At 39.9% G+C, this 288,358-nt stretch overlaps 15 protein-coding genes and 1 long non-coding RNA gene across 27 annotated transcripts in view; 8 read left to right on the top strand and 8 right to left on the bottom strand.

Moving 5' to 3' along the window:
* Nucleotides 1–42, top strand: part of d2hgdh (D-2-hydroxyglutarate dehydrogenase) — a 20,554-nt gene extending 20,512 nt beyond the window's left edge. The window contains exon 10 of the mRNA XM_003218321.3: nucleotides 1–42. This exon is cut by the window's left edge and continues 2,055 nt beyond it. The gene's annotated coding sequence lies outside the window, so the exon portion shown is untranslated.
* Nucleotides 43–8,354: 8,312 nt separating this feature from the next.
* Nucleotides 8,355–34,826, top strand: gal3st2 (galactose-3-O-sulfotransferase 2). Its single transcript, XM_003218322.4, has 4 exons — nucleotides 8,355–10,605; nucleotides 25,566–25,655; nucleotides 29,327–29,588; nucleotides 31,094–34,826. The coding sequence occupies exons 1-4, from the start codon at nucleotides 10,589–10,591 to the stop codon at nucleotides 31,904–31,906; spliced, it is 1,182 nt and encodes a 393-aa protein (XP_003218370.1). The 5' UTR covers nucleotides 8,355–10,588; the 3' UTR covers nucleotides 31,907–34,826.
* Nucleotides 34,827–48,619: 13,793 nt separating this feature from the next.
* On the top strand, nucleotides 48,620–56,111 carry neu4 (neuraminidase 4). Its single transcript, NM_001293132.1, is given in 3 exon segments — nucleotides 48,620–48,820; nucleotides 53,897–54,152; nucleotides 55,039–56,111. Coding segments are annotated over 3 exon segments (1,530 nt in total).
* A 3,890-nt stretch (nucleotides 56,112–60,001) lies between these two features.
* tm4sf19 (transmembrane 4 L six family member 19) lies at nucleotides 60,002–68,900 on the bottom strand. The gene is made up of 6 exons (XM_008106341.3): nucleotides 66,864–68,900; nucleotides 64,691–64,882; nucleotides 64,220–64,297; nucleotides 62,217–62,377; nucleotides 60,891–61,080; nucleotides 60,002–60,247 (listed from the first exon to the last, which is right to left on the bottom strand). Exons 2-5 carry the CDS (start codon nucleotides 64,865–64,867, stop codon nucleotides 60,891–60,893), a joined length of 606 nt encoding a protein of 201 aa, XP_008104548.1. The 5' UTR covers nucleotides 64,868–64,882; nucleotides 66,864–68,900; the 3' UTR covers nucleotides 60,002–60,247.
* A 3,762-nt stretch (nucleotides 68,901–72,662) lies between these two features.
* On the bottom strand, nucleotides 72,663–104,100 carry ubxn7 (UBX domain protein 7). Of its 3 annotated transcripts, none has more exons than XM_003218323.4 (11): nucleotides 103,913–104,100; nucleotides 97,259–97,406; nucleotides 94,657–94,724; nucleotides 91,820–91,885; nucleotides 90,260–90,372; nucleotides 85,771–85,917; nucleotides 85,496–85,586; nucleotides 84,348–84,475; nucleotides 83,752–84,142; nucleotides 78,730–78,809; nucleotides 72,663–77,563 (listed from the first exon to the last, which is right to left on the bottom strand). In XM_003218323.4, the coding sequence occupies exons 1-11, from the start codon at nucleotides 103,983–103,985 to the stop codon at nucleotides 77,402–77,404; spliced, it is 1,467 nt and encodes a 488-aa protein (XP_003218371.2). In that variant the 5' UTR covers nucleotides 103,986–104,100; the 3' UTR covers nucleotides 72,663–77,401. The 3 variants fall into 3 exon arrangements, with proteins under 3 accessions (XP_003218371.2, XP_062832585.1, XP_062832583.1); XM_062976515.1 differs by lacking the exon at nucleotides 103,913–104,100 and adding an exon at nucleotides 102,812–102,957; XM_062976513.1 differs by lacking the exon at nucleotides 103,913–104,100 and adding an exon at nucleotides 99,513–100,116.
* Nucleotides 104,101–107,722: 3,622 nt separating this feature from the next.
* rnf168 (ring finger protein 168) lies at nucleotides 107,723–118,015 on the bottom strand. Its single transcript, XM_062976512.1, has 7 exons — nucleotides 117,858–118,015; nucleotides 113,681–113,983; nucleotides 113,374–113,450; nucleotides 112,963–113,139; nucleotides 111,909–112,015; nucleotides 109,970–110,054; nucleotides 107,723–109,590 (listed from the first exon to the last, which is right to left on the bottom strand). The coding sequence occupies exons 2-7, from the start codon at nucleotides 113,973–113,975 to the stop codon at nucleotides 108,598–108,600; spliced, it is 1,734 nt and encodes a 577-aa protein (XP_062832582.1). The 5' UTR covers nucleotides 113,976–113,983; nucleotides 117,858–118,015; the 3' UTR covers nucleotides 107,723–108,597.
* A 2,255-nt stretch (nucleotides 118,016–120,270) lies between these two features.
* On the bottom strand, nucleotides 120,271–126,320 carry smco1 (single-pass membrane protein with coiled-coil domains 1). The gene is made up of 3 exons (XM_003218326.4): nucleotides 123,712–126,320; nucleotides 122,853–123,002; nucleotides 120,271–121,216 (listed from the first exon to the last, which is right to left on the bottom strand). The coding sequence occupies exons 1-3, from the start codon at nucleotides 123,831–123,833 to the stop codon at nucleotides 120,832–120,834; spliced, it is 657 nt and encodes a 218-aa protein (XP_003218374.2). The 5' UTR covers nucleotides 123,834–126,320; the 3' UTR covers nucleotides 120,271–120,831.
* Nucleotides 126,321–127,838: 1,518 nt separating this feature from the next.
* wdr53 (WD repeat domain 53) lies at nucleotides 127,839–133,624 on the bottom strand. Of its 3 annotated transcripts, none has more exons than XM_003218324.4 (3): nucleotides 133,291–133,624; nucleotides 129,918–130,411; nucleotides 127,839–128,884 (listed from the first exon to the last, which is right to left on the bottom strand). In XM_003218324.4, the coding sequence occupies exons 2-3, from the start codon at nucleotides 130,395–130,397 to the stop codon at nucleotides 128,312–128,314; spliced, it is 1,053 nt and encodes a 350-aa protein (XP_003218372.2). In that variant the 5' UTR covers nucleotides 130,398–130,411; nucleotides 133,291–133,624; the 3' UTR covers nucleotides 127,839–128,311. The 3 variants fall into 3 exon arrangements, with proteins under 3 accessions (XP_003218372.2, XP_008104551.2, XP_003218373.2); XM_008106344.3 differs by having other exon boundaries at nucleotides 133,330–133,624; XM_003218325.4 differs by having other exon boundaries at nucleotides 133,335–133,624.
* Nucleotides 133,625–133,706: 82 nt separating this feature from the next.
* On the top strand, nucleotides 133,707–142,920 carry fbxo45 (F-box protein 45). The gene is made up of 3 exons (XM_062976510.1): nucleotides 133,707–134,157; nucleotides 137,598–137,954; nucleotides 139,381–142,920. The coding sequence occupies exons 1-3, from the start codon at nucleotides 133,780–133,782 to the stop codon at nucleotides 139,564–139,566; spliced, it is 921 nt and encodes a 306-aa protein (XP_062832580.1). The 5' UTR covers nucleotides 133,707–133,779; the 3' UTR covers nucleotides 139,567–142,920.
* Nucleotides 142,921–155,872: 12,952 nt separating this feature from the next.
* On the top strand, nucleotides 155,873–162,538 carry nrros (negative regulator of reactive oxygen species). The gene is made up of 3 exons (XM_008106345.3): nucleotides 155,873–156,186; nucleotides 158,296–158,407; nucleotides 159,769–162,538. Exons 2-3 carry the CDS (start codon nucleotides 158,312–158,314, stop codon nucleotides 161,722–161,724), a joined length of 2,052 nt encoding a protein of 683 aa, XP_008104552.2. The 5' UTR covers nucleotides 155,873–156,186; nucleotides 158,296–158,311; the 3' UTR covers nucleotides 161,725–162,538.
* A 15,672-nt stretch (nucleotides 162,539–178,210) lies between these two features.
* cep19 (centrosomal protein 19) lies at nucleotides 178,211–181,415 on the bottom strand. The gene is made up of 2 exons (XM_003218327.3): nucleotides 181,283–181,415; nucleotides 178,211–178,758 (listed from the first exon to the last, which is right to left on the bottom strand). The coding sequence occupies exons 1-2, from the start codon at nucleotides 181,410–181,412 to the stop codon at nucleotides 178,397–178,399; spliced, it is 492 nt and encodes a 163-aa protein (XP_003218375.1). The 5' UTR covers nucleotides 181,413–181,415; the 3' UTR covers nucleotides 178,211–178,396.
* A 39-nt stretch (nucleotides 181,416–181,454) lies between these two features.
* Nucleotides 181,455–191,221, top strand: pigx (phosphatidylinositol glycan anchor biosynthesis class X). Of its 5 annotated transcripts, none has more exons than XM_008106347.3 (7): nucleotides 181,455–181,713; nucleotides 183,561–183,660; nucleotides 185,953–186,010; nucleotides 186,433–186,574; nucleotides 187,126–187,339; nucleotides 188,990–189,090; nucleotides 189,452–191,221. In XM_008106347.3, the coding sequence occupies exons 2-7, from the start codon at nucleotides 183,606–183,608 to the stop codon at nucleotides 189,605–189,607; spliced, it is 726 nt and encodes a 241-aa protein (XP_008104554.1). In that variant the 5' UTR covers nucleotides 181,455–181,713; nucleotides 183,561–183,605; the 3' UTR covers nucleotides 189,608–191,221. The 5 variants fall into 5 exon arrangements, with proteins under 5 accessions (XP_008104554.1, XP_008104556.1, XP_003218376.1 ...); XM_008106349.3 differs by lacking the exon at nucleotides 181,455–181,713 and adding an exon at nucleotides 181,715–181,815; XM_003218328.4 differs by lacking the exon at nucleotides 181,455–181,713 and adding an exon at nucleotides 181,759–181,802.
* A 5,598-nt stretch (nucleotides 191,222–196,819) lies between these two features.
* Nucleotides 196,820–245,393, top strand: pak2 (p21 (RAC1) activated kinase 2). 2 transcript variants are annotated; one of them, XM_062976509.1, is made up of 15 exons: nucleotides 196,820–196,999; nucleotides 225,275–225,486; nucleotides 227,757–227,857; nucleotides 229,213–229,363; nucleotides 229,750–229,781; nucleotides 230,905–231,006; nucleotides 231,562–231,691; nucleotides 233,730–233,793; nucleotides 234,317–234,365; nucleotides 235,680–235,792; nucleotides 237,140–237,257; nucleotides 237,764–237,863; nucleotides 238,545–238,741; nucleotides 240,578–240,715; nucleotides 241,766–245,393. In XM_062976509.1, the coding sequence occupies exons 2-15, from the start codon at nucleotides 225,300–225,302 to the stop codon at nucleotides 241,850–241,852; spliced, it is 1,569 nt and encodes a 522-aa protein (XP_062832579.1). In that variant the 5' UTR covers nucleotides 196,820–196,999; nucleotides 225,275–225,299; the 3' UTR covers nucleotides 241,853–245,393. The 2 variants fall into 2 exon arrangements, with proteins under 2 accessions (XP_062832579.1, XP_062832578.1); XM_062976508.1 differs by lacking the exon at nucleotides 196,820–196,999 and adding an exon at nucleotides 212,184–212,408.
* Nucleotides 202,642–212,099, bottom strand: LOC103278209 (uncharacterized). 3 transcript variants are annotated; one of them, XR_010004698.1, is made up of 4 exons: nucleotides 212,034–212,099; nucleotides 210,716–210,785; nucleotides 207,655–207,727; nucleotides 202,642–203,477 (listed from the first exon to the last, which is right to left on the bottom strand). It is a non-coding gene; the product is annotated as an uncharacterized LOC103278209 (long non-coding RNA). The 3 variants fall into 3 exon arrangements; XR_010004697.1 differs by lacking the exon at nucleotides 212,034–212,099 and adding an exon at nucleotides 211,652–211,902; XR_505886.2 differs by lacking the exon at nucleotides 212,034–212,099 and having other exon boundaries at nucleotides 210,716–210,871.
* A 1,667-nt stretch (nucleotides 245,394–247,060) lies between the features above and the next one.
* Nucleotides 247,061–252,950, top strand: LOC100561817 (aquaporin-12). The gene is made up of 3 exons (XM_003218359.4): nucleotides 247,061–248,716; nucleotides 250,606–250,722; nucleotides 252,400–252,950. The coding sequence occupies exons 1-3, from the start codon at nucleotides 248,110–248,112 to the stop codon at nucleotides 252,582–252,584; spliced, it is 909 nt and encodes a 302-aa protein (XP_003218407.1). The 5' UTR covers nucleotides 247,061–248,109; the 3' UTR covers nucleotides 252,585–252,950.
* Nucleotides 252,951–254,301: 1,351 nt separating this feature from the next.
* LOC103278210 (galactose-3-O-sulfotransferase 2) lies at nucleotides 254,302–283,856 on the bottom strand. Its single transcript, XM_008106353.3, has 4 exons — nucleotides 283,667–283,856; nucleotides 269,248–269,355; nucleotides 266,748–267,672; nucleotides 254,302–259,445 (listed from the first exon to the last, which is right to left on the bottom strand). Exons 2-4 carry the CDS (start codon nucleotides 269,280–269,282, stop codon nucleotides 258,606–258,608), a joined length of 1,800 nt encoding a protein of 599 aa, XP_008104560.1. The 5' UTR covers nucleotides 269,283–269,355; nucleotides 283,667–283,856; the 3' UTR covers nucleotides 254,302–258,605.
* Nucleotides 283,857–288,358: the final 4,502 nt, after the last annotated feature.

The raw sequence follows: 288,358 nt of genomic DNA, 5'->3' as shown, positions 1-288,358 counted from the left end.
TTTGTTGACAATAATAAAGGCATACATACAGTCCTGCTACAATCACAATCTCAATCTACACTGCTATATATGTTCTAAGATTGGATAAACCTTGTCACATAATTCCATTTGGGATTGCATTTTATGGTCAGTGCTGATTCATATAATGCTGCTCAATACAGTTAAACTGCATTATGTGGATCTGCATTGACCATGGGCCCCTTGTGGCAAAGTGTGTTAAAGCACTGAGCTGCTGATCTTGCGGACCAAAAGGTCCCAGGTTCAAATCCAGGAGCGGAATGAGTGCCCGCTGTTAGCCCCAGCTCCTGCCAACCTAGCAGTTCGAAAACATGCAAATGTGAGTAGATCAATAGGTACTGCTCCGGCAGGAAGGTAACGGCGCTCCATGCAGTCATGCTGGCCACATGACCTGGAGAAGTCTATGGACAACACCGACTCTTCAGCTTAGAAATGGAGATGAGCACCAACCCCCAGAGTCGGTCACGACTGGACTTAACGTCAGGGGAAACCTTTACCTTTACCTTTTTAAACTACAGAAGGCCAGTGGAAAAGGATTAAACGTCATAATGATAAAACTGAGAACAGGATCATAACTGTTTAAGATTACTTAAAGCCAACCACAAATAAAGCAGGATTTTTACAAATGCTAAGCATTTTTTCCTTTTCCTTTTCTATTTATTCAAATACACATACATTTTTAAGTGTTTGTTGCATGCAGTGCAATATTTTCTAGATATTAGTGTTCCATAATCATAAGACTGTAGACATGGAGGAAATTGATATTAATTTAGAGCCTATGATACCTTTATATTCACTATTTAAATAGAAGACTGTGATCCCTTAAAGAAAATATATTATCTGAGAAATGATTATGGAAAAATGCTAAGCAATTTTGCTGGAGTAACACATGCCATGTTATGGTTATTTTCCAAAGTATGGTTACTTTCATGCTACCACAATTATAGTATTTAATTTATTAATTTATGTTTCTAGGATATTTTTACCCTGCCTTTCACCATGACGCAGACCTAAGGCGGCTTACAATAACATTATACCCATCAATAAAATCCTTCAATCAGATATACATAAAAGGTAGAACCATAATAAAACATCAATCGATAAAATCCAAAACCTCCAATAAAACCATAGCCTCCTCCCCCATGCCTGCTTCCACCTTTTTGTTTCACTTTAACTTCCATATGCTATGAAATTCTGGGATTTATAGTTCAGGGAGTTGAGAGAGAGAGACACTAAAGTGGGTCCATAGCACTATGATTGTATCCTGTGAAAGGAAATGGGACAGAAGATGTAAAATTCTTAAACAGACCATTTTTGGGGGGAGAAGTACTTCAGTCTCTTTTTTTAACCTATTTGTCTTTCTCTCATAAAGACTGTATTATGCAGCAGTAACTTATTAACTTGTATTGGAATTCCTGCACACTTTTATAGATTTTTGAAATGAAACCTGGAAGTCTTCACTGTCCAAGCTGGCCGTGACAGTGTTAGGCGTGCAAATGCTCTGTCAATGTCAGAACAGGGCACCCACAATGATAGGAAGAGGGAGCAGGATCGTCTCCTCCCTTTATATTGTTCATATGAGCACCTGCATCAATCTGTTGTCAGCTAGTGGAAGCACTCCACAGCTATGTGAAAAACAGCCTGAATGTGCCAGGTCTGAGGCTGCCCTGGGGCATGTCTATGCCATGCTAAACTGCCTGGGGTAGATGAGGTCAATATCACCCTAAAGGCACCTTTTCCAGGCTCTTATCCTCACCTAAACAATGCTGGTAGAGATTATTTTCCTGGTGCTGGTAGAAGTTACAGTTTTTTCCCTATTTCCCACTTCTTGACTGATGGTAGGAGAAAGAGAGCCTGTTGGTCTGAGTTTTGCCCAGTGACGTTTGTAGTTCCAAAGGATCATTCTTTATTGAAAGGGAGTTTCTTCTGAGTAAATAAACTGCATCTTGTGTGCCTAAAAGAGTGCAAACAGATTGAATAGGATGAGATATGACTCAGATACAACCCAAGCTATGTGTACAAGATACAGCTTACATATTTAACTGGAACAGATATACTGATACAGTGTGTGCCTAAGATGTTACAAACATATGTAGTTAACTGGAGATGAACAGAAAGACTGGAAGCAAAGCAGTTTATTGTGTGAATTCGCAGTTGTTGAAGGCTTTTCTTAATATAATACAGTAGAGTCTCACTTATCCAACACTCACTTATCCAATGTTCTGGATTATCCAACACGTTTTTGTAGTCAATGTTTTCAATATATCATGATATTTTGGTGCGAAATTCGTAAACACAGTAATTACTACATAGCATTACTGCGTATTGAACTACTTTTTCTGCCAGATTTGTTGTATAACATGATGTTTTGATGCTTAATTTGTAAAATCATAACTTAATTTGATGTTTAATAGGCTTCTCCTTAATCTCTCCTTATTATCCAACATATTCGCTTATCCAACATTCTGCCGGCCCGTTTATGTTGGATAAGTGAGACTCTACTGTAATACTTTATTTGTGTGCTGTCCTATCTCCCCGAGGGGACTCAGAGAGGAGTTATACTCATGAGCTGGATCGAGATGCCATTCAGAATAATAGATGTTGGCTGGCTCAGTCGACTCAAGAGTAGAAATATTTCCTAGCTTGATATTGCTTAGGTGTAGACCCACTTTTTCAAATCTCAGGACAATGTTAGAGAGTGTAAATGATTTGCTTTTGAATCCCCACCTCGAAATAAAGAGGCCAGACACAAGATGTAGAAAAATAAATTTGCCATTATTGACCTAATTAGAAATTGGGAATTGAGCTAATTGACTAGTTGTGTGGGAATCACTGCGACATGGGTAATGGTGTGAGGCGAGGTATCCTGGGACTACCTGCCAAGCCAACCACTGGGCAAAACACCTGACCCGGGGGCAAACCACATTGATAGTTTGCTATCCTGGCCAGTCATTACTGCAAGGCCATCCATGGGCACCTCCCCTTCTCCAGACCACAAAGCCCCATAGGAGAGAGGCAGACCTCCCAAGGAAAGCCCTAAGGGAAATATTTTGGGGAACCCCCTAGGCCATAGAGCCTACTGAGATAAACCCAAAATTCCCTCTTCGACCCAGAATGGAAAGATGTCAAAGTACACACCGATCCAAACTCTCCCCCTACTTCCTGCTAGTGACACCTATCTGTAACAGTCCCCACCCATTTAAATTCCTTAGTCCCGGAAACTTTGAGGAGGGAAAAAATTCCTATCCGGCCCTAGTACAACCAGTATAACCCATATTGAACTGAGGGCAGGAGAGTGGGTTGCGCTGTAGGGAAGCCGAATGTAGAGGGGAGGGGGCTACTTGCAAGAAGGCCCCTTAGGCCTCTCCCCTCTGCCGACTGGGGGGAATGCCAGCCAAAACCTACTGGTCATTTGAGGGGGATTCAAGTCTTCGCCTCTGACCATCCAGTTGGCCCCTTCTGTCCAGAGGTGCATGTTTTTTTTTTTTTTAATTTCCAGCAATAGTAAACAGGACAATCTCCATTTTATCAATCACATAATCAGTCTGAAAATAGACACAATATATCTTGATTTTTTTTCCCTAAGGAAGATAAAGTTGAGACATCTTCCCTCTCCCCGATCATCTTCAGAATGGTTTTTCCTCCCCGCATGGAGCTGATGGCCAGGATATGCTGGAGTATTTAAGCTCATGGTAATAGTGTCAAAATTGTAGTGATCATGAATTCAAATCAGTTGCCTAATTCTTTCATACTCATATTGTTGCATAGTCACAATTTAATTTAGTTATGCAATTAGCTTAAGTGTAAACTGATATGGAATTCCAGCCATTTTTGCAATGTATTTAATAAAAGCGAAACATGGGCTTAGAGGCAAGAAAGAAAGTTACCGTAATAAGCCAAAAAGAAATCTAATTCAATTACAGTTGTGTTAGCACTGGGGCAATCAATGATTCTGTCAATGCTATCTAAATACTGTATAAAGTAAATGCTTGATCTAAAAACATAATCAGGATGGGGTTGTGAAATATCTCCCATAATTTCATTGCCATCATCCAGATCCTGTTTTGAACTTTGTAGAGAAGGAAACAATTGCATGAATTTGTGAACAACGCATTTGTCATCCAGCCAAACAAAACCTCTCTTGCCTTCCATTTCTCCTTCCCTAATGTCATATCCTTAACACCTTAACTTTCTTTAGCATAATGAGGTGAATTCGAACAAAAGTTTTTGTTTGAGAACACTTTTCTTGTAGACAGTATTTGAATCTGGTGCAGAATAATTGGGATATAAAGAAGCTCTTAGTAGTGTTGTGGATAACTAGGACCACAGGTAAAAGGATTCGTGCCTGGCAAGTGCAAGCTAAACCGAACGGGCCAGAACAAAGAAACAACTCACCAGGTTTATTCAGTTCAGCTGAACAAGATGAGAGCACAAGCGGATACTTCAAAATATACAAGCATAAAACATACAGGGAAAGCAAGACATTTTATACAATCTTAGTATAAAATACTTTGTATACATTTTATACAAAGTATTCAAAACTCCAGCTCCCCTCCCTGATTGGCCGAGAGAGAGGCCAGTCTGGATCTGTGCCCTAATTGGCTGAGGGTGCCAGGTAGGGATTCCCTTCTGCGGGGAAATGTCAGTCAGGGATTTGCCAGCCAGGGAACCAATCAGCTAATGGGATGTCCCCTGGGGAGTGGCATCTTTTATGAAGACAAATTTAAAGAAATGATAATGAGCCTTTGATTAGCTCAACGGTCCAGTTCCGTATAAACAATGATGCAATGCTCCTGAGACAAAAGATGATGAGCTCCGTAATCAAGAGTTGGGCTATCAATACAGTGTTCCCTCACTACTTCAAGGTTCACTTTTCGCGGATTCGCTGTTCCACGCTTTTTCAATAAACTCTAAAATAATATTATAAATCATAAAAATTTACAATTTACAGCCTAAGGAAGGGAGGAAGGAGAAGCCAATGGAAGAGAAAAGGAGCCCAAGTGGCAACAGGAAAAGGAGGCGATTTATTAACACGATTGGTTGATAAAGATTTCAAATAGTGTATAACTATTAAAATAATGTATAAATATGAAAATAAATATAGTGTCCCTACTTTGCGGATTTTCACTTATTGCGGGTGGTCCTGGAACGTACCCCAGTGATAAGTGAGGGAACACTGTAAAGGCATTGAAGAAATGTACATAGTTCGAACCTCTTTTTCCATGGTCAGTAATCTTTCAGCCTTAAGTAGGCCATTTCACTAGACAAATATTTTCTGACTTATCTGACCCAACACGGGGTCCTTCCACACAGCCATATATTCCAGAATATCACGGCAGATAATCCACAATATCTGCTTTGAACTGCATTATCCGAGTCCACACTGCCATATAATCTAAGTCAATGTATATTTTATACAGCTGTGTGGAAGGGACACAAACTATGTTGAATTGGATGAGATTCAATGAGATATGCATTGAAAAGCTATAGCAAAATGTGCTGCAGGATGTCCCACAAAATTATTATTTTTTTGCAGTTTAATAAACTTTTTTCATGTTTTTATGATAGAACCAATTAGGAAATAACATTTATAATCCAGGAACAAAAAACATGTTACATAGTGTTATATGGCAATTTAAACCTAGAATCATAGAGATGGAAACAACAGAGAATCAAAGCTCTCCCAACAGATGGCCATTCAAATTATATCTCATCAATACATTCTACCAATCCCATACTAGAGAAATTGTGGGGTTTTTTTCATGTCAGGAGCAACTTGAGAAACTGCAAGTCGCTTCCGGTGTGAGACAATTGGCCGTCTGCAAGGACGTTGCCCAGGGGACATCCAGGGGATGCCTGGATGTTCGATATTTTTACCATGCTTGTGAGAGGCTTCTCTCACATCCCCACATGGGGAGCTGGAACTAACAGAGGGAGCTCACCCATGTTCTCCCTGGATTTGAACCGGCAACCTTCAGGTCAGCAACCCAACCTTCAGGTCAGCAGTCCAGCTGGCACAAGGGTTTAACCCATTGCGCCACCATATGTGACTACATAAAAGCACTTTGGAAAGAAATCTGAATTTAATAGCCAATATCACCAGGCAAGTAATACTTTCCTAAAATTAAACTAAATGCTGTTAGCTATTTTCAGGCATGATGATGAAAATCACAAATGTGTCAAATTCTGGTTACTGACAGTGGCGACATGTGAAAACATAGCTGAATGGATAACAACATTAGAATTATCTTTAAGAAGAGGAATGAATGTAGTGTAGAAAACTGCATTTCAGATTTAGCATCTCTTTTCTGAAATTTCAAAATTGTTCTCAAGAGTGGCTGAAATAATAACGTTTTGCCTTTTGATGGGCACAAATTAAAATTATTTTGCATAATATTACTTTCAGGCTATATGTATAAAGCGTATAGGAAATGTAAATGAAATTTACATTCAGGTTTGTGTCTCACTTACACGAGGCCTCATTATGTACATATTGTATATGCAAATACAGTACAGAATTTTTTTCTTCAGAAGTCCAAATTCCCAAGCATTTCAAACAAGGGATATTCAGCTGGAGCTGGGGAAACTAACGTATCAGCTGAAAATTGCAAAACGTGCAGACATCTAGTTTTCATTCATCATTTTCATTTGTAAGAAGTCATCAACATTTCAGCACATCTTAACTAAACTTTAGTACTGTAAAACTGCATTTCAATATCATTTTGTATAGCAGACATGCTGACCAAAAGGCCGCAGGTTCGAATCCAGGGAGCGGAATGAGCGCCTACTGTTAGCCCCAGCTTCTGCCAACCTAGCAGTTGAAAACATAAAAATGTGAGTAGATCAATAGTTACCGCTAATGTGGTAAGGGAACAGTGCTCCATTCAGTCATGACAGCCACATGACCTTGGAGGTGTCTATGGACAATGCCGGCTCTTCGGCTTAAAAATTGAGATGAGCACCAACCTCCAGAGTTGGACACAACTAGATTTAATGTCTGGGGAAAACCTTTATCTTTACCTATTCCACCAGAATTTCATATCTCATCTGTTCGTCCACATATCCTTGTTTTTATTACAATTTTTAAAAATATTATTTAATTAAACATATATTTAAACAGAAAGAAGAGATATTTAGGCATGTCTGGAACGTTCTTCCCTGTCTGTGGTCTCCAAGGAGATTCAGAAAATATTTAACCATTATCAAGGAGGCCTGAGTCATTCTCGAGAAAGGAGAAATGGCCTTTGTATGGGCATGCAGGTCTGTAGTAATAAAAGTAAGACAGAAACTCTGGTTAGGGCAATAAACACAGAGGACATTGTGTATCAAAGCCCCCCCCCCCCCCCCCAAGAAAAAAAAGGATAGTCATAAAAATAGAGCAAAAAATTTCTGCCAGGCTGTTTTCAAAACAGGGAAATGTGCAGGCAATTTTCTACGTTTTTCCAGATGTCCTGAAGGTTTTTAATTTCCTTAGAAGAATAAAAGCCATCTGATCGTTCGTAATGGATTTTTTTTTTATTTGAAAAAACTGAAATCATGATGAGTATGGATCTTATTCCTTGTTTTTACAAGTATACTTTTTATTAAGGTGCTATTGCAGCTATACCAGTACATCTAAATCTGGCAGATTACAATGCATTTATATAAAAACCAATGGGCAGAATTATTTTGTTGGTCTACACAGCCATAAGTTGCACTATGCACTCAGAGTGACTTTTTTGGATAATGCAAAGTTGATCTTGGTGGGAAAATAACTCTGCATGTGTATCTGTTTCAGATGCACATTGATGCACCTGGATTAGTGTATCGTATTATGCAATGAGGTCACAACAGAGAGCATTAACTAGTCCTCACTGGTTGTGCTACTGTGCTATTCAGTTTAGAGATTGCATAGTATTTGTATAAGACAACTCTCCCAGTGGCTATTATGTTGAAACAATGTAGGATCTTGGCCGACATAAGCTATGCAAAATGGAAATCTTTAGGAACTATAATCTCCCCTAACCCAGTCTGAACCCACATAAAGACTGATCCAGAGAGGAATTTTGTTGTTTTCCTGGTATTTGGAAGACTAGTCTGGCATTTAAAAATCAAGATATAGCTTACCTGTTCTTCCACTAAAGAGCTTTGTTCTCTGGCACAGGTGATTTTCAACTTCTCACCTTCAGGTTTTTCTGCCTCTCTTGGAGTTGCTAAAGTTTCACCAAGTTCTACAGCTTGTGCTCTGGTATTATTGTCACATACCCGCCTTTGTTAATGATTATTACTCTAAATAGAAAACCATAATTGATAGCAGATTTCTGTTGCAGTTAGACATTCAATGAATGGGCAGAGATCTTTACACTTGTTAAGGCTTCAAGGCTAGGTCTTGATATATTGGAACTTTCTGGTTTTATATTCAGGATTTTTAATGTTACTGAATGCTTGAATTACTTGAAGAGTGGAGGAAAATACCTCCTAAACTGTATTACGGTTTCTGATGTTTAAATATAATTAATGGTCTTTGAGCTCTTTCAATGTAATTTTCATAATGCTGTAGTCTGTGCAGATAACATTAAATCAGCATACCAGAAATGCAATTCTTTTTCCTCCCTTATACCTTCAGGCTTCATATGCATGAATTCATCCTTTGGTTTCCAATATTCTTGCAGTTTTCAGGATCCTACAGGTTGTTTTGTAGAACTCGTGGTGTTTTGGGTCGTTTATGATAATGCTCTGATAATTCTCATGCATCTCCTACAGTGGAACAGCTGTAATTTTATATACTTTTGCTTTGTGTGTTTTCTACTCCTTCCATAGGAAAAATGAAATCCCCAAAATCACTGGGGCACGTGGCATGGGGAAAAGGAGGAAAGGTGCTATCCCTTGGCAAATGTGACCAAATCATCATATCATCAAAGGCAATCATTTGTGGCCGGAATGATTGTCTTTCAAGGGCAGAGTCTTGGTGGTGGCTCCAGAAGTGATTGTGAAGGCCTATTCTGGATCCACATTTTCTTTCACAATGAGAACATAGATTTCCAGGTGGAAGGCGATCATGACAAGGGTTTGCTTGAGGTGCCTTTCTCTTGCTCTTGCTTTTGCCCTGTATTTGTACCAATTCAAAGTACATAGCACCATTGGTAACAGCTGACTTCCACTTAGAACGCTCAAGGGCCAGGGATTCCCAGTTCTTGGTGTTTATGTTACATTTTAAAAGTTAGCTTTAAGACTGTCTTTAAATCTCTTTTGTTGTCCACTGACATTCCGTTTTCCATTCTTAAGTTGTGAGTAAAGTAACTGCTTTAGGAAATGGTGATCAGACATTCAGACAATGTGACCAGTCCAGCAAAGCTGATGTTGGGGAATCTCCACTTCAGTGCTTCTTCCAGAATGCTGATGTTTGTCCGTTTGTCTTCCCAAGAGATTTGCAGGATTTTTCAGAGGCAACGCTGATAAAATCATTCCAGAAGTTGAGAGTGATGTTTGTAGATGGTCCATGTTTCACAGGCATGCAGTAGAGTTAGGAGGACAATAGCTTTGTAAACAAGCATTTGGGTTCCCTATGAATGTTCTGATTGTCAAACTCTCTGCTTCATTCGAAGAAATGCTGCACTCGTAGAGCTCAGGTGGTGTGGTATTTTGGTATCAATGTTGACTTTTGTGGATAGGTGGTTGTCTAGGTAGCAGAAACGGTCAATATTTTCTAGCATTATACTATTAAGCTGTTTTGCTGGCGTTGCAGAGAAATTGGTGTGTACCTACTGGTAGAGCACTTTGTGTTTTTTTATATTAAAGTGAGAGGCCAAGCTTTTCATATGGTTCAGCAAAGGTATCTAAAATGTTTTATAGGTCTTCCTCTGAATGAGCACAGACTATGTTGTCATCGGCATACGGGAGTTCTATAACAGAAGCTATTACTTTATTTTTGGCTTTCAGTCTGCTTGCCATATGTCTGATATGTGATTTCCAAACCATTGGGAAGCTTCCTGTCAACAAGGTATAGAGATCAAATATTGTTCCGTTTGAAGGCCACAGGCTTAGTCATTTTCTCCTCTGTCAGTTTTATAGCTGCCTTCTAGTCTTCTTAAAATTTGGATCTCATTTTTTTAACACAAAGGCTTTAATATTATCTTCATTAAGCACATCTTCGACACATTTTGTCCTTTAGGTTGTTTTGGAATTTTAGACCTCATTTTACTGTTCAAAGATATTGAACCAATCTGCTGAATGTCAAAGCGTTATTTATAAGGAAACTATCTGAAGATTTCATTGCTGATGTACCATGAGAGCTAACCAAACCGAACTAACTTCTTTCTTTAGATATTGATGCCATGTGTTTCTTGTTACAAAAAGGAGTTGGTGCGTTGCTTCTTAAGGGGAAAAAGATCCTCTAACTCTTAAGTCCTGTATAAACACTTTTTATTGTGGCAAATGCCATCTGTCCCTTTCAAATTTATGTCTCAGCCCTGTACTTAGGAATCAAGACACTCCCTTTTTCCCCTGTTGAGAATGAGTCTCTGAACAGGAACAGCTGCCAGTCCAGTGGACTAGCAAGGGACCCACATGTCTGCGGCAAAACAGGGACAAGATGAAAAACACTTGGAGGTAAGTAAGAAGTACCAGCAATTAAGCTATAGAATGCTTTGTTGAGCACACCCTCTCACTGCCTCAGGGATTAATATTTCTATGGACTGAATAACAGCACATTCTTGGGATGTAGGTTTAATTCAGGGTAGTTTTGGCTAGCCTTGGATCTTTAGGCTGAAAGGAAGCACCTGAGGAATGCCTCAAGTTCGATGGAATGTGTGTTTTTCCAGAATTCCCATATAATCATACGGCAATCAATGATGACTTTTGCTCATAATTCCTTACAATTTTGCTTTTATTCCCTACCTGTCTGTTTAGCATCTGACATTGATTTTTCATCCTCAAAATTGCTCATAATGCTTCCCCCCCCCCTTCCCATAAAAATGTGGACTCTCTTAAGTATAAATTGAGAGGATTAAAACAAAAGAATATAAGAATTTTGGCATTGTAGAAGAAGAGCTCCAACTTTAGGACGCATAGCAAGGCAGTCTCTTTAAGAAACACTTGGTCTCCAAGGAAGCAGATACCCTCTGAATGAACTCTAGATCCCTTTGAGGTCCTGAAATGTAAGACCTCCGGAGTTATTGTTTCCTGGATCATAGTTTTCCAGCACCTCACACAAAACCTGCTTGTTCCAATTTTCACTCCATTCCCCGCTGGACAGGTCTGCAAATTATGTAAGGGGAGCTCTGTCTGTGTGTTTGTGTAAGACAGAGAAAGAGAGAGAAAATGCTGTGAATTTTTTGTTTAAGATCTCTGTGACCACTAAGTAATATGATTTTCAGATATAAGATAACAATACCGATCTAAACCAAAAGTACCGTACATGTTTGCAAATTAATACATTAGAAAATAAAAACACTGTGTAAACCATTCCAGCGTAATTAATAAAGATCTGTATGGTGGTTTAGGTGTTATGTCATTCGAACTTTAATTCCCATATGAACCGCATATAAAGGGCATTTGTCTCCTGCAACTTTCAGGGCAGATATCTATTACGGAAGAGGTAGTTCATTGAATAATCCATTGATTCTCAGCTAGTGTTGCCTGGTTTTGAAATAGCAATTAGGACAGTCAGAATTCATAGCATGCAGCAGACAATCAGAAAGTAGTTATTACATTTGTGTAGCTCCTAAATATCATATGAAAGTATTGATTTCTATTAATTTAGCCATATGTTTGTGAATATTGTCCACATTCATTAGTGAGCCACACATTTCTGCCAAGCATTAAAAAAAATTGTTTTTGCTTTTTTGCATCTCATTTTGTCTATATTAGGGGAAAGTTTAGGGGAGATATCTTGAAATTCACAGGTTTAAATCCGGGGAGTGGAGTAAGCACCCGCTGTTAGCCCCAGCTTCTGCCAACCTAGCAGTTCAAAAACATGGAAATGTAAGTAGATCACTAGGTACCACCGGCGGGAAGGCAACGGCACTCCATGTGGTCATATCGGCCACATGACCTTGGAGGTGTCTACGGACAACGTTGGCTCTTCGGCTTGGAAATGGGGATGAGCACCAACCCCCAGAGTCGGATACAACTGGACTTTATGTCAAGGGAAAACCTTTAACTTTACCTATCTTGAAATGAGGGACACTTGCCAGTCCTATGAGGGGCAACCTTTTTGACTGTCAAATAAAGGGCACTCCTTATGATAAGGCTCCCTTGGCTACCCTAAAAGTTGTGTTTTCTTATGTTGATGAAACACAGAAATAGTCAAGAGGACCAGGATGCAGGGCTTTGGTAACATTAGAATTCCTTCTCCTTTAACCCACACATTCCTTGCAAGTGTAAAGTGATATATCCCATTGATCCTACCTGCCGTGGATTATCTACCTTCGCCTTTTTGGTCTTTGAACAGTTAGTGTTTCTCCTAATCCCTTGTTCCTCCTGCCAACAAATTTGGCCAACCAAATGCCTATAAATACATGAAGATCCTTCTCGGAACAAAAAAGTAGCATCTCTATTCCCACACTATAATGGCTGGACCCTTCTTCTTTGATAGAGTAGTGGAATGTAAGATTTGGAAGGTTGAACACCAGTGAGCTAGTCTATTTCATAACATGTTTATTATTATCCTCCGACTTGCCCCTAGCTACACCTTTGGCATAACTGAATGCCTCCAGAGTTTTAATAGTCTGTTTAACTTTATGACTCATATACATAACACTTGGTATCCTTTTATGCAGTTATGACGTTGTAAGACATATGTATAACGTATGAATGAATGAATGAATTGTTTATTGTACTAGCCATAGGCCATGACATCAGTAATATACAACCTTTATAAACACTTTCCAATATGAGCATTAAAACTTATTCAAAAATTAAAACTAGCTCTTTAAAATTATGATAGCAGAAACCTAACAATGACAGTGTCTGATTTGTATCATCCCAAACTATCTCCATTTCCATTTCTGACCTCAAGCATGGATTTTGCTACTTTAGCTCTGATCTTTTGGGCTGCAATTGCAAATGTAGCAACTTTTAGTGTTATATTTTTGGAATAATCTGCTAGCAAGTCACAGATCACAGCAGATTGTTGCCATGGTGCCCTTTCTTCCAAGAGTACAATGTCGTAACTATTTCCAATGTATATTTATGGTCGTGGCACCATGGACATCACTGCAAAAGTGGGCATTAAAAATCCAACTAGGCAGCAAAGTAGCTCTTTTGTGCTGGAGAGTGGAGTGCTATTGGATGAAGTATCCATCTCCCTCCCAGGAAGCCATAGTATGACAAGGAATTGCAGTAAGACTCTATACTTCTGCATGCCATACAGAAATTGGGAGTTTCGTGAAAGGAGTTTCTGGTGAAAGGGGGTTGTCAGCATCATAGCTCCTTTACTTCGGTTAACTGCCTGGCTCAGGGGGTCAGATCAGGAAATGGAACATGGCTCCAATATCACAGCTACTTGTCCTGTGCCAAAACCCAGCCATTGTTTATTGGAAACATTACATTTGAGCAGCATTTCTCAACCTGGGGGTCAAGACCCTTGCAGGGGTCACGAGGAGGCCTCAAGGGTGTCGCCAAAGACCACCAGAAAACACATATTTCTAATCGTCTTAGGCAACCCCTTTGGCAGAAAGGGCTGAAGATCTCTCCACTTGTCCTTTCGTCCCATTCTATAATTGGTGGGGTTCAAGGGGCTCTTTGATTGTAGGTGAACTGTAAATCCCAGCACCTCCACTCCCAAATGTCAAAGTCTATTTTCCTCAAACTCTACCAGTGTTCACATTTGGGCATATTGAGAATTCGTGCCAAGTTTTGTCCAGATCCATCATTGTTTGAGTCCACAGTGCTCTCTGGATGTTGGTGAACTACAACTCCCAAACTCAAGGTCAATGCCCATGAAACCCTACCAGTATTTTCTGTTAGTCAAAGTTTGGTTCAATTCCATCGTTGGTGGATTTCAGAATGCTCTTTGATTTTAGGTGAGCTATAAAACCCAACAACTACAACTCCCAAATAGCAAAATCAACCCCTCCCAATCCCACCAGTATTTAAATTTGATTGTATTGGGTATTTATGCCAAATTTGGCCCAGTGAATGAAAATGCATCCTGCATACCAGATATTCACGTTATGATTCATAACAGTAGCAAAATTACAGTTTATTTATTTATTTATTACAATACTTATATCCCACCCTTCTCACCCATAGGGGACTCAGTTATGAAGTAGCAATGAAAATAATTTTATGGTTCGGGATCACCACAACATGAGGAACTGCATTAAAAAGATTGAGAACCACTGCATTAGAGGGTTCTTTTTAACTTAGAAAATAAAAAAGACAAATTACCATAAAGTGATTATAATTTTAACTTTAAAATGTAGTTCATTTTTAAATACCCATTTTTTCTAGTTAATATAACAATTCAGTGCCATTTTTAGAAACAATATTATAATAATAAAACTTTACTTATACCCTGCCACCATCTCCCAAAAAGGACTCAGGCGGCTTACAGAAGCACATACAAGTGCCATAAACACATAAAATACAGGTAAAATAACATCAACATATTAGAAAATGACAATATCAGTTCACATAAAAACAGCACATTACAAAAATAAAAGACTGATCCTAAAATCAATAAAACATATTACTAATTGGCATTAAAATGATTAGTTCAACATCCCAGCCACAGTCCAAATTTGACAATTAAGGTGCCAGTGTCAATATTATATTTGTGTTGTCGAAGGTTTTCATGGCTGGGATCACAGGGTTGTTATATGTCTTTCGGGCTGTGTGACCATGTTCCAGAAGTATTCTCTCTTGACGTTTCGCCCACATCTATGGCAGGCATCCTCAGAGGTTGTGAGGCATGGATAAACTAGGCAAGGGAGGTAAATATATATCTGTGGGGAGTCCAGGGTGTGACAAGAGTCCTTTGTCAGCTGGAAGCCAGTGTTAATGTTGCAATTAATAATTAATTCATCCATGCCTCACAACCTCTGAGGATGCCTGCCATAGATGTGGGCGAAACGTCAGGAGAGAATACTTCTGGAACATGGCCACACAGCCCGAAAGACATACAACAACTCAATATTATATTGTTTGGTCCTTAGATTAACAAATATCTTAATCATTTCTGAAGGTCTGAAGGGGGAAAAGGAAAGAGCCCGAGGCTGTTAGGAATGGTGGGAGTTCAAGTCCAAAACACCTGGAGGGCCAAAGTTTGCCCATGCATGGGATAGAGGCAGTGTTGAAAAGGTCCTTTCATATGTGACCACCTGGGTTATCAGCTATCACCTCATTGTTCATTGTTCTTCATGCCCAGTTTTAAGTTGTTCGTCATAAGACTTTGTTTCCAGACCTTTGGCTGTTTTGGTCACCCTTTTCTGGACACTTTCCAGTTGTCAATATCCTTCCTAAATTGTTGTGTCCGGAATTGGTCACTGCTTTCCAGGTGAGACCTGGCCAAAGCAGAATAGAGTGGCAATAATAGTTCCCTTCATTGGGACATTATCCTTTTGTTGATGCAACCCAAAACTGTGTTGACCTTTTTGGTCACATGTGTGTCTGTAAAACAGAGACAGACAACAGAAGGCATGAATGTAACTATTGCTTTATTTCATTATTTTCAAGTACAAGTTTAAGAGATTTTAAACTAGACTGAAAGTAAATAGATGCTGAGAATTGTATGCTGTTTGATACTTGATCTGGACCTTGAGATCCCTGACTCCAGCATGCGAGCGGTGCGCTCTGTCCCTGATAATTTCAGATCAAAGTCCTCAAACCTTTTAAGCCGAGGGCCAATTCATGGTTTTTCAGACTGTTGAGGGGCCAGACTATAGTTTGAACAAGATATGAACAAATTCCTATGCAGACTGCACATATCTCATTTGTAGTACAAAACTTCCATGAATTACTTGTTTAAAAAATAGTTCCTTATCTCTTCTGGCTAACTTCTGGAATAGTGCATTTAGTTGGGCATATCTTGCCCATCACACTTTCCTTTTCCTTCCTTCCTTCCTTCCTTCCTTCCTTCCTTCCTTCCTTCCTTCCTTCCTTCCTTCCTTCCTTCCTTTCGCTACTTCCAGTGTCTCAGCAAATAACCATCTTGCCTTCCTGGTTTTCTTTTTCTTTGGCACGTACAATAAAAAGAACAATACAATATTTAAAATGAAGACCAATCTTAACCAATATAAACTTACCAGTATTTCAATGGGAAGTGTGGGCCTGCTTTTGGCTGATGAGAAAGTCAAGTCATTTAGGACTGTTTTTGTTGTGTGCCTTCAAGTCATTTCAGACTTAGGGTGACCCTAAGTCTAAAGTTTAGGGTGGGGACTGGGTCAATGACCTTGGAGGACCACATCTGGCCCACAGGCCTTACTTTGGGGACCCCTGGTGTAGACCACACTTTGTGTTTGGGAATGGGGAGGCAGACAGAATGCAGTGTTCAGAAATGTGGCCTGCATATGTTCAGAGGTACTTATTTATTATTTATTTATTTATTTGCGACATTTATATACCGCCCTTCTCACCCCGAAGGGGACTCAGGGCGGTTTACAAGTATATATACATACAATCTATTATATTATACAACTATATTGCAATATTATTAGTAATATTGCATGTAATATAAATATACAATTATAATAGTGAATTATAATAATTATTACATTGTATTACATCATAATATTATTATTAATATTACATGTATATACAATGTATTATAATATTAGTATAGTATAATATTATTATATATCATTATATCATTAAATTAATACAGGAGACATGGTGGAAAGATGTCTTCCCGGCCGCGCCTTCTTCATTATGCTCCAGATATAAAACTAGCATAGCATGTTATTGCGGATAGGGGCCTCTAGCTGATGTAAAGAGACAAGATGGAACTGTCCTCATGGCTCCCTCTTAGCTCTGGCACCCGAGCATCAGTTGGAGATGGTGGGAGGGGCCTCTAGCTGATGTAAAAAGACAAGATGGAAGTGTCTTCATGGCTCCCTCTTAGCTCTGGCACCCGAGCGTCAGTTGGAGATGGTGGGAGGGGCCTCTAGCTGATGTAAAGAGACAAGATGGAACTGTCCTCATGGCTCCCTCTTAGCTCTGGCACCCGAGCGTCAGTTGGAGATGGTGGGAGGGGCCTCAGCTGATGTTAAAAGACAAGATGGAACTGTCCTCATGGCTCCCTCTTAGCTCTGGCACCCGAGCGTCAGTTGGAGATGGTGGGAGGGGCCTCAGCTGATGTAAAAAGACAAGATGGAACTGTCCTCATGGCTCCCTCTTAGCTCTGGCACCCGAGCGTCAGTTGGAGATGGTGGGAGGGGCCTCAGCTGATGTAAAAAGACAAGATGGAACTGTCCTCATGGCTCCCTCTTACCTCTGGCACCCGAGCGTCAGTTGGAGATGGTGGGGGGGCCTCCCCTCCCTTGCATCTTCTTGTAGCCAGCTACATAATAACTATAATAACTTTATTTTTGTATCCCGCCTCCATCTCCCCGAATGGACTTGGGGCAGCTCACATGGGGACAAACCCAACAACACAAATTAAAACACAGAACAATCAATTAAAAACGTTGTAAATACATAAAACAATAAAACAGATCAACAGAATTAAAACCAGGACAATAATAATAACTAAACTCTCAGGGGATAAAATTGTGTAGAACTCTGAGTAGGGCTTCTAAGAGGTATAAGGACGATCAAAAATAGGGGCAGAGGAGCAATATCAGTAAACACTAAAACCATAAAGGGTAAGGAACAGTAATAAAGTCCAATAACTGATAATGTGTTGTAAGCGGGCTGAGTATCTGGTAGGACTGCTTACTCACATATTGCTGTACTTCCATCAATCATTATCTGAGATGAAAAGTAATGCCTTCACTTTCGTTACTTCGGTTTGGATGGGAATATTTTAATAAATCAAACACAGAAATAATCCTTAGAATGTGCTCTTTAACTACCAATATTCACTTTTCCATATAATCACCAGACAATTGGATACATTTCTGCCAACGATGAACAAGTTTTCTGAAGCAGTCACGGAAGAAGTTGTCACTCTGTTTCTGCAACCAGCATCTCACAGTACCCACCGTGCACAGATCTTCCGATAGCCAAGCAAAGCAATAATGTGACCCACACGTTTTTGTGAAATGCCGATTATGCTTGAAATTTCTCTCTAAGTGATACGACAATCGTCCTGAATCAATCTGTCAACCTTTTGCTTGTGAAACTCGGTGATTGCTGTCACAGGACGTCCAACTCTTTGTTTGTCATGCAAGTCCGATGTTCCCACCTCAACATCTTTAAACTTACTCGCCCAACGATGCCCAGTACTCATATCAACACAATCACCATAAACAGCTTGCATTCTCTGATGAATCTCCTTTGGGGTGACACCTTCTGCTGTCAAGAATTCAATGACTACACATTGCTTAAGTTGCATTGACTGACCGCCTGCACAGGGTTCCATACTTCACAGTTTAACAACACAACTGTTCAATGTTAAGGCTTCCTGCCAAATGGAACTGTAGAGGAGTGTCTGCTGAACAAGCCAGTACCTGCTGCATACCAGTACTTCCATCAGTTGAGGAGTTATGAAGGTGGAGGCATTACTTTTCATTCAACCCTTGTAGATGCCTCTTTATTAAATGATGACATCACTACACAATAACTTTAACTGGCAAAGTGTTTAAAAGATTAATGTATACTGTATCTGGGAACATGAAAAGAAAAAAGAAATGTGAATGGGTGATATAAAACTTAACTAAACAATTATTGACTTTGCAATCAATCTGGGAAAACATTCCCAATGGGAGAAGGCAACTAGTGAATCAATATTGACAGACCCTGTACCACGCTTTGTAAATGTCATAGTTTGTTCTGAAAAAGACAACTCCTTAAGCAACAACGAAGAGGGAGAAAGCTTGTTTTCTGCTGCCTTGGAGACTAGGATTTGGAGCAATGGGTTCAAATTACAGGAAAGGAGATTCCACCTGAACATTAGGAAGAACTTCCTGACTGTAAGAGCTGTTCAGCAGTGGAATTCTCTGCCTCAGTGTGTGGTGGAAGCCCCTTCCTTGGAGGCTTATAAACTGAGGTTGGATTGACATCTGTTGGGGGGATTTTGATTGTACTTTTCCTGCATGGCAAGGGGTTAGACTAGAGGGCTCATGCGGTCTCTTCCAACTCTATAATTCTATGAACGAATTTAATATTCCCAGTTTAACCTTCTAAACTCTAGCTCAGAATATGTGGTTTATCTGTTCTATGTCCAGTGGTTAAACTGATGGAGTTATGCTTGGAAAATCCTTGTTCCCTGTGCAATTAAGCCCATGAGAGTGATTTATGCCATTCTGAGTTACCTGGAAGGAAAGTGATATATTAATCAGATGGTATATCTTAAGGTTTCAGTGGAAAATTAAAGTAGATAATGCAGATACATTTACACAGCCATTTCCCAAATGCAGGGGCCCTTTCAACGTCTGGATGTATTTTTGTGAAAGGCTCTTTGCTGAAAAGGTTGACACATCAATATATTATAAACAAACCAAAATATGTTGTCGAAGGCTTTCACGGCCAAAATCCTTTGAGGATGCCTGCCATAGATGTCGGTGAAACGTCAGAAAAGACTGCTTCTGGAACATGGCCATTCAGCCTGGAAAACTCACAACAACCCAAACCAAAATATGTTGTCCTCCCAATGCTAAGAGTGATTTCATTCCAAAGCAGCTGACCTTTCATTTCTTCGTGTTTGTTTTGATTGTAAAAGTAAGAGCTCGATTATGCCAAATACTTTAAATGGTTAACTTATATTTGAAACAGTTATGCCAGTGCACTACTGTTTGCCAGGGGTAAAGGTTTCCTCAAGCAAATAGTAGTGTACTCGCATAACAGATGTTTTAGAAATATCTATATCTATATGTATATATAAAGCGACAACTTCAGGCGACTGTGTGGTTCAGGGTGGCAGGCTGCTCTTTCAAACATGTTAGTGTAAATGCCCTTTGGACCTGTGGTCTTCAACACGATAAATAATAAATGCTGTTAACATATGCCTATAAACCCTGTTTCTAGGCTGTAAAAGACCCACACAAAAAAAAACACTAGCAGTTCTTATGTAAGCTCTTTAAGATGACTCTTTCATATAAAATAGGAGATGACGATAGGAGCCAGAGGTGACCCCCCTCCTTGCAAGACTGTGTGAGATCTGGCCATTTATCTTTCTGAAAACACAAGAAAAATATGCAATAATTGCCAAAGGCTTTCATGTCCAGAATCACTTGGTTACTTGAGTTTTCTGGGCTGTATGGCCATTTCCCAGAAGCATTCTCTCTTGATGTTTCACCCACATTTATGGCAGGTATACTCAGAGGTTGTGAGGTCTTACAACTCCTGAGGATGCCTGCCATAGATGTGGGTGAAATGTCAGGAGAGAATGCTTCTAGAATATGGCCATACATCCCAGAAAACTCACAGCAATAGTAGTAGTAGTAGTAGTAGTAATAATAATAATAAATAAATAAATAAATAAATAATCTTATATCCCACCCCATCTCCCCAAAGGGACTCGGGATGGCTTACATGGGACCCAAGAACTAAAAGCAACAATGATTCACAGCATAAAATTACATTCCAAAATTAAAACATAAAATATATAAAAACATCAAAATTCATAATTAAATAATCCAACAACTGACCAGTGCCGTTGGCATATGCAATAATTATTTTGTCCAATAATAATAATAAACACCTCAGGAGTTTAGAAGAGCAAAATGGATCCATGGAAGCAGTATGAGGAAAGCCGTCCCTTAGGATGCTTATGGGTGTAATGTTTTGTGGCAACTGGCTTTATAATTCATAATAGCTGGCCCTCCAAACGCACTGACAGGATCGTATTAATCTTCCTGTGGTGCCAATTATTACTAAGACCAACTGACAGGGGAGAAAAGGCCTACCTATAATATCAAATTCCTGTGCTCTAGTACTGGAAGAACAACTCTTTAAATGTTTTATTGGGGCAATTCCAAAGAATTCCACTGTGGGTATATTATGAGTAACGGTTGTTTTCTAAATGTTTTATTTAGCTTATGTCTTAGTCTATGTATTGTTCTCCAAGGCGCCACAGGATTGTCATTTTATGTAATTATCCTGTAACATTTCTATTTATTCCTTAAATTGTGCCTGGCGACATCTGTGGAACAATGAATCTACTCTGGCTTCAGGCTGATTTTTTAATGAGACATCCAAAGTGATGAAGTGATTTCAGCACTTTGAATAGCTCCTTTGCCATTGAGACCAACTCAGAGCCGATTCAACTGCCTATTGACGTGGAAGCTACCTGCAGTCTCTGAGAAAGTACTTACTTCACAATGACTATTCACAATTTCCCTTGTTCCTAATTTAAGGATGAATCAAAAGTTGAAGGAAAGGCAGGTGTATCCGACTATTTATTTCTAGCCATGACCATAACAATATTAGAACCTGGGCATAGCTGGATGAAATAGATGCATGTTGATGCATTTTTTGGTGTCATAAAATACCTCCCCACTTTTTAGTGGTACCTACTTTCTCTGCTTAGAGCTCTAAGCTGTTTTTGAACTGCTAAGGTAAACAGTGAGCTGGGCTGACAGTCGGGTACTCACTCCGACCCAATCTTTGATCTGGCAACCTTTCAGTCAGTAGATCTTATTGCTGCTGGTGATTTACCAGCTGTACTAAAGCCCGGCTCTGAAAGAATGCATGTCTAAAAAGCCTGTCACCAACATGAAAAGTTTGGAAAGCTCTGATGTGCATCATTTGAGAAACCTTTCTAATGGGGACACACATACATAAGTGAGCATCTTAAAACTCTATGTGAATGTGGATTGTCAGTGCCAAAAAGCAAATCCAAGAATCCTGGAACACCAGCAGAAGGAGAAAAAAAAAGAATGCAATGTAGGCACAGAAAGCTCTTATTACCTACACCTGGCAGAGGCAACACTCATTCAGAAACCTTGCCTTTACCCCAAATTCTCCATCCCAATTGACTTTAATTTCACTCACCCTGAAAGTAAAATCTTTGGAATTTGCTTAATTTCTGGTTTTCATTCTAATCTCCCCCCTTAAGTTAACAAAACCCTTTCTTAAAGATTTCTTTGCACATTTAGAACAAGTCCTGACATTGTGCTCAGGTTTCACAGTGTTACAGAGGTTCAGAGATAGCAAAAGACTCCTTTATACTTCTCAGAGATATCTAACGAAGCATTTCAAAGATCACAGAATATATCCTTTGCTGCTACAAAGCTGAGTGAAATGGATAATTGCTGCATCAGCAATATGCATAGTTCAACTCCAGAGTAAGGACAGGAACTTGCAGGCTCGTAAGTGATAGCCACAAAACATTATTTGGAGTGGACGTTGGCATTGGGTGCTAGCCTTGTAAACACAGAGCAAAAATAATTTGGTCAAAAGTAGACTAAACAAAACTTTCTTAGAATTTATTCTAGAACTCACAGTATTTGTCTCTCATGCTAGACCACCCTGGATGTTTTAAGTGTTTTAATTACTTGATGACCACACTGAACAGAAGGCTTCACTAATGCAAATATAACTGTAAAATTTTAACTGAAAACAAAACAGCTCGGGAGTATGGTAGTGAGGAAAGGGGAGTAAGGGTGAAAGAAGGAGAGCCCTACTATTTGATATCTTTTTACTGTTGGGATGCCAGCACAGAAATGTTACAAACTGGATTGTTGTGCATTTTCCGTGCTGTATGGCCATGTTCCAGAAGCGTCTTCTCTTGACGTTTCGCCCACATCTATGGCAGGCATCCTCAGAAGTTGTGAGGTATCACATCTCACAACCTCTGAGGATGCCTGCCATAGATGTGGGTGAAACGTCAAGAAAGAATGCTCTGGAACATGGCCATCCAGCACGGAAAATGCACAACAACCTAGTGATTCCGGCCATGAAAGCCTTTGACAATGCATGGTATTAACTCATTGTAGGAGCCGCAGTGGCGCAATGGGATAAACCCTTGTGCCGGCTAGACTGCTGACCTAAAGGTTGGGCTGCTGGGCTGAAGGTTGCTGGTTCAAATCTACAAGATGGGGTGAGCTCCAGTCTGTCAGCTCCAGCTTGCAGGGACATGACAGAAGCCTCCCAGCAGGATGGTAACATATCCGGGCATCCTCTGGTCAACGTCTCTGTAGATGGCAAATTCTCTCACACCAGAAACGACTTGCAGTATGTTCTCAAGTTGCCTCTGACACAATAAAAAAAAACATAATACAGGTAATGGGAATGTTGTAGGCTTGTGAGCTATTGACGGATTTTTCCCATCAATAGGGAGGAGGCAGACTAGTAGTAAGATGCAAATAACATTGTGCAATAGGGCCCATCACCAAAATTATCAGTCCAGTTTCAGTACTTGTTTGCCTGCCTCGTGTAAGTTTTATTTTTGTTTTACTTTGTGAAATACATTAATCAGCCACTAACGATGAAACACACAGAGTCTGGAAATGTCACATTTTGGGCTACAACTTTTGTTCATATCACTTAGCACATACAAAGGCTAATCATTCAGCTCATAGAAATGCAAGCCCACTTTAGAAGTCTCTGTATTGATGCTACTAGGGTTGTAGTCCTACTTGTTTGGGAATAAGCACAATTGAACTACACATACACATGACTGTACTGTGTACTATGTGGTGCTAAAGCCACACCAGAAGGGAATAATTTACCTTGATCATAGAGAAAAAAAGAAAAAAGGTTTGCATGACAATCTCTAATCTGCATTACTTTAACATTTGATTCGGTATTGGATTCTTCACATGTTTTAATGAGACTGTCACCATCTTTTGTCTTATAAATAAATGCTTACTAGGAAAATTAGAGTGAAAATTAGTGACACCCCATAACCTTTAATGGGTGAATAGAAGAGGGGATTTCAGCAGGTTTTTTGTTACCTGGCAGTTTGACAAGTGACACTGCTGGATCTACACTGCCCTATATCCCAGGATTTGATCCCAGATTATCTGCTTTGAACTAGATTATGAGTCCATGTTGCCTGATAATCTGGGATAAGCAGATAATTTGTGATCATATCCTGGGATATAGGACAGTGTAGATCCAGCCTGAGATTTTCTCTTCTACACAGCCATTAATTTTTTTGGACTGCTCTCCAATTTTTAACTCAATTTCCCATTCTCCACCTTCCAGTTCAGAATTTATGACCTCATTTAGTTGTTTGGTGAATAACAGTTGCCACATTACAAGCAGTGCTCTAATAAATAATATTTAGCCCCGACTGTGAGTTCTATATTGTTGTAAAGTAAAGTTAAAGGTTTCCCCTGACATTAAGTCTAGTTTTGTCTGACTCTGTGGGTTGGTGCTCATCTACCTTCCCGCCAGAGTGATACTTATTGATCTACTCACATTTGCATGTTTTCAAACTGCTAGGTTGGCAGAAGCTGGGGCTAACATCAGGAGCTCACCCCGCTCCCTGGATTCGAACTGCCAGCCTTTTGGTCAGGAAGTTCAGCAGCTCAGTCATTTAACTTGCTGCACCACATTAAGCCAAATGCGTGGTACTGTAGTTCCTTAATCATGCTTCATTTTCTATCCCCACCTTCCTGTATATGGTACCTTTTGAATACAGGCTACATAGTCTTAATCTTTCCGTTTTTATTGATTTTTTAAATTTTGGAACATTGTAGAGAATGTAATTTACATTGTAAATTAAATGTTAAAACCCCATTTTGGCATTACAGATACTTCTTTCTCTTTCTCTTTAAAAAGAAGGAAGGAAGGAGGAGAAAAAAGGTTACAATGACAAAGATCTTTTAGATCTTTATAGTAGTCAATGTTGATATGTGAAAGCAATAAATTTGCTTACCAAATGTTAGTTCCGCAGGTTTCAAAACTCTTCTGAGAAGATTCATTTTGTGATATGTGACATAGCAAGGACTGTTGTATTAATGTAAATAGTGTGGCATGAAGCCATTGTCTTTGTTTAGACCTCTGCAAATGGATGGAAATCAAATTTACTGATAATATCTGACCCACCACTGTCACGATGGAGTCTTTCTTGGAAGTTCCTTGAACTTCTTTGAAGAATTGTGACTTCTCATTTCCTGGGAAACTGAAATATGCTTCTATTAGTTTTTTATTATGTTATTATTGGCATTAGGTTAGTGTCCACATTTCTTTATATGTTCATGTATTTCTTTATTTTCAAATAAGAAAATGATTTGATTGTCCTCTGTGGATATTAGATAGCGGGAGAGCATTGTAGCTCAGTAACAATATAGAATTAGTTTAAAATATAATTTTGTCTTTCACTCAGAATTTTAACTGCCTTACTTTGACCACTAAAGCAGGATGATTTATAAATAAACAAGCAGCAAACAAACAAGCTACGGGACAAGGGGGTGAAGGAGTTACAATTTGCAGGATTCTAGGGGAAGCCATGACAATCTGTGGTACATTAAAGCCTTATTAATTGCACACATACTATTGCATTGGTTCTTTTGCAGGTATTTTCATCAATATGCATGGTTCATCCTTTGGCTGGGAGTTGTTGCCATGATAGGATTTGTTCAGCATCATGTATTAAAGGCTACCAAGTAAGTTAATTTTATAAAATGATTATGTCATTGATTGATGCCTTGTGAGAGGCAATTTGTGACAGGATCACGAGTCTCTCTATCTACCTGTTCTCAGTATACTCTATGACCAGCCCCGAAGACATTTCCCAGTGTCCCTGTTGCTGTGAATTTTTTAATCAAAAAACCTTCCAAATATAGGGAATCCATCAGTCTTTAATTTTGGCATTCTGGAGAATGGACAAAAAACCCTGGAAAATAATTTCTTAAAGTTCAGTTTTTTGCTAAACCTGAACAGGAATTTATAATCTTTTGTATTTACATAAAACCCTTATGATTGGATGTGAAAACAGGTTTCCTTAGGTTGGGATGCTACCAAGTTGAAAAGGTATGGTATTTTGGGGGGAAAGTGGCAAATGGCGTCATGAGCTCGGCCATGTTATCAGGAGCAAACAACAGGAAGAGATGCAAAATCAACAGTCCACTATTAGAGAAGCCTACACTTGGTAGTCCTTGAAAGTCAAGCTAGAAAACAGAAATACAATCCACAAACAGATAGGGTGAGTCAATGCTGAGTTTCACAGTCCAAGTAGCTGTAGTCAAGCTGATGAAGCTATAGAGTCAAGGCAGGAACAAACAAGACCCAAGGTCACAGTCCAGGGTGAGAAATGCTGGTAGTCTGAGTCAGGTCTCAAGACAAGAAACAACAATGTTGTCTGCCCCAACAAGACTCAACACTGAGAGCCTATTTATCCTACCATCTCAGCTGTAATGCTCATTTCTTGGCTGATTACTTAGACCCGTCAAACCCTGCTCACCCTCTCCTATGCAACAAAAGTGGGGGAATGTTTAACCTTTCACTAGCTTGTTCCGATGTGCTTGCCTCAGCTTGCTCAGACTGCTGGGGAGTGAATGCTACTGCTGAAAGCAGACTGAAGTTGTTGACCTCCATCTCCTCTGCTGATCTTTCCAGCAACTCTGTGCCTTCACTATCAGAGCTGGCCATGACAGGTGCCATTGTAAGATATATCTATGGTGATGGCAATCCACTGTGGAGCCCTCGGTGGCACAATGGGTTAAACTCTTGTCCTGGCAGACTGCTGACTTGAAGGTTGGGTTGCTGACCTGAAGCTTGCCCGTTTGAATCCAACCCAGTAGAGCGCAGATGAGCTCTCTCTATCAACTCCAGCTTCATGTGGGGACATGAGAGAAGCCTCCCACAAGGATAGTAAAACATAAAAAAAAAACATCTGGGCGTCCCCTGGCAACATCCTTGCAGACAGCCAATTCTCTCACACCAGAAGCAACTTGCAATTTCTCAAATAGCTCCTGACACACACACAAAAAATCCATTGTTATGTCTTATGATGGCCACAAGTTCTTTTTGTGGCAAATATGAAAGGATACATCACTTGGAATGTATAATGGCTAAAGGGAAATGAAGGAAGAAGTGATGAAAAAGGAGCTGAGGGTTATGAAGGAAGGAGAGGAATCTGTAAAATTCTGGGGATGAAAGCATTTAATAGTGTGAAAGCTTTATTTGGAACTGTTTATGGAGACTATGGATTCCTAAATCATTCCAGTATCAATGTCAGAATTCCCCAGGACAAACTCTGGCTGGTGGGGTGGGGAAGGAGGCTTCAGCACTCTCCATGTTGCCATCCCATCAAGCTCAGGAGGGAATGTGTTGTGCACAAAGTAGATGGAACAACAGCAGAATCCCAAGTGTGTCTCAAGTGCCCATCCATTACTTGAGAGTCGAGCACTTGCAGCAGGAACCAAATGCCACCCTTGTATCCTTTTAGTGGATATTAGTGTCTGCAAATGAACGGTAAGTTACTTTGGTTTTGTATTTTAGCTTATGGGTAAATCAACTAGTCCTGGAGCCTTATTTGGCAGTTCTGACTTTTTGGGGGGGCTATAGTCGGTTTTGGAGGCTCAGAAAATGATTGGGAGTCTAAAAAGAAGTGGGGGCTACATACCTGTTGCCCACACTTTCCTGGCTCTTGGTTTAAATATACACTCAGCATAAAGGAAAGCCTACAGAATGAGATACTTGATGCGAGGAATAGGACCTCCATTTTACCTCTATTTCCCTGCACTTCTCACCCACCTAGTATTCCCAGGTCAGAAGTGTCCGAGGTCGTTGGTGCTTTCAATAAGTATGATCTATGAACACACTGGAGCCCCCACTGGTGCAGTGGGTTAAACCACTGAGCTGCAGAACTTGCTGACTGAAAGGTCACTGGTCCGAGTCCGGGGAGCAGGGTGAGCTCCCACTATCAGCCCCAGCTTCTGCCAACCTAACAGTTCGAAAACATGTAAACGTGAGTAGATCAGTAAGTACCACTCCGGCAGGAACGTAATGGTGCTCCATGCAGTCATGGCAGCCACATGACCTTGGAGATGTTTACAGACAACGCCGGCTCTTCAGCTTAGAAATGAAGATGAGCACCAACCCTCAGAGTTGGACACGGCTGGACTTAACGTCAGGGAAAAACCTTTATCTTTACCTATAAACACACACATTTTCCCAAGCTCTCTTTTAACACTTTTGCAAGTTCTGCTTTTCAAAATACATGAGAGGTGCAATCTAGCCAAAACTATCTACCAAAATTTGTAAGCCACCCTGAGTCCCTGCGGGGAGATAGAGGCGGGGTACAAGAATAGAATTATTATTATTATTATTATTATTATTATTATTATTATTATTATTATTATTATTATTAAAATTAGGCTCATGATACCACTATATAGAGTAGGCGTCTTGAATCAGTTGTTGAATAGTGGGTCAATACATAGTTAATTCCATTGGTTTAGTGAATTTAGTGAACTATCATCACAATTCAGATAAAAATCTTTCTCTCTGTGAGTATCAGTCTATATCTTTCAAAGCGATGCTCTCGTTCTGATATGGAGAAGAAGGTTCAGACCTATAGGACCTCAGGGCCTATATTGTCGCCTAGGTTTCACTTGCTGCTGTACAAAGAATCCAGGTGAGCAATGCTTGGGAGATATATGCAGTTACAAGATATATGAGTTATAAACATCCAATTTACAAATGACATCTAGTTAAGAAGGGGGGGGGGGGGGTAAGAAAACAGGAAGTGAGAGAAATCTATCTTTGGGAAGAGACATTCACTCCTGAAAGAGTTATCATGAGGAAGAGATGGCTCAAATGAAGCCTTATCTCCGATCCTTGTTTCCAGAACAAGCCAAATTTTTCAAAATCCAATTATCTCAGGGACAGAAAGTGAGGTGAAATCTTCTGAACAGGGGCTCAGACAGCAAAACAAACATTACAGCCCTACCACCCTGAACACGGTTGACCTTGTTTGATCTTGGAAGCTAAACAGAATTAGATCTGGTTAGTACTTGGATGGGAGAACATTACAGGGTGCTAATGCTTTCCTATGCTGTCCAAAGCTATTATTTATATATCTTTGGGTGGAGTTGCATTTAAAAATGTACCTGTTGTGACTTACATACAAATTTAACCTAAGAATAAACCCACAGAACCTGTCTTGTTCATTGCTTGGGTACTGCCTGTACTGCCTGTGCCTGTTCTTTCACTCACCATACAAAGTGGCTCTACTGAATGACATAGCAGTGGTGGGAACTATATTTCCATCAGATGGGAAAACTGTTTTCTAAATAGCACCTGTCTTCTGTTTTTCATTCATGTTATATAGGCAGCAACAGCCTGTTTTCAAAGCCTGTCAACCTACTACAAACGTCATGTTCCTCAAGACACACAAAACGGCTAGCAGCACTATCCTCAATATCCTCTTCCGTTTCTCGGAGAAGCACAACCTCACAGCGGCTCTTCCAAATGGGAATGGCTTCCACCTGGGCTACCCTCAGCTCTTCAGGGCAACATTTGTTGAGGAGTTCAAAAGTATTGGACGAAACTTCAATGTCATGTGCAACCACTTGAGGTTTAATGCCCAAGAGGTGAGAACAAACCAGGAAAGCCTGCACAACTTTAGTCTTTGCTTACTGCTTCGAAGGTGTCCACTTTTTTGTCTGTAAAGTTAAATAATGCTAACATTTAGGATACATTTCTCCAAAGACTTCAAGAAAAGAGTGGTGAACCTCAGGCCCTGGATATTTAATTCTGTTTTAATGTTTGTATATGTGTAAATTTTAAATGGTATGGAAATGCTTTTAGTGTAAGCTTCTCTGAGTCTCCTGGTGGAGAGAAAAAGTTGGGTATAAATAATAATAATAATAATAATAATAATAATAATAATAATAATAATAATATCACACAGTCCTAGACACTTGGGAAGTGTTCGACTTGTGATTTTGTGATACGAAATCCAGCATATCTATCTTGTTTGCTGTGTCGTAATAATAATAATAATGACAATGTGTTGTCGAAGGCTTTCATGGCTGGGATCACAGGGTTGTTGTATGTATTCTGGGCTGTATGGCCATGTTCTAGAAGTATTCTCTCCTGACATTTCGCCCACATCTATGGCAGGCATCCTGAGAGGTTGTGAAGCATGGAGAAACTAGGCAAGGAAGGTTAATATATATCTGTGGAGAGTCCAGGGTGTGAGAAGAGTTCTTTGTCAGTTGGAAGTCAACGTGAATGTTGCAGTTAATCACCTTAATTAGCATTGGAAAGGTTTGTCTCTTGCCTGGAGGGCATCCATTTCCCGTCTCCTCCTTCGCCTGGTGCGTGCCTTCCAAAACTTTGGTATTTTAATTATTATTTAATTAATAATTAATTATTAAGGGATGATTTTCTAGTACTTTTGGAGCACAAAGGCAGAAGGAGATTGGACTAAATGGCCCAAGGGGTCTCTTCCAACCGTCTTTATTATTTCTATTATGATTATGATTAACACTGAGGCTGCATTTATCCCTGTTTTGTTTTTTTACTTCAAAATAAGATATGCAGTGTGCACTGCATAGGAATTTGTTCATAGTTTTTTTTTAAACTATATAGTCCAGCCCTCCAATGGTCAGCGGGACCGTGAACTGGCTCCCTGTTTAAAAAGTTTGGGGGCCCCTGGGTTAACCTGGGAGGGGGGCAGGACTCCTGATCACAATAAACTGTGGTTTGACAATGCGACTAATAACACGGTATAACAAAATTTGTGTAACAAAATTCGAAGCATTTTCTGTTCCTGGTTTGAAAGTGTTATTTCCTATATAATTTTGCAGTACTTACTTTGAATATAGTTTTATATTCCAGAAACTTCATTTTTGTGGCTGCTGCAAACTATGTTGAATTGGTTAAGACTCTATGAAACATTCATTGAAAAACTATAGCAAAATGTGCAGTGAAGTATAGACAGCACACCAAATTGCATTACATATAGGAAAGTCTTGCAGGGACCTGCAATAGACATGTTATGTCAGTTGTCTTAATTTTAGGAACTCTTTCCCAATCATTCAACAAGGATTATGCTTACTGTATTTTGTTTTTGCTTTTTTTAATTTAAAAGGTAAGAAGAGTAATGCCAAATGACACCTTCTATTTTTCTATCCTGAGAGACCCAGCTACCTGGTTGGAATCTTCCTACGTTTATTACAAAGATGTTACACCAGCTTTTAGAAACTCCAAGAATGTGAATGATTTTCTTGCATCTCCGTGGTCTTACTACAATCTCACTGAAAAGAACTGGAACATTTATGCCAAAAACCAAATGTGGTTTGACTTGGGCTATGACAACAATGCAGTGTATGATGAGTACTATGTGCAGTCGGTAATACAGGATGTTGAGCAGAATTTCCATTTGATGCTAATTGCCGACTACTTTGATGAGTCCATGATCCTTTTGAAGGATACTTTATGCTGGGATTTGGATGATGTAGTCTATTTCAAGCTGAACGCCAGGAGCCAAAGCACTGTTCAGACAATGAGTCCAGAAAGTAAAGAAAAGACAAAGGAGTGGTGTACTTTGGACTGGGAACTTTACAAGCACTTCAACAACACCTTCTGGATTAAGATTCAGGAAAGGATGGACCTTAAGACTTTGTACAAAGAAGTTGAGCGTCTACAGAAAAGACAGAAGGAGCTGATGGAAATGTGCCTTTCAGAGGAAACTGCAGTTGAGGGAAACAAAGTCAAAGACAAGCGCCTAAAGCCTTTCCAGTCAGGGACTGCTAAAATATTGGGCTATAACCTCAAACCAGATTTGGTCAATGAAACCCTCACAAGCTGTAAAAAGATGATTGTACCTGAGCTTCAGTATATGGCATACATGTACAGTCGCCAGTTCCCAGACAAAAACAAAAAACCCATAGATTTTAAATAAGATCTAATCATAAGGATGTGCCATTCTATCAAAACAGGTTAGGGAGTAGCTACGTATTGTTTATGACATGCAAGTCTTTGTTTCTGACCAGATTCAAAAATCTGGTGTCTCTTTCTCTCTGTGCCATTCTTTCTATGTGTATGTGCCACTGTCACTATATGACACCCCGATCAGATGTTGCTGACATTCCCAGAATAATTAGTAACCAAATAATGATCCATATAAATGACAATGATCTAACAAAGAGGGGGTGACTACAGTGGTCCAGGACCCAGTTTCCTGCACCTGGTGTCCTCCAGGCGCTGTATATAGTTGGCAAAATATAGTGGGCAACCACTAAGGTTTGGTTCCAAAACAGACACAAACACACCCATGCGTATGTGTATGGATGCTCAATTATATAAAATAATGTGGTAAAATAATGTTCCTTATATACAGTGGGAAATTTATAATTTGTCTTTTGGACTGAAAAAAAAAATCCCGCCCCCTCTTTAAAGGTACATTTCTTTTTTAATTAAAAAAAATAACAGAAAAAAGACACAAATAAATACAGACAGTTCCCAAGTTACAAACAAGATTTGTTCTGAAGTTGAATTTGTTTGTAAGTCAAAATAGGTTCTATCTATCTATCTATCTATCTATCTATCTATCTATCTATCTATCTATCTATCTATCTATCTATTTATCTATCTATTTTCGAATAGCATAAAGAAGGGTTAACCCCTGTGGTGCTTGTTTTGCTGTCTGTGCCCCTGTTCAGAAGATTTCATTTTACTTTCTATTCCTATAATAATTGGATTTTGAAAAATTTGACTTGTGGAAACAAGGATTGGTGATAAATCTCCAGTGGTGACACCTTTTCCCCATGATAACTCTTTCAGGAATGAATTTCCCTTCCGAGGGGTAGATTTCTCTCACTTCCTGTTGTCTCACCCCTGTTCTTAACTATGAGTCATTTGTAAGTCAGATGTTTGTAACGTGGAGACTGCCCAAATGCAACAATAATACTTATGCATACATAAACATAGACATACCTACAACAACTACAGACGTGCAGGCTTAAAAAAGTGCTCATGCCTGCCTGCAGCCGAGTGCCTCCTCTAGAGTAAGAAGCAGAACTTGTCTCCTTGCCTTGGAGAGCGTGTGTGTGGCGTGCAGGCCCAAAAAGCACTCACACCTGCCTGCAGACATGCACCTCCTCTAGAGTAAGAAACAGAACTTGTCTCCTTGCCTTGGAGAGCGTGTGTGTGGCATGCAGGCCCAAAAAGCACTCACACCTGCCTGCAGACATGCACCTCCTCTAGAGTAAGAAACAGAACTTGTCACCTTGCCTTGGAGAGCGTGTGTGTGGCGTGCAGGCCCAAAAAGCACTCACACCTGCCTGCAGACATGTACCTCCTCTAGAGTAAGAAACAAAACTTGTCTCCTTGCCTAGGAGAGTGCTTGTGTGGCGTGCCGGCCCAGAAAGCGCTTGTGCTTGCCTGCAGCAATGTGTCTCTCCTCTAGAGTAGAGAAACAGGTAAGAAGCCTCTTTAAATGCATGCCTGCCTGCAGATGAGTTCTTTTCCTCTAGAGTAAAACAGTTTCAATGCCTAAAATGATATGAAGGGGAGCCTGGGAAGTCCCCCCCCCCCCATGGACCAATAGAAAATGAATCTTTCGGCACCCCAGAGCAAAAACAGATATCTGCCCTCCTGATTTCGGGAGGCACCCAAAAATGGATTGGGCCCCCCACTGAAAGCTGGGACATGAAATGGGTCAAGGTTTACCCTGAAAGCACAACCCTAATAACAAATGGCTTGTTGCAGGCCAGCACCAAGACTGTAGGTGCTGCCACTTTGAGCAGCTCTGCCTTAAGCTTAGCTTAGGTATTTGCTCAGTATTTACAGGTGGTATTAATATTTTGAACCTTTGGTTACACAATTCTGCTGCACTTGCAATTTGGTGACATTTTTCCATGCTGGGATTTATTTCTTTTAACAGTCTTTCCTTCAAGGCAGAGTTTTGTGCACCACGACCTTGTCAGATGGCTGGCGGAGGTGCTCCGCTTTGTCAAGGGGTGTGGGGAACCCAGTGCCTTATGTCTTGCATCACTCGGTTCCCACCAAGGAAGATCAGATGGGGGATGTGTGAGCATGCGGCTTTCCCTCATGCATTCCAATGGCAACATGGGAGCATGCACTGGCTCCGCACTCCTTCACCCATGGAGTCACACTGGTGTCATCTGATGAGAGCCAACTGGCTCAGTGGGTGACTATGGCTAAATTGCCACATGACGCCAAATTTATCCCCGTGTGAAATTTCCCTGAAGAATTGTAATTCATGAGAACATATATTTTAGTTTCAGCATTAATTGGGGGAATCTGAAAGATGAGGTGAACAACTAACATAATAACTTAATTCCAAGTTGTACATTAGGAGGAGTGAATGAGGGAGGCGATAGATGTGGAGGACAGTAGAAGTGAGATTTTAGAGGAAAGAGCTTTCTAGCCTGCCCTGTGTTCCCTAAGCTAGTTTGTTCTCAAGTTAGTGTAAGATACTGCTGAGTTGCCACTATTAAAATAAAATTCAGCTGTCACTCTGTTCAACAACTTTTTGTGGCACAAAAAACTTATTCATCACCACAGGCAGCAAAATGGGTTGTGCCGGCACGGGTTACAGGATAACCATTATGGCTCAGGACCAAAATGCAAGATCCCCCGGCAACTATGTGCTGTTACAGACTGGGAACTCGTTCTGGGATTTCATTCCACCTTCTAGACTGGGTCTTTAGTTGCCACGACCCACTTGTCCTCAATTTGCTGCTGCTTGTTTTGTTTGTTTCTTAATGGGAACATTTGGAATCAGTTCACTGAACCGCAAATGACTCTGTCAGCATGGATCCTAATCCAGTAGCATGGCAATAGCAAAATGAATAAAATTAAAAGAAAAGAAATCATAGTCTATTAATAATTGTTGTAATACAGGAGAGTGGGAATGAAGTGCCTGGCTATATGACAGCATAGGCTTTCTGACAGCAAAATGGGTATCATAGTAGAAGTAAAGACTATAGCTGCAGTATGTTTCTAGCTTGACATCTTATACACTCTTAGAGTACATCTAATGCCAGAGCCTTGAAAATATTATTTTTGGACTGTAGCTGCAAACCCAACTCAACCAAGAAAGTAGCTATGCTAGTTGGAAATTTTACGAGTAGTAGTTCGTAGTTTTTTTGTTTTTGTTTTTAAATACCCTATTCCTAGACCTTTATTTCATTTGCTCTTTAGGGCGTCACCAACCAGAGAGAGGTGAAGTATGTTTGCATTTGATAAAGGCAGCGATAGTGCCATATGCACAAAGATAAGACAGAGGTTTGTCATAGTTTGACATTATTCCTATTGATGATATGTACATAAACTATGGCATGGCATTAGCCTGAATGTTATATCATCTACCTTTTCCCTATCGCTAGCACTTCATTCGTCTTTTGAGGATATCATTGTGAAGGAAACTTGCTATGAGGAGTCATCTAGTAGCCAGGAATTGTTCAAGATCAAAGACAGTGAAAGGGAGCATTTTAATTAATGGTTTTATATAGAATGACAGAACCATAGGGTGGGAATGGGGCACAAGGGTAATCTAGTCTAAAGCTCTCTCTTATTCACTACAGTACAGTAGAGCCCTGGTCAACCGAGCTCCTGTCTAGGCAGGAGCAATGGTGAGAGGCTTCCCAAGGGGCGAAGTCTTGCGGAGGGACATCCCTCCGTGAGACTTCACCCTATCCGAGCCATTTAGTTATCTGAGATGGGGCCCGCCCCTTAATCTTGGATAACGGGCTCTATTGTACTTAGAATCATACAGTCATAGAGTTGGAAGAGATCTTGTGGGCTATTCAGTCCAACTCCCTTCCAAGAAGCAGGAAAATCACATTCAAAGAACCCCCGACAGATGGCCATCCAGCCTCTGCTTAAAAGCTTCCAAAGAAGGAGCCTCCACCACACTCAGGGGCAGAGAATTCCGCTGCTGAACAGGTCTCACAGTTAGGAAATTCTTCCTAATGTTCAGGTGGAATCTCCTTTCCTGTAGTTTGAAGCTGTTATTCCACATCCTAGTCTCCAGGGCAGCAGAAAACAAGCTTGCTCCATCCTCCTTATGACTTCCCCTCACTTATTTACACATGGTTATAATGTCTCCTCTCAGCCTTCTCTTTTGCATGCTAAACATGCCCAGCTCTTTAAGCTGCTCCTCATAGGGCTTGTTCTCCAGACCCTTGATCATTTTAGTTGCCCTCCTCTGGACACAATCCAGCTTAGAGTCAACATCTCCCTTCAATTATGGTGCCCAGAATTGGACACAGTATTCCAGGTGTGGTCTGACCAAGGCAGAATAAAGGGGTAGCATGACTTCCCTGGATCTAGACACTGTACTCCTATCAGAACTAGCCCAAGGTAATTTTCAAGTTTAAGTGAACAGAATTTTGCCCTCCCCCCACAAATCCCCCTCCACAATCACTGAAAATTTTAAAAAAACCACTTGCTGTGGCAGCGGTGGTTCTGCGGGAAGGCTGCGGCAGCGGCAGGAAGGCCACAGGCACCAAGCCTAGGAAGACCCAGATGGGCGGGGCACCCTCTCCACCCACTGCGCATGCGCTGTGCACCTGCTTGGCGCAAGCGCAGTGGGCGGAGAGGGTGCCCCGCCCATCTCAGTCTTCCTAGGTTCGGCGCCTGCGGCCTTCCTGCCACCAACATGGCCTTCCCCAGGAAGGCTGCATCAGTGGCAGGAAAGCCACAGGCACCAAGCCTAGGAAGACTGAGATGGGCGAAGAGGGCGCCCCACCCATCTTGGCCTTCCTAGGCTAGGCGAGATGGGCGGGGCGCCCAGTCTACCCACTGCACATGTGCCGTGTGGCCGCTTTGCACATGCGCAGTGGGCGCAGCGCCAGAGGCCCCAGTGGCAGGTAAGAGGCCTTCCTGCCTCCACGGCCACGGTCTGGGCGGAGGTGCCTCAACAGCGCCCCGTAGGTGATGGCGCCTTAAGCAGGCGTGTAAATCGCCTTACGGTTGAACCGCCTCTGACTCCTTATTATGCAGGCCAAAATTCTATTGGCTTTTTTTGCCGCCGCATCAGATTGTTGACTCGTGTTTAACTTGTTGTCCACAAGGACGCCAAGACCTTTTTCACGCATACTGCTGTCGAGCCAGGTATCCTCCATTCTGTATCTTTGCATATCATTTTTCTGCCTAAGTGGACTATCTTGCATTTGTCCCTGTTGAACTTCATTTTGTTATCTCTCTAATCTATTAAGATTGTTTTGAATTCTGCTCCTGTCTTCTGCAGAATTCAGATACGCTATATAGCCTACCATACTTTCAAAGAGCAACCCTGTGATTTAGGTTAGGCCAGAACTAATATTTGCCCCAGGATCCTCTTAGCTTCATGGATGAAAATATGGATTTGAATCAGAGTCTTTACAGACCGCCTCTTATTTTCTAGCCATTCCTCATACTATTCCCTGGGCAGAGTTTTGCTTAAACTTAGAACTCTCTAGGCAGTTTGGCCAACAAATAGAAGTCAAAATCTGTTCTCGGTCTTAATGTCTCAATGTTTGTTCCAAATAGATCAGCAGTGAACCTTTACATTTCAGTCCTGTTGTGTTCAAGGCAACTGTGCATAAGATCAGCTGACTAGAACAATTTCCAACTATCAGAAAAAGCTTCAATGAATATAGAAGGTGGAGGGTGAGGAATGATCAAGGTGGAAGGCCATGCAGAGAATTGTGCAAATGACATTTGCCCAAGAATATCATGGATCCATGTTTTAAACAAATGATATAGGTATGTGTGCATTCTGGTAGAAAATTGACATGTTTCTTCAGGTGTTAGTGGATAAAAGCAACACAGTAGACGTCTGATAGAGGTACAATTAGTGACAAGGGCACTTCAGTTCACCAAAAGCTTTAATTTCTATACTTGACCATGTCTGCCCTTCATTCCAGGAAATTATACCTTGTGTTCCACGTAGAAGCAGAAAAAATGGCCTCATACTATAAATGAAAGCACAATATTCATCAGGTTGCCCTTGAGTTTGCATGACGGCAAGGGTGAATGAGGTTAGGAATAGCAAGAATGGAACTAATGGTGTAGAAATAGTTTTCTGCTTCATTGATCAAATCTGGTTGACAAGCAGTCATGGTGGGAATTTCTGCCTGTGGAAAGGAAGTTTATTCGTTTCTCTAACAGTGGAGAAACACTAAATAGAATGACTACATAATGCATCACCAGAAAAAGGTAATGGGAATTCTGGTGTGTTCTCCCAAACACGGAAGAAGTTTTGAGTTTCCCTGAACGGGGTATGTTAGATTTCCCTGTGTAGAACATTTTAGTGACATTAAAGAATGGGCATTCCTGTGCACGGTCTTGAAATGAGACTTAATGCTCCTTTTCTCACCAGTAATCCTCTTGCATGAAAGTTGTATGGTAATTTTAAAAATTATTTATTTTTCAGGAATTACACAATTTTGATCTATCACCACTTCACTGTGACTTTATTTTCCCCCTTTTTAGACCTAGATTTTGGACTTCCGCAATTGCAAAGTTTCCCTTTTTGAAAAAAACAAAAAACAAAAGAATGCGCAATGGGTGGGGACTCCGCTCACCTATGCGATAGCTCAGAATGCGGAGGATTACACTTGTGATAGGGGTGACTATATTATCTGTTTTTATTGTAAACACTGTTGTAAGAAGATTATTTTCCCCCTTCCCCTTCTCATGGGATGAGGTCTTAAAATTAATTTGCTTCATGGCAGAGATCCACCTAACTACACCCTCTCTCATATTCTCTCTTTTGCTGAACAGGTCTTCATTGCCATTATCATTATCTTCATTGTCACATTATTCCCAGGAGTTCGGTTCTGGTTCTGAAAATGTGTAGTTGTGATGTTTGGAATACATGTGTAAGATATAGATATAACCAATACCTCCCACATTATCATTAAGTTGGTATCAAAAGGTGAGGTAATTCTCAACCTTCTGCATGATCCAAATCAGGGGTCCCCAAACTTTTGAAGTGGAGGGCCGATTCATGGCCTCTCAGATTGCTGAGGGGCCGAATTATCATTTGGAAAAAAAAAATGAACAAATTCCTATGCTCACAACACATGTCTTATTTATAGTGCAAAAAACCCCCTCAACATGTATTTATTTATTTACTACATTTATACCCCACCCTCTCTCATCCCGAAGGGGACTCAGAGCAGCTTACAAGATGTATGTACATACAATATATTATATTATTAGCATAGCAGAATATTAGCATTATATATTACTATATTGTACTATACCATTATACCGTAATATTATTAGTAACATTACGTTTAATATATAATAATATTATTATATTATACAATATTATTATATTGTATTATTATTATTATTAGCCGACCTGAGTCCCCTGTTGGGTGAGAAGGGCGGGTAGAAATACTGTAATAAATACATAAATATTATATTGTATTGCATTATAATATTATTATCAATATTATATGTATACACAATATATTATATTATTACCATATCATTCATTTACAATATTTCATTTACAATATTAGTAAATGAAAGAACAATACAATATTTAAAAATAAAAATAAAAATAATTTTAACCAACATACTGTAAACTTATCAGGATTTCAGTGGGAAGTCTGGGCCTGCTTCTGGCCAATGAAATAATCAAGTAGGATTGTTGTTGTTGTGCCTTCAAGTCATTTCAGACTTTGGGCAAGCCTAAGTCTAAAACTGAGGGCGGGGGCCAGGTATATGGCCTTGGAGGGCCGCATCCGGCCCCCGGGCCTTAGTTTGGGGACCCCTGATCCAAATCCTCAGGGATTGCTAAGAAGAGGAGCACATGATACTGCCTGCCACAGAGATGTTAAAGGTGAGAATCCTAACAGGATAACAGGATAAAGAGATAATAATTCATCAGAACGAAAAACATACACAGAGATTCAAAGCCGTGCTTTTAATTGCTCAGTCTCCAGAAGTCTTATTGATTGGTTGATTGGCGAGTTTAGCTTCATTTCTGTTTTTCCCTTCAAATTTATGAAGAGATTTTGAAATTAGAGAAAGTTTATATACACTGTCTAAAATCCTCCACCCTTACTCACTTACAAAGAAATACTAAAAAGACAAGATGGGAGCTTCATGATGAAAACACAAGAAGAATTAAACTCTTTACAGAAAAATATTTCTTGGTTCCAATATATGCAAATGAGAGAATACTATAAGGAAGATAAGGGAGGATTCTTGGAAAAAGAAACTTATTGGGACAAGATAATGAAGACACAAAACAAGTTACAGTAATTACAAAAATATATAAGATATAGAAAGGTTAAGGAATGTATGATGAAATGGGTGACCAATATTGGCCTCAGAAATGGATTTGAAGAATGGAAAAAGATCTGGAACATCAAATTGGGATATACTTATGCATATGATAGCAAAGAAAATTGATATAAAATAATGTACCAACCCAAATAAATTAGCAAAATGTAACAATAATATGAACGCAAAGTGCTGGAACTGTGACAAGGAAATTGGTACCTTTTTCCATATGTGGTGGAACTGCAACAGGGCGAAAAATTACTGGAAAGAAATTCATGGCAAAATTCAGAAGATTTTACAGATAAAATTTCAAATGAAATCTGAATATTTTCTCTTAGGCATTGTCATGCCACAAGGAGGCAGAACATCACCTGCTGGCCTGTCTCTTTAAGATTCTAAAGGGGTGGAGCTTAGACTTGGCTCCTGCCAGCCTGAAATGGCAGTTATTTTTGTCAGTTAGATTTTGTCAGTTGGTGAAGCACTGGAAGGAAGTGTAGGAAGCAAAAGGAGCACAGAAATTCACGTCACGTCGGAATTGTACCCAGATCTATATATATAAAAGAGTGATGGCATCACGGCAATTCACAAAACAACAAAAGTACAGGCCCCCCAACCTCAAAATTTGACAACACAACCCATCATCCACGCCTCAAGGTTGATACAACAAAAAGAAAAGAAAAATAAAGTCCTAATTAGAGGGAGAGCAATATTTTTTTTTATCCAATTGCTGCCAGTTTAGAGGGCTAATCTCTGCCCACTTGGTTGCCTAGCAACCAAGGGACAGCCAGGTTTCAGTTAGGGGACAGGCCGATTTAGGCCTCACTTAGACTTTTTCCACAGATTATCTAATTTGCACTGGATTATATGGCAGTGTAGACTCAAGGCCCTTCCACACAGCTATATAACCCATTTATAATCTTATATTATCTGCTTTGCACTGGATTATCTTGACTCCACACTACCATATAATCCACTTCAGTGTGCATTTTATACAGCTGTGAAGAAGGAGCCTCATATAATCCAGTTCTGAGCAGATAATATAAGATTAGAAATATACAGTAGAGTCTCACTTATCCAATGTAAACAGGCTGGCAGGATAAGTGAATATGTTGGATAATAAGAAGGGATTCAGGAAAAGCCAATTAAACATCAAATTAGGTAATCGTTATACAAATTAAGCACAAAAACATATTATACAACAAATTTGACAGAAAAAGTAGTTCCATGCGCAGTAATGCTATGTAGTATTTACAGTAGAGTCTCACTTATCCAACACTGGCTTATCCAACGTTCTGGATTATCCAACGCATTTTTGTAGTCAATGCTTTCAATATATCGTGATATTTTGGTGCTAAATTCATAAATACAGTAATTACTATATAGCATTACTGTGTACTGAACTACTTTTTCTGACAAATTTGTTGTCTAACATGATGTTTTGGTGCTTAATTTGTAAAATCATAACTTAATTTGATGTTTAATAGGGTTATCCTTAATTCCTCATTATCCAACATATTCGCTTATCCAACGTTCTGCCGGCCCGTTTACGTTGGATAAGTGAGACTCTACTGTACTGTATTTACAAATTTACCACTAAAATATCACAATGAATTTAAAACACTGACTACAAAAACATTGATTATGAAAAGGCAGACTGCGTTGGATAATCCAGAACATTGTATAAGCGAATGTTGGATAAGTGAGATTCTTCTTTAATATGAAATAATTACTGGGATAGAATAATGCAGAACAATATAATCTCTAAAACCAGGACAAATTGGACAAACAAGAATTAAAGATTAGGGCATTTGCCGACGACGTAATTTGCATAATTGAAAACCCAAAAGAAAAGATAAAAGATTGGCTAAAAAAAATAGAGGAATTCGGGAATTCGGCAGGTTTCAAATTAAACAAAAAGAAAACAGTAATTCTCACAAAAAATATGTCTATAAGAAGTCAAAGGGAGCTGAAAGAGTTGTCGGGCTTGGAAATAGTGAAAAAAATGAAATACTTAGGGATCTGGATTGCAAACAAAAATAATCAATTGCTAGATCTCAACTATGGGACAAAATGGAAGGAAATAAAAAAAGATCTAGAGAATTGGATGAACTTAAATATATCACTTATGGGGAGAATTGCGGTTATTAAAATGAATGTCCTGCCAAAATTGTTATATTTGTTCAGGAATATTCCAATTATCAGAGGGGCTAGGATATTTAAAGATTGGAATAAAGAGCTATCAAAATTTATTTGGAAAAATAAAAAACCACGAATAAAATATAGTACGATGATCACTCCACAGATGAGAGGAGGTTTTGGTCTACCTGACCTACAACTCTATCACGATGCGTGTGCATTGGAATGGGTAATTGACTGGGTTAAATTGAAGGATTTAATTGAATTGAAGTCTGCGATGGGGATGGCATGGATATCTATGCTATGATAAAGTGAAAATTGATAAGAATTTTGGAAACCACTTCGTGAGGTCTTCTCTGATCAAAATATGGGCAAAATATAAAAGATATTTATATGCGAAAACACCACTTTGGCTCTCCTCTCTAGAAGCAAACCAACGAAGATTACTTGGTTGGAATAACTGGCCGACATATAAAGAAATCATTAAAAAAACAAACCCAATGTTAGGATATGCAAGCATTAAAGAATTAGAGGAAATCCAAAAAAGCTACAAGAATATATCCTGGTTTCAGTATCATCAAATAAAAGAAAGTTACAATAGAGATAAAGGAACCGGTTTCAATTTGGATAATAATTTTTGGGATAATTTACTCCAGAAAAATAAGAAATTAATAATGATTCTATATAATAAACTAATAGAATGGCATACAGAATCAGAAATAATCAAGGATTCAATGATAAAGTGGTCAAGAAATATAGGCAGATCTATAACTATGGCTGAATGGGAAAATATTTGGAATAAAAAAATAAAATACTGTTACTCAACTGATCTGAAAGAAAACTGGCTAAAAACCATCCACAGATGGTATTTAACCCCCAAAAAATTGGGATTAATGTATGAAAATAGAGACAATAAATGTTGGTGCTGCAAAGAACAAATAGGGTCATATTTCCATATGTGGTGGAATTGTAAAAATATTAAAAGCTACTGGAAATCAATCCATTTAGAATGTAAGAAAATTTTAAAAATCGATTTGGAATATAAACCAGAATACTACCTGTTAGGGTTACTTGAAATGCAAAATCAAGATAAATTAGACTCTTCTAAGGAAAAAGAAAATAAGATAAAGATTTTTACATATGCAGTAACAGCTGCAAGATTAGTCATAGCTAAAAACTGGAAAAACCCCGAGAGCCCCACAGTAACAATGTGGTTGGAAAAATTATTAGACATAAAAAATATGGACAAATTAACTTATTTGATAAAAAGAAATACAGGAAAAGCAATGAAACAAACGGACTGGTCGGACTTGGAAGATTACCTGCAGGAAGAACTGAAAGGAAAATGAAATATAAGAATACGAAAGGAAGAAAGAAGAGTGGAAGTCCATCTCCCCCAACCCCCCTCCCATTTTAGATAGGGATCCAACCCGGGAGCTGATTTTCGACTCCCTTCCCCGTTCCTTTCCCTAGGGTTTCCCTGTTTCCCTACCTTTCCAGAACCATACCCCTGTCCCACTCGAAACATCCCTCACATCCCCAAACCCACGATAGGGCTATTCCCTTATTCCCCCATCCCTCCCATTCCCATCTATCCTGATTTTTCCTACCCCATCCTTCCCTTTAGATAGATAAATGTAATAATGGAAGAAATCTCAATAAAGATTATATTTAAAACCAGGACAGTAAATAAACAGGGGAATTCCACACAGGAAAAAATCAGGGCCAGCTAACACCTCCCAACAAAGTATTCCCATCATCAAAGTCTGGCAAATCCTGTTTTCTCAGGGCCACAGACAGTAGAAGCACATAAAATATCGCAAACAACACCACTCTGAAAACAAGGGAATTCCAAACAGGAAAGAATCAGGGCCAGCTAACACCTCCCAACAAAGTATTCCCATCATCAAAGTCTGGAAAATCCTCTGTTTTCTCAGGGCCACAGACAGTAGAAGCACATAAAATATCGCAAACAACACCACTCTGAAAACAAGGGAATTCCAGACAGGAAACAATCAGGGCCAGCTAACACCTCCCAACAAAGTATTCCCATCATCAAAGTCTGGAAAATCCTCTGTTTTCTCAGGGCCACAGACAGTAGAAGCACATAAAATATCGCAAACAACACCACTCTGAAAACAAGGGAATTCCAGACAGGAAACAATCAGGGCCAGCTAACACCTCCCAACAAAAAATTCACTCAGGGAGGAAACAGCCAGGCTTTAAAGCTGCAAGGCCATTACATCCTAATCATTTTTCCTAATTGCAGTATTCATACTTGCCTCCAAAAAACAAAAAAAAACCAATCAGAAATATTGTATATTCACAACCTTTAGGAAATAATATCCCCTGATGGCGCAGCGTGTTAAAGCGCTGAGCTGCTGAACTTCTGGACCGAAAGGCCACAGGTTTGAATTGGGGGAGCGGAGAGAGCCCCCACTGTTAGCCCCAGCTTCTGCCAACCCAGAAGTTCGAAAACATGCAAATGTGAGTGCATCAATAGGTACTGCTCCGGCGGGAAGGTAACACTGCTCCATGTAGTCATCCCACATGACCTTGGAGGAGTCTACGGACAACGCCGGCTCTTCGGCTTAGAAATGGAGATGAGCACCAACATCCAGAGTAAGACACGACTGGACTTAATCTCTGGGGAAAACCTTTACCCTTGCCCTTAACTACCACCAATTCCTCAATACTTTATTTCCCATACCACCAGACTTCGCCACAGCAACGCGTGGCCGGGCACAGCTAGTTAGTTATAAAGCCATACACTCCAGCAATAGAGAAAGTCATGACAACATTGTATTAATCACCTCAAAGCTACAAAGAATCCAGTCATGACAAGACTTCATACTGTGTGGCAATATCTATCCAGAAGACTTAAAGATTTCTTTCCTCACAAGTGGCAATAAGAGGAAAAGAGATCCATTTTGTCTACCAATAAAATATTTCGTTTTACCAAACACAGTGTCCGATCTGTCCTTCGTGCTATGGTTCCTTCCAGTTCATTTAGTTCAGCATGGAGGCAGAACAGACATTATTGATATAAAACTGAGAAAGATAAGGACATTCTATTTAACTATTTAACAACTGCAGCAAGAATCATCTATGCAAGGCACTGGAGGACAAAAGAATCATTTCTTCTAAGGACTGGCTGATGAAAATTATAGAAATTATGAGTATTGACAGATTAACACAACAATTAGCTACAGGTTAAAAAACAAAAAGGAAACAGATTGGATCATCTTTTTTAAAGTACTCTTCAATAAAAAACACTTTAAAAAATCCTCCACCCTGGTCTTGCAGTTTGTGATCTCCCAACTAGTTTAATAAATGAATGAACAGATGAATGGGGGAAAGAAAGGGAAAGGAATGGCCATGGGCACCTGCATATGGACATTGCGGCCGGGTCCTCACTGTAGTCTGACAATGAAGTCTTTGTGCTTCCCTTGTTGATTGAGCTCCTGGCTGCTGGCTCAGTGCTTTTCTCCAATCATGAAACATTTAGCAAGCCCACTGGGTTGCAGGGAAAGGGAAGGTGGTGGGGTTTTTAGAGGACAAACAGAATAAGGCATCACAAAAGTGGGGAAAGAAGCTGCTGAGATTGCACCAGTCAGCAAAGTGACATTCGCATCGCATGTGGATACAAACAGCATTCAGATGAAGGCAGACCAACATAGATAACTATAGGGACAAAAGACGGAACACCAGCCAGGAAGGGGGACCAGGTTTGTAGCTTCACACTTTTTCTTTGCTTCCTCAGCCATCCTCTTGATGTCCTTTTCCTTCTTATTCTCTTTGAGGCACCCTTGCGGGGACTGTAATTCACCTTCCCCATTCCTAATGTCATTTGAGAAGGAAGAAGGGAAGATAGTACAGTGCCACATAGGCACTGTACAAAGGATAGATATAAGTCTGAATGCAGGCAATTTATCATATTTTGTCTTGATTGCTTGCACTTGATTGAGAAGCAAGTGATTTTATGAAATAAAAATAACATTAGCAGTGCATTCATTAATTAGTTTGTTCCTGTGATCACTAAAGTTTGTGTGTGCTTGTCTCCTTAGAAGAATATCTAAAAGTCCTTATCCTATATTTTGTCCCCCTAACATGATTGATTTCAATATAACAGACAACAATGCAGGAACTGCATATGGGAGTACAAAATTTTCTGTGGCAAAATCTAAGATCAGAAAATATTCCACTCCATGTCGCTTTTCCCTTGAGCTATCATAGCTAATAGTACAGGGTGAAGAAGTAAGCATCTTGTTTGTTGCCATTGGAAAGCAGTCACAGTACAGTTACTGCAGAGCTGATACCAATTTGTATGATATGCATCTTATTACAGGTACATAGACTGAGCACAGATTGAGCCAGAAGACGAAACATTCCAAAAGCAAATGAAACTAACATCTGACCTTGATAGAAAGTCAGCTCTCTGAAAAAGCACTTTCCAGAACTCAGAACTAAGAAGCTGGAAAGGAAAAAGTATACTTTCGACTTGCAAAGCTTAGTCTAACTTTTCAGATGTGTCTGTTTTCCTAATAAATGTGTTTCTGACTGTTAAGAACATTTCAAATGGTCTTTATTCTGAGCCCTCTTCTGATTACCTGTTCACACAGTGCTAAAACCGGCAGCATGTGCCAGTTTCACCCAGGTCACCCATGGAGCCTGTTGGCAGTGGCTTCATGGGTAAAAAGGCTGGTGGAACTGGCGCATGCTGCCACCAAGGCAAAACAGGAGGGCTCCCATGTTGCCACTGGAATGCATAGGGGGAAGCCACGTGCTCTATGCGTGCTCCACGCTTCCCCTATCCGATTGCGCTCAGCAGGAGCTGGGCAATGCGGGGGTGCCGAGTTCCCCATGCCCCTCAACAAAGTGGAGCACCTCCAGCGGCTGTGTGACAAAGTCGCAATTTCTGTTCATATATTTGAAAATAAGCCAATCTGATTATTTGTCTAAGACAGCAAAATATCTTGGGCTGATGCTGCTGAAATGATTTTATTATATGCTTCTATAACTAAAGCAGTCTTCCAAATTGGCCAAAGGGAATGGGAGTCTGGAAGCCAAAAGGTACTTTAGAGGTCAGTTTGCAGTTAATCCACACAAATGCAACACTCCCTTTTTACAGAGTTCCTAGATTTCATGTAAGAATATTTTGTACATATGCTAGCAGAATATAGCAGGAGCTAAAGTATAAATGAATGGCTAGTCAGTAAGAATAGTGAGAAAAATAAGAAAACTTAAATTTAATGTTTCATGAAATCCATTCAACTATAGGTTATGGCTAAATAAATGTAACTTGGACTGAAGGCTATATTCCAGACTCAGTGGTATCCTGCTCTGTTTTAAGGTCACTCTCACTCCTTTTAATCCAAAGTCAAATTTGTCTTGCAAGTCATACAGACCCCCTCGCTGAAATCACACACTGATGGTATGTGGGTCAATGGTGCAAGGGCAACGGGAAGGGGATTTTGGCAGCTCTCTCCTCATCCTACTCTATCAATTCGTCCTGGAGACCTGTGCACTGTGAATTCTCAAAGAGTTCTCCAAAGGATGCCAAGTGTACAAAGGGAGCCAAAGGGGACTATGTGGTCCTTGTTTGCTTTCAAGTCAGAAATGACTTAAAGCAACAGCAACAATGTTGCTCCAGGATGCATGACTTGACACTCACACCAAATCTCACCCTCCATATGGTGCCTGCCTACCCTTATTATCTGGGAGGAGAAAAATGAAGGTGTAACCTCAGTAAAGGCTATAAGGCTTGTGGTTGTTGTATGCCTTTAGGTCACTTTTGACTTACAGCAACCTTAAGACAAACCTATCATGGGTTTTTCTTGGCATGATTTGTACAGAGGGGTTTTCCCCCTGCCTTCTTCTGAGGCAGACACAGTGTAACATTTCAAGGTCGCCCAGTGGGTTTTCATAGTCCAGCACCAGGTTCAAATCCTGGTCCCCTGAGCCCTACTCCAAAACTTTGATCACTGCACCATGCTGGCTCTCAACATTGCAAATCACACATAGATTTAGAAGAGAAATTAGGGGAAAACATCAGAGTCTATCTGCATATTGTCCAACCCACTGGTTTAGTGTAATTGTTATGGTATTGTTGCTTAATTAGCAATATCATGCCTAGAGAAAATGATTGTTAAACCTATTAGATACATCCAGCATCCAGTCTCTTTTTTATCTGTATCTTTGGGCTTTCTTTCTTGCTGCAGTTGCAATGGGATCTCGCCATTTCCCAGCCCGGACTGTCCTGTTTGAAAGGGAGACAAGCGGAGTGACATACCGAGTGCCAGCGCTACTCCACATCCCATGTGTAGCCAAACTGTTGGCTTTTGCAGAAGAGCGCCTTAGCGTTGATGATGCCCATGCCAACCTACTGGTGCTGCGGAGGGGCTCATTCTATAAAAACTTTGTGGAGGTAAAAAAAACAGAAAAGCACTTTTTTCAGAAGTGTTATTTATGGGTGAAAACCTTAGAGAGGAAATATGGGAAATTCACCTCATCACTATAGTTGTTTCTTTGCCAGTTCCTTTGTTGTTGGAGACAATATGTTTTGTACCACACTTTGTATAGCAAACAGAGTGTTCCAGACTGAGCAGTTGGATTGATAAAGAACGGTCTTCCCACTCACCATACTTAGATCCTGCTGCAACCTGCCTATTTTGGCTTGGGCCACAAATTTGGCTCATTATAGTTTGTGCATGCAATAGAGCACAAGCAAGCAATGTGTGGCCTTGGTTGGGTCAAGGGCTTGATAAGTGAAGGACTTCACAGACAGCCCTTTTTCTGATTTCAAAGAAGGATGAATTGTTGAACTTTTTTTCAAAAAATGTGTTTTGCTCTTCACATTTTTGGCATTTCTGGCAATGTGTGGAGCATCTGGAAGATTCTGGGACTGGTAATAATAATAATAATAATAATAATAATAATAATAATAATAATAATAATTTTTATTATTATTATTTCTTTATTTGACCAGTCATATGACCATTTCAAAGTACAACACAAATAAAACCATGCCAGAAAGGAGTGGAGGACAGCAGCTGTTCTTCTGTTTGCAGTCAAAAATCTTATTTTCCTGATTCTTCTTTCAGGAAATGTGCTCTTCTTTTGATAGCTTTCAGGATAAAAAGGCTTACTCTGATTATGGTGGATCTTTCTTGTCCTTGCAAGAGGAATGTCAGAAGATCATTTCTGTTGGGGGACCTAAAATTAGATAGTAATTGATGTAAATATCTGTATCGGAGTTCAGTATATGATGAGCAGTCAATCAAAAAATGTTTGATATCTTCCACTATTTGTTCTCCCCAAACACAAAATCTCTAATTTCTTGGGATGTTACAATAGCGACCAGTTTGCATCATAATACCGAGTTGTTCAAACCTGCCCCTGGTATATATTCTTCTTAAGGGTAACGGAACTGGAATGGTCTAAATGAATATTCATTTTGTGGGAAGCTAAAAACTTTGTGCCAGAAGACCTACCTATACTTGCTAGGTCCAACTGAGCACAGATATCACGAGTGTGTTGCATGAGCACTTGTTTTGCCCTAGGTCCTAGGTCGTTCAGAAATGGTAAAGGAAGGCCAATTTTAGCCATCTCATTGTTTGGAGCCACTGCCCATGATGACTTGTGGTCACACTGGACTTGCTCCTCTAGACATAGGCGAGGAAGTCTGCTGGAATTCATCTGATTTATTTTTGACCAGTAATTGAATTGCCTCATTAAAATTTGAGATGGCCATCCAGCCTCTGCTTAAAAACCTCCAACAGTCTCTGAGGCAGCATATTGGATCTACATATAATCCAGTTCAAAGCAGATAATCTGGGATCAGAAACTGAATTATATGGCAGTGTAGATACAGCCTGAAATCCCTCTTCTTCATAGTAAGGATTAGAGAAGAAGGTCAAAGCTCTAAGATTTGGGAAGCCTAATTAATATAATAAGCAGGTTTTGTCTTTTCAACCCACTTGTGACCTTCTTGTCACAGGAGCCTATGCATGCTAATACTATATAACCCTTGTATCTGCAGAGGATATGTTCTAAGACCACCATGGATACCTGAAACTCAGGGTAATCATGAATCCTATATTTTGACAATACTTGGGCTGGAACATACCATAGGCTTGCCCTGGAGAACCTAAAGAGGCCCACAAACAATTTGGGAGAGAGGGGTAAGGCGTAAGTGAAACCATGAATACTGAAACCATGGATGAAGGGGTCATATTGTAATGAAATGATGGGTAATCAAGGGATCGGTACTTTAAGAAAGACACACTGCACATATATTTGAATTAGCTCTAATAGTGCAGGAGTGTCATTAAAGACTGTTACTGGTGCAATTAATTTGAACTTCATCCCATCCACCATTCCTACTGCTTACTGTTTAACCTCTTTTCTATCCCAACAAGAGATTGTTGCTAAAATATTGAACCTGGTACTTAACTACTATAATATTGCTAAAGTATCTTATTACATTAGCTCTTGATTGTACTTAAAAAAAAAAACAAGGTTCAATGGTAATGGGCAAAAGTCAATTTCTAATGTGTTACATGAGACTGAATGTGAGATGTGATCAGGGGAAGAGGAAACTGAAACAATACAATGTAGGAAAGGAAGGAGGTAAACCCAACAAGTGAGGACTAGATGCAAACTCATAAACCTGCAGATAAAAGCAAAAGAAAGAATTGGAAAGTGTTTGAGGCAATTTGGTTGCAAGGAGCGTTCTGTTTTAGGGATAACATTTTCATTGTTTTGCTCCGTCTCTGTTGACTTTTGCCTGGAAATGATGGCCAAAATTCTTCATCAGCTAGTAAGCTACCTAACCACAGTAGCCATGTAACAATACAGTAGAGTCTCACTTATCCAACATAAACGGGCCGGCAGAACGCTGGGTAAGCGAAAATGTTGGATAATAAGGAGGGATTAAGGAAAAGCCTATTAAACATCAAATTAGGTTATGATTTTACAAATTAAGCACCAAAACATGTTTTACAAGAAATTAACAGAAAAGCAGTTCAATACATGATAACGTTATGAAGTACAGTAATTACTGTATTTACGAATTTAGCACCAAAACATCACAATGTATTGAAAACAATGGCTACAAAAACATTAACTGCTGAAAGGCAGACTGCGTTAGTTAATACAGAACGTTGGATGAGTGAAGGTCGGATAAGCGAGACTCTACTGTAGTTTCATAGCCATGTTGTCGAGCCTATTTAGGGTTCATCTCTGGAGCAGAGGCGAACTGATGCTCTCTGACCGCAGGATTCGATCCTGGCCAGCGGGGCGCTGCAAATTAAAAGTAATAATCTCACCCAGATCTTGAAGAGTTGCCTTTATTCAGTTCAGCTGAAGAGGATGGCCCCTGCGATCGTTCGTGAGGGAGCCATGTCACATAACACATTACAACACTTTTTATAACATAAAAACAGGGCATCAACTTTGGATTTCCTACGACTGCCCCTTCAGACCAGCCTCATGCTGATTGGTTGTTGCTAACAGCGGGAGGGGGAGGCAGTTTGGCCCCTCGGCCAGTCAGGAGCAGGGAGGCGGGCCGGGCAGGAAACAATGAACCGGAGGTGGTTTTTGAGTGGGTTTAAGTGATTCATGGAGGATAATAATGGCTGGCAAGATCCCCTGGAGTTCTCAAGCCAACCAAATACTGTTCTGCAGAAGTGGGAATATACATCTGTGTCTGGCAGAAACGCCAGAATCCTGTTTCCTAAAGGCTGAATATTGAAACAAACGGGTGAGGCTTTTGACAGTAGAATCAGCTAGTGTGTAGACAAAGGGATGAGACGGCTTTGGGTAATCTCCACTTTCCGAAGGTGGAGGGTTTTACCCCAGTGGAATGTGGTAATCCTGTCCAAAGGCGCTCTACCTTGAATGGCCAAACTCCGATGTTCAAGGGAACAGCCAATCCTTATTGTTCATGCAAAATGCCTTGACTGAGACCTTTTTAAGTGTGTGTGTTTATGTGCCGAAACGCTGGGGTCATGCCAAGGTGACATTTCCTATTTATTTATTTATTTATTTATTTATTTACAGTATTTATATTCTGCCCTTCTCACCCCAAAGGGGACTCCGGGCGGATTACAATGAACACATACATGGCAAACATTCAATGCCAACAGACAAACAACATACATTAGACAGAGGCATTTTTAACATTTTTCCAGCTTCACAATTCCGGCCACAGGGGGAGCTGCTGCTTCACCGTCCAGTAGTGGCTGTACTTCCACATTCCTTTCCTCGTGTTTTGCTGGCAGTTTTATGGTGTTGTAAATTAGCCTCCCGCATAAAGCGTCCCTAAATTTCCCTAATTGACAGATGCAACTGTCTTTTGGGGCTGCATAGGTCAACAGCAAGCCGGGGCTATTAATGGTCGGAGGCTTAACCCGACCCAGGCTTCAAACTCATGACCTCTCGGTCAGTAGTGATTTATAGCAGCTGGTTACTAGCCAGCTGCGCCACAACCTGGCCCCCTATTTCAAAAGTTCATACATGAGGCATTTTGGGAAAAGAGACATATAGAAATACATAGAATAAATACATTCATAGAACCAGAAATCATATTGCCTACTCCCACCCACCCAAAGGTCCAGAATGAGTTCATGAAGTTTCATTTGAATGTCAGCATGGTCAAGCCAGCCAGGGTTCACAGCGAGGTCACTTTGACATGGAGGAAAAGACATTGCACAAGGAAATAATGTTTGTGAGTCAGGAAAGGATTAAGAGACACATTTTGTGCAGGGAATTACAGCAAACAGTAAAATAGTTACTTTCTGTTATAAATATATGAAGCCTTGCTTTTTTTGAACTATCTTTTACAAAGTCCTGGGGGGGGGGGGGGTTCGATCACAGCCACATAGTGTACGGCCCCCTTATTTACAGGACCAGGACCCATGGTTTCACTTACATTCAAAACAAAGGCATTTTCTAAGTCCTCTGGTATGATTCTATGGTACGCTTCCTGTCTGCGGGAAGTCATTCATTTTAATAGGTCTCACTATTATCTTCAGTTTCACATTTCCATGGTAAATCCCGAAATGTGTCCCCTGCAGATATGGGGGCCGTACTGTACTGTTCACTGACTTGACCCCATTTTCCAGGAGTCAGCAAGTATGCTGGTCCACTATGGAAGCAGCTGACAAACATTCCCACTCCTTCTGATGAACAATTTCCAGTGCAACAACCAGAAGTAGGATCCCTGTTGCAATTTGCCCTCATGACAGAGATTGCTCATGCAAAGAGGTAGTGGAACACGATCGCTACCCAATTGACAGGCAAATAGTTTTCGCAAAGCAAAAATATCCAGTTTGCTAGAGATTCTCTGGCTTCAGCTTTGGATTCGGTCTCTAGGTTGGATACGCAACGCTATGTGTTAATGGGTTTTATTTCACAACAAGTTCCATAAACAAGTTCTAAATCAGCAAAAGCAAGAAAGTAAGTGAAGTTCCTATCCTCTTTTACTATCTCTTTTTGCCAGTGGGAAGACATGCGAGCCCTTGAAACTGCAACTCTGCCACACCATCGCTCTATGAACCCTTGCCCCATCTATGATGAGCTGACTGGCATGGTCTTCCTGTTTTTCATTGCTGTCCTGGGCAGGACCCCTGAAGCCTTCCAGATCATCACAGGAGAAAATGCTGCCCGTCTCTGCTACGTGACTAGTTCTGACCAAGGCATCAGCTGGAGCCACGTGACGGACCTCACTCAGCATGTGATTGGCAGGGCCATCGATGGTACAAAAGCTTTGGTAGTAATAGCTGACATAAGAGTTGATGGGATATTTTTCTTCTACACTTCTCTGGGATCTTGTGATATAGATATTGCAAGAAATATAAAACAATGAGGGAAGATTGCGCCTGACACAACATCTGAAGCGATGGGCATAACAGTCTAGTAAAGATAAAGGTTTTCCCCTGACATTAAATCTAGTTGTGTCCGACTCTAAGGGTTGGTGTTTATTTGCATGTCTAAGCTGAAGAGCCACCGTTGTCCATAGACATCTCCAAAGTCATGTGGGTGGCATGACTACATGGGATGCTGTCAACTTCCCGCAGGAACAGTACCTATTTGCATGTTTTCAACTGCTAGGTTGGCAGAAGCTGGGGCTAACAGTGGGAGCTCACTCCGCTCTCCAATTTGAACTGCCAGCCTTTTGGTCAGCAAGTTCAGCAGCTCAACTGTTTAACCCGCTACGCCACCAGGGGCTCTACAACAGTCTACTACAATAAAAATGATGTGATATTTTGGCACTTTAAAGTACAGCGTGATTATTGGATGGTTTAACCAGTTTGATCACATCTATTTGGTCTCTAATCAGTAGTTTACTGGTCTATTACACATGCAAGCCTGGGATTACTGTTTCATTACTACTGTGCAATTTTTAAAAAATGTATTTCAATTATCACTAACTGTCCCTTTGCATTCCTCTGCTATATTACCTCACTTTTTACATTTTTGGGGTGCTATGTATATAATCTGGGGAGACCACTTCATATTTGAGGCGAAGTGGACTGTAATTCACAAACGCTTCTGCCATAATAAATATTTGATCTTTGCTGTTTCTCAAGAGTCTTTATAGCAGTAGCTGTTCCTGACTATCCCTTTTTCTTTTTGACACAGATTGGGCCACTTTTGCACTAGGGCCCGGCCATGGCATTCAGCTCAAATCAGGTCGTCTCCTATTGCCTGCCTATGCTTACCACATCGACTGCCGGGAATGTTTTGGAAAGCTCTGCAAAACAACCCCACATGCTTTCACGTTCTACAGTGATGACCACGGACAGAGTTGGCAATACGGTGAATTCATCCCAAACCTGCAGACGGTTGAGTGTCAGATGGTATCAGTGGACGAGGAAGATGGAACTAATTTGCTATATTGCAATGCCAGAAGCCCGTTGGGTTTCCGGGTGCAAGCGCTCAGCACAGATGATGGAGCAGTGTTTCACGCAGGGCAGCTGGTGCAGAGGCTTGTAGAAACCCCTCATGGCTGCCACGGCAGCATCATTGGGTTCCCAGCTCCACTTTACTATATGCATGGCAATGTCTGCAGATTCCAGAAAACAACATGGTCAGCTAAAGGTACAAGCTTCGTACTGCAGCCTGAAACTGATGAGAGACCTAAACCCTTTTGCAGCCCACCTACCATTTCTCTATGCAGTCAGCCTATAGGTTGCCAGCAGCAACAGGAAATGTTTGCATCGCCCAGAACTTGTAGTCCCAAACACAGCATCATTCCTGGTCACATCACCTCAGATACAGCAGACATCAATCAAAATAATCAAGAAGGCAGAACTATTTCCCAGTCAGGTATTATTTTCCAAATCCCCACATGGGTGCTTTATTCCCACCCAACAAGCTCCAGATCCCGAGTCAACTTAGGAGTTTACCTCAGCACATTTCCCAGGGATGCTGACAGCTGGTCTGAACCATGGATTATTTATGAAGGGCCCAGTGCCTACTCAGACCTGGCTTACATTCAGCTGCCTTACTCGGAGGTCTCCATCACTGGGATCCCAGCCATAGCTTTTGCCTGCCTGTATGAGAACGGGGTGAGGACCCCCTATGAGCAGATCTCTTTCAGCATGTTTACTCTGCATGAAGTTCTTCAAAACATTCCTCTGGCAACGTCTTCGGCCCGACTGAAGAAGCCAGAAGGCAGAAAAAGAAAGAAAAGGAGCTGTGTACTCTTCTAAACAGTGCTCCATGCAGCCATGCCAGCCACATGACCTTGGAGGTGTCTACGGACAACACCGACTCTTCAGCTTAGAAATGGAGATGAGCACCAACCCGGACACAACTAGACTTAATGTCAGGGGAAACCTTTACCTTTACCTTTCTCTTCTAAAGATCAAGTCCCAGACAAATGAGTGCACAAATCCAAAGTGAACATGAGAAAGTAAGTCAAGGATTATTTGCTCCCATTTAATCATTGACATGGAGAAGTTGCAATTTCCATAGGGACTGCAATATGTAGACGTAGACCGAGAGATAATAAAAAGATAAGAGAAAGCAGGAGATAAAAACAATAATGTCAGTGTCATATATATGTTTATTTGGTATGGGTTGTCTTTAGACTCTCCAATTTGATTCATCAGGCTCTCCGTGGTCATGAACTATTTTTCCATTTGAAAACAGAAGACATTCTATTTTAACATTAAACCCATATCTATTCAGGATGATATTTAGGGGCCTGTATGTGGGCCCCTAAATTTCTGCGGGAAGGATGCAGTGGGTTTTTCAGAAAAGCCTATGTGAGAATGGAGATAAATTCAGGTGTTGCATAAAAAGTGGCACACAAATGGAGCTACATGTGGATATCTTTTGCATATCAATACTCATAGGGCAGCTATTGTCTTTTAGATTAAGAAAAATGCAGGGTGAGCAGAGCCTGTGGATTTTTCAAGCTATATGAGACATTGACAGACAGTGTATTTTTGTGTACATTTTGCATGTCAATATTCACATGATGGTTTCATCTCTTCATGAATGTAAATTCTTTTAAAGTACATATGAAAAAGCATATAACAATACATATCTTTTAATGTATGTTCTCACAAAACATGCATGTGTAAACACGTTGTTCTAAAATATACATTTTGAAATAAATGTTGGTACATTCCTTTGAGCAGGAAATAGAATTGCAAAATTCAAAATACAGAAAACTTTATTCAAACTTTTTCTCAGAAATCCACTTATTGTCTTCAGATCCTAGTGTCACTGCTCCAATACATGTTTAAAAGACTGAAATACATCTCTGAAATATGGAAAGTGGCCTATTTCCTGCAGCAGCTTCTAGTTACTGCTTTGTCATATAAATTGCCTACTGGCAACGATGGTAGAGCTTCTCTGAATGCAAATAATGTCATAACTTCAGGAGAAGAATTTTCCACAGGATTGCATCTAAATTCTCCTTGCTACTTAGCTCAATTCCCATGAATAAGGAGCTCATTTCAGCTAATGTAAGTTCCAGTTTTGAAAAAAATATATATCAAAAGACACACTTATTTCTTATTTAATGTGACTTTGAGGGCCAGAGAACGTTGTCTTCAAACTCAGCTTTCAAAGGAAACCTTTTGTGAGCATCCATGGCACTGCTAAATTGGGCCTGCCACCTGTTGGCCAATATCTGGTAATTCAATTTAGCAGAAAATTCCTGCTAAACTAAGCACAAGTTTAGTATCCCTTATCCAAAATGTATGAGGCTAGGAGAGTTTTGGATTTCAATTTTTGGAATAGTTATATGTACTTTTATGGATATCTCTGAGATGGGATGCAAGTCTAAATAGAAAATTCATTTTTGTCATTTATGTTTACATATGAAACCAAGTTTGTGTTAATTGAACCATCAGAGAGCTAAGGTGTCTCTGTTTCAGCTACCCATGTGGACAATTTTGGATTTTGAAGTATTTAATATTTCAGAAATCGAGATTAAGGATGCTCAACTTGCTCAACCTTGGAAAAGTTATTTCTGGACAACTCCCAGAGTCCACTGGAGTTGCTATCAGATTGTGGAAGGTATCACCCACAGAGTATCATTTCCAAGTAAGAGGCTCAGTCTTTCAGATGCCACTCTCAATATTAGTTCTTATTATCTTTCACGAGCTTCCAAACTCAACGTTTTTCCCAGTTTAGTTTCTTCCACAGTCTTTCATTGCTCTTCTCCACATGGAGAAGAGAACTTGTGGTTTTACAGCTGCTACTAGACTACAACTCCCACCAGCCTATTAACAATGATTTATTTATTTATCCCATCCTTTATCATGAAATCTCAGCATGGCATATTCATTTATTAAATATATTTATAATATTTACAATCAAATACAGAGGGAATAATGTGTTAATTAATCTTAAAACTCATGGATTAGAAACTCATTAAATAAAATATAGCTTTTTAAAAAAGAATACATGTACTCCAGAGATGACAGAACTCAGCTCCCGGTGCAGCAGACAATCAGCTGCATACAAAAAGTCTGCTTAAGTGAAATAATACTTTTACCTGCTGTTGGGAGGATAGATAAAGTTGGTACAGTTGGTACAAAGGTCAGCGGCCAGGTTTTTAACTGGAGCGAACTACAGAGAGAAATCAACCCCCCTGTTTAAACAGCTCCATTGGCTGCCAATAGGTTTTGGGTCCCAATTCAAGGTGCAGGTTATCACCTACAAAGCTCTAAACAGTACGGGACCTGCTTATCTTCGTGATTGCATCTTATCCTATGAACCCATGCGAGCTCTAAGATCTGCTGGGGAGGCCCTTCTCCTACTTCCGGCTCCGTCTCAAGGGCACGGTGGGGACGAGGGAAAAGGCCTTCTCAGTGGTGACCCCCTGGCTCTGGAACTCTCTCCCCAGGAAGATTAGAACGGCACCCACCCTGTCCACTTTTCATAAAGACCTTAAAATGTGGATGTTCCGTCGTGCCTTCGATTAAGCAGTTTCACTAGATCCTCGGCCCCCAGCTATAACTCACTATCAGCTACTGCATTTTATCACTGTCCCTTGTCTTACAGATTTAACATTTTAAATGACTGCCCTTCCAGCCCTAATTTATTATTGCCCTTGCACCTTTCAACCAGCCATGCCGGGATGTACTATGCACAAGCTCCTACCCTCTTAATTCCAGTAATTTATTTCATCAACTTTTGATTGTTGATTATTTTGTTTTATGTTGTTTTATGTGGTTATAATGTTGTTAATTTTACTGATTTATGTTTTTAATCTATGTTGATCAGGTTTGTCCCCATGTGAGCTGCTCCGAGTCCTTTTGGAGAGATGGAGGCGGGATACAAAAATAAAATTATTATATTATTATTAAAGCCAGCCCGCTTTTGTAAGGAAGTTCAGTAAGATGTTTGTATATGTGCCTTCCAGTCACCTGAAAACTTATGGCGATGCCACAAATTTCACAGGTTTTCTTGGGCAACAAATAGGCAAGAGGCGACTTTGCTGGTTCCTTCCTCCAAAATATAGCCCACAGCACTTGCTATTTATTGGCAGTCTCCCATCCAACTCTCCCTGAATCCCCCAATCTTAGGATGGAAGATTTTAAAGGAATAGAAGGAGAATCTGTGGCTGTTCATCCTCCATGTCTTCAAGGCATTAAAAAGTGTGGCACTTGGTTGCAGTTTCATTCACTTTGGATGTATCTGCTGATACAGCATATATATATTTGCACTGAATGCAATGAATCTGTTTCCCATTGAAGTACAAAGTGATTCTCTCTCTCTCTCTCTCTGTATATTTTCCTAGAAAATGCCGATATTTCAGATCTATTCTCCTTGGATCTTTTGGCATATTTAGATCACTGACTCATTTTTCCCTTGTAAAGGCTTTGCATAGGCCTATGCACAAATTGCAAAAGCCCAGCAGGTGAGCAAATATCACATTGAAGCCTTATCATTGTAAGGTTCTTCAATGGGCAGAAAGTGGAACCATTAAACCAGACAATCCAATACAATTGGAGCCTGGCTATTCCATTTGTGCCTCCTTTATGTAAGTCTTTCCTCCCAGAAAAATCAAAAACTCTTTCTTCTTGAGTTTTAAACCAACATTTTGGTCAGGAATTAAGGGTTCGAGGTGCTCAGGAAATATAAATAAATAAATATTTCAGAAACATCTTAAGCAGTAACCTCAAGTCAGCTTTTAGCTCTGTGGTACAATAAGAGCTCTTTGAGTGTTTCTGATTTCAGTCTAAATTTCCTGACATTGGCTACCATACAGTCTCATTGACGACAGGAAGACAATGAAATATATATACCTTCTCTTGAAGGGTGGGCTAATTGCTATCTGAGATACAGTGCTTCTTCTTCTTTACAGATAACACAGAAATGAGACCTGCAAAAAAGTGAATGGAGACAACCAATTAGTATATATTTCTACATTAATATAGATGTTTGATATATAGTGCCTATCAGGATAGTCTTAAAGAACTGGAAATACAAAATGAATGAGTGCTTTTGTAGCAAATGCTTTGAATAGTGTCTACATATGGAAAAACATGAGCTTCCCAGAACACTAATCAATTTAACTAAGTCTTCTATGATATTCATATTTCCCAGAACACCTTGAGTTGACCCAGTAGAAAATACTGGAGATGAAGCATCTCATAGAACAGTGTTTCTCAACCTGTGGGTCCCCAGGTGTTTTGGCCTTCAACTCCCAGAAATCCTAACAGCTGGTAAACTGGCTGGGATTTCTGGGAGTTGTAAGCCAAAACACTTGGGGACCCACAGGTTGGGAACCACTGTCATAGAAGTTGAGCCATTAGAAACACTAATATGGGAGTTACTCTGGCTTCTGCCTTCCAAGTAGGTGATCTGGACTGAGTCGGGGAGAACACATTTTAACACTCGCTGCCATTTGTTTTAGATCTTCCCTTGTTGGAATTGAGATGGAGCAAAGAAGACCATTAATCTAACAGATGGGAAGCTGACAGAGGCAGAAAATAAGATGTAAAATGCTGCTGAATCTATGTTACCTATTTCTTCTTAGAAAAACCACAGAAACATCCAAAGCAGCTATTGAGGATAAGGAGGGCAGCCAGGATCATCTCCACAACGCTGATGATAAGGAGGGCAGAGAAGAAATAGACATTCCAGGCCACAATGTTCTGTGGCTCGATGCAAACAGATTTCCAAAGAGAGGGATCGTACAAGTAATTCTTAGCCCTTAAAGAAACAGATTTCAAATGAAAAAGTTGCAGGAGCAGAGAGCCAATGTGTTTTCTAAGAGTTCAAATAAAAAGATGTTCTTTTGTATGCTTCTGAAATGCTAGATATAGTTTTGGTTTTATGAAACCTTTCTTTAATATTTCACCTTTCAGTGGAAGGAATTGGCAAAACCACCTCTGAGTATTCTTTGTATATAGATTCATGGGGTTGCCATAAGTCACCAGGCTACCTGTATGTGTGTATTTGAATGACAAGTTTTTTTTATCATGTCAGTAGCGAATTGAGAAGATACTGCAAGTCACTTATGGTGTGAGAGAATTGGCTGTCTACAAAGATGTTGTCCAAGGTATGGTCGGATGTGTTACCATGCTGCTGGGAGGCTTCTCTCATGTCCCCGCATGGGAAGCTAGGGCTGACAGATGGGAGTTCACCCCATCTCACATATTCAAACCGCCAACCTTCAGATCAGCAGTTCAGCTGGCACAAGGGTTTAACCCATTGTGCCACCGCTTCCACTATGACAAGTTAGGAGCACTGTAGTTGGTACTTAATGCATCATTCTGAGTGACAGCTCAGGTTTTGACCCAGAAACCTTAGGACTTGGGGCAATCCAGAACATGGAATCCAAATTCTAAGGCAGGAAAGGCTATAAACATTTAAAAATACATAATACATATGTGTGCACACACATACATAATGAGCTTGGTATAATGCATTCCTAGCAAAATATCTTCATGATAGTATTTATTCACTTGGAGAGACAACTTCTATGATTTAGGATTTCTTCGACTCTCTCCTTTGTTCAATTCAAGTTCCTCTGATCATCTGCCACCATCAAGTTGCTCTTTGTTCCTGCACTATTCTGTCCTGCTTGTGGTGGCTATTACCACTTGCCTTTCTTCTCTGGAATAGGACAGTAAACAACACACTATGATGTGTTTACAAGTCTTGGGGTGATAATGTTGCAAAAGGCCCTTGTGAGTCTTGTTCTGGGTGAATTCAACAATAAAAGATCATTAGAGAGAACTAAAATATGTTGTCTGCATGGAGGAAGGATAAAACTCTTTTCTGAGCGAGGATCAGAGCAAAATAGGCTTGGCTATAAGTTCGTCATGAATTCCAGGTCCCCTTACCCTGTGTCAATGAATGGGTAACCCCACTCCTTTCTCTTCCCTTGACTGGTGGTGAAAACATAGAGACAGAAAGGTCCCTCTGTCAAGCCCACACCCGATATAATAAAACAAGCAGCTGATCCCAGCAAGGCCAGTCCTGATAACACAATGGAGAGAAACATCTGTGGGCAAAAGAGTCACAGAAATTAATCCTAATTATACAATTGTGAAGAAATCCAATCTACTTGTGAAGCTAGATCCTATATTTCCAAACAGAATGCTGTCACTTCCTATGAGCAAGAGTCTTGTTTAGGCGCCCATTTCAGGTGTGTTACTTGTTGGCTTGGGGCTTAAAAAGCCTTAGTAAAAAGGATGAGCCCTTTTTTGCTTGGGGAGGACGTACACAAACTGCAAAGTGTGGAGACAAAACGGTTCCTCTCCACTGCAAACTACAGGCAGTTCCTGGTTTACAGACATTCAATTTATGTATGACTCATAGCTACCCTGTTTTCCCCAAAATAAGACCTACCCTGAAAATAAGACCTATCATGATTTTCCAGCATTTCTTAGAATGCTCGAAATATAAGCCCCATTTCAAAAATAAGCCCTAGATATAGTTTGTTTAAAAAGTCAATTTGGAAAAATAAGACTGCCCCTGAAAACAAGCCCTAATGCATCTTTTGTGGCAAAAATTAATATAAGACTCTGTTTTATTTTTGGGGAAACAGGGTATATCCCTCGAAAGGGAAATACACTCCTGGAAGAGTTATCATGGGGAAAATGAGTATCCACTGAAGCTTTATCACCAGTCCTTGTTTCCAAAACAAGCCAAATTTTTCAAAATCCAATTATCACAGGGACAGAAAGTGAGGTGAAATTTTCTGAGCAGGAGCACAGACAGCAAAACAAACATTACAGGGATGCTAACTCTTCCCTATGCTATCCAAAGCTAAAAAACAAAATTGGCTGGATTTAGACTTAATACATGTACCTGTTCCAACTTGCATATATTTTCAACTTAACAACAAACCTACAGAGCCTATCTTCTTCGTAACCCAGGGACTGCCTGTACTTTTGCCTTTAAACTCACTTTGCAGCCATTGAGGTAAGCTATCAACAAAATGGGAAAGGGGAAGGGGGAGAAACAGGAACATTTTAAAACATCTAAAAAAGTAGAATGACAGAGAATTAATCAGGTCGGTCCCTGACACATTGTCTTTCCCATTTCTCATCATATCCTTCTTCAATTCATGTTACTTTAAACATAGACATTGTCCTAAGACAGAGTCGTATGTTAGTATGTATACATATAGACTATGGAAGCAAGCAAAGTAGTATCTTCGGCCTGTTTTGTTTCGAGTTCCTGTTTTTCCTTAAGTTCCAACAACTGATCCTAGACATCCTGACTGTTGTAAAGCTGGTTCTACTGTTAGGTAAAGTAACTCATGGACATTCAATTACCAATGAATAACAACAACAACAACAACAACAACAACAACAACAACAACAACAACTTTATTTTTGTATTCCACCTCCATCTTCCTGAAGAGACTTGGGGTGGCTAACACGGCACCAAGCCCAGGCAATTACAATAAAACAAAACAAAATACATTCATGACACGCGTCATCAACAGGTAAAAATACTAGCACAGTATGAAAGAAAGATTCTACTTCCCGTCCAATCATCTGTGCTTTGAATGAGTCAATGGCATTGTTCTGAGTGTAGCCTCAAGCAACAAAATATATTGAGAATACATGCCAACAGAAGTAGGAATGTTACAGCTCTCCAGATGTTGTTGGACTACAACTCTCAGAATTCTTATCATGCTGTTTCCTCTCTCTTGAACCCAAGCCAATCTTTCTTTTGTGTTGGGATGGAGATGTTTCAACTTCCATCAATAATGGCCTGACACTTTTGCCTTCTATGGAAATGCTGAAATATCCACAGCACAGAATGGGGAATTCCTCAGATGACTTTGCAATCAAACCCTTTCTTCAGAGGGAGGAATCATCCACCACCTTACCTTTTGGCAATTTCCAGAGCTGCTACAGCAGCTCCAGTTCCATCCAATGCTTGTGATCTGAATTGCAGCGGGGAAAACCTGTGAGACAGAAGTGATTCAGAGAGTGAACAGCATTCTCCTATGACCGACAGTCTAAACATAAAAAGGATCCTTTTATTATGCCCCTATTTTTCTCTCTCTATTCCCACCAATGGACCCTGAGCATGTTTAACTGTGCATGCTTTATTTAATTGTGCATTCTTAATTCTCTCCATTTTTCATTATATTAGAGCAAGGAATACATTATAAATATTGTTTCATTACAACTGCTATTCTCTTTGACTATTCATGCTGGCTGAGACTGATGGGAGTTTAACAACCTCTGAAGGATCACAGGTAAAGTTAGATAAAATACTTTTTTGAGCCTCAGTTTCTAAGCCAACACTTGGAAAGTGTTCTTGAGAAGGGCAGATTGGAAAAATCTTTACTTACCAACAAGCCTCCTCCCCACAGCCCTGGCATGACCATGGCTCTCTTAGCGATCTGGCCCATGTTTAGGTAATGGCTTTTCCAGCTGGGGAAGAGCAGGAAAAGGTTGGCAATGATGGAGAGAAGGCCCAAAATCAGGAGGACTGGACCCAAGGTCCGCGCACAAGTCCCCACACACATTCCTAGCAAGCAACCCTATGAAGGCAGAGAAAAGAAGCAGAAGAAAATGAATAGCCTGTTTAAATTCAGAAGAGATATACTGCACCTGTGGTGTCCCATCAGCAGAAGTAAATCTAGAAAATCAACTTCTCCAACAGGGACGTCCAGATGTTTTGGACTACCCTTCCCATCGTTCCAATTATTGGCTGTGCTGGCCAAAGCTGATGGCACCTGTAGTCCAAAACATCTGAAGACTTCTGGTTGAGGGTGAATAGTCCTGAACTCATTTTTATCACAATCCATTGTAGATGTTTCTCCCAATGAGAGAACGTTTAACTCAGTTTCCTTGTGCGGTTTCCATCCCACATGTAGGAATCTCTCATTACCACCAGCATATCTCTGTTCAGCAAAACAATTCAACAGATAACTACTATTCACTTTCACCTGACGTTGCTAGTTTTATATAAGCCATATAGAAATTGGGACTATTGGAATAAGTAAGAACCAGAGATACTTGGTAGCTCATTGAATTAATATACAATTGTGTTACAGTTTAAGATGTTACTCTAGAATTGTTTTCTAACTTTGTAAGTTTTGTCAAAGTGTGTGACTGAAAAGGTCTGTACAAAATGGACAAAAAGATCTCAACTGTCTCTTCCTGTTTTATCTTCCTTCCACTATTAGCTATTTTTAAGCTAATATGTATATTGTAACCACGTTTGAGGAAACATTTCAACACATCCTATGAAGAATGTTTACATGAGGACAGTTATGTGATTTTGAATGTTATACCCTCCTATTCTATTTAAACATAGATAAGATAATGTTTGTACTATTCCATTTGTTTGCTATGTTTCAACTAAACATTACAAATTTTGGTAAAATATGTTACAATACACATATTTTTATTAATAACAATTAGGTTTGTTTATAGTAAGTTAGATTTATCACTTTTGATATATTGTACCTTTCCCTATTTACAATATAGTACTGTATGTATAGAGTATTCCTGTATGTACAGAGTGAGAGAAAGAGGATTTCTTCAATTTCTGCTGTTCAGGCCATGGATGCTATTGCTTACGTAGCCAAGAGTGTTGCCACCAACTCTTGTGCAAGACGGCTTGCAGAATTATTAAAAAAATATTTTATAAACAAACTCACTGCTATCGCGCAATGAAAAACTTGATCGTCCTCAGTGGTCTGGACAGGAAAAGCAGAGAAAGGCATGGACTACAGAACCCTAAGTAGGACTCAGGATCACAGGTGGATCTGTTGTGTGGGGAAGCTTTTGGTGCTACGTTTGCTTCTCCTGCATCTGCTCTATGTTATATGACTGTTCTCCTATTCCTACATCTTTTTGCTGGTAAGTCCAGCACTGGGGAAACTCATGTAGAACTCAGAATAGCTGTGTGTGTGGCGTGTGCTTAAAATTAAGAGTGGACGTGTGGGCCCCATGGAAGGACTCAGTGCTGCAATATATTGTTGTAGATTTCATTTGCCCCCTTTGAGCTAAGATGCCTCAAAGGGGGCAAATGAGACTTGGAGAGCGTTTCTTCACAGTTCTTTTCCAATCCTCTCTTTATAAACCCTGTTGTTGACTAGTTTTCTCTTTGCAAGAAGAAGAATTCCTCTCCTGTTGCTGTGAAACACTGTATCCAGTGCAAAGGTTCTCCTTCAGACTATACAACCAGTCACTGACAATATTTATGAAAACTCATCTTCCATCTCTTCATTCATCCACCATCTCTGCTTGCTTTGTTAAACAGGCGATCCAAAAGCATGTGAAAATTTGACTAACAACCATGGCTGACCTCAGGAACAGGATTTTCAACTCCTAGCACTCCTTGTGATTGCCTGTGCTGCTGAGATTTCCAGTGGGAGCGCATCTGGAGCATGGCCAACTCACAGCTCTGGCTTAAATCCAATTGTCAGCCCCAGTAAATCCATTGAATCAATTGTTATATGGCACCATCAGATGGACCCCAGAACATTAATTCTTCCTAACAATTCCACTTACCTTTGAAAAATGCAGAAACAAAATAAATAATACAGAACCAATACAGCAGCGAAGAACTTGTAGTGCAATGTCGTTCTTCCTTGCAAAGCGCAGTTTACACCATCAGCAGCTAGTGCTAGTGTTGCAACAGACAGAGATTGTTCTAACCAGGGCTGCAGAAGCTGACGGCTATTTAAAGTCTTCTGGCTGTGGCAAAGTGTCTATGCATCCACTTCTTTTCCCCCTAAATGGGCATACATCTGACGCCCATCAGTTTTTGCACATCAGTCATATGCCCCATCTTTCCATGACAAGTAACTCAATTTATGGGGGAAAATAGTCCACATCAGGAAATGAGCAATCGAAGAAGATCGCTGCTTCTATAAAGGAAGTAAATGTATGGATTATTACATAAGAGACACAGTTTTGGCAGATCACATGCTCAAACAAAACAAGAGTGCCAATCTAAAATAATAGCTGTGGCATTGGGTTTTAACAAAGACAACAAAAGAATTGGCCTGGATGCCCCTTGTGGTCTCTTCTAACACTGATTCTATGAAAAGGATTAACCTCTGTTGTCTAGATGTCCATTAGATTATGTATAAATGAATGACTCTCAACTTCTGGCTCTTCAGATGGTTTGGATTTTAGCTTCTAGAATCCCTAGTCAATGCCCATGCTGGCTAGGTCTTCTGGGAGTTGCAATCAAAGATACCTGAAGAACCAAATGCTGAGCCTTTTACAATAATAATAACTTTATTCTTATATCCTGCCTCCACCTACCCAAAGGGACTCCGGGCAGCATACATGGGTACCAAGCTCAATATGAACAAAGGTTACAAAGTAACACAATTAAAAACATATTAACAGTAAAATATATTAAAACAGTAAAACCAATGAAATGTAAGACACAATAAAGCATAAACCAAACAATCAAGAGGCAAGAAAAGAGGGCATGTGCAAATTTGAGGCTAATAGGGCAGGACAAGGGCTTGTGTAAATGCAAACTGTAGGGCCAGGCTGGGAATAAAGTGCTGGAGACCTAACCAAAAGATTAGGGCTAGGCAGACTTAATCAGTAGCTGAACCATTATTCAAAGGCACATTGGAACATACAAGTCTTCAATTTTTTCCAGAAGGTGGACAGGGTGAGGGATAACCTAATCTCCCTGGGGAGAGAGTCCCTTGTCCCCACCAACCATGCTTGTGACAATGTCCCATCTTCTACCACTTAATCTAGAAATAAATCCAGTTGAATTTAGTGGGTCCTCTGAGCAGATATGCATTGGATTTGCAATGTCCCTTTGTAAGGGGCCACAGGAATCTTTGCAATTTACATGTCACTGTATAAATGCATCATCAGAGAAAATAATATAAGATGGTAGCCCATTAAATCTGTCTATTTTGTCTTTATGCTTCTTTGGCACAAGGGGAGAAATGGAATTGGGTGTTGTCTTGTTCTACCTATCCTCAGCATCTTTATTTCCCCCATTCACTGTATCTTCAAGTATCTCCTTTGCTCCCACACCCAAATAACAATATAAGCTTTACTGGATTATGATAGATTTTCAACACTGATAGAAGCACAATCATTCACCACCACCCCACTATATATATGTGTGTATACCGTTTTCCCCAAAATAAGATCTATCCTGAAAATAAGACCTATCATGAATTTTCAGCATTTCTGAGGATGCTTGAAATATAAGTTCTATTTCAAAAATAAGCCCTTGATATACTTCATTTAAAAAGTCAATTTGGAAAAATAAGACTGCCCTTGAAAACAAGCTCTAATGCATCTTTTGGAGCAAAATTTAATATTAAGACCCTGTCTTAATTTTGGGGAAACAGTCTGTGTGTGTGTGTGTGTGTACACATACACACACCCACACAGTTGCACAGGAATTTAAACAGTGTTTTTCTGTTTAGTGCAGATAGTTTAAGAGCTACTGTGGTTGGCAACTTCTCATGTGTAATGACATCAGCAGGATCTGTGACCTGCCTTGAGCCACAAGGAGAGGCAGGTAAGAAATAAAAGAATAATAACAATAATAATAATAATAATAATAATAATAATAATAATCTTCCTCCTCCTCCTCCTCCTCCTCCTCATCATCATCCAATCTTGGGTTTTTTTGGGCTCTGAGCCTGGGATACTTCTGACCTTGCAACTCTTCATGTGATAACAGTATCACCATTTTCCATGATGCTTGCTGGGGTGATGTCATCTAGACAGAGTCCATTTTTGTGAAAGATGAATGTGTCAACCATGCTTTACAGTGGCCACTGCATTTGTCTCTGAGAAACACTTCCCCCAAACTTCACAGCTCTCCCAACTATTAAGTCACAGTCTGCTTTCAAAAAGCTTCAGTTTCACTGAGAAGACAATACAGTAGAGTCTCACTTATCCAACATAAGTGGGCCAGCAGAACATTGGATAAGCGAATATGTTGGATAATAAGGAAAGATTAAGGAGAAGCCTATTAAACATCAAATTAAGTTATGATTTTACAAATTAAACACCAAAACATCATGTTATACAACAAATTTGACAGAAAAAGTAGTTCAATATGAAGTAATGCTACGTAGTAATTAATGTATTTACGAATTTAGCACCAAAATATCATGATATATTGAAAACATTGACTACAAAAATGCATTGGATAATCCAGAACATTGGATAAGCGAATTTTGGATAAGTGAGACTCTACTGTATAATTTGTTTTCAATATTTTAAGGGATATACTGTATGAACAATACTGTTTTTCTGAAAGTTCTAATCTTATTTTAATAGCAACAGACAACATGTGTCATGCAACCAAATTAACTTCCAAATTCTTGGGACACCTATTAGAGAACTTCCAGCCGCTGGTGTCCACCTGATATTTATTTATTTATTTATTTATTTATTTATTTATCTATTTACAGCACTTTTACTCCGCCTTTCTCACCCGAGGGGACTCAAGGTGGATTACAATAAATAGGTAAAAATTCAATGCCTGCAAACAATACACTAAACAACAGTTCATATAAAAACGTAACAATACAGAATAAAAACACATTATACAAAATTTAAAACATATCCAAGTTAAAATCAATTCGTTCAAAATCCTCATACGTAAATCTTAGTCCAGACCATGTGAAATCAATGTTCTCATTGATTAAATGCTTGCGTGCACAACCATGTCTTGATAGTTTTCAAAACTCCTATATTACAACTTATATCACATGCCCCATATTCTTGCTGAGCTTCTCTGCTTCTGGAAAAGTGTGTCGGTGTAAACTAATTTTTCTCTTCCAGACTGTTTCTCTTCCAGCAGTTGAGAAAAGCTTTTAAGAGTTGCATAAGAATGGTACACCCAGCGGCCATAATAATTCCTCTCTTGAATTAGCATTTGCTCTCCCCCACCTTTGTCATGGAAACTATGATGATCACATTAGAAAAAAATATAAACTTCCTGGACTGTGAAAAGTATGAACAAGCAGTTTTCACTTTTGAACCAGAACAACTAAACAAAGAAAACACAATAGGCTCCACTCTAAGATTGTGCTGGTTGAGACATAACCCATTCTAGAAGTCTGACATAATGAATTGGTGGGACTTTGTTTCATAACACGACACAGCTCTCATCTTGATATAGTTTATATCCTGATTTTTCCAAGGTAAGTCTGAAGTTATGGGAAGGGAAGTGATGCCCTTTTATTCTGATTAGGTCAGACCTCACCTGGAATACTATGTCCAATTCTGGACACAATTCAAGACAGATATTGACAAGGTGGAATGTGTCCAGAGAAGGGTGGCAAAACGGTCAAAGGTCTGGAGACCGTGGCCTATGAGGAGTGGCTTAAAGAGCTGGATATGGTTAGCAGAAGAGAAGGATGAGAAGAGACATGATAGCAATGTAGAAATATCTGAAAGGACATCTTAAGGAAGAGGGAGGCTTGTTTTCTGCTGCCCTGGAGGCTAGGACTTAATGGAGCAGTGGGTTCAAATTACAGAAAATGAGATTCTACCTGAACTTCCTGACCGTGAGAGCTGTTCAATAGTGGAACTCTCTGCCTTGGAGTGTGGTGGAAGCTCCTTCCTTGAAGGCTTTTCAATAGAGGCTGGATGGCCATTTGTTGGGGGCACACTGATTGTACATGACAGGGGACTGGACTACATGGCCCATGTGATCTCTTCCAACTCTATTACTCTATGATTCTAAGTATGTGATGTTTCTTAAAAGTTGATTTCACATACCAGGGTGCCTTATTTGGACAATGAGTCAAACGTTAGCACAGGACTTTTATTCTACTCTCCCTGCAGAACAGATGGAAATTCTGCGTTGCAGCCCCCAGCATTCATCATCAAAGTTCATGCTAGCTGCAGTTGTTGGGTTTAATGATGCCTGGAAGACCTCATAATTTCCACTGCTGCTCTACAGAATGAATTCATCCATATTGCACTGAAGAACCCCGTGTTTTCTCTGGTCTTGTCATGTAGAGTAACTTCCACATCCAACTGGTATCACTGCAGCAAGTGTATCAGACAAGTCCAATATGTTATGCCCAAGACAGAAAAAAAACAGCACTCACTCATCCTGCCAAAATAAAAATTCACAGTTCATAGGGCTGGACCAAGATACTTAACCATCTGAGGTGAAAGTTCTGGCCTGCTTTCCATTAGCTGATAGGACTAGCAGCTGAATCTTGCCTTAAAAGCTGTTAATATGCAGCATGCTCCTAAGGTAGCCAGGTAGGCCAATGGGCAGAGGAAACAGTGGTATGTTTCACGTAGCTTATCTTCCACAAAACAGAATAGCCAGGAAGCTGAATTTCCTTCACTTCTTGTCTATCAGCTGCTACCGGAGGCATTCCTCATTCAGTTAAACAGAAGGCCAACCCAGTTGAGACATAATCAGTCATTTCAATTGACATTTTCATATATTTTGGATTTTGTCTTTTGCTTTTCATGGAAACTATGCTCACTGTTATATTGTTTAAATTTGTACTCCCTAATTTTTCCCCACAATGTTTGATTTCTTAAGTATGCCAAAATGATAGTCCTTCAACCCATAAACATTCCACAAACATGTTGTTTTAATTTTATAGTAAAAAAGACCTACCTAAAGGGAACTGGCTTAGTGTAATCATACTAGAACAAGTCTTTCATGATATGTGTCCATAACAAGAAGCTGATAAAAAAGAAGGCAAAGACAATATCTTCCAAAAAAAATACTCATACAAGGACTAACAACTACAGTAGAGTCTCACTTATCCAACATAAACGGGCTGGCAGAACGTTGGATAAGCGAATATGTTGGATAATATGGTGGGATTAAGGAAAAGCCTATTAAACATCAAATTAGGTTACGCTTTTACAAATTAAGCATCAAAACATCATGTTATACCACAAATTTGACAGAAAAAGTAGTTCAATACGCAGTAATGCTATGTAGAAATTACTGTATTTATGAACTTGGCACCAAAATATCACGATGTATTGAAAACATTCAGTACAAAAAAGTGTTAGATAATCCAGAACGTTGGATAAGCGAGTGTTGGATAAGTGAGACTCTACTGTACTTTGTAACACAATTAAAAATGAGACAATAATGAACTATGCATGTGGCTGTCACCAAAGCTATATGTTCAGTAATGCTTCACTGTTTCTACACTCCTGCTCAAATTCACTTACAGTGCATTGAGAAACATATTGTACATCATGTCACTAATTTCTTTTACCATAAACTGGAAGACAGGTGAGGTCTATCTACACATGAAATCTATCTACACACATTTCACCTTTTATGTTTCTAAAAATACAAAAAGGCAGCAATTAGTAAAAAGGTCTGCTTTATTTCCAGGATCAAAATATTACAGTAGGAAGGGCATTTACATGTATTTATAAAAATGCAGCACTTGTATACATAGATCAGAGGTTGCCTTGAGTTTGGTCCTTCCCATCACAGCAAGCTGAAATCTTCTCTTCCCCCACCCACCTTAGAATTACTATTATTATAAATGGCTTCTACTGAAAATGTAGCAGATCAGTTTTATACAGCATAAGCTATAAAGCTTTAAAGACAACAACCCAATGTTTAATGTTAACTCGAGGCCCTGAAAAGTACCATAATCTAGATTATAACAATATCTCAAATATATTCCTTTCAATTTAAACTGTAACATAACACCTTAGTCCCCATATGCTCTTGTCTTTCCATTTTCATTCCTAGAAATATTTCTAGAATTTGCCTTTTAATGATTCCTGCAGTTGTGCTAGACACTTACCAAAGAACTTGGTTATTAAAGTTATCTCTACAGTTTTCAACATGGTTATGTACTCTCTAGCCAATAAATGACTGACTAGCTTCATAATTCTTGTTCACATGTGTTGCACCATGCACACCCCCTAAAAAAGTCAAAAGTCAGGAATGGCTCATACATTGGTATCAGAGACGGGGTAAACACGCAGAAGTTTTCTACATAGTTTTTCAAGTCCAGTCCCCAAGTATGAACAGCAAAACCAAAACAGAGCTGGTAAAAGAATTTAGAATCCACACATGATTTACAACACAGAATCTTGCAGAAGCTGCATCTTGATAAATAAATAGTTCATTGGGGAAATTATTATAGGAGCGAATAGTCTGGTTAAAGTCTACTGGCAATTCAAAACCAGACCTTAATTCATAATATCACTTAAATTATGTGAGAGCATATTTCTTTTTAAACATTAATTGCTTAAAGACAAAGTTTATGAAATCCACTATTAATCATGATTTATGTCAGATTCTTTATTTAAAGGGAATATGCTGCTTTTCTCCTCTCAATGCAATTTTTACAGGGATCTTAGGGTCACTACTCCTCCAACTCCTTGGAGGAGTAGTGGAAGTACCTCAGAGCCTTCCAGTATCACTTGGCTGTTGATTAATCTCCTGAACTGTTCTAAGAATAGGATAAAATTAGAAGAGGAAAGAGATGAGGTTTAAATAAATGATTGAAATCCAATTCACCAGAGCAGTTGGGTTGAAAAAGGTGAAGAGAAAACTATCACCCATTTCCAAAAGCAATTGAATTGTCTAGCCCCTAAAATCAAGCAAGAGAAAATCCCCCAGGTTTATTTCTACAAGTGAATATGAACATGCATGTCTGCTCATACATATGAGTGCAAACATAGAGTTTTCTCCTGTATTTTTGCAATTTTGTTCTAGCAGAGCTTTCTAAAACAGTTTTATTGCCTGTCTCCTCTGGTCAGTTTTGTTATCTCTCCAGAAGCATTACTTATTCAAAATCCATCCAAGTCATTTGTGTACTATGGAAGAACCTGAATATGAAATAAGTTGTCAAATGATGACAACTGTTTGAGATGAATACTTTTCCTAATTTCCCAAACCAAATTTCAAAGTATTTGTCAGAAAAAGTGGGATGGATCCAGACCTGCCCTAGTAGAGTTCGCTTATGTTGGAGAAAAGGATTAAGGTAGGCAATAAAACGGCTGCACTGCTCCATCTCTTTTCTTCAGCAGGAAGCTTTGGCTAGATCCTGGTTCGCAGGGCATTTTAATCCAGTGATGGTTTCATCTTAGTGGAAGACCTTCAGTTCATTCAAGCCTGGACACTCAGATCTCCCTTATTTTCTATAGCTCACCATAACATAATGGATGAATAACTAATGAATGCAGTATTGTCTGTCTGTCTGTCTGTCTGTCTGTCTGTCTCTCTCTCTTGGTCTGGAGCGTCCTCAAAAATGCAGTTTGGGACAGAGGTGCCAGGGCTCTCACATCTACAGGGGGCCACTGGTGTAAATCAGAATCCACAACATTCAAGAGAAGACTTTTAAAAACCCTTCAGCAAAATTCCTATTAAATACAACTTGCAATTTTAGTTGCAAGAATTCTAAGGAAATTAGTCCTCTGCTGTTTCCTGCTTGAATAGCTGTAAAAGGACAGTGTGAAAGGCTCAAATTACATACATATGCATGCACCCGTGAATATATATTACTTTAAAAAATGCATTTCCAACAAAGAAGGGTTTTTTATATAAAGGGGAATTTCTTTTCAACAACTGAGGAAGGCAGAAGGCAAAACATTTTGTTATTTTTTAAAATTAAATTCTGATTGATGTGTGTTTACCCCTCTGTATGTGTGTGTGTTTATGTAACTTTTCATGGTTGACTTAGTGGTAGGCTATTAAAATTCCTTTCCCAGAAAATTCTTAGATTTCAAATTCTGAGAAAAAACATACCTTACAGCTAATAATCTATTACTGATATTTAGTTTTATAATCCTGGAAACTACACTGCTAGGGCAGTATAGAACATCTGAAATGAATTTAAAACAAATGAAACAGTGCTGGGCATGAAGTATCAACAGCCTTGCCCTAACAAAGGAATATATAAATAAGCTGAAGTAGAAATAAATTAATGTTAAATATGGGGCATTACTAGAGCTCAGGGACTCTGAAAATGTCTTTGACATTTGCCATGCTCTAAAATGGATTATATATGTTGCAGTTACTATTCCTCACAAAGTACTTGTTCATGAAAAGACAGCTCTCCATGAACTATAACAAATGTAGTACTCTTTCTCATTCACAATTCAATTAGTCTGAAAGCAGCAAACCTCCTCAAAGTAACTTGCAACTTAAAATATGGTCTTCTTGTCCTCCCATAAGAACTAAGGACAGCTGAAGCCAAAACCAATACAGATCCAGAAGATTAAAGGCATTCATAATTCAGGCAATTTTACAGAGCTGAGAACTAAGAAAGTAACTTCAAGAAATTATGCTAGATTCTATTTTCTCTTAAAGATCCTAACAAAAAGCTGAAGTAAGATTATGGTGCAAACAATGGATCAAGAAACAAGGTTCTAAAGAAAATCTGGGTGACGGTCAAGGAAGTTTGAGGATAAGGGCAGAAATAACAGGAAAATGGGTCAAGGAGAGAACCAAGAGTTGAATTTCTGCTACTAACAACCCATTCATTAGGCTGCAAGCTTAGTTTAAACAGACACTGTTGATCTGCATTGCCTCTACCATGGTCTTTAGATAAATGATTTGCTGGCATCAGTTTCCAAGAAAGGAGTCACAGGGTCTTGATATTCACATCAAAAACTAGATGTCTTATACAACACAACAGCCTGTTCCATTAGCCAACTCTAAACATGAATTCACACACTGCAATATACAATTTTAACATAATATCCATGTGTTTAACACCTTCCAACAAAGTATGATCTTCCATATATAAAATATGAGCCCATATTTGTTATTCCCAAAAGGATGTTTCCATTTCAAAATACCATACAAGCTTTTATTCCTCAAGAACTGTATTATCAGAAGCTTGTAATGATGATATCATAATCCCACCACAATTTAGCCCCAAACATAATTTGTTATCAAACTCTTTCATAAATCGTATCTGGCATTCAACTATATCTTTTGTGACCAAATTGGAACACACAATGACAAGCAATTTTTTTTCCTAAACTCTAGCTGCCTAAGCTGAGATTGGGGCCCCAAAACATCTTGCTTTGTTTATGCTGTTACAGTGAGTTGTATAACCAACGAAAAAGCACAAAGGAGTGCTTTAATCTTTAGCACAGTACCTACAAAATACACCACAGACCAACAGAGTTCCACAAATGTTGCAGGGCACAACTAAAACAGCTTTAGTTGTGAGAGAAAAGATTTAATCAGCTTTATATTCATAATGGGTATCTTGCCACATTCCACAGCCTCAAAGCTTTACTTCTGAGCATGAAAAAGGAAACTCTGCCATTCTCAATCAAGCACAGAGGAATTAGAGGAAAAGGGTTAAGTTACATCAGCACTACTGGCTACATGAACTGTTCTAACATTTCTGTGCCCTTTCTTGGAACTGTGCTTGCGATCATTCTCAAATGGCAATAAGGCAATGGATTTGCAGCTATTTTCATTTTCTTGGCATGTAAGCAAGATTTAGGATTTCTCCACATAGCTAATTATGCATGTGCTGTTTGTTTGAAAAAGCCTGTATGCTGGCACCCAGTCACAGCAATCTAGCAGTATGCATCCACACTACACCAGATTCAATTTTCAGCACCTCTTGGCATCATACAGAGGAAACACCATGTGCCCTTGAAAACCAGATGCTACAAAGGCCAGTTGTACAACAAAACCTCCTACTTGCAGCAATACTGTGCTCAGAAGGTTGCCTGACAAAACCCTTACTGTCTAGTCACATGATACTTTGAAAAATAGGATATATTAATGAAAATTGATTTTTGTTGTGAGGGGAAAGAAAAAAGTATTTCTTGCCTTGGCTGTTTACTGTCCCTGCATCTGGACATACAGACAGCCCTTCCTATTTTGAAACAATAATGAGTTGAGGCAGGTGTGCCCTGAACAACTGAAGCACATGTGCCTTCTTCCAACATCAAAGCCAAACCAACTTATCCTGCTGTGGATTGCTTGCCAATGGAACATGTAGGGAAAGAGAGAAGTCAGCAATTGGCTGTCTTATTTCAGCTCTGTGATCTTATGGAGCCAAACTGTGTACTTGATGAGTTAAGTACTGTAGGCAAAGACGACACAGGGAGAACTAATTCCTTTCTTGCACAAAGACAGTTTCTTGAGGACAAAGGCCAGCCTCTTGTAATGTGATATCATAGTCCAGGTGGGAAAGTTTCCTTCGGGGAAAGTTGGTGAGGAGTTCAAAACGTTCATTAGGGTATCCTTTTGACTGCACATGTTTGATGAGAGCCTTTGGAGAAAAGGGGGAAAAAGCAGGGTCAATTGTGAATTACCACTCTGTGTACACTTTTAATGCAATGGATGAAAATGTGTTGAGCAGTTAAGGTTACATCAACAGAAGGACTGTAGTCTCTTCTCTGAGAGCCAGCATGGCATAGTGGTTTTAGTGTTGACTATGACTCTGGAGACCAGGGCATGAATCCCTGCTTAGCTATGGAAATGTAATGGGTAACCTTGGAAAAGCCATGTCCTCTCAGCCTCAGAGGAAGGCAAGGGCAATCATCACCACTCTGAACAAACTTTTCCAAGACAAGGAAACCATGTGATATTTTTGCCTTAGGGTCAACGTGAGTTGGCCCTAAAGCATACAACAACAACTATGTTGTTCTCTTATCTAGATACAAGCCAGGTGGTTTTGCTCAAAATCCTAAAGGCAGCTGCATCACGTGCCCCAGAACACATCCCAAGAAGGACACCTAATTTTAATCTCTGATACAATTATGCCACCTTTTAAGACAATTTATCATTGTCATCATAATATTTTCAGAATCTTTTGGACAACTGAAACCTAGGGAAGGCAGAGCAAAAACTTGAATATTCAAGATTTCAAGAAGGCCCCAAGCACTGCTCAGAAATGGTGATTCCAAAATGTGGCCAGGACTATAGTAGGTATTTAAAATCAACCCATCCGATATCAGCTGTCATATTAATAAGTCACTGGAATTATGCTATGAATATTTTTTCAAAGCACCAGATCATAAAATTTATCTTGCAATATACTATACAGCTCAATTTGTTTAGAACAGGACAAATTAAAGCAGAAAGTATAAACACTCGACTAATGTTTTCTAATGGCATCATTAGATCAGTTTCTCTCAACCTGATACCTTCCAAAATGTGTGAGATTACAATTCCAACAAGCTCCTGCCAAAACCACAACACATCAAATGGGTATCAGGTTGAGGAATACATCATTAGTTATTGCCACAGAAAGAGGAATGACTGTGATGAGCCAAAAGAGCAATTATATATGAAATAAAAAAGAACTATATTTTGACTCTGAAAAGTATATATGAAAAACAAACATCTGAAACACAGTGTGCCTGGAAAAGAGAGGAATACTAAAGGAACTGTGGGTTCCTCCTTTGCTTGGAATTTTTCATTATGTTTACTTACCAGAAGCTTAGCTTGTTCAGGCAATGATATTTGTTCCCTTTTCCCATCTGGATACCTTAGCATTAGCTGTGCCTTTGGTCCTAACAGAAGAAAGTTACACATTAATTACATATTCCCCTGTATTTGCCTTCAGCACTAAATATGATGGTAACTAATAATCATCGCATAGAACTCTAAAATCAGAGGTAATTCCTTGAACACTTTTGAGGTCATGGAAGGGCCCAGTTTTCTGGACCAGCACATGGTTGGCAGGCAGATTGTCCCAGATTCATCTCTCAACATCTTCAGGTAAAGCATTTCAGAATGAGGAAAGCCTTCTGTTCTGCAGTCACTGTCAGCTGCGGTAGACATTACTGAACAAAATGGACCAACAATCTCATACACTATTAGACTCATAATTTTCCAACTGTTTCCTCAATGCCACAATAGAGGGACTGAGTATACTAAACAAATATTAAATTGTTGGATAGTTCATGATTTTTTTGTAATCTTATGTAAACAGGCTTTTGTTTCCATTTCACTAAAACACCCCTCTGCAGATTTGCTTTTGCTAAGTTTCTTCAAATATCATCTGGTCAATAAAACTAGTTTATAAGCCATTTTTTCCTCTCTTCTCCAGATGCACATTAGAATTTTGTTCTTTCCATTGACTATTCGTGTTTTTATACTTGGCAGACTCTTCTATCAATTATAGCTGATATGCTGATGACATCCCAAATCCAGTATTTTAACAGCAATTTAACATTTCCCCCTCATAAGTGTTCTTGTTCTACTTTCATTTCACTCATCTTCATTTCACTCATTAAAGAAGTACCATTTTATTTTTTAACTTAAGACATTTGTATCTTTTCTTACATTCAAGACAACATAACACATTTAAAATCTGTTCATGTTGCCTTTCAGTTCTTCGTCTTGAGTTTTCCCTACTGACTTCTCTTATGAGGACTCCTTTTTTGCTTTTTCTTCCTGCCAGTATCCATCATGCTTTCTCAGTTTCTTCCTACAAGAGGTTTCTTAACATACAATCTTTTCCTTTGTAATGCCATTCTCTTATTCATCTATATTTAGAATTTCAAGAAGAAGGGGACATTTTTTTTGTATTGTATACTTTACAACATGCTATACTTAGCATGTGATGGTATATAATTAAGCATAAACATATTATTATTATTATTATTGTTGTTGCTGTTGTAGTTTATTATGTTTATTTGAACCCCACTTTTTCTCTCTACAAGTAGACTCAAAGCAGTTACATGCTGTGATCTTATTTTCTATAAATGTCTATCTAAGTGAACTTTTTTATTATCTATAATGAACCTGACACTTCTTAGACTCTTACAAAACAATGAAATTACAAAGATAAAACTTTCATCTCCAGAATAAATTTTATGATACACTAAAAGGTGTAACATCTGAAAGCCTTGAATAGTATTATTCCACAGAAACATAGCATGATTATTAGGAATGCATAAGCCTTATCTAATATGAAGATATTAATAGAGAGGACTGCATTGTATATAGTATTTATGATTATCATGTAAAGATTTAAAATGGAAAACAAAAGAAAACAATTAAAGGTGGAAATTGGGACACAGTCTATATATATAAAAGAGTGATGGCATCATGGCGACTCACAAAACAACAAAAGTACAGGCCCCGCAACCTCGAAATTTGACAACACAACCCATCATCCATGCCTCCAGGTTGATACAACAAAAAGAAAAGAAAAACAAAGTCCTAATTAGAGAGAGAGCAATAATTTTTTTTATCCAATTGCTGCCAGTTTAGAGGGCTAATCTTTGCCCACTTCGTCTCCTAGCAACCAACTCCTAGCAAGCCAAGGGACAGCCAGGGTTCAGTTAGGGGACAGGCAGACTTAGGCTATCTAATTTGCACTGGATTATATAGCAGTGTAGACTCAAGGCCCTTCCACACAGCTATATAACCCATTTATAATCTTATATTATCTGCTTTGCACTGGATTATCTTGACTCCACACTGCCATATAATCCACTTCAGTGTTCATTTTATACAGCTGTGAAGAAGGGTCCTCATATAATCCAGTTCTAAGCAGATAATATAAGATTATCAATAAACAGTAGACTCTCACTTATCCAACATAAACAGGCCGGCAGGATAAGTGAATATGTTGGATAATAAGAAGGGATTAAGGAAAAGCCTATTAAACATCAAATTAGGTAATCGTTATACAAATTAAGCACCAAAACATCATATTATTCAACAAATTTGACAGAAAAAGTAGTTCCATGCACAGTAATGCTATGTAGTAATTACAGTAGAGTCTCACTTATCCAACACTCACTTATCCAACGTTCTGGATTATCCAATGCATTTTTGTAGTCAATGTTTTCAATATATCGTGATATTTTGGCGCTGAATTCATAAATACAGTAATTACTACATAGCATTACTGTGTATTGAACTACTTTTTCTGCCAAATTTGTTGTCTAACATGATATTTTGGTGCTTCATTTGTAAAATCATAACCTAATTTGATGTTTAATAGGCTTTTCCTTAATGCCTCCTTATTATCCAACATATTCGCTTATCCAATATTCTGCCAGCCCGTTTATGTTGGATAAGTGAGACTCTACTGTACTGTATTTACAAATTTACCACTAAAATATCACAATGAATTTAAAACACTGACTACAAAAACATTGATTATGAAAAGACAGACTGCGTTGGATAATCCAGAACATTGTATAAGCGAATGTTGGATAAGTGAGATTCTTCTTTAATATGAAATAATTACTGGGATAGAATAATGCAGAACAATATAATCTCTAAAACCAGGACAGTAAATAAACAGGGGAATTCCACACAGGAAACAATCAGGGCCAGCTAACACCTCCCAACAAAGTATTCCCATCATCAAAGTCTGGAAAATCCTCTGTTTTCTCAGGGCCACAGACAGTAGAAGCACATAAAATATCGCAAATAACACCACTCTGAAAACAAGAGAATTCCAAACAGGAAAGAATCAGGGCCAGCTAACACCTCCCAACAAAAAATTCACTCAGGAAGGAAACAGCCAGGCTTTAAAGCTGCAAGGCCATTACATCCTAATCATTTTTCCTAATTGCAGCATTCATACTTGCCTCCAACAGAAAAAAAACCCCAATCAGAAATATTGTATATTCACAACCTTTAGGAAATAATATCCCCTGATGGTTAAAGCGCTGAGTTGCTGAACTTCTGGACCGAAAGGCCGCAGGTTTGAATTGGGGGAGCGGAGAGAGCCCCCACTGTTAGCCCCAGCTTCTGCCAACCCAGAAGTTCAAAAACATGCAAATGTGAGTGCATCAATAAGTACTGCTCCGGCGGGAAGGTAACGCCGCTCCATGCAGTCATCCCACATGACCTTGGAGGAGTCTACGGACAACGCCGGCTCTTCGGCTTAGAAATGGAGATGAGCACCAACCCCCAGAGTCAGACATGACTGGACTTAATGTCAGGGGAAAACCTTTACCTTTACCTTAACTACCACCAATTCCTCAATACTTTATTTCCCATACCACCAGACTTCGCCACAGCAACGCGTGGCCGGGCACAGCTAGTTGCATACAAATTTGGTAGGATCAGCTTTGAACCCTAAATGGCTGATTCACATCAACATGGCTCTCTGGGAAAACACATGTCTTTTGGACAGCTGTTTGTAACCCTGAATATCAGTACACAAGTATCAATTTTAAGACATAATTTAAATTTAGGGAGCAACATAAAAGCAATTATGAAATGTGTAGAATTTTCAGTATTGCAAACTGGATAACTAATTACAAAGTAAGAAATACAACTGTTACTGAAGAGAAGGAATACGGCTGTTTTTATGGATGCATCACTGATCTTTCCAATACTTTCCTCCCTTTACATAGAAGATGCATACACTAAGTAAGTTATTATGAACACTGTCCAGATACTAATCAAAATAGTTACCAAGAGAGATCTTATCAAAACTCAAAAGAGTTTTTTAAAAAACCAAACTTTGCTGACATTTAAATTTACCACACTAGAATAATGGAAAATGGAAGGTAAAAGGAAGAGAGGCCGACCAAGGGCAAGATGGATGGACGGTATCCTTGAAGTGACTGGGTTGACCTTGAAGGAACTGGGGGCAGTGACGGCCGGCAGGGAACTCTGGCGTGGACTGGTCCATGAGGTCACGAAGAGTTGGAGACGACTAAACGCCTGAGCAGCAGCAGAATAATGGTATATAGTGGCTCTGCTACCTGATTTGCCAACCACACTAAATACATTGTGAATTATACAAAGGGCTCAACTGCCCTGCATACATAAAAAGTGTCTAGATCAGTGGTTACCAAATGTTTTTGATCACAGAAGACTTTTTTTCTCTGCGGAATCCTAACTGTAATTGATTTTTCCATGGAACCCAAACTCTGTCCCTAAGCACTATGAGCCCACAGCTTTCTTTCTTCTTTTATAAGAGCGCTGCTTTAATTGAATTTTAAGTTGTTGTTTTATATGTCTATTTGTTTTATTTAATTGCATTTTATATTGCATTTTATTTTTATGTTGTTTTTAGGCACTTTTGTGCTGTGTGTAAGCCGCCCCGAGTCCCTTTGGGGAGATGGTGGAAGGACACAAGAATAAAGTAGCTATTATTATTATTATTATTATTATTATTATTATTATTATTATCGTATTATTATCATCATTACTCCATTGACTCCTATTGCCTAGGTGTCTTGAATAAAGTAGGTTTGGAAATAAAGAGATTCAAATTTCATTTTTTAAAGCAGAGGCAAACTGAATTTCAATATGATCTTAATGAAGCTTTCTGAAAGTTTTAAATAAAGATTTTAAAGATTTTTTTTCACTTAACTCCTATGATGCTTTTGTGCAATCCTAGGGTTCAATAGAACACCATGTGGGAGCTGATAGTATAAATAACCATCCACAAACAATGTTGTGTCTCTAAATCAATTACGACAATTCAATGCCTTAGGAAAGCATCAGGATTCATTCAGCTACCACACTTACCATTAACATTTAACTCCTTCACAGCAGCTTCTGGTTTAGGTTCTGCCTCTGTTAGCACCCCAGAATCCATGCAAGACAGTTCTCGGTGGTTTGTTATCACCTCAGGTTCAGTCCTTGCAGTGGGCTCCGCCTGGGGCCTTCTGCTTTCTTCTTTCCTACATCCCAAGTCCTTGTGCGGAGACTTCCTAGACTTTGAAGAATTGTCTGGCTCATCATCATCAGAACCGCAAACTGAAATAAATTCTTCACTCCCAGAGAAAAGCTCTGATTCAGATTCTTCATCTGATCTGTTCTCCTGCTTGGCTTGGTCAGAGTCAAAATGTGTTTCCTGTAGAGATGCTCTGATGGCAGCTTCCAACTGGCTGTCTTCACTTGCATCAATTAAACTCTCCTAGTGAATACAGCCATGAAGCAAATGGGAGAGAAAAGCTACATTAATACATTGAAAAGTGGAAGGAAACACAAGAGAAATCAAATAGTTTGTCTATGAAATAACATTTTTGACTAAAAGGTAATGTACTGCCTATTTTTTTCTTCTCTGACTAAAAATACGCTCAATTTATCTTTTCAAGCCATCAAATAAAAATTATACTTACAGAGCGAGTACGTTTCTGAGGAGGACTGGTAGAATGTCCATCTAGTTGTCCATGCTCCCCTAGAAACCCAGTCACTTGGTCCAAAAAAGAGGTTACATCTAGCTGATGCCACTCCACTAGCTTCTGCCCTGTTCAAAATAGCAATAATCCATACTTCAGCAACTGGAATTTGAAATTATTACCAAGAAGAAGACATTTAAAAATCCATAAAAATTAACTTTTTAAAGAATTCTCTTTCACATCTCAAAACAATGAATATGTAATGACCGTTTTTTTTAAAAAAAAAATCCTAACGTATTTCTACAATGTTTCTGCAAAGACAGTAGCAACAGAATTGCTAAGTAACCATTGGACTGAAACACTAAGCCTTTTATTTCTAAGGATGAAATAGCCACTGATGATTATGATTATGTTTATTTATACCCTGCTTTTTCTCTCCACAAGGAAGCTCAAAGCGGCTTACATTAAAAGCAATTAAGTACAATTTAAAATCTACAAATATACAAACATTAAAAATCAAATTAAGTATCAGTGATGTTAAAAATTCAAAACTCAAAACACAGGAGCTCCTTTAAGCTCCTTGATCTTAAAAACCTTTTTCTTTAAAAGCCTGCCTGAATAAAAACTTTCTAGCCTGCCATTGGAAGTATAATGGACTTAACATGTGTACCATAGTTATACATCCCATAGATTCCATATAGATATTACAGAAAGGAATTTAAGAGAAATAACTGCAGAGATGGAGGCAGATGGAGTCACAATTGTCTGCTGTTTGTCAATCACCAACTGCATCAAGGTGAAAAGAAAGGTGATAGTGTTTGGGGACTCATAGAACAGAAGCACCTTTGCGCTAGCATGACTAGATACATCAGGAAGTGTGCTCACTTCCTGGTGCATGTAGCTAGAATATTACCGACAACCTACCAAAAATCATCAAGAACACAGATCAATGCCCCCTTCTCCTTATGACATGATCAGTGTTTGAGCTTTACACAGGATTGTATACTGGTAGATAAAAAGTTGATTATAAGATAGTAAGTTTCCAGCCAACAGTAACACACACATTTTAGAATCTAAAGGAAAGCAAAGCTGTTTATTTTACAGTAGCATAGACACACACACACACACACATCCATGTTCCTTCTTACCTGTTCTAGGGTCCAGAATAGACACATAAGGGAAGTCTGCTAATTTGTAGAACTGTATATATCTTTGCCCTTCTTCGCTGTCATGATATACCTATCAAGTAATCAAAATGAGTGTTTTAATGCTAGAGAACATTTCACCATTAAAGGATGCACCAACATTCAAGATTACCATCTACATTTTAATCTAGCATATAAACTACTTCCCCAAGCATGATTTGGGTGAGACTTGATTTTGTTATCAATCTTATATTCTTTCTGAGAAATGATATTCCCACCTGCCAAAAAATGAAGTGTTCCCGGATAATATTTTTCACAGCTTCATTGCTCCAAACGTCACGGTTAAGACACTGACAAGCAAAATCCTGCACATTCTGTATGTTTATCATGAGCCATTTATTTTGCATCTGACCACACTCCTTGGCCTGGAGAGAGAAACAACATTAAGAATATTAGACAGAAATGGAGATCCAGCAAGAAACAATCCCAGCAATGAAGGCTTCTGCTTTTTGTTCCAGGATTCATTACAGTTTCTTTGTACTGGACAAAAACCCTATCAGGTCTAAAAAAGATTATCTGCAAACAATCCTGATAAGCAACTCTGCACGTCACATTATCATACCCTGGTAATCCCAAAGTAATTCTCGTGAACATGCCAAGCACAGGAGAAGTAGTAAAGCAGTGTTTCTTTTTTCCAAAACTGGGAAAAGCTAAAAAAAAAATAGAGTTGACTGTAAAAAGAATAACATGGATCTAACAACAGGACACATTGGTTGATTCAAGAGGTGAAGTTGTGGTGGGTATGATTCATTAATGGATGTTGCAGTTTCCATTTTTACTATTCTTTCTATTTCTCTGTTCATTCTTAAATACTATATTTTGGTATTATTGGAGAACAACTTTGTTTGGATCCTTCAGACTGCAAGTGGGGTGTGTGGGAAAGATTTGAATTTGCAGGAAGAGATCTTACTGGTTTGAGTCTCAAAGCTGGCATTGCCTGATTGGCTGGTTGAAAAGGTGTCTTCACTGAAGCTTTCTCACCAATCCTTTTTTCCACAACAAGCCAATTTTTTTCAAAATCTAATTATCATAGGGACAGAGTGAGGTGAAATCCTCTGAACAGGAGTACAGACAACAAAACAAATGTTACAGGGGTGTTAACTCTTCCCTATGCTATCCAAAGGTTACATATGTGTGGCTGGAGTTACACTTAAAAATGTATCTGTTCCAACTTACATACATATTCAACTTAAGAACAAATCTACAAAATCTGTCTTGTTTGTAACTCGGGAACTGCCTGAACTTCGTTAAACATTAATTTGAACCAATTAATTTGGCCAAGGTGGGAAACTACAAAACCTCATCATAACCCTATTTCTCTTTACAATGAAGGAATGGGAATGGATAATACACACACTCTGTTCAAAGTGTATTTTATACCTGTACCTTGGAATACATAGCCCATTAATGAAAAACAAGGACATTTCAGTTAACCATACAAGGCTTGCATGGGATTCTTTTTATACAATAAGGGGGGCAGGAATTTAGCCATGTACTATAAAGACTTTAAAAAACTACAACAATCCTTTAGGACAATGCATGTCCAGAATCATTTCAATAAGTCAGTCTATTTTCAGATATTGATGCAGATATTAAGCATTTAAATAAACTATATCTCCTATTTAAAGATAACTAATCTGTTAGCAGGTTTGTTTACCAGTTTAAATTTAAAGGTAACATCAGAAGGGAGAGCCCTCAAAGTTGCCTATCAAGAATGTGCCTAACCTGAACAGGTGCTTAGGTCACCTGGTCACAATATTTCTTCATATAATGAAATACACTATATATAAAACACATGAATGGGTCTTACTTCATAGTAGATATATTCAGAACTGGGGATCGAGAAGCCTATGTTTTATAAATGATAACTACAGCAACAATTAAATATGTGCATACAAGAAACAGATTGAATTATTTTAAGAAAGCAGTGTCAAAGTCATCCTGGACTGAATTTCTACCAGAACCTTAAAAGGTCTCACCTTACTTCTTTATAATCCAACTAATTTTCATTGTTATATTACACACAAAAATTCACTTGGTGCAAACTCAATATTCTCTTTAAATTTATGAATTAGGTATTCAAATTGCAGATCTACTAAAATTATGAATCTGATACTTTAAAATTTAAGGTAATGCATTTTGCTTTTAGTGAATGGGAAGTAGATTTTATCTACTTTAATTTTAGCCAAAGTGTTTGTGCAGCAATCCACTGAAAACCTTACAGAGTGCAAATATCCATCAAAGCGTTCTGCTGACTACAGTAGCTTTTGATAAAATGTACTGCCAAAATTCATAGCTTTGGAAGAAGAAAGAAAATTGTAAGCAGCTCTGGTTCATAATTTTTTAATCATTTCAGAAGCGACTTGAGAACATACTGCAAGTCGCTTCTGGTGTGAAAGAAGTGGCTGTCTACAGAGATGTTGCCCAGGGGACACTGGGATGTGTTAATATCCTGCTGGGAAGCTTCTCTCATGTCCCCGCAAACTAGAGCTGATAGACGGGAGCTCACCTTGTCTCACGGATTCAAACTGGTAACCTTCAGGTCAGCAGTCCAGCCAGCACAGGATTTAACCCATTGTGCCAACACATATCTCGGTTCATAATATAGAATCACAAACTTGGAAAGGACAAAAGGTTATCCAATCTCCATCAAGATGCCACTTTCTGTGTAGCAGGCATTCTCACATCAGTCAAAATCATCCAGATTGATCACGTGGACTTTTAAATAACTTTACATGACTGTAGCTCCAGGTTGTTAAACTATTTATAAGTTTACTTAGGATAACAATGGAAACTACAGAATTAAAGGAAATCTCTCCCATTAAAGGGTGTTAGCATTCCTGGAAGCTTTCTGGAAGAACCAATCAATCTAGAAACAAGGTACATGTGCTTTTCTATAGTGATAAAACTTTTCTTCATGCTACTGACATACAATACATCTGCATGGGACAGACATTGCCCACCTCCACTTTAACGTTAGAAAAGGGAATTTCTACAAATACAGGCAGTCCCTGAGTTATCCTCCCTGCAGAAGAGAAGGCTGAGAGGAGACATGATAGCCATATACAAATATGTGAGGGGAAGTCATAGGGAGGAGGGAGCAAGCTTGTTTTCTGCTGCCCTGCAGACTAGGATGCGGGACAATGGCTTCAAACTACAGGAAAGGAGATTCCACCTGAACATCAGGAAGAACTTCCTCACTGTGAGAGCTGTTCAGCAGTGGAACTCTCTGCCCCGGACTATGGTGGAGGCTCCTTCTTTGGAGGCTTTTAAGCAGAGGCTGGATGGCCATCTGTCGGGGGTGCTTTGAATGAGATTTTCCTGCTTCTTGCAGGGGGTTGGACTGGATGGCACATGAGGTATCTTCCAACTCTACGATTCTATGATTATAAACATCCAATTTGCAAAAGACTTACAGGAACTGGGTTGAGAAAACAGTGAGAGAAATCTACTCCTAGGAAGGGAAATTCACTCCTGGAAGAGTTATCATGGGGAAAAGGTGTCTCCGCTGAAGCTTTCTCACCCATCCTTGTTTCCACAATAAGCCACAGTTTTCAAAAGCTAATTATTACAGGAACAGAAAATGAGGTGAAATCTTCTGAATAGGGGGCACAGACAGTAAAACAAACACTGAGAGGTGTTAATCCTTCCCTATGCTACTCAAACCATATGTGTGTCTATGACTGGAGTTACACTTTAAAAATGTGTCTGTTCCAATTTATATACAAATTCAACGTAAGAACAAACCTACAGAATCTATCATGTTTGTAACCTGGGGACTGCCTGTACATGGCTCCTCTTTTGCAATGAGGAAATTATTTTTCCAAACATGGGAGAAGAAGCTTTTATCATAAACAAAGTAACAACATTGGAAAATGACTGCCATTCCTAAAACTAACAAAAGTATTTGACTTTTATTTTGTCTAAAGCTATTTAAGATATTTAAAAGATATAATACAAAAAACACATATGCATCAATACAATTAAGGCAAAACAGATTCCACTTTAAGGAACTATAACAGCAATTAAGGATACAAAATGCAGTAGTATAATATAAATATAGATTTTATTCTTGAAGAACTGAACAGTTTCCTTTTTCTCGACAGCTACAAGAGACAAATTTCTTACAACCAAAGAATGTTCTTTTATTGCAATAAACACTTTCAATTTATAAAATGAATATCAGTATAGAGACAGTGTTCTTCATATATCACAGATTTTCAATGCACACTTATTTGAAAGTAAATTCTGATGAAAACTAATTGATATTGGAATTGGTTTTAAAATTATTAAGATAGTCAATAGAGCTCATTACGGCCCACTGTGATAACAAGCTTTCCATGATCCTCCTCAACTTTGACAGAGTCCTTTTCAACTTACGGTGTCAGGAATTTAAAGTGAGGCAAAAATATGTAATAAGTATGTTCCTATGACCAACTTATTAGAAGGAATTTTCAGTACAGATATAGAGAAATCCTCTGTTTATGTACATAGCTTAATTATGAATGGAACCAGGATTTCTCTTTACTCAGTTCAGTATTATGTACAAATAGTGACAACTATGAAATACTTCTAAGAAAAGTGATGATGACAACAATAGTCAGAGAGCTACCAAGGTGTATAACAAAACACTAAATTGTCATGATACAAAAAAAAATGATGCCCAAGTCAATACTGAACCATTCACAGCAAATGTTAGCAACCTACTGTTTCAAAACTCCCTTTATGCATTAGATCAATTGGAGGCCTGAATAGATCTGCGAGGGTGGTAAGTTTCTTGTCTATTGCTCCTCCATTCCTCAATTCTTGTTCCTGACGTACTGTGGGGGGACAGAAGAAAAAGAGAGATAAGGCAATCTTATTATAAAGGGATCACTTACACAGGGCTTTGAAAACGCCTCTCCTTCTTTCCTTGCTAAGACCCAAAACTCTTTCTAGTGCAAAACTCATAAACCCCTTCGTAGACAGAAAGTAGAAAATGTTAACATTTTTAGGTTGTGGATGGGGGTCAAACATTTTCAAAAGGGGGAATCAAGGTCAGAGAATTGGGCAGAGACAGTTCTGAATTTTCATGTTTTAGGGTCCTTGTATTTTCCATAATGGATAATCAAAGGTTTTGTTTTGTTTGCCCCTCCTGTTCCCAGAAAGCCTAGGGATCAATAAAGTATAATCTGATTAAAATAATTTGGTTAGATATGATCCCCACAGGGAAACCATGAAGGCAAAATATGCTACCATTTCCTTGGCAGAGGTCACATCAGAACAGGGAATAAAGTGTGCCATTTTACTGAACAAGTTTGCCTCTACAAGAATGATTGTGTGACCAGTTAAATAGGGTAAATCTGTAATAAGGTCTGTGGAGATCACCATCCAGTGCCCAGGAGTTGGTAGTGGTTGCAACAGGCTAGTGGGCCTCCCTGGCTAATATCTGGCAGAGGTTGATAAAAATATATAGATAATATATAACAAGGAGGTGACTTCGCTGGCACTGTACTTTTGCTTTATTTTGTGGATTTTACGTGTGTGTGATTAATGGTAGGTGGTTTGTTTGCTATAGTGTGATGTGTTTTTGCTTGGGGAGGAATGTGTGTACAGTATAGGTATGTTGATTAACAGGTATTTTGTGTACATATTTTTAAAAGCATTACCACTGCACCTCATGTGAAATAAGCTGTGATTTACAGTGACAAATAAGTGATTTAACGTTTGAGGCTTAGACTCAACCTCCTCCTTATACTCAGCTTTTGGTCAAGTTACTTATCTCTAAGCATTATCTATTTTTCTCCTATAACATAAAACTTTGCGATCAAAATAATTTTTTTTAAAGTTTGGAAGGTCAGAGACAGATTCTACCTGGTATTCTGGTCTCTGTGCAAGTTGGTGTCCTTTCAGACACACAAGTTTGCCTTCTGGGAAATTGGTGTTTTGTCAACAGTTATGACCAACAAGTACGTGAATATATCCATAGTGGGCACAAACTGCAAGTGTGCCAGCAGCCAAAAGAAATGGGAGATGACAAAGTTTTCAATTGTTTAGTGATTTCACCACCACTAAAACAACGAGTAGGAAGCAGCGCCCCTCCAGATGCTTTTGGACTCTAACTTGCAATATCACGGATCACTCACTATGGACTCTTGAGGCTGCTTAGAGTCTAAGGACATCTGGGAGACAAAATGTTCCTCACACTTACTTTAAAAGGTCCAAGTTAGTAAGCACAGATACAACTACGGAGCAAAAGGAAGGTTTTAATGGTCTACAGATACTTACTAGTTTCTGTTTGGAAATCCCGAAAGCCATCAAATATTGATCGAGCAGGTCTTCGTCTTTTTGGAGCTTCATAAGAAAACAGAATTTAATACACAGGTTAGTTATAAGAAATATTCTGCTATAACTGCACTACTATGTTATTGTTGATATGTCTGAAACTTCATGACCCTTTTCTTTTATCAAGGTGAAAGGCCACTTTAGACTGCACTGTTATTTGTGCACATTCATTAGTACATGATTTTTGTGTTCTATGTCTTTAGACGTCTGTATGTTGATACAAATTTATTTTCTATTTATTGGTTTCTGTTTCACTTTAAGGGTTTTAATGTGACTTCTAGATGAAAAAAGACAATACAACACATTCTTAAAAAAAAGAAAGAAAGAAACCAAGAACAGCAGAACACAGTACAGTAATAACAATAAAAATAATGACCAAGGTTGTAAATAAACACAAAACTGAAGGATTATGTAAAATAAGTCTTCACTGATCTTTGAAAGAACCACAAATGTGGGGGTCACACAAAATTCTACAAGTGTGAAACCCTGAGTCAAGTATAGATATGAACCACAAGACATGCTTGTATTGTCTACATTCCATTCTTCCTATCCCTCCCATCAAGTATTTCTAAAACCTTCCCTTTCTCTTTTCCCAATAAAAGGCTGGAGGAGACATGATTCCTCGAGGTTTTAGGATGCAACTGATCAATTTAATGTAGCAAAACTTCAGGTTGAACAAGTTTTAGTATTAAAACAGGTTACTACCATCAGCTAGCACAGGGATAAAGAAAGTGCAAAATTAACATCAGCAGAGGGCAAAGCTATGGTCATAAAATTTCATGTCACAGTTACTACACAATTAATTGATAAAAGGTACAGGGAAGACAAAGGGTTCAATTCAATTATTTTAGTGCGACAAAATATCAGCATTAAAAAGATAATCTGGGCTGTGGCGCAGGCTGGTTAGCACCCAGCTGCAACAAATCACTCTGACCAAGAGGTTATGAGTTCGAGGCCAGCCCATGCCTGCGTCTGTCTCTGTCTCTGTTCTATGTTATGGCATTGAATGTTTGCCTTATATGTGTGCAATGTGATCTTCCCTGAGTCCCCTTCGGGGTGAGAAGGGCGGAATATAAATACTGTAAATAAAATAAATAAATAAATAAATAATCAATGTGTTCAGCAAGTCTTGGCAAATGCTGATTTATTGTGAACAAATGTTTGATTTTTATACCTATCTTATATACTCAGGTCACATAAAAAATTCTTGAGTAGAAAGGAAGTGCAAGTGGAAAAGGTTTAAGAAATGGTGTCTTAGACCACCATTTTTCTGCCCCCCTCCCCCAAATGTAATTGCTACTCCTGGAAGCATCTGAGGCTGGCAATTATATTTTAAACGAGTTATAGTATCCTTCCCTCTGGTAAAAATTTGTCTGTTTTCAAAATAAGCAATGGACATTTGGACACTTCTGGCTTTTTTAAAATATTAGTTTCACCCCAAGTAAAATAGACTGCATCACAGAAGTCACTGCTCGACTGAAACACTGGCATTTCAGGGAGACTCTACTTCATCTTCCCACTGAAGGTTCTTTTTCCACATCATTCTACTATCCACCCCACTTACCTTGGAGCATAAAAAATAAATGCTGAAGGATGAGTGAAAATTAACATATTTCATTGCATAATAGTCACACTTTCCACCCTTTTTGGCAAAAAGGGGGTGTGACTAGTATGGGGATTCCCTCAATGATCAGCTGTGGGAAAACCCGTAGTTCCAAAGCTTCCCGCCAGCTGAGGGAGGCCCTACAGCTCTCACTGACAGGCTCGTGGGTGTATCAAGGCTCACCTACCTGCCCATCTCTCCCCTCCTAACTAGGGAGGGCTGCCTTGGCCAAGACATTTTATTGTGGTCACAAGCAACCTGCCATTTTTACAATTAATGTAACAGCTTCAGTATATCACACTATTACAAATAAGAAAACACAATGAAATTCATGGATTTGTCATAAGGTAAAATATAACTTGAAGGAGAGAGCACACAAACAGATGGAAACTGTCTTTCTTTCTTTAGTTCTTTCTTTGAAACTTGCCACTGACTGCAGCCAATAACTTGCATTCCAGTATTGGTCGCCACAACTTTGAGTAGCAATACCCTAGCAAACCCTCATCATTACTTCACCCTGTTTTAAGGACAAAACAAAACTACTTTCATTACCTCTCCAGTTAATGATGACCAGTTATGGAAACAAAACATTAGAAACTGTGTGTAGAAGCCAAAATAAAGTCATGGAATTAATTTGCCCATTATTATTATTATTATTATTATTATTATTATTATTATTATTATTAAAAACCGTAGTTTCAAAATACTCACAATATTAACATGTTTAACAGAACAAATTCCATAACTATTACAAAATAATAATAATAATAATAATAATAATAATAATAATAATAATTGTATTTTTACATGCCTCTCCTGGTAGCTCATTACAATACTGTAAGTATTTATGTGTCACAGAGTATTATATATTATATTATACAGGAATTGGCTTTATGGTTAGTACATTCTCACTTCATTTTTAAAAAAATGGAAACGGAAGCAGCATCATAACTCAGAATATATGAAATAACATATTCTCTAGACAGCCAATTAAGCATAAAAGGCTGTATTTTATGCATAATTTACACTACTGGGGAATGAAAGTAGTATAAATACTTCAATAGCGGAAGGCCACATGCTACAACGACTCAGAAGAGCAAGAGAGACCTGGAGGAAATCTGTCAAAGCTCATTCCTAGTTACCACCAGGGAAGGGAAGAACAATGTAGTTTACTTACCTCCAAATAATGGCTCAGGTTCTACCAGAATTTCCTGCTTTTGAGGAATAGGTGCTCTTACTTCATCTCTGTAAAGATAAAAAGCACATGAGTTTGACCGTGACAGTAAGTAATACAATGCATTTCGAAGAAAGAAAAAACTATATCCATCTAGTCAAAATGTATATTTTGTGCCTGCAAAATCTATAATGCACTGTAGTTTCAAACACTAATAATATGGTACAATACTTTAATTCCACTGCTTGAATGAACACATTTTAGGTACATAGCAAAATAGGACTTTGTGTAGCACAGATAAATGACATTCCATAAAAAAAGCAAATTAAAGTTAGTAAAAAAGACTGATAGCACAACTTTATTCCTGAAATTGCACTCTTCATAGCTATTCACTAAGTATGTGTTGTAGTTGAGTCAGCAAGTAATGTTGCAAGCAGTAGTAGCAATACCAGTAGGAGAACAAGGGGTAATCGTGAGCAGCTGTCAGACGAAGAACAGCAAAGGGAACGGATTCAGGATATACTTATGGCGCCTACGGATTTTTGAAGGGTTTTCAAGTGGCGGGGAGTTGATGGACGTGGAAGGAAATGTGGGGGATGGGAATAGAGACACAAAAAGGGTTACTCGGGAGCAGGAATCAGATGAAGAACGGGAGAGGAAGAAACTCCGGGATATATTTACTGCTCCCACAGATGATGAATCGTTTATGGGTTTCTCTGGGGATGATGGGTCTGGGAGTGACGAGAATGGGGAGAATGCAGTGGATTGGACTAGGGTACAAGAGATTGGGAACATATGTGAAGAACCAACTGCTGGCAGCACGCGTGTGGGGTCTGCAGGACGTGAGGATTGGCAAACGGGTGGTACATCCGAATCATGGGGAAACCTAAGTCTTGACAGAAGATGGAGGAACTGGAGAGATGGAAACAGGGGTTTGGGTGTGGAAACAAGGACAGCTGCTGGAGATGATGATGGGGTGGAGGCCAGCTCATCATCGGATAATGATGTGTAAGTTAAAAGTAGGCTCTGAAATGGGAAATCTTTGCAGAAGGCAAAGTGTCGGTTACGTATCGTATGTGTTTTGTCGCTGCCTGTTTTCGTGTTGGGATTTTGGGTCTGGGTTCTGCAGCCTGGAATTCTGTTACCTGGGATTCCTGGACGTCTGGACTGGTTTATAGTGAGTGTGGCTTTCTCCCTTCCTGGACCTTTGGATTGCTTCAACTACGGCTCTGTTTGACTACCTTGGTGGACGTTTGGACTGGATTATCGTGAGTGTAGCTCTCTCCCTTCCTGGATTCTTGGATTACCTCTACTACGGCTCGGTTTGACTACCTGAGAAACGATGCTTCGTTTGGCTTCCTTTTACGGCGACTCTGGGACTGGACTGGCTTTGGCAACGCTTATTTGCAACTAACTCTTTGGGCACAGCGCTATCTAGTGGAACTCTTTTTTATAGCACTGTTTGATTGCTGTTTATTTTGAACTGAGTATTCTGGGTTTTCTTTCCGTTTAATCCAGTTTATCTTTTTGTTTAATCAGGATTATTTTCCTGTTGCTTTTTGAAGCCCAGTTTGGGCAAACCCTTGAGTTTTGGCTAGAGACACTGAAGTTAAGTGTCTCTAAGTGTATTTTTGTTGCTTTATAATATACTTTTTGTTGGACTAAAATAGTGTGTGGCTCTTTAAGGCCTCTGTGTCTCAACAGTATGAGTATAGCAGAACTGTTCAAAGTTATCATACACTATGTAAATGAGCAAACCGAACTCCAATAATATTTATACATTTATACATTAAGGAATTCAGTATATCATATTACAATTTAGTTATTATAAGGAATTAAAAATCCTGGCCCTTTGACAAAATAAGGGTTTCGATGTCAAACATATACCAGCACTCTAGTAACAGCACTGGGGTACTGCCTACAATATATAAACCCAACTAGCATATTTATTTATATCTTATGTTTTCTTTTTGGCATGCTACAATACGAACACGGTAAAACAGCAGGAGACCACCAGGAGATCTGAAGACAATCTGCTAGTCATATTTTAGTCTTTTCCACACTATTCACGCAAATGCCTATGGGAACTAAAATGATCACACTTATCATTACCACCACCTTTATTATCAATATCACAACATCTGGCTAAATAATGGTGGTGGTGATGATTAAATGTGATCATTTTAATTCAGATATGCATTTGTGTGAATAGTTTGCATGATGCTGAAGTCTTTGCCTCCCATTCCAGGATATACCCTTTAATTAACTAAATCAACAAGCAAGTTGCTCAAGAAATTCTGATGTAGTTTCAAACCAGTATTGAAGAAAGTGGTTTCGCTGTGCAGATGATTACATGGGAAATCCTGGAACCAGTTTGAGGTCCGGATGGTGATTACACAAACCAGAGAGACCTGGTGAGCATTAAGAGCTTTTAAGGTGTGCTTCTAGGTGAGTTTGTTGTCTGTTCAATACAGTTTGAAGCTAGCTAGCTCCGAAAGGCATTATAAGATCAGTTCAATGAGAATAACTATGAACTATTATAGTAATCCCTTGATTATCTGTCAAAGCTAATATTCATTATACAGCTCTTTATGAAGTCACATACTCTGTATGTGGCCGGAGGTTTGATACACTTGCAGAACTAGTGCTGGGTTCCTCAGCTATCCCTCCACCATCCAGGAACATAGTGACAGCCATTTCCAGATTATTGTTGCATGCTTCAAGCATATGCTTGCCTATGCTTTCGGTGGCCCCTGTGACACAAAGAAAAAGAGAATGAGTTCTTAAACAAAGTTTTAAAAGACAGCTCAAAGTAAAGTCAACCTTCAGTTTATTGAAAGTAATTTTTATCGTGTCGGAAAGTAATAACACCAGGTGAGATCCTATACATCAAAAACAGTTACTAAACAGATTAATCAGAAGTAACTGGAATGGGAAGTAACAGTTCTTCTACAGTCTTATGCATTCAAAACAAGAAGAAATGGATCAGTAACTATAGCCCCTCTCTTAAATAAAATGCCCCTTTATATGGATGAGATAGCCAGGGGTTACCTATAAAGAAAATATTAGAGACATGAAAATGGCTTTATGCACCTTTTCTCCCATTTCTACGAACCATCATTTTGGAATTATCAGTATAAAATTTAAATTCCAAAAATTATTTACAATTCAACAATGTTTTTGTGTTGCATTTCTTTGCCCCAAATGTACTTTTGGACTCTGGAAGAGAGGTTAGTGATGCAACCAAGTGTACTTTTGTCATTCAACATAATCTCAGCAATATTTTTGATACCCCTAACATAGAGACTATCAGAAAATTAGAATTATAACAAGAACAGCCAATTAAAAATTTGATTTAAAAACAGTATTATTTTAGTACTCATTTAATATTTATTTTATAAAGTAAATACACTGCAATTTCTGTCCCTTGGATTAAGTTAATTCAGCAGTAAGCATTAAATAGCACACCCCTATTAAAATTAGGTGACTCAATTGAGTGTAATAGATTATCAACATATAAACAATACTATGCCTCTTTCAACTGTCTCATATTTGAGTCTTGCCTCCAATGGAGAACCCTTGAGAAGCCAAAGAGAAATCAACATATCTTTTTGAGACAGGAGGAAACTGGATGTACAGAAGAGAAACAACATGGAAATGCGGCTTTGAAAATCTACAACAGCATTTCTAAATGTGTATTTCACACTGCCAAGTTAAACTGCTAATGAAAACTTTATGAATGCAATCTTAAGCATGTCTATTTGCAAGTAGTAGTAGTAGTAGTAGTAGTAATAATAATAATAATAATAATAATAATAATAGTACTTTATTTCTAGAATGCTCTCACCCCCCAGAGGGACTTATGGCAGTTTACATACATATAAAAAGGCAAACATTCAATGCCATAAATAAATCACACAATATCAAAAGATAAGAAATGATCATTAACCAACTTATTGCAATAAGAGAATTCAGATAAAAATAATAAGAGATACAAATATAAGGAAAACATAATTATACCAATAAAACATGTGTGAACAAAAGCGTATACCCTGAATAGTTAAAACACAAACTGCAGAAGATGCCAAGCATTTGCTGTAATTCAAAGTAGACCATATTAGCCATAAAGTGCTAGTCCTCCTCCTTTCTGTACGCTAAGGTACATACTATAGATGTGTTTTCAGAAGTTTCTTGAATGAAAAGAGGCTGGGGGCCATTTTTATTTCTTTAGGGAGGGAGTTCTAGAGGCGGGGAGCAATCACGAAGAAGGCCCCCTCTCTCATTCCCACCAACTGCACTTGTGACAGGGATGAGACCAAGAGAAGGCCTCCTCCTCTGACCAAAGAGTGCAAGATGATCTATATAGGGAGACTGTTGTTTATCACGCCAGAGCTCCCTGTTAACCGTCGCCACCCCCAGCTCCTTCAAGGTCAAGCTAGTCACTTTAAGGATAGGGAGATGCGATTGGACAAATAGCCTGGACCTGAACCATTTAGCGCTTTATAGGTAACAACCAGCACTTTGTATTTAGCTCAGATGCGGATGGGCAGAGAGTGGAGCTGCCGTAACATGGGAGTGGTTCTCCCCCCCATATAGAGCTCCAGTTAGTAACCTGGCAAGGAGATGCAAGGTTACTTTTTTCCTGAATCTAGATATTTCTAGTTTTGAATCGGCGAGAGTGGCTGCATATATTTACACTAGTTGTTTTGAATTAATTAAAGAACTGAAGTCATTCTCACAGATTCAAAACTAGAAATATCTAGAAGTTAAAAAACAACCTAAGCACTGAAATATCACTGCTATAAGGTGTTAGTATTATTGACATCTGCTTGAACGAAAAATATACAGTATTTTCAAACCTCTTCCAGATCTGTTTAGCTGCTTATTCATTTCAACACATATTTTATTCGTATGACGCCATGTTTCATACAAATTCCATCTTCACCCTGTTCAAAAGCATACCTGTTTGAAAAGGCTTGGCTTAGTATTTGGAACTTGCAACACAGAATGGAGAGGGGCAATTAAATCCTAGTTGTCTCAGATTTTATACGATCACTCATGATATCATTTAGCTGAGTTGGGTTTAGAGAAGCACATGTTACAATAGCTGCAATTTCTGACTGGCATCAAAAAGTAGTGTTACAGGACTTTTACTTCATCTTATAAACTTCTGGAGCAATGTAAAGTCCCATCTTGCCCTCCACCTTCTGAAAAATGCTAGTAAGCTAGGTGGAGAGTGGGGGTCCCATATCATCAATATATAGAGAATGTATAGCTCCACTGTTGTTTCCATTCGCTAAAGCCACAGAAAGACTGGGATCTCTGACTTGGTACTTGAAGGAAATTTTAGAATAGGCTGGAATGGATGAGGATGACCAAGTTGTCTGGGACTGGGAATTGTGGAGTTGGCCTTTTATTAAAGTGTAATTCCCAGCAGCCCCAAAGGACGGTGGAGGATGTGATTCAAAAGCATGAGAAAACTCAAACAATCTCCACCTCTGGTGTATCTTATTCTAGAAAAGGCTGCAGTACTATATGTGGGAATATTTTCTGATATGCACAGAGGGACTCAACTTGGATGAAAATGCACTCCGACAGGACTACATTTCTAGCCTGAGTGCACTTCTGGACTGGCAGTGACAGTAACCCACAGTAACCCTTCTTTGGTTTGGTGTGTCAGCTGCAACTTCATCTAAGGAACAAACCTGGGTTCTTATGCATGCCAATTACATTCTAATTGGACTACTATAATTCATATTATATGGGAGGATTTAGTGGACTATTCAAGATCCCCAGTTGATACATAATATATCTGCAAATATCCTTATTTGGGGTAGCAGATCATATCACACCAATACTGAATGATTGTATTGATTGCATTTTTGGTTGCACTGCAAAGTCCACTTGTTAAGATTTTCAAGGACTAACACCTCGTGTCTAAGTATCTGAGGGACTACTTAGACTAACATCTTTTTAGTTTTGGATATCATACCATGGGCAGTACAGTGTTCCCTCACTACTTTGTGGTTCACTTTTCGCGGATTCGCTGTTTTGCGGTTTTTCAATAAACTCTAAAAGACTATTATAAATCATAAAAAATTACAATTTACAGCCTAAGGAAGAGAGGAATGAGAAGCCAAAGGGAGAGAAAAGGAGCCCAAGCGGCAACAGGAGGAGAAGGAGGCGATTTATCAACACACGATCAGTTGATAAAGACTTAAAATAGTGTATAACTACTAAAATAATGTATAAATTTTAAAATAAATATGGTGTCCCTGCTTCACGGATTTTCACTTATTGTGGGTGGTCCTGGAACCTAACCCCTGCGTTAAGTGAGGGAACACTGTATATATAGGTAGTAAAACTTACATATGGAACATGTGACCCTCCAGATATTGTTGGACTCCAATCCCATCAATCACAGCCAGAATAACTAATGACAGTTATTGCAAACTGTGGTCCACATCATCTATAAGATTATTATTCCTCACTCTCTACAAATGATAATTTCCTCTCAGTGCTGCACTGTGGCAGTTCTGAGAGGAATTTAAAAACATCTGATTTCATTGGCTTTTAGGTAAAAAGCTGCTAGAGAGCTTTTTTAGATTTTTCTGGGTCATTTAATGACGTTTTAAACCAGTATTGAAGGAAAAGGTTTCTCTGTGTCTATGATTACAAAGGAAAACCTGGAATCTGTTGGTGGCCCAAATGGTAATGACACAGAACACTGAGGTGCATTAGGAATTTTTTGTGGGCATTTCCTGTCTGGCTGCTGCAGTTTGAAGCTAACTTCAAACTCCATTAAATGGTCAGTGTAGATGGGGCCTTATACAGCAATAACTGACCAATTCAGCATTCAATTTGCATCACACAAAAACGCAGTAAGAAAGCTGGGAGAACAATACACCTGCAATATTTACCTATTCCAAGTTAAAGGTCTCTTAGACCATAAAAATATAAATGAAAGGTTTTCATGAGATAGGTTGTGTCCCTGTACATTTCGTTATTACAATTAAAGTATGTATCCGTTATCTCCCATAAGGGGTTGATTTAACCTCTGGTTTGCTAGTAAAAACTGAATTACTGCACCATGAATTGATGCATGTCTAAACATGTGTCATTAACATGAAATGTTTGGAAAGCTCTGTCTCAGCATCGAGACAGAATTTGTTTTAATGATTTTCAACTGGGAATTTTAAAATACTATTTATATTTAATCCTGTTTTACTCAAGCTGCTTTGAGTCTCCTTCGGGAAGATAAAGCGGGTTATAAATAAATATAATCATCATCATCATCAAAAGGGAGTGAAAGAGAGAGAAAAGTGTAAGAATTGTGTCATGAAAGTTCCCTTACATCCCTTTGAGAGTGCATACATGACTAAATTTATCTGTTTGCAGTTTGTCACCAGTTGAAGTGCCAAGGCTCTATGCTATGAAATCATGGGAGTTGGAGTTTCACAAGGTCTTTAGCTGTCTTCTGCCAAAGAATGCTGGTGCCTCACTAATGTACAACTCCCATGATTCCATAGCATTGAGTCTTGGCAGTTCAAGTGGTGTGCAACTGCATTCATTTATGACACTCTCTGACAGAGAAGCCTAAAGGCCTTATGAAACTACAACTCCCATGACGCCATAGCATGGCATCATGTCCGGTCAAGTGGCGTGAAACTGCATCTGTTACAATACTCTCTGTCAGAGAAGCCTAAAGGCCTTGCGAAACTATAACTCCCATGATTCCATAGCATGGAGCCATGTCAGATCAAGTGGTGTGAAACTGCATTCATTTACAGCACTCTGACAGAGAAGACTAAAGACCTTGTGAAACTACAACACCCACAATGTCACAGCATTGAGCCATGTCAGGTCAAGTGGTGTGAAGCTGCATTCATTTATGGTACTCTTTGATAGAGAAGCCTAAAGGCCTCATGAAACTACAACTCCCATGATTCCATAGAATTGAGCCATTTATTTATTTACTATATTTTTTGCTCTTCTCACCCCAAAGGGGACTCAGAGCAGCTTCCAAGTTGGCAATATTCAATGCCATACAACAACGAATAGATACATATACACAAATATTAAAATCATTGAAAGTTAAAAGATTATAGCATATTAATACATTAAAATCAGCTATTAAAACCACACAAACGTATGTTACTTCAAGTGGTATGAAACGGCATTCATGTACAGCACTCTCTGTCAGAGAAGCCCAAGGGCTTTGTGAAACTACAACTCCCACGACGCCATAGCATGGAGCCATGTCAGTTCAAGTGGTGTGAAACTGCATTCATTTACAGCACTCTCTGACAGAGAAGCCTAAAGGCCTTGTAAAACTACAACTCCCATAATGCCATGGCAAGAGCCACGTCAGTTCAAGGGGTGTGAAACTGCAGTAATTTACAGCACTTTCTGACAGAGAAGCCTAAAGGCCTTGTGAAACTACAACTCCCATGACGCCATAGCATGGAGCCATGTCAGTTCAAGTGGTCTGAAATTGTATTCATTCACAGCACTCTTTGACAGACAAGCCTCAAAGCCTTGTGAAACTACAACTCCCATGATTCCATAGCATGGAGCCATGTCAGTTCAAGGGGTGTGAAATTGTATTCATTCACCGCACTCTTTGACAGAGAAGCCTCAAGGCCTTGTGAAACTACAACTCCCATAATTCCATAGCATGGAGCCATGTCAGTTCAAGTGGTGTGAAATTGTATTCATTCACAGCACTCTTTGACAGACAAGCCTCAAAGCCTTGTGAAACTACAACTCCCATGATTCCATAGCATGGAGCCATGTCAGTTCAAGTGGTGTGAAATTGTATTCATTCACAGCACTCTTTTGACAGACAAGCCTGAAGGCCTTGTGAAACTACAACTCCCATGATTCCATAGCATGGAGCCATGTCCGGTCAAGTGGCGTGAAACTGCATCCATTCTCGATGCTCCCCAACACAGAGCAGCGCTTGAGGGGAGGCTGTCCCACTGCGCTGACCTGTGGCCTGCCTGTGTGGGTTGCGTCTGAGTGCCCATCGTCTTCCTGTCTCACACAACAAACCCGCCTTTCCTCAAAGGAATTTCCCTTCCGCTCCTCCTACGCAACAGACACCTCTAGGCCCGGCGGCGCCTCGGCTCCTTCCACAAGGCCCCATTTGGGGGAGAGCGGGGGAGAGAGAGGGGGGGCACCCTCCCCACCTCTCTCCTTTCCGCCCCCCGCGATCCAAAGGCCTCCCCAGCCCGTTCCGGGGTTCCGCGCGGCTCACCCGTGATGGCGGTGAATTGCTGGAGTAACCCCTTCAGCGCCGAGGCGGCAGCGGAGCCCCCGGGCGCCGCCATCTTGCCGCCGCTCTCCCCCGAACAACACCAACCCGCCACCTGCCGACCCCACTGCGCAGGCGCACACAAACGCCGCGCCCCGATTCGTCCGGCTCGCTTTCAATTTCAACATCCAGCTTTCTTGAGAACCGGAAGAGGAAAGCACGCAAGTACCGCCCCCTCTTTGATGGACTTTAATATCTGGTCCTCCCAGCTCGTGACACTCCCCTAGTGGCCGGCGGAACCCAATCCCCAAACAGAAAAAGGAGGTGTTATATCAGGCATGGGCAAACTTGGACTTCAACTCTATTGGACTATGGTGTTATGACCTGTTAGGATCGCAACCTATTGGGGATTATCACGACCTATTGGGGGATTATGACCTGTTAGGATCACGACCCATTGGGGATTATGACCTGTCAAGATCATGACCTATCGGGGATTATAACCTGTCAGCATCATGACCTATCGGGGATTATGACCTGTCAGCATCACGACCTACTGGGGATTATGACCTGTCAGCATAGCGACCTATTGAGGATTATGACCTGTCAGGGATTATGATCTGTCAGGATGACGATCTATTGGGGATTATGACCTGTCAGGATCACAACCTATCGGGGATTATGACCTGTCAGGATCGTGACCTATTGGGGATTATGACTTGCCAGGATGATGACCTATTGGGGATTATGAGCTGTCAGAATCGTGACCTATTGGGGATTATGACCTGCCAGGATGACGACCTATTGAGGATTATGAGCTGTCAGGATCGCAACCTATCGGGGATTATGACCTGTCAGGATCATAATTTATTGAGTAGCAGAATTTCAAGAGTGTTCCTTTATTTATTTATTTACTTACAGTATTTATATTTCACCCTTCTCACCCCAAAGAGGACTCAGAGCGGATCATAGAACACATACGGCAAACATTCAATGCCGGTTATAGAATGACAAGACAAATAGATAGATTACATAGGCTTTTCTCCATCTTTTCAGCATCTTTGAAGGCTGTGCTCGGTTTCGTCCACAGAGAGGTGTAGTCACTCCATCTCCTTGCTGTAGAACTTGTTCATAAACTTTTCCTCCTTTTTTCTGCCTAAAATATCTCCATACTTTAATGCAGTTCCTATTTATCTACTCATATTGCTGTTTTCAATCTGCTAGGTGGGGTGAAGTTTATTGGTTAATGGATGATCACTGGACACGTAAATATCTTCTTTCTATTCCATGCTCTCAGCAGACAAAGATTCAAATAGGCTTCTTTGAAATAACATGTTTGTTTTACTCACAACTTCATGTATTTAAATATACAGGTACATTTCTTGTCAGGTTAAACTTTAAAACGTTTCAGTTTGTTTCTTTAACTTACAGTCTTTATCAGTCTCTTCACAACTATATTGGCTATACAACTCTCTTTTATAACAGTCTACTTCCAAGGAACTCGAGCCTCAACTGACTGATAACTTCCTACACTGGCTTCTGTACTCAAAACAGACTCATACCTCAAGTGTCATTCTATTTAAAACTGCATTCTAAAGTCACTAAACCAGTTACATGGTCTGCAGCCCCTCCCACTGCCTCAAGTACATAGAGCTAAGAAAACTGCAAACCAAAGAGACATACACTTTAGGAAATAAACCGACACATTATAAACAGGTAAAACATTAGATTGAAGAGGTTTGAGAACGTTGCTATCTCCAACGAACTCTCACAATTCGTAACAGCAGATAGGCTGTTAGGAATTATGGGAGTTGAAGTCCAAAACACCTGGAGGGCTGAAGTTTGCCTATGCCTGCGTTATATACTGTAGAAGTAATGCAGTTTTACACTTTTAAGTGCCATGGTTTATTTATTTATTATTTATTTTATTTATTATTAGACTTGTATACCGCTACTCCCAGTTTGGCTCGGAGCGGTTTACAGAAATAGATTAAAACAATACACTTAGTTTTAAAATAACAATAAAAACAATAAAACAACAATAAAAACAGATATAGCCTCGAGTTTTTCACCCATTGAAAGCTTATTGGTTCAATGCTAAGGAAGAACAGTTGTAATTTTGTAAGATCCTTAGGGTTCATACTGGTGAATGTAGTTTGACACCACTTTAACCATCATGCCTCAATCCTATTGAATCCTGGGAGTTGCAGATTGATGAGGAACAAGCCCTCTTTGGTAGGGAAGGCTCAAGACCTTGTAAAACTACATCTCCTATGATCCTACAGCATTGAGCCATTGTAGTTATAGTGTTGTTAAACTGCATCAATTCTACAGTGTAGATGATTCCAAAAACAGTGATCTGATAATCCAGATAGATATGGAAAGAATCAAATTGAGTTCATGTTACACTGAAAGAGGTTGTTCATATCATTCAGTGACTCCAATTGGGAAAAGGCGCTGATCTGAAGACTAAGGCCCCTTCCACACAGCTGCAAAAACTTCACATTGGACTGCATGTATATGGCAGTGTGGAATCATATAATCCAGTTCAAAGCAGATATTGTGAATTATCTGCCATGATATTATGGGTTATATGGCCTTGTGGAAGGGCCCTAAGGTTCCTTTCACACTAGTTACAGCACTTTGATGCCACTTTCACTCCCCTGGCTCCATTCTATGGAATTGTGACATTTGGAATTTTGAGATGAATTTAGAGTTCTCCTTAAGAGAATTCTAAAGCTATGCCAAACCACAAATGCAAGGATTCTTTGGAAGCAGCCATAACAACTAAAAAGGAACTATAGTGCTATATTTGTAGAGTGTAAAACAAGTACAAGTTCACTTTGCTTGGTGTTTTCAGTGAGGAAGCTTACAACAATCCTGTGAGGGCAATGTTGCCTTCTGATATAGCAGATCTCTAGCTTTACAATTTTTGCATTTACTTGAAAAAGTTAGGTTGGTGGTTACATGTAATAAAGGCGCCCTTGCAACCATGCCAGCAACATGACCAGTAGGCATCTACAGATAACAGGCTCCTTGGTTTGGAAATGGAACAAGAGCACTGCCCACAAAAAGCCAGGGATGAAAGGGGAAGCCTTTACTTTTGTTCTGTGTATTTGTATCTAATTGTTATTACACTGTATTAAAGGCACTGAATGTTTGCCTATCTGTGTATGTTATAATCCACTCTAAGTCCCCTCAAGGAGATAGAACAGAATATAAATAAGTTGTTGTTGTTGTTGTTGTCATTGTTGTTATTATTATTATGTAAAGGATTTTCCCTATGGCAGTGCCCCTACTAGGGAACTCCCTACCTAAGGTTTGGCTGGCTTCAGTTCTTTCGGGTAGACAGTAAACAAAAACTGTGGTTCCACATGTTATTCAGTGTCAAAAAGTCCTAGTTAATCATTTCAAAAATGGATTCCAGAGTTGTTTTTAGCATGCATTTTAAGAGTTGAAAAGCATTTCAGTGCATTTTTATTTTTTAATCTCAGTACTGTCCAATTTTTTTTATTTGTTCATCACTTGGTGGGTTGAGAACCTATGCAGAGATATTTCAATTAATAAATATAATTTGAGCATCCTGTTTCCAGAATTCCAAAATCCCAAATATTCCAGGAACCCAAAGGGCCTACGTGGGTGGCTTATTGTGTGATATCTTTGCTTTCTGATATTTCAGTGTACACAAATTTTGTTTCCTGCATAAAGTATTGTATTTCTTAAATTGTAAGACGCTATTGAGTGTAAGATATGCCTAAATTTCAGTACCAGTACCACCACCAACAAAAATACAACTGCGATTCTAGACACACCCCATTTTTAGAGATGTTTATATAGGAAAAAGTGTATCTTAGAATTGAAGAAATACAGTAATTACAAATATTATACAAAATTACCTTCAGTCTATGGGTATTTGATGTATATGAGACAAACATACATTTTGTGTTTAGACTTGGGTCTCATTTCAAAAAAACCTCATTATGCATATATATCCAAATACAGCTTCTGTCTTTCAGTAATTTCTAAAGATATTTTAAAATTTATTCAGAAGAAGTCCATTGACACTATGTTTATAATCTCAAGAGACTTAAAAGTCAATTTAATAGATAATGTTCTAAACAAATTATAAGATTTATAAGATGATGGATCTGAAAAACTAGTCTACATGGGAAGACCTAAAGGCATCGTTGTAATCTGTTGCAAACATACATTGAGAAAGGCGTGAAAAAAGGCTTCTGGAATATTTAACATACAAATCTTGTAACTTGTAAGCACAACAAACAGCAAGAATAGTAGTATAGTTCTATCTATTTATTAGAAATTATGCTCCAGTCTAAATCAAAGCCATTTGCTCTTTTCTAATACATTTACAATGTAGAGGTGTAACAGGGAGCTCCTTTGCTTACACATTCTGACACAAAACTACCGGCTGTATAGTATATGATGGCTTTAAGCAAATATTCCTTTTGGTATTCAGAACTACCTAACACCATGCATGTACTAGGAAGGAAAAAGAAGTCATACCTAACAGCTACAAAGCAGGCACTACTAGTTTTCAATCAAGAGACACATACATTATAAAAGCGGGAGTAGCTGATCCCTCAGAAATATGAAATCAAATTTTCACGACAATATCCATTGTATAGTCCCTTTCTATGCTATAAATCTTCACATCAGCTGTTGATCTACTAGCTGGTTGCAGGTCTCTTAAACATCTGAACAATAGTTTTTTGTTTGTTTGGCAATAATTCTGAACTCCTGGAGCCAGGGCTATTAAGGACACAGTTCAAAACATTCCCTCCTTTTGGAGACGACTTTGTCTGAAGTTTGTTAGAGGGCTTCCGGTTCTCATTATGAGAGCTTCTTCGTGATTTTTGTTGTTCTCTGTTAGTCTGGCTATTCTTGCAAGGTTTTCTAAGAACTGGAAATTCCCTTTCTGACTGAGATGTTTTAGGGCGTAAGTGGTACTCATCTGGAGAACCTTTTTTGCGGTTTAGTGTTTTCTGTTCTTTGTCCATTTCCCTCTGAAGCTGCAGAGCTAAAAGTCTATCTTCTTCTTCTTGCTTATATCTTTCATAAATTGTTTGCTCCAAATATATTTGCTGCTGTATATTGTCCATATCATCTTCATCATCTATTTGTGTAAAAGTTCTTCTTCTTTTATCGTTCATAACCAAATCCACCACTGTTTTAGAGGGTGATTCTTGAGATTTTCTCTTATGAATCTCTGTAGTAAACAGTTTTAGTGACTCATTTTTATTTTCCATTTTTACTTGGTTGCAGGTTGGAATGCTACTGTCCTGCTGGTTATCAGATGTCACAGAAAAAAGTGTTTCCTGGGGAGCAGCATTTCCTGGATGGTTTGGCCTATCCAGATTTCCTGTAAAATTGTCTTTTTTTACATCATAACCAGCCTCACTGCTCTTTGAAAAAAGACACACAGTTTCACAGTCTTCCCTATCTGTGACACTGACAAGTCCATTCATTTTACAAGTGGAAGGACATGATAGATCTAAGCCAGGAAAACTAGGCTCAGTTGAGTTGCCTATATTGGAGTCAAGCAAAGATGGTTCTATATAAGAATCCACAGTATTTCTAGTTGCACTGATAGTTTGGAGAGATTCTGTGAGCATTTCATCCATTCTTTCTTTCTCTAATGTAAAGCTATTTTTGTTACTAACCTAGAAAAAACAGAGCATAAATAAAAATTGTCAAATAGAGTTCGTTCTTCTTACAGGGTTGCACATGCACTCATTTTAAAAACAGGGACCCTTATAATCATAAACTGCAGCTAACATTGAAAGCTACATGGTACATGCCCATATCTTGATAAACTACAGAGTTCTGCAAGGTTGTTCTACTTCAGAGGTGTCAAACTTATGACCCTCCAGTCATTTGGATCTCCCAGAGATCCCTGCCGGCTTGTCCAATGGGAAGGAATTCTGGGAGCTGAAGTTCAAAACACTTGGAAAGTCACAAATTTGACACAATTGTTCTAATCAGAGGAAGCACCAAATGTATTCCACAAAAATACAATAAATTTATCTTCATTTACATTACCCCAGAACAGCTGGTATTTTCTTCTTCTGATTCTCTGACAAGCAACTTAGGAGCGAAGATCTTGCAGGACTTTTGAGACAAATACCTTAAAGAGGACAAAAATATAGTTTTACAGACTATAAAATGCAGTGCTTTAGGATGTGAATTAGGCAAAGCAATTCCATCAAAGGTCATTAAGAACTATTTGGATTTCTGGACCCCTATTCCATTTATAAAAGGGAAAAGGGGGAAAAGAATGACCCTGCAAATTACAGACCAATCAGTCTCCTCAATACAATCAGTAAACTACCATATGCAAGACATCTTGCATAGAAACTCTAGGTCTGGCTGGAATAGGAAAACATACCAAGGAGCAAGCTGGATTTAGGGAAAGCTGATCCACCATAGATCAATGAGAAGACTGACTGGTCTGTAATTTGCAGGGTCATCCTTTTTCCCTTTTATAAATGGAGAAATGATTGCAAGCCCCCAATCCTTGGGATTTGGCTATAGTTGTCAATGCATGTGAAAAGTGATAACCAATGCAGTTGAAACTGAGAAAGGTGTCAAGATAGCGGCCAGGAGCAGATTGTTGCCACAGGTAGCACTGGCATTTTCTTCTCTCTGCGGAATTACCCTCAACCTATTCATAGGTCATATCAAAAGCTATAATTTTGGCCCCAAAACGTAACCTCAACTTACCTATAAGATTGTTTTACACATAGTTTTATTCTGGTAAATCATAGTTTCATGCAACATGTGATGTAAGCCACTATTTCTAAAACCCAAAGGTAACAGTGTTCTAAATGCAATAGTGATCTTTTGGATTATACTTAACAAGATAAATAGAGGTGCATTATGAAACTATGAAAAATAATTTATAGTCATTTCTGGGGGATGGCCATTCGAATCTGTTACAATAAACATAATGATGAGCAAAATTCAGAAAATTCAGAAAACTCTTTTGCATGCAGTTCCTAGAATCTCCAGTGAAAAATATTTCAGGTAACAAAGAGTAATGCAGCACTTTAAAGACACAATCATTGATCAAACAGGAACTGTTCATTTGATAGTATCCATTCTGTTCCACCTCCGAGGCAGTAAGCCAAAGAGATAGTATATGTGCTGTGTTGTTGTTGTTTTTAAAGCCAATAAAGAGAAAGATGTAATACATCACTAAATTCCAACCAAAAAAATATGTTACTTCCATTTTGTAATTAACATATTTCATACTGTAGAACTTATTTATTTTATCATCACATCAAGCTTTCTATTACAGTAGTCTCACTTATCCAACATAAATGGGCCAGCAGAACGTTGGATAAGCGAATATGTTGGATAATAAGGAGGGATTAAGGAAAAGCCTATTAAATATCAAATTAGGTTATGATTTTACAAATTAAGCACCAAAACATCATGTTATACAATAAATTTGACAGAAAAAGTAGTTCAATATACAGTATGCTAAGTAGTAATTACTGTATTTACGAATTTAGCACCAAAATATCACGATGTATTGAAATCATTGACTACAAAAAAGTGTTGGATAATCCAGAACGTTGGATAAGTGAGACTCTACTGTATCTATAAAAACATATAATCATATGAAAGGATTATATCTGCTAAATTCCGGATAAATTGAGACAATATGCAAAACAATGCCAATATCATTTATTTCTTGGTACGATTGGTTTCAGTTTACAAGTGCAGTTGTCCACTCTGAAGGAAACAAGCCTGCCAAGGTAAAAATGAATTGGGGTGGAAAGACTTCTGCAAAAGCAGTGTCTACACTTTGAGGACTGCTATTTTAATGCTATCCTTCCACATTTTAATGGATAATCAGAGATACTGCAAAGTTATCATCTGACTAGGAAGCCTCTTCCTCTACAGTATATACACTGTATAGCAGTGTATCTCTTGTAACAATCACTACTGGTACTACTCCTAGGATCTGACTTACTTTTTAATGTCTGCAGAATTGCTTGATTTACTTTTTGATGTTTTGCAGGAATCAGGAGATGGACCAGGAGGCAGACCATTGTGCATACGCTCCTCAGTAGAGCTATTCTTTAATGTCAAAAAGACACAAATGAAAATGACTACAATGTATTACAGTAACTCTTACAAGTCAAGACTTACCTAATACACATAAATATTGATGCACAAACATCCCCCCCCCAAAATCATCCTTTCTGGACATTAGTACAAGTGCCTACATGGCCAATCACAGATATGGAGTCAATCAGAGATGCATTAATAACGGGCAGAATCAGTTACAGCAATCACTAACAAATAAGCCCATTTAATTATATCCAAAGTAATTTTTTTTAAAATTGGTAAAAAATATATGAGCTACAGTGTTCCCTCACTACTTCGCAGTTCACTTTTTGCAGATTCGCTGTTTCACGGTTTTTCAATAAACTCTAAAAGACTATTATAAATCATAAAAAATTACAATTTACAGCCTAAGGAAGGGAGGAAGGAGAAGCCAAAGGGAGAGAAAAGGAGCCCAAGCGGCAACGGGAGGAGGCGGCGATTTATCAACATACGATTGGTTGATAAAGACTTAAAAGAGTGTATAACTACTAAAATAATGTATAAATATTAAAATAAATATAGTGTCCCTACTTTGCGGATTTTCACTTATTGCGGGTGGTCCTGGAACCTAACCCCAGCAATAAAGTGAGGGGACACTGTATAGCAATTTCAGAAGTTAAAATTCTCCCAGTATAAACAATTAAGCTATACCTCTTGACATAGCTTTATATTGCTATTACTGTATTTTAAATAAATGATAGGTTACTATGTATACAGGAAGCAGAGGGTTTGAAGGTTAGAAAAATGTTACACAGAAACACTGTGGCTACAGTATAGTACAAAGGCTACATGTTTTCAGTATTTGTCTGCTTTGCATGTCCAGAATTTACCACCTAAGCAACAACAAAAAGGCATGCCATTATATAACTGTGCCAATATATTTAACCAAGTTCAAGGAATTACTGTGTTTGACTTACCAAACTAAAACTGAGCTCACGTGCCAACATTTCATCTTGTAAAAGCTGTTCTTCCATCTGCTTTTTCAATTCTTCTTTTAACTTCTGCTCTTGCTCCTCTTCTGCTAGGAGTCTTAGAATATACTGTTCACTTGCTTTGCTCTCTTCTTCTTCATGAGCACGTCGTTCTGCTTCTGCCTAAACCAAGCATTTCCCCATTATTTCTAACCTGCTCTTGCATTTATATATCATACATTTCACAGATACCTTAATTCTTTAATTCATACAAACTTTGCACATTTAGCTTGATTTATCTGCCAGTATTTTGTGAACTGCTGAAAACCTTTGCTTTCCGTAACCCAGGTTTGTGTGCAGATGCCTGAGATCCCTTATAAAACAATTAGCAGGTGCTATTCTGCTTTTCAAATTTACCTTGGTTATTTCAGCTTCATATTCCTGTCTTAATTCTCCAGGCTTACTTAAGCAGCGTAGTGGTTGAGGTAAGAATGCTATGGTAAAGAAAATGGGGAAAGGAAAACTTATTAGAAACCAATTATGTAAGATTGCTATGAAAAAACATAATGATGCAAATTAATCTCAGTGCACTCAAAACTGTATTGTGATATACTTTATATGGTAAACATTTATTAGCTGTAAGTGCCAGAATAATAGCAAATTTAAACTATTCTCAGATCAAGGTAGATTTTATGTGCATAATATTAAATACAATTTTACTCACTGTCTTCTATGTCTTGTCCACTAATTCTACGCTGGCATTCTTCTGGAAAATGTTTCTGAATCTTTGCCCATAATTCTGAATTAACAAGAGTGTTCCTGCGGGCATTATACCGTGCCCAAGAAGACACTCGCCGACGACAGAAAGGGCAGCACAAGGTGGCCTTTTCCACTGTAAGTTGGAAACAGGATTTGCAGAGTGTGTGTTGGCATGGTAATGTCACTGGTTCCACAAAAATGTCCATGCAAATATTACACTGGCAGTCAGACAAGAGAGGAGCCTCTGAGTCTTTTGACATCTTCAGTCCTGCAAGGGAAAGTGACTTAGTGCATCACCAATATCTTCACAAATTGCATATTGTCTTAGAATCAATAACAATGGAGCCCCCAGATGGCGTAGTGGACTAAGTGACTTGAAGGTTGGGTTGCTGACCTGAAAGCTGCCAGGTTCGAATCCCACCTGGGGAGAGTGTGGATCAGCTCCAGCTCCATGCGGGGACATGAGAGAAGCCTCCCAGAAGGATGGTAAAAACATCAAAACATCTGGGCGTCCCCTGGGCAACGTCCTTGCAGACGGCCAATTCTCTCACTCCAGAAGCAACTCAGGTTGCTCCTGACACGAAAAAAAAAAATGAAAAAAATAACAATGCAATACAAAATAGAACTGTTGTTTAGAGAAAGCAGACAAAAATCAAATACAAATGTTCTATCTGTAACATCTCTTCTGCCTCTTTCCGAAAGCACAGTTCATTTCATGGCTGCTAATCTTTGGACTAGTTGTAGCTTCAAGCTATCTTCAAAGGCAGCCCCACGTAGAGAATGTTGCAGTAATCCAAGCGGGATGTAACTAAGGCGTGGACTACCATGGCCAAATCAGGCGTCTCAAAGGGTATATTTTAAAGTTATTTTTTAACATTGTTTTGCTTTTGAGTCTCTTTTTGGAGAGAAAAGGTGAGATATACCAAAATAATAAAGGGTTTTAGGAATTGTTTTAATACATGTTTTAGTATATGTGATAGGTCTATTCTAATAATTATATTTTGTAACTGTATAGCTTTTAAGGTTATGAGCTGCTTTGGGAGAAAAGCACACTACAAATAACAATTAAACAGTTAAGTTTTCTGCCCAAAAAATATTCCAGGGTTAAGTGATGTATGGTCAAACACAACAGAAACTTTTTAGTAAAACCAAAAATGGTATAGGACTCTTGCACAACTTTCACATTTTTTTAACCAGGGTAAAGGACAGGTGTTGGCATAGCTATAAACAAAGAGATGTGTTTAATCACATGATATGGGAATGTGATAAGAGTACAGGTGTACTGGAGAACAATTGAAGGAGAAATAAATAGAATGCTAACTCTTCAAATAATAATGGGCAATAGAAATGTATTACATGCAAGGATACCAGGAGTGTATAATATGCAAAAGGAAAGAGTGGTTGACAAATTAATAGCATGTGCACAAATTGTTTTAGTGAGAGACTGGAAAAGATAAAGTGAGCTCTGACAAACTGGGGGTAATTTGGAACTCCCTCCCTAAATAAATAAAGCTGCCCCCCCTCCCTTCTCTCCTTCAAAAAACAACTATAAAGACCTTCTTATGCTGACTAGCATATGGAGAGGAAGAGGATTAGATGATGAAAGATCACTACCGGGCCCCTGGTTGAGAACTATTTTGGATTTGGACTCTCCTAACCCACACCAGCCCAATCACCATCGTTTGACTACACAACCAAACCACACTGTTTTGTGAACTCTAGTTGGCTGCTGGAAATTAATGTGGATGTTTGCTTAGATTTTATGCTATTATATAATTTTGTTTGACTATGTGTAGTTTCATTTATTGATGTTAGGTTTAATTTTCTGATGTTAGGCTTTCATTTGATGTTAGGTTTTAATGCTATTTTCAATTGTGGGGTTTCTCTGGGATTTTATGTCAGTATTTGTTTGTTTTACGGAGGCACTGAATGTTTGCCATTGTATGTTGGAATCTGCCCTGAGTCCCCTCGAGGAAACAGGGTGGAACACAAATGTTTTATTATTTTTATTATTTATTTATTTATTTATTTATTTAATATGTTAAATGTGAAAATAACAAATTGTAAGTTGAAAAATATAGATAAAATAGAAAAGGTTATTACAATTAAAAGTATGTGGGGTCCAGTTAGGAATTATTGAAAGAATGTATTAAGAAGTGGAGTGGAAAAACAGATTAAGGCTGATATTTCAAATCTAATTTCTATGGTTTACTGTACAAACTGTATGCCCAGGGGGAGGGGCAGAGGGTGGGAGTGGGGTAAAACAATAAATAATAAAAAGTATTTTTTTTAAAATAAACTTTGTAGTAAAACCATTGACAGGTTGAGCATTCCTTATCTGGAATTCTGAAATCCAAAATACACCCACATCATCCATGGGGGTGGCTGAGATTAGTGGCATCTTTGCTTTCTGATGTTTCAGTGGCACAAAATATGTTTTAAAAAAACATTGTGTATATATTTACACACACATACACACACACATATATATACTGTATATATATATGGAGAGAGAAAATGTATACACCAGGCACAGGCAAACTTTGTTTCTCTAGGTGTTTTGGACTCCCAACTTCCACAATTCCTAAGAGCCTGGCTGTTAGGAATTGTGGAAGTTGGAGTCCAAAACACCGGGAGGACCGAAGTTTGCCCATGCCTGGTATACACATATATAACACCCATATTAAAACAGCTCCACTGGTTGTCGATAAGTTGCCAGGCCCAATTCAAGGTGTACGCTATGACCTATAAAGCCCTAAATGGTTCGGGCCCCGCCTAGCTCCGCGATCGCATGTCCCCCTATGTACCAGTGCGGATTCTTAGATCTTCCGGGGAGGCCCTCCTCTCGCTCCCATCAGTATTCCAAGCATGGTTGGTGGGGACATGGGAGAGGGCCTTCTCAGTGGTGCCCCCCCCCCCCAAGAGATAAGGCAAGCCCCATCACTATCCTCCTTCCACAGGGACCTGAAAACCTGGTGATTCCATAAGTCCTTTGAAAATGACTCCACCCTGGCCACCAGTTAGGACCCTGCTTGCACTTTACCCACTTCCCCAGCCCACGATACCTTGATACCTCATTGCACTCGTCTAACCCTCTTATAGCAGCTCAGTAGGCCTTGAGATCGAGTAAACCAGGCTCTATCCTGGCTATCTCCCCCCCTGCCCTTACCTCTCCCCCCCTGCCCTTACCTCTCCCCCCCTGCCCCACATCTCTATGTTATTTGTTGCACTAGACCTGGCCCGAGCCCCCAATTGCACAGGGTGTTAAAGCATTGAACTGCTGAACTTGTGGACTGAAAGGTCACAGGTTCGAATTCGGGGAGTGGAGTGAGCACCTGCTGTTAGCCCCAGCTTCTGCCAACCTAGTAGTTTGAAAACATGCAAATGTGAGTAGATCAATAGGTACTGCTCTGGCGGGAAGGTAACAGCGCTCCATGCAGTCATGGACCTTGGAGGTGTCTACGGACAATGCTGGCTCTTCAGCTTGGAAATGGAGATGCGCACCAACCCCCAGAGTCGGACATGACTGGATTTAATGTCAGGGAAAAACCTTTACTTTTACCTAGCCCTGGCCCAGCTTCTCATAGTTGTCTAGGCCCACTCTAGAATCCTGACCATTGGTAGTTGAATTTCACCCAATGGAGTAGTACTGGAACTGATTTTTAATTCTAAATGAGCATGTTTGTTTTAATAGTAATTATGTTATGTTTTATTACGGTTGTCTTGTGTGGTTTTGTGTTGGTAATTGAATGCTTTACCTATATTGAAAACCGCCCTGAATCCCTTCGGGGAGATAGAGCGGTGTACAAATAAAGTTTTTATTATTATTGTTATTATTATTATTAGAAGCAAATACAGCTCCAAGATGTATTTGCGTGTACTTCAATGTCTAAAATCCTGAGCATTTATGGCCCCAAGCATTTCAGATAAGGGATACTTTAATTTCCTGTTTAGGAGTGAAAAGGCCCTTACAGATCCTGTTCTAAGTAAGAGCCAACAAGGGAGAGGCCTGGCAGGAGCGAGGCCTACTGTTCTCCTCCTCGGCTCTTCCTCGCAGGCGCCTTTGCGTGAGGTAAATCTACGGAGAATTCTTAGGCCTTGCTTCCCCAACAGGAAAAAAAAAGAGGCCAGGCTCGACTTACACCTTCACAAGCAGGCAGAATAGACGGTGGCTTCGGAGGAACGAACAAGGACAGCCCGCTTCAGCTCCATAACGCTCAACGGAAGAAACGCCTCAGCCTGCTCAATGCGGATTCGGCGCATGCGCAAAACGGGACAACCGACATCCCTGCTAAACGATCGAGCCCTCCTCTCTCCACAGGTGCGCGGGAACGCATCGCAGCCAATCGCAGGCCTGAGTCACGGAAGGCTCCGCCCCCACTCCAGCTTTAGTCGTCCCGTCCATGCTTAAAGGCGCCCTGTCCTATTATTAAGAGACAGCATGATGTTGGACTAGGAGTCTGGATGACTATCATTTAGGCATGGACAAACTTCAGCCTTCCACATGTTTAGGGCTTCAACTCTCACAATTTCTAACTGGGAATTGTGGGAGTTGAAGTCCAAAACACCTGGAGGGCCGAAGTTTGCCCATGCCCTGATTTAAATCATGCTTGACCATGGAAACTCTAGATGACGTAGAGGAAGTCACACTATCTCAGCCTCAGATCACTCCAACCCAGCAGAGCAGATTTTTGTAATTACGTAATGTGAGTAGAAATTCGCCTAGATCTGGGACTTTAACTGTAACTTTATACAAAATTTTTAGAAAATATTATTCAAGGAAATAAGAGCAATAATAAAAACAGAGATAAAAGGTAAACCAGAAATAGCAATTTTATCATTGTATGATAATATTATATCCTCACAAGAAATGAAGGAATTAATTTCCAACCTATTAACGGCGGCGAGACTGACACGTAAAGGTATGTAAAGGTTTTCCCCTGACATTTAGTATAGTCGTGTCCGACTCTTGGGGTTGGTGCTCATCTCAATTTCTAAGCCTAAGAATTGCCATTGTCCATAGATACCTCCAAGGTCATGTGGCTGGCATGACGGCATGGAGCGCCGTTACCTTCCCACTGGAGCGGTACCTATTGATCTCACATTTTGCATGTTTTTGAACTGCTAGGTTGGCAGAAGCTGGGGCTAACAGTGGGAGCTCACCCCACTCCCCAAATTTGAACCACCAACTTTTCAGTCAGCAAGTTCAGCAGCTCAGTGGTTTAACCCACTGTGCCACTGGAGGCTCCTAGCGAGACTGATAATTGCAACAACAACAAAAAAAAATCCAAAAAAAACAGAATGATAAAAGTGACATTCAATTGGAAAAATGGAAGTTTGGAACAAAGCAATTAATAACAGACTGACTTGTGACATTAAAGTTAAAAAGGGAATATGGACACAAATTAATTTTTGTAAAATCTGGGGAGAATGTATATTTATAGAAAGACGGGGACAAACTTGCAACAGAAACAATGAAATTCTGGAGATAAAGAATAAGTTATGTTGGTCCAGGTAAAGGTGGCACAAAGAAAGGGAAAAGGGATAAGAGGGGAGGGAAAGCTAAACATATTCAAGTAATTAGAAAAAATGTATTAGAACTATAAGTGAAATATACTATAGATGGGAAAAGTTTTAAACTAAATTTGATGCTTTTTTATTATTACATCTATCATTAGTAAAGGGAAAGGTTTCCCCTGACATTAAGTCTAGTTATGTCCAACTCTGGGGGTTAGTGCTCATCTCCATTTCTAAGCCAAAGAGCCGGCGTTGTCCGTAGACACCTCCAAGGTCATGTGGCCAGCATGACTGCGTGGAGCGCCGTTACCTTCCTGCCGGAGTGGTGCCTATTGATCTACTCACATTTGGATGTTTTCAAACTGCTAAGTTGACAGAAGCTGGGACTAACAGCGGGAGCTCACTCCGCTCCCCAGATTCGAACTGCTCACCCGCTGCACCGGGGGCATCTGTCATTATTTAATGTTAAGTATATATAATGATTGTATCTTTGTTGACTTTACTTTTTGATCTTATTAATACATTAAGAAAACTTTGTACTGCGATATACTTTATTGATGCAGATGCTTTTAATATGTTTTTCTTGCATATGTTTTTTATATATATTTGGAATTTTGTTTTCTTGAATAAAAATACAAATAAAAAAAAGAAATTCGCCTAGTAAAAGATTACCACTAGATATAACCCTAAATTTCCTTTGGGTGCCCAAGGAAAAGAACAATAAGGATAGAGCAGTGGTTCTCAACCTGTGGGTCCCCAAGTGTTTTAGCCTACAACTCCCAGAAATCCCAGTCAGTTTACCAGCTGTTAGGATTTCTAGGAGCTGAAGGTCAAAACATCTGGGGACCAACAGGTTGAAAACCAGTGGGATAGAAAATAATTCAGAAGCAAAAATTAAACACACAACCACCAAATACAATTCACCACTGGCAGAAAGAAATAGTTATGAAATACTATTTTTCAATCCTTGCGGAATGCCTCCCAAGACTTTTCGTATCCATAAAACATGTGTTAATAAAATAAGGAAATGGAAAAAAAGAATTAACCTAATTTATTTAAGAATAGAAACTATAAAACAAAAGGTTTAATATAATTCCTGGCCAGCAACCCACAGTAGAATCGTTTGAAGGTATTTGAAAAGATGTGGTGAAAATTAGAATTACCTAGTTATTACGGTTGTGCTTTAGAGTTTACAAAGAGCATCATATATATTTCCCTTTTTGACTTTACAACAGATTTGTAAGGCAGGACTGTGTTACTTTTCCCAGTTGCGGACATATTTAAAGCAGGGTTGCCAGGTGTTGAAGCTGGAAATAAGAGACACAATAACAAGATGAAAACAGAGTAAAATGATATTAAAATTGCATTCAAAATAGTGATAAGGTTTGATGTCACATATATTTTGATAAACAATGAAATTAAAATACAGGCGGGACAATTGACGTCCTGGGGGAAAATGTTACAGGATGCAGGACATTTTGGTCAAAATACGGGACTGTCCCTTAAAATCTGGGATGCATGGCAAGCCAGATTTGAAGGGAGGACTTTTCAATGATATGTATTTCAGCAATGCTTTTGAGAGATTTGTGGGTAACCTCTTCAGACTTTGCTATTTTCCACCACCTGAACAGCACACAACAGGCTGCGTTGAAGGAGCTGGTTCTTGACCACACTGTTGATCATGGAGCAGATATCTTTGGTATAACCTTCCCTTTGTCTCGCAGGATAATAGCAGGCATCACGGCTATGTGTAATGAAAAATACACAGAGGGCATTCACTTCTCCTTCATGCAGTCCCAGCTTCTCAAGCGCTGTCTCCAATGCCAGCCTAATTCTCGGGTTTTTTGCTTTTCGCCTCAAAATAGATGACAGAGTTGGAAGCCCTCTTGCCAGATCCGGTAGCCTCTTTACTACGTGAGAGTGTAAGCAATGAATAGTTTCACAGATGTAGCTGTAGAAAAGGTTTACCTCCACAGATGTGAATCTGCCAAAACAACAACATTAAAATTTGCCCACTTCCCAAGCTCAAGATTTATTACAGTTCAAGAAAGGTCACAGCTGCATCTATCTTATAGAATGAATGTAGTTTGACATCACTTTAGCTGGCATGGGTCAATGCTATGGAATCCTGGGAGTTGTCATTTTACAAAGTTTTTAGCCTTCCCCGAAAAGAGTGGGACCTCATCAAACTACAATTCCCAGCATTCTATAGCATTAAGCGATGGAAGTCAAAGTGGTGTCACACTACATTAATTCCACTATGTGAATTCACCCTACGTTGGATTACTAATCATCGTCGTCTCACTCGTTCAGTCATTTTCAACTCTTCATGACCTCATGGACCAGTCCACGCCAGAGCTCCCTGTCGGATTACTAATAGTCCAATTTTATCCATGTCTGTTTAGAAGTAAGTCCCATGAAGTTCGATGCAACTTATTCCCAGGGAATTGTGTCCAGCAGGTTTATAGCCTAAAGCTTGAACTCGAATTGTGTAAAAGATATTCTGTTATATCTAAGGAATTTAACACAAGCATGTGATTTTACATTTCATTTTGGAAAAAAAAGAGGGTGAGACTGGATGACTCACAGGTTCTCATTTTAAAAAGAAAGCACAGAGAAACCATTTTAAATGGCACATAGAGAAATCTGTCAAGGCAGTAGGAAAGCACAGAAATTTATAAGCAAAAGAACTTGAAAAGACTTCTGATATGATATTCCTTTGCAGTAACAGAAAAGATTTTCACTACAAAGAAGTATTAATGCCTGTTATCTGGATTATTCCTTATAGATATGTAAAATGGAGTTGTTCTGAGATGATATAATGCTGTTTTTCATAGCCAACCAACAGTGCTTTTTTGTAATATATACACATTACAAACTCCTGTACTTCAGGGGAAAAAAACCTGCACCTTCAAAATGCCAAAAGTAAAGGCTGATTGATTTCCTAAATTTGAAAGGGTTTTTAAAAATTTCAGAGATGTGCTGCAACACCTAGCAGAACCATATCTGAGGCACATTCTTTTCTTTAAAAATATGTATTTGAATTAAATCCAAGAAATAATTCAATTTAGCTAAAACAGATTTCAGGTCCATGTAACGGATATAATGGTAAGATTGTTTTTCTTTCTAAGATTAAAGCTACAATCCTGATCATACTTCTGTAGGAGTAAGTTCCACTTAACCCGATGGGTATTAGTCCTAAATAGACATATTATCATTCTGTGGTAATCAAAAATGCTAGGAAAAAGAAGGCCCTTCTCCTTAAAAAGTTAAGTTCTGCATACCTAAAATCATCATGTTAATACTTTGGCAGTAAATTACACTTGGCAAGTGATGCTAACAATTCATTTTGTCTACACAAGGATGGTAATTGTGGCTAACCATTGTCTGTTATTCCATTATTGAGCACTATCCATATAGCAAAGTACATCCACATGCAAAGAGGTAACTCCCATGCAGAATTCCAGCCTATATTCTCAATTTGAGTGAACCTATTGGAGTAATAGGATTCACATTAAATGTTGACTTGTCATCTAGCTATCGTTTTGAGGGGTCTACTTTACTTGGTACTAGTAACTGTGGTTAGTGCAGTAAGCCCTGGCTTTCACCTAATTTCTCACCTGTCTTCTAGCAGAGATGTCCACATTTCATCCTGATCAATCTGATGTTCCAAGTCGGTACTCCAAAGTCCAAACTTCTCTGATAATTTCTGAATGCTAGAATCTAGTACAATGAATCGAGCTTCTATAGTTTGCAGTTTGCTCTCCACTCTGTTAAAATTTTAAAACCAGGACTAGTTATAACTGTGCTTCAATACAGCTCAACAACATCTGGAGGCCACAATTCCCATCTTACACAATGCAACAGTGATGTACATTTCAGAGCTTGTCGGGTGTGTCTAAATAGTTTACAATACTAGTGTACAATAGTTTACAATACTAGTGTGGCCCAGCTAGATTTGATCCTAAGAGAGGTTAAGGCTCATCCTTAATATAGGCAAGCCTATAATTTCTGCCTCAATATTTCCCCTCCGCTGTTAATAAGGATACAGTTACCTAACACTGTGAAATTTGACTGCTTAACTTGTAAACATTGATGAACATATGAAAACATATCTAATGAGGATCACTTACGTAGGATAATCTCTCACCACCCACACCCACCCCTGAAAAATTATACCTAATGATAAAGCATAAATAAAAGATTGCAAACTTGGAAATATTAACTCTATACAATGAATGTGATGTGTTCATTTAATTTAATCATCTATATATAGAATGAAAACAATGTCTAATAACTATTCATATTAATAATCAACAATAATTCAAAATTTATATATCATATGCTGCTTTACAGTTACTCAAAGCTGGGCAGGATATTAATATTTTTAAATAAATATCTAACATCCAAGATAAAGTCCACTCTTTAACACAATCCTTCCCCAACAAAGCAGGTCCTTCTGCATTTCCCCCTTTTGACCTGTTTAATGTCTTGTTCAGAGCACACAGAGATATAGCTTCTTTAGTCATCTTCAAGGAGAGGAAAAGGTGAATATCAACACTGGTTGCTTGTCTGCTCTTTTTCCAGCAAACAGCAGCCATACACACAGGAGGTACAACATGAATTGAAGGTCAACTTTCACTTAAAGCTTTTTATAGACCGGACATCCAAGTATAGCATATTAACACATGCCTACATGCACATTATTTACTAGAATGTAATTGGCCAGCTACAACAGGTTTCTGTTGCAACATATGAAATAAATATAATTTCATGCAAAAGTACACTATGGCTTGAATTGTATTAAAGTTCCAACTAATTAAATGGGATTTGCATAAATGTTAACTCATGATTCAGTGGGTCTATATATTCTATTTGGGGCTATTAACATATTTTAGGTTTCAACTGAATAAATATCTGTCAGAATCAAACTGTATTGAACTCAGTGAGACTTACATCTAAAATATATATTTAATATTGTGCTGTAACATTTTGCTAATGCTTGATTAAGGTACATTAGATTCATGTTAAGGTGCTTGTGGGAGGTTCATTCATAGAATTGGAAGAGACCTCATGGGCCATCCAGTCCAACCCCCTGCCAAGAAGCTGGAAAATCGCATTCAAAGCACCCCCAACAGATGGCTATTCAGCCTCTGCTTAAAAGCCTCCACCACACTCCAGGGCAGAGAGTTCCACTGCTTAACAGCTCTCACAGTTAAGAAGTTCTTCTTAATGTCCAATTGGAATCTCATTTCCTGTAGTTTGAAGCCATTGTTCAGTAGATTAGTGCTTCTCAAATTATCTGATGTAGGGGCCCAGCAATTATGGTATTTTTCCCCCAGTATCCCAGAGACTGGCACTACATTTGTGTCCGTACTGAGTAAAGTTGAATTAAACCTATACAAAGCATTCTGAGCCATGTTCTAAAATGTCTTGATATATTCAACTGTTGAGAACTAGAACACTGGAATATGGTACAAAGTTTCATATTTGCTAATAGTGCTTGCTCACTATTTGCAAGTTTGTACAAGTCATAACTTTTTGTTGCTTGTTTTGGGCGAGATCCTGGATTTCCAAACAGGAGCCCACTAATGCTGCATTGTTAAATACACTGCTGAGCTCACTTTACTGCCAGACTCCATTGTGAACCTTAAAGGGTTAAAAAAAATCCCAGTTCAGTGCATTCTCTCCTGTACTGCACAGGAGTTCATTTTAAGTTTGCGATATACCAGTTGCAATTTGCTCTGAAATACTGATTGCCATTAGCTACTGCCCTCCAAACCCCAAATGTAAATGTACTTTAAACTGTAGTTAGCAGCTGTAGCGAGTATAAATCCTTCAAAAGTTGATTTTGCTGTTTTGGGTATCATGAGAAATATATTATTTTTCTCTTTTATTGAAGTTCCAACATATATATTCTATTTGTTATTCTGTCAAAACAAAACCTTTTGTATTATACAGAATAGATTTGCTTGTAAAATGTTTTTAGGTATATTTGCAAATTTCCTTGGATCTCAAAGTCTCATCAACAGGTTGGTTTAATTTAGTAAAAGTATGAAGAAATAAATAGGAAATTGGGGATTTGAGAGCATGCTATTATTTTCATGTACCATTCTGTTGAATACCACAACATATAGCACATTTTGTTCTATAAAGAGGGGCATATGTGGGTCAAGAACTTTCTCCATAGTTGCTTCCTTCCAACTGAGGTCTGGTTGGACCCTCCCTGCTCTCTTTTCAGTGGCAGGTGAAGACATTATTATCCAGGCAGGCATTTGAACTGTACATTTTAATTGTAGCTTGTATATGCAATTGGTGCACCGTTTCAATGCTTTAATCCTTTGTACTTATTAGTATTATGTCTTAAAATTATATTTTAATTTTTTTAATTGTAAGGACCATGTTAATAATATTAGGTATGTAATTTCTTCTTAATTTTTGCAATTTAATGTTTTAATTTTATTGCTTTTAAATTGTTGTTAGCTGAATTGGATCTCACTTTGCTAGAAAGGCAGGATATACATTCAATAAGCAAAATGGATAAATACAATAGAGCTTGTTTGATAGATCAATATTGCTATGGACAAAATCTTAAAAGATTAGCACTCTGAACACAGAAAATTCCTATATTTTCAAAATATGGAATAAAATTATATTTTAAGCTTTAATTACTGTATTTACTCCAATTTAATGCTCATCTTTTTTGGCAAATTGGCCTTGGCAACATTGGGGGTACACATTAGATTCAAGTCATGCAATAATCTTAGTGCTGAGCAAAAGCAAAAGAGGATGCTGCTTCAGGAGCCGTATCTGGAACTCCTCTTTGAGGGACATAATCTCTAATTAAATGGCCAGTGCTCAATGCCATACAATGCTGGGATTTATAGTCTGGTAAAGCACCAGCGTTATTTGGCAGAGACGGCTCAAAACCATTTCAAACTACAACCCCTAGGATTCTATAGCACTGAACCAAGGCAATTAAAGTGGATTCATTCTACAGCATAGATGCATCCCAAGGTTTTCTTTTCCATTAATGGAAGTTTTGGTGTTTCAACACAATTGTTTACAATTAAGGAATTCTTAAAAGCTTAGGCCAGGGGTCCTCAAACTTTTAAAGCAGAGGGCCGGTCCACAATCCTTCAAACTGTTGAGGGGCCGAATTATCATGTGGAGAGAAAAAAACCGAACAAATTCTTATGCACACTGCACATATCTCATTTGTAGTGCAAAACAGCAATAACAATAAAAAACAATACAATATTTAAAAATGAAAATAATTTTAACCAATATAAACCTATCAGGATTTCAATAGGAAGTGTGGGCCTGCTTCTGGCCAATGAGATAGTCAGGTTAATTAGGGTTGTTGTTGTTGTTGTTGATGTTGATGTTGTTGTTATGTGTCTTCAAGTCATTTCAGACTTTGGGCGAGCCTAAGTCCAAAATTATTTATTTATTCATTTACTACATTTATTTACTACATTTATATCCCGCCCTTCTCACCCCGAAGGGAACTCAGGGCAGCTGTATGTACATACAATATATTATATTATTAGCATAGCACAATATTAGCATTATATATTACTACATTGAACTATACCACTGTACTGTAATATTATATGTAATATATAACATATAATTAATATTATTATATGGTATTATTATTAGTATTATATTGTATAACATTATAATATTTTATCAATATTATATGTATATATACAATATATACATATATATACAATATATACAATATATTATATTATTAAAACTGATATAAAAATATTATATTATAAATGAGGGTGGGGGCCAGGTAAATGACCTTGGAGGGCCGCATCCGGCCCCCGGGCCTTAGTTTGGGGACCCCTGGCTTAGGCGATCCCTCGTAGCTCGAGGGCGATTGTCTTCCATCTTGGGTGTGTGTTCTTAGGTGGCTGAAGAGACCGATTCTTGACCCGCATATTCTCCCGCAGTGAGGACATTGGTTTCCAGGTGGAAGGCGGTCCCGGTGGGGGTTAGCTTGACGCTCCTTCCTCTTGGCACGTTTCTCCCTTAAGCCCTCCGTTCGTGCCTCTTCGAACTCCGCAGCACTGCTGGTCACAGCTGACCTCCAATTAGAGCACAGTTTTTAAGGTTGGCTTTGAGCCCATCTTTAAATCTCTTTTCCTGCCCACCAACATTCTGTTTCCCATTCTTGAGTTCGGAGTAGAGTAACTGCTTTGGGAGCTGGTGATTGGGCATTCGGACAACGTGGCCACTCCAGCGGAGTTGATGGCGTAGGAGCATCGCTTCAATGCTGGTGGTCTTTGCTTCCTCAAGCACGCTGACATTTGTCCGCGTGCTTGAGGAATTCTAACAGACAGCAAATTACAAAGAGCGTACTTTAGGCCACTGTGCATTACATTCAGCAGTAAATACATTTTTTGGTTTCAGGGTTTTGAAAACTGAGGTGTGTATTAGGTTTGATGGTGCATAAAATGCAAGTAAATACGGGTATCTAATAAAAAGTTGTTTCAACAGCACCAAATGAAAATTAATGCAAATCCCTTCAGAAATGTCATCTAAATCTAAGAAAACAAATTGTGTTTGAAGGAGCCAAGTCTATGAATAGATAAAATTATTTAGGAACTTAGATTAGTTTTATTTCCAGTACACATAGCGGACGCAATCTAGATGTGGAAACAACCTGCATAAGCTTTGTTCAGGCTTTGGACATCGGAATGGCAGATAGTATCTAAATAAAACAGAGTTCTTTCTGTGGAAATCAGCCACTTTAGGCATAGGTATATGAATTTTTGATGTCAGTCTTACAACAGGTGCAAAGATGTGCAGACTTTGTCTCTCCCCCCCCTTTTTTTTTTACAAGGCAGAGATATTTATATATATTTATAACCCAAAAGTTTGTATTGCCAGTTCACCAGTACAATTATACCAGGTTTAGCCCAAGAAATCTCATTACTGATAGAATGAATTGGGTTTGTCAACTAAATTATTTATTTGAGGTAATAAAGATGGTGCTTCCCAAAAAAAGTCCTAAACAGGTAGACTCTGTATACCAAGGAGTCAGTTATCTAGTTAGATATGTTTAAGATTCAGGAATAGGATAAACAGATATACTGTTAGACTGATCGGCAACCAGTACTCTCCTAGAACCTTTAATGTCTGTGAATGAAATCCAGTTCACTTTCTCTCCATGCTCAATGGTTAGTTTGGGTGAAAAGCCCACAGACCCACTTGTAAGCTCTGTGTTTGTTTTATCAACTGTCTTGGTGTTTGACATCTTAGTCTTCCTTCTGGGAATGGACTTGACTGGACTCTTCAGCTTTCTTACTTCATTGCTGATGTCCCACAATAAAACTTTACCATCATTTCCTCCTGTAATGAACTGGTAGGGTTCTGGTAAAAAGAAAACCTGTGACACTCCTAAAGAGTGACCCTTAAATGCCATCTCCTGTTCAAACTTAGAACCTACTACCTGGAAGATTCTGATTTTTCCATCTTCAGCTCCGCAACCAAAAATATTGCCACAAATAGACACAGACAGACAATGGGCCAAGGGTGGGTTAAAGAGCTGGCCAGCCGACTGCTCATCTGCTGCCTCTTCTTGCAAGTTCACAACACACAGCGGGCGAGCTTTCTGCAAGTTCCACATCATGACCTTCAAACAAAACAAATCCAGAATTATTTCACAGTACAGTAGAGTCTTGCTTATCCAATGTACTGTATTATGCAACACAGTCTGCCTTTTAGTATTTAATGTTTTTGTAGTCAATGTTTTCAATATATTGCGATGTTTTGGTGTTACATTCGTAAATACAGTAATTACTACATAACGTTACTGTGTATTGAACTGCTTTTTTGTCCATTTGATGTAAAACATGATGTTTTGGTGCTTAATTTGTAAAATCATAACGTAATTTGATGTTTAATAGGCTTTACCTTAATCCCTCATTATCCAACATTTTCGCTTATTCAACGTTCTGCCAGCCCGTTTATGTTGGATAAGTGAAACTCTACTGCATAAAGAATATACATTAGAGAGATGTCACCTTTGTGAAACTGTATGTACAAAATTTAAGGTTTCACTTATGATGTCCTGTTTTCTGAGTAACCATCTCAAAAGAGTTACTTCTCTCTACTCTATAAACCAAGAGGAGAAAAGTATGGGTTTTCTAGTAACCAGTTTTCCAAGAATTATTCCTTTTCCCATGACTTGCTTGTTTAAACTTGATTGACACTCATGTTACCAATTCCTGAAAAGGAATTCCTGAAATGTTTGGAAGGTCTGTTGTGTCTATTGGCACATGAGGCTCTCTCAAACATATTAACATAATTTTTTTTTCGTGTCAGGAGCAACTTGAGTTGCTTCTGGAGTGAGAGAATTGGCCGTCTGCAAGGACGTTGCCCAGGGGACGCCCGGATGTTTTGATGTTTTTACCATCCTTGTGGGAGGCTTCTCTCATGTCCCTGCATGGAGCTGGAGCTGATAGAGGGAGCTCATCCGCACTCTCCCCAGGTGGGATTCGAACCTGGCAGCTTTCAGGTCAGCAACCCAACCTTCAAGTCACTTAGTCCACTACGCCATCTGGGGGCTCCAGATATCTAATATCTAATATTAGATATCTAATATCTTTCTGTTCACATTTAGCCAGTATACAACATACATTAAACTTTCATATGTTGCTAATCACCTTCATATCCATGCCACATGAAATAAGGCTTTGAGGCCTCTGAGGTCGAAACACTACAGATGAACAAATATTTGAATGTCTTCTCAAGCAGCGGCTTAACTTCTTGCTTTCCAAGTCAATTATCTTTATTGCTCCAGAATCATCGGCAGCAGCTAAGAAGCTGTCAGTTTCATTTACTGAGAGACAATTGATCTCTTCCTCATTTACATGGAAATGTTCAACTGGTTCCTTGAGATACCTGGCATCCAAGACACTAATAGTCTCCCCATGAGATGCATACAGTCTCTTTGGAAAGGTGGGAGAAAACACCACACTAGTGACATCATCTGTTTTATGGATCTGTGCATGTTCTAATGGACTCCCTTCCGCATTCCAGATTGTAAGCTCCCCTCCTTCTGCTCCGGATGCCAAGAGGCCATCTTTGCTCACATTCAAACATAATATTGAAGAAGAGTGTCCACTGGTCCACTTCTCTGCCATAGTATTTTAAGATACTGAAAATAAAACAGACATTGATTAGTAACGTGACGGTTATCTGTTGGAGTAAGGCAGTATGAAAGAGTGGATAAATTATATTTACTCCAAGATACTAGCTTCCCCAAGACTACAAACATAAAAACTTAAACACTAACTCTACTGCCATAACAAACATTACATGGGCCAACAAATTAAATGGTGGCACATATAAGAACAGGCTAGGCATGTTGTCTACCTCTTCCCAAAGTATTTAAGGGCAATTTAATTTTATAAGAAACATGTTACTCCTCTATGAGTTAAGAAAGATTGTGTACAAGATGTAACCGGTAATGTGCCTATATCATTTTGCAGCAGCCATAGAATGAAAGCATAACATATTTTAGATGTCACTAGATACTTGCAGAGCCTATTAATGTACTTAAATAACTGATTTCATTTATTGTATTTCATAGAGTGCTTAAAATAGAATTGACAGTCAAATGCAATAGTTCTTGAAAAGGATGGAAAGTCGATGAGCAACACATAAGGCTGGATGAAATAAAGGCTAAAAATACTACTAATACATAATTACTGGCACATTCCTTAAATAGATTAACACTACATGCAAACTATAACCATATGGTTGCAAAGCTTTTAACCTAAGTAAACTTCTATTCAGTCTGATGCATATTAATCACTCATACTGTATTCTGTGAACCCATACAAAAATGCACAGATCACAACCAGTTAACTTAAGTGAGATGTAGAAATTTTTTTAGTTGAAACTTTTATACTAATTTAATGATATCCTAACGAACAGTTCAAACATCAATCAATGTGCTATTTTAAGTTATAATTAATTCTCTCTAAATGCCAGTTTACTATCCTGTTTCGGTTCTGCCTCTGTGTTCAGTTGCTGTGCGGAAAGGGAATAAAATCACAGTTCCTTGTCCAGCCTCTATGGATAGATCTACACTGCCTTATATCTCTGGATGTGATCCCATATTATATGTATCCCTGGCCTCTTCTTGAACCCTACATCTAGTTCTGAATACTAAACACTTGTAAATTCTTCTGGGCTGGAGGAAGGGATCATTCCTAATTCTATCCAAATCATCCCTGTGCTAGTTTTTCTTGTCCTTAGGTGGAAAGAGATTTACTTTTAACAGGTTTTACTTTTATTCTTCAAGAGAGGAGGAAGCTCAAACAATTCAGTAAGTACAACTATTCCTCTCCCAGAAAGGCAACCTACTATTAAGGTAATTTGAAGAAAAATCTAAAGTCCTGCTGTGTTCTACAAGTGCTGCTTCTACATTTTTAGAGATGAAGCATTAATGGTGCATTGTGAAGGCCAAAATAAAAGAAGAAGAAATAAATGGGTTGAAGCTGAAAAGAGGTACTGATTTGAGTTGATGGCATGGAAGTTTGGAAAGCCTGGATGTGCTGGAACTGCATAAGTCCCAGTTCTTTTTGTTAGGCTGACTCACCCAGAACTTCAGAGTAGCAATTTTTCTGTTAGTTTATGAGGGTGGAGTTTAAGAAAACCCTTCCTGGTTTGTAGCAATAGGTTTCCTACCACTTTGCCTGGGGAATGGGAGCCATTTTAGATTAGAGTTATTACCACCTGGGAATCTTGGAAGCAAGATGTTTCTATAGTTGGTTACAGCAAGATCCAGGCTAGAACAGGCCATTTCAAGGCAATACTAACTACTATTCTGGGAACTCATTCAACTGTACTGATCTACCGCTGGTCAGTGGCAGCCTGTGGAGTTTCTAGCACCTTCAGCAAGGGGCCAGGCCTCAATAGAAGAGGCCTGCTCAGCCTCCGGACTGATCACCTTGGTCATTGGGTGCCCCAGAGGCCCCTTTACCAGAGAAAGCAAGCAAGGAAAACTTTCATCTGTCCTTCGTCTCCAAAATCACCCATTAGCAGTGATTTCAAGAACAACCAGTTACGTGCAAACTTTAAGTGTGGACTTTGCTGTGGGGAAATCAAGATACTGTTTGGGTGGAGACAGGCCCAAGACCAATTAATAAATTGTTACTGTTTCTCTAAAGCAGTAGCGTGGACATTGATTTTGTGGCGTTCCTTGCTCAAAAAGGAAGGCAAACCAGCATCCCCCAAGCTGATAGAAAGTTAGGACACGTCAGCACTTGGGTGTGACAGCACACTTGATGACACTTGGGCACCTTCTACACTGCCATATAATCCAGATTATCAAAGCAGATACTTCACATTATCTGCTTTGAATTGGATTATATGAGTCTCCACTGCTATATAATCCAGTTCAAAGTAGATAATCCAGATTTTATATGGCAGTGTAGAAGGGGACTTGGCCAAACCACACTGGAGAGCCTGGAGCTTTGGGTGAATCGTACCACATAGAAAAAAAATAAAGGGATTACAAATCAGATTTAAAATATATAGTAAAGATGTTCAAATATGAACAATTAATGACATGTAGAAAATAAACCCTGGATGGCTACCACAGAAGGAGAAACACGGCTGTAGAGGTAAAGCACTTTAAAAAAACAGTTCCACTTCCTAAACTTAATTAAAACACACAGTAATAAAACAAAACTGGAAAGTAACTCTGGCCCCTTCCACACAGCTGAATAAAATCCCACATTATCTGCTTTGAACTGGGATATAAGGCAGTGTGGACTCAGATAACCCAGTTCAAAGGAGATATTGTGGGATTTTCTGCCTTGGCATGTGTGGATGGGCCCTAAACCATGTAACCCAGAATATGAAGTCAGATAATCCACAATATCTGATTTGAACTGGGTTATCTTGAGTCCACACCACCATATAATCCAGTTCAAAGCAGAAAATTTGGGATTTTATACAGCTGTGTGGAAGGGGCCAGAGTCTTTCTAAGAGCTAAAAGAAATGCGCTCCAAGGCAAGTATTTACCTCCAGTCAAACAACAGCTTTCTAAAAAAACCAACACACCAAACCTTTCTCTTCCTCTGACAGAAGGCACACCAATCTTCTCTTCCGGCGAGGAGAAGTGACGTCACCCTATTATGACTCCCTTTCCAGCACTGACAGGTGCGAATCCTGCGCATACAATAACATTTACCCTTACATAATATGGCTGACTCCGCTTCAGGGCCTAGATCATTAGAATATTGAAAATCAAAATAAATATCAGATGAGTCGCTTTGGAGGGAGAAATAGGGAAATGCAATTACTCCCACCGCTTGTGTCAATCTATGCCTCCCAAGAAGAGGTTCATTGTGCTGAAACGTCTCTTAAGGGTGAAACTTCCCACTTCCGCCCTTCTTTGTTGGCTTCGAGGGGGGAAGAGGTTCAGCACCGGACCTCTTCCTCCCAGCTGAGGGCTGAGCGGATTGGTCCGTTGGTTGGCGGCTCTGCTTGGGGCGGCCGCCGGCTGGAGGGATGGCGGCGGCGGCGGCGGCGGCTGGAGGCGGCGGCGGCGGGGGACCGAGTTCAGCGCCGGTGGCGGCGGCTTCTGCGTCTGCAGCTCCTTCTTCCGGCTCCGCTTCCGTGGTCCCGGTTGCTGCTGCTGCTGCTGCTGCGTCTGGTGCTGCTCCGTCGGGGCCCGGCTGGCGCCTGCCCGGGCGCGTGCTGGAGCTGGTCTTCTCCTACCTGGAGCTGCGGGAGCTGCGGAGCTGCGCCCTGGTCTGCAAGCTCTGGCACCGCGTCCTCCACGGAGACGAGAACAGCGAGGTCTGGCGGAGCCTGGCCGCCCGGAGCCTGGCCGAGGAGGCGCTCCGCACAGACGTCCTCTGCAATGTGCCCAGCTACAAGGGCAAGGTCAGGCCCAGGGAAAGAGGGAAGGGGAGAAGGAAGGGAGGAAGAAAGAAGTGAAGGAAGGAGGGAAGGGAAAGAGGGAGATGGAGGAGGGAAAGGAAGTATATAGAGAAGAAAAGGAAGGAATGAAGGAAAGAGGGGAAAGAACTAAAGAGAAAGAAAAGGAAGCGAGGAAAGGAAGGAAGAAGGGAAGGGGGGAAAGAGGGAAGGAGGGAAAGAGGGAGATGGGAGAGGGAAAGGAAGGATGTAGAGAAGAAAAGGAATGAAGGAAAAGAGGAAGGAAAGAGGGAAAGAAAAGGAAGCGAGGAAAGGAAGGAAGAAGGGAAGGGGGAAAGAGGGAAGGAGGAAAGGAAGAAAGAAGGGAAGGAAGGAGGGAAAGAGGGAGATGGTGGAGGGAAAGGAAGGATGTAGAGAAGAAAAGGAAGGAAAAGAGGAAGGAAAGAGGGAAAGAACTAAAGAGAGAAAAGGAAGTGAGGAAAGGAAGGACGAAAGGAAGGAGGGAACGGGGAAAGGGAAGGAAGGAGGAAAGGAAGAAAGAAGGGAAGAGAAAGAGGAAAAGGAAGGATGTAGAGAAAAAGAAGGAAGGAAAAGAGGAAGGAAGGGAAAGAGGGAGATGGGAGAGGGAGAGAAAAGGAAGGAAGAAAAAGGGGAAGGAAGGAGGGAAAGAACTAAAGAGAGAAAAGGAAGGAAGGAAGGAAGAAAAGGAAGAAAGAAAGGAAAGGGAGGGAAGGAAGGAAAAATGGAAGGAGGAAAAAGAAGGAAAGGGGGAAAAGGAGGAAAGGGAAGGAATTAAGGAGAGGGAGAGGAAGGAAGGAATGAGGGAAGGGAAAGAAAGGAGGAAGACGGGAAGGGAGAAAGGAAGGCGGGAGGGAAGAAAGGAAGAATGGGAAGAAGGAAGAAGGGAAGGAAAGAAGGGAAAGAGGGAGAGGGGAAAGGGAAGGAAAGAAATGAAGAAAGAAACAAAGGAGGGAGAAAGGAAGGGAAGGATCGGATGAGGGAAGGAAGGAAGGATGTAGGGAAAGATGTAGGGAAGGGAAGGAAGGAAGAAAGGATGAAGGGAGAGAAGGAAGAATGGAAGGAGGAAAGAAGAAAGGAAGGAAACAAGGCTGTAGGGAAGGGAAGAAAAGGAAGGGGAAGGTAGTAGAAAAAGAAGGAGGAGAGGGAAGGAACTAAAGGGAAAAGGAAGAAAAAGAAGGCGGAAAGGATGTAGGGAAGGAAAGGAAGAATGGAGGGAAGGAAGAATGGAGAAGGGAAGGAAGGAAGAAGAGAAAGGAAGTAGGGAAGGAAGGAAGGAGTTACCGCAGACACATCCATAGTTGGGAATGAATGAATGGACACAGCTTGAACTGTCATGGCTCAGTGCTATTTGGGAGTTGTGTTTTTATGAAGTCTTTAGCATCCTCTGCCAAAATGTGCTGGTGCCTCACAAAACTACAAATTCCAAAATTCTGGGTTCATGTGCACTGGAGAACAAATATAGTTTGACACCACTTGAACTGCCGTAGCTCAGTGCTTATTTGTGAGTTGTAGTTTTACGAGTTCTTTAGCCTTCTCTGCCAAAGAGGGCTGGTGCCTCGCCAAACTACAGCTCCCATCGTTCCATAGCCTAGAGCCATGACGGTTCAAGAGCTGCCAAACTCCATTAATGTTACAGTGTAGAGATGCACTCATGGAATCCTGGGAGTTGTAGTTTGGTGAGGCGCCCTATTGATTTCAGTGGATCTATTCTAAGCAGTGATTGTTTGTAGCTTAGTGTGTTCACATTGCTAAGGCAGGTTAGGTCAGGCATGAGCAAATTTTGGCCTTCCAGGTGTTTTGGACGTCAACTCCCACAATTCCTAACAGCCTCAGGCCCCATGATGCCATGGCAGATCCCATGATGCCATGGCAGTTACCACATAATATTTGTGGTTTGTTCTGTGACTTCAATGAAGTGCAGCTTGTCTCTTGCCCTTGCTGGTGTGCCTACTTGTCAGTTGTGTGGAAACTCCCATTGAACACAGGTTCTGTAGATGTGGCACCTCCACCTAGCTGCTGGCTTTGGGCCAGGAGCCTGTTATGTGTATGATTTGGGAGGCTAAACTTTAGCAGGTACGGGCTGAAGATCCTTTCTTCAAAATTCATGGGATCAGATGCATTTGGATTTAAGATTTTTCTTTTTTAAGGTTTTGGAGTACCAGTATTTGTATATGTAGGTAATCCCCAAGTGACTCCTCACTATGCTGTTTCCATTTTACCTGGAAGAATTTTACAACATTATGAATTGGTGCCTCACTATTTTTCCTTTTTCTCCTTTTGTATGCAGTCTTTTAGATGATAAGTCTGGGTACTAAGACTGTTATGCTTTTTAAAAACCACCATTGCCTCTTTGGGAGCTCCTTTGGCTGAAGAGTACAGTATAACTGTTTTGAATCAAATATACTATAACAATTGTTAGTGAAATCATATTCGAAACTGCACTTACCTGGAGGCATCTCCTTCCCTGAAAGCTTGAGAAAGAGCTCTGGCTTGTTCTGGACATGTTCTGTTGTTTTGTTTTTGTTTTTTCCCTGAAAGGGCTTGGCATTTGGCAGAACTGTCTCAGAGATACCAATACAACTCTGCCAATTGTGAAGTCAGTGGTTGTGCATATCTGTTACTTTCCTCTGGTATTCTTTCACATGTTGAATTTCCCTCATTCACATTTTTTTATACGTAGACCTGGTGTTGATGGTTTTATTTATCGGGTTGTTGTGAGTTTTCTGAATTGTATGGCCATGTACCAGAAGCATTCTCTCCGGATGTTTCTGGAACATGGCCATACTGCCCGGAAAACTCACAACAACCCAGTGATTCCGGCCATGAAAGCCTTTGATAACATTTTCAGTTTCAGTTAACTTGACTTCTTATATGTATTTCAAATTTTGTGATACTTCAAACACATTTTTGGGAGGGCTGTTTATAACCCTCCGTTTGTTTAGGCTAGTATGGATTGACACAAAATGAGCTTTTGTTTTTAGGGGAAAAGATAATATTTTCCTAATGTCTTCTTTGTGATGGTGGTGGTAAATTATTAATCCCCTATCTTCATGTTCTGTATCAATTTGAACTCTTCAAGGTTGAAACTTTTATTCTTTCTCCCCCTTTATCTTCATTGTGCTTTGAATCTTTAGCCTTAGGTTTTAGTTTTAAATGTAGTGCTGCCAGAAAGAGAGAGAGAGAGAGAGAGAGAGAGAGAGAGATGCTGTTAAATAGACTGGGAAGGAAACAGATATAGTGTTTATTCCTTTCATAGATAGTATCATTATTTATTCCATTAAATATCAATGTAAATGTGGAAATAATTATGCTACCTATGAAGAGAATAAATTTAAGCATCAATATCATTACCAGACTTTGCATAGTTTCACAATCTTATTTCAAATTCTTTACCTTTTTTCCATATCCCTCCTCTCCAATATTAGGTACGTGCCTTTCAGCATGCTTTCAGCACCAATGATTGTTCTAGGAATGTCTACATTAAGAAGAATGGGTTTACTTTGCACCGGAATCCCATCGCCCAAAGTACAGATGGAGCCAGAACCAAGATCGGCTTCAGCGAAGGCCGCCATGCCTGGGAAGTCTGGTGGGAAGGTCCTCTCGGCACCGTAGCAGTAATTGGAATTGCAACAAAGCGAGCTCCCATGCAGTGCCAAGGCTATGTGGCCCTACTGGGCAGCGATGACCAGAGCTGGGGCTGGAATTTGGTGGACAATAACTTGTTGCACAATGGTGAAGTAAACGGCAGCTTTCCCCAGTGCAACAATGCCCCAAAGTACCAGGTGAGTGGGTTTTACTATTTCCAAATGTTTGCTGGAGTCCTGAACACTTCTGTCTTTGATCATTCCTGCCTAGCTGGTTATGATGACTTCAATCCAGTTGTTAGTCTAATTGAAGTTGTCTCATTGAATCAACAGGATTTGCATACAGTATTTACTTAACTGTTCAGTAATTGTTTCATTGGGTCTAGTCTAACTGAGACTACAAATTGGATGTAGACCAGTATGTTTTATTTCAGATTTAACTATGTGCAAGTTTACTTGGGAACATCCCTCTGAGATTAGTGGGACACACTCCTAGGTAATGTGCGTAAGACTGAGATCTGACTGATGTTAAAGATAATGCTGTTAATTTCCCAGGCTGGCCCTACACTTCCAACCCTTAAATCTTTCTGTTCACCTTGCCCTTGTTCCCCCACTTAATCCCTTTCTGGATTGGGTTCCTGAGCCTCAGGCTGACCCCTTAAAAAAGGACGTGTGGCTGTGATGGGTTTGTTATGGTAGGCTTGGTCTGACTTTTTATCAGACTTGATAGAGGTAGCCAGAAATAGTTTTAAAAGCAGAATAGCGAATTGAAGTTTCTTCAAACACAGGATGGCAACATATTAAACTGAATATTTTATTTTTGAAGCCTCTTCCAAAACCAGTGTCAGTTCCCCCTTACAACAGACTGTTCTGTCTCTCTAAAATCTAAACTCTCTTCCTACTAACAATCTTGTTCCTATTCAGCTGTTTCTTTTAAAGCCCAAATCTCTCCGTATCAACTCCAGAACTTGTCTAGCTCTTTCAGAGAAAGCCTCTGTTTTTGTTACATTCTTCTCATCCACAACTCCTACTTACTTAGATGATCCCTCATAGTTCGAGGATGATGGTCCTCCATTTCTTGGAAGATGCCTGTGCATTGTTTTTTTTAAAAGTGTGGAGGTCGGTGCACGGCCGGTCAACACACAGTCTTCACAGATTGAGGTCCCAGCAGTGGTGTGGTTAACACAATGAGAGTGGCTTCTCAGTCTGTTGCAGCCTTCTTCTGTCTTCACAGCCATTGTAACATGTACCATGTTATCCTCCGCCTGCTCCGCCGTTGAGATCTTTGGGTCTTCGGATTGTTCTTGGTCTGGATCCTCCCCTGTGGCCACTCCTGGGAGTGTGTGACTCCCGTGGTTGTGTCCGCAGGTTCATTGGAACACGCAACCCCCCCCCCCCCCCCCTCACCACATCAAGGTGACAATCAATCGAGGGGGGTCCAAAACTCACCTTCACGGTGTCCCAGACCTGTCCAGCACTTCCTTCACAAACCCCTTGTGTGAATAGTTTTGAAAAGCAAAATACCTTTTGAATTCAAACAATAGCCTAGGAAATGTTTTGGTTTTAATATTGCCCATCTTTGTCTCATTCCTTTCCCCTCAATCTTTTCTGTTTTTGCTTATAGATAGGTGAGAGAATTCGTGTCATCCTGGATATGGAAGACAAAACGTTGGCGTTTGAGCGGGGCTACGAGTTCCTGGGAGTTGCATTCCGAGGACTGCCAAAGACATGCCTGTATCCAGCAGTGTCTGCGGTGTATGGCAACACTGAAGTGACATTAGTTTATTTGGGAAAACCTTTAGATGGATGATATTCTTGTTTGTTTTTTAAGAACAACTGGGACATGAAAATCAAGTTGATGATACAGGGACGCTTGTACAATGGTTAATAAGGAAACATGAATGAAATGTATGGATGTATGTCCAAGAAACATCCGGGAGAACCAAAACCTATGTTCTAGAAGGCCAGCTGCATGGAACAAGAGTGCATAAGCATTTCCTTTTTCTGCCAGACAAGAAAATTCCTCAGGGGGTTGCAGTTTGTTGTTGAAAGGCCGTTAACCACATGCATGTTGCATAAAATTTTGTTGCCAAGGTGGAAATGTGGAATCCTGTACATATTTAAGGAAATGTTTAATAGATACAGTTGAGGAAGATACCCAAGATGTGTGAGTATTGTGTGTTGTGGGAAAGGGTTTCAATTTTAGAACTATTTGTTTCTTCCTGCCTTTGATCGGATGTGTTTTACCAAAGGTTAGGTTTTATTTAATATATTTTAAATGTATTTACAGAGTGTGGTCAATGGACTGCACTTCTTCAGATCTATACATTGTGCAGCTACACTGATGTGTATTTTAAAGACTGTTTATACAGAACACTTTAAAAATTCCTTCCAAACTAAGGTTAGCTCTTGCTCTGAATGAGACGTAATTTCTTAAATACAAAAAAACCCCACTACATGTCAAATATCAGCTTTTGTTGAAGAAATGGATAACATATATAAGTGCACTTCTTCTGTTTTGTTGTTCATCTCTTGTGATGATTTGACTGGTGTAAAATGGCTGAAATTTGATAGCTAGAACAGAGTGTGTTCATGTACATAAGGGGAAAGTCCATTTTTACAAATTAAGTTTTCAAATTGGTACCAAAATGTCTGATTAGGATATTTTAGGAAAATTATTTTCTGAGTAATTTCTTACAAAAATTATTATAAAAGATTCAAACCATTAGCTTAAATAATTTGAAATTTAAGTTGCACTCACATTTCAGACTGATGAACTATTTCACATGTATTAAAACTTAGTTTTGAGGCTGAAAACGTTTCCTGAGGAGGTAATGTGCCAGTTCACACGAAATGATAAATCAAAGTTCCAGGGGAACCTTGCTTATCATGTACAAGCCACATGTTTGCTGCCCACTTCTTCCCGTGATAAGCAAACCAGGGACATTGTGACTGTTCAGTGTTATGTGTGAATCAAAAATTCTAGTTTGCGTCACTTTGACGATCCAAGTCATAAGTCATGGTTTGTTGTTCGAGTGTTAGAGAAGAAACAGTTTGTACATTATGATAAATAAACTACATACGACCCTCAGTATGCTCATTTGCTCTCAGTTGCTGGAGGAGTCAGCAACAAAAACAGGAGCTTTAGGGGACACTGACTCATTCACCGTAAGCCAAGATTCTTCAGACTTCAGTTGTATTGTGATGTATTTATGTGGCCAATGTATAAAGAGGAAAGACTTGAAGGTGATGAAGCAACTACCTTTTCCCAAGGCAGTTTTTCCTTGTCTTATTTTATATCTCTGTCATTCTCTGACACCAATATCCTGTATAGCTTGTATGTCTTATTCTTGTACATTCAAATGTCAGCTTTTGGTACTAACGTATTGTTTTGTTTTACCTTATAAATATATTTATTTGAACAGTGAGTAGTGAAGACACTTTCAGGGCAATCCTGTGCATATTTCTTTTGGAGCAACTTCCACTGTGTATAGTGGGGCTTACTCCCAAATATTTATGTAAAGGATTGTGGCTTTGGGAGAAAAGATGTTTACATTCTTTCCTACACAGTCTTGTAAGTATCTGATAACTCCTTCAACAAGTATCAGAATGCCTAATAGAGTGCAACTCTCAGTGATTTCCATAGCTGAAGCTATGGAAAGCTGGCTGAGATACGTGAGTGCTGCTTAACAGTCTGTATTTTTTCACAGTAGCTGTTTAAACTACAGCTGGAGAGTACACTTCTAACTGAATGAAAGCTTTAAAATGGGAGTTTTTAAAGCCAGAATCTTTGGTAGTGCCACTGATCCTCAGTAAATAGTAGTCACAATGATTATGCTGTGATCTTCCCAACAGACTTAACTCTCTTATTAAATGGCAGAATGTACAACTTCTTGGGATTGAAGGGCTTTCCCAGAACTCATAGGGGACGCCACACTCTGCCATTGTTGCTACTGCTAGGAGCTGCTACTAAGTGATCTTTATACTACTGCAAAAGACTCAGTGAGCCTGTTGGGAAATGTAATCTGTGAGGAACATGCAACTTGTTTTCTAGTAGAATTACCCTCCCAACGATCTATTGGAAGTTTGATTTTGCTGGAAAACAAGTGCACATTCCCCATATGAATTGTGTTCATACAGAATAACTAGGAAATATTATGGCAGTTGAATCTTTAGTGTACGAGACCAGAGAGGGGTCTGAAAACAATTCATGGGCTGCAGAGTGCTCATCCCTGATGTAGGCTTAAACGAACTTGTCATCTGTACTACCATCTTGTCACATTGACAGATCTAGCTTTAATCATCTTTCAAAAACTGCTGCTGTATCCTTATCATGACCGAAGAAGGAAATCACAATTGAATGCTGGTTTTAGGGTCTGAATCATCCATCTGCCAACAAACATTTATTTTATGGCACTGATAGTGGTAGCATCAGATTATGGAAATAGTAGCTTACTTCACAGGTCCTGAAAATGGGAGGAGCAGCTTTGCTAAGAGAGTTTGCATGTTCTCAGCTGTCCAGGCTGGACACGTGATCAGAGCTTCACTTCAGTTTCCTTCTGCACTCAGATACAATAAAATGATATTTGAGGGTTGCATGTGTGGAGCTGAAGTTTCAAAATATCTGTTCTGTGTGTTATATATTGCTCAACAGAACATTTTCATCCTTGGTCTTTTTCTAAAACAATGTCAAAATAAAGCAAATCAATGCCTTTCAACATACGGTACTAAGAAGTAGTGAATGAACTGGGAAAGATTTATGATTCCCAGAAATAATATTTAACTATACAGTATATATAATATATATATCACTACAATAAAATCCTATGGCATGATCTGAAAAAAGGAAAGAAACATTTTTTCTTAGATTAATCTGTCTCTTTTCCACAGCCGGGGCTAAATAACCTCTACTTTTTATGTAGAGAGAACTAGTCCTGAAACCTACACCAAGGAATTATTTAGTTCCATTTAGTCTTTACTTCTATTTGAAAGGAATGTCTTATTTCCTCATCTACATGGCACAGCATTTTGATTTTGCCGATTAGTCCATGATTCTTTGGGGTATAGGGAACAGGTTTCTGTATATAAGCCTCTTATAACTTATTACCCTAAGACCAACTGCAAGCTGTAAAAATATGAAATAAATTGCTCAAACAAAACAATAGTACTTTCTAGTATTTTTTATTAATTGAGAGTATGAATGGAATTGAATCGTTTGTGTTATGAGCTTTGACATAATTTCTGTTTAAAATAAGTACACAGACTTTTTACAATGTTCCTATTGGCTAGTTAATATCAAACTAAATTTCTGGATAGGTCAAAACCTTGATTTTGCAGTTCTATAGGTTGGTCACCATTTGCTTACATAGCACATTAAGATAAAATGTTGATTTTTAAAAAGAACACAGAAGGATTATATAGGTAATGTTTATTTATTCTGAAGATAGGTACATACATACATATTATGTTCTAGATCTGGAAGTATGTGTGTGTATAAGAATATCTGGAAGATCTGGAAGTGTTATTCACTCATCAAGTGAATAACATTTGGTGAGTATACATTTTAAGGTATGTATGTATTCATTAGAAAATTTATACCTATCTTTTAGTGAAATAATTCTCAAAGATGTACAGATGATAATAATGTAAGACACCCTAAATGCATAATTCAGCAGCCCAACTCTGTAGCTCCTCAGGCTTATGTGTTTCAAGAGCCAATGTGGTGTAGCGGTCTGAGTGTAGACTAGGACTCTGAGAGACAAGGGTTCAAGTCCCCACTTGACCATAGCTGGGCAACATTGGGCAAGTGACACTCTTATCAAGTAATGCAAGAGCAAACTCCATCTGAACAAATATTACTAAAAAAAAGTTTGATGGATTCTCCTTAAGGTTACTATAAGTAAAAAGTGGCGTGAAAGCAGCAATGGACATTTCACGTATTACACAGAATCAAGCCCTAGTTTGCTTAATTCAGAAAACAACCACTGTTAGTTGCAGCTATCTATATTATGTCTTATGTGCAACTGGACATAATTGTACTTGCATGTCTGACGTGTTCACATAGGTTAATATAGTATCTTAGGAATCCGTCTAGAAAAGAAGATCCTCCAGAACTGTACACAAATTTTTGAAGCACAAGGATCCTGACAATGGTATGGGCTTTGAATCAAAAACAAAACCGATGTTCTTGTTGCATCTGAAATGAGTTGCTTTTGAACAGCAGTTTGAATACCATCTACTAGCGGTGGAGAGTGGATTGGGAGAATCCCTAAAGAGAACATCTGTTGAGAGTACGAAGGACTGGGTGCAAGTAAAAGTTGCTATTGCATATGTAACAGCAATGACAATTGTTTGTTGAATGAAAGTTCTTGTAGTGTTTAATTTTAACGCAATCCTTGTTCTGATGCAATTATTAAAGTATGAGGCAGTTACAATTGCACCTTTCATAGAATCAGAGTTGGAAGAGATCTCAAGGGCCATCCAGTCCAACTCCCTGCCAAGAAGCAGGAAATTGTAATACAGTAAAACCCCGCTCGTTCGAGCCCCGCTCGTTCGAGCCTCCGTGCAATCCAAGCAGGTGCTCGCTGGCGTGCGTGTTGCTAGGTAGATAGCAAGCTACCTAGCAACATGCACGGGGCGCTCGCCCCTTGGGAGGTGGCCCCTGCGTGTTGCTAGGTAGATAGTAAGCTACCTAGCAACACACAGGGGGCACATCCCAAGGGGCGAGCGCCCCATGCGTGTTGCTAGGTAGCTTGCTATCTACCTAGCAACATGCACGTCCGACTCCTTCGCCACGCCCGGCACCGGTGTTGCTGCCCTGGAGGCGGGGAGCCGAGGCACGGGCGGGCGGGCGGGTGGGGGAACGGGGAGGGCTTTTGCGGCCCTCCCTGTTCACCCACCCACTGAATGAAGGGGCTTTCTTCCTTTGGCGAAGGCTTGGAGCCAGGGAAGCGGGAGTCACTTCCCTGGCTCCAGGCCTCCGCCAAAGGGAGGGAGAGCCTTTTCATTGCGCTGGTGCTCCCAACCGAGGGGAGGCCTCTCCATGGGGACGAGGACTGGATCGGGAGGCGTTTGCAGCGCCTCCCGATCCAGTCTGCGTCCCGCCTGGTAATCCGACTTATCCGGTTGACCGAGTTGAGGTCCGCCCGTTTAACTCGGACTACCGGGGTTCTACTGTAAACCTCTGTGGCTTGTCTTTAACCTGGTGAGTTTGTTCTGTCCCAGCCTATCTGGTTTCACTTTCACTCACTGGGCACAGACTCTCTGACCATGGTTCTAGCTAAATCACTACACATACACACAGAAATGTCTATCCTTAGCAATCCACACATTCGGTTTTGAAGAACGGACTTGTTGCAAAATAATATACTGGATTTAGGGACACCCTGCTGTTTGTGCCACGTGTATGTAGTTGGCACATGGCAGCCTGCACCAGGGAGTGCCCTCTCATATGGGTTGGACAATCGAATCATAGAGTAATAGAGTTGGAAGAGACCTCATGGGCCGTCCAGTCCAACCCCAAGAAGCAGGTAATCGCATTCAGAACACCCCCGACAGATGGCCAGCCTCTGCTTAAAAGCCTTCAAAGAAGGAGCCTCCACAACAGTCCAGGGCAGAGAGTTCCACTTCTGAACAGCTCTCACAGTGAGGAAGTTCTTCCTGATGTTCAGGTGGAATCTCCTTTCCTGTAGTTTGAAGCCATTGTTCCATGTCCTAGTCTCCAGGGCAGCAGAATACAAGCTTGCTCCCTCCTCCCTATGACTTCCTCTCACATATTTGTACATGACTATCATGTCTTCTCTCATCCTTCTCTTCTGCAGGCTAAAGGTGCCCAGCTCTTTAAGCTGCTCCTCATAGGGCTTGTTCTCCAGACCCTTAATCATTTTAGTTGCCTTCCTCTGGACACTTTCCAGCTTGTCAACAACTCCCTTCAGCTGTGGTGCCCAGAATTGGACACAGTATTCCAGGTGTGGTCTGACCAAGACAGAATAGAGGGGTAGCATGACTTCCCTGGATCTAGGAGCTATACTCCTATTGATGCAGGCCAAAATCCCATTGGCTTTTTTAGCTGCCGCATCACATTGTTGACTCATGTACAACTTGTTGTCCATGTGGACTTCATATTATATCTAGGGCCTACTATAATTGCTGTAACATGGTACTTCCATGTGATATGGTGTAATATCATACTATCACCATGCCACTACTGTTCCAAGATTATGGGATTGTGTGTGCCTGTAAGGCAAGAGGTTAGACTGATGGTAGCAGTGCATTTAATAGTCTCCCATGGAAGATGGGCTTCTGCTAAGAAGCCATGACTGCTAAACAGATTATTAGGTGGTAGGAGATGACACTGATAGAAGATCTATAAAAACAATGGCAGTGGTATCATAGTTAACATTTGTCTGTACTGCACAGGAGGCACAGTACACTTTCTTTGAATATGTTTTAACATGTGAAACAATCCAAAATGAAGTGAAATAGATGACCCTCTCAGGTTGGAAGTCACTCAATGAGTTACAAGGTATAAAAGAGGACAATTATGAATAGCACTGTGGTTAATGACACAACTGGACTCAATCCCAAAGGGGACATATGTTATCAAGCCATGGCACCCCTCCCCAAAAGAATAAAGACAATGAAGACTTCAAGCAAGCTATATGATTTTTCTTTATTTTTTAACATTTTCCACAGCTCCAAAGTGGCAAAATGTTGAAACAGCTAGAAGCTCTGGGATAGACCTAGCAGTAGCTGTACCCTGCAAACTTTATCAGAGGACCCTTTAATAAATGTTCAACTTGATGACTTATATGTAACTTGTATCTTTTATCTACTGTGTCGATTCCTAAAAGTATAAAATGTATAAACAGTATCAACGAATGTATCAAATGTATCTAGAAGGCAGCTACCTCTTTGTGCCCTCAGTTTGCATAATCCCTTGGGAAAGGAGATCACAGCCAGCTATTTCCCGAGCCAGATAAATATCAAAACCTTTGTGTATATATGCAGACAGATGATCCTCTTTGTCACCAGGATGAGCTCAGGATGTTTATTCACTCAACTTGAGGCTGAAAGTATGCTGCTCCTGCGGAAGAGCAGGCTCAGTAAACATTAATTTGTTAACTCTCTGAATGGGCAGCCAAGCCTCTGATTGCTGAAATCTGCCACTTTTGCCTTTTGTGTCTTGCATCCTTTGTCTCACATAGAACTGGATACTTGAGTTAATAAAAAAAATCTCATATCCACATCACCATTTCCTCCAGGGTTGCGTCCTCCCAGGAGGTGGCCCTGCAGTGTATTGGTCCTTCAAGCTGACCAGCCACTGGCCATCTTTCTTCTCACCACATGAATCTCCTCCTGCAGGTTGTGATGTCAGAGGAACCCCTGGGCAATCCCAGCATGGATCCTAGCCTGTCTTTCTTCTCAGCCAATCAGGAGAGGGAGCGGAAAGTCTGAATAGCTGTCAGAATTATGTAAAAATGTCATATATTTTTCTATGAATTTGTGCTTGTACCTTTTTAAACATATTGCTTGTACTTGCATTGTATTTGGCCGAATTGTAACAAACCTCTAGCATTATCTTCAACCTGGAGCCCCTGTACTCTGTCCTGACTGATCTGGTTTAGCGAAGGCTCACCAGGCACGGACTTCTCTAGCTGAAATTACTACATCAGTCCATGTTCTCAGGTGAAAGGAAAGTGGTATAACACATTGGAATATGGAATGTGAGAAACATGGATCAGGAAAACATAGTAAAACAAGAAATAGAATATATAAATATTGCAGTAAAATATCATTACAACTTCGGTTGGACAGCATCAATGAGCTTCTTTTCACAGCTGCAGTGAGATATTTCCCACCTTCAGAGAGTTTGATTCAAGGTACCTGTTGTTCGCCAAGGACGGTAGCTGACAACCCATTCTGTATTTAAGAAGTGTAAGTGAATTCATTATATCTGTCCAGTTTCACATGATCACACCAGCCAACATCCTCTTAGTAAAGAAGACTAATTCCAGGTATCATTAGCATGCATTCTCCCTAGAACTTGATTTCTTTAACTTGTATTGGGTCATTAACTGTTTCAGCTTCAAGTGTTATTCTTTAACTTAGTCATAGCATTTATGAAATGTATGGTGGTATTGACAGAGGTTCATCAATAGGGTGATGGAATTTGTGATTTTCCTGTATAGCAACATGTGGTTGTTCTTGACGTCATCCAGCAAACAACTGATGGCTTATCTGAACATTGTTAAAGGTCTTCTCAATCGGTTATGGTTTAGTATGACAAACAGTTGTTCTTCAAAAGATTACCACTATATTAATCAGCTTTTCTGCATCAGCACATTAGTACATGCTGTTTTCCTCAATAGCTGTTGCCTTGGACTGCACTGAATAGAGTAATGGCTCAACCAAGAATGCACTTTAGGGAAAGACCAAATGTTTCTAAATGAGAAGGTTCAGAAGAAGGCTCTATGAGCACAGAGGCCATATGTTTGAATTCAGGGATGATTGCTCAACAAACAATCCTTGCAGGCAAGGTCTCTGTCTAAAAGTTTAGTGTGTTCCAGCTCTGAATTAAGGAAGGAGGAGAACCATTTATTTTTCTAACAGCAGAGGACAGCAGTTTACTTAAGACCAAAAGAAAGCTTAAGAAATAAATTGCTTTGGATGTTACTTAGACTAACTTTGAGATTATTTGGTATTACATTTCAAAAGCATAGTGATTACAACATATATATATATATATATATATATATATATATATATATATATATATATATATAAAAACAGTTCCAAGTTCCAACTAAAAATTTCATGGACTGTGCACTCCCTTTCATGATTAACATGAGAATTAGAGTTTGAAAAAACACTTTAAAATATATATTTTGTCCCAGTTACTTATTGTTTTAGAATGACTTGTTGCAGTTATTTCTTACACTCCTCGGGAGTGTGTTACTTGCTCCCTTACTTGTTTCTCTCTTTACTACATTTCTGAGAAATGAGAAAATCATAGAATTGGTGAAAAAATGGCATAAAACATGGACATTTTCAGTAGAATGTTTTGAAATGCTCTTTAAAAGTCACTGCAAAATGTTACTTGCTCTCTCTGGGAACAGTGCAATTCCCACTCATGAAAACAACTCTGAAATGTAATTTCATTAGAACATTGCTTTTTAAAAACCCTTATTGCAGATTATTATATTTTTGTACATTGTTGCTTCCAAGCTCTGGTTAGAATGTGTGCTGAATGATGACTTCAATATGACTTAGTTATTTTGAGAATGGCAGCCTGAACATGAGTGGAACTGAAATAACACCACAAATAATCCCTCTTTTTGCATACACTGTCTGTCACTGCTTTCCCTCTTTTTAAATAAATGCGATGTTTGTTGCAAGGTAAGAAAATCAAGGTAAAACATCCTGATTGCACTTTAGAGTAAACATTAATGCAAAATAAGGATAATCAATGTATTAGTTTAACATATATACATACACACATTCTGCATTCAATTTTCCAAATTTCAAGCAGTTAAGAATTAATTATAAGAGAGCATCAAAAAAGAAAGAGTCCACGTTGATCCATAGAAATAAAACAAAAACCAAAATCCATGGGTGGGTCATACCATTATTAGTTGATCCTGTCAAAGGTGTCCAATAAAACAGCAGAACACTCTAAAAGCAGAACACTGGTACTAGATTGTATGTTACAATGCTCTATGCTGTCAATTTTATGGCAGGGTGTAGCTGTATATGTTCCCGGCATCACTTTTTCTTCTTGACCGCCTGGTGAGCTTCTGTTGTTGAAAAATGAGTAGAATGTTATACATGCCTGGTCTAGGGGGGGATTCAACTTATTTAAAATCTAAATTTATTTACAGTTGAAACAATGGTAGGAGTCTGCAGCCTTTTAAATTGTGCTTTATGTATCTAAAGATGGTTTCAAGTTCCATCTGGGACTCTCCCAAGAGTTCCTAAGAAGAAGGAAGAGACTCAAAAAGCAATTGGTCTCCATTTTACTCAGAACAATCTCCAGCCTTAAACACACAGTTTCTTAGGAAATAGAAAATAGAAGCTTTTGAACAGAGGAGGTCACTCTCCAAGGGACCTGGGAACAAGTTCCAGGAATCTGGAAAACATGAGCATCCCCCATGCAAAAACTTTTTTTAAAAAAGGAAAGAAATCCACTTCCAGTTTTGAAAAGAGTTTTAAAGGTTAAAGCAGTTGTAGGGACCCTTCAACTTAATAAATAAGCTAGTTGTTGTTATTGAACACCCTCACCCCTAATAAAAGAGAGGTATAGTTCTACCTCCAAAGAAGTTATAGTTCCCATAGGATGGAAGGTCAAATGAATCACAATGGCCACTGTCCATACAGCCTCCCTCGAGTCTCCCAGGACCAGCTGCAACCCCAACTCCATAGCACCCAACCCTCCACATGTGCACACACCCAGGATCAACTGTTCAGCCTAAGCCGGTCCGCATCCGTACTCATCTGGAACTCATGGCTCCACTCACTCACAACCTGACCAAGCTACAGATTGCTACAATGTATCACTCACCTCCGTTTCCAGACTCCCTATTATACAAAGTATCTTTATTTCTTTTCTTTTTCCTTTTTCTCTTATGTGAATGTGTGAATGAGCACAGAGGAGTGAATTAAAACAAGTAAGGCAAATAATCTTTCATACCCTGCATGCAGCCCCAGCGAGGCCCCTCTCCGTTCACCCGTCTTTCTCTCTAAAGAACCTATATTGAAACATCATATGAATGTCATCTTTTATATTTTTATATTATTTTTATATTTTTATATTATTTTTATTTTTATATATTTTATATTCTTATATTTTTATTTTTTATTTTCTTATTTTTTATATTTTGCTGCTGTTCAAGTGTCCCTTCTGCACAGATTGAATAAATGCTTCTGTCTTTCATCTTCAGCTTGGTGAGATTCCTGATTCCTAACTCGAAACATTCACAGTTAACGAAGCTTGCCAGGCATCCCTTGGTATCTGCGGATACTTGAAAAACTTTGAATTTCTGACATCATTGCCAATCCTAAGAATTTTACATTTTTTGCTAATTTTCTTTCCTATTGGTGTGTGTGAAAAGGCAGCAACTTGATTCATCTTGCATACTCCAGATTTGGAATAGTTTCCCCCCTCCATTGAATTACAATCTCCATAACTTATGACAAAAGGCTCAGGATGATTGCGGTCGAAGTCTAAAATATCTGGAGGGAGAGCACCTGTACCTAAATACACAATTGGCCACCTTGGGTAGAGAACGTGGCTTTTCTGGAACACAGCTGGATCTGTTGGGCTATTGGTATATTTTCACATCTGCTAACCTTAGCAGAGATAATTTACTCAAGTGTAGGAGTAAGGGGGGTGAATCAGATGCAGATGCAAACTGCTGTTTTTCCCTACTTAGATCACTAGATTTACAATTATATATAGAAAGGAGATATATAAAAAGACCCCTTTGGTTGAACAGATGTGTCCTATGTTATAGCTGGCCATTCTGGGTCCGAGTGAAATGCACACACATACCCTCTTTTCGTTTTACTTCCCTTTCCAAACACAATGGAAAAAGTGGTTGAAGAGAACGGTTGAGAAAACCACTGCTAGGCAGTTCAGGGGGTATGCTTCCAGATGATTTAAGCACCTGGATTGTGTAAAGTTTACTGGTACTAGAAATTTATGTAGTAATTGCTAAAGGAGGTTGAATTACTGTTTGTCTCCTTCCTTGTCCACAATCCTTAAAGTCAAACTATGTACGGTATTCACAGTATATATGTTGCTGAACTGTACTCCCTTCCTACAATATGATAGAGAGCAAAGTTCTAGGCTAGTTTTCATCTGAATGGATGACTTTGTCCATGTACAGAATCTTCTGTAAAAGCCTACGTAATTTTCTGTAAAAGCCTCAATCTTTTACAGATGTTGGGCATATTTGGAATGTTAAGAGCATTTTGTCAAAAAACTTAAAGAATAGATAGGAGCTAGTCTGTTCACATAATGGCATTGGTTCCCATGGTGGACATGGCTAGCCACAAAACTCCCATTTCCCAGAAAGGAAACTGGAGAAGAAAAAAACAAAAAAGTAACAGCCCCAAGAAGCCAAATACAGCGCAGACGTTTCTCTGTCATAGTACTCATTTCATAGACAAATGAAGCTCAAAAAAGTAGTTTAGCGAAGAAATGCATAAAAACAAAACTGGGGGCCAAGTGGCAAATGCCAAATAACATTATTTGCCACCTAAAAGCATAACAAAAAATAACTAGTTAGTAAAAGACAAACTTGTGATGCTCAAAGACATATAAACGTACTTTCACAAGTGTGTGTTACAGACAAGCAGGCAACCCCTCCATAACTATGTTGCATCCCTACTCATATGCATATCACATCAAAACAAAATATTTGATGCATAACTCATTAAAGGATAAAATAAAATTGTTTTTTAAGTGGTTTAAGGATGAAAAAACTGGTTGGAATACAAATCATCACAATAGTCAATACGAATTGAGTATGGTTGTTTTTTGGGTTTTTTTGTTAATGTACACAGGTCCTTTGAGGTGACATGATAGCTATCTTAAAATATCTAAAGAAACATCATAGAGAAAATGGAGACATTTTGCTTTCTGTTGCTCCAAAGACTAGAACATGAACTAGAAGACTAGAAGATTCCACCTAAACATTAGGAGGAACATCTATATTGTGAAAACTATTCAGTTGTGGAATGGACCATCTCAAAGATTAGTCTTTAGAAGTCCTTAAACAGAGGCTGGAATGCTCTAACTGTATATTTCTGCATGGCAGGTGGTTGGACTAGATGGCCCTTATTGTCCCTTCCAACTCTCTGGTTCTCTTCCCAAGAGCATTAATGTAATCAAAATGTTAAGCCAAATCCTTTGGTCCCTACTATGATATATTTCATGCAAATAATGGAAAGACCCATATGTCTTCATTTTGCTCAGTATTTTTTCCTTTTGCTTCCTGTTTGATTCTTTTTAAAACACAAATTGCAATAGTCAACTTAATTTGAAAATTCAAGAGGAACAAGCCCATGTGGAATTTCCAATAATTGTAAAAAAAGAAATAATAAATACAGATGTTTGAATCAAGATTGTTAATGTAATGCTGATGCCTGAAAAGACCCTATAGCATATTTATTTGTATAAGGCATGTAAAGGGATGTTAGCGACACTTGCTATGAGGAGTCATTCATAAGGCCTTTGTTTAGAACCTCAAATATCCTGAAATACTTCACCGATTGCTTTGAATTTTTGACACAATGTAGCAATTGAACAGGCACATGTTTTTATGTTTTCACATACCTAGTATTATATAGATGTCACACCTGTGACAGGTAAAATACGTTTTTTGGAAAAACACCACCATCTGCTGGACGTCAAAGCAACACACGCTATGCTACATAATTTACGCTCAGGCCCAGTCTTTAGAATGGTGTGGTTTAGATCTACACAGGGATTGCTTCTCACATGGACAATTATATGTTGCATATTCTAGAGTAGGCAAACCAGACAATCTCTATATCTGCACAGACAATGGAACAACAAAAACTATTGTATACCCACAAGCATTATGAAATTACATTACATATTAGAAACCAGCTCTTTCTCTTTCTTTCTTTTCCATTTATCCAGACTGGACCACAGCAACATATGGCCAGGTACAGCTAGTTTTTAATAAAATCTGACAATGGTAGATGACATCTTTCAGCTTCTCCTATACATATTGAAGATGAATGATATTCAGGCTTGTACCAGGAGTAGCCAAACTGTGGTCTTTGAGTCACATGTTGTCCACAAAGCTATTTTGTATAATCTTTGGGAAACTCCCAATGCGTCACAACTTTGCATTATGTTTTAGAAAAACATGCATTTTCTATTTGGGGCATCTTCTGAAACTCATAGAATTAGAGCTGGAAGGGGTCTAATGGGCCACTGAGTCCAACCCCCTATTCAGTGTGGGATATCCAGCTAAAACATCCCCTTCAAGTAGCTGTCCAGCCTCTTTTGAAGATATCCAGAGAACGAAACCCCAAGCACCTCTCTAGGCCATTAGCATCATTGAACTTGTAGAGTTGAAAACAAAGTCCAGATTTTTGTGCAGAAAGGAAGCACTTTTTTAAAAATTGCTCCGGGGCTACAACTGCCTTGATTTTACTTTCTTTGGGGGCATACAGAGTGGCTGACTTTCCCCCTGGGATTTTGTTTGCATTTAGCAGCCAGACTTTGAAGCTGCAAAGCTATTCAATGCTAATCAAGGTGGCCAATTGCAACATTCACACTTGCCTCAAACAGACAAGAGTTCTTTCTCCCACTCTGGACATTCCATAGATAAATAAACTCCACTTGCCTACTTTCCAACAGATCCCACAACCTCTGAGGATGCCTGCCATAGATGGAGGCAAAATGTCAAGAAGAATGCTTCTGGAACATGGCCATACAGCCCAGAAAACTCATAGCAACCCTTTTGTATGCATTTGTTTGTTGTTGTGTGTCTCCCATGTCATTTCTCACCTATGGCAACCTTAAGGAAAACCTATCATGGAATTTTCTTGACAGACTTGAGTTTGTCATTCTTATTTCTTCAGAGCGAGTGTGTCTTTGTCTTCCACTGACACTGAGAGAGCGTGTTTGCATAGTATCTAACAATACCACTAAGGGCCCTAGAGGAGGAAATGAAGAAGGCCATGTGAGGTTTCCAACAACCTGAAAACACATTTGAGGGGTTTGGACAGAGCACAGCCTACCCTGTTTCCCCTAAAATAAGACATCCTCAGAAAATAAGACCTAGTAGAAGTTTTGCTGAATTGCTAAATATAAGTCCTCCCCCAAAAGTAAGACCTAGCAAAGGTTTTGTTTGGAAGCATGCCCAGCGCCTGCCAAACAGAACTCCAGAGCATGAAGGATCCGTAAATGTACGTACCATAGAGTATTGTACATGGAAACAGTAGTAACAAGAAATTCTTGATAGGATTCACAGTTTGTCTGGTTATGCTGGTTTGTGATGACAACTACTGTACAGTATATAATAAATGTTCATTTTTTTGGTTCAACAATAAATGTGAATTCTTCTTCATGGAAAAATAAGACATCCCCTGAAAATAAGACCTAGAGCATCTTTGGGAGCAAAAATTAATATAAGACACTGTCTTATTTTCGGGGAAACACGGTATATCACAAGCAAGATGCTCTGAAATAAACCAAAAAGGGTTCCTTTTAAAGGTTTTTTTTTAATTAAAGTCAGAAACACAGTATATATCCGCATAAATAGTCAGTTTTAATGAGCCCACATAAACTACTTGATGATTACTTCTTAACTATCTGTTACATACAGTTCTTCCTGTATAGAAAAATATGACAACCAGGTTAATGTAAAATTGCAGTGAGGTTCTAACTTGCTTTATTATATTGCTGCATTATTTCATTTATTCCACTGCATATTTCTTAAAACTTAAAATAATAATTTTAAAAAGAATAGGATACAATACTTTCAAATGAATTGGATGAATATAAACAAACACTAATGTGGTTAGAAAAAAGGGGGAAAGAAAAGTCCTATGATGGATAGTTGTTGTTTTTTTTAAAAAAAAAATTGTTGAAAAGATCTTAGCTAGCCCAAATGCATGCCATATTCAGATCACAGCATCCTAATACATTTGTGTGATTTAAGGCATATTATTGTGTTCTGAAAATTCTCCTCAGACTTTAGACCTTCAGATAAAATTTCTCAGACTTTATTCTCATCCAGATTTCTTAGTGCTCTGTTTCAAAGCAAAGCTGATGACTAACGTTAATAGGAAACACCTCTGGAAGAGTAACCAAGCTGGTCTTCCACAAGAAAAGCAACCATCTTATTGGTTTTTTACAGACATGTATTTTTAAAGATATGGAGTATCCAAGATTGGAATCCACTTCCGTATTACGGCATGAACTGTAGGCCACTAAACCTTATGCCGTCATGTATTTGCTAGTTTTAAAACTTCTGCAAGACTCTGAGTGCTGTTTGGATGAAAGGAAACAAATGAAGCCTCACCAGGGAGCTTTCACCTTGGTTCAGCGAGTGGTTACAAATTCACCCTGCCTGGTTTCCTTCCTCTCATTTCCCTTCTGGGCTCTTTCTCATCATCAAGTGACTTGCACATATGCAACTTTTGCGCGTGCAACTGCTGAGCCTGGGATGGGGGAGGGTGGCAGGCTGATGCAGCTTGCAACTTCTACAATAGTCCATGTGACGGCTGTTTCCGTTAGTTCCTTCCGCAAGTTCTAAATTAATCTGATGTTAAGAGAGAGCAAACAGCTCATCTTATTTAACTGATTGATTTCAGATATACTGAAAGACCCAAAGACAGGTGCTGATGCAGAATGACTTTCCTAAAGCTGAGCACTTTACTCCACGCGGTGAGTAACAACCCCAAAATGTGTTTCCAATCTTTGCATTAAGAAGGTATAACAAAGGAGAAGTAAAGGTAACCATGTGGCTGTTGCTGTTTAGTACTGAACAATTACGCCGCATAAGGTATTCATGTCAACGCATTTAATTTCTTATACAACTAATATTCAGGGGTGGTTTGCTGTTGTTTTCCTCTGAAATTTAACCTATGGCACTTGCCATTCTTTGGCAACCTCTAATACAAATACTAACCAGGCCTGATCCTTTGAAGATCAGAAAGGATCTTGTGTCTTCAGTGTATTTGGACCTAAAGATGGGTTTACTCTTTTACTGCCCTCACCTTACTTTTTGTTGTGCTAACAGGGGTTTCAGGAAAACTTAGCTTCAGAAAATACAAGTACTCCAATTAAACTAGCATTCTCCTTGCAGCTTCATTTCAGTGTCTTAGTTGGCTAAGGGATTCTGGGAAGAAGTAATATTTCCACATTTTAATCTAACCAGGAATCATTAGTCTCACACATAATTTCTTCTGGAGCCTTTTTCTAGAGACAAGATGATATTTGAAATGATATTATGAGAGCTGGAGGTTTGAAGTGTGTGTCCTAGTTTTGCTTTGCAGGGGAGTTTCTGCAAAATGTTCTTGATCAAAGGTGACAGCAGGACAAATTTAATATGTTTGTATCTCTACAGGAAGGGAATGCTCTCATCAAATTACAGTACTTGTCTACCTTCAGACTAAACTATTTTATAGATATGAGTGGCTATTCATAATATATTATAGTCCAAGAAAGAATTCCCACTTAAACATCAGAATGAACAAATGTTGACTTTGAACATGTTGTGTAAAGCATACGGGGACAGAAGAAAATCACGGGCCTATTCACACTATGCAACTGTAGTGCTCTATTCCTCTTTAAACTCTATGGTTCCATCTTATGAAGTCCTGGGGTTTGTAGTTTGGAAAGGCTCTTTATGAGACTCCTAAATATCCCTCCCTAAACCACTAATCCAATAATTCCATAGGATGGAACTATGGCAATTAATAGTGCTATAATTGTGTGGTGTGGATGAGCTTCTGGTTCTACTGGTAGATCGCTGTGTGGTTTGCAATAGATTGACAGGACTCTCCATTGAATAAAAATGTGGCCAATAAAATTAGACTGCTGGATGGAGAGAATTTGAGGGAACTTGATATAAAAGGACTCTTAAATTGAGTTCACTTCTGATAATGTAAAAGTAAATTGTTAGGCTCAAGATAGAAGAAACCTGTTTGTTAATTCTATATCTTTTGTACTTGGCTCTGACTGGAGCATCTTGGGGAATTTTTGAAAAATGAACTTGGCATGCTTAAGTTCTGCCTATACTTAGTAAACTGAATGTGTACAGCAGAATGACATACATAGGGAAAGCATGTGAAAATATTACCATCAGAGCTTGATGATGGTAATATCTGTTGGGTTGTTGTATGTCTTTCGGGCTGTGTGGCCATGTTTCAGAAGCATTCTCTCCTGACGTTTCGCCCACATCTATGGCAGGCATCCTCAGAGGTTGTGAGGTATGGAGAAAACTAAGCAAAGAGGTTAATATATATCTGTGGAAAGTCTAGGGTGAGAGAGGTCAGTGTGAATGTTGTGTAGTTAATCACTTTAATTAGCATTGAAAAGCTTATCTGCTGTCTTCTTCCTGCCTCTGGGGCATCCTTTGTTTAGAGTCGTTAACTGCCCTTGGTTGATTCATGTCTGGAAATCCTCTGTTTTCAGAGTATTGCTTTTTATTTACTGTTCTGATTTTTGAGTTTTTTAATACTGGTAGCCAGATTTTGTTCATTTTCATGGTTTCTTCCTTTCTGTTGAAGTTGTCCACATGCTTGTGGATTTCAATGGCTTCTCTGTGTAGTCTGACATGATAGTTCTTTTGACATAATATCTGTTCTTTTGACAGATAGGAAATATAAGACAGCAAGTATTCATTTGTTTGAAATGACCTGCAGGCCTTGGAATATATACCTTCCAGGAGTGGTCAAATCTTTCTGTAATATAAAATGCAATAAAATATAACTAAGAAAAGGCAGGGAATATTTTCTTAAATATATTTTTCCTGTTTTCTTCTCTTTGCAGGAGGTGGGCTGTTGAAATGGCATTGATAGTTCTGAACATCTTCTTGTGTGTAGCTTTCCTAGACACAGGATGGGAAATCAAACCTCCAGCCTATCATCGTCTCTGCAAACTGGTGAGTGTTCTGGAACCCTTAGACATTGACTTTTTGTATAAGTTTAGAAAACGAGACAGATTGATTCAGTAAGGTACTGTATTTCATCACATAATAGTCACACTTTGTATCCCTTTTTTGAGCAAAAAAAGGGGTGTGTGACTATTATGTGAGGGAAAAAATTATGTCAGTTTTATATACCAATACTTTTTATTACATTTCTGTCAAAGCTTTGCCCTAAACAGCTTTACCTGCTTGCTTGCTCCCTTTCAGAAAGGGTGCTTCACTCATAAGCTCACCCATCTGTCTGAACATCCACCTACCCACCCACTGATTGGTGCTTCACTCACTCACTCACTCACTCACTCACTCACTCACCCACTCACTTGCCCATCCATCAGCTGCCCACCCACCCCCTGCTTCACTCGCTCACTCACGTGCCCATCCATCTGCTTGCCCATCCATTCATTCGTCTGCTCACCCACTCACTCACTGCACTCATTCACTCACTCACTCAAGCACTCACTTACTCGTCCATCTATCTGCTCACCCATCCATTCACTCACCCACCTATTCACCCACCATGGTGAGTGAAGCAGTAGATGGATGGGGAGCAAGTGAGTGAATGAAGAAGTGGGCAGGTGGGTGGGCAAGCAAATGTATGGACGAGATGATGGATAGGCAAGTGAGTGAATATATGAAGAGCTGGCCAGTGGGCGGTTAGGTGAGCACATAGATGGGCAAGTGAGTTAGTAGGTAAAGCAGTTTAGGACAGGGCAGCAAAACACGTGGAAGGGAATGCTAGACTGTTTACAACAGGTAGACTGTCTAAATCAAGGATATGACTATTATGTGAGGAGTACTAAAATACCAATTTTGGCAACAATTATGTGATGAAATATGGTACTTGCTGGAAAAACATGAGCAGGGAGCTAATGCACTTGTGTCCTTCTTTCGGACAATCACATTGGCATCTGATTTTCCATTGGGGAAAATAAATGTTGGATTAGATGGTCATGTAGTATGATCTAATCCAGTTTTTCTTACGTTTTTATAACAGCATCATCCACGACATTTTATTGCAGACACAAAAATGTGGATCTCTTATAATCTTTTCATGAAATACTTACATGTAGGTTATTCACAGGATGATGCAAGAGCAGGGCTGTACTGTTTTTGGCCAATATCACATTCCTGAGCCAGTCCTGCTCTATGACATCCCACAAATATATTTTTACATAATTAACTGGCACTTATCCATAAGGACGGTGCACTATCAGCTTTAAAGTTTTAGCCATGATACTATATTCTGTTTCAACTGCTGCATCCTTTTTAGTAACCAGCCAATCTACATATCTTTGTATCTCTGTTTCTTGCTTCAGGAAGAGAGATCAGTGAATTGCAATGGGAAGAGTCTAAGCTCCATCTTAGAAGATCTGCCTCCTGGAACAGAGAAACTCTTCCTTGATAGTAATCACATAGAGATGCTAAAGAATGAATCTTTAGTGCAGTATCAAAACCTGCAAAGTCTCAGCCTGTGTGACAATGGGCTGGAGATAATTGAAGCAGGGGCCTTCCTTGGGACTAGGAGTCTTAGTCATCTATCTTTGACCAACAATGTCCTTGCCATGAACTATTCTGTGACAGCAGCAGCTCTAAGGACTTTGTCTGCTCTTAGGAAGCTGGACCTCTCTGGAAACCTGCTCACTGAGGATATGGTGGATACTATGATCCAGCACTTGCCATCACTAGAATCTTTGTCTCTAGCTGGGAATGCCATCATGAGACTGGATGACAGACATTTCCAGAACCTGCCTAACCTGTGGCACCTGGATTTACAGCAGAACTACATTTTTGAGATCGAGGCGGGTGCTTTTGAAGGGTTGCGAGGGCTGCAGCAGCTTAATCTGGCCTACAACTATATCCCGTGCATTGTGGGATTTGACTTGATCCAACTCCAGATTTTAAATGTCAGCAACAATCACCTTGAGTGGTTCTTTGCTGCTGAGAATGATGCTGCCTTTGAACTAGAAACACTAGATCTTTCCTACAACCAGCTCCTATTCTTCCCATTCTTACCAAGGCTAAATAAACTGAAAACTTTGCTGCTAACACACAACAAAATGAACTTCTATGAAAATCTTTATAATCGTTCTGAGAACTCAGTCCAACTGCTGTTTCTGGATGGCAATGTCACCAACATCACCACCCATGAACTTTGGGAGGAAAAAAGGCATGGCAACCTCTCTTCTCTGACTTTTCTGGACATTAGCTGGAACCAGTTCTGGTATATTCCAGACTGGTTTTTTGAAGGGATGGTTTTGCTTGCACACATTAACCTCAGCCACAACTGCTTAAAGACACTGAACCTGTGGGAGAAGGAAGGGATGAAGAATCTTATTGACTTGGATCTTAGCTATAACCAGCTTTCAGATCTACAGATGAACTTGGATCAAAGAGGTAGCTTAACCTGCCTTAGGAGTCTTAATCTACGCAGTAATAGATTGCATGGATTGCCTACTAAAATGTTTACCCACACAACAAAGATCACTACAATTGACCTCAGTAATAACCCAATAGAGATTTGTAATTCACATGATGCTGGAAATCCCAACTGTGTAAATATTAGTAATATGCGCTCTTTGAGAAATCTCTTCTTGGCTGGGTGTGAGTTGAGGGAACTGGTCAGGCATGCCTTTAAGGGGACCTCCCTAGTACACTTAGATCTATCAAGCAATCCCAAGGTGCTCCACAATGGCTTAGGACCTCTGGAAGATATTGCAAAGTTCCTGCAGATACTCTCTCTCCGGAAGACTGGCCTCTTTGCTCCAAGTGCAAAAATAGATTTTTCTGCTTTTCAGAATTTGGTAGACTTGGATCTATCTGAAAACTCTCTTGACATATTTCCTGAATCTTTATCAGGTTTAAAGCTACACACTCTGGACCTTAGGCAAAATCGTCTCCGTTTCCTACCTCAGCATGCCATGGAAAAGCAACTTGGGAAGAGTTTGCGTGTGATCTACCTCAGCCAGAATCTCTATGACTGCTGCAAACTAGGGTGGAGGGATACTCTCCACAGACTTGGACATGTACACATTGCAGACATGAGTGAAGTTACTTGTAACTACTCCTCCAGGTTCTTCAGTGCAGTAAATCTACCCGAATCTGTTATCCAAAACTGCAAGTGGCTAACGGCAGATATGGCTTTAGTATATCTGGTGCTAACTCTGCCTACCTTTTTGGCTCTACTGGTTGCCTTTGGCATCATCTTTCTTACTTTCAGAGAAAGACTTCTTCAAATGGTAAAACGCAGGTATAGAAGATCTAGTTCATATTGAGCTGGCAAGAAGAAATAAGATATTGAGCCTCATGAACAGGTTTAACAGGATGGGGGAAAGTACAATAACTTGTTGGTGTTGCAGCCACAAATGTGATTCCAAAATGTCACAATAATGTGACAATAAGAAGCTGTCCAACTAGCATAGAGAATTATCCTAATGTAATTGGAAAAGATGATGGTTAATAAAAATTATGTGCAGAAGGATGCTAGACAGTTGATCCAGATTAGGAAGAAAAGTCCACTCCTGGCATGAAAGACAAATGTGAAAAACTTATTCCGAGAATTCTTGTTCAAAAACATGGAATTCTTAAGCAAGCAAATGCTGTTTTCTTCTTTTAAGGCTCATTTCCCTTCCTCCATATCAATATGGTTTAAGCACTAAATGGAAACATTAAAAAGACAATAGAAGTGGGAGGGTGGGCTTCTCTGATTTTTCTGGGTTGCACATATTTTCAGTTGCTCACATTTGAGGGGTGTCACCGTGTCATTAGTTACTGCATGGATTTCTAACTTGATAAGATGAAGGAACAGTCAGAGTATACTTTGTGTATTTAAAATAGGGAATAATGCAATATGGAGACACCAAAGGACATGCATATTGGAATAGGTTGCAAAGCTAAACGTAAATGTTCAGGCTGAGTCAGATATGAAGGTGGCAACATGAGCATTCAGCATTTTCAGGATTGCACAGAAAGTAACAGGTGGAGATGGGAGCAAAATCTGGGCTCTACTCTTGCCTTATTATGTTGGACTTAATTGATTTCAAACAGAGCTATGGTGTCTCTAAGTGTAATAAATTTACTTTAGTATAAGTTTTCATGGGCTACAGCCCATTGCCTTTCTTTCTTCTTTTATACTAACTTAGCTGGCACACTAACTTCTTGACAATACTTTTGAGCAGCTTTCCACAATTGAATCTAGTGTTCTAAGAAAGTCAGGAAGTAACCTTATTCAATTGCATTCCTTGGGAATAAATAAAAACATAAGGGGGTATCCAACATCTCACAACATGTGCCTTGCACATGTGAAAAGAGAGAATTATGAAGCAGATAGTCTCCTATGTGTGTGGACTCCTCCCATGGGATTCTGAATATTGAATTTCACGGGGTCTGACTTGCATGGAGGATCTTAATAGTGACAATGGGGAAGATAGGGCTCGCATATTCCTTTCCCTGCATGTTTACTTAACCTCAAAAAGAACTACTGAATAGGGTTAGTGTTTTGTACTTGCAGAGTGCAGCATGTTAACCAGTAGCAGGGGTGAAGGGGTTCTACTCTCCCAACATATTGTTCCTTTCCATTTAAACCAGAACTGTGGGATGCTGGACAGCAACTCTGCTCCTCTCTCCCCTTTGAAGGTGTATGAATATCCCATACTTTGTTTATCCTTTAAAGGAGTAGAGCTACCTCACCTTCTACTTCATATGTGAATGGAGAAAACATGTCTGTAATAATAGATAGATCAGTGGTTCTCAACCTGGGGTCTCTAGATGTTTTTGGCCTTCAACTCCCAGAAATCCTAACAGCTGGTAAACTGGCTGGGATTTCTGGGAGTTGTAGGCCAAAACACCTGGGGACCCACAGGTTGAGAACCACTGAGACAGATAGATAGATAGATAGATAGATAGATAGATAGATAGATAGATAGATAGTGGCCTTAAGATCATTCAAGCTTTACACTAATATTTCAGACCTTTCATCAGTCAGGAGAGTCTCCATCTGTTATGAGTGTTTGGTTGAGGAACTCTTAGATTGAAGAATGTGTTATTTTTTTTCCCCTCACCAGATACTGTTTTTTATTTTTCTCTAGAATCATATCTTTGGAGTTTTAATATGGAACATAACAGCCACTTTTAATCTTTACTGTTTCAGTGTTTGTTATGCAGTATGATGGACAGCTTATATTAAACTAGCAACTGAGTCACATTTGCATCACAGCCACAAAATAAATCACAGGTCTATTTATTTGTTAAGATCAGATATACAAGGATATTTAGAAACTAACCATCAGCAACTTACATCAGTTTATAACACGTGCCTACTAAATTTGGCTATAGTGGCCTGAGTTTGGGTTTCTGGAGGGAGAGCAATGGAAATATAGTTTGCCAAGTTGTTGAAACTGTGGGCAACTATGAGCAAGAGTAAATGATCTTTCTCTATCAGACTGACTGATTGACAAAAGGAAAAGCAAACACCTGGCAATCCTTTTTTGTGGGGAAGCCAATTCTCTAGCTAAGGATCTTTATCGCAACTGCTATATTAGTTCTACTATCTGTTGATAAGTTCACAACTTTTGTTGTAGACATTTATTTGGCATAAGTTAATTTTTTCATTATATTTGTGAAAGTCTGTTGTCATAGGTATTAATACAGGGCAGTCATCCTGATCTCCCAAGAGTTTCTAAAAGTTGCAATCTACTGTTTTGACTTAGGGGGAAAAAATTAAATAGGAAATCCTGGAAGCAATATGATGTCCAGATGGTGACTACACAAACCACAAAGTATTGATGCACATTAAGGACTTTCTTTAGCACACTTTATGGGTGTTTGTTGTCTGGTCACCATAGTTTGAAGCTAGCTTTTAACTGCATTAAATTATCAGTGTCGATTGGCCCTAATGAGATAAGAATAGATAAAAATTTCCCCATCTCCTAGTATTTCTGCTGTACTGCCAGATAAAAGAGTTCTGGAAAATTCAAATGTTTATGCCATCTGTGTGCCAATCACCTACAAAGCATCTAGTTCTGGTATATATGTGGATCAGTACCGAGTATCAGAAACCTCTCTGTGGTAGAGGTTTACGGGAAGGAAAACCACACAGTGAAGAAACCTCAGCCCATGTTGATGCATACACACATTGTGGTTATCTTTTAGTACTGAAGTAAAGCAGCAAGTTTCCAGTTATCAAGAAACAATACACAGTGCAAATGAACAAGAGTAGGATACTATTTAATGCTCATGTTTCATAGGTGCTAGAACAGCCTTAAAACTGATGCTCATGGCAGAAAAAAGGGAAAGTGGTGTTTGATTCATATGAAGATGAAGGTAATTGCGAAAAGCTGTGCATGATGGCTCTGTTACAAAAATGTTTCTGAGACTTACTTGTTTTGCATATAGGGGATGTAGTGGATAAACTAATGCAGCTAGTTATGAAGGTTGCAGTGCTCAACTAATGAACTAGTTAGTTTAACTAGCCATTTATTAAACTTAAAAATAGCAAAAAGCGAAATTGAACACAATTTCTGTCATCTGTCTTCTCAATTGTTTTTGTCACATAGCTTAGGGTGACAAGTTCTAGTCTCCCAAATAGTTGGAATTGTGGCATCACAACATTTTTCAACATGTGCTCAACAGTTTCATTTAACCTTACTTTGGAGAAACCAGAAATGGCTGTGCCTCCTTCCCCTTATTAGGCAGAAAAGTTTGGTTCCTCTACTACATTTAGGAGCAGCAGCAACTAACTGGTTCTCCTTTTGCTCAGGGAAAAGCAGCTTTAGTTCAGGATGTGGTTAAAGAGCATGGGCATGTGGAATTGCCCAATAGAACATCAGAAGAAAGCTAGGGAGGAAAAAAAACAAATGAACTTTACAGTTTATCTGATCAGAGTATACTGATTGGGAAACCACATCAGTTACAAGAGAAGCTGTGAAATATGCCCTGTGAGTGGCTGAACCACATGGAGCCAAGTGCTTTGTAGGCATGTTTCTGCAGCACGTGTGGTCCATGCTTGTGGCTTATTGTATGGATTGCAAAAACTGATTTGTATGGAACTAGAAGATGTTTCTGGTTTTGGCAGGGACACTGACCAGTTAGCCTTTTGATCCCTTCTATTAGTCAGTTCACACAGAGATGTGGCAATGGACATTTGTAAATGATAATGAAGCAAACAATGTTGATTCCAGAGAACTTAAACACCATGCTTTTAAATTAAGAGTCATTTCACAAATTTAGCTGCAAGTGGAGGACTGAAAAATAAATACTGCAAATAGAATACAGACAGTACTGTATATGCATATAGTAAATGACTGTGTGAATCATGGTTTTGCAACGTAGCTTCTTTAATCATGCCTCCTTGTTGTTGACCGCACTTTGGGGGATCGGGCCCTTAAGGAGAGACCCGACCCGGTCCTGAGGGAACGGACCTTGGCGAAGCCAAAAGGAGAATATAAGCCGCAATACAACCTGAAGCCTGAAATGAAGAAGGTCCGCCAAGTTGAAGGAAAATCCGCCAAGGAGTTTTTATTGAGCAATTCAGCTGAAAAGGACGCTAATAGCGATCATTCAATCTACTAGCGTAACATATGTTTCAAATAAAGCCATATTTATACAATGTTTCGGTCTGACAGCCCTTTGAATTTCCCGCCCCGCTTCCCTGCCCATCAGATCGCGGATAGGCTGAGAGTTTGAACGAGGCGGGCTTTCGTTTCCCGCCTTGCTCTGCTGGCCCAATGGGAAGCCGCTTTTGTCCCCACTCGGGCCAATCAGAGAGGAGGAGGCGGGAGCTATTGAAACAATGTGGTGACCGGACAGGAAATATCAGATTAATCCTGGCCCGGCCGATTTCTAAAGGAATTAATGGCACCCATCAAGGGTGTCCGGGGTCCTGTCACGTTTACAGATTTTAGATATGCCTTGGGGTGTCAGACGGGAAGTGGTGATGGGTGGTGATGAGCCGTCATTGACGGGCCCCACAGGGTGCCTTCCAGCGGCGTCCTGGCCTGGGATATGACAATGTTTGCCTTGGGGGCGAGTCACCTTTTGGAATTTGGTGACTCTAAACCCTATATTGTCCATGCGATCGGAATGAGATTGGATTAAACTGTGGCAGATTATCCTTTTGTTTTTGGGAAGGGAGGTCTGGGTCATAGGGCTAAGGTTCACGTTGGGGTCATAATATTTCCCATTTGATTTCATGATTTGGCAATTATATGGGATAGAATGAAAATTAAAATAAAGTTGGAACATAAACCCAGCTGGGAAAAACACATATTTTCCGGGGATCCCAAAGAGTATAAATACATATAGGCAGATAGGTAGATTTCAAGGAGGAAAGGGAGAATCCATAGAGGGGGGGTTACATTGCACAAAGGGGAACCATGAATGATATAAGCAATAGAAAACATTTGATAAGGACGAAGTTCACAACATCTGGGGAACCCGATATGGAAATTCATAAGAGTGGAGTTCTAGCAGCATAATTTCACAATCCATGAAGTTAGCCCAACGATTAGAAATTCATACAACAGTGAGTCATGAGAGTGTCCAAGTACATAGAATATGAAAATTCATGGATACATGAGGAAAAAGAGTTCATCTGTGATGGGAGGAATTCGTAGAGGTGGCATGGGGAAGAGGCACATGTGGGTTGCAGTCTTTGGAAGTATAGGATTTCATAAGTCCAGGGGTAGGTCTGGGGAAGAGTGTTCTTCTCCTTCATAAAATCATGAAAAGTATGAATGAAACGTGGAGGGCATCCGTCCGGGCACCCCCTGGCAGCTGCAGAGAGGGTAAGGGTACTTGGAGAACTATGTTTCCCCAGCGAGAGAGCGATCCCCCATCCCTAGTTCACAGAAAGGGGCTAGGGATCTCTTAAACCCATTCCGCGGGGAGAGGAAAGTCCGGGATAAGGCAGCAGTTTAGCTTGAAAGGAGCCGTCGGTCCCGTTTGACAGTCAGCTGTTGAGGTGCCGAAAACCGGACCGATTCCGGTTCTGCTGGTTGTCTTCGAGTCAGGAGCCTTAGAAAGGGTTAGGTCTAAAAGAAGAGCGTTCTAGGGGTAATTTTGATAGAGATATGAGCCGATTTATATCGACCGCCATGTTAATCTATGGCGGAGAAATCTCAGCCGGAGTTAAAGGGACGAGAGAGAGAGAGATTTCATGCAAAGGAAGGAGTCAGAGAAAAGATACAAAATAACCAGATAGAGAGTGTTATTGTTAAAATAAATGCTACTTTTATTGGGGGATTTTGTTACATAGTTCAGGGAAGGGGAAAGTGAAGAAAAAAGTCTTTTAATAATAGTCTGCTGCGGTCCCGCTTCGTTCCTTTTGTTGAGCAATCTGCGGAACTCTCCGCTGGGTTTTTTTTTTTTAATTTAATTTAAAAGCCGGGGTTTCGGTCATCATCCTTGTACTGCATTATGTGCTAGCTGGTAATTTCGAATACAATTTAGATTTTTACTTTTTATGCCACAAATGACTCAGCAATTATTTAGTGTGGCACAGCAATGGGAAGAGTGGGATATTGCAGAAAAGGTCAAGGAAGTTCCCTCATAAGGCAATGCAAATGGGAGTTCTAGGATGGTGTGTGCATGTGAAATGACTATCATCCTTGAAATTGGTATTACACTTTTACTAAATATAGTTATTTTTGAATAGCTGAGTATTACATTTTGGATTTGTGCTATAAAGTCTTCTCATAACCCATTCACAATCTTCATACCTTTTCCAAATTGCACAATTAATGCAAACATTATCACAGTTCAACCAAAAACAAATCTTGGTATTTTGTTTTTTTAGGCATGTTTCTGGGATCACCTGGGGTGCTGATTCAGAAATTGCACTGGATAGAATCTATCAACTCTAATTTCTTACCGCAATTTTCTATGAGTGAGCAGATGTTGAATGATATTGGGCATATGTTCCATATCTCAAAAATTAGAGTAGATAGGGGGAAACTGGTGCTATTTTTGGAATCAGCAGATCAAATATATCCAGAAACAGGTCTAATATTTGAGGCACCAAAATCTGTGTTGGTCAGTGATTAAATAAGGTCACTAATACATTGCATGCCATTTGACAGTTATTATTTGGCTCCAAACATCATATGTCTGGTAGAAGTGACCCTATTCACTATAGACCACAAATGTTCAGTTTGGCTTGTTGGTGTGTTGTGCTTCCTGACTAGCTCTATCTTGTAGTGAAACTGAGAATGGAGACTTCTTACCACAAGATGCGAGAAAGTAGCTTTGATGTAGGTAGGATCTGTTTTGCACCTTACCACCTAAGAGTTTTACCATGACTTTATATGTGGTTACATATTTGCCACAGACCTCTAGAGTTTCAACAAGCATTCACATTTGAATATAGAGGTATTATCCCTGTTTTGTTTAAAAATTATATTCAGCCAGGTAGATTTCACCCTCTACATTTGCATTTGGCTAACCTCAGAGAGATATCTTCATGTGCATATACCTCTAAAGGTTTTTACATTATCCATCCGCCATAATAACAACAACAACAACAACAACAACAACAACAACAACAACAACAATAGAAACCTCAGTCCTATTCCCTTCTGCCATGCAGGAAAAACACAATCAAAGCACCCCCTAAGTGGTTGGAGGGAAATAGGGTTTTGGAAGCAAAGAAAGATGGGGAGGAAGAGTCTGGATGGCAAGGAAACGAGTCTGGGCAGTGAGGGAGGCGGTGGCAAAGGGCCTGAGCCCTGGGAGGACGCGGCTCCTGCTGCTGCTACTGCTGCTATTGTTTCTGGCAGCTCAAAACTTTAATTTCCCTACATTTCTCAGGAGGAGGAGCCAGGAAGCCGCATGGCACTGCAAAGCCCCTATCTTCCATGGAGCCCCAAGGGTTTAGCAGATCACAGTTTGAAAACCCCTGGAATCCCAAAGATCAACTCGGCAAATGGTCTGCATGAGTTGATTTCCAATACCCAGTAGGTCAAATGGTTGGTTGGTTCCTGCCAGTTAGAAGGTGAGTTGACCAATGCCTGGATTCAGACCCATTTTGGAACTAAGCTTCAACAGCTATAGCTAGTAAAATGTTGTGCCTTCTTGTATAACAAAAATGCAGTTTGTGCCATTATTGCTAAGTGGAAACTGAGTCACCACTGAAATAGCAAGTAATATATGTTGTACATTTAAAAAACATGTTTACGCAATTATTATTTTTTAAATGTGCTTTAAAATGTGTTTACTAGTAAAAGTGTTTTATTATTATTTTATTTATTTACAGTATTTATATTCCGCCCTTCTCACCCTGAAGGGGACTCAGGGCGGATAACAATGTACACATACATGGCAAACATTCAACATGGCAAACATAGCAAACATATGAACAGAGACAGAGACAGAGACACAGAGGCAATTTAACATTCTCCAGCTTCCAGCTTCCTGAGGTTATGCTCGATTCCAGCCACAGGGGGAACAGCTGCTTCATCATCCACTGTGACACTGAGTTCTTGATGGATACTTCCTCATTCCAAATGCTGCTGGATGATTTTTATGGTGTCGTAAATTAGTTAAATGAGCGTCCTGGCATAAGCGGTACCTAAATTTTCCTTCTTGAGAGATGCAACTATCTTTCAGGTTACTTAGGTCAACAACGAGCAGGGCTGTTTTTTTCAATGGCCGGGTGCTCACTCTGACAGGGGCTGGCTTTGAACTCATGACTTCTTGGTCATAGTGACTTATTGCAGCTGGCTACTAACCAGCTGCACCACAGCCCGACCCTAGTAAAAGTGTCTTGTGTTACTTATAACAGCTGTCTTTCAGCCTCATATATTTCCAAAGAACATTTTACAACGATCAAGATTCTGTGGCTCTTTTGGCACTTTTGTAATCTAGCATGTTCCTTACAAGTCTATTGTTATCTACAGTTTAAGCCTGTCTAATCCCAATATTCAGATATCATTGGTGCAATATCCACCTATTAGTGTATGTATGTGTATATAAAATTATAGTGATAAATTGCCATATGAATGTACAGGATGAATGAGTAGGGACAGTTTCCTTAATTGGGAGTGACTAAAGAGAACTAAAACCAGGACATAGAAGACAAAGTACTGAGTACTAAGGTTTAAATTAGACATTGTCATTATTTTTTCATGACTGCATTTCTTGGTATTCATGAGCTTCCTTTGAAATGCAAATATTAGCTTCAGAGAGTTTCCTTTTTTGTCAAGACTTTGTGGTGAGTTGGTGGGTGGAGATAAATTTAACCTATCATAGTCATAGGTCTATAGCTCTTCTTGCCTTCACCTCTTTCCACCTACATTGCATTTCTTTCTCTGTTTCTCGGCTTTTTATCTCATCTTCTCTTAATCTTGGCAACTTGCTTCACTAACTCCTCTTTCCCTTCATATTTTTCTCCAGTGGCTTCTCTGTCCCCTCTTCTCCTTTTCATGTTACTCTGGTCAGTCCTGGCAAGTTTTATCAGAGCTCCGGACCACATTTATTTTTCTGCTAATGGGTTTATATGCTGCTGATGTCACAAAAGTAATCCACCAATCTATTTTCCAGACTTTTTGTTGTTTTTCTCACAGTAGTCATTTCACTTGTCATTTTTCCAAGTGAAAGGTCTTGGCTTTTCTAATGCAACATGACTTTTATCACATCTGGGATTTGCAATAGCATGGTGTGGTGTCTTTCTGTTCAGGGTATCAGCCAGTCAGCTATGCCTTCTTCTAGGGTAGTCTGGACTACTTTCTCATAGTTTTTCCCCATCATCAGTGGCCAGGCAGTATTCTGTGATCACTAGAGTCCTTCAACCTTAGGATTGCTTCCTAAACATTTGTCACATTTCAAAAATCTGATACCTCAAGTTTACGGATATCTTCCTATTGTTTGGGGCATTGTTTGTCTATTGAAAGACTATGCTCAGAAAATAAATGTGTTATTATGCACAGAGAATAAATGCGCTATTATATCTATCTAGCACACATAGATTTTGCTTCATGAAAACATACAAAGTAAACTGCCTTTTTTACATTTTCTTTTACAAAACTGTCCAAATAGAACAAAATACAACTTGTAATTCCTTTTAGCTTTCAGCCTTCTGATTATCTCGCTGCTACCTGGATTGCAAGTGTTTCAGGAGGTGGACAGATATGTGTACATACATACACACACAGAGAACAATATGGAAGTACGTTATTGATATTCAATAGCAACTGACTACAAAAGAACACATTACTTATAAAGGGAACACAGTGGCTACATTTGTTCTCAGAAAACAAGATTTAAATATGTGATAGAGAAGATATGGGAAGACCTTACTAAAGGAAGCTGCCAAAGACAATCTTTTGCAAATTATTTGTGGGGTAACTTAACCAGCAGTTAGATTAAGTTCTTTCTGGGTAAATATGCAAAATGCCCAGATACTCTGAAAGGGACTGTGGGCTGTTTGAAGTTGGGTGAGTAAAACACTTCTGAGTATTCCTTCCCTAAGAAAATACTATGGAACTGATTGAGTTGTCACAAGTTGACAGGGGGCCAGGCTGTGGCGCAGCTGGCTAGTAACCAGCTGCTATAAATCACTACTGACGAGAGGTCATGAGTTCGAAGCCCGGGTCGGGTTAAGCCTCCGACCATAAAAAAAAAATAGCCCCGGCTTGCTGTTGACCTAGCAGCCCCGAAAGACAGTTGCATCTGTCAAGTAGGGAAAATTTAGGTACGCTTTATGCGGGAGGCTAATTTAACTAATCTACAACACCATAAAACTGCTCACGAGGAAAGGAATGAGGAAGAACCACCACCAATGGACGGTGAAGCAACAGCTCCCCCTGTGGCCGGAATCGTGAAGCTGGAAATATGTTTAAAAAATGCCTCTGTGTCTGTCTAAAACTGAATGTTGTTTGTCTGTTGGCATTGAATGTTTGCCATATATGTGTTCATGCAATCCGCCCTGAGTCCCCTTCGGGGTGAGAAGGGTGGAATATAAATACTGTAAATAAATAAATAAATTTGAATACATATATGAAAAAGGGGCTACACATATTTTAAAAGTTGAAACCACTGCATCACAGTATAGGAGTAAAGATACTGATTTCAGACGTATTGTTTTCAATAGTAAAATCAAATTTTGATGTTAATTTTTTTCAAAAATCTCACATTACATGTTTATGTATGTTCTGATAATGGGGTAGAATATAGTGAGAAAACTTTACTAAGTAATTTTCTGTCACAGGTTAACTCTATGCCTTATTTTAACAAAACCAGTTTTTAAGCAGTCAGTGTGCAGCTGATCTGAGTTACTGGACTAGAAATTTGGGAAACCAGACCTTGAATCTCATTCAACCATAAAAACCCTCTGGGTGACCTTTATTATTTATTATTATTTACTTCATTTTTATCCTACTTTTCTCCCAATGTGGGGACTCATGACACTAACAATAAATATAAGACAGTGCAAATATATATAAAAATAAATATAAAATTTAAAAACAATTAAACAACTTATATTAAAACTATTAACATTAAAATATTGAAATATATTCAAATGTTATCCACACTTTAAAATCTCATTCACATTACCTTTAAAAGCTCAACCCACATCCAGGGAGGGTGTTCCAAAGTCTGGTAGTAGCCACCCAAAAAGTCCCTTTCCCTTGTTATCAACAAAATCACTTGAGTGAGAAATAGGGCAGAAAGAAGGCCTTCTCCTGGTGATTGTAGTGTTTCAACAGGTTCATAAAGAAAGATACAATACTTCAAATAACCTGTATCCTAGTCATATAGGGCTTTCTAAATCAAAGCTGGCACTTTGAATTGTGCCCAGAAATGAACTGGCAGCCAATGAAGCCATTGCAACAGGGGAGTTGTGCGCTTTCTGTAGCCAGCCCTAGTTAATAGCCTGGCTGCCTCCCTTTGGGCTAACAGAAATTTCAAAGGCAGCTCCACATATAGCACATTACAATAATCCAAATGAGATGTTACCAAGGTGTGCACCACTATGGCCAAATTATACTTTCTCAGCCTCAATGGAAGGCAGTGGCAAACCTGCATGGAACAAATCTTGTCAAGAAAGCCTGATGATAGGATTGTCTTAGTCAATATAGCTTAGAAATTGAAGGCTCATGACAAATTTGTCAAAGAAAGGAAATATGCATTCGATGCCCCTATTTCTGCAGCAAATTGGGAGATCTATTTTTCTCAAATGTTTGCCCCCCGCCCCTTCCAAAGAAATATCTTGCTCCTAGTATAGACAGCCCCGAAAATCTGCCAGACTGGCCCCCGATTACCGTACAGGAAATAAAGAGTATAATTGAAAGCCTTAACAACAATAAAGCTCCTGGAGAAGACTTTTTACCACCAGAGTTATTTAAATCCAACCCTGAATGGTGGGCCCCCCTAATAGCAGGTCTATGTAATCACATAAATAACACTGCCAACATTCCTACCAGTTGGAAATTGGCAATAATTATCCCTATTTACAAAAAAGGGTGCAAAAAAGATCCAAAAAACTACAGACCTATCAGTCTAATAGATATAGTGGCCAAAATCTACTCTAAAGTACTTCTTTCTAAATTAGAGCTTTGGGAATATGCAAATAAAATTCTATCAGAAGAACAAGCCGGCTTCAGATCAGGTAGATCCACCATGGATAACTGTTTTATCCTAAACCACCTAATATATAAACATCTAAAAAGAAAGGGTAGACTTTATGTTGCTTTCATTGATCTAAATGCAGCCTTTGACAGCATCAACAGAGAGCTCCTCTGTCAAAAACTAACAGTACATGGAATAGACCGTAGATTACTACTCCTGATCAAAAGTTTATATTCCAACAACCATATCCAGGTTAGGACAGGAACCAGTGGTGCCTTGACAAAGAGAATTGACTCCTGCAAAGGTGTAAGACAAGGCTGTTTATTAGCCCCTTTACTTTTCAACCTTTATATCAATGACCTGCCAGACCACCTCAGCAGCTCCGAGGTTCATATGCCTATAATTGGTAACAGACACATAAATACTCTTCTATATGCGGACGACATGGTTCTTATGTCTAATACCCAAATAGGTTTACGAAGATTACTAATCAAACTTAACATCTACGCCCACAAAAATGAGCTGACAATAAACAAAACCAAGTCAAAAATTATGGTTTTCGGAAAGCGCCCATCTAGACACAAATGGGCTCTAGATGCAGAGCATATAGAACAGGTTAGCTCTTTTACATATCTAGGCTTAGTATATTCAGAGACTGGCTCTTGGTTGGCACATTCTCAATCTTGTGCGATCAAAACTAGGGCACGCTCCAACACACTGGCAAGACTGCTAACCCATAGATATCCTGGCTCTTTAACTCCAATAATCAAAGTTTATAAAGCAAAAATCCTCCCCATGATACTATATGGAACAGAAATCTGGGGCCTAAGCAAACTACCAATACTAGAACAAACGCAATCAAAATTTTTAAGACAGATACTTGGCGTTGACGCTAAGACCACCGCTGCCGCAGTTAGAGCAGAGTTAGAAATACATTCTATTGAAGGTCTCGCCAAAATCAGGGCCTTTAACTATTGGGCTAAAAGAAAAAATCTTGAAAATAACAGACTGCCAAAATTGTGCTTCTTAGAACAATCTAATGGTTTTAACCAAGACTCCTGGGCAGAACAACTATCAAGGCTTCTTTGCTCCTGTGGATTACAATTTACTTCATCAGACCAGAATAGGGATGCCGAAAAAAGGACAGTAATCCAAAGAATCCTAGATATTGAAGCCCAAAAAGACATAGACACCCTGTCTAATACAGGATCTCTGAAGTGGTTAGGACACTTTAAACATAATTTCCAGAGGGCACTGTACCTAAAAGCAGATATCCCAAGACACCTAAGAATCACTTTCACTAGGGCAAGATTTGAACAAATGGAGTCCATGGAGAGACACGGCAGATTCAATCATATCCCGTATGAAGAAAGATTATGTATTTGCGGCAGCCCTGAAGTTGAAAATTTGAACCACATTTTGCACAACTGTAACCTATATAAAAAAGAAAGGAAACAATACTTATGGCCTTTTATTGGTAATAAAACAAGCTGGTCTATTGAGGTCAAAACTTCATTTTTGTTAGCCGGTTATAACCCCACTCTGACAACAAAAGTGGCCCTGTATTTGTTTAAAGCTGCTAAAAGGAGATCAGAGTACATAGATCAGATTGGGGTGCAGTGCAGGGGAGATGAGGATAGTTGATGCATAGATCTTTAGCTAAAGTACAATGGCACCATGCAGGCAGACACCTGTATATCTGTATTTTATTTTAAGTGAACCAGATGTATGTTGTATGTTGTTTTTGTATTGTCTGTCTTTGATAAGGCCAACTGGCTAATCAATAAATTGTTGTTGTTGTTGTTGTTGTTGTCAAATAAGGAAAAATCAATAGAGTTTATCTACTTTTCATGTTTATTTAGATCACCAAAATGTTTTTTTCAAGGATGGTTTGATATGTTATTCACAATCTCCTCTGTATGTATTTCAATAATGTCAGCTTTCTGCAAAGTATCAAGATTTGTAAACATTTTGCAACTTTCACAACATTGCCCTCTGGAGACCAAATATTAGATATGTTCTTAAATTATATTTTCAATATCCATGTAATATTTGAACCAACTTCAGTTGGTTCAAAGAGCAGCAGCCAGACTGCCAATTGGGGCTGTCCACAGGGAGAGCATGGCTCCGCTGTTGCAACAGCTCCACTGGCTGCCAACATGTTTCTGAGCACAATTCAAAGTGCTGGTTTCGACCTACAAAGCCCTATATAGGTTCTGGATCAGGTTATCTGAAGGACCACCTCTCTATAAACCTGGTAGACATCTACGATCGACTGGGGAAGGCCTTTTTGGTGGCTGCTCCCAGATTCTGGAACTCTCTCCCAAGAGACACTAGGATAGCCCCATCCCTGCTGGCTTTATGCAAGCAGATTAAGACCTTCCTTTGCCAGCAGGCATTTGGAAAAGGATGAGGGGCATGCTGCTGGTGAGGTTGTGGGTGGGATTTTTTTTGGAGGGGGTTATATGTTTTAAAATGCATTTTAATTGTATGTATTATGTTTTAATTGTATTTTGAACCAGACACACAATACTATTTGTTTTTTAAATTTTTGTATTCATTTTGTTTTAAATTGATCAAGGTGTGTGATTTTTAGCCGCCTTGAGTCCCCTCGGGGAGAAAGGTAGGGTATAAATATAGCAAATAAATAAATAAATAAATAAATAATAAATTATTGCATATTTGGAATGACACATTTAATGATGGATTGATAAAATCAGTGGCTGTGTGTCTTTTGAACCCATATCTTTAAGTGGCATAGGAGAGCTGTCTCTTTGCCTTCAAGAAATTTATCAGGGCTAAGAATTCTGTGGCCCCGTCTACACTGCCATATAATGCAGATTAACTTCATTGAACTGGATTATTTGGCAGTGTAGCTTCATATAGTGCTAGTTAGGCCTTCTACCCATAATAAAGACCTCCATGCTCTGCAGAAAATTATGGGAGTGCATAAATGTTCCCTTGAATGAAAATGTTATGCCTGTGTGTCCCTGTGGAATAAACACTATGGAGTAGTCACCTTACAGACTGCATATGCGAAGAAATGTGTTCATGGAGCAGAAGGAAAATTGCTGCTGGGAACTACAACAAATAATAACTATAGCAAGGCTCTTATTTTATACTGTGAGCAACTAACACCCATGGACAGGCTGCTTACCTATCACTGTAGTTCCTTGAATTGGCAGTAGTGAATTCACACAAATTGGGCACCTGTAGAGAACATTTGGAACCTACTAATTTTCAGTAACAGGCCCCCAGTCTCCATTCACACCACACAGCACATTTCCAACTCTCAATTACATGGAAGCCAAAGTAGCATATAAGGATCTAAGTAAAAGGCAGAACACCTCAAAGATAGGATGGGCAGGTTTCTGCTTGTTCAGAGATGACCACTTGCAGAATTACACTTACAAGTAAGCAACCTCTCCTCTTTCTTCATGGTCTCTGTAATTCACACAAATAGAAGACTAGCAAGCTCCTAACCATAGGAAGAGGGAGTGTCATGCCACAGGAAAAAAGAATCACCCTCTCAAATGCAGGCTCATTTGGGACTAAGTCTAATCTAAGACGTGATGTGAAAGTGAGTGGTCCAGATCACGTAGTAGCTATACAGATATTGTGGAGTGGAAGCCCTTTCAGAAAAGCAGTCAATACTGCAACAATTCTTAGTTGAGCGACTTCTTGCTGGGGCAGGACTATTTGTCTGCCATTTCATAGGCCTGGTGAATAGCTGCTGCAATCTATATGAAAATACATTATGGAGAAACAGGCAGTCTGTTTTTTCATAGATGAACAACGCAGAAAACTATCTGTGACTGACAAAATGAACATGTATGATTAGTGTAAAGTACTCTGCAAACATGTAGAAAACACCCCAAATGACTGATAGAATTCTGAGAGAATGCTGGGAGAATAGCAACATTCAAAATGTATGTCAATGAGTGGGTACTGCTGTACAATGCATAGTGCATAACCACAATGCACCACATTACTGAATGTACAACTCTGCATCTGCCTCTATCAGCAAAATACATTTGTTGTTCTATAGAAAATATGGGTAATTTGTATAGCATGGCTAACACATCACTAATAGAATGCAGTTGTAGAGATTTTTAAAACTTGAAAATTTGTTTTTATATACTATATGTGTTGAAGGAAAGAACTCACCTACAGCTGGTAAATAAAGATAGTATAGTCGTGTTTAAAAAAAAGTTAACAACATTTTTATATGCTAAAAATAGGAAAAAATAACTTTGATATAATTGACAAGATATAACTGGCTTTCAAAATCAAGTTTTTGTTGCTAAAATACAATGGCCTATTATTTTGGGTTTTTTTTTTTCATTCCCAGGGTAACACACCATAAGCCCAGAGCATTCTTCTGGGTCAAAACTCCTCATCTGACTTTGTGTCCCACTCACAGGATTCAAGCTCCTCATCCTGTGGGAATGCCACCTCGACATCATAGATGAAATCAGGATCATCTTTCTTTTTCCTGTTCTTTTCAAACAACTCATCCATGATTTTTTTCCTCTTGGCTAGCTCCTTGTCATCCAGTTTGTTCAAGTCTTCTTCCGGATCAAGTGTTTCTTCCCGCTTAATTTGCTCCAAACTCTGAGTTAGACTTTGTCCCTCCAAGTGGCATCTCAGTAAACGGTGTAACTTTTGTAGCTGTTCCAGTGAAACTCCATTCAAATAAGCTTTATGTCTAGGGTTATTCTTTAGCTGTTCTGCTGCCCTGCTGCAATCTGCATCAAAGGAGAAAAATAAACCAGATAACAAAAAACATAAATATTTAAAGACTATTTGGAAATTATACATTTAAAAGTAATTTTAAAGCAAATCTAACAGTATAGGAAGTCAATGGAGATGACTTCATTCCTTTGTTGTAAGAATCACAGTTGGAAGAGACCACAAGCATCATTCAGTCCAACTTCCTGCCACACATGAATACACAATAAAAGCACTCCCAAGGGATGGTTATCTAGTCTACATTTAAAAACTTTCAAAGAAAGAGGTTCCACAACATTTTGAGGCAGCATACTCCACTATTTCTTTGATGTCATCATCAGGAAGTTCCTAATGTTTAGGTGGGATCTCTTTTTCTGCAGTTTGAATCCACTACTCCCTCTCTGGAGTGGCAAAAAACAAGCCTGCTTATGTGCTTTCAAGAAATTTCTGACCTGTCAACTATAAGGTGATTTGTCATAGAGTTTTCTTGGAAAGTTTTGTTCAGAGGGTGTTTGCCTTTGCTTTCATCTGAGGCTGTGAGAGTGTGATGTCCCCAAGGTCACTCTAAGGTCACTCTGGCTGAGTAGGGTTTCATATTCAGGTCTCCAAAGCTGTCATCCAGTTTACAAAACATCACACCTCATTGGATTCATTTTCATTTCTTGCTATCTGTATGTTGAGGTGAGACTAAAATATTGCTAGTATATCTATTACATGGAAAACTGATCTGAGATAGCCTCTATAGAATTCTGGGACAGGTTTCTCATTCTGATATACTATAAACATGTAACATGATAATACTGTAGGTTAGGCTTTGAAAATATACTTAGCTGTGTGTGTGCAATTGCTAAAAGGCACCAGTACTTAACAAACAAAGGCTTTACAGAATTAAGGTAAAGTTTGTTTTATTGATTAGCCCATTGGCCGTATCAAAACACTAGGCAAACACATTTTGAGGATGCCTCCCACAGATGTGGGCAAAACATCAGGAGAGAATGCTTCTGGAATATGGCCATACAGCCCAGAAAACTCACAGCAACCCGCACTTGACATATACTCATACAGCATACAACCCACATTACAACCAAAGTTAAAATAAACAAGCAGTTAACCAGGTGTCAAGATCCAGATCAAATATCTGCATCATCCCTACAATTTACCCATGTTGACTCCAAATATGCAGTTCTCAGCTGAGTTGCTTTATATATTAAAAAGGGCTGTTATTACAGAATTAGAGAAAACTAATTGGTTTGGGATTTACAGGGCACAAGGCAAGCACGGTACAAAAATGTAACATTTCTAAACTCTAAAATGGTGTTGTTTTTATGATGATTTATACCCAGCTTTTTCTCTCCGCAAAGAAGACTTTGGGCCCTTCCACAAAGTCATATAACCCAAAATATAAAGGCAGAATAACCCACAATATCTGCTTTAAACTGGGTTATCTGAGTTCACACTGCCATATATTCAAGTTCAAAACAGAAAATGTGAGATTTTATTCAGCTGTGTGGAAGGGGCCTCATAGTGATTCCAATGCTGTCATTTGTTCCTTTCGAAACAACTGTAATTCATATATAGATAATTTCTCCCAGTAGGCCAGGTGTTTTGGACTTCAACTACAAGCTGAAATTCTCTCATACCACAGGAGTTTCAGTTTGACAAGGTCTTTAAACCTTCTCTGACAGAGTGTGCTGGAGCCACACGAAATTACAATTCCCAGGATCCCATAGCATTAAGCCATGGTAGTTGAAGTGGTATCAAGCTGCATTAATTCAACAGTGTAGACCAGGCATGGGCAAACTCTAGCCCTCTAGGTGTTTTGGATTTCAGCTCCCACCATTCCTAACAGCCTACTGGCAGTTAGGAATTGTGGGAGTTGAAGTCAAAAACACCTGGAGGGCCAGAATTTGCTTGTGCCTAGTGTAGATTCACCTAGACATCAATACTCTGTTGCTGTGCAGCATCTATCAGGCATGGGCAAATTCCAGCCCTCCAGATGTTTTGGACTTCAACTCCCACAATTCCTAACAGCCTACCAGGATCAGTGGGAGTGGAAGTCCAAAACATCTTGAGGGCCGGAGTTTGCCCATGCCTGGTCTACACTGTTGAATTAATGCGCCTTGATACTTTAACTGCCATGGCTCAATGTTATGGGATTCTGGGAAATGTAGTTTCGTGAAGGTCGAAGTTTGCCCATGCCTGGTGTAGACTCACCTAGACATCCATCCTCTATTGCTGTGCTGGACCTATCCGTAATGGGCCAACTTGGGCCCTCCAGGTGTTTTGGACTTCAACTCCCAGTAGGCCAGGCATGGGTCAACTTGGGCCCTCCAGGTGTTTTGGACTTCAACTCCCAGTAGGCCAGGCATGGGCCAACTTGGGCCCTCCAGGTGTTTTGGACTTCAACTCCCACAATTCCTAACAGCCTACCGGCTGTTAGGAATTGTGGGAGTTGAAGTCCAAAACACCTGGAGGGCCCAAGTTGGCCCATGCCTGATCTAGATGCTAGGGGAGATCCATAGCAAAATGCGAATGTTTTACCTGAAAACCTGGAGAAATTCCGAACAGGCATGATGCGCTTGCGGATGTTATTCTTGAGCTGATCCTCATAGATGAGAATGATAGAGGGCGGCTGTAACTGGAGGCCACATTTCTTAGCCAGGAAGGACATCTCCGTTCCTACTTGTCAGCTCAGGCCGAAGACATTCCACTCATTTGGCCTAAGGAGGAATTTGAACAACTATTTCAGAAAAGCAGCTGACAGGAGGCAGTAACATTTTAGAAGCCGCCACAAGGGGCTTCCTTATTACAGGCCGAGAGGATGGCAATAGGAAAACAAGAGAGAAAAAGCTCTGAAGGGATCAGCTGTAGGGTGAAATACCTTAAGCCGGAAGCAAAACAAAAGAGCTCCTCTATGCCCCGGTTTTGCTTCCTAGGTCAGCGTGAGGTTAAGCATCAGGTGACAAGGAAACGTAAGTCTTGAATGGGGGAGGAAGGGGGGAAGGGACGAGAGAGCAAAGATAAGAAGGAATAGTCAGGAGGAGGGATGGCAGTGGCCGTTGTAAGATCAGCCTGTATGTTTTCCACTTAAGAAGGCATCTACATTGCAACACTGATGCATTTCGATACCGCTTTAACTGCCATGGCTCAATGCTATGGAATAGTGGGATTTGTAGCCTGGTGAGGAAGAGAAAGCTAAAGACCTCTTTAAAAAACCCCCAGTATTCCATAGCATTGAGCTATGTAAGTTAAAAGTGGTATCAAAACTGCATTAATTTTACAGTGTAGATGTACCCACAGAATCCTCTTTTATAAATTTTATTGAATTTTGTTTTGATCTGTTGTACGTTCTTATTTGGTTCTTGTGCATTTTCCGGGCCGTATGGCCATGTTCCAGAAGCATTTCTCCCACATCTATGGCAGGAATCCTCAGAGGTTGTGAGGTATTTTGGAAAACTAAGCAAGGGAGGTTTATATATCTGTGGAAGATCCAGGGTAGGAGAAAGAACTGTTGGAGGACAGAGTGAATGTTGTAATTAATCGCCTTGATTAGCATTAATGGACTTGCCAGCTTCAAGACCTGGTTTCTTCCTGCTTGGGGGAATCCTTTGTTCTGAGGTGTTAGCTGCCCCTGATTGATTCATGCCTATAATTCCTCTGTTTTCAGAGTGTTCTTACTGATTTTTGGGCATTGAATGTTACCATTGTTTTTTTTTTCCTGTAAGTTGCCCTGAGTCCCTTTGGGAGATAGGGCAGGTTAAAAATATTATTATTATTATTATTATTATTATTATTATTATTATTAATATTACTAGCTTGGATACCCGGCAGTGCCTAGGTTATTTGAAAAAGGTATTGTTTGTTCTGAGGTGTTAGGTAATATCATTTAGTTAATTAGTAGCACAATTTATTAGAAAAAAGCCAGTCTTTGATTTTGTTTTTTTAATGAATGCTCCCATTAGAAAATACATAATGATGTGGGTGAGCTACAGTTCCCAGAATTGTGGGTCAGTCCTCCCCAAACCAGGCCTGTATGCACAGCTGGCCATGTTGGGTCTGTGTGCCAAGTTTGGTCCAGATCCGTTGCCAGCTGGGTTCAGTGCTTTCTAGATGCAGTGAACGACAACTCCCAGATTCTCAGGGCAATCACCCCCAAACCCTGCCTGTATGCCCAGTTTTCCATGTTGGGTCTGTGTGCCAGGTTTGGTCCAGATCTGTCACCAGCTGGATTCAGTGCTCTCTGGATAAGGATGAACTACAGCTCCCAGATCCAAGGACAATCACCCTCAAACCCCACTTGTATTAACAGTTGGCCATGTTGGCTCTGTGTGCGAAGTTTGATCCAGCTCCTCAGCGCTGTGCAGTTTGTGGAGGTGGGAGTACACACATAAACACATACAGATTTTCACATACATATAATAGTGTATAGAAGATAGTTTGATAGATTAGAATCATGAGAATGGTAGGACTAAAGACGTGCAGTTTCAAATTAGAAAATTTTATAGAACAGGATTGGGCAAATTTGGGCCCTCCAGGTGTTTTGGACTTCAACTCCCACAATTCCTAACAGCTGATAGGCTGTTAGGAATTGTGGGAGTTGAAGTCCAAAACACCTGGAGGGACGAAGTTTGTCCATGCTTGTTATAGACTGTAAACAGTAATTTTTTAAAATGTCTTTTCCTCCCTGTTTTTGGAATGTTAATCTAAGGAGTTTTGTTAGATTAAATTAATCTTTCCTGCTGTCCTTGGCACACAGTTTTGTTACAAAGGATTCTAAATGGATTCTAATGTATCATGATGGGATTTACTTTCTTTGCAGCTTTATTCTGAAATGTCTCTGTAGAACAAGAGCTTGCACCTTCAAATGGATATCCTTCCATTATGGATAATTTATTTGCTGTGCATAGTACAATACACACGTAAGTTGAGCTCCACTTCTCCCTGAAACTAGTTGGTGAGTAAACTGCATAAAGCCATATGCTAACCATTGCACTGGGGCCCCTTCCACACAGATGAATAAATTCCCACATTACCTGCTTTGAACTGGAATATATGGCAGTGTGGATTCAGATAACCTAGGGCCTTTCCACACAGCCATATAACCCAGAATATCAAGGCAGAAAATCCCATAATATCTGCTTTGAACTGGGTTATCTGAGGACTTTTACACACAGCTGAATAACATCTCACATCTGCTTTGCACTAGAATATATGGCAGCGTGGACTCAGATAATCCAGTTCAAAGCAGATATTGTGGAATTTTCTGCCTTGATATTCTGGGTTGTGTGACTGTGTGGAAGGGCCCTGAGTCCACACTGCCATATATTCCAATTTAAAGCAGATAATGTGGGATATTTTTCAGCTATGTGGAAGGAGTCTCCGATAACCCAGTTCAAAGCAGATATTGTGGGATTTTTGCCTTGATATTCTGGGCTATATGGCTGTGTGTAGAAGGGCCCTGGGTGAATGAATTTGCTTAACTGCCCTTAATGGATAATGTATTACATTTTGAATTAAGATACTTGTGCTATTGCATTTAATTATATTCGAGCACATTCAGGATTCAGTCATTGTGTTTCCATGACTTTTTTTGTTGAGATACCATCTCATGCTGTTTCATCTATCCATCAAAAAGTTGGAGTATGCTTGTTTGTACCACAAAGGCTCCAACATGGCTTGATGGATCTGGGCCAAACTTGGCACACATACCCTTAATTATTCAACTTAAAATAATTTAGGAGTTTGAACTAAAAAAAAACACCCATTTTGGGTTCAGAGCTGAGGAAAAGGAACAAAGTGGATTGGCTGTTGCTAGGTGAAGTGGCCCTCTGTCATGTGAATGGGAAACAAAAGAAGTAAAGTGGATTGGCTGTTGCTAGATGACAGGAAGGAGAAAAAGAAGGGAAGAGAAAGGAAGGAAGAGAATGGAAAAAAAAGAAGAGGGGGATGGTTTAGGAGGAAGAAAAAAAAAGAGCCATAAACAAAATGCATACTCGGACAACACTAGTATATATGGTAGTAGTCAATAAGAAAAACTCCAGGAAAGTTGTGAATAGTTGGATTCTTTTCATAAGAGTAAAATAGACCTTTGCAGGGACAGTCAGCAATCAACATGTTTTGTGTCTTTAGTGAATGTAAAACAACATTGCTTTTTTATACTCCTGCTAGTATTTTCTTTTTTCTAGTCCCATCTATACTGCCATATAATGCAGTTTGAAACTATATGGTATGTGTAGACTCACATAATGCAGTTCTGTGCTGTTAAACCATTTCACAAATTTTGTTCAGAGGCAGTTTGTCTTGGTGTGTTAACTTACCATTCAGGGACTAATTCACTAGATTGGCAATAACAATAAGGGGGTTGACTCCTAAAGCAGGGTATGGGCATTGTGTGGCCTTCCAGATGTTGAATTTGAGGCCCCTTCCACACAGCTGAATAAAATCTTACATTTTCTGCTTTGCGCTGGAATATATGGTAGTATGGACTCAAATAATCCAGTTCAAAGTAGATATTGTGGGATTTTCTGCTTGATACTCTGAGTTATATGGCAGTGCGGAAGGGCTTACAATTCTGAGAAACCTTGGCCATCATTTGCCAATGGTAAATAATACTGGGAAGTTTAGTTCAGCCACATCCAGAGAGCTGAACACTTGCCATACCTGACTGTGGCTTTACCAGATAGTTCTCATTATATTGGGATTGCAAATTTCTAAGATCTGGGAACAAGCATGGTTCCTTCTGGCCCTCAGATTATTGCTCTTCCAACTATTGTCCCATTTTATTAAAATTAATATTTGTTGAAATGTGCCCTCTAGAGGTTATGCCAGAACAATGTTTCCATTTTTATTTGGTGGGTGCTGACAATATTTAAGCACAGGTTCTTTTTGAAAGTAACTCGAAATCACTACTTTTGGATGAAAACACAAAATACCCCCCAACAATAAAATTGTCCACTTTGTTAAGGACCTTTTCAGTTTTAAAATGACAGACATGGGTGGGGTTGTTCTCCACAAGTACACTTTGGCCACTCCTCCTTTATATGATCTGTTAACCCATTTCCATCTCTCCTTTCAAAGGCATTCTAGTCCCATTTTAAAGACAGACTATTCAAATTTTAAATGTGTTGATGTGGCTTCTTTGTACTGCTGGCAAATATGTTAGTATTGCTAAAACTATAAAATATTTCTCATGTAACTTCTATTTTTAATAGATGCACAGAACAAATGTCCAGAGGTTATGCAACAACTTTTGAAAGATGGCTTTCATAGGTAGGTCTGTCCCAATCTGCTACTTGTCTATTTTTAAGGCATATATATCCTTAAAACATCTGTCTCCCAGTGGCAATATGTTTCATGTGGTTATTAAGAAGTGAGCTAGTATAATACATAATAATTAAAACTTTATTTTTATATCCCGCCCCATCTCTCCGAAGGGATTAATGCAACAATAAAATACATCAGCTTAAAATATATTTCAATTACAATGAATTAGTACATAAAAACATATAAGATATCATAGAAACATAAACTCAACAACAATATCAGGTGCAATGGGTGTGTTCAAAAATTGGAGGCAAGGCAATAATATGACAGACTAAGTGGTACCACAATATTCTTTGATATTATTTTGTATCATTTGGAAGAAATGTGTTGAAAGTGCATTTTGTCTGTTTCCTTATTTTAAACTTTAGAGATGTCTTGATTAAGGTAAACCTTGGTATATTTGATGAAGGAATAAGAAGCTGCACAGTTGCAACTAAAGTACATCTTCCCAAAGGATTATATGTGGATCCCTATGAACTGATATCTTTGCAAAAGTACAATCTCACTGAGGTATGACTTTGAGCTGATTTGTGTACTCATGAAATATTAATCAATGACAGAATATAAAACACTTATCCGTGAGGTATATTCGCAAAATTTGATTTCTGATAGCATATAGGCACTGTTTTTCTTTGCTAAGCAAATAATATTTATATAGCTAATCATCCTGTCTGTGAAAGAGCAATCCTTACAGTGCATTACAGATGGGAAAAAGATAAATCTGGATGTCCTGGTAGATCTCTGGGCCCCCCTCTACACTTCCATATAATCCAGATTATCAAAGTAGACAATCCAATTATTTGAATTGGATTATATGAGTCTACACTGCCACATAATCCAGTTCAAAGCAGATAATATGAATTTTAGGGTTGTTGTGTGTTTTCTGGGCTGTATTGCCATGTTCCAGAAGCATTTTCTCCTGATGTTTTGCACACATCTATGGCAGGCATCCTCAGGGGCTGTGAGGTATAGTATGAATTTTATTTGGCAGTGTAGAAGAGGCCTCGATGATTCTGAAATAATACTGTCCTAGCAACTATTTATCTGTTCTTTTTCTGCAGGCTTTAGTAATTTCAGATAATATAGATTTGGAAGTTCCTGAATACTTGGCTACAGATATTTCTGTTCTTGTTTACATGAAACCTGATCCTGAATGCCAATCCTGCTTTAAAGCATTATTACCATTGCATTGTCGATATCACCGGCCAACAAAGGATGATGGAAGAATCTTTATTGTACTGAAGAGTCCAGAAATATTGATCAATTGCCAGAAATGTGAGAGACATTAACTTTCTATTTTGGGAAACGACATGAGAGCAGTTGGAAAAGGAATAAAAGGCGTATATGAGTGTGGGAAGGGTGTCATTGTATCATAAAACTTTAAATAGAGGAAACAAGGAAATTGCAAACATGTATTTAGAGCTGTGGAAAGTATTAACAAAATACGAATACAGTAGAGTCTTGCTTATCCAAGGTTCTGTATTATCCAACGCAGTTTGCCTTTTAGTAGTCAATGTTTTTGTAGTCAATTCTTCAATAATTGCGAAAATTTGGTACTAAATTCATAAATACAGTAATTACTACATAACATTATCGTGTACTGAACTGCTTTTTCTATCAATTTGTTGTAAAGCATGATGTTTTTGTGCTTAATTTGTAAAATCATAACATAATTTGATGTTTAATATGCTTTTCCTTAATCCCTCCTTATTATCCAACATTTTAGCTTATCCAATGTTCTGCCGGCCCATTTATGTTGGATAAGTGAGACTCTACTGTAATATCTTTCCTTAATATGCATTTTATGTTATGGTTGAGCCTTCTGGCTCCGGTACTAGGAGACGGGGTCGTAAGACTCCTCGAGAGTCAGACTCTTTTGAGGAGTGTGAAAGGAAACGGCTCCGGGACTTATTTGCAGAACCAACAGATGAGGATTCTTTTGAGGGTTTTACCGAGGGAATGGAGGAAGAAATGGTCAGCTCGGAGGAGGATGACATGGAGTGGACTCGTGTGAGGGAGGATTTGGGTGTCACCGGCAATGAAAGCTTGGGGGGCGATTGGCGGGTTGCAGGATCAGACCCATGGACGGGCTGGAGGGATGGAGCGGGATCCACAGCTGGGGATGCTGTGGGGCGTAGTCAAAGGTGTTTTAGCTCTGATGAGGATGATGATGATGAGGCACCTGGGATTAGGATGGCAGCTGACAGCGATAATGAGTTTGAACTGGGATAAAATGGGGTTTAGGATCAATGTCTAATTGCGTTGGGCAAGGTAATCTGGACGAACGCTTGGGCTCTTGTTGGGGAACTTCCTGAAGACGGGTGTGATTCGTTGCTGGATACCTTGGACCTCCGTCGTCTTTTTGACGGACATTAATTACCTACTCTGGATTGACGCTGGACTGACTGACTTCGACCCCGGATTATCCCTTCTGTGGCTATCGGTGGGACTTGTGGAATTCTAGACGTCTGCACTTGGCTTTCAACCAGGATTGAGACCCTGCTGACTGCCGTTACCCTGATTGATGTGCCTGGACCCGGATTTCGCTCATTGCACGGAGGAGTAAACAGCCTGATTTACTCATCTGTAGCTTTTGAGTAGCAGAGAGGAATCTGCTGCCAGTTTATTGTGTTCATTCTGACCTCTGTTAATCCTCTTTTGTTTGCTAAATTTGCAGGCTGAAGTAAGCACTTTTGATTTAATCCGGATTAAACTCCTGTTTAAATCCGGTTTATCCTTTTTGAACCGTTTTAGTTCAAACGGAGCTGTTTTTGTTACTTTTCACACTGAAGTCAAGTGTTTGCCTAATCCTTTGTTTCCTACGGGCATTTTCAGTTTTGTAACCTCAATAAACTGAGTTTTACTCTATTTGGTGGCGTTCTGTCTATGACATTTTATTTCATAATGTATTTTTTCTCTTTGTAGCTTTTCTCTCAGTGGATTGCTTGAAAGAAACTGAAATAGAAGTCCCCTGTACCCAGAAGAGTATTAATATGTGCTACTGGGATAGTTTGAAGCTCAAAACTGTATGTTCACGTTTCTTTCTTTTCTTACTTATTCTTAAAATTAATATGTCTCTAAAGACTCTGAGATGTCTATTCTGTTCTAGTAGCAGTACCAGTACCAATTGAATCAAGAACATTATTTTACAAACATGGTAGGACTCTTCCCCGGATAAAAAGGCAATTAGTAGACACATACAGAATTATATTGTAAAGAAGATTGAAATAAAGGGTCTTATAAAATGGTATATGCTAAAAAAATCTGTTAAGCCAAAATGTATAATGTCCAACATATATTTAATATACTGATTTGCCATTTTTCTGACAAATAAGTTTTGAACAAAGGAATTTTATTTAGGTTTTAACTTTAACTCTTTTATTGTAGGTTAAGAAGTTGAAACTGCAGATACCAGTTGGATTCAATCATCACCTTCCACTGGTATGCACCGGGACTCTTATCACTACAATATTATGTTCCAGTCTTATCCTTTCATCTTTATGCAAACATGGACATTTCTTCTTTGTTCAAGGCTCACTGTGAAACCAAACAAGATTTTATTGCTGACTCATCATAGGAAAAAAAGGGTTGTCTAAATACAACTGAAAGACAAAGGATGAGAAAAGTATGGGTTTATAATTGGACTAGCGTCACAGATTGGTTGCAGGTCAAGTACATTTTGGTGTCACATGTGCTTTACTGTATATCATCTGATGTATTTTTCCTCGAGCATTTTTGCAATCCTTCCCAATAGGCTTTTGAATGTCAGTTTAATGTAAAATTGTTGAATATGTCAATTCAATAGGGGAAATCAACTACACCATTGAAACTGAATTCTAAGTGGCAGTAGCACTGTATTCAATTTTAGTTTGGAAACAGTAAACTGTATGAATGTGATGGTCACAGGGGATAATGCAGCAGGTGGAATTATTCTAAGCACTGACAAAACACTGGATGTAAATCATTAGCCATGAAAATACAAGGAAATGCAGAAAGGAAATTGCTTCATTAATGGAAAAAATGAGCACTTCCAAGCTTTCTCAGTTTTTCTATTCCTAGCAGGCTTTACATATCACCAGGGGGCATTAAACAGCTGCAATTATGTAAATAAGTTTTGAAAGAAAAGATCCAAGATTTTGTATTGAATATCTGATCATTTTTATATAGTATCAGAAATGAAAAACTACGTTCCCCCTATTTTTTATAAAAATAAAAAATTGGGCCAACTCCAGTATGTTTATAGAAATAAAAATATCCAATAAATCTGGCCTGAAATAGTCTTTCTTACCTATACTTATCTTTTCTTACTTGTGCTGGTATTATTGCTTGTGTATTTTGTTGTAACCTGTCTTTTGAATTATCCAGCATTATTTTTGGGTCTCTACCAAAGCTTGTTTTATGGCATCTTTCACTGATGTATTAATTTAATATACTGGTCATTTGTTCTCCCTGTAAAAAATATGAAGCGATGAGAGCTTTTGAAAATATTTCAGCTACCACCTCAGGCTTAGCAAAAAGGGCGAAATGGAAAGATATTGAATTTTTCCAAATGCAGAATTTTGTTAGAATAATGTGTAGTACATAATGAAAGGTCAGCAAGGAGCCTCTCTTGCTCATCTTAATTGCTTTTGGATTAATGTTGATCTGAAAGAGTTTTATTTTACATCTACTTATCTCTGTATTAGAAGCTGATCTGTTCTTGTAATTATGTTGTCATGTTTACATTTTTCTTTTCCAGTAAAATCATATTAAAGACATTATATACCTATCAATTTTGAAATAAACTTTAATTATTTTTACATTAACACATTCAGCTGCTGCTCCTCATATAAAATAAATTTCTTCTAGAAGTTTAGGTTCAAACAGTCACTCAGTTGTGGAGGTCACTGGATGGTTTTTGGCCAGTGACCGCTTCTGTGACTTCACAGGGTTGTTTATTTTATTATTTTTATTTATACCATACCTTTCTCTCCGTGGGGACTCAAGGCAGTTGTGAGAACAAAATGTAAATGGCAGGGAAACATGTGCACTGCTATGACTTCTTTGGAATAAAGATGGAGATAAGCATAATAAATGTGTTGACTATACAAAATAATGATGTTTATAAAAGAACAATTGTAACTTGTCAAAACATTAAAAATAAATGGATTTTCTCGACCACATGTGATAAAAGACTTGGACAACTGTGCTCTCAAAATGTTTTTGTTCTGTAACTCCTATTAGCCCTATCTGGTATAAGCAATGGCAAAGGATGCCCAGCAATATCTTGAGTGATTAATTTTCCCCCTGCGAGTCTCCTAAAGCTTGAGGGCATGTCCAGTGCAGTGATATACTGTTCCTTAATGGCATCTTTTAAATCTGATTTTTTTTTCAGATTACTAAACAAAATAAAGGCCATAGAAATGGTAATATACCAGTCATGTGAAAAATGCTGAAGCGATCATTAGTGGCATTGTCTCTAGGAGATAATGATTATTTTTTTAAAAAAAGGAAAGCAGCTGTTCGGTGGAATGTGAGGTGAAGCGAGAGGTCAGATCCTATACAGCATGACAGGTCAGTAGACAAATTCCAGCTGTCAGGTTCTCTTTCTTTAGAAACTAGAAGATAGGCACAGAGTTGATGGTCACCTTTTTTGAGGCTTCTCCTTGTCCAATCTGTTTTCATCCATACTAACATTATGATATGGTAAGAAGTCATTGTATTTACTGGAAAGCATTAAAAGTCTGTTTGGAAGATGGTGGTGTAAAGGGGCTGAGATAGGAACAACTAACTTTTTTAGTTCTTCAAGTGTTCCATAAAATTAACTGAAAAAAGAAGTTTTAGTACATAGATGATTTGACAGACCTTTCAGTTACAAGTAAGTACAGTAGAGTCTCACTTATCCAACATAAACGGGCCAGCAGAACGTTGGATAAGCGAATATGTTGGATAATAAGGAGGGATTAAAAGCCTATTAATCATCAAATTAGGTTATGATTTTACAAATTAAGCATCAAAACATCATGTTAGATAACGAATTTGGCAGAAAAAGTAGTTCAATATGCAGTAATGCTATATAGTAATTACTGTATTTATGAATTTAGCACCAAAATATGATATATTGAAAACATTGACTACAAAAATGTGTTGGATAATCCAGAACGTTGGATAAGTGAGTGTTGGATAACTGAGACTCTACTGTATAACTGAAAAAAATTACTTATCACTCTACCCCACCTTCAACAAGCAACAACTCACTGGAAGCACTATGGAGCCCCTGGGGCTATAAATGCCGGATGAGCAATGAAGTATGCAATTTGCTTTGTTTTTAATTCATAGCTCAGTCTACAAGATAGAGCTTGTCCTGCGGGAAATTCCTGTACCCCTCAAAGAGGCTATTCTGTCTCTGGACCTGGGCTTCATTTAAGCAAACAGTCACTCCACCACTGTGAATTCTGATTTACACGTTTACACATTGTGTAGTCAGCAGGCTCTGCCACTAAAGAAGGGTGTGTATGCACAACTTTTTTCCTGACTCATAGAGGGTGATTCACTGTCAACTTTCTTTGGGTTTGGTCTGCAGGACTCACTCTAATGATATGGGTCAGGGAAACATAATCTGTGAGGAAATAGCTAGTTTTTAAAGCCTCCATTTTCTATCTGGGCTTGCTCAGTATTGCTGAAGAACTAAATATTTGTCAATATGAGTATACATTCAGTTAAACATACACAATAATGCAGTTTTGAGTGAAAATAAACCAATTTCTGTTATTACCCCAAATGGAAACTGTCCTTAGTGGCTCTGGTCAGGGCTGGTGCCAGATTTGAAGTGTTCCAGGCTTCAAAAGGCAAAAGCAGGCAATAGTGGAAACGAGAAACAAAAGGTAGATCCATGTGAAGCAGAGAATTCTAGGTGAAATGGCTTCATCATCCATGGATAGTTTCATTTCCTTCAAATGCCTCTGGGTTCCAGTGTAACATTTATGGAGCCAGAAGCATTGGAAGGAGCAAAAAATGATCTCTAGCTACTGCATTTAGTTTTTCTTTATACAACTCTGGATCCTAAAAAGATATGTAAATGTGCGTGCAAGAGGAACTGTGATGGTATTTCGGAGTCCTATTATTATTTCCTGCTTTCCTCTCCCAGAGGAGAATCAAAACATAATGCTAAAACAATAAAATTTACAATTCAAAATTTACAAGGTATAAACACTAAAACACTATTTTAGAACTATTTTAGAACTATTAAAATCCATGTCAGGTGCCAAGACTAATCCAGGATTTCTTTACTAGCAAACGTTAAGTGTTTCTAGTGATTCTCTTGGGCCTTTTCACAATTTTTAGTACCACTGTGTTGCTGGCTTCAGAAATTGTTTTTAGCTCATTTTATCTGGAGATTAATTAGATGTTGACTTTTTACATGCTGCTTTGGGGTTTTTTTTTCTTGGCTTAATGATCTGTTAAGAAAATATGAATGGTTGCAAATATTTCAAATTAAAAATTGTGATGACATACTATGTTTTCTTTACTTCAGGGCACTTGTTTTGTGGGACTAGGCACTAAAGAGTCCAGAATCTGTCTGGCTGCTTTCATCAGTAAAGGCAAGCAGTGTGGATGGAGTCCGGCACAGAGTTGTGGGCCATAAATCAAAACAAAAAAGCGTCTACTGAGTGTTTGTTGACTCTAATCAAGCTGCCCTTACGTCAGAAGCTGCCCTGGAGCCCTGCCAATATGAGGACAGAAAGCCTGTGAGGAAGGCAGTGCACTTTAGCTACCGGGCAAGAAAAGACTGGTTTGTATGTGCTGTTCTTAGCAGATCTGCTGTTCAGATGTTTCTCCCCTTTTTAATCTGAAACTTTACTAGAAGCTCTCTTTAGCTCTCTTTTATGATGTTCTTAGGTATTCTTTGAAATAACTGTGTATATTGGTCATCTGAAAGATAATGCAATTAACTTTGTATATACTTTCTTTCTCCGACTATTTTAAAAAAGGAGAGACACATATGAGCATAGATGTCCAATGTCCAACCAACTTCCTATTACAAAGAAATGTGTTATAAATTCAAAATAAAAGCATTTATGGATCAATGTGTACTCATCTGTACATTTTGTAAAAAGTTAAAAACAGGAAAAGACCATACATGCTTACTGAAATGAAATGAACTAGTTTGGGATGAAAGGTGGCAATGACTCTGTGGGTCTGTCATAATGACAGTATATATCTTTTCATTGGGTGCATCTACACAAGGGATGTCAAACTCATTTTAATTGAGGGCTGCATCAGCCTTATGGTTGCCTTCAAAGAGCGTTTGAATCCATGACCGGAAAATATGGATACAGAAAGCCAATAATCATTTTTTTACATGGTGGCCGATGCTCTTTAGTTTTTACCCAATTTGGGCCCCCAGAAGTTATTTAACAACAACTCCCATCACTTTTGATTTTCTGCCATGCAGACTGGGGATCTTGGAAATTGCAGCACAACAGCATTTGTGGCTCTGAGGACGTTTTAAAGACAGACATCTTATCTACAAGCCTTTTATCTAAATTGAAACCTCACTCTCCTGACTAAACAATAAACTGCAGCTGCCTTCCAGATGTTACTGTATCACAATTTCCATCAGTTCTAGTCATGATGTGTAATGATGAGGAATACAGGAATTGTAGTCTAGCATCTGGAGGGCCACATAAAATGACATGAGGTGCCTAATTCAGTCTGTGGGCCTTGAGTTTGACACATGTGATCCACACTGTTGAATAAATGCAGTTTGATACCACTTTAAACCACCACAGCTCAGTGCTGTGGGAAATAATAGGAGTTACAGTTTGGTGAGGCCCCAGCACTCTTTGACATGGAAAGTTAAAAGACTGCAAAACTACAACTCGGGGGAGAATCAGGATTTTAGAGATGTTTAGGAAAGGCATGGGCAAAAGAAGGCAGGGGTCCGTCTACAGCACGCATGGGCAAACTTGGGCTCTCCAGGTGTTTTGGACTTCAACTTCGACAATTCCTAAAAGTGTTGTCAAAGGCTTTCATGGCCGGAATCACTGGATTGCTGTGAGTTTTCCAGGCTGTATGGCCATGTTCCAGAAGCATTCTCTCATGACTTTTTGCCCACATCTATGGCAGGCATCCTCAGAGGTTGTGAGGTCTGTTGTAAACTAGGCGAGTGGGGTTTATACATCTGTGGAAGGTCCAGGGTGGGGGAAAGCACACTTGTCTGTTGGAGGCAGGTGTGTATGTTGCAACTGGCCACCTTGATTAGCATTGAATAGCTTTTCAGCTTCAAGGTCTGGCTGCTTACTGCCTGGGGGAATCCTTTGTTGTGATATGTTAGCTGGGCCTGATTGATTCACGTTGGAATTCCCCTGTTTTATTTATTGTCCTGATTTTAGCGGTTTTAAATATTGGTAGCCAGATTTTATTCATTTTCATGGTTTCCTCCTTTCTGTTGAAATTGTCCACATGCTTGTGGATTTCTATGGCTTCCGACTAATGATTCCCAGGGTCAGGAATCAGCCAGGCCTTGAAGCTGCAAGGCTTTTCAATGCTAAGCAAGGTGATTAATTGCAACATTCACACTGGCCTTCAACAGGCAAGCGTTCTTTCTCCCAACTTGGACCTTCCACAGATATATAAACCTCCCTTGCTTAGTTTCCAATGGACCTCACAACTTCTGAGGATTTTTTTTATCATGTCAGAAGCGAACCAAGGGTACAGTTGTAATGTATTTAAAGACACAATCAAAGTTAAAAATCTTAGTATTATACTAAATGTTCTTTGACCAGTAGCTGGCCACTTGGGAGTGCCTCTGGTATTGCTATAAGGTCCTCCATTGTGAGTGTGGCAGGGCTCAGGCTGCATTGTAATAGCTGCTTTGACTCCCCCCAGGGGTTGAGAAAGGCGGGATATAAATATGGAGCCTGCAGTGTGTTAAAGCACTGAGCTGCTGAACTTGCAGAGCGAAAGGTCGCAGGTTCAAATTCAGGGAGCAGAGTGAGCGCCCGCTGTTAGCTCTAGCTTCTGCCAACCTAGCAGTGCGAATACATGCAAATGTGAGTAGATCAATAGGTACTGCTCCAGCGGGAAGGTGACGGCGGTCCATGCAGTCATGCCGGCCACATGACCTTGGAGGTGTTTACAGACAACAACGGCTCTTTGGCTTAGAAATGGAGATGAGCACCGACCCCCAGAGTCGGACATGACTGGACTTAACGTCAGGGGAAACCTTTACCTTTACCTAAATATGGTAAATAAATAAATAAATAGGTGGCCTGCAATAAATAAATGAATAGGAAGTCTGTGGTTTGCTCTTCTCCACCACACTCACATGCCGTGGACTCCTCGTTGTGGCCCCATTTCTTAAGGTTGGCTCTGCATCTCTTGGTGCTAGAGCACAGTCTGTTCCGTGCTTTTCAAGTCGCCCAGTCTCCTGTGTGCTCAAAAGTCTCTCATTCGGTATCAGCCACTTTTGGACTCTTGCTTGCTGAGGTGTTCCTGTGAGTATCTCTGTAGATCTTAGAAAACGGTTTCTTGATTTAAGGCGTGGGCAAACCAGGAATGGGCAAACTTGGGCCCTCCGGGTGTTTTGGACTGTTAGGAGTTGTGAGAGTTGAAGTCCAAAACACCCGGAGGGCCCAAGTTTGTTCATGCCTGGTTTTTAGTACAGCTGCAGCACAGGCTTGGTCTCTCTCTCTCTCTCTCTCTCTCTCTCTCCCTCTCTCTCTCTCATTCTCCCCGCCCACCTCTGCTTGGACCGCGTGGCTCCGCCCCTTCCGGTCCTGGGCTGTGGCCACGCGCGGCGGTTCCGCTGCTTGACTGGCTGCCTTCCTCGTTCGTTCTCTCTCTCTCTCTCTCTGCCTCCCGGTGGGCCCTCCCCGCCATTGTCGGAGAGGAGGAGGCCGCGCCCTGCCCTCGAGTGTCCCAGGGCCCGGAGCAAGGAGCAGCTGGGCCTCGGTGAGTCGGAGGAGGGGGCCCCTTTCTCTCAGGGGAAGGGGAGGGAAAGAAAGCAAGGTGCCTGAGGAGAGCCTGGGCTTCTGAGCCGGAGGAAAAAGGGCCCGCTGGAAGCAGGCCCCGAGGAGCCTCTGCCTCACGAAGTCCCGACTGAGGAAGGCAGCCTTGTGAGGGAATGGGGAGTGTTCTTTTTGACCCATATAACGCCCCATCAGCTATACCAATACATGAGAAGGAGGAAGGGCTTTTCTTCTGCTTGCTTCCTCCAGGCGACATTTCAGGTCGCCTCAAAAGAAGAAGAAAGAAAGAAACGCACCGAAAAACTGGCTCTCCTTACAGATGCTTCGCTTCGTGATTCCTGCATCTACACCTGGCCTAGGCAAACTTGGGCCCTGCAGGTTTTTTGGACTTCAACTCCCACAATTGGCTGTTAGGAGTTGTATTATGTTTATTTATATCCCGCTTTTTCTCTCCATTCAGAAACTCAAAGCGGTTCAAAATTAAAAGCATTGCAATACAACTTAAATACAACTCTAGGGTTCTATAGGTTTATTTCTCCATGGACCTTCTAATGACTGTGCGGTTGTATGGCCATCGGACGGGAGGGATCAGATTGTGTCTTTCTTCTTCTTAGGCGATCCCTCGTAGTTCGAGGATGATGGTCCTCCATTTCTTGGAAGACGCCAGTGCGTGATTTTTTTTAAATGTGTGGAGGTCGGTGCACGGCCGGTCAACACACAGTCTTCACAGATTGAGGTCCCAGCAGTGGTGTCTTCCAGCATTAAAGAGGTTATATTGCTTGGCCCCTTGTGGGGGTCTCTCCCAACTCTAGGGTCCTCTAGCTCTATTTCTCCATGGACCTTGTTATGTCTGTGTGGCTGGCTGGCCATCTGTTGGGAGGGATCAAATTGTGTTCCTGCCAGGCAAAAGGGGGTTGGACTAGATGGCCTTTGAGGGTCCCTTCCAACTCGAGGATGCTATGATTCTAACCTAGGATTCTATCTATAGGTGGTGGAGTAGATGGCCTTTGGGGGTCCCTTCGAGCTGTAAGATTCTACAACTTAGGAGTTGTAGGAGTTGAAGTCCCAAACACCTGGAGGGCACAAGTTTGCCCACGTCTGGTCTACACTGATGAATGTTGACACCATGGCTCTTTAGTTCTGTGGGGATCGTGGGAGTTTTTGTCCTATAAAGGATATATTTATACTATAATTAGTGCACTTTGACACTTTCTACATCTGTGGCTCAATACTATAGGATCGTGGGTGGTGTAGTTTTATAACAACTGTTGAATTAATGGAGTCTGACACCACTTCTCACTGCCATGGCTCAGTACTATGGAATCATTTCGACTTGCAGTTTTTACAAAGTCTTTTCTGCTCAAAGAGTGCTGGTGTCTCACTGCAATTTCCTGGATTCCATAGCATTGAGCCTTGGCAGTTAAAGTGGTTCCGGAATGCATTTATTTTTATTTATCATGTCAGAAGCGAATTGAGAATACAGTTATAATGTATAGAAAAACCATAGACAAAGTTAAAAACCTGGTAATTTGGAGTGCCTCTGGTGTTGCTGTGAGAAGGTCCTCCATTGTGCAGGGCTCAGACTGCATGGTAGTAAGTGGTCTGGTTGGTCTTTTCCACACTCACATGTCATGGACTCCTCTTTGGTAGCCCCATTTCTTAAAGTTAGCTCTGAATCTCATGGTGCCAGAGCGCAGTCTTCTGTGTGTCCAAAGAGGAGTTTCTTATCTGGTCTCAGCCCCTGATTAAGGTTCCAGATTTCAGCCTGCCACTTTTGGACTCTCACTTGCTGAGGTGTTTCTGTGAGTCGGAATGCATGATTTTGACAGTGTAAGCAGGCATGAGCAGACCAGCCCTTCAGGTGTTTTGGACTCCAACTCCCACAATTCCTAACAGCCTAGTCCAAAACACATGGAGGGTCGAAGTTTGCCCATGCCTGGTGTAGATGCACCCTAAGTTTCAGCCCCATACAATCTTCTATTTAGAGATTGGGGCTACATCAATGACTTGTAGAAGTTGACACCAATTTAACTGTCATAATATAGTGCTATGAGATCTGGAGATTAGTAATTTTGTGAGGCACCAGCACTCTTTTGTCAAACAATATACATTTATATAAAGAATGAAGACATTTCTGTGTACAGAGGCCTATGGAGAGGAGGATACTTGAAATACTTTGCAAAAATGGACAAGAAGAAGTGGAATATGGATTTGGCTTTTAATGGTTTTAATTTAATTTTTTAAACTCTAAATTTTAAAAAATTGTTAAATATGAAATGGTTATAATGTGAATTTGTTAGCCTGTGTTCAATTTTCTGGTTGTCTTTGTTGCTTGTGTAAATGTACATTGGGTTTTATCTTTCAGTTTATGTTATTTTGTATTTTTATATGGTATTGAATGTTTGTCTCTCTATGTGTTGTAAGCCGCCCTGAGTCTCCACTGGGGAGATAGGGTGGGATAGAAATAAAGCCTCACTCATTCCTTTGCAATTTCAGAGATTACATAGCACTCACTTGTTGCAGTTAAAGTGGTGTCAAACTACATCAGTTCAAGTGTGTAGATGTATCATGAGTCCTCCCCCCCCCCCCCCCCAAACTTCTTATATTTTAAGATGAAGCTGGGAGGAGGATGTGTTTCAGTCGGGAAGAGGCTGGCTTGGGAAGGGGACTTCCCGCTCTTTCAGACACATAGACAAAACTCTTGGTTGCAGACATTGAAGCCTATTTCTCCCATAGTGTGGGGGTGTTTTTTGTAGGAAAGGTTCAATCAGCCCAGCGGGACAACACTTTCTGAGCCTTGTTTGCTCTGTTCACAGTCACACTTCCTCCTCCTCCTGCTCCTCCATCTCTGGGGGCAGGTGACGCAGCTGCAGCGCTGCTGTTTGTGGGCAGGCGAACGGTGACTTCAAAGATTCTCACCACTCATACCCTCACCGCTCCCTGGCCTTTTTAAGCCTAGTTAGTTTGGGCTTTAAAAGCCACCCAGGGTGCACCTACAATGTAGAATTAATATACATTGACACCCCTAATATAGCTCAATGAAACACCAGCAGTCTTTAGCAGAGAAGGCAAAAGACCATGTAAAACATCAGCTCTAAGGATTCGATGACATTGAATCAAAGCAGTTAAAGCAGTGGCAAACTGCATTGAATCTATAATGTAGATACACTCTGAGAGGTAGATCACTGGTAACTAGAGTTCACCTACATCATAGGAAGAAAGCAGGTTGACACCACATTAACTCCATAGCTCAATGCTATGGAAACCTGAGATTTATAGTTTGATGAGGCATTAGCACCCTTTAGCAGAGAGGGCTAAAGGCCTTATAAAACTACAGCACCCAAGATGCCATAACACTGAGCCATGGAAGTTAAAAGTAATATCAAGCTGTACTAATACTGCAGTGTTGATGTATCCATAGTGGCTCTGCTTGTGGAGCCAAGAAAAGTTGGAAGTGTGTGCCAAATGGCTACTAGTCTTGATGGTTGCATGCCTCTGACATCTGGGAAAATGAAGCAGGAGAGCCCTTGTGAGTTTTCCATAGGGACCATAATTAGCCACTGGAGGATCAGAATGGGCTGACAAGACATGCCTTCAGTGTGATCCAGCGCAGCACTTACATTTTTAAGAAGTGGGGAAAGTGAGGACTGCTTCTTTCTTGTTTCCTCACTGTCTGTCTGGCCTGCATAAGAAGAGGGCTCTGCAACATCACATGCAGCAATGTGTATCTGTCTGTGAAATTGTCCACGCACTTCCCCCTTTAGGCAGTGCAAGCATCTAAATGGACTGATGTGGCTTTTTGTGCAACAGACACTTTCCCTCTCTCTCACTGCTTTGCCAGTGGGTGCATCTACGTCGTAAAATGATTTCAGTTTGACACCAATTTAACTGCCATGGTTCAAAAACATGGAATCCTGGGAGTCATAGTTTAGTGGGGCACCAGCACTCTTTGGTAGAGAAAGCTAGAATCCTGGTAAAACGATCACTCCCAGGATTCCATAGCATTGAGCCATGGCAGTTAAAGTGGTGTCAAACTGAAATTATTTTGAAATAGAGATGCACCCTGCACTTTCTTTTTAAAGAGCTCAGGTGGTGGGATTAAGTAATTTGTTCCACTCATTTGTATTGTAACATCTGAACCATTCTTCTGCAAGGCATGTATCATTCCTCTGGAAGGCTCTGTATCCTTACTTGCCATCTCCTTTGGAAGAAGAATGGATAGGATTTGGACCCTTGGCTGCTTTCTAAGCAGAGAAACAACCACTTCCTCTCCCTACTTGTCTTCTTCCACCTAATAATAATAATAATAATAATAATATTACATATTGCATATTACAGCTGGACAACATCAAGCATGAATATGTGAAAACTGTAGATAGGAAATAATACACACAAAGGGTCAGAAAAATTCTCAAAAGCAAGCTCAATGGAGGCAACACCATCAAGGCCATAAACACTTGGGCCATACCTGTCATAAGATATATTGCTGGCATTATAAACTGGACACAGGTGGAACTGGACAATTTGGACAAAAAAGCAAGAAAACTTATGATCATTCATCACTCACTGCACCCTTGCAATGATGTTGACGGGCTATATCTGCCTAGAAGATTTGGTGGCAGAGGACTTTTACAAGTAAAACAAGCAGTCAAAAGAAGAACATGCCCTGTCAGAATATGTAAAGCAAGGTGAAGAACCTGTTTTGATTGAAGTTAAAAATCAGAAACTCCTCAAAGCACAGCAGACAAAAAAATCAGTACAAGAAAACTGCACTACAAACTAGAGTTGACAGCTGGCACAACAAAACATTGCATGGAAAGTTCCTTGACAAAATTGAAGGAAAAGCTGATAAAGCTGGCTATGGCTCACAAATGGGACACTGAAGAAGGAGACAGAAGGCCTGATCCTTGTAACCCAGGAGTAAGCCATCAGAACAAATGCAATTTAGGCCAAGATTGAAAAATCAGCTGATGATCCAAAATGCAGACTCTGCAAGGAAACCGACGAAACCATTGATCATATCCTCAGCTGCTGTAAGAAAATCGCACAGACAGACTACAAACAGAGGCACAACTATGTGGCCCAAATGATTCATTGGAACTTATGCCTCAAGTACCATCTTCCAGCAGTAAAGAACTGGTGGGATCACAAACCTGCAAAAGTATTGGAAAATGAGAACGCAAAGATACTGTGGGACTTCCGAATCCAGACTGACAAAGTTCTTGAACACAACACACCAGACATCACAGTTGTGGAAAAGAAAAAGGTTTGGATCATTGATGTTGCCATCCCAGGTGACACTTTGCATTGACGAAAAACAACAGGAAAAACTCAGCTGCTATCAGGACCTCAAGACTGAACTTCAAAGACTCTGGCAGAAACCAGTGCAGGTGGTCCCGGTGGTGATTGGCACATTGGGTGCCGTGCCGAAAGATCTCAGCTGGCATTTGGAAATAATAGACATTGACAAAATTACAATCTGGCAACTGCAAAAGGCCACCCTACTGGGATCTGCGCGCATCATCCGAAAATACATCACACAGTCCTAGACACTTGGGAAGTGTTTGACTTGTGATTTTGTGATACGAAATCCAGCATATCTATCTTGTTTGCTGTGTCATACAATAAAATAATAATAATAACTTTATTTATAACCCGCTTCCATCTCCCCGAGGGGACTCAGAGCGGTTCACATGGGGACCAAGCCCGATCAACGGATAAAACAATATGACGGCAGCATATATAATTAAAACAATAACAGTAAAATAACATTCATAAAATACATAGCGATCCAGAAGAGAGGATTGGGTTTGTTGGATCCAATTCTTACTGTTGTGCTATCCAGAGACAGAGTGCTCGTGAGCAAGTGATTAGGAAGAGGTGGCTCATTTTGACTGAAGTTGAGTGAGTAGGTAGAAGGCCCTGTTGTCCTTTCTATGACATCCAGATGGAATTTATCACCTGCCATCCCTATCAGCTTGGTGGGATGGTGTGTAGGACTGAGCTGACAAGATAGGCCAAAGAGAGTAAGAGGACCACAGTCTTGTTGTCATAGATTCTCATTATCTGAAACTATTCTGGCTTTTTAAATCATGATTAATACAACCTAGATATTGAACATTTTGCACCATCTGTAGAGACTTTGGAAATGTCAAAAATGCTACTGCCCTTGGATGACAACTAGGAAGTGCCTTCTTCATTGGTTCTTGATGGAGCCTTTGATGGCCTAGAGGATAAAAGCCTTGTGACTTGAAGGTTGGGTTGCTGACCTGAAGGCTGCCAGGTTCGAATCCCACCCGGGGAGAGCATGGATGAGCTCCCTCTATCAGCTCCAGCTCCATGCGTGGACATGAGAGAAGCCTCCCACAAGGATGGTAAAACATCAAAACATCTGGGCGTCCCCTGGGCAACGTCCTTGCAGACGGCCAATTCTCTCACTCCAGAAGTAGCTCCGGTTGCTCCTGACACGAAAAAAATTAAAAATAAAATTTTAAAAATTGGTTCTTGATCACCTGAAGGGATGTTTTCAGCTTGCTGCCTTAGACATTAGGATGTTGTATCAAACTTTTAAAGAAGAGAATAGATAGTTCTGTGTTTCCAAGAGAAAGGCAACTGGCAGTCTCAAAAGACAAATTATTCCAGTTTGTGTCTCCCCTTTTTGCACATTTTTACTTAATACTTAATACCTACAGAAGCATTTCCATTTTCTATATTGGTATTCCCATTCCTGTTCTTCATCATTTTATCCTTAGCCTTGCAATTGTAGTTTAGCCTCAGGACATAGTTTATTCTGCCCTTGAACAAATGCAGACTTCTGCATGTGGAAGAGGTAGTGGATATTGTACTTTAGTTATCCCCTTTATGTGTTTTACTTACTTAGTTGCTTGCTTGAAAGATAATACTGAATTGCAAAAAATTTAGATTGCAGAATCTGAAGCAAAACCTAGTGGGTGCATATAGCAGCTGGAAGACAGCTGTTTGTAGTATTTAAAATGGCACAATGTTGGCTTTTACTCTGAAACATCTTAGGACATCATTTTATAGTCTTTTCTAAATTCTGTGCCTTTTAAGTCAAGCAGGGTTGCAAGAATTTTTTCTTTCTCTCAGCTGGGCATGAATAATGGCAGTTTAGCACTGTGGATTAGGTGTATCAATTGGTTACATTTTTACTTGATTTCTCCTGTTTGTTCTCTGAACACAGAAATGCAGAACTAACCCCAGCTTTCATATTACTAGCACAGGCAGACGACATAATAATAAATTAATTTGTAAGACAGTATCTAAGATATAAACTGCTATCTGAATATGTGTGCAGTGTAACAAAATATAAATGATCTATCTTTGAACACTGTATATCTGTAGCTCTGTTGGAATGTATTTTTATTATGAGTAGATTTTTATGCCATTCAACTTTTTTCATACAGAGACAGCAAAATATTTGCAAACTTTTTAAAGCAAAACTCTTCTTGAGTGCCTAGAAAATAATGGAAATGTTACTTTGGAATTTTTTTCAAGCCACATATAACAAGTACTTTACATGATGATGAGTGAGAGTGTTTTTCAAACTTTCTTTGTTCAGGGAGTCATTTCCATGTCTTCTCCACTGAAAAAAGCTTTCCTCATCTGCAGGTCCCTTCATGACTGTACGTAATATTTAATATAAAAGTTATTATATTTTCTACCCCCAGTGGTTTATATAATGGTAAAGTGATATTTATATCACTTCAAATATGACAAAAGTCAGTAAAATCATAGAGTTTTAGAGGTGGAAAGGCCTTCAAGGATAAGTCAGTGCAACCTCCATTAATGCAGAATGCATTGCTAAAGCATCTCTTTAAAATCTAGCAAAAAAGGACTTGCTGTCTTTCAGGTAATGGACCACTATAAGCATCAGAATTTTTTCCCTAATCTTTAGTTAGAATCTGTTTTATTGTTATTTCAATATATTGGTTTGAGGGTACTGTTCCATTATCTAGGTGGAGACCACAAGGGGACACTAGACAGAGAAGGATAGTCCATTTGGGGGGGGGGGGATTGAAAGAGTTAAACCATTCCCTCCTATTTTCCTGTCATTCCCCCCACCCATGTCACAGTCGTAACAATCCTAGTTTATGACATGGGAGGGGGGAATAACAAGTGAAAATGGGGAAAATGGTTTTCCTCCTTTGACTCTGCCCCCACTCCAATAAAATGAACTATCCTCCTCTGTCTAGGCCCCCTTTTGGAGTCCGCTCGCATAATGGAACAGTACTGGTTTAGGTTCTACTGCTGTAATAGCAAAACCAACATGCTCCATCTACATCAGTGGTTCTCAACCTATGGGTCCCCAGATGTTTTGGTCTTCAACTCCCAGAAATCCTAGCAGCTGGTAAACTGGCTGGGATTTCTGGGAGTTGTAGGCCAAAACACCTGGGTACACACAGTTTGAGAACCACTGATCTATATTATTGCCCTTTGGTCTTTTGGATATAGAATCATAGAATAGTAGAGTTGGAAGAGATCTCATGGGCCATCCAGTCCAACCCCCTGCAAGAAGCAGGAAAATCTCATTCAAAGCACCCCCGACAGATGGCCATCCAGCCTCTGCTTAAAAGCCTCCAAAGAAGGAGCCTCCACCACAGTCTGGGGGAGAGAGTTCCACTGGCGAACAGCTCTCACAGTTAGGAAGTTCTTCCTAATGTTCAGGTGGAATCTCCTTTTCTGCAGTTTGAAGCCATTGTTCCGCGTCCTATTCTGCAGGGCAGTAGCAAACAAGCTTGCTCCCTCCTCCCTATGAGTTCCCCTCACATATTTATACATGGCTATCATGTCTCCTCTCAGCCTTCTCTTCTGCAGGCTAAACATGCCCAGTTCTTTAAGCCGCTCCTCATAGGGCTTGTTCTCCAGACCCTTGATCATTTTAGTTGCCCTCCTCTGGACACATTCCAGCTTGTCAACATCTCCCTTCAATTGCGGTGCCCAGAATTGGACACAGTGTGATTCCAGGTGTGGTCTGATCAAGGCAGAATAGAGGGGTAGCATGACTTCCCAGGATCTAGACACCATACTCCTATTGATGCCGGCCAAAATCCCGTTGGCTTTTTAAGCAGCCGCATCACATTGTTGGCTCATGTTTAATTTGTCCACGAGGTCACCAAGATCTTTTTGGCAGGCATCTTCAGAGGTTGTGAGGTTTGTCCAAAACTAAGTAAGGGAGGTTTATATATTTGTGGAAAGCCCAGGGAGGGAGAAAGAACTCCCGTCTGTCCGAGGCAAGTGTGGATGTTGAAATCAACCACCTCGACTAGCACCGAAAAGCCTTTCAGCCTCAAGGTCTAGCCGATTCCTGCCTGGGGGAATCCTTTGTTGGTATATAGGGCTGTCATAGTGCCTGTCAGTCTTTTCTCCAGGCTAAACATACCCTCTCAACCACATATAATTACAAATGCATAAACTGATTTAAGATAAAAGTTCTGCATCCTACAGTAGCAGCTATATCTTTTGGCCACAATGTTTGTCTTATCTGTCAGTCCTTGAAAAATACCACCAAAGTGTCATGGAGCCTATTTATTTGCAGTATATACCACCCTTCTCAACCCCGAAGGGGACTCAGAGCGGTTCACAGTATTGGCAATAATTCAATGCCCTTGATAAAAAACAGCAGAAAACATCAAAGTTGACCCTCCATTAATAAAACATTAAACATTATTAAACACGTCACTATTCAGACTAGAAAGGGAAAATCAAACTGGTTTGTTTGTCTGAAGCACTATTTGTGACTTAACTGATAAATCATGACTAACATAAATAATGGTTTAGCATGGCTTGTCAAGATAGCTTGCATTGTAATCTTTAATCTACATAATTATACTCCACAAATGGTCATCTGTTCGTACATGAGAAGTTTCCTTTCTTCTCTGTCCTCTTGCAACCCACTGCATGCTCACACACCCTTTGAAGCAGATTTGGGGCAAAAGTAGAGGTCTTGATGAAAGAGAGATGATTGAATGACTATTCTAGCAAAAGGATGCTTGATATAACCCCATGTTTTCATGGGGCCCTGGTGGCACAGTTTGTTAAAGCGCTGAGCTGCTGAACTTGTGGACCAAAAGGTCCCAGGTTCAAATCCCGGGAGCGGAATGAGTGCCCGCTGTTAGCCCCAGCTCCTGCCAACCTAGCAGTTCAAAAAAATGCCAATGTGAGTAGATCAATAGGTACCGCTCCAGTGGGAAGGTAACGGCGGTCCATGCAGTCATGCCGGCCAAATGACCTTGGAGGTGTCTATGGACAACGCCGGCTCTTCGGTTTAGAAATGGAGATGAGCACCAACCCCCAGAGTCGGTCACGACTGAACTTAACGTCGGGGGAAAACCTTTACCTTTTACCTTTCATTTTTTTGCTGTCTTTTCGCATATTTAGTTCTGGTGTTGCCCCTCTGCAATTAGAGTGGAGCAGTGACAAGAAGTTTAGTTGCAAACATATTTTTGCTGCCAAGTTGTTCATGTGAGATCAGGAGTTACTATCATTTAGGGCAAGAGGCTGCATCCTCAAGTAAGCAGGATGGAGAAGATTACACTATCACATTAACACATTGATTGCAATTCTGGGTAATGTGACCTCCCCCAGTTATTTTACACTGCATCACTTGTCATATCTCACCTTTGGCTGTACTGGATAGTGTTCATGGGTCCTTCAGTCCAACAGCACTTGGAAGGCCATATGTTCCCTTTCCCTGTTCAAGAGGAAAGTGATTTGGTTATTAAACACTGATTTTTAGAAGTTTTGTTTAGGGCAATGATTTTTATATTTGATACTAGATTCTCTGGCTGTAATGCTACCAAGGTATGACAGTAGCAATGGCACTTCTGGGGGCTTGAAGAATTTATTACCGACGCTTGTGGAAAGTCACTGGCTACAAGCAGCGTATTTCTCTAGGGCCTTAGTTCAGTTGCGGTGATGACATTGCCCTTGGAGTTCTGGGAAGGCTGACATAAGAAATCACTTTTGTAGATAGCAATAGGCAGTTTTCCAAGTCAACCTTCTCATGACATATTAGCTCTGGGTAGTCCCCAGAAGTTAGGCTTTGGATAAATAGACTACTCAGATCCAGCATCTATCTTTTACCAGTGATAACAGTGAAAAATCTGTGTCATTTCTTCCACATGTGGTGCATCCATATCCTTTTTTGTTCTGTTTACTGTGTATAGATATTTTTCTTTTTAGTGGTGAGGTCTGTAGTTGTATTTGATAGCCAGTGAAAGAAGCCAGTCTTTCATAGATTTCTCCTAACACCTGTAGGACTAGTGGGCAAGCTGTCTACACATTATAATGGTATTCTAAAAAAAGGTTTTCTCCTATATGTGCATTGTTGGAATACTAGAAATAATTTACTATAGTGAAATAATAAATAGCCAGCTGACAAATTTGACTTATCAACTGACTTTTGTGGCCATATATATGATTTGAATTGACTGGGTGTCTGATTACTAGCAGAAAGCAGAAATGGTAGTGAAAAGGAAAATAGTAATCTAGCTGTTAAAATGTGATATAAATAAAACAAGGCAGTTTTTCAAAGTTTGAAGAAAAGATATAGTTTTTCTGATATGCTGCCAGGTGGAGTTTCTGCAGTTGCCTTTTGCTCCAGAATTTCTTATTGATTCTACTTTTCTAAAATTAAGTTGCTCACAATTTAATCAATAATTGATTAGTCACAAGTACATCTTCAAGAATGTCTCTTCTGTTTGCTGCAGAGGAAGTCACTGTGGCAAACCTGAAACCAGGAAAATTATTCAGCAGTTTCCTCCTGAAATAGCAGTTATTAAGTACTAAGCATACATAATTCATTCCATTACAATCTGTTCTTCATTTGAATGTAAAGGTTTACAAACTGGATTCAGATGTAAAATAATAGCTTAAGAAGGCAGACTTCTATAGAACATAGATGTGTCTCGCCAAGTACTTAATCCAGGTTTTTTTTCTGCACCAGAAAAGAAACTCATATCATTTTACTGTTTCCTTCCATTTCAAAATATTTTAATAGACTAATTTATAAATGGCAGAAGCTTTGGTTGCATTGTTAAATAAATGCAGTTTAATAAACATACACCTTCTTGCCAGTGGAGCTTGAGCTGCTTCCTCGTGCCTTACAGCCACATGGTTTCTTTAACTTCACATGAATATGTGAGATTGTTTGTATGCCTTACATATACATTTTTATTAAAACCCTTGTTAATGTCATTTTATTTTGTCAAAGCTAGGACATTACAAAAGCAAGTATCTAGCTTTTATGTTTTTTTACAGTATGTCTTTCCTATGGATTTTCTTCTCCTTAGAATTCTGTTCCTTCATTTTGATAATGTTATTCTGCAACTTAGAACTATTAGTCTGCTAAATTAATAACATGTATTCTTGGGTCCATATTAGCAAAGAAACAAACAAAGAAAACCCAAAAAGACCCTAAACAAACCCAAAATAAAAAAAAATAGGATTTTCTGCACAGGAGCAAAAACTGCCTTAGTGTATTCACATTACTGTATATTTGTATCCTACATCATCTCAAGGGCATTGGACAAGTACGTGTTATGCCTACTGTCTGAATATCATAGCTTTGCCATGGGATCAAATTAGCTCTTAGATATACTTAGTCCCTGTTCTTTGTGTTATTGTTAAAATGTTGAATTAATCCAAGCAATTTCTGTTCTAGTTGTAATATGAAACCGAAGCATTTCCTGGAACACTGGGGTATTTTTCAAATAATACACACTGTTAGACATTTGCAAACCATTTTTAGGAACAGCCTTTTCTAAAGTGTCTGGCCTTAAAAGTATGACTAGAGGCATGAATAATAGTTATTTGGTCTGCAACTTGAAAAATAGGACCATAATCTTCTCTATATGTGGAAATGATACAGAATAGACTCATGGCCACAGAGGCTTGCTATGGTAAGAGATCGGGCTAACTCTGACAAGTAAAATGAATTTGAAGTTTTCTCCATTCCCCAGACATCCTATCAGTTGCAGGATGGAGTCAGATTGCCCCTGCATACTTGTGGAAGGAGGAGCAACTGCCTCTTCATAATGCTGCAACAAGGGTAAGGACATTGTGGAAGAAGGTACTGGATATCTCATTCCTCAGTGGCCTCAGAAGTACAATCTAAGATTTGTCTAGTATCTGTCACTGAGAGGATTCTAGCTTATATCCAGTGTTGCCATATAATACCTTATATATGTATGTACAGTTCTAGAAACCCAGAAAAATCTGGGTTGACTTATTCCCAGTCAGTGTGAGTACTGTAACTTTACTGCTTTTCAAAAAGCAAACCACCCCCTTCTTTGATTAGAGTGATAAAAGGCAAGAACATCTTGGGAGAACCTAACAAAACCCACCAACCCTCTCTATTCTCCCTGCCGTTGCACCACTTCTGGCCTTTTTGAATAACTGGCCAAGGAAGCAATGATAGTGTCTGTAGGTGGCTGGACCCCTGAGACACTACTGGTGCTTTATCCTCTGCAGAATGACCCTCACCTTATTCACAAATCATTTCAGAATTCATAACTTTGATCAACACATACCCTTGAGTTGTACATGAGGTTTACTCATACATGAGTGTAAATGGTAATTCTCACTTTGCTACTGATTGATACTTTTACAATGTTGACTCTGCAATGTTCCTATTAAGCCTTCTTGTTTTTTTGACATTTGTAAAATAAGATAAGGTTACCTCTTATTTCCATTGCTTTTTTGGGATCATTTCTTGCTGTGTAGGGGAAACGTCCCTTTGTGTGAAGCAGCTGAATAACAAAACATCAGTATTATAATACCATATGCAGCTTAACTACTAATTATCTAGTGTCTGGAGCCATTGCAACCATCTCAGAGTTATCTTTAGTGTTCTAAATATAGTGTCTTTTCAAACATGTGTAAGGAAATATTTAGCCTTAAATCTTTCTCTGGAGCTGGAGTAACTGCTTCAAAATGAAGTACCAGCGAAAATAATCTTCAGTAGGAAGATCATAAATTAATTCAATATCAGAATTCACTGACCACTTAGAAATACTGTATAAAATTCAGTTAAGACACCTGTTGTTTTTAGAAGAGTGTTTAAACTTTGTATTACAGATGAAGTGTTTTTGTTTAGTTGCTACTGGTTGAAAATTAAAATAATGGACCATACTGTATAAAATGATTTCTGTTTGGGTATGTTTAAGAACATAAAATGGGATTATTTAGTGCAGTATACTTTTCTAACAGTGACTAACCTGATACTTGAAGGACATGCCTATAATCGCCACAAAAGGAATTTTATTAAACTAGTGAATAATAATTAATACTCTGTAGTCAGCAATGTATTTGATCTGTAATGCTAACCTGGGAATGCTTGTGTGAAGGAAACATTTTTTCTTTTTTGTAATCTCTATGAAATCGCACATAGGGATCTTGTACACAGGTGCAAGACAAGTCGGAATTCTCTAGAGCTCTTAAAAACCTTCTGGTGTTAGCCCCACCCATTCCCCTGAGTATATAGCCAGCTGTAGGGGCTAACACCTCTTAGTTCCTTTTCGTCCCCAGCAGTAGCAGCAGTGAAGGAATTGCTCTTAGCTCTTACTCTAAAAGCATATATTTGACTATTATTTTGGATATCCCTTCAACAACTTACCTCCTTTTGGTGTTTGACCTTGGACTGTTTAACAACTCTCTTCCTAATCCCTTGGATTCTGACTCCTGGTTTGATCCAAACTGCTTGACAATACTTTTGTTTTATCCCTAGACTTTACTCAGCCCTCCTGTAGTGAATGCCCCTAAGGGCTTGTTTGTTTTTGCCAGGTTCTCCCAGGGCTTTGTTACATTCCCTTACTTCCCTGTTGCTATGGCAGCTGCATTTGTTAAGAAATGCCAGGCATGTGGAGAAAAAAAAAAACCTGATCCAGACGCTCATGCCCTCTGCTTGCTATGTTTAGGAAAAGCTCATGTGGTCAGAGCTTGTGAAATTTGCCAAATGTTCACCCCCCCCCCCAGGTACGCAAATCCCAGAGGCTCACCTGAGGATTCTTCTTTATGAGCAAGCATTGTGCCCCTCTCCTACTCGAATGAGGAAGTGCGCTGCATCAGAACCGCCTACTGCTCCTCCTCCTGAGCCAAGTTAACAGCTGACATTTCCTTGGCTTCTCATGTAGCAGAAACAGCTTCTCCTTCAACAGGCTAGGCAGGATCTTTCAAGGCAAAGAGGGCAAGAACTGCCCATGCCTCACCTTCCACACCCATGGCCTTTCCACCTGCGCAAAAAGTGCAGGTAAAGAGAAAGAAGCCAAGAAGAGGCCAAGCGACATGGCCTCCCAGCAGGGCGTGAGCACTCCATCCCAGCTGGTTTCACCAGGGCATTTGGCCTCACCTGTGCCCAATCCACCTCCCAGTGGGTGAGTACATGCTGCCCATCTTTTTCCCAGGTGCTGTCTGACTTGGGCTATGCCCTCTGAATGCTGACTCACTCTGTATCAGAGTTAAGAGTGCACAATGGCACACACATTTGCTCAAAATAAGGGATGCTGTTTCCTGGAGCCTATGGAGGAGGGACTCCTGCATCACCATAGGTCGTTCTCCCAGGGCTCGACTCAGTCTGCTTCTCCCTACTCTGTCTCAGAGGTGGCCTCTCAGACTTCCTGCAGTACTCCACCCAGTATAGCTTTCCTTTTGGGCAGAACTCTCCTTGTAGAGACACATTTTATGACCTCGGTGACCCTTACGCGTGCTCATATACAGCTGTTCCTTGAGAACTTGCTAGCCAGCTGCCACTTGAGGAGCCTTATCAGGGCCCTACCACCCTTACTATGAAGGGCGGCGATGAGACTCTCCCTATTCGGCATTTTCTATTCCTGCCCGTTTCAATGAGGACTTTCATTCATCGGCTTCCAGGCTTATGTTGGTAGCCTCCATGATGGCTCTTTGACAAGCTGAGCTACCAGCATTGCTTGCTGCACAGTCGGTGGGCTCTGAGGCATTGGATACAGAACACCTCACTCGTGAACCAGCAATGGACATTGATTTTTCTTCTCTGGAAGAGATTCAGAACTTTTCAGCTCTGATGGTCCACTTGGCCCGGCCTCTTCGTTTATCAGCTTCTCAGCCAGCACTCTCGTGGAGGACCCTATTTTTTCTTCATGTCAGCAACAAACCAACAATTCTCCCATTATTGCCTTTCTTGCTACAGCTCATTAAGGATTCCGCAGTACCCCGTCATCAGTGTCACCCACCTCCAGGTGAATAGACATCCTTTATAAGGTGAACTTTTCTTCAGCAGAATGGTTGGCCAAGTCTCCAAAGCCCAACTCAATTGTAGTTGACGTTTCATAGTCCCGCCTCTCTCAAAGAATCCATTCCACCCCTTATGACAAAGAAGGACAGAAGCTTAATGCTATAGGCTGCAAAATCTACTCTTCTGCGGGTCTTTTTGCCTGGTTGGCCCATTATGGGACATACATGGGGGCGTACTAGGATTTTCTTTAGAACAAGATCGTGTCCAATTTTGACCACTTGCCAATAGAGGATCAGAGGATGGCCCGTACCATCACACAATAAGCTTGGACTCTTGCAGATCTGGCAAAACATACAGTTGGGTCAGTTGGCCATCTATTGGTGTCTGCGGTGACTCTCCGATGGCATGCATGACTCCACTCGTCTGAACTCTCCACTACAGCGAGAATGATAATTGAGAACCTGCCTATGCACCTCTTCCATCCTGACACAGGCTCTCAGTTAAAACATAAGCATAAGATAAAGCAGATGCCACACAGATTCGGGTGTTTGCCTACAGGGTCCAATAGCCAAGTTTGAAAGGCCCAACATACCCTGTCTCGTATCCCCGTAGATATAGTCCTGCTACCACCAGAGCCAGGACTAGGTCACAGCCTCCAATGACTTTAGCTAGCAGGCCACTCCTTCCATCCAGAACCCAACACCAGGGTAGGGGAAGGTAGCCTGCTCAGTCTAGGTGCTGTTTCTAGTTTGTTCTTGCATGTGGCCTTGTCCTATGTAGGAAGTCAACAGCCCTGCTTGGCTGGTTGTACACTTTTCTTTTCTCACTTTTTGCCCTTTTATAGGCTTCATAGCTTGGTTGGATCCAGATGATGTTGACTCTCTCTCAAGACCAGCACCAATGTTTCAGGGTGAGAAGGGTGGAATATAAATACTGTAAATAAACAAAATAAATAAATACTAACATGCCTGACCGGGCAGGTGTCGCACCCAGACATTCTAACCCTCCATCTCAGGAATGGAGGCTATGACACTTTACTGAAGGAGAAGCTGTCATTGTTGCTGCTCATAAGCCTGCCACCCACAAAAGCGGTAATACACTTATAAGTGGGAATGGTTATTAAGCCACAGTGAACTCCCTGGCCACCCCAACTACCATAATTCTTTATTTCCTTGAGTCACTTTCTTAAGCGGGTCTTTCCCTGTCTTCCCTGAAATATTATCTGGCCACCATTTCCTTCTGTTTTCAAGACCCACTCATTACACTTTTTAAAAAAGGTTACAAGGACATTGATCTATCAGTCTGCCCTCCATCTCCAGGGTGGAGTTTGGAGCTTATGCTTTCCCAGCTGTCAAAGCCCCCGTTTGACTCTTTGGCATCAACAGATCACACATACCTATTGTGGAAAACAGTGTTCCTTGTTACCATTATGTTGGCAAGGCGGGCGAGTGGGCTCTGTGCTCTCGAGGGAGGATCCCCTTATCTTCATTTTCACAAGGACAATGTGGTCCTCCGTACTAAGATTGCATTTTTGCCAAAAGTCGTATTCCAGTTTCACATGTGTCAGGAAATATTCTACCAGCTTTTTTTCAGAATCCAATTTCCCCACTGGAATGCTCCTTCCATATGCTTGATGTCAGACAGGCTCTGGCTTTTTAAGTGGACTGTACCCATCCTCACAGGAAGTCCCCTTGACTCTTTCTGAAATATTGCTGGGATGCCCTCAGGAGTCCAGTTTCCTCCCAATGGCTTTCTTCCTGGATCATCTCCACCATCCAGCTCACTTACCAGCTTTCTGGCAGACCCCCTCCGTCACAGTTCAAGGGGCATTTGGCCAGAGCTATCGTCGCCTCAGGCTTTCTTATGAGGAGTGACTCTTGAGAATGTTTGCAGACGTGGTAGACTCCACTCACTTTTGTGTCTCACTATAAGCTGGATGAATTCTCCAGAGAGACGCTGCCTTTGATAGAGCGGTGCTTTTTTCTTTTGTGGCATGACTCCCCTCCTCCAAGGTGTGTAGCTTGTAAGTCGCCTATATGTGCGATTTCACAGATGCTATGAAGAAGAAGAATGGGTTACTTACCTATAATTAAGTTTCTCTGAGTGGTTATCTGCAAAATTCACACATCCCTACCCATCTTACCCACTGTTCGTCATGCCTCGGTTGCTTTAGGTTGCTGCTACAGCAGCCGAGGAACTGAGGTGTTAGCCCCTACAGCTGGCCAAAAACTCAGGGGGAATGGGTGTGGCTAACATCAGAAGGTTTTTAAGAGCTCTGGAGAAATCCGACTTGTCTTACACCTGCATACAAGACTCATATATGCGAATTTCACAGATGACCACTCAAAGAAACATGGTTACAGGTAAGCAACCTATTCTTCTTAATGAATGTACCGCAAATGAATGTACTTTTGAACCAATGAGATTGTGGGCTTAAACTTGTAGTTTCTGGTAAATCTACCATATATACTCATGTATATATTGATTTAATGGATATAAATCAAGGGCAGGTTTGGGGTCTAAAATAGTACAATCAGTGTAAAATTCCATTTGTGGAAATTTATGCTGCACAACTTTAACATAGGATCTTGGCCATTATCATCTTTTTATATTCTTTTAACTGTTTTGTTATTGGGCAGATTAGTCTTCTTCTGCTTTTGGAACATTTAAAAATGTTACTGGTATGTTATGAATTATATGTTACTTAAAATACATTTTCCTATCTCTTATTGTCTGTTGGTATTTTTTCTTTGTGTGATTGCAGTTCCTTTCCTCCTTGTTTTGTCAAGACATCCAATTTTTGAAGGAAGCCTTCTTCTCTAATAGCTATCTTGGTACTGTTAAAGGTGTGGTGAATTCTTGGGTCTGGTTCTATATTATCTTTTACTGATGTGCATAGTAAGTAGTAATTATTAGCTAGAGAAAATGTAGTTTTTTTTAGACATTTCATAGTTTATAGGAAGCTGTATTGGGAAAGCTTTGGAATATAGAAGTACAAATGATATAACAGATACTGTAATGTTTCAGACTCTGTTAAGCTTTGTTATTCCAGTGATAGCCTGCATTGAATACATAGCATTAGGGAGATTTGTGCTAAGTACCATGCCTTTCATTTCTTTTCAGTGTGATTGTTGAACAAACTGCCTTTGTGCACCTCTACATTTTCCCATACTTCAGTATGAAGTACATTGTAATACTTTCTAGTTTAGATACTGTTCTTGTGTCTGAGACTCAACACTACAGGGTGCCTTCTGCTGAATACTTTTTTCATGTTAGGCTTTTAGATTTCACTTAATGCATTTAACTTTTTAAAAAGTTTAATCATAATAAATTAGAATTTAGCTAATTATTTCTGTTTTTACATGTGGTTCGAATTTAACATGAAGCACTTTCATAATTCTGCATCTGTTTGCTTGTACATACTTTGTATTTGGTGAGGATAGCAATTCATAAAAGTAATTAAATGAGCTCTGGTTCATCAAAGTTGATGTCACAATAATCATCTTAATGTATTAAGATTCCTCAAGAATGGTTTTCTACAATGAATTGGTAACAGGTTGTAATTTTTCTATATGGTTTGATGAAGAGGTGTGGTTTTTTTTTTAATAAACTCTCAGATTTGCAGAGATGTCTCCCTTTCCTCCATGAAACACTATTTCTCTCATCTTGGTCAATCCACAGGGCTACAGGAAAAGAAATTCCACCTAAACATTAGGAAAAACATTCTAATGGTAGGAACTCTTTGACAGTAGAATATGCTTCCTTTGAGTGTGGTGGAGTTTTCTTCCCTGGGGTTTTTTAAACAGAGGCGATGGTCATCTGTTGGTAGTGCTTTGATTGTATGCTCCTGCATACAACCAGACGGCCTTTGTTGTCTTTTCCACTTTATGGTTTTGTGAGTCTGTAATCCATATCTGATTGGTCTTGCTGGCTAGGATGTGCAAGAGGATGTCAATAGATATTTGGTTGGATTCAAGTTTGGATGAATCCTGTTCACATCAAACTGAAAAGACACCAAATTTAATTGCATTAGCAGTTACCAAAATGCAGCTATTTGTGTTGCTCTGGTTGCAGCGCCTAAGTCAGAGTATATATGAAATACTTTGCTTGCAAAATGCCATTCAAATTGTTCATAGCAAGCTACTGGAAACTCCCCCCTCCAATTTATGAGCTGAGATGCAAAAGGCCACTCACATTTTTAACAGATTACTGAAGGGTGGAGAGTGGCACTATGTTTACATGACACTCCAAGAATAAAGTACAGGAAGAGAGTGTTGACCATGCTTACTTTTGAGTGATTGAAAAAAATTTAATAATTTTAAAAATCTTCTTGACTTAAGATGCAGTATTGCAGAAATCTCACTGAAGTTAGTATGATGTACTTTTGATTAGAAATTCACGGTATTAGGATGTTATTCTATTTGTACCACTTCAGAAGAGTAGTCTGAATGCTGTAGCTTCAGTTTCCTACATTATATTAGCAAATTTAGTGGAAAAAATGTTCACTAGAAAACTTTAGTTGAGTGTGCAGTTTTGTTTTCCTAAAATAGTCCATGAAAGTTAATGAAATTGCCTCTTGTTCAGTTCTACAGAGTTTTGATAAGAAAGCAGTTTTTAATTACAATTAATTTATTTTCTTCATTTCTATTCTGCTCTTCTCCTCCTGTGGGGGACTCAGAGAAGCCTTTTGTCTGAAAGCAGTTGTGATTTGTTTATTTTATGGAATATGTTGGATAATAGGTACTTCACAATCAACTATGCATTCCATTGTGGGTAGAAGAATGTAGTAGATAGAAGTTATAGTTGGGATTTGCATACTTCATCAGTGCTGCTATATATTCTGCAGCTATGTAACTTTATTGGTCTTTTGAAATTACTTACAGTAACTCACTTCCTGTTTTAACATGACCATAAAATACAGAAGAGGATTTCCTCTTACACCATGAAAGAGCTTAGTAATGAACTTTTTGAGTTATAGTTTCAGTAAAGCAAGGGTTCATATTTGTAAAAGATGACAAATGCAAATAATCTATCCCCTGTTAACAAAGAAAAGTGCACAGTGTAGTTTATGATGGAGACCCAAAGAAAGAGTAATTTGCAAAATGAATTCTGTGTGCTTTCCAAAGTTCAAGAGTTGAAGGCCAAGTTTGGAAGTGCAGATGAAGGGGAATGTTAAATATGGGGAAGGATTATATGGCTGTGGATTTTTGTAAAATGTTGATTGTATATTATAGAAAATATTGTGTTATTATATGTTGTTTTGTATTACAAATATTATAAAAATGGTTTATTAGGGGATGGTGAGAGCATAAAATGCTGGAGGTGACCGGAGTCTGACTTGAATGTTTTAATGGAATTTTTCAAAGGCTTCTGTATATCAAAAAGATAGTAATTAGTTAGAGTTGATCAGAAGAAAATAAGAGGTGAGACAGCAGTCAGAATAGACAGGGTTTAGTTGATAAGAATGGAATTAGTGAAGCATGTTTAAGGAAGATTGATTAGTACAAGCGTCTAAGCCAGGGGTCCCCAAACTAAGGCCCGGAGGCCGGATGCGGCCCTCCAAGGTCATTTACCTGGCCCCCGCCCTCAGTTTTATAATATAATATTTTATATCAGTTTTAATAATATATTGTATATACATATAATATTGATAATATTATAATGTTATACAATATAATATTAATAATAATACCATATAATAATATTAATTATATGTTGTATGTTACATATAATATTACAGTATAGAGGTGTAGTTCATTATAGTAATATATAATGCTAATATTGTGCTATGCTAATAATATAAAATATTGTATATATATACAGCTGCTCTGAGTCCCCTTCGGGGTGAGAAGGGCGGGATATAAATGTAGTAAATAAATGCAGTAAATAAATAATTAATTTTGGACTTAGGCTCGCCCAAAGTCTGAAATGACTTGAAGGCACACAACAACAACAATCCTAATTAACTTGACTATCTCATTGGCCAGAAGCAGGCCCACACTTCCCATTGAAATCCTGATACATTTATGTTGGTTAAAATTGTTTTCATTTTTAAATATTGTTTTGCTCTTTCATTGTTGTTGTTGTTTTGCACTACAAATAAGACATGTGCAGTGTGCATAGCAATTTGTTCAGTTTTTTTTTCCAAATGATAATTCGGCTCCTCAACAATCTGAAGGATTGTGGACCGGCCCTCTGCTTCAAAAGTTTGAGGATCCCTGGTCTAAGCAATAGTACTAACTCATTGGACAATGTATAGCACAGAATCCCTATTCTTTGTATATTTCCCTCTTTCTTGGACAGATGCAGAAGCTGGGATTACCTTACTGCTGGTTGTAGCACTTTGTACTGTTTTAAACTTTGTATATTGTGTATTATAACTGTTTTAACTGTTTTAATGTTTTATTTTGTTGTATTATGGTGTATCAGCATTAATTGCCAGTTTGTAAGCTGCCCTGAGTCCCTTCGGGTGAGAAGGGCGGGGTAGAAATGATGGAAATAAATAAATAAATAATAGTACAGTTGACTGGGGTAATCCCTGATGAATATGTCCACCTACTGATTGAATTATAGTTCTGACTGTACTATGCTGCATTTACACATTCAATTTATCATCATAGAATCATAGAGGTGGAAGAGACCACATGGGTCATCTAGTCCAATCCCCTGGAGTAGATGGGAAGGGATGCTATAGCTGGGAAATATATTTGGTTTTACCTAGTTTGTTAAGGCAAGGGCATTGCCTTAATAAAGCTTATCTGTCCGAACGTGTCTCCTGCTACGACCTATCTTGAAGCTTAAGATCATCAGACGAGGCCCTGCTCACGGTCCCGTCAGCCTCACAGGTGCGGCTGGCGGGGACGAGAGACAGGGCCTTTTCAGTAGTGGCTCCCTGCCTATGGAACACCCTCCCCATTGAAGTCAGGCAGGCTCCCTTCCTCCTATCCTTCCATAGGAAGGTTAAAACTTGGTTGTGAGGCCAGGCTTTTGAATAAGAATTAGCAGCGCTAATTATTATTATGTACGCCAGAACTCAATTGACAGACCCAGTCTTTTGAACTTGAACACATCCATTTGTATTTTAGAATGTTTTTATGAATGTGGATGTAAGTTAATAATTTTTAATCTGATTTATAGTGTATTGTATAATTTTTATATATGTGTTTATTGTAAGCCGCCCTGAGTCCCCTCTTGGGTGAGAAGGGATATAAATGTTGTAATAAATAAATAAATAAATTGAAAAGCCCATTGTGTTGGCATGTCTTCTGCCTAGGTGTTACCTCTCTTAGCATAATGTGTGAGCATGTCTGGAGGTCTCTGGACATCACCTTGTTTTGTACTGAGATTGCCTGCTAGATTCTTTTATAGGGACCTATAGAGCCAGCATAGTGTAGTGGAAAAATGTTCTTAATGTAAAACAAAGTCCTTTTTAAGAACTGGAGAACTCTGTATCAGGTAACATTTGATCTTCATTCTTTGAAGGCTGGGGAGAGGTAGGGAGAGCGACAAAAGTATTTTGCCTGTAGGCCAAATTGTATCTTTATAGGAACAAAGATATCATTCCTGCCTGGAATTAAAACACGCTGGACATAATGCCTAGGTTTGTCCAGAATTTTCTTTTTAGCCATGGCATAGATGGCAAAGTGAATCCTAACCTGAATACATTTTGATTATGAGATTTCTTGAGTTAAAGGTTTAAATTACCAAAGCCTATCCTCAATTATACTGTAAATCAAGTAGGTAAAATCTTTCTTGGTGAACATTTAGCAGGGTAGTGTCTGGCATTCATAAACTTGGTGATTTTTCGGAATGGAATACTTGTTTTGTCAGGGTTTTAAACAAGTTTTTTGGAAGAACCAGGATGAAGAACTTGATGAAGCCTTCTATCAGTGACTGACCAAACAGGCACAAAGAAGAGATATAGTAGTCATGGGCGATTTCAACTATCCTGATATCTACTGGAAAACAAAGTCGGCCAAGAATACAAAGTCCAACAAATTCCTCGCTTGCCTTGCAGACAATTTTATGGTCTAGAAGGTAGAAGAGGCTACAAGGGGATCGGCTATTCTTGATCTCATCCTAACAAACACGGAGGACCAGATCAGTGCAGTTGAAGTGGTCGGACCTTTAGGGGCAAGCGACCATGTGCTCCTGCAGTTTGCGATACAAAGGAAAGCCGAAAAGTCAAACCCACATTCTGGACTTTAGGAGAGCTGACTTCCAAAAATGAAGGAAATACTGAGCGGCATTCCATGGACGCCAATACTAAAGGACAAGGGAGTTAAGGATGGATGGGAGTTTTTAAAAAGTGAAATACTCAAGGCACAAATGCAAACAGTGCCAGCAAACAATAAAAATAAGACAAGTGCAAAGAAGCCAGAATGGATGTCCAAAGAATTTCTAACTGGTCTAAAACTCAAAAAAGACATGCACAAGAAGTGGAAAAAAGGAGAAATCACCAAAGAAGAATTCAAACCAATAGTCAACTCCTGTAGGGAAAAGGTTCGGAAGGCTAAAGCGCAAAATGAGCACAGGCTTGCCAGAGACATTAAAAACAATAAAAAGAGCTTCTTTGCTTACGTCCGTAGGAAAAGGAAGAACAAGGAGGTGATAGGGTCTCTGTGAGGAGAAGATGGGGAAATTCTGACAGGGGATAGGGAAAAGGCAGAACTATTTAATGCCTTCTTTGCCTCAGTCTTCTCACAAAAAGAAAGCCAGCCTTAACTTCAGTAACATGGAATGGATGAAGGATTAGGGGAAATCCAACCCCAAATAGGGAAACAAGTTGTCCAGGAACACCTGGGTGCTCTAAACGAATTCAAGTCTCCAGGACCAGATCAACTACACCCAAGAGTATTGAAGGAACTAGCAGAAGTTATTTCGGAACCACTGGCAATCATTTTTTAGAGTTCTTGGAGAATGGGAAAAGTCCCAGCAGATTGGAGGAGGGTGAATGTGGTCCCTATCTTCAAGAAGGGAAAAAAGAATGACCCAAACAATTACCGTCCGATTAGCCTCACGTCAATACCAGGCAAGATTCTGGAATAGATAATTAAGGAAGTGGTCTGCAAACACTTAGAAACAAATGCGGTCATTGCTAATAGTCAACATGGATTTACCAAAAACAAATCATGCCAGACTAATCTGATCTCTTTTTTCGATAGAGTTACAAGCTGGGTACATGCGGGGATTGCCGTGGATGTAGCCTATCTGGATTTCAGTAAGGCCTTTGACAAGGTCCCCCATGACTTTCTGGCAAACAAGCTAATCAAATGTGGGCTAGACAAAACTACAGTTAGGTGGATCTGTAATTGGTTAAGCAAATGAACCTAAAGGGTGCTCACCAATGCGTCGTCTTCATCTTGGAAAGAAGTGACGAGTGGAGTGCCGCAGGGTTCCGTCCTGGGCCTGGTTCTGTTCAACATCTTTATTAACGACTTAGATGAAGAGTTAGAAGGCACGATCATCAAGTTTGCAGACGACACCAAACTGGGAGGGATAGCTAACATTCCAGAATACAGGAGCAGAATTCAAAACGGCCTTGACAGATTAGAGAGATAGGCTGAAACTAACAAAATGAAGTTCAACAGGGACAAATGCAAGATACTCCACTTAGGCAGAAAAAATGAAATGCAAAGATACAGAATGGGGGACGCCTGGCTCAACAGCAGTATGTGTGAAAAGGATCTTGGAGTCCTTGTGGACAACAAGTTAAACATGAGCCTACAATGTGATGCGGCTGTGAAAAAAGGCAATGGGATTTTGGCCTGCATAAATGGGAGTATAGCGTCTAGATCCAGGGAAGTCATGCTACCCCTCTATTCTGCCTTGGTCAGGCCACACCTGGAATACTGTGTCCAATTCTGGGCACCACAGTTGAAGGGAGATGTTGACAAGCTGGAAAGCGTCCAGAGGAGGGCGACTAAAATGATCAAGGGTCTGGAGAACAAGCACTGTGAGAAGTGGCTTAAAGAGCTGGGCATGTTTAGCCTGCAGAAGAGAAGGCTGAGAGAGACATGATAGCCATGTACAAATATGTGAGGGGAAGTCATAGGGAGGAGGGAGCAAGTTTGTTTTCTGCTGCCCTGGAGACTAGGACGCGGAACAATGGCTTCAAACTGCAGGAAAGGAGATTCCACCTGAACATCAGGAAGAACTTCCGCACTGTGAGAGTTGTTCGGCAGTAGAACTCTGTCCCCCGGACAGTGGGGGAGGCTCCTTCTTTGGAGGCTTTTAAGCAGAGACTGGATGGCCATCTGTCGGGGGTGCTTTGAATGAGATTGTCCTGCTTCTTGCAGGGGGTTGGACTGGATGGCCCGTGAGGTCTCTTCCAACTCTACAGTTCTATGATTCTATGATTCTAAGAAGCAATAAATGGGTAAACCTTACTTTTGGGCAGAATGATTAATAATACTGGAAGTTACATTTGAACAGTATTTGGAAAGTTGCCTGATTCCCACCTCAGATCTATGTATTACATCCTAATCACAGGCAGGTAAAGATTTTTAGGGCAGCAAAGTCTGTGTCAGGAAGATATGAAGCATAGGAGTGATACATCTAGTCTATTCATCTCCAACATTGTGCTCTAGATATTTTGAACTACAGCTTCAATCATTGTTGATCATTGTTTATACTGACTGAGACTGTAGTACAATACATCCAGAGAGCACCAAGCTGGGCAAGGTTGATTTAGATCTGGCCTGGAAAGCTCCTGTTTATTGCTGTTCTCTGTTACTTCTACACCAAGAGCTGTCACCATTAAAGAGGGGACATAGGTGTAAGTTAAAAGGAGTTAGTTAACTTACCAGATAATTCTTCAGCTGCAAGAATTAGGTTAGCAATATAATAAAATTGATTTGCTTAATTTAATTTAGCCAGGCTATGTAGGACATTGACTGATAATTTAATAATGCTTATAAACATCAAGTGAACGAGACTGTGTGTGTGTGTATGTATGTGTGTGTGTGTGTGTGTGTGTGTGTGTGTATATATATATATATATACAGTAGAGTCTCACTTATCCAAGCTAAACGGGCCGGCAGAAGCTTGGGTAAGCGAATATCTTGGATAATAAGGAGGGATTAAGGAAAAGACTATTAAACATCAAATTAGGTTATGATTTTACAAATTCAGCACCAAAACATCATGTTATACAACAAATTTGACAGAAAAAGTAGTTCAATATGCAGTAAAGTTACGTTGTAATTACTGTATTTACAAATTTAGCACCAAAATATTATGATATATTGAAAACATTGACTACACAAATGGCTTGGATTATCCAGAGGCTTGGATAAGCGAGGCTTGGATAAGTGAGACTCTACTGTGTGTATATAACAAATGGATTTCAATAGTAGCAGCATGCAGATGTAGTTGTGCTCATGAGAAGGTATTTATAAAAATACAATCAATCATTTTTGCACTGAGCCTACTCTAAACATTTTTTAAAAAGTTGAATACTTTTAAAATAAAGGAACAGAATGATTCAACGGGAGCTTTGTTAATTGGATTATAGAGTACCTGTCCTTGTTGGATGAAGTGAGTTCCTGACATCCAAAGCACAGGAGTGAAAAAAGCTTGGAAAAAATGCCAAAGACATTAAATTGCAACCTCCAATTCCATTTGTTTTATAGTACTAACTTGTCATTCCCTCTTTCTGCTGCAGAATGAACAGAATATATGTATTCATTCCTGAATGTTTGCCTCTCTATAGGTCGTAAGCTGCCCTGAGTCCCCACTGGGGAAGATATGGCGAGATAGAAATAAAATCTAATTCATTTATTCATTCATTCATTTTCTGTCAGATTTTTGAAGGGTTATGTGCCTAAAATCTGACAATAAGAAATATTTTACAGCTTAAATTCTGAAGTGAGTGTCAAAAATAATAAAATGCAAGTTGTTAATCGCATATCTATTTCATTGTAGTAAATAATTATAAATAGGAAAGATTTTTTTTTAAAAAAGGTGTAACATGTTTTTATTGTGTTCACCCATTCATGTTGATAATGTGTGTTCAACATTCAATTTCAGTGTATTGTCTAATTCATTAAGTATCATGTCTGATAATGGGGAACTCGAAGACAAGCCACCAGCTCCACCTGTTCGGATGAGCAGCACTATCTTCAGTCCAGCCAGCAAAGATCCATTATCAGCTAATCACAGCTTGAAACCTCTGCCATCTGTGCCAGAGGAGAAGAAGCCTAGGAATAAAATCATCTCTATTTTTTCTGGCACTGAAAAAGGTAAGATGCTGCCTTTTCTATTTCTTTATGTTACATGATTTTGGAAAGCAAACAATGGGTGCATAGAAAAGTGCATCGCATATCCTATTTCAGTGCTTATTGCATGTCTGTTTATCTATAAGGTCTGGCTTGAAAGGAGAGTGTTTTCATTTCCTTAGAGTTTAAAACCAATTAGTCTGACCTTGTAAGTAGACTTTCAGCCAGAGGTTACTGTCTTCTTTGTGCTTTGGCCTGAGCCCAATGCCATTTCTTTCTCATATTGAGAACATGGGGAGGGAGCTCCTATTCCACAGGAGATGGGAACATGCACAAACTATTTCAGACAATCTGCTTCCAGACTGTGAAGTACTAAAGTGCGTGAAAAGTGGAAATAATCCATATAGAGTTCCCCAAACAAAAGATTTCTATGTGCTGTTTATGTCTGTTTTAAAACAAACAAATAATCTAAAGTGTTTTCTCTTGAATTGACTCCCTTAATTCTCATGGATTTGCAAGAGCTCATGAACATCTGGCAACCAGGGGGAAATAATGTCTATTTGAAGACTCTTGTGTGGTAGTTCAGTCAGGGTGCACTTATGTTGTTTGGCTTTGCTTTGACTAGTACTAGATGTTTACATAAGACATAAATGGCTGATAATAATAAAATAATCAACACTCTGTAGAGTGCGGCCCATGGTTTCCAGACCTAGGACCACACCTTAGAGGGCCCTGAAGCCATTTCTTAGGTTCTCCCCCAATTAAATAATGATTTATTTTGCCAAGAATTGCCCTAAAAGAGCCCCAATGCACATGGGCACATACAGGAGTGCTCCCCAACCTCCACTTCTTCAGATATTTTCATTTCCTCCTATTTGTCTTCTAGAATGATGGCAGGAAGTGATGTCCTGTTATTGTGGGGAAAGGGTCAAGTTTGTAATCTTGGCCCCCAAGAAATTGTCCACCTCTGCTCTAAATATAATGGAATATCTACTGTGATTTAATGTGCTTTAGAAACATATGAATGAATCATAGATTTGGTCAAATCAAAGGCATGAGCATGTAATGGAGTATGCATGTAAAATTTTCTTTATTATGAAATATTGAATATGTAATATATGGGAAGTAGTGTGCAGATAAAGTGATTGACTGACCAATTCAGAAACACGTGGAAGAAATGTATATTAAATACTGAACTGTTAGTGCACATATGGTCATAATTACCAAATAATGACTTTCCACTGGTCTATAAAAATAAAGCCCATGAACTTGTTGACAAAAGATGACTAACTGTCTGCATTCTTTTGCTGACTATTACTTGACATAATCTGTGTTTATTTAAAGTAGTTCTACAAACTTTATGCATGTCCTTGTTCCTGGTGAAATTGATCTAGTAGAAATCTTGTTGAGTCTGATGTTCTCCAGAATATAGCAGTGATTTGGGCCTCTTTATTACAGGCACTATTTGTCCAGATTTTAACAAATAATCCAAATAGTTTCATGGGGAAACAGGGAATCTTCTACGAGTCCTATGAATAAATATATTATTTACAGTTTGAACTCTGCAAGCACATCCCATTACATTTATTTGCATTTTATTAATAAAGGTTATTATAAATAGTTTAAAACTATAATTTAATGTTTTAAAATTGCTTATTTATTATCTTGAAATTAGTCACTGCTAAAGGCTGCAGTCATTAGCCCTCTTTGTGTATACATATTCAATTACTTTCTATATAATTTGTGATTAGTCTTTGCTTTCTAGCATAGCAGCATCCCACATATTGTAAAACACACCTCCATACAATCTAATCAAATTAATCTTTTTAAAAATTGAGCATTTACTGGATCCATTGAGGTCTTGTGCAGTTTTCCTTCATTATAAAGTAACCAAAAGTAGGAAATGTGCATTGTTTGAAATCATAATATTTTTTGTCTATTTCTGCATTGTCAACTTTGGCCAAAATACTGTGGGTATCTTTTCTGCTATCTGCAGACGTTCCTTCTAATTATGTATGCCAGAAATTGAAGCTGGGGCCTTTTTCACATGAAACATGTACTCACATAATGACATGTTAGAACTATGAGTTTTCTAATCTTCTATTTGCCAAACACAAGCTCATTACTTCATTGACTACTCAAAGGTTATGCTCCTTCTCAATAGTCTTAGCATAAATTTTGTTCAAGACAAAATATATAAGCATCATGGCACATACATACATCTAACATTTCTATATAAAGAAGTGTATGTGGATAATTCCCTTGGCTGAATATTTTTTATTTTGTTTTTGTAGGAAGTAGGAAAAAGGAAAAAGAAAGGCCTGAAATTTCTCCTCCATCAGACTTTGAACATACCATTCATGTTGGCTTTGATGCTGTTACTGGGGAATTCACTGTAAGTATATCAAGCTTAGCTTTGTAGAGAAGGGAATGTATTCAGATTGTTTGCTTGAGCGTTTCATGTACGAGGGCTATCCAGAAAGTTCATTACGTTTTGGAATTAAAAATAAACAAAGTATAGGAGAAAACATTTACCATATTCAGTTGAAAGCCAGACCCAAATACTAGTTCTCACCATAGTCCCCATTGAAATCTAGGCAGTTATCATAGCGATAAAAGTGTTTGAAAAGCCCCCCCCCCCAAACATTTCCGCCTGGCTTGCGTCCTGAACCAGGCTGGCTTCCCTTCCCTCAGCTGTCAAGTGCTGCGCTCAGCTTTCCGCACGGATCTTCCTGGATCGCTCTTTGGTTTTTCAGATGCTTGCAAGGAAGGTGCTCTTCTAAGGTTTTGCAAGAAGCACACCTTTCCTGTCCCAAAAAACCTTCCTTGCAAGCATTTGCAAAACAAAAGAGCAATCAGCGGAAAGCTGAGCGCAGCACTTGACAGCTGAGGGAAGGGAAGCCAGCCTGGTTCAGGGCACAAGCCAGGCGGGAATGTTGGGGGGGGGGGGAGGGCTTTTCAAACACTTTTATCGCTATGATAACTGCCTAGATTTCAATGGGGACTATGGTGAGAACTAGTATTTGAGTCTGGCTTTCAGCTGAATATGGTAAATGTTTTCTCCTATACTTTGTTTATTTTTAATTCCAAAACGTAATGAACTTTCTGGATAACCCTCGTATTTAAGCACCAAAATTATCCTCAGTAGATATTTTTCCTCATAGCTCGACAAGACAACTGTAGAAAAATGTAACCACTATACGAAGTCGTTTTAACTTAATTTGATATAGGCATTATACGTGTTTCCATTTGGATTCTAGGAAATTCTGGTTTACCATGAACTAGCTTTAGGTGGATGCAGATGATTTGTTTAGTATGTTATTCAAGCCATTGTTCCCTGCTTGGTTTGCCTTTGACAAATCAGAATTATTTTTTAAAAAGTATCAGTTAACAAATCCTGACTTGTTTGAGAGGTTCAGATGACCTAAACTAATGTTTATTTTTCTTTTTAAAACCCTGAACCACCTACCAAGGAAAATGCACAGAAACATATACATACAATTTTGCATACACTTTGTTTTTTTATTATATTTGCATATAGTCTAGTGTGGAAGGAAAACAGATAATGATGCAGATAATATTGCTGTATTGTCAATATACTGGACATCTTTATGGAATCAGCATATTTATGAAATGAAGACTGTGCTGATTGTTGCATCATTTCTAGAAACCAGAGAATGATTGTGTTGTAATTTCATTTCAGCATATATTTATATATAAAGGGCACTTAATTTTATCTTTTGTTCCCAGGGAATGCCAGAGCAGTGGGCTCGACTGCTACAGACCTCAAATATCACCAAGTTAGAGCAGAAAAAGAACCCCCAGGCTGTACTTGACGTGTTGAAGTTCTATGATTCTAAAGACACTGCAAAACAGAAATATCTGAGCTTCTCTGCTACAGGTGTGGTTTACATAGATTAACGGTGAACCTTTAATCCCTAACTGCTATGCTTTGTATATTTATAATTTCTTTTCATGTATTGGCAGAATTTGGGGTATTTGAAAATGTTTAGTAAAATACTACATTTAGAACAGAAGTGTAGGTACAACAGAATACTGTGGTTTTATAGAGGGTATTTATTGATGTAGGCAGAACCTATGCCTTAGTACCTTCCTGAAACCTGGAAAACAATATTTCAGATGCTCTGTCTTGAGAGTAGTATTGTATAATAGCTAGCATACATTCATACTTGCTTAGGAAAGCAAAATTTTTGTTAAGCAACTATCTTGCACTGAAATATTTGGGATTTATGTTTACATTGCATACTTTTCAAAACTTTCTTTTAGAAAAGGATGGATTCCCTTCAGGAGCACCAGCAGTAAGTATGTTTATTATATGATAATATTGTAGGGTGCAGAATAAATCTGCACTACTTCATGCAAAAATCAGTGGGAAGAGTGCAAGTCTAGCTCTTTTTTTTCTTCCTTGGAATAAGTATTTGAGGAACAGGTGATGCTTTCTTGCCCTCCCCTGTTCTTAGAATACAGTTTTTTCATCTGAACATCAGGAAGAACTTCCTCACTGGGAGAGCTGTTCGGCAGTGGAACTCTCTCCCCAGGAATGTGGTGGAGGCTCCTTCTTTGGAGGCTTTTAAGCAGAGGCTGGATGGCCATCTGTCGGGGGTGCTTTGAATGCAGTTTCCTGCTTCTTGGCAGGGGGTTGGACTGGATGGCCCATGAGGTCTCTTCCAACTCTACTATTCTATGATTCTATGTTTCAGGCAACTGCTTGCACTTTATGCTAAAGTCTAGCATTAGGATAAACACACTTCTTGTGTTTTTAGACTCCATGCAAGACTCAGGAAAGGTCATGATTCCCAATTACTAAGCCAAACCAAACATGTGGACCTCATAGCCAAACCCTGTTTTTGCTATGGGCAGTGCAGAGAGACTAACTGTAGGCATATGAATAAGGAGATTTTATATAATATTTGGGTATTGGAGTACTATAAAATTCAGGGTGAGTTTTGAGTTTTCTGTACGTCATAGAAGAGACAGATTTTTTTAATTCCCTTAGTTCTGTAGACATTTTCTAAATATACACAGGAGTAATAAGTATGAACGGATTAAGAAGGTGCCTCCTGTACTACTACTACTAATGATAATGCAAAATCTGGTTTCACTTGCCATTCATATGACAGGTTTCAGTGTTGCATAAGGATCTCTATACTTAGAACTCAAGGTTATCTTTGTCCACATTATAGAAATACTGGCCATTGATTTTGTTGATTCCATGGTTTGTCCTTTGTATACATTAGCTGCAGTACACAAACAAAAAGTTCAACATACGAAAAGTAGAGGTGGGCCAGATCATATACTAGTAGAGAACCATTAACATTCAAAGTGGTATGCTCTGGCCTATTTTACTATGCTGTTTTAACATTCTAACATTAATTTATAGTAAACATCCTGAATTTTCTTTATTTTAAACAACAAATATAGCCCAATGCAAAAGTCTCAGAGCCTTCTGCAGCAGCTGAAGAAGAGGATGATGATGAAGTGGCTCCTCCAATTATTGCCCCCCGACCAGATCATACAAAATCTGTGAGTGTTGTTTTTTTACTGTATAGTTTACTACTTAATGACCTTAGGCAAGTTCCTAGATTTCTTAGTCTCTAGCACGAAAATAATGCACTACTTATCTATAAGATACACAGGGAAGCAGTTGGATGTAGTGTTTTGAGTGATGAATTGTGATCCTGGAGGCCAGGTTCAAATATCTACTCTGTCATGGAACCCAGATGGGTTCCTTGGGAAAGTTATACTTAAAACCTCAGAGAGAGGCAAAGACATTACCCCCTCTAAGCATATTTTGCTAAGAAAACGCTGTAATTGGGTTGCTTTATCACATTTCTTTGGAGCAGTAATTTGAATGATGTACAATATACACTATAGGGGGAAAGAAGGAAGGCCAGCTGTTAAACAGAGCTCCATATACCGGCAAGTTATTTCAGATTTCAGTATCATTCTGAAGCAATATGAGTTAAAAACTTAGACAGGAATCTTCTGCCATAAATATTATTTGTCACAGCTTGAACCTTAGAAGAGACCATTTAGACACAACATGAAACTACAATAATGATGTTAATTTTCTTACAGATTTACACACGGTCAGTAATAGATCCCCTTCCAGCACCATCCGGTGACTCAAGTGACAGTGCTGCTAAATCAGCTGATAGGCAGAAAAAGAAAACTAAAATGTCAGATGAAGAGATCATGGAAAGGCTACGTAAGTTAGAATTTTAAACAAAGCCTCAATAAGATAAATGTTACATGAACTGGTTGACGAAACAGCAGTTGTCCCTACTTATTGTATACGTTGAACCATGTTTTGATTTCTTCATAGAAACCGTAAGCAAATCTTCCTTCATTGTCGAATGGGTACAGGCTAATGTTCTAGGACAGTGGTTCTCAACCTGGGGTCCCCAGATGTTTTTGACCTAGAACTCACAGAAAGCCCAGCCAGTTTACCAGCTGTTAGGATTTCTGGAAGTTGAAGGTCAAAACATCTGGGGACCCTAGGTTGAGAACCACTTTTCTAGAATGTGGTGAAATACTGAAACAGATTGTTAAGGAACTTCTCGCATGTTCCTATTATTCCATGTCATTTTTTGTGTGTCATGAAGTGGATCAGTTGTAGATTTTTTCATCCAGATGACAAAGTATGGAAGTGTTTTAGATAGTAATAATACTGTATATTGAGAGGATTGGTTTACATATTCCCAAATGTGTTCATATTTGAGTGTGTAGCAAGGGAAGGTGAGATTGAGATTTAACTATATTGTATTTATTCCACAGCTGCTTAAACCAGTAATACAGTTGGCTCTCCATCTGCTGGTTCAGGATATAAACCAACTATGAATTGAATACATTTAAAAAAATTAATCCCACCTTTTCAAAGCTAGATGGTGACTGAGTATATGCACAAAATACTTTTGGACAAGTTGAATGGACATGAGGGAGTGTAGTACCACAAAAGGGGGAAGAAAATTGCAACAATACTTACTTTTAAATGCCAGCTCCTAATCTTTACATGTCCTTGCTTGGTTATGTCATTACAATCAGAAACTATCCTAGCTTGGAGAAAAGAAGGAAAGACATTGAAGTGAGCCTATGCAATCTGGTTTTTAACCATGGATGCTAATTTGATACCAAAAAAAAAGCAGGCTGTGATGACCAGCCTTTTAAATAAATCTTCCCAAATTCCTGTTGTCCCAGAAAATCTGCAGCAAGAGTTGTTTCTTGTGTGGGATTGGGAGAAGAAGAGTCATGTTTTGTGGTGTTTTAAAATCCATTTGGGAAATGAGGGAAGCATGAATAAGGAAAAAAGTTCTCTACTAGGATCAGCTGATGGAACGCACAGGTAAATTGTTTGAGGAATGAGATCAGGGAATCAGCTCAGATTCTACCTATTACTACCAGCAGCCTTTCCTGTTTTTCTTACTTTCCTTCCCTTTGAGTAAAGTGAGGAAATCTGTCTTCACTTGCTTGGTAGCTACAGCACCACAGATGGAAAAGAAGGAGGGAAAAAGATGTGAGGAAACGTGCTACGATACGTTCACGTATAGTCACAGAGCCATGCCTGGAACTGTGCCCTGCATCATTTTAACAGCAGCCAAAGTTGAAGTTGTGTAAAGCACTACAACCATTTTATATAAGGGAGTTGAGTATCTGCAGATTTTGCGTTTTCGCTTTGGATAGCAAGGCCTAAGTTAGTGCTTGAGATGGCAATATAGAAAGTAATTTTATTTGTATTTAAAATTAATGAGTTTTGTACAAATGTTTGATTTCAGATAAGCATTTTGATTGTGTTGAACCATTCAATAATGTTTCCGGTATACATTTCCCCAGTGCTTGCGTTATTATCAGCAATATAACAGAGAAAAGTGACTTTTACACACTATAGTAACAAATATGTAAAATAATAGATTTTTTGCTTCATTAAAAATAGAGATTTTGGAAGGGTTAAATTGGTTTTTCAGCACTGAAAAAATGGTTTGGAAATAAACATTTTGAGCAGAGCATATCTGCATCACAAGGTGTTTCTGTCTACTCCATTCCCCCACTGCTGAACGTTTGGGGACCCATAGCAATAATTGTCATATGGGGCTTTTGGCTGCATGTAGGAGGGGAGTTGACAGAAACCCTACCCTGTAAAGATTGGAACAACTTCTTTATTAAAGTTAATGTTTTCATTTGCTGGGTGAAATATTGGCTTTTAATGGATCACAATTTGTTTATAATATTACATATGGATTTTTTTAAAGGAACAATTGTGAGCATAGGCGATCCTAAGAAAAAATATACCAGATATGAAAAAATTGGGCAAGGGTAAGTAAGTGCATTGTTTATTTAATGTTTTATTATAAATGATAACACAATAGTATTTCTTTTTTCCTCTGTAGTATTTGTGGTCCTTACAAATCCAATTTTTTTTCAATAGATTAGTATTGGCAATGCCAATTAACTGCAGACTTCCAGCTAAAGCAACATTTATTTATGGTTTGTTAAGTGCAATTTATGTTGGAGAATGAGATAGGAAACTATGGTCAAGAATTCCATGCAATCTAACAATTTTTCGTGTTCATGGGATGGATTTATCTTAGGCACCAACTGTAAGCTGATACACTGTGCCCAAATGATTTTGTGTTGTGCTGTGATAGCAAATGTAGCTTTTCTTTTTTGTTTTCTGTTGACTTTGATCTTGCTTTTAGCCTATAATTTAGAATCTGTTTTTCTGGGGAAAAATTGAAGTACAATGAAACCATTTTAAGGAGGATACAGCTTTTGCTCATTCACTTGCATGTTCAGTATCTGAAACATTGCATATAATTACCTATTCTTTCTTTCATAGGGCTTCAGGTACAGTTTTCATTGCTATAGATGTGGCAACAGGACAGGAGGTAAGAGCAACATACCTTTTAACACCTTTGAATTTCCAGTTTTAGAGCAGCAAATTAAAATTAATAGTCTTTTTTCCAAACTAGCAAATCCCATCACGATTTTTCAGCATCATATACTTTATAGTTGTTTGCAAATAATATTTGCTTGGCCCAGTAGAAATGAATTGTAAATTTTAAAATATTTCATGTAGATTTCCTGTTGGAAAGTTTCCTTAGTTATCCACTGCATCACTCTGAATTCACCTTGTATTGTTTGACACTGAAAGCTAAGCAGGATCAGGTCTGTGAGGAAAGCAGATATTTGTGGATAGTGGGATTTTGGTAGTGGGATGGGGTGCTTTTATATTGGGGCTTTCTGCCCAGTTTTGGGGTGAAAAATGTCCCAGAAATGTGCTGTATTGCCTTTAAAGATTGGGGATATGAGGAGCTTCAGAAACCTTTTACCAGCTTAATGAATCAATCCATCTGTAATATAGTCTTCAATTTTTTGTGCTACTTTACCAAACATTATCATGCTTTTTGAGTCATGCCATCTCATCATATGTCCGTAGTACAACAGCTTAAGTTTCTTCATTTTGACATCTAGTGATAATTAATTTGCTGTAGGAATCATTCATTTGTCCTTTTCTCAATGCATAGTTTCCTTAAAACTGATCTCCAATATCAGATTTCAAAGTTGATTCTTTTCACTTCAGGTTTTATTTCTTGCTAGCTTTCTCAACAATACATAGAAATGGGAAACAATATGGATTTGACTTTGGAATTATCTTTGGAATTTAATGATATGTTCTTTTACTTTTTATTAGTTCCTTCATAGCTGCCCTTCAAAAGCTCGAGTTTTCTTTGATTTGATAACACTACCCATTTTGATTAATGACTGAGCCAAGGTTTATAAAATTTAGATGTCTTTATCATCCACTTTAAAGTTATGTAAATAATCTGTAGTCATTATATTTCTTCCCTTAACATTCAGCTGTAGTCCTGCTGTGCTTTTTTCAGTAATTAGTTCAAGTATTTGAAATTTTCTGTGGGTAATGTGGTGTCAAATGCATAACTAAAACTCTTTCTTGTGGTTTTTGAATTACCTTCCTTGCCTTTCTGGCTTTTTTTTTTTTCCCTGACAGTAGCCACTTCTCTAGAATATAGATTATGGATCAGGAAAATCAAATGTTATATGATGCTTTCATCTCTTTGAGAGTGGCCAGGGAAGCTACCATTTTCTTTTGCCATTGTAACCTTTACAATAGTTAATATTGGACAAATACTAAACTTGTTATATTTAAATATTTTTGTCACTTTGGGTTTTTCTTCTAGGTTGCCATTAAACAGATAAATCTTCAGAAACAGCCCAAGAAAGAGTTAATTATCAATGAAATTTTAGTAATGAAAGAACTGAAGAACCCAAATATAGTCAACTTTCTAGACAGGTAATTAAGCATGTGGTTAATTTTGCAACAATTTTTTTGCAACAAATAAATGCATAATATTTTTAAGTGAGACATTTTACATGTCATTGTTTTGTAGAATTACAAGAGTCAGGGCTCTTTATACTACACAAATAGCAGCTAAAGTCAGATCATAATGCTATATTTAGGTAATGTGAGAGTACCCTCACCCTGGGAACAAGAAAATTGATATCAGATTTTGGTTCCTAACAACATACTTGCCAATGATGGAATCGTGGTTTACTTTTTAGAAAAGTAAAGCGTTTGACTCCTTCAGTTCCTTTTTTATTTACCTTACTTACTTTATTTATACCTTGCCTTTCTCATCAAGGGGACTTAAGGCAACTAAACACTCACACACTTTAATCAATTTAAAACAAAGCAAATTTTAAAAGACCTTCTCCCGTGTTCCCACCAAACACATTTGTGCAGACCCTTCTAAATAGATCGTAGTTGTCTACCAGGTTAATAGAAAGAGATACAGTCCTTCGGATAATCTGGACCAGAGCCCTATAGGGTTTTGTAGGTCAAAACCAGCACTTTGAATTGTGCTTGGAAATGTGTTGTCAGCCAATGGAGCTATCACAACAGAGGAGTTGTCCACTCACTGTAGCCAGCCCCAGTTAACAGGCTGGCTGGTATTCTTTGGACCAACTGAAGTTTCTGAGCAATTTTCAAAGGCAGCCCCATGTAGAGTGCATTACAGTAGGCCAGCCGGGATGTAACCAAGGCATGTACCACCGTGGCCAGATCCGACCTCTCCAGGAACAGCCGCAGTTGGTGCACTAGCTTTAACTGTGCAAAAGCACTCCTGGTCACTGCTGATACGGAGGTCTCCAGGTTCAGAGCTGAATCCAGATGGACCCCCAAACTGCGAACCTGCATTTTCAGGGGCTGTGCGACCCACCATCTGACACAGGTTGAATCCCTATTCACAGATCTGTCTTTCAACTGACCAGGAGCACCTCTGTCTTGTCTGAATTAAGCTTCAATTTGTTTGCCCTCATCCAGTCCATCATAGCTGAGAGGCACTGGTATAGCACAGGAACTGCTTCCTTAGAATTAGGTGGAAGGGGAATGATAAAGTTGCATATATATGGCACCAACTTCTTGCTGTGGTTTCATGTATATGTTGAACAGCATGGGGGGACAACACAAAGCCCTGAGGGACCCCACAGACCAGTGGCCAAGGAGTCCAACAGGTGTTCCCCAGCACCAATAGCTGAGAATGCCCCTTTGGGAGAATGTCCCTTTATTGAAATGTAAGTTCTGCTTTTCACACTACGTCTCGGTTATTGAAGTTTTAACTTTTTTCATGTTCTACCTTAGTTACCTAGTAGGGGATGAACTCTTTGTCGTAATGGAATATCTGGCTGGTGGATCTCTCACAGATGTAGTTACAGAGACTTGTATGGATGAAGCACAGATTGCTGCTGTCTGCAGAGAGGTGGGTGATGGCTAATTGGAAGGAAGGATTGTATTTCAGTTGCTGATGCAAAGTTATTTTTAACACTTGGGAGGTTTTTTAAAGGCATTGAGTGGGGAAAGGTATAGGTCAACATTTGGAATGGTCATGCTAGTCTCTATAGCTATTGAAATATAAATTCATTTCACAGGGTTAAATACTTAAGGAAACTCTCATCTATTTTTGATTAATAGATTTTAAATATTTTTTTTCAAATAAAGCTATTAATACATTTATATGCACAGGCTTATTTCTAGCCACAAGCAAAGTGTACTGCTGCAATTAGGTGATAATTTTCTGAAATGTTTTTGTTACTTTTTGTTAAAAGTATTTCAGGTCTTTGATGACGTTTGGATGTTTCTTAGCTGTGGTACACAAAAGGAAAAAAAAGATAATTTGGGGAAACAGCTGTATTATTTTAATTAAACTGTTCATTCAATGTATATTTACATGTCTTCACACAGTAATCCTTTTTTGTTGTCTCATAGTGTCTTCAGGCACTGGAATTCCTCCATGCAAATCAGGTGATTCACAGAGATATCAAAAGTGACAATGTGCTCTTGGGAATGGATGGATCCGTTAAGCTGAGTAAGTTCATAATAGTTCCAACATTGCTATATGTGACTAAAAATATTTCTGTATGTAGATTACATTTACTTCAGGATCCACCGGATTTCAGTGGAAGAACCATCATTGAATAGATTTTAAGGCTTAGCCGCTCTTAGCTACAAAGTTTGGAACATGTGTCTGAGGGATAAGAAGACTATCTTATCTCAATAGTATATGCTTGCGTATATTTGCAGTATAAATGACAAACCTGGAAGCCCATATAGCAAGGCATTTGTTGGCTGTAATGTTAAAATAAGCCATCCTAGTTGTCAGCTCACTTATACACTCAGCTCTGTTTCCGTATTAAGTTTGTGCTTATTTTTAAACCAGTAGGTGGCAGCTTTGATTAACTGTGAAACTGTTCATTTCACCTTAGTCTTCGTACAGGCATCATCCTCTTCAGTTTACAGTAGGATTCAGTTCAGATGTTATAGTATCCTTCTAGGATAATTACAAATATAGTAACAAGACAATGAAAAAGTGAACAATATTTGCCACAGCCCTGTGAAGTATTGAGTGAACATAAATGTGCACTCTAAAATGCTTGACATATCTTTATGGAACCTTACCTGGGGCAATGATGACAATCAAGATGATTCCAGTAATAAGCATGAAACCTGCCACATTTATTTGACATGTTCTCCCTCTCTCCTTCTTCAGCTGACTTTGGTTTCTGCGCTCAGATTACTCCAGAGCAGAGCAAACGTAGCACTATGGTTGGGACACCTTACTGGATGGCTCCTGAAGTGGTCACACGGAAGGCATATGGCCCTAAAGTGGATATCTGGTCTCTGGGCATCATGGCTATTGAAATGGTTGAAGGCGAGCCCCCATATCTCAATGAAAACCCCTTGAGGGTAAGGCATTGTTGTTTGGTATAGATGTAAACTAATAGCAGCAAGATGTATATAATATTTTACAAGTGGAAACATTTACTTCTTACAGTAATCATCAGCAGCTTTAGCATCAAGTGAGGCAGAAGGCCGTTTCACTACACATCTAAATCTACTTCATGATGCTTTCTCTTTTTGGGAAAAAGTACTCTTAAGAGTACTCCCAGAAAAATATCTACTAACCTCTAAACTAGAACAATTGTGGAATCTTTTAAAATCAAACATCCACATTCTCTTGATGGTAGTGGATATGAGAATGCCAAAATTATTACGGTTGCCAGCTCACCACCACACCTTTCTCCCACCTCATTCAGTGGGCTACTGGAGGAGAGGCAGATTGTTGCAGCATGATTGTTTGCAGAGGGTTTGTGAGGATTGCATTGGGTGAGATGGAAGATTGCAGTTTGTCCATACTTGATATATTACGTACTTTATTGGTCCTAATTGATCCTAAGATCATTGACTATCTTATAAAATCACAGTTCTGAGGTTTAGCTATATTGCAAACTGTCATTTCAGCCCTTCAGATGGCAGGTTTTTAAAAATAAAATTTGTTTCCCTGAACAGTCTTCTGGAGCACATGGTCACATTTTCACCATGTTTTTGGCGTCCTTTGGACCAACATAAGTGTTGTTTTTACAGGAAGTAGCCAACAAGTAACTTCTGTTCACTTTCTGCTATTTAAAAGGTTTCTGATGACCTTGGATGTATGTGGGTGGGAGGCTAAAGATATGGAAAACTGGCCCCAACACTAACTAGGGGGCATTTCTTTTAATTTGGGGGGGGGGGGGGGGTTATTGGTGGTGAGTGGCCCTCCCAAATCTCATTGGTAGCTAATATGGTCCCTTGACCTTCCAAAATTGCCAACCCCTGAAAATGGCATCTATACAATTGGAGGTTCCTATACATCTCCATTTCCACTTCTCAAATGGTGCTTAAGAAGCAAGCTGTTTTTCAGTTAAAATGCAATAAAGGTGTTTAGCAGAAATCTTTACAAACATCCCCTGTTTCGGTTCTGTGGCTGTTTTTTGTTTGCATATATAGGATTTTATAGGATACTTATGTCATGTAGTTATACTTGTATATTGTTGTTCATATGTGGTACTTGCAGTGCTTCTGTGAACTACCTCAAGTCCCCTCGGCGAGATGGTGGCAGGGTACAAATAAAGATTTATTATTATTATTATTATTATTATTATTATTATTATTATTATTATTATTATTATTATGGGATTATGGCTTTGCAAAGAAAAACATACTACAAAGTTTCTAGTCTTAAGGAGAGTCATCTACTGTCATTTCCACATAAAAGGAATTTATTAACTCCTGGGGTTGTAGCACAATGCTTATTCTTTTGAGAGGTGCAGTGGTAAATTTTGCAAGTCCCTATAGCCACACTCCCAAGAAGAAACCAAAAATGAAGATTTCCATGTCAATCAATATCAATAGACATATTCACCAGTTTTCATCTCTGTTAGGAGCAAATCTTTTATTAAGTCAATAGGTTTTAATTGCCCATTCTGCTTACAACAGATTGATTGATGTGCACGGCTAGGCATACCAGTTGACTTTTTACTTGATATGAATTAACAGAATTGCTAGAATTGCCCAAATGTTCTTAGCTGCAAAGCACTGCTCAGGAGAGCTCTCTGCTTAACTGTTGATTTGTAGTACAGGCATTTTCTGCAAAAGTAGTAATGCCCAGGAGCACTTCAAGTGTGTTAACTGAGGTGTACCTGTGTAGTTGAATGCAAACCATCTTTTAGATTTTGTAACCGAGTTTGTTTGTTTTCATTGCAGGCACTGTATTTGATAGCAACTAATGGCACCCCAGAACTACAAAATCCTGAAAAACTCTCCCCAATATTCCGTGACTTTCTAAATAGCTGTTTGGAAATGGATGTTGAGAAAAGAGGGTCAGGCAAAGACCTGTTACAGGTAAATTAACTATTACCTTGACAAACAGCATGTATACTTTCTACTAGAAGGTTGATTTATATACAGGATTGATATAGTCAGTGCAGAAGAAGAGCACAAAAAGTGGGAATGCAAAAGTAAAGAGAAGTCATTTTACATATGGAGAGATGCTTGGTAGGGAAATTCACAGTGCCATTACTTTGGCTAGATCAGGTGCTCAGCCTTCCCTTTTACTGCTAATGGAATCCATCTCATCTGTAATTCTTCCTGATGTTCCACGCATCTCCCTTTCTTGCATACTCTGATTACTTATCTAATGTAGTTTCTTGTTGCATCTAAACTAAGCAAACAAGGATTTTTGTAACCTGAAATTCGAAGTCTGCTTCAAATAACACAGCCCAACCCCCCCCCCCCCCCCAAATAAAAAATAAAATAAAATAAATGTCGATGTCTTGGTGTTTAGGCCTCTTCCCTGGGTTATTTGGAACACTGATTCAGTAAATTGAATTTGATAGATTGTATTTGCTCTGGTATCTTAAATATGGCTATCATGGTTTTCTATGGGCGAGCAGATGAAGACTGGTAGATGCTGTGTATTCTGTATCTCGAATACTAGAGCTGATTGGAGAAACTAGTGCTATTTTTGGAATCAGAAGGTCACATATACCCAGAATCAGATCTAACATTTGAGGCACCAAAATGTGTGTTGGCCAATATAATGGTTTTTAATTCTGATTTGCACTCATAGGAAGTTAAGAGAGAAAAGTGAATTGTATAACATACATGTGATACGATCCCATCATAGTGTTTTCTCAAGAGAAAGGCGTCTAAGGGCACTGTTGGTATACTTCAAACTCAAACTATGTATTACATTTTAACCTGATTCGAATGCTGAGCATCTGCATTATATGTAGTATAAAGTACTGTAGTGTGATATGTTATACATATATATGTCTTTTATTATATAAAAGTCTTTTATTGCTTGCAAAGCAGTAGTCTTGAAATGAAGCTTTTGTTACTTAGCTTGAGGTGTTCTTTCATTAAAAGTTTGTCTGTTTCTCTTCTTGTTAGCATCCTTTCCTGAAACTGGCCAAACCTTTGTCAAGCTTGACGCCGTTGATCCTAGCAGCCAAAGAAGCAATGAAGAGTAACCGTTAGCATTGCTGCCGTGGCCGTCTTTATTTTTGTTCTTTATTTTTTTAAAAAATCTTCGTAATATATAAATTGTTGCTCTTGTTAGGGGATTGGATATTTGCAGAAGGGGAAAAATCTCACCTTGAAGACACAAGCAAAGAAAAAAAAACCAGTGATGTTAGTGAACTCTTCTTAGAGTCTGGAAGAAGTTGTGAGCTGAATCACTGGCCTTTTCACCACTTCTGCAAACAGCTCAGTAATACATTTTGCTCTGCCTGCGAGTTGTTTTTGATGACTTTGCTGTACCAGATCCCACTCATTGTGGTCTTCATGGCACTTTCAATACTTGAACTACAGATTCAAGCTTATAAGGGAAGGCATGTTACATTGATTTGCTGACCTTCCCCTCTTTCTTTCATCTAGTCATTCATTCAGAATATGGCAAGCTCTGAGTTATTAAAAGCAGATACGATAGAAATGTGAAAGTTACTATTTCCTTTCTCTTAAGCTTCAGTTTAGTTATAACTGTTAAAATGTTAACCCCCTGACTACCTAGAAACCTAATTTTTCTGTGAGTGTTCTTAAAGACAGAAGAACGTGGGTAGAGAGGGACTTAAGAGTCTCAGCCATGTTTGATGTAGAATTTTGTTGCATGGACTTCTTAACGTAAAAGAAAGATGTGTCTTGAGTTGTTGAGAGTGAATACACGTGGGGAAAAGGAGGAAAGTCTTGTATTTCTTTAATGCTCAAACCATCCTCTGGGCATGGGGAGAAAACCCCATTCCTGTGAATTGTCTTCCACTCCTCCCTTGTTTATGTAGGTTTCTCAATAATGTTTTAAAGGGATGTCTTGAAAGTGTGTTGTTTTATAGCAGAGTGCTGTATCCATGTTCTTACTTGGGCTTTGGGCTTTATGCTGGTGCCTTCTGAATTTTTAAATTACCCTTCTTTGTATTAAATACATTTTGTATATGTTGTACATTTTCTCTCCAAAAGCAACTTTGGAGAAGTCAGAACTAAGTATTAGGGCTCTCTTCCTTTCTATATATAAATATATTAAAATATATATGCACCATTTCTACTAACAAAGACCCTTCAGATTTGCAAAAAAAATAATAAAATAGAAGATTTAAGACTTTTTGTATAATTCAGCCAATTGAAGCTTCTGAACACCAAAAGTGCTATTCTGTGGAAACAAAAATGGGAGGCAGTAGAGTAGCTTAGATTCAGCACTTGAATTGGCTTGTGAATGGCTGGAGGAACGCATTTTCCATGGTCGTCCTTTCTCTTGAAAGACTTAATCAACTACTGTGGACGAAGATGAACACAAGAACAAGTGCCTCCCTAAATGAAAGAAAGTAATTGGGACTACAGATGGACTGATGTTCTGGTTGAGGTGGCCACATATGCCATTGGAATTTCCTTGTCACTCACATCGGCCTTCTAAAACCACTGTGGTTTATGTGCAGCTTATCTTGATGGAAACTTCCTGAATGATAATGTGCCAAATAGAAACATAAGGGACTTTTAATTTGATGCTGTAGCTTTCTCTCATTTCTGCTCACTATGTTTGACAGAACATCTTAAAGCCCTAGATAAGAAGCAACCTCTCACAGCTTTTTGGACAAAAAGTAGAAAGCCATTTCTTCTATCTGTGAACAATATTTCTATGTGTTGGCATAAAAACATCATTTGTGCTGGGATTTCATGAACAGGTTGCAAAATGTGTATTAGTCAAGGTCTTTGAGTAGTGAGTCATGCATCACAAAGGGTTCATTCCTTCAGACCTTGCAGATTCTTGTGCCCTGTTATATACCAACAAATGCCTTATTATTGCAGCTGAAAATAGCACCACACTCCAGTCTGCAGCCATGTAACCTTTCTGTTTACTTTCAAGCATTTTGAATGTGTGTTGCTTTGTTCTGAGGAGATGTGATGATGTCTTGGTCTTTTCTCATCACTATGGCTTTCAGTGCTATTACTTTAAAAGTTCTAATAGTGTTGCCCTTAAGTTGATGATATGTGAATCAAACCAAGAGATTTAAAGAAACCTTACAGCTAATTTTCATACTTTAACTATTGGGTCTTTGTCTGTTGCTGGCAATGGAATATGTGGAACCCATGACTCCTGTGAGTCCTAGGTGCATGGTTTTTTTTAGTGCTAGCAAGTTACTCTGAAAGTTATATTTCTAAACGAAAATACTTTCTTTTAACTTTTTATTTTTTTGGAGCAATTGACTTTTGTAAAAGTTCCCAAATCTTTGCTTACATTGCTTCCAATTTGGATTAGTTTAGCAGCTGTTAGAGCATGTCCCATGGTTTCTCTTCTGTCCTTATGTATTGAATTTTGCCACAGTATGTCCGAGTTGACACTCTTAACTATAACTTGCAGCTTAGTGTTATAGCAGTGCAGATGCCTGACTTCCTTGTTCTTGTTGAGGGATATGGCTGAGGGATAAGAAAACGAGGGAGCTGAGCTGGGTTCATTGTGTAATTATGCATGCAGTTTCTATAGTACATGGATTGGACATATACTGCAAGTGTCTTAAAAGCTTGATTTTGAAGTGAAAACATGGCAGCCTTTTCATCTTTGAGGTCCAGTGGGGACTTCTAAATGCAGTGAACATACCCTGGCAAAAGGTGAGAATCTTGAGCAGTGTGTTGGAAGGATTTCTACTCTGAATTTATTTCTGGTTAAATATATCTTAAATATTTTCTGGGTGCTAATATCAGTATATATTGACAAATTCATATGAGTACTTTAAATTCATAGTGACCTTTTTATCCACCTGGTTTGATTGTTGAAATAGCCTTGCATTAACTTGAATGCTCCAGCATAGGACAAGATCCAATTTTAGTGGAAAAATAGAGAAGACAGTTCTGTAGAAGCTGTTAGTAAGAGCAGGACCTGCAGTGGAGAGCACAAGGCACCCTTTTCATAGTTTCTTCATTCAGTCAGGACTAATACAAAGTCACTATGAATTGAAAGTGCAAATGGTTAAAAGGTATTTTTGGGAGTCAGCTATTGAATCATGGACATGATTGCAATAGCACACTGAGAACTGTAGAGAGGAGAAGGGTGTCTCATTCCATGAAAGCAGGCTTACCTGGAATTAAGCACTCCCAGGGTTCTCCAGATCCCAGAAATCAAAATGAATCTGGCTTTTTAGAAATAAAAAAATGAGCATTTGTTGTCTTGAATGGAGACAGTCATCACGTCAGCATGTATTTTAAAATGTAAGTGGTCACCAGACTTATGCTGTGGAGCAGTTGAGAGTAAATTCACTCCACTACCAAAATTTGAAATAATTTCTTTGTCTTCATAGCTCGAATCAAATATACTTTCAAACAATTTTCTTCACTGCTCCCTTTCTTTCACTTTGTCAGATGAAAATAGAAGTAGTGTAAACTTTGATTTTTGTTTTTACTGTCTTCAGATTTTGTTGCCTTTTGTTTAATTTAATCCCATTCTGTTATTTAATTGTTACTGCAATATTAACTACTGTATTTGACTATGTTTAATAACTTTGTTCTTTCAGGGCTAGAAATAAACATTTCTAAAATACTTTCTGGTTGTCATTTTTGCAGCTCTAGTCTTCTTGAGTTGGTAAGATGAGAGACTGGTTCTTGTACAGGGACATGTGGCGTGATATTGCACTTAGAGCAGACTTAAAGCCTGGTTATAATTTGTCTTCAAAGCCTCCCTAACACACATGATAACTCCATGCTTCTGAATCTTTGTTATAGCTGTTATACATTCCTATTCAGCAAATAATTAGTCACATGCCTGCCGCCACATTGTAAACAGCTGCTAAAGTTGCTTACAAATTTCAGCAATGCTTGCAAATGGCAAACATTTCCTTTAATTCTGTATTTCCCCTCTCTTTTGAACCACCCTGTTAGATTTTCATTTGTAAATGGGCCTGAAGTTGAGGGGTCTCTTGAAGGGTATATTCCATTGTCACATGCATAAATGACACCCAGCGCTATCGAGCTACAGTAGTTGATATTCCTGCTTGAATGTTCCTTTCAGGGTAGTTACCAATATAGTTGCAGTCCATTAAAAGTAACTTTATTTTCTGATTTATCTAAAGTCATTACAATATTTTCCCTTTTAGGTACTTTGAGAATGTTGCAGATTGCTGGGCTTTGTGGGCCGGACATTTGAATCACGTGATGTTTCTCTTCCACCCTTTAATGAAACCTCAACTCTATTATTAACACAGATTAAAAGTTACCATGGAAAGTTACATTGAATTAATGATAGTTAATCCACAATTAAATTTCTTTAATCTGGTCACTATATGCTTATTTTTCCTTTTAGAACCGAATTATGAGTGCTGTAGGTTATGCTTCCTCAGAAAGTTTGTTTATATCTAATATTATGGTACTCAGAGAAGACCTAGAACTTAACCTAGGGTGCTATTACATGCAGTACATGAATCTCTGCATGCCCATGTAGGGACAGATGCTAACCAAAACATAACTAGCAGACGATCAGCACATAAGCAAAAACAGTTGTCACAACAAAATCAAGTGGAGCTTCAATCCTCTATAACAAGAAACATCTATGTGCTTCCTTTGTTTCTGCTTTTGCGAGCATCACTTAGGGAGCCAAAGGACTAAATCTATTACTGCATTGGCAATTAATCTTGAGTTTGCATCGGACTTTACTTGGCCTTTTTTGCTCTTGGCATCTTTCCACATCAACCAATGTGAACTAAACTCAGTATTTCTCAAACTGCTCTTTCAGATGCTTTGGACTTTAGTTCTCATAATTCCTAACAGCCGGTAAGCTGCCTGGGATTTCTGCGAGCAGAAGTTCAAAACACATGGAGGAGCAGAGTTTGAGAAACACGACTAGAAGTTGTTCCACCCGTCTGGAATTATTTTTATGGGTGCACAGGATTTCTTTGGGCAATGGAGTTGCTCCTTCCAACCTCCTGACCGAACTATCCCTGCAGGATTGTGATCTGATCTTGCTTTGCATCTTTCTGTTCAACCTTATGACCACTTCTCCCTACCTTTTGTTCCTGCTTCCAGTTCTAGTTTAGCCAGTGCTGAAGGAGAGAGGAAATGTTCTACCATCCATATTTGGACATTTAAAAAAGACGATGATTGTACATAGGACTCAGTGTTCAGACTGCACCTCCCAAATTAGCCACATTGAGGGTTATCTCTGTTCCAACAAAGCAACTGGGAAGCATCATAGGGCAAAGTACACATTTCTCCCTCCTTTGGCGTACAATCAAGAATTCCATTAAGAAACAAATGAAGACCTGCTAGAAACTAGTCTTCAGGTCCTTCAAGGGATTCTGCAGAACTGAATCTTCTTGTAGATGGATTTTATTATTATATCATAGCGTTTAATTAGTTTAATGCTGCTCTGGAGACTTGTTTTCAGTAATTTTAAATGACTTGTTTTAACAATTGTAGGTTTTATTCTATTTTAATATTTATATGTTGTAGGCTTTAAATTGCATTGTTTTTAATGTGAGCTGCTTAATCTTGATCAAGAGAAAAGCAGAGAATAAATATAATTAACAACAACAACATCTTGGAATTTTAGAGCACCATAATAAAAAGGCAGCACTAATATGTCTTGGTGGAGCCCTCGATAGCGCAGCAGGTTAAACTGCTGAGCTGCTGAACTTGCTGACCGAAAGGCTGGCGGTTCGAATTTGGGCAGTGGGGTGAGCTCCCGCTGCTAGCCCCAGTTTTTGCCAACCTAGCAGTTCGAAAAGATGCAAATGTGAGTCAATGAATGGGTACAGCTCCGGCGGGAAGGTAACAGTGCTCCATGCAGCCATGCCGGCCACATGATCTTGGAGGTGTCTGCAGACAATGCCGTCTCTTCGGCTTAGAAATAGAGATGAGCATCAACCCCCAGAGTCAGACATGACTAGACTTACTGTTGGGGAAAACCTTTAACTCTACCTAATATGTCTTGAGGCAAAGCTGAAGACTTTTTGACTGGGACTGTTGGTAATGATTTTAAAAAAGAAAGCAAAGATGACATTCTGGTTAGAGGTGATACGGAGGTGATAAGAAAGTGGCAGTCTGTCCAAGCCAGTTGCTTCAGGGTGTCAAATGTGTTAGTTTTCAGAGGGATTTCCATGACTCTATTAAGTAGGTGCCTCTCAGCCTGTGCCATGTTTACTTAAAGGTGCCTTTATGTGGGAGAATAGCAGGTGGCTAATCCTCCCCCCTCCGCCACCCTCTTTAAAGCGTTGAAGTTCTTCTGTTACAGCTCTCCTCCTATCTCTGAAGTGATTTCCAGCATGGCAGGTCTGAACGTCTCCATTGCCTTTTTCTTCTTCACTGTAGGCCTTTGTGAGGTGATCAGGAAACTCTCCAAGAGAATCTTCCCACCTTGGATGTACATTTGCCTTGTGGCCGAACTGCTGAGCTCCTTCCAGATGTGCACTTGCTGCCTGGAGTTGAAAATGCTGAGGGAGATTGGGCCGTGGGGTGGTGGCTTTGGTGCCGATGTCAACCTGACTCTCCTTTTTCTTCTCTTTTTGGTTCATGGTGCCTCTTTTGATGGAGCATCTGCAAACCCTTCTGTCTCACTTCAAGAATATCTGGCTTTGGATTCTTCTTTTGGCGCTACTGTCACCAAAGTCTTGGCCCAGTTTTTGGGCATGGAAGCAGCCAGTATTTTTACCAAACAATATTGGTCAAGGGAACTGACAGACTTCCACATGATTCAGAATTTAATGGCTCGGAGTTGCAGTTCATCTCTAGGCACCTCTGCCTCCCATGGCATCTTTGTGGAAGCCACATGTTCATTTTTTTTCCAGCTAGTGATTCTCAGACTCCAAAACAGCTCTTCCGTGTACAGAATCCCCATCGTGGCACTTACTGTTACAGCCTTGACCTATGCAGGTAAGTATCATTGCCTGGTATTCTGCATATCTCTGTCCATTTCTGTCTATCATCTATTTTACACAAAATATTTAATATATGATGAACTTCTGTGTACTGATGTCATATGTACTGTAACATGTACTAAATATGGCATATTGCAGCTGCCTTGAACATTTTGTTAAGATTTTGTTCATATAATAACCTGCTTTCCAGTTCCCCAAAAGTCTGGTTTTTCTCCACTGAGTATTTCCTTTCCATCCATGTTGCAATCCTTCTTGTGGCTAAGTTCTTTGCTCTGATATTGTCTTCAGCCCCAGTAGCCACTGTGCTGTTGACTTTCGGTGATGCTTCCGCTATTCCAGTTTAGGTTATTTTGGTAAGCCACTCATCCTGAATACTTAGGTAAAGGTAAAGGTTTCCCCTGACATTAAGTGTAGTCGTGTCCAACTTTGGGGGTTGGTGCTCATCTCCATTTCTAAGCCGAAGAGCTGGGTCATGTGGCTGGCATGATTGCATGGAGGGCCGTTACCTTCCCGTTGGAGTGATACCTATTGATCTACTCACATTTGCATGTTTTCGAACTGCTAGGTTGGCAGGAGCTGGGGCTAACAATGGGAGCTCATCCTGCTCCCCGGATTCAAACCGGCAACCTTTCGGTCAGGAAGTTCAGCAGCTCCGTGGTTTAACCTGCTGCGCCACCAGGGGGCCCTGAATACTTACATGGACCTTGTCAAAGAGCAGGAGGGACAATGTCATTTGCTAGCAAACCAGGAGGGCAGGCCTTGTTCTGAAAAGTGGACGAAGCAATAAAGAAGCTTTCCAATTTTACTTGTATTTACAACAATCTAAAAAATACTAGAATGACCCATATCATCAACTAGAGCTTGGATACTTCTTTTTCATTTAGGTTCCTTCTTCAAACACTAGTCGTTTTAATGATAACACATTTTTGCTGCAATTTAGACTTAGTTTTGATTAAAAGTGAACAGTTTTGATTTCTCTGGAAAGAAGCCCTTTTGTTAAACTGTAGCACCTACAATTTGAACCTATACAAGTCAGGAGCATACTGAATTAAGTGGAATTTACTCCCCAGTAACTCTGTATGATAACATTGCAATTGTGCTGGTCCTAATAAATAAAAAATATGCTATATACTGCTACCCGTAAGTGTGTATATATTATGCTCACCTGCTCCTAATGTTTCACTCCAGGTGACCAGACCTGCCCCAAATAGGTGTCTGAAATAACCTTGCCAATTAGTAGCCACAGACATTTTGCTTTCTGACTGCACGCAGGTTCTACCTTTTGCCAAGAGTTACCTATCAGATTGGCAATTCAGAATTCATGCCCCTGGCAAAACTACTAGAGCTTTCTATGAAATTTAAATGTAAACATTACATTTAGTGGGTTGCTGTGAGTTTTCTGGGAAGTATGGCCATGTTCCAGAAGCATTATCTGATGTTTTGCCCACATATATGGCAGGTATCCTCTGAGGTTGTGAGGTATGTTGGAAACTAGGCAAGTGGAGTTTATAAATCTGTGGAATGTTCAGGGTGGGAGAAATAACTCTTATCTGCCTGACAAGCTGGCCAATTGCAACATTTATACTTGCCTCAGGCAGACAAGAGTTCTTTCTCCCTCTCTGGACCTTCCACAGATATTTAAACCCCACTTGCCTAGTTTCCAACAGACCTCACAAACCTCAGAGGATGCCTGCCATAGATGTCGGTGAAACGTCAGCAGAGAAGGCTTCTGGAACATGGCCATACAGCCTGGAAAACTCACAGCAACCCAATGATTCTGCCCATTTAACAACACATTGCATTTAGTTCTATAAGACATTTTAGATTGTAAGCCATTTTGGAAAGAAAGGAGGTGACAAAAACTTTTTATTTTCCACCCTCCAGCTGCACCTTTCACTGGGGCATTTTTCAATCCTGCATTAGCTTTTGCTGTGACCTTTTCCTGCTCTGGGAACAGCTTCGTGGAATACATGCAAGTGTATTGGCTGGCACCCATCACAGGTGAGTGAATGGGTGGTGTAAAAAAGCTTAGCGGCAGCTGTGACCTTACTGGAGTACACACTGATGCCTGCATAATGTCAAGGTTTACTATGGTGAACGTAAAGTCAATCCAATTAACCAATGAAGTTGCAATTAAAAAGAAAATTGGAACTTTGAAATAAACAACAGCCCAGAAACGGGATGTGGCCACACAGAATATGTGTTGTTCCAGTGATGCCACCATAATTTTCCTCTTAAGTTCCTAAAAAGAAAATAAAGGAAAAAGTTGCTCCAGCTATTTGTGGGATGCAGAGAAGAGAAAAAGGAACAGCTACATTTCTAGAAAGTTAGAGAACCCATATTTTGAATAAGTCCCCAAATAATCCTGGGAAATAAAATACAAGCCCAGTAAATAGTATTGCTCAAGTTCCGGGAGAAAGATATGAATACAATTGTAGTAACAACATAAGTTGTGCATCACAAACTATCTTAGTTGGCTCTGGAGACATTTATACCACTCGTCAGAAGGTCAATTGTTGATGAAATCAAATCAAAAAGTTATTAACGAAAAATATATGAATCTTGCTAGCATTACTATTAGAACTATTTTTCCTTTGTTAAAAGGATGGAGGATTTCTGGAAAGCATTTATGCATGTGATACCTATAGATATATGAAGAGTAATAAAAATGGACCCCACCTATGAGAAGTTTGAAACTATTCCATTAAGATGAATGAAATCCACTTCAATCTAGCAGCTTAATTATGATCTCCAAAAACTTTGAGCTCTTTCTGAAAAAATAAACTTCAAGCCTCCAATAGACACATTACAGTTGTGATGAAGCCATAGTTAATAGTATTAGGTAAACGGAGGCAACTATGGGATATTTTACCCCACATATTTATGGTACTGTGTTTCTACTTTAGTTGTTATAGATCAGTGGTTCTCAACCTGTGGGTCCCCAGATCTTTTGGCCTTCAACTCCCTGAAATCCTAACAGTTGATAAACTGGCTGGGATTTCTAGGAGTTGTAGGCCAAAACACCTGGGGACCCAAAGGTTGAGAACCACTGCTATAGCTAAACCCCAAGGCATTTGTAGATCGATGAGACACAAGGGTTCCCACAATGAGAATTCTAAATACCTTCCCCAAACTGCAAATCCCAGGAGTTCATGTGATGGAAGCATTGCGTAGGATGAAGATACAGGTTCTTTTCCCTTCTGCATTAATATAACTTCCTCCACTAGCCTCTGAAGTCTCTGTATAGTCCATGAAAGTTTGTGTTGCTTATCTCAATTGATTGAGATAAGATTTGTAAACTACCAGGAATGAAATGTCAGTACAAAAACATTTGCCATTAAGAGTTATGTTCATGGCACAAAGATGAATTGGAGGCAATCTTGATTGAAAGAACTCATGTATGGAGATCTTGGAGTTGTCTGATAGAAATGTGCATGCCTTCTAATTATACAATCAGATTGCTTAGCTCTTATAATGAATGGATGAGGTTTTGACATACCCATTCAAGTAGAGGTATGAGCAAGCCTGTAGACAGAAGATGCATTCATTGACTAGGAGATAGTGAAGGCTTTTTCACCCTACCCAGGGTACTCCCATGTCAAGAAAAGATATACTGGACTGGAATAAAACACAGAAAAACAAAGTAATTATCCCTTTCCATTATTGACTTTCTTCCAGGGATGCTGATAGCGTTCTTCGTGTATCAGGGGAACATCCCACGAATCTTCCAGAAAAACCTGCTTTACAATCATAAGAACAAATACCGGATACCCAAGGGGAAAGTTAATCCTGATATCAATGAGAAACGGAGAAAAGCAGAAAAAACAATCAGCTGCTCAAGACCAACTGAAAGAACAGAGTGAAAGAGTTTGGCACAGACGGATGTGGGATTGCGTGTCTTTCTGCCTTTGCAGGAGACCTTTGGGATTTTGATGGCTTTCTGAACTCAGGTGCAGAACATTTTGGCTGGAAATGGGGAAAGGACAACTGTCTTGTGTGATGTAGTGAAAAACGTGTCAGACTGGGACTGGGGAGATTTGGGTTCAACTCTTATCTCAGCTATGAAGCTCATTTGATTTGAATTGAGGCTAAATGATGTGCTTAGCATCTAGTCTACCTCACTAGGTTGTTGTGAGAATAAAGCAGGCAGAAGGCGAATCACATATATCATTTTCAGCTCCTTGGAGAAAAAAAGGACATAAACAATATAAATAAAATGTGTGCTTGGATCTCATGGTGTACTGAATTTGATTGGACTTTATTGTGAAGGCTTGTCAAAATCATGGTATTAGGTGACTTCTTCATGGAATATTTAGTATATATTTCATGTCATGGTATGCTTTTGAGTATACCACTTATAAAATACATTACACATTTTGTCCCAAGGAAGTCAAACATTTGGTACAGTTACAAATAATTGACAAATTAATGAAAGCCTGTTACTCAATTGATTATTTAATTTCCCATAAAGATAGAAATGTGCCCCTCCAAAAGATACCCATTTGGACTACAACTTTCTGAATAACGTTTCCAGGATCTAGTCCTTCCCTTACAACAGTGGTTCTCAACCTGTGGGTCTCCAGGTGTTTTGGCCTTCAACTCCCAGAAATCCTAACAGCTGGTAAACTGGCTGGGATATCTGGGAATTGTAGGCCAAAACAGCTGGGGACCTACAGGTTGAGAACTACTGCCTTACAGTCTTATGTTTTAATATAGGTGGTAATCTTAGTTTCCCATCACCCTTTAGCAAACTCTCACAGTGTTTGTTTATTTTATTCTATAGCAATGCTGCATTTGCTTCTGGATCAGGACTTGAAATACAATGAGATTGCAGTGCCCTGTCACCATGTCAAGTTGTGGATGTTTGGGGGCCTTTTTTTTACCAAGATACATTGATACCTGAGGTGGAAGGCTGACATTCATTAAAGGATTGGGCATCTCATCCACCTTTTATTAGTACTCTCATTTTGCAGCTTGAAGCAGACCAATTTGCTTTGCTTACCAATAGTGCCTGCCTTCATCTGCCACCCTATTATATTATGGTGCTTGACAACTAAGCACCATATTGGAACACTTTACATGATGTGGTTCTTCCTATAACAGTACTTGGGAATCTAGTGTTGACTATTATGGTTCCTAAGTCCAGAGCAGTTTTCCTTCAATGTGGTGTCCATAGATATGTTAAGTTGCAACCATCTCATGCCCAGCCAGGATGGTCATAGAAGAGTAGGAGATTTCTCCTATACCTCTGAAAATCCCACATCTATCACTAAACATGCAGTGACTTTGCCTACATATATAAAATTGTGTATTTTTGCGAAATTTATTATTTCCAATGGAAGAAACTGAAGTGCTGAAAAGAGGGTATAGCTTGTACAGGAGGCCCATAAATCCTAGTCTTATTGATATGAGGGTTGTACTGTATTGCAAAAGGGAGACATTAATGAGGTCTCGTATATCCTATCAGAGCAAAACTGTTATAGGAAGAACCACATCATGTAAAGTATTCCTTTTTATATGACTCTTAAGGGAAAACACAAAATTAACCTCAGGATCTGAGTTTAGTAATCCCACCACTTCCAATTCTTCTCTACTAATAGAGAAAACACTGCAAAAATTGTTGTGTATTCCACTTTTATTAAATGGTATCACATTCTTGGCCAAGGTGGTGTGCAACACATGGAAAATGATCAGGAAAAAACATTTCAAAACACAAAATATATTAAGCACAAGTAACACAAAACAGAACACAACCCTGGTGTCCCCCATTTCTAATGGGATGCAACCATCACACAGCATTAGACATGGTTGTGTTGAGTTGTGGGAGATGTCCAACATAACTAAAAGACACCAGGTTGGGGAAGACTGGCAGAGAGCACAGCTCACAAAATGGGATGGGTGGGTGTCAACTGAGAACACAGCTGATAATAAATCAGATATTTAAGGCACTGCCCTAATGTCTTATGCTGCCTGTAGTTTGACAAATGGCAATCCTAGCCAACCAAGTCAAAGAGCATAGTTCCCACAATTAGTGAGGTTATTTTAATATGTGAGACAAAAATCCTGCTAACACCTTCCACCATTTTGTGGCAGAAAAAACAACCAAAACCATCAAATACAGTTTGAGTCTCCCTTGTCCAGAAATCCAAAATTCTCCAAGAACTGAAACTTTTTGCCACCAGTTACCCATTTTCACCTTTAGAAACATAAATCTACTCACACATCTACTATCTGCACTGAGGGGGAAAGGGAAGTGGGGAGGGCTCCACTTAGAGGTGACCCCTGTAAAAAGCAGGCGTCCCCAAGGCCATAACCAGAAAAAAAATTTTTTTGGGGGGGTGGTGAAACTTTTTTTTAAGTGAATCATGAAGAGTAGTTTCATAACACAAAATAATTTAGAATCAGGCTCCATCAATAAACTTCAGTGGACACTCATGGGGATTTGGTTAACCAGTTAAAATTAACGAGTAAACCAGGTTTTAAAAACTGAATTTTTTTAGGGGGGGGGGTTGAACCCCTAACCCCCCGCTAAAGCCCTGTATGTCTCAAACACTTCTCCAGTAGTTGGCATGCTTTTTGCCTTTTTAGAAAAGTAGCCAGGAAGAGAGAGGTGATCCACAGGTGCTGAACGGGTGAAATTGTAGCTCCTGAAGCTCTGTTAAGGACATGGATATAAGATGATTTTGTAGAATAATATAAGGTAAAGTTGGATTTACATTAAGGTAACCAAAACCACAAAGAAGCGTAATGATATATATCTGCTCATACTTAAGCCGTATATCAATATGATTGGCTTACTCTGAGATATGCGGATATAGAATGTCAGCTTTAGCAAAATTCAATCTAGCTCTTGCACCTCTGTTAGGATACAGAATGAACTTTTAATAGTTTTGCCTCACAGGTGATAACTATTCAGTCTATTCCCAATCTAAATTAAACGTGCTATTTAGATTGGCTGATAGGTCTCTAGTTGTACTGAAAGTACAAATCTCTCTGTCAACATTGAGCAAGGTGAATTATTATTTAACCAGTTAAAGAGTCATTTTAACTCTATTGAACTAGTAGGCAACTGATGCCTTTTGAGATGTTGCTGGACAGTTAGCTAGGGCATTAATGTAAGTTGCAGTTCAACAACATTTTGAGGACTATAAGTGCTCATCCTGTTCTATTTCCTCTCCTCTTATCTAAAACCTTCAATGCCAATGGAGGCAACCCTGTTGCAATTAAAGATGAAAGTTTAGGCTGAATTGTTAGTCCCAGTATGAGACTCATTGCATCTATGATGATGGTGATGGTTATGGTGGTGGCAATAGTGATTGTGATGAAATGTTTATTCATACCCTGCTTTTTCTCTCGACAAAGAAAACTTAAAACAGCAATGAAAATCCAGAATTTAGGAAACCAACACTTATTTAAATTTAACTGATTCAATGGGTCTATTCTAATTGAGTGTAACAATTGGATTTCAGCCTAAAGCTACCCATACTTAGGAGGCATTAAGCTCCAGTGAACTTTCAGGGGCTAGTTTTCTTAACAAACAAGTTTAGAATCATAAGACTCATAGAATTGGAAGAGACCACCCGGCCATCCAGTCCAAGCTTTGTCATGCAAGAAAACCACAATCAAAGCATCCCCAGCAGATAGCCATCCAGCCTCTGTTTAAAAGCCTCCAAAGAAGGAGCCTCCACCACACTTTGAGGCAGAGAGTTGAATACTTCTCATTCAGGAAGTTCTTCCAAATAGGTGGAATATCCTTTCCTGTAATTTGAACCCATTGCTCCATTGAGTTCTAGTATTTAGGGTGTCATAATAACCCTGCCATCAGAAACCCTGCATAGAGCTGGTCCAAGACATTTTGTTGTTTGGGTGGAAACAGTTGGTATTCTTTGCCCTAATTTTACCTATAGAAATTGGTTAGATTTGCAATTTAGTCTTCTTACAGCATTGATGGGGAATATGCTTGAATACAATCAAGAAATAAAAATAATGTAGGAACCCTAAAACAATTAATATTGCAGAAAACAGCTTGAGAGGTGGAGGCAATTGCTTTACTTTGCCTGATGGCAAAAGTAAAACATATGCCTTCAGGTCAGCTGATGATTTATGACAACCCCTTGAATTTCAAAACTTTCTGAGGCAAAGGATACTCAGAAGCGGCTTGTTATTGCCATCATCTGAAATATAGCCAACAGTGCCTGTTATTCCTCAGTGGGCTCCCATCCAAGTACTAACAGGGCTGATCCTGCTTAGCAGGCAAGATCCACTGGAAAGCTCGATCTAATATTTGGGCATTAAGTTTCACTGAATAACTGTACATAAGATTTCAGTTGTAGCCCCCCTGCAAATACATATTTAACGCTGTCTCACTGAATTCAGTAAGCTTTAGAAAATGTAACTTTGTATTGTATGTCTTTTGAGATATTTTAGTCCATGAATGAATATTTGTTTCACTGGCATTTACTTTTTTTTTTTTTTGCAAAAAATCCACACTTTCTTTTCTTTTTCCTTTTTAAAAAAGGTCTAGCTTTTAGGTGATGTTTCAGACACTGTATGGAATTTTAATGGAAAAAAGTTTCATTATGTTGTATATTGTTGGGCTTTATAAAGGGGGAGACACAAGCAATATGCTTACAAACAAAACAAATGAGTTGGTTTTGTTGTTGACAATATTTTAAAAACACTATTCAGGAAAACATTTGGGTGCAGAAGCAACAAGAAGTGTAATCACGTAGTGTGTCACAAATCATCATTGTAGATTATATTAGGAAAATGTGGTCCTCTGGTTATGTTAGGTAGAATATATTAGATTTTGCCATGCTGATAAAATAATAGTAACTGGATTAGCATGGTTCACTTTTGCCACTTATCTGATTATCAGAACTTATTTCCTGTAACATCTTGGTAAATATGCACAAATAAATTTATTTGCATGAGACAAATTGTCAACTTTGTTTCAATCCACACCTGATTCAAAATGTGTCTTCCCCGCCCCACAGGGAAACGACATATCTACTCTACACCTACATGCTACTTGGAAATACAGAATCCAATCGTTCTGCATGAAAGATCCTCAGTACAATAGCAGGCTGTGTGAAAGTGTGAGAGAGGAATATCAAACTTGAGAGTTCCTTACATCAGGCAGAGTTGAGGCAGTTGAGTCTGGTGGCAGGTTTAGTGTCTAAAGAAAGGCTAGCAGTTTTTTAATTTACGGTGTTATTTTATTTTTTTATTGCTAACCAATGGGAGACAAGCTTTTGTGAACTTTCCTGTCATAGGTACCAAAAATATTTTGTTGGATTATGTACTTTGGAAAGTGGGGAAAGGGTACTCCATTTGTAAGGGTACTCTGATATAAGTTTCATGGGAGAGAATTTCCTGTGCTCAGTTCTCCAAGGAGCCAATTCAGCAGTATCTGATGTAGTTTACTATGGAACAATTATTGTCTGGATGTTTCTAGCTTTTAACTGTTGGATGGTGATTTTCGCCTTGGAGTAATCATGGAAAAGAGAAAGCTATAAGACATGGGTGGGGTATTTGTGGCCCTCCAAATAATGTTGAATTCCAATGTCCTTTGGACCCAGATAGCATAACCAAATGGTGAAGGAAAGGATTTGTACTGTAGCATCTAACAAAACACGAGTTTCCACCCAAGCTGCAGGGACTTTAGTATCTGTATGACTGCTTAAGGATGCAGGATGAAAGGCACATAAGCAGGTTGATACATTTTAAAGTGCTAGTAATAACTTAATGAAAGATGTGCATTTGATATTAGCATATTCTGTAGCTGCCCTTTCCATTCTTCTTCAGGCCAGCAGCCTAGCCAGTCTTGATCATGTCAGAATGTGTATCAGAGCCTAACAAATATGTGTCTCATTGTTTTGTTTTCAAACTGTCCTGCGGTAGTGTAGATTTGCCAAGCGAGCTGAATTGCTGAGCTTCAAAGCTTTCTTGGGAAACTGCTTCCTGTATAGGAGTTTACTATACTGAAGTTCAGGTGTCACCAAGCTTTGGCACATCTGCCTTGTTGCATTATCTAGCCCATCCTTCAAGTTATAGCCCAGGATTTTTGCCTTTCCATATTGCAATGGTGCCAATTCCCGATCCTTAATCATCTTGGGGGCTATGCCTCCACCTTCTTGAAGGCAAATCTCAGCCAGCTGCTTGCGTCTCTGTTGAAGCAACTTCACTTCCTGCTGCATGAGCTCCTGACCAATGTGCAAATCTATCTTTTCCCAAAAGGTCCTATTGAAATGCACATAAAGTTCCCAGTCTAGCTTGTTCCAGTTCTTGATCTGCTCTATGGTGCTTTCTGAGAGATGGTTCTTGGAGCTGTTGTGCCTGCTGTTGAGAGGGAAGGAGACCACATCATCCAGGTCCCAACACAAGAGCTTCTTCAGCAGCACCATGGACTCATCAAAATATTCTGAGATCAGGAGAAGGTCAAATTTTGCCTCAATGGCTCTCACCGTGAGTTGGATACGTTTCGGGAAGAAGTTTCCATTGTTGTTGTATCCAAAATCAAAGGTCATTAAATTTTTGGCATAGGGGCTATCCCTGGCTGAGGCATTGTAAAACCGGGAAGTCTGGTTGAGAAATTCCTCTAAGCTTTTGGCTTTGGCAAATGACGATGTTCCTTTATAATAATTGAATGAAGATTCCATGAGATAAACAGGATTCCGGAGGATGGCAAAGTAAAAGGAAGTATTTCCCATTACTTTAGCAACCTAGAATTGGTAGCAACAGAAAAATGAAAGAAAAATCAGCTAAATCTAAAAAATCAGCTCTTTCTCATTTTCCCATGAGGTTTTTTGCAGCAAATCTCTATACTACGGCAAGCTATAGTTCTTTAGATAGTGTCAGATGCCATTAGTCCTAACAATAATAAATGGTGAAGGATATTTTTGCATGTCAGGAGTGACTTGAGAAATTGCAAGTAGCTTCTAGTGTGAGAGAATTGGCCATCTGCAAGGATATTACCCAGATGTTTAATGTTTTTACCATCCTTGTGGGAGACTTCTCTCATGTCCCTGCATGGGGAGCTGGAGCTAACAGAGAGAGCTCACCTGCTCTCCCCGGATTCGAACCACCGACCTGTCGATCAGCAGTCTTGCTGACACAAGGGTTTAACCCATTGTGCCATTGGGGGCTATGGTGAGGGATTATAAGAGTTGAGTACAACAACAATTGTTGTACAGTAGTTCAGTGCACTGATCTTCACTGACCTGTCCATGTTAAAATAGTGCAGTCTTCCTCTTTTTGCTAGTTCTTTTTTCTTTCCCTTTCTTTCTCCCCCATATATTGCTAACTAGACTGCAGCTCTATGAGATATGAATATATTCTCCAATCCTGTGTAAAGTCCCAGTGGAAGCAACACATTCATGGGAGGATGCGTGACAGGGCCTTCTCTGCTGTGGCATCCTGGCTGTGGAATAGCAGTCCCTCAGAGGCCTAGCTGGCACCAATACTGTTGTTATTTCAAACATGTTCAAACACAGCCTTTTAGTAAAGCCTTTTGGGGCTTATTTTATCCAGTTTGTTCATGTGCTAAGGTCAATATTACCATATTTACTCAAGTCGAATGCACCATCAAATCTAATGTGCACCTCAATTTTCAAAATCCTGAAACTTAGAATTGAGTAAATACAATATTTTAAATGGATTTAACTGGTTTTAACTTGTCTGGTTTTAAACAACACATTATTTATTTATTTTTAAAGTATTGTTTTTTATTATCTTAAATTGACTTTTTTCTTCGTGTACTCTGTGAATGCACACTAATGGAGAAGCTGCGCCTGCGCAGGTTCCGACGGAAACTCTTCCAAGTTGAAGTTCAAATTTTGGCGGTAACCACGCCCCCCTTCCCAAGGGGCATATAAGGCAGCCCCAGGCGCCCGCTCTCCAGTTCCTTTTTTTCCGCCGCAAGGTTCACTTCGGACTCTTCGCATGTCTTCTACTCGTTTCAAACGCTGCACGCAGTGCGCTGCTAAAATTCCTGATTCAGACGGCCACGCCAAGTGCCTCTTCTGTCTTGGCGAGACTCATGTGGTCGGTACCTGCCGCTTCTGCCTAGCTCTCACGGCTCAGGCCAGAAAGAACAGAGCCGCTAGGCTCAGAGCGGCGCTCTACGAAAGATCTCTCGCGCCAGAACCGACTCCGTCGACGTCGGGTACGTCGTCGTCTTCAGCTCTGAGAGCTATGTCGGCGCCACCAGCTAAGCCTCCGACAGCTAAGGCCTCCTCGGTCTCGTCCAGGGCGTCCAGGACCTCCAGGGCCGCTAAACCGGTCAAGCCACCGTGTACTGTGACGACGGCTACCGTGTCGACCCGCTCCGGAAAGGTGGGGCCTTCCTCGACGTCGAGCTCTCTGGCTTCGGTGACCTCGATCCGCTCTCGTATCGGCTCCCCTCCGTCCTCCTCTGCTATTAAAATAGCCTTTAAGAAGGCTCATGAGGAGTCCCGTCGAGCGCAATCTGACTCAGCTGTGGTTCCTCCCACACCTGGCAAGTCCTTGAGGGTTGCATCCAAGCAACCGCCGACAAAAAAACGGCTGACTCAGCGCTCCTCTTCCTCGGCCTCCTCAAGGAGAGACCCGCCGTCCTCCTCGGCAACCTCCTCGAGAAGGTCTTCTCCAATTGTGCCAGCCCAGAGGCCTAGAGATGTTTCTCAATCTCCATTGCACCCCCTGTCTGACGGGGAGCTGCAGGACTCACCCCACCACTCTACCCAAACGGTGGTCAGGGTGCCGGTGCCGGAGCCTCTTGCGCCGCCTCACTCTTCGCGCCAACAGCTCTTCCCTCCCACCTCGACACCGGAGCGTGGCAGACAAACGGCTCACCTGGCTCGAGCAGCCCAGGCCTCAGCCTCTAAAGATCCTCGGCTCCCGGCCCTCTCTTCCCGTGAGGCCATGCCTCCCCCCGAGACTGTGTTTTCTTCTCCCCCTCAGTCCCCCCAAGGGGCTGAGGAGGAAGATGTTGACATTGACCGCCCAGACTCTGTCCTCTCGGCTTCGGTAGTCTCTCTCGGACTCGACCTCTCTCCTCCTCATGATGCGTATGAGGCGGACCCGCCTTCTCCTACTGACAATATTCGTGCTTTCTCTGATCAAATGGTCAGAATGGCCGACGCCCTGGGTTTGGAGATCAAGCAGACTTCCAAAGCAGTGTCTGATCCAGTTTTCAAAAGGGTGCAGGCCCAAGCTCCGCCGGCCACGCTACTCCCTTTCCTGCCTTATCTCTTGGACGTTATCCAGGCCTCCTGGAAAACCCCTTCCTCCATTCCTCCGACCTCGAAGAGGATCGAGACTTGGTACCGTACCGACGACGATACCTTGGAGTGGCTGAAACACCACCCCAACCCCAACTCCCTGGTCGTCAAGGCCTCCCAATCCTCAGGTCGTCAGTCGAACACTCCGGCCGACAGAGAAGGGAAGCGCTTCGACGCTGTGGGTCGAAAGCTTTACTCCGGAGCCCTTTTACTTTGCCGGATGGCAAACTATGGAGCCTGCATGGGTGCCTACCAGCAGATTATCTGGGAGAAGGCACAGCCCTTCTTCGCTAAACTGTCAGACGAAGACCGCTCCGTCCTTACCACCCTCCAACAGGAGGCTGACTCGCTTGCCCACCATCAAATCCAGATGGCGAAACATACCGGGGACACGGCGGGCAAGATGATTGCTCACGCGATCGCCATCCGTCGCCACGCCTGGCTGAGGTCGTCAGGTCTCTCCTCATCTTCCAGACAGGTCATTGAGGACCTCCCCTTTGATGCACTCGGACTATTTAACTCCGGTACCGATGACAAACTCAAGTCTAATCATGACTTTAAAATTCTTGCGTCTAAATGTGGCGACCAACCGCAGCCACAGCGCACCCGCTGGTTCCCTCACCGCTTCCGTCGCTTCCCGCCGCAATCTTTCTGGCACCAATCTTTCAAGCGCCCCTCGGGCTCGAGCAATCAAAGCCATCACCAACCCCGTCGGGGACCTCATCCGCAAAAGCAACGGGGTCGAACCACCCCCGCTCCTCCACAGGCTAACCGGCGTACCTGACGCCATCCCCTTTTGCCAAAGCTCCTCGTCTGCTACCGATGTAGAGCCCACGCTGCCTCGACCCTCCTGTGCCTTCGCCGACCGCCTGGCCCCCTTTTACAATCAATGGGAGTCCATCACTTCAGATGCTTGGGTTCTTTGCATTGTCCAAGAGGGCTACGCCTTAGAGTTCACAGAGCTCCCACCTACAGGTCACATTCTCTCTTCAACTCCTTCTCCAGAGATACTGGCCGAAATCGATGCCCTCCTGGCCAAAGGGGCCATCCGTCCCTCTCCTCCCGAACTGGATCCTCAAAGTTTCTTCTCCAGATACTTTACAGTCCCGAAAAGGGGGGGCGGGCTACGCCCCATCCTGGACCTAAGGGCCCTCAATATCTTCATTCGCCCTTCCAAATTCAGGATGGTCTCTATTGCCTCTATTCTCCCGATGCTGCAGCTGGGAGACTACTTTGCCTCCATAGACTTACGAGACGCCTACTTCCACGTGGCGATACGGGAGGCTCACAGACGTTTCCTCTGTTTCAAAGTCCTCGACCAAACCTACCAATTTACCGTTTTACCCTTCGGTCTTGTCACGGCTCCAAGGGTCTTTACCAAGGTCGTCGCCGCCGTAGCGGCCCACCTCAGGCTGCATGGCATCACGGTCTTTCCTTATCTGGACGACTGGCTTCTGGTCGGGCCCGACCCTGTTCTTCTCGAGAGCCACGTCTCCTTCACGCTGCGTCTCCTAAAATCTCTCGGCCTTCAACTCAATGCCGAGAAGTCAAATCTCTCCCCGTCGACCAAAATCCGATTCATCGGAGCTCTCTTCGACTCCGTCACAGAGACTGTCTCGCTACCGCTCGACAGATTCCTAGCTCTCCGCCACCAGATCGCCCTATGTCGATCCGCCCGGAGGGTCCGAGCCCGTGCCATTCAAGTCCTTCTAGGCCATATGGCCTCCACGGTTCTCACAACCCCCTTCGCCAGGCTGCATCTTCGGGTTCTACAAAGGTGGTTTATAGACACTTTCAAGCCGCTCTACCACCACAACTCCAAGTACTTGTCGATACCGTCAAACGTCCGCCAGTCCCTCTCATGGTGGACGTCTCACCGGAACGTGTGCAGGGGCCTTCCATTTCATCCAACCCTACCTTCAATAACCATAACCACGGACTCCTCCACCTACGCTTGGGGAGCCCACATGAGCGGCCTGACGGTCCAAGATCTTTGGTCCCCATCTGAGAGGACCAACCACATAAACTTTCTCGAGCTTCTCGCCATCCTCAAAGCCCTGAAAGCTTTCTCCCGCCTCATCTGCCACAAATCCATCCTCATTCAATCGGACAATCTGGTAGCAGTATTCTACATCAACAAACAGGGCGGTACGGGTTCGAGAAAGTTGATGCACCTCTCCTCCCGCCTCTGGTTTTGGTGCATAGCCCACGACGTCCAGGTCTCCGCGATTCACCTTCCGGGTGCCCAAAACGACTTGGCAGATGCCCTCAGCAGGATGACATCCTCCTCTCACGAGTGGAAGCTCGATCCCGAGATCCTCCACAATCTGTTCCTCGACTGGGGGCGACCTACTCTGGACCTTTTTGCCTCCCCCCAGAACGCTCAGCTACCCCGCTACGGAGCGAGGCTTCCCCCGAACTCCTTTCCCGGCTGCCTAGGGGACGCCTTTCTCCTGGACTGGTCAGCGGAGATGCTTTATCTTTTTCCCCCTATTCCCCTCATACCGAAAGTCCTCGAAAGACTCCTCTTGATCTCGGTCACAGCGATTCTCATAGCTCCGGCCTGGCCCCGCCAACCGTGGTATCCAGCCCTTCTTCGCCTCTCCAGAGGAACGTTTCGCCCTCTGCCTCCCTCGCCGCACCTTCTCTCGAGAGAGGACGGTCAAATTCTTCACCCGGACCTTCCTTCTCTTCATCTCACTGCATGGAGGATTCTTACCTAACCTCCCTTCCGCAAAACCTACAAGATGTTCTTCGGGCAGCCCATAAGCCGTCTACAACCAAAGCTTATACCTACAAACTTTCTCGCTTTCACGCCTTCCTTCGATCCCGTAATATCGACTCCTTTCCAACCTCGGTATCGGTGGTCCTCGACTTCCTTATGACTCTCGTCGAGAGGAAACTCTCTCTCGCTTCTATTAAGGCTTACCTCGCAGCTCTTTCCTGGTCTTTTCAACGCCATGGTCAGCCGTCTCTCTTCTCTCACCACCTGATCAAAACATTTCTTCGAGGCTACAACAACATCTGCCCACCGTCGCTACCACCTACGCCAGGCTGGAACCTCGAACTCGTACTCTCTCAACTCACTTCTGCTCCCTTCGAACCACTAGCCTCAACTGATCTCCGCTTGCTTTCGTGGAAGCTGGCTTTTCTAGTGGCAATCACTTCGGCACGACGGCCATCTGAGCTTGCTGCTCTCAGGGTCGATGAGCCTTACCTACGTTTCCACCACGACCGTGCTGTCCTTCGCCCGGACATTACCTTTCTCCCTAAGGTAATGTCAGCTTTCCACCTCAATCAGGACATTCTTCTACCAGCTTTCTTCTCTAACCCCTCCTCTCCTCTCGAGCGAAAACTGCACCTTCTCGACGTTCGCAGGGCGCTCCTCTTCTACAAGGACCGTACCAAGGGCATCCGTAAGACTCAGAGACTCTTTGTCGCCTATGCCCCGGACAAGTTGGGTAATCCCATCTCCTCCCAAAGGTTGTTCCATTGGATTGCTCAGGCCATTGAGTTGGCTTACGAGCTGGCCAAACGCCCTCCCCCTCCATCCATCCGTCCGAGATCAACGAGGGGCCTCTCGGCTTCGACCGCCTTCCTCAGAGGTATCCCGCTTGACTCCATCTGTAAAGCGGCAATCTGGTCGAACCCACTCACGTTTGTCTCTCACTACAGGCTAGACAATAAAGCCCTAAAAGACTCGGCCTTCGCAAGATCAGTACTCTCATCTTGCCTATCCTGACTCTCAAACGTCCTTCTTCTCCCTATACTCACCCGCAGGTGACTCTCTATACCTCTCCTTCAAGTTATGGGCCAGTTCTTCTCCCCATACCTACCTCTGGGGATATGTTTTTTCCCTAATTGTTTTGGGCAGTTGCTCTGTTGCTCTGTAACACTTTATTGACCCTGACGGGTGTGTCAAGTTGTGTGATGTTTTCCCCTCTTCCCTTGGGAGAGCGTTTATATGCACTATACGCAATTTCTGTGTTTCTATTACGTTTATTCAGTATTTCCTAATATGTTCTGTTCTCTTGTACTATGCTCATGCTCGCATTGCACTGGTCCTTTCGGACAACTTATTGCACTGGTCTCTTGGGACTGTTATCTCAATGTGTCCTAATAAACTTATGTTTGGACATTCACTGGCTGTCGAGTTTGCCTTGTCCCACCATCCGGGACCTTAGCGTGTCAGTCTCCATTAGTGTGCATTCACAGAGTACACGAAGAAAAAGGACAGGTTGCTTACCTGTAACCATGTTTCTTCGAGTGTACTCTGTGAATTCACACAAACCCGCCCTTCCTTCCCCTCTGGCAAACCTCTCCCTTTCTCGTTGCCTTGGCGGCGTAGGAACTGGAGAGTGGGCGCCTGGGGCTGCCTTATATGCCCCTTGGGAAGGGGGGCGTGGTTACCGCCAAAATTTGAACTTCAGCTTGGAAGAGTTTCCGTCGGAACCTGCGCAGGCGCAGCTTCTCCATTAGTGTGAATTCACAGAGTACACTCGAAGAAACATGGTTACAGGTAAGCAACCTGTCCTTATTGTACAGTGCCCTGAGTTTTCAGGTATAGGTTGGGGTATACATTTAATACAGACATCCACCCATTCAATTCACATAAATGTTTGTCCTAAATCTCTCAATTCCTTCCCACATGTGATTTCCTTCCCTAACCAATGGGGTGTCTCTTTCCTACCATCTGGAAATAACCTAATTCTCACCAGTAATTTTCTAGAAAAATGGCATCACAGTTTGATTTGTGATTCTTACCTCTGGCTCAAAGAATCTCATGTGATGACACATAATGTCAAACTGGGAATCCTTGCCTGGAACATAACCTTCCACTGATGCAGCTGTGAAATAAAATGGATAATACAACTGACTGGCTCCATTGACAGGCAAGGCAAAAGTAAGGTCGTGAGTCTCTCCAAAACGGAACAAGATGTTCATGACAGTACTACTGGCACTCTTGTGCACTTTTAGGAAAACAATACGAGTCTTAGGCTTGCATGTTGCAGGATGAGAGAGAACAGGTATGCTGGCCCCAGATGTTCTTTGACCCTTTGAAAAAATAATTTCTTCTGGTTGAGTTGGCCTATTGGGTACTTTTGTCAAAGCCACCGCAGATGGCATTTTGTCTCTTAGGTTAGCAAAAGCCCATGGTTTAGTCCTTGTTGAATCTCTGGAAGCATGGCTTCTTTGTGGCCCCCAAACTTCTGAGTTTTGATCCTTTGCAATGATCCCTGTTGTGGGATTTGCCTCTTGAATCAAGAAACTTCTAGTGTTTGTTGTACCAATATAATTCATATTGTCAGTAATGATCAGTGCTCCTTGGTTTCTTACAGGGATTTTTCCAGTGCTGTGATTTTTTGGGTCTGGTTGGTTTGTTTCATGGAGGACCTGCAACATCTCCCTCTCCTCTGAAAGCATTTTTTGCCAGGGGTCTTCTTCACTGCCCCAGCTAGCATCCAGAAGTTTGGCTTTGTCAAATGCCATGCTTGGTCTCATGGCAGGTCTTTTCTTCCCTGCAGTTTTTGGCAACAGTCTGTTCTCCTTGTCTTGAGTGGTCCTATTCTGTTCACGTTCTGAATGAAGAGGGATGGAGCTTGGGTTCACTTGAAACTGGAAGGAATTCTCATTGCCTCTGCTCTCTTGGAGATCAAGCTGATTCTGTCTGAAATCACATCTACAGTTGCTGTAAAGAACAGAATATTAATCATAAAGAGATTTCCTACCATTTTGTGTCACACTTTCAAAACTTATTTTCTATAGCTTATCTTCCCAAAATTCTTTCCTTTCCATCTACTGGTAATTCATATACATTTATTTTCCATTCCTTTTATGTATAATATGCTACATATGTAAATAATGACACTGCTGTAAATGTTTTCTTCATTCAATAGTTATGTACAAACATTAATATCATACTAATTTTCACACTAATTTTCATCTGGTTCAATCAGTCAGTCAGTCAGTCAGTCAGTCAGTCAATTAACTGTTTGAAAAGGTCAATAATTCTTTTGGATTGTCCACTCCCATTACAAATACATCTGCAAGGCCACTCCACTGCTCCTATATATACACCTGTGTTTGCACAAAGAATGTGAGCCAAGCTACACATGACACTTCCTTCTCAAAGCAAATATCAACCTTCAGGGATAGAGGTGAAGGTTGACCTGAACTATGCAAGTTGGGAAGGTTAAACTACTTTCCACCAAAGTCTCATACCAGATCAGCTGTCCACTTTGCTATTCAAAGTTTGGAGGTGCCAATGGTGATTTCTTTCCAATGAAAATAACTGCTTCAATGAAGTGAATTCTGCTCAAGACAGCAGAAGTGAAGGAAATGATAGCTATCTCCTCCTAACCTGGAGTTATCCTGAAAAGTATCAGTACTATCCCTTCAGTGGCTACCAGCTACATTTTAAAAAGGTTCATATTTAAATATACAGATACATTTAATGTCACAGTGGGCCTTTGATATCTAATGGGTTTGGATCCAGGATTCCCCATTCACCTAAAAATTCCAAAATCAATGGATGTTTCCATTATATACAATGGTATAGTAAAATGGTGTCCTTTATATAAAATGGCAAAATCAAAGTTTGTTTTTTTGGATTTTTTAAATATTGTCAGAAGTGGATGCTTGAATTCATGGATACAGAATCTGGGGATACCCAGGGCCAACTGTACTTCTCATTTTGCCCTGAAAAGTTTACTAAAAATGACACAGAATATATTGAACTAGTGATACCCTGCTTCCCCGAAAATAAGACATCACATGAAAATAAGACCTAGTAGAGGTTTTGCTGAATTACTAAATCTAAGGCCTCCCTCAAAAGTAAGACCTAGCAATGTTTTTGCTTGGAAGCATGCCCGCCGAACAGAACACCAGAGCATGCAGAATCAGTAAATGTACGTACCATAGATTGCGGTACATGGAAATAATGGTAGTAATCAGAAATTCTTGATAGAAGTCACAGTTTGTCTGGTTATGCTGGGTTGTGATGATAACCACTGTACTATACATGATAAATGTTCATTTCTTTTGTTCAACAATACATGTGAATTCTTCTTCATGGAAAAATAAGACATCCCCTGAAAATAAGACCTAGCACAACTTTGGGAGCAAAAATTAATATAAGACATATAAGTCTTATTTTCAGGGAAACATGGTAGATGGAGCAAATTAAAAAGAATCAGTGTTTGGTCTCTCAATGTGTATGGATCTAATACAAAGCATTTGCCATCTTTTGCATGGCAGAACCTACCTGGTGTAATGTAACTTCTCAAAGATTTGAACCATTACACAGAGGAAGAAGAGTAGAAACAGGGCAATCCAGAGCTTTCCCAGTTGACTGCTGGTTCCAAGTTTCCATCTACTTTGCAGAGAAGGATAAACATCAGTCTGCATACATTTGTAAGATCAATGAGTAGTTATTCCAAGCAAAGTATCTCTATTTGCACTAATGATGAAGTCCAGGGTGTTTTTAGCCATACTAACCTCTGCTGTCTTGGAATATTGCTTTACGGACAATGAGATTCACCCAATTAAAACATCACCCTCCCAATGGCTCCTGTTGACCTACCTATTCAGTTTTGCTCCTAAGGGCATATTGCAACATTTAAGATATTCATGAGAACCATGTGGCATCGTGGGTTAAGTGGACTAGGATCCTAGAGACCAGAGATTCCACAGCCATGGAAACCCAATGGATGATCCTGGCAAGTTGAACGTTCAACTTCTGAAAAAGGCAATGGCAAGCCTCCTGTGAATACATCTTGCCAAGAAAACCCTGTGATAGGCTTGTCATAGATCAGAGTCACCTAAAAACAACAGTTAGATCTAATAACTAGCAAATGTTTACAGTCAATTCTAGTGAATAGCTTTGTGTGGACAGAATGAATATACCTTCCTCAAACACAAACAGATCAGATATTTACTTAAGTAAGGCTGTCTCCTCCTTTTTCCACCTGCAGTTATGATTTCCTCCATCCCCATCTCTCATTTTAGATATGCTATCCCTTATTGGAGCCACATTAGCATCCTGCCTATCATTTCTGATATGTCTCCATGGATTTCCCTTTCCATCAATTGAAAGATTGTGTGTTTTTTTGCTGTGAGCTTTGTGTTTATACGTTTTGTGTGTGAATGTGACTGTCACTCCTGGTTGTTACAAAATTCTGAGATCAGAGAGCACTGCAAATACTCTGTTTGCTTGTGTTTAGTGAACTTTCTGAAAGTAGAAATCAAAAACCTTGAGGTTTTCCTCACCAACATAACAGGACTAAAACATGGATAGTTGCCACTACCTCATCCTATAAACTTTAGTTCCCATTATTTTCCAGCTCTCATGATCAATGGTTCTGATGCTATGGAGTAGGCTTGTGCATCTTGGCTGAACCTTAATCCATTTCTGCTGGCCGAATTTCAGGAGATCCCTGGATACATTTTCTCATGCCTCCCAAAAAGGGGTGGGTAGCTGAATAGCCGTTATTGGTCTGCAGTTAAAAAATGTGGCTAGATCCAGCCCATTGGCGGCAGAGGCGGTTCTACCACCAGGCAAACTAGGCATTTGCCTGTGGCGCCATGTTGTTGGGGCCCCATCGAGGCAACTCCTGTCTCTTGCAGCAGAAAGGAGCCTAGGAAGACAATATGGTTTTTGGGAAGCCTGTGAAGTAAGTATTGATTATCTTACCTAACTTGGGTGAATTAATTTAATGCATACACACTTATTTAATTGAATGTTCATTTTCTACTGTTACTTTTTAATTTATGGAGCTTGTTTTAATTCATAGGTGAGCCACTTTTGGCCCCATTTATGAGAAAGGAGGGAAATTGTTAAATAAGTCATAGTACCTTCATTTATAAGTAGATTTTCCCGAGGATTAAAGTTTTAACACCTGTATGCAACTATTTAGTTTAGCAGAGATATAGAATCTACACTTTCTAATGGATGTGCAAGGCAGAGATGGCAGTAATTAATGTCCAGCACTTCTGGAAAATGTCTGTTTGAGAAAATCTGACATACATTGTCAGAAATAGTTGTACTGATTCAGACTACTGGGTCATCCAACTCAGCCTCCTCCTCTGTAGGAAGTCCAGGAAGCAAGGCAAGTGGGGCTTCCTCCCTGGGGGCATCCTTGGTTGGGGGGTGTTAGTTGGCCCTGATTGCTTCCTGTCTGGATTTCCCATTTTCAGAGTGTTGTTTATTTAGGCTTTTCCTTAATCCCTCCTTATTATCAAATATTTTTGCTTATCCAACACTTTTATTTTTCAGTGATTGGGGTTTTTTTTGGGGGGGGCAACATTTCTGTTCGCCTACACTTGAAAATTACCTTGGACCGGCTCTGATTGGCGGCAATGGGGGGGGATTCTTGGACTGCCCTTCCCATCATTTTTAGGGCTATCAGGGTGAAAATGACCACACGTGGAGGACACATCATCCATTGTTAGCCCACCAAATTTCATAGCATTTGGGTCACCTGATTTTTAGGAGTTTCTTTTCTTTTTGGAGCACAGAGAGAAATTTAAAGAGAGAATTTGTTTGCAAATGAATGAAATTATTGGTAGGTAGGTAACTAGGTAGTAGTTTTCTGAGAATGAGGCTTTTCTGTTTATTTGCTGGGATCATTATGATTAATAATAATAATAATAATAATAATAATATTTTAAAAGTATTTTCTGAAGGAGAGGCAGGGAGAAGAAAAATAAACTAAAATGTGGCTCAAGGCTCTCAGAGCCACCCAAATATTTTTAAAGAAAAGCACACCAAGAGCAAAGGAATGCTCTTTCTTTCTCCCAAGTCCCCAAACATGTGCACTCACCCCACCTACCCATCTTGCAATTTCCCAACTCCTAGTCCCACTAAATAAAAAGAATCAAGAAAATAAAGGAAAATCAAAAAGATTCAATGCTAGAGAGAAGCCAAGCCAAGCCAAAAATAAAGCTGAGAGCGTGTGCCAAGGCAGCCGGACAGAAACACCTCTCCAGAGCCAGGATGCAGCTGAGAGCAATGGAGGCGCTTGCCCCATTAAAACCACACAGCTTGCATAAGACACATCATTGCATTCTTCTATTCTGATTGACCCAACAGGTAAGACTCCCAGGGAAAGCCCTTGAGATCATGCATCAGCTTCTTCATGTGCTGCGTGATGCCGAATAGGAGAGGAAGATCTGTGACTGGCTGCTGCGTAGCCCATTTCGACCGAAAAAAACAAGGCGGCTGAGCCATTGCCATTACGGTCAGCCGAACAAGCCAGATTGGCTGAAGGGAACTGACCAAACTGAATCCGTGCACAAGCCTAGTGTGCAGTGATGGGACCTGTGTGTCCAATATATTTGGAGAGCATCTAGTTGGAAAAAACCTGGGATGGCTCTACATCATCACCACCACCGTATAAAAAGAGGACAGGGAAGCCCACAATTTTCAATCTCTGCCCACTGCCTGGGAAGAAGATGATAATTTACTGGCTTATAATGAAAGACCCCTTGACACTGTAATTACTGTGCCAGGTGCCAATGCATACAAGATTATTGCAGGTTGGATAGATACAGTTTAGACAGACGCCAGAGATTATGATGAATCAAGAAGGGCCAGAAAGTATTATTATCATCTCGGCTGAAAGCTGAGACTTGCTGTGTGTTGCCCATTTTGTTAGCAAGTTATTAAAGCAGTTGCAAGATGGTGTGACCCATTAGGTGTTTCTGCCTGTGTAAGCTTAAGTGGACCAGCCTCAGCCAGTTTCTCAAAATCTGATTACAATACATAGTGTATCTACTTCTACATTAAGCAGTGGTTCTGCATGACTAGGTGACTGATGTATTGGGTCACAATCTCACAAGAATGTAAGTGGGAGGCAGGCATAAGGAGACTGAGCAATCATGCAAAATTCAGGTACAGTCGTGTATTACAGCAAAGCTGATGGTATGTACAAATTTATGTTTCCTTTTTTTGGGAAAATATAAATAGACGAGAGATGATAGAATGTGGTGTATTTTCCAGATAAATGTATCAAGGATACATTTTGTTCTTATTTTCTCTCACGTCAACCTTGACCTATATTGACTTGATGAATGAGAGACTTCTAAGAGCACTGGTTTTCAACAGGTCTTATACTTCCTTGATTGAATTAATTCTCTTCTTCTAACACAAACCCTGGATTTCCAACTTTATAGGAGACCCTATATGTCAGAGTATGGAAAATGTGACCCTATAGAAGTTGTGGGATTTCAACACATGTTAGCCTTAAGCAGGATAACCAATGGCTGAGCAACATCTGGATGGCTACATAGTCCCTAGCCCTGTGCAATGAAGAGCAGTTTTAATATCATTGCAAATAAATATCTCTTGACATTTATCTGAACTCTTAATTAAATGATTGGAGGGTGCATGTCCTAAAGACATCTCTAGCAGTACTTCAAGTACTTTCAAATATTAAGAAATCACAAATCCCAGTATCTTATTCAGATATATGGCACTGCTCATCCTCTTTGCTGTAGCATGTATTACTGACAGTTCTGTACTTATCTATTGAGAAGTAAGTCCGTTGAGGTAAATGGAATAATCTCTTATATAAGTGTATATAGGACCATTTGTAACCTGACAAAGACAAACATGCATCAAATATTTTTGGTATGAAATACACCATCATTGTTCTCCAGCACAGTAGTGGGTGACTTCAATCTTGGGGCAATCTACTTTTATACACCAGAATTCCTACTACCTACTGACATATGTTAAATCCCCTAAAGAAAAATGTATGTTCAAGCTCTCTTAATAGACAAGGAAGACCATATCATAAATTTGCATATTGCAATGAATACATGGAATGTGTGTATGTATAACTGTGTGTGAATCCCAACAATCAAATGGCGCTGGATGGTTCAACAGATACTTCATTCTGCCGCTTCTTCCCTGTCCTGGTTTTATCTTTACTCTCCATGCACATAGCATTCAAAAAGTATCATTGGGTAAAATAGGTCTCTCCATCATAAATCACAACAATAGGCCAATGTACACCTGCATAGCCTTTACCACTGCTATTACTTCTCCTTTCCTTATGGGAAATAGTTCTGAAACGTCTCCTGGCCCAATCCCATTCCCCTCCCACAAGTCTTTATGTCTTTTTTTTTTGGTTCTGAATCTCCAGGAAGGAGACAAGACTGGAATTTGCCTGTTACCCTTAGCAAGAGTGATTTTACAATAATAAAATAAAGTTGAGGCACTTACTTCATCCAGTGTCTTTTGAGTTTGGACATTGCTTGATTTACGAAGCACAGGAAAAACACCTACTCCACTGAAATCAGCTCAAGTTGATGTGAGATTAGAATAAGTATAAAGCAAATATGTTTTGCCTTTCTTCCCAAAGAGGTGTAGCGGAATAATCCCGCCTACCTGATTGCCGGCAAACTAGGTAGGTAGATTTGTGTGTTCTTCTGATTATGAGCAGGACTTGCCTTATGTTAGGTCTAACCATGAGCTGCCTGGAATCTGACACATTATTAATGGTAATGATGCATTACTAATATGAAAGAATGCCTTTATTGGCCTCCTGGAGCCCTGAAAGCATTATTGCTAGGGAGCAGCAAATGGTGCATGACAAAAGGGATGCCCAGGCATAGGCACAACTCTTCAAACGTATTCATTATGTGATAAGATTGAATTGTTCTTGATGCTTATTTTTGTAAAATCAAATGTCTGCTTGCACCTAATGAGAATATTTGCAGCATACCAAGAAACTCACATCTCAGTGAAATAAGGGGATGTAGATGTGAACTTCACATACACAGACCTCAGTTTTCCCATTTGCAAGATGCACGCTCTAAAGCAGGATTCTCAAACTGTGCTCAGTGGAACCCTTGGGGCTCTACGGGTGATAGTGAGGGGCTCCGCAGTGTTATGCTGCTCCCACGTCTTCCTCTTTCCTCTTCCTGAGAAATGCAGGGAAATTAAAGTTTTGAGTTTTGATTGCATTTTTCATGCATGGCAGGAACCTCTGGTTTTTTTTTTTTGCTGTTGTTGTTGTTGTTGTTGTTGTTATTATTATTATTATTATCAACACAACGACATTGTATGGCACAGCAAACAAGATAGATATGCTGGATTTCGTTTCGCAAAACCACAAGTCGAACACTTCCCAAGTGTCTAGGACTGTGTGATGTATTTTCTGATGATGTGTGCAGATCCCAGTAGGGTGGCCTTTTGCAGTTGGCAGATGGTGATTTTGTCAATGTCTATTGTTTCCAAATGCCGGCTGAGATCTTTTGGCACAGCACCCAGTGTGCCCATCACCACCGGGACCACCTGCACTGGTTTCTGCCAGAGTCTTTGAAGTTCAATCTTGAGGTCCTGATAGCGGCTGAGTTTTTCCTGTTGTTTTTCATCTATGCGACTGTCACCTGGGATGGCAACATCAATGATCCAAACCTTGTTCTTTTCCACAACTGTGATGTCTGGTGTGTTGTGTTCCAGAACTTTGTCAGTCTGGATTCGGAAGTCCCACAGTATCTTTGCGTGCTCATTTTCCAATACTTTTGCAGGTTTGTGATCCCACCAGTTCTTTACTGCTGGGAGGTGGTACTTGAGGCATAAGTTCCAATGAATCATTTGGGCCACATAGTTGTGCCTCTGTTTGTAGTCTGTCTGTGCGATTTTCTTACAGCAGCTGAGGATATGATCAATGGTTTCGTCGGTTTCCTTGCACAGTCTGCATTTTGGGTCATCAGCTGATTTTTCAATCTTGGCCTTAATTGCATTTGTTCTGATGGCTTGCTCCTGGGCTGCAAGGATCAGGCCTTCTGTCTCCTTCTTCAGGGTCCCATTCGTGAGCCATAGCCAGGTCTTCTCCTTATCAGCTTTTCCTTCAATTTTGTCAAGGAACTTTCCATGCAGTGTTTTGTTGTGCCAGCTGTCAGCTCTAGTTTGCAGTGCGGTTTTCTTGTACTGGTTTTTTGTCTGCTGTGTTTTGAGGAGTTTCTGATTTTTGACTTCAATCAAAGCAGGTTCTTCACTTTGCTTGACATATTCTGCCAGGGCATGTTCTTCTTCTTTGACTGCTTGCTTTACTTGTAAGAGTCCTCTGCCCCCTGATCTTCTAGGCAGATATAGCCAGTCAACATCACTGCGAGGGTGCAGTGAATGATGAATGGTCATGAGTTTTCTTGTTTTTCTGTCCAAATTGTCCAGTTCCACCTGTGTCCAATTTATAATGCCAGCAGTATATCTTATGACAGGTATGGCCCAGGTGTTTATGGCGTTGATGGTGTTGCCTCCATTGAGCTTGCTTTTGAGAATTTTTCTGACCCTTTGTGTGTATTCTTTGCTGACCACAGTTTTCACATGTTCATGCTTGATGTTGTCCAGCTGTAGTATGCCCAGATATTTATAGGCCTCTGGCTGGTGACACTTTATTGTTTGGCCATTGGGCATATTTATGCCCTCACTTTCAATGATTTTTCCCTTCTTCAATGCCACTGTCGAACATTTGTCCAAACCAAACTCCATGTTGATATCAGTGCTAAAAATTCGGACAGTGTTGGTCGGAGACTGGATTTCAGTTTCCGTTTTCCCATATAGCTTCAGGTCATCCATGTACATCAAATGTGAAATTTTGTGAGAATTCTTAGATATTTGATAGCCGAGATTTGTTTTTTGTAAGATTGTTGACAGAGGGATCATGGCAATAATGAAAAGCAGAGGGGACAATGAATCTCCCTGGAAAATTCCTCTCCTGATGTTGACAAGTCCATAGCTTTCATTTCCAACAAACAGTTCAGTTTTCCAGTGCTCCATCATGTTTTCAATGAAGGTGCCAACTGTTTTACAAATCCCGATGGCGTCCAGGCACTTGATGATCCAGCTGTGTGGGAGTGAGTCAAAGGCCTTTTTGTAGTCAATCCACGTCATGTGAAGATTAGCTTTTCGGCTCTTACAGTTCTCCAGAATCATTTTGTCAATCAATAACTGGTCTTTTGTGCCCCTGCTTTTCCGTTTGTTGCCTTTCTGTTCATCTGGCAAGATGTTTTTTTCTTCAAGATAGTCTTGAATTCTGTCAGCTATGATGCCAGTCAGTAGTTTAAACATAGTGGGCAGACACCTTATTGGCCTGTAGTTTCCTGGTGCTGCTCCTTTTGCTGGATCCTTTTGTATCAGGTATGTTCTTCCAGTTGTTAGCCATTCACTAATACTTCCTTTCTGCAGCATCTCATTGAATTGTTGGGCCATTTTTCCATGTAAACTAATCAGATGTTTGAGCCAAAATCCATGAAGTTGATCACTACCAGGCGATGTCCAGTTCTTGACTTTTTGCACTCGTTTGCTGATCATTTCAGTTGTTATTTCCATCAGTTCCATTTTGTTCTGTGAGAATTTTCCTTCAAACTCCTTTATCCACCCAGCGTTTTTGTTGTAGTTTTTATTATTTTCCCAAAGTTCTTTCCAGAACTTTGTTGTTGCAGTTTTCTCTGGCTTTATGGTTACTGTGTCTGTTGTTTGGTTCAGACTCTGGTAGAACCGTCTTTGGTCTGATTGAAACAGTTGATTTTGTCTGTACTGGATGATTCTGGCTTCATACCTTTCAATTTTTCTGGCTGTTGCTGTAATTTGTTCTTTCACGATTTCCAAAGCTTCTTCAATTTTTCTGGTGTTCAGCCAGTACTTTCGGATCAGGTATTGCTTGATTTTGTCATTCTTCAGCTTCCTCTCTTTCATATTTTTCAGGTTACTTGCATCTGATCTAAGCTTTTTGATTTTCAACTCTAGCCTGACCTTCCACTTTGGTTTTCCAGTCGATTTTCTTTGGGGCTGCCTTGGTTGTAGGAGCCCAAGTTCTTCTGTTACTATCACTGCTGCACTGTAGGCAAACTGGTTTGTTTGTTCAATTGATGTTATTTGGACAGTGGAGAGTGCTGCATTCACATCTTTCATGAGAGGCGCCAGGTGTCTCTTGGGCACTGTTTTTAGAGTTGGGAGCCGCTGTCTTATTGCATTTGCTGCAGCATGAGCCATGATCTTATCCTTGAGCTCTTGTTGTCTTGCTGTCAAGGTTCCTGGTGGTTCAACAGATGTTTCAAGTGCTGGTTCCTCAAATTCTTGCAAAAGCGCCACACTTTCTTCTGGTTCAATCTGTTCCACCATTCCAAGTGTTGCTGGAGTCTCTGCTGCTGTCTGTGCTGTGGTCTGATGGTAATCTACTTTGCAAATTTTCTGGATTTCTTCGAGTTCAACTTCACTGAACACTTTGTTTCTGATTATGAATCTTCGTTGGTCAGCCAGTCGGGGTTCTGTTATCTGTGAGTCAGGGTACTCTTGTTTCCATAGCTGATGCATCCTTTTTTGGTAGCCACGCCTTTGAGGTTCAGATTTGTAGTAGCATTTCATAATTGTGCGGTTTTCTGGCATTGTATTTTTTGCCGCTTCTGTGACTGTTCATTTGGGTTTTGATGATTCCGTAGCCCACTTGTCGATGGATGTCCAGAATCAGCAGCATCCACCGCGGTCCTTTTTATCCTGGGCGACGACCGAGCCAGTATAGACTTCGTTTGGGTTTGATTCTCCATAATGCTAATGGGTTAGGTGCTCTTGGTTGTGCTCCTCAGCTGAGGCCTCTCTGGCTTGGTTGGACCTGCCGGTAGTTACACTACCGCCAGCACAGCCCTCAGTCGTCATTGGAGCAGCTAAGCCCCCCCACCACGTCAAGGTGGCACCTGCGGGGGGGATTATTATTATTATTATTATTATTATTATTATTACAAAGGCTGGATAGCCATCTCTTGGGGGTGCTTTGATTGTGTTTTTCCTACATGGCAGAAGAGGGTTGGACTAGATGGCTCAGGGAATCTTCCACTGAAATACTGTTAAGTTTATGCTACTTAAAATTGTTCATCACTAAATATTGAGTATTGTTCTTTCTTGCCTGATATATATTATATATAATATAATGTATAAAATAATATATACACATTTCTTGTGGCTCCATGAGAAACTTTTGCTTCTAAAAGGGCTCCATGGCTGAAAAAGTTTGAGAACCCCTGCTCTAAAGCATGCTCCCAGAATTCCTGACCATTGGACAAGTTGGCTAGGGCTTCTGGAGATTGGAGGCCCAAACATCTGGAAGGCCACAGGTGGTCTATAGCAACAGAAAGAGAATGTGGAGCCTTCTAGATCATTTTGAAGGGTAAAATTCCCATCATACCTGTGTCTATTTTTCAAGCTATCAGGAGTTGATGGGAATTGGAGTCTAACAATATTTGGAAGACTAAAGATCCCCTATTCTTGGATATGGAAGTACACAGTAAAAGGAGGAGAATCCAAAATGCTGTGTTTCAGCTGAACTATGCCGATATCAAAACTACATTGACATCATTGCCCTATGTCAAATCCCAGTTCTTTTCATTAAATCCTTCAGTTTCTTTCATGCTGGGTTGGTGTAAGGCAGGGTGAGAGTGAGAACTTGAGAACAGAGCTGTGTCTGCCATATGGTCCATTGTATCCTCATGTCAAAGCTAACCTGTTTCCCTCAAGGTGTCAATAAGAGTAAATTCTCTTATTGCCACTTTAACCTTTGCATTAGGCAGCCATATATCTTGGACTGGGTTTTCTTTCCCCATGGCTTTGGCTGTTACTGAGCAATGGATAAAGCAACATGTGAGTGAAATACAGATCCGATTTTCTCACTTCTGTTGTAACATCTGGGATGGGAAGTTATGTAAATATACTTTCTCGACAAATGATGTAAGGCTTCTAGTTGTGAGAATAACAGACATTCTTGGGTGATTATGAGAGAGGGACATGAACTTTCTTTTAAGATATTATACTAGAGTTAAATAATAATAATAATAATAATAATAATAATAATAATAATAATAATAAACTTTATTTATACCCCTCCACCATCTCCCCAACGGGGACTCGGGGCAGCTTACATGGGGCCATAGTTGTTGTTCAAATAGTTGTTGAAATGTTGTTAGACTCCATTCTTCATCATCCCCCACCAGCATGGGCAACTGGAAGTATTGATGAGGGTTGTAGAGCAGGCATGGGCAAACTTTGGCCCTCCACACTTACTAACAGCCGGTAAGCTGGCTGGGATTTCTAGGAGTTGAAGTCCAAAACACCTGGAGGGCCAAAGTTGGCTCATGCCTGTTGTAGAGCAAAATCTGGAAGACTGGGTTTCTCACATCCATGCTAGAAACACAGAAAATGAGTTGTACAGTTACCATCTTTTCAATATATTCAGAATTTTTTCAGTTGAATTGTTTTGGTAGTTGTACTCCTTTTTGTAGTCACAGTACATGCATAAAAAAAACTGAGTACAGCAACAGAAAGATAAAGAAGCATCCAGCTCAGAAGAATGAGGGACCCTGAGTTTTGGAGCCAAATTCAGCATTCCTAAGGTTCCAGTCTGAGCCATCGAAAGGGTAGCATAGTCATGCTGAGCTCATAGCCTAATATTTTAGGGCCAAAACCTTAGACCAACTGCTTATGTCACAGAAGAGAGACCTGGTGATATTTCAAATGTGATATGAAGTAGGCCATGCCATTAAGCATGATACATGGAATATCATCTGTAGCTGCACTCATTCTGCTATTAAAACACCATGTTTAACATAGGAACAAAATACAAATACTTTCCAAGGCAGCATTCTCATCCTGAAATTTTTCCTCCACACTTGGAGGACTAGAAAAGATGGCCCTGGTCCTGAGATTTGGCAATGCTATGCAGAGTTCCTCTGATGACCACATCTCTTCAGTCTGATATTATCATTTGGTGGCTGCTCAGATTTTATTTGTTTTCCTCTATTCAAAACTGTTGAAATGCCTTTCCTAATGCTTAGCTAATAGTAATAAGAGCTTTAACTTAAACTTGCTTAGATATGTGGTTCCACTCCAAGCCTCATGCCATTCAGGACTTCATCACATGGAGGGCCTTGATGCGAGGAATCCGTAGGGGTAGTGGGGCAAATCATGCGGCAGTGGGGCAAATCCATTGCTCAGCGCCCCATGTCACCCACAACACCTATTTGCCCATCTAACACCAGAAAAACATACCTTTTTAGCTTGTTCCCGCACTATCCCCAGCATTTTCAATCTGAACACGGGTAGTCTCCTATGTTCAGAATTCCCTGTTGTAGAACAGTTCACCGACGCAGCCAGCACGGATCCCTGTCAGAAGTAGCTATGCATCATGCGATGGGATCCCGTAGGCTCCATGCTGGCTGCGTTGGTGAACTGTTCCAGGATGAGAAAATTTGGCAATGTGATGAGGTCAAAAGCAGGGGGTTAGAATACCACTTTGCATATATGCCTAACACAAGGAAACAGTCTGCTCAACATCTCATTCTTCCATTTTCATTGGAAGAATAAACATGAAAAGGTGTTTTAAAAACTGATTATTTCAGAGATCATGGCTGAACACAGGTAAAGTAAATACTACTAGTTTACACAAAGACACTTTTCAAAGCTGTAGGTTCTCAAAGCTAAGTATGCATACAATAAATGGTCTACCAATATTTATCATTATTCTCAGGCAAACAGGGTGCGAGTGAAAACATTGTACAATCTATGCCACAAAGGTGGCCTGAGAAAAACAAATACTATAGAGTTACAGGAAATAAAACTGCCAAAGATTTTGAATTAAGCAAAGTGTCCAGAACATCTCGTCTTACAACAGCATCGAACTAGTGCCGAAACATCCTTCCCTTAAATAAGTCCCTTCTTCAGCCAGATATACTTGTGCTTATTATGATGGAAGTTATAGTCCAACCCATATGAGAGGGCACTGCCTGGTGGGGGCTGCCATGTGCCAACTACATACACGTGGCACAAACAGCAGGGTGTCCCCAAATCCAGTATATTATTTTGCAACAAGTCTGTTCTTCAAAACTGAATGTGTGGATTGCTACGGATAGACATTTCTGTGTGTACGTGTAGTGATTTAGCTAGAACCACGGTCAGAGAGTCTTTGCCCAGCGAGTGAAAGTGAAACCAGATAGGCTGGGACAGAACAAACTCACCAGGTTAAAGACAAGCCACAGAGGTTTATTACAATTCAGCCGAAAAGGATGCAAGTACAAGCATAAACATACAGAGAAATGCAAGACATACTATATCATTCTGATAGTTTATTCAGACTCCCCACTTCCTCTCCTGATTGACTAAGGCCCCTTTCACACAGCTAAATAAAATCCCACATTATCTGTTTTGAACTGGAATATATGGCAGTGTGGACTCAGATGACCAAGTTCAAAGCCGATATTGTGGGATTTCCTGCCTTAATATCCTGGGTTACATGACTGTGGAAGGGCCCTCAGAAAGAGGCCAGCTAGGATCTGTGATTGGCTGAGGATTCATTTGATGTCATAGCCTACAGGCAGAGATTCCCATGGGGGAAAGAATGGTAGTCAGGGATTGGTCTATGCAAGGACCCAAGGTGCTGCGGTGACACCATCCTGGAGAACGCAGTCCAAGAGGAAACAAGGGTACAGATGAGTTTTGGATCAATGTCCAATTCCATGTGAAACAAAGGTGTAAACCTCAAAAGACAAAGGTGCTGATCTTAGGCAATCAAGAACTTGGCTGTCAGTATAGAAAATTAATGAATTCACATACACTAAGAACCCTCTTCCATAGGAGTGACGGACTCTCAGCCTCAGGTTAAGTGGGCAAACATCCTGAGCTTATCTTGCTGGCAGAGAGGATCATTTATCTTTACATTCACACAATGATTCTAATAGTTATCTGACTTGGGAAACAGTTGGAGGGATTTAGGCAATGTCCCCATTCCTAAGGTATTATGCAAAGAGGGTCACAGGGAGGTGGTTGCCTTCAAGTTACATTTTAATATATATATTAGAGATAGATTATACACTACATATAAGAAATTGATACAGTACTCAGTAAGAAGATACAAGTTACATAGAAATCATTAAAAACCATTTATTAAAGGGTTAGACATGATAGAATTTGAGGGGTATAGCTGGTTCTAGGGCCGTTCCCAATCCTCCAAATCTTTTGAATTTTGCAACTTTGGACCTCCAGAAAAGATTTTGTATAATAAGGAAAAAAATCATATTTATTTGTAGTCTCTTACTGAACTATAAACCTTTCAGGGGGGAGGTGTTACCGTGACTTGATAACATATGTTTATGAATGTACAGATGGATGAATACAGACACACTCATGCAGAGATACTGTTTTGCATTGCTGAAAACTTTGGAGAAAAAACTGTTTTGATCTACAACTAGTGAGAATAGCCAGTGGACATGTTAGGTTGCATCTACACTGTAGAATCAATGCAGTCTGACTCCACTTTAACTGTCACGGCTCAATGCTAGTGATTTCTAAAATTTGTTGTTTGGTGAGGCACCAACACTCTTTGACAGAGAAGACCTTATCAAATTAAAACTTTCAGGATTCCATAATATGAGCCATGGTAATTAAAATGTAGTTACAGTGTAGATTCACCCCAGTCTAGGAAAGTTTGTGCCACTTAACTTCTTTCTTTCAGTTAGTTACAAAGGTGCTACAAGATCCACTTGCATTTAAAGCAGAGGATCCAGCTCCAGTTTTCATTTTGACAACCTCAACAATTCCTAAAAGCAATCTGAAGTTATAAGAAGTCTTCACTGTACACAATTCGCCTCCTTGGAGAATTTAATCATCTTAGAGCTACTCCTCACACACATACCACTTTCTTGCTTTTTCTTTCACAGGTTACTACTACACATGCCTGGCGGGGGAAGGCTTTTTGCTTCGCCTGCCGAATCTCCACATGTTTCTCCATGAACAGCCACCTGGAGATTCCTGGCGTTCTTTCATGACTGGGCTGTCAGCAGGTGTCATTAATTTGCTCCCTGTTATTTCGCTGAAGTCATGGATTTTCATGCCAGCAAGGAACCTCAGCATAACAACTCTGCTGATATTTAATTTGAAGTTACAGTGAGGAAGATGTTTGGCACACTGATTTGGAAACAAACCTAAATATTTTTGACTTCTCAAAGCCTTCTGTGGGTTTTTATTAAATACGGTGAGCTTTGAAGAATCTGCCGTGAGCACCATGGGGCCCTAACACATCCCAGGGGAAAGCATTGGATCCTGTAGCTTGCTGCAGAAAAATGTACTGTTCCTTTAATTTTCAAGTGATGCATATCGAATTTGAGACCTACACACATTTACATAAAATTACATTTATGATAAAACTCTGAGAGGCCTTTGGAAGTATAAAATAAAAGCAGCACGATTCCACTTTAACTGCCATGGATGCATCCTATGGACTCCTGGGATTTGTAGTTTGGTGAGGCATCAAGAGTTCTCTAGCTGAGACTCCTAAATATGCCTTTCTAAACTTCGGATCCCAGGATTCTATGACATCAAAATAAGTTTAAGTGGAATCATAGAGCTATATTGTTTATTCATTCAGTCACCCCCAGTTCATTCAATGTCAAGCTAGTAACTTCAAGGATACCATCCATCCATCATGCCCATGCCCTCTTCCTTTTTCCTTCAATTTTCCCCAACATCATGATCTTCTCCAAGCTTTCCTGTCTTCTCATTATGTGGCCAAACACAGCGTTATAATTGTGTAATATAAGAGTGTCCTAAGAATATCAAAAATCTGAGCCACCCAGTCTTTTTTGAGACTGCCTCTGGGGCATGTTTTGTTCCTGTTCTTTTGGGTTTTATTTTGGAGATTCATTCACATTGTGTTTATCCAGAATATTTTCTGTTAGCTCCTAGTGCAATCAGAGGCTTTGTATATTAGCTCCCCAGTTTATTTTAATCCAAAATAAAATAGGAAAATAATAATAATAATAATAATAATAATAATAATAATGGAAACTACAGGCCAATAACATGTCTGCCCACTATGTTTAAACTACTGACTGGCATCATAGCTGACAGAATTCAAGACTATCTTGAAGGAAAAAACATCTTGCCAGATGAACAGAAAGGCAACAAACGGAAAAGCAGGGGCACAAAAGACCAGTTATTGATTGACAAAATGATTCTGGAGAACTGTAAGAGCCGAAAAGCTAATCTTCACATGACGTGGATTGACTACAAAAAGGCCTTTGACTCACTCCCACACAGCTGGATCATCAAGTGCCTGGACGCCATCGGGATTTGTAAAACCGTTGGCACCTTCATTGAAAACATGATGGAGCACTGGAAAACTGAACTGTTTGTTGGAAATGAAAGCTATGGACTTGTCAACATCAGGAGAGGAATTTTCCAGGGAGACTCATTGTCCCCTCTGCTTTTCATTATCGCCATGATCCCTCTGTCAACAATCTTACAAAAAACAAATCTCGGCTATCAAACATCTAAGAATTCTCACAAAATTTCACATTTGATGTACATGGATGACCTGAAGCTATATGGGAAAATGGAAACTGAAATCCAGTCTCTGACCAACACTGTCCGAATTTTTAGCACTGATATCAACATGGAGTTTGGTTTGGACAAATGTTCGACAGTGGCATTGAAGAAGGGAAAAATCATTGAAAGTGAGGGCATAAATATGCCCAATGGCCAAACAATAAAGTGTCACCAGCCAGAGGCCTATAAATATCTGGGCATACTACAGCTGGACAACATCAAGCATGAACATGTGAAAACTGTGGTCAGCAAAGAATACACACAAAGGGTCAGAAAAATTCTCAAAAGCAAGCTCAATGGAGACAACACCATCAACGCCATAAACACCTGGGCCATACCTGTCATAAGATATACTGCTGGCATTATAAATTGGACACAGGTGGAACTGGACAATTTGGACAGAAAAACAAGAAAACTCATGACCATTCATCATTCCCTGCACCCTCGCAGTAATGTTGACCGGCTATATCTGCCTAGAAGATCAGGGGGCAGAGGACTCTTACAAGTAAAACAAGCAGTCAAAGAAGAAGAACATGCCCTGGCAGAATATGTCAAGCAAAGTGAAGAACCTGCTTTGATTGAAGTCAAAAATCAGAAACTCCTCAAAACACAGCAGACAAAAAACCAGTACAAGAAAACCGCACTGCAAACTAGAGCTGACAGCTGGCACAACAAAACACTGCATGGAAAGTTCCTTGACAAAATTGAAGGAAAAGCTGATAAGGAGAAGACCTGGCTCTGGCTCACGAATGGGACCCTGAAGAAGGTGACAGAAGGCCTGATCCTTGCAGCCCAGGAGCAAGCCATCAGAACAAATGCAATTAAGGCCAAGATTGAAAAATCAGCTGATGACCCAAAATGCAGACTGTGCAAGGAAACCAACGAAACCATTGATCATATCCTCAGCTGCTGTAAGAAAATCGCACAGACAGACTACAAACAGAGGCACAACTATGTGGCCCAAATGATTCATTGGAACTTATGCCTCAAGTACCACCTCCCAGCAGCAAAGAACTGGTGGGATCACAAACCTGCAAAAGTATTGGAAAATGAGCACGCAAAGATACTGTGGGACTTCCGAATCCAGACTGACAAAGTTCTGGAACACAACACACCAGACATCACAGTTGTGGAAAAGAACAAGGTTTGGATCATTGATGTTGCCATCCCAGGTGACAGTCGCATTGACGAAAAACAACAGGAAAAACTCAGCCGCTATCAGGACCTCAAGATTGAACTTCAAAGACTATGGCAGAAACCAGTGCAGGTGGTCCCGGTGGTGATGGGCACACTGGGTGCCGTGCCAAAAGATCTCAGCCGGCATTTGGAAACAATAGACATTGACAAAATCACCATCTGCCAACTGCAAAAGGCCACCCTACTGGGATCTGCACACATCATCAGAAAATACATCACACAGTCCTAGACACTTGGGAAGTGTTCAACTTGTGGTTTTGCGAAACGAAATCCAGCATATCTATCTTGTTTGCTGTGCCATACAACGTCATTGTGTTGATGATAATAATAATAATAACAACAACAACAACACTTTATTTATATTCCTCCCTATCTCCCCAAGGGGACTCAGGGCAGATCACAGTATACATACATGGCAAACATTCAATGCCGTTTGGACAGACAGGACAGAACAAACAGAAGTGGCCCTAGGTAATTTCGCCTTGTAGGCAAACCTAGTGGTTCTCTTCTCGCGAGGACTCGCGAGAAGAGCTAGGCCTCAATTGAGGCCTTCTGCGTTCGGCGAGGAGGGAGCCGATGGTCCCCGCCGCTGCCGCAGGGGCACCTCAATGGCGGCCCCGGGGACAATGTGCCACAAGTGGGCGCTTACATTGGCCGCTATGCTGGGCCAGCTCTGAGAACAGAACAGCATTCGATGCCATTATCAGACATACCACATATACAGACAGACACTAGACGCTATTTAACATTCTCCAGCTTCCGGCTTCATGAAGGTATGCTCAATTCCAGCCATGTGTGGGAGCTGCAGCTTCATCATTCACTGTGACGCCGAGTCCTTTTTTGATGGTAGTACTTCCTCATGTTCTTTGCACGCCACCGGCAGTTTTATGGTGTCATAAATTAAGTTAAACTAGGAAAAGAAGAGAACAAAATCTGGGACTTTTCAGTCATTCCAAATGTAAGTGTATTACTTGTTGGTTTGTGCCTTTGTGCCATTTCTGAAGCATGACAACCCCAAGGTGAGCCTATCAAGATTTCCTCAGAATGGGTTTGCTTTTGCCTTCCACTGAGGCTGAAAGCAAATGACTTGTGCACAGTTACCCAGTGGGTTTGTATGTTTGTTGAGAATTCAAACACTACTCTCCAGATTCCTTGTCCAATGTTCAAGCCACTCCACTTAATGCGTTCCTATGCAGAAATAAATCATTTCATATCTCTAAGGAAAGATAAAGGTAAAAGTTTCCCCCTGACATGAAGCCTAGTTGTGTCCGACTCTGGGGGTTGGTGCTCATCTCCATTTCAAAGCTGAAGAGCTTGCGTTGTCTGCAAACACCTCCAAGGTCATGTGGCTGGCATGACTACATGGAGCACTGTTACCTTCCCGCTGGAGCGGTACCTATTGATCTACTCATATTTGCATATTTTCAAACTGATAGGTTGGCAGAAGCTGGGGCTAACAGCAGGAGCTCACCCCGCTCCCTGCTCTAAGGAAAGGGAGGGTAACCTCCTATTCTTCAAAGACTGAATTCTCTTCACCTTCAGCTGGAATGGCCAAGGGATAAGCATGACTGAAAATGTAGTCCAATAACATCTTCAAGAGCTTTAATTTTTCAGCCCTTCTGTATAGAACAAAATTTCAGTGCCAGCTATAAATGACATTCAAATTTCCATATAACAAAAATAGGAATTTTGCTGATCACTCTAAAATAATACTGCAGCTGCTATGCATAATGAGGTTTTAGATTTAGCCTCCAGTTGAAAAAGATCCTGGAAGTCTTTTGTCAGAGATGTTGGAAAGCAGAGC

This window comes from Anolis carolinensis, chromosome 3, assembly GCF_035594765.1.
Source record: "Anolis carolinensis isolate JA03-04 chromosome 3, rAnoCar3.1.pri, whole genome shotgun sequence".
Taxonomy (NCBI): Eukaryota; Metazoa; Chordata; class Lepidosauria; order Squamata; family Dactyloidae; genus Anolis; species Anolis carolinensis.
This window is presented reverse-complemented; position numbering and strand designations above follow the sequence as displayed.

Excerpts from the sequence above, each read along its gene's own strand:
- gal3st2 (XM_003218322.4), top strand. Across the intron at positions 25,656-29,326 it reads CATGTATTAAAGGCTACCAA|GCAGCAACAGCCTGTTTTCA; the intron begins GTAAGTTAATTT and ends CATGTTATATAG. Across the intron at positions 29,589-31,093 it reads TGAGGTTTAATGCCCAAGAG|GTAAGAAGAGTAATGCCAAA; the intron begins GTGAGAACAAAC and ends TTAATTTAAAAG.
- tm4sf19 (XM_008106341.3), bottom strand. The coding sequence starts at position 64,867 with ATGTGTGTGGGGACTTGTGCGCGGACCTTGGGTCCAGTCCTCCTGATT. Across the intron at positions 64,298-64,690 it reads TGTGGGGAGGAGGCTTGTTG|GTTTTCCCCGCTGCAATTCA; the intron begins GTAAGTAAAGAT and ends TCTGTCTCACAG. Across the intron at positions 62,378-64,219 it reads GCTCTGGAAATTGCCAAAAG|ATGTTTCTCTCCATTGTGTT; the intron begins GTAAGGTGGTGG and ends TTTTGCCCACAG.
- ubxn7 (XM_003218323.4), bottom strand. The coding sequence starts at position 103,985 with ATGGCGGCGCCCGGGGGCTCCGCTGCCGCCTCGGCGCTGAAGGGGTTA. Across the intron at positions 97,407-103,912 it reads GCAATTCACCGCCATCACGG|GGGCCACCGAAAGCATAGGC; the intron begins GTGAGCCGCGCG and ends TTTGTGTCACAG. Across the intron at positions 94,725-97,258 it reads AACCTCCGGCCACATACAGA|AGATGAAGTAAGAGCACCTA; the intron begins GTATGTGACTTC and ends TTATCTTTACAG.
- rnf168 (XM_062976512.1), bottom strand. The coding sequence starts at position 113,975 with ATGTCAAAAGACTCAGAGGCTCCTCTCTTGTCTGACTGCCAGTGTAAT. Across the intron at positions 113,140-113,373 it reads ATGAAGCTGAAATAACCAAG|GCAGAAGCAGAACGACGTGC; the intron begins GTAAATTTGAAA and ends TGCTTGGTTTAG. Across the intron at positions 109,591-109,969 it reads AAAATACCAGCTGTTCTGGG|GTTAGTAACAAAAATAGCTT; the intron begins GTAATGTAAATG and ends TGTTTTTTCTAG.
- smco1 (XM_003218326.4), bottom strand. The coding sequence starts at position 123,833 with ATGGCTGCTGTTTGCTGGAAAAAGAGCAGACAAGCAACCAGTGTTGAT. Across the intron at positions 123,003-123,711 it reads CTGAACAAGACATTAAACAG|AGTGGAGAGCAAACTGCAAA; the intron begins GTCAAAAGGGGG and ends AAATTTTAACAG. Across the intron at positions 121,217-122,852 it reads ACATCTCTGCTAGAAGACAG|ATTCACATCTGTGGAGGTAA; the intron begins GTGAGAAATTAG and ends TTGTTTTGGCAG.
- wdr53 (XM_003218324.4), bottom strand. The coding sequence starts at position 130,397 with ATGGCAGAGAAGTGGACCAGTGGACACTCTTCTTCAATATTATGTTTG. Across the intron at positions 128,885-129,917 it reads CATGTGGCATGGATATGAAG|GTCATGATGTGGAACTTGCA; the intron begins GTGATTAGCAAC and ends TTTTGTTTGAAG.
- fbxo45 (XM_062976510.1), top strand. The coding sequence starts at position 133,780 with ATGGCGGCGGCGGCGGCGGCGGCTGGAGGCGGCGGCGGCGGGGGACCG. Across the intron at positions 134,158-137,597 it reads TGCCCAGCTACAAGGGCAAG|GTACGTGCCTTTCAGCATGC; the intron begins GTCAGGCCCAGG and ends CTCCAATATTAG. Across the intron at positions 137,955-139,380 it reads ACAATGCCCCAAAGTACCAG|ATAGGTGAGAGAATTCGTGT; the intron begins GTGAGTGGGTTT and ends TTTTGCTTATAG.
- nrros (XM_008106345.3), top strand. The coding sequence starts at position 158,312 with ATGGCATTGATAGTTCTGAACATCTTCTTGTGTGTAGCTTTCCTAGAC. Across the intron at positions 158,408-159,768 it reads ATCATCGTCTCTGCAAACTG|GAAGAGAGATCAGTGAATTG; the intron begins GTGAGTGTTCTG and ends TTCTTGCTTCAG.
- cep19 (XM_003218327.3), bottom strand. The coding sequence starts at position 181,412 with ATGTCCTTCCTGGCTAAGAAATGTGGCCTCCAGTTACAGCCGCCCTCT. Across the intron at positions 178,759-181,282 it reads GAATTTCTCCAGGTTTTCAG|ATTGCAGCAGGGCAGCAGAA; the intron begins GTAAAACATTCG and ends CCTTTGATGCAG.
- pigx (XM_008106347.3), top strand. The coding sequence starts at position 183,606 with ATGGATATCCTTCCATTATGGATAATTTATTTGCTGTGCATAGTACAA. Across the intron at positions 186,011-186,432 it reads TTGAAAGATGGCTTTCATAG|AGATGTCTTGATTAAGGTAA; the intron begins GTAGGTCTGTCC and ends TTTAAACTTTAG. Across the intron at positions 187,340-188,989 it reads ATTGATCAATTGCCAGAAAT|CTTTTCTCTCAGTGGATTGC; the intron begins GTGAGAGACATT and ends TTCTCTTTGTAG.
- pak2 (XM_062976508.1), top strand. The coding sequence starts at position 212,320 with ATGGCCTCCCAGCAGGGCGTGAGCACTCCATCCCAGCTGGTTTCACCA. Across the intron at positions 227,858-229,212 it reads CTGTTACTGGGGAATTCACT|GGAATGCCAGAGCAGTGGGC; the intron begins GTAAGTATATCA and ends TTTTGTTCCCAG. Across the intron at positions 233,794-234,316 it reads TATGAAAAAATTGGGCAAGG|GGCTTCAGGTACAGTTTTCA; the intron begins GTAAGTAAGTGC and ends TTTCTTTCATAG.
- LOC100561817 (XM_003218359.4), top strand. The coding sequence starts at position 248,110 with ATGGCAGGTCTGAACGTCTCCATTGCCTTTTTCTTCTTCACTGTAGGC. Across the intron at positions 248,717-250,605 it reads TACAGCCTTGACCTATGCAG|CTGCACCTTTCACTGGGGCA; the intron begins GTAAGTATCATT and ends TCCACCCTCCAG. Across the intron at positions 250,723-252,399 it reads TTGGCTGGCACCCATCACAG|GGATGCTGATAGCGTTCTTC; the intron begins GTGAGTGAATGG and ends ACTTTCTTCCAG.
- LOC103278210 (XM_008106353.3), bottom strand. The coding sequence starts at position 269,282 with ATGGTTCAAATCTTTGAGAAGTTACATTACACCAG. Across the intron at positions 267,673-269,247 it reads GAGAAGTTACATTACACCAG|CAACTGTAGATGTGATTTCA; the intron begins GTAGGTTCTGCC and ends TGTTCTTTACAG. Across the intron at positions 259,446-266,747 it reads TGAGATTCTTTGAGCCAGAG|GTTGCTAAAGTAATGGGAAA; the intron begins GTAAGAATCACA and ends TACCAATTCTAG.